We start from the raw sequence: 244,276 nt of genomic DNA, 5'->3' as shown, positions 1-244,276 counted from the left end.
TATTTGAGTTTAAAAAGTCTAGACCAATACTCAGAATGATCTTTGCCTCATCCAAGAAGTTCTCCCAGTCCTTCTGAAGAGGCAAAGAAACAATCCTTTTCTAGAGAGCCGAAATGAGTCCTTCAAAGGACTATCAGACCACTTCATTTGCTCCTTATTTTGGCACCATGAGTTATTGGAGCACAATATTTAAATTAAGGTCATGGAAGGAGCAGCTGGATGGCTCAATGGATTGAAAGCCAGACCCAGAGATGGGAGGCCCTGAGTTCAAATCTGGCCTCAGACATGTCCCAGTTGTGTGACCCTGGGCAAGTCACTTGACCCCCATTGCCTACCCCTTACCATTCTTCTGCCTTGGAATCAATACACAGTACTAATTCCAAGATGGAAGGTAAGGGTTTAAAAAAATTAATTAAAAATAAATAAACTAAGGACATGGAAACAGCCTAATGATAACTATGGAAGTTGAAGCAAAAGTGAACCTTCCTATTCTATGACAAAATTCTAAAACATTAAAAGGATGGCTTGGATTCATGAAGTACAGGTCATTCCAGATTAATCTTAATTTTTGGCAGGGAAGGGCTAGAATTACTAGACTTAGATCAGGGAAATATAGTAATAGAAACATTTGAAATTGTTTGAATTGAAAAATAAATTCTCATGATCTCTTCGTGGACAAGATAAAGAGATGTTTACTAAATTATAAAATAGTTTGGTGGATTTGGAGTTAGCTGAATGATCAGACCCATAGTCATTAATTTATTGATGTCAGTCCCCAAAAAGAATTAGAGTACCTCAAGGATCTGTTCTTGGTTTTGTTTTATTCAACATTTTTAAAAGAATTAGTTACTTTGATTAAGGCATGAATGGCATGTTTATTCAATCTATAGATGATGCAAACCTGAGAATGTTAATAGTCACTTAACATTTATTAAGTATTAAGTATTAATTAGGCACTGTGCTGAGTGCTAGGGATACAAATACAAATAAAGTCTCTTCCCTCAAGGAGCTTATATTCTAATAGGAGAAAACACACAAAAGGAAGCTAAAAAGCAGATGGTAGGGAAATAGGTCCCCAACAAGGTGGCATGGTGGAGAACTCAGACAAATCCCAGAGTAGTGAAACCAGGAGAGAAATATGTTTGAGCTTAAATGGAGGGATCATAGATCTGGGGCCAAAAGGAACCTCAGAGGCCATCTAGTTCACCCACAATCATTTTACATTTTGGTAAAGTAAAGCCAAATGACTTGCCCAAAATTACTCAAATAATAGACATCAGAGATAGGAAATGAACCCAGATCCATTAACCCCAGAGCCATGCTACATTGTATGGGCAACCTGAGATTTTTTTTTAAAAGTAAAAAAGATAAGGTAGAACAATCAAACAACAAGCACTTATTAAGTCCTTACTATGTACAAGATACTGCACTATACACTGAGGATATCAAAACAAAGGGGGAAAACGGTCTCTGCCTTATAATTTAGACAGGAGAGGCAACATGTGTTTGTATATACAAAAGGCGATTTTGAGGGAACGACACCAGCAGTTGGGGGGAATAAGAAAGGCCTCATGTAGAAACCCATTGCCGAGCTGGGTTGAAGAAAACTAAGGATGCTAAGAAACAGATATGAATAGAGAATGCCTTCCTCATGTGGGGGGCAACATCCCATGCAAAGGAATGAAGATCAGAGATTCAGTGCCATGTTTTAGAAATAGCAGAAAATTCAATTTGGCCGGACCATCATGGGTGGAAATATATGTTGGAGCCAAGTTTCTACTTGATCCTAAAGATAATAAGAAATCACTAGAATTTACTGAATAAAGCAGTGACATAGCAGATTTTCACAGTAGAAAAATCTGTTTGGCAACTAGATGAAGGATAGATTGGATGGAGGATGAGATTTAAGGCAGAAGGCCCAATAAGGAATCTATTGTAATAGTCTAAGTGAGAGATAAAGGGGATCTGAACTATAGGGGTGCTGTACAAGTTAAGAGAAAGGAATACTTAAGGTATACTTTGTAGAAGCAGAAACAGTAAGATTGGGCAACTGAATGGATATGTGAGTCCATGAGAGTGAGAATTCAACAATAGCATCAAGTTGTGGATCTGGGTGACTGGAAAGATAGTGGTACAGATGTAGAGAAGTACAGAAGAGGAGAGTTATGGACCCGCTAAGTTTGAAATATCTAGTGGATAGACCGTTCAAAATGTCCAATAGACAAATGGAGCTCAGGAGAGAAACTTGAAATGGCCTGGAAATGCAAATCTGATGATGTCACCAACAGAGAGTCTAGAGAAAGAGAAATCCCAAGAAGGTCCATAAACATTTATTAAGGACTTACCATGTGCTAAATGCTGGGACAGAAATGTGAGGAACAGCCAGAGTTAGAGAGCACGCTATAGATAATGATCCAGCAAAGAAGAATGAGAGAGAATGACCAGGAGAGCCTGATCCTCAGTATCAGATACTTCAGGGAAGTCAAGAAGAATGAGAATTGAGAAAAGACGTACATTAATATTAGGTAAATAAGAGATTACTGGGAGTGGGGGCGACAGGTAGGTAGCTTAGTGAATTTTAAGTTAGGCCTAGGGACAGGAATGGGTTCAAATCTAACCTCAGATATTTCCTAGCTGTGTGACCCTAGGCAAAGTCACTTAATCCCCCACTGCCTAACCCTTATAGCTCATCAGCCTTAGAAACAATACAAAGTATTTATTTTAAGATAGAAATTAAAAATAAAAGATCACTGAGAAGTTTCATTTGAGTAATGAGGTGAATGTGAAAAGAGAGGAAAGAAAGGTGAGAAGAGAAAACTGTTCAAGAAATTTGGCTGAGAAAAGTAAGACAAATTCTAAGATAATGGACTGAAAAGTAAGGCCTGTAGAGTTTTTTTTAAGGATGAGGGAAATTTAAACTGAATTGAAGATATTAATGAAGGAACCAGTAGATAGGAAGAAATCACAATTTCCAAGTATTTTTAAAAGTTATCACATAGAAAATGGTTCTGAATTGTTCTACTTGGCTTCATCGAGCAGAAATAGGGTCAATTAATGGAAACTACAGGAGAGCAAATTTTGGTTCCATGTAAGAAAAAACTAACAATTAAAACTGTCTAAAAAATGGAATAGGATGACTGAATATTAGTGGTCTTATAACTAAGGTTAAAATGACCTCTTGTTAGGTATTTTATATTGGGAATTCTTGTTCTAGTATAGCCTGTGCTGTCCCATCCACTCTGATCTTGTGAATGGTAAGCTGACTTTGGCTGCTGTTAAGATTAAAATTCCCTGGAGACTATATCTTAATTTATAATCATTAAATAAATTAAAAGAGAGGGTCAGACAAAGAAAAGGCTCTTGCCACGGGTAGCTGGCTGTTCCCTTTACCAAACCTCAAATGAGCTCCAGAGCAATCTCCACAAACACTTTCTTACACCAAAATCCTCCCCCAATGGAGTGACTTCCTTTCTCCAAATCTTTTTTAAGCTATTCTGAATCTCTCTGATTTTGCAGACTCCAATCTTTGTCGGTATCAGAGGCTAGTCTTCTGGACTTGGGACAAGAGGAAAGCATTTCCTGGTGCCAGGGAGCCACAAGGCTTCTGACATCCTCTCTGGGTGTGCGTGTATCCCCCTCATACAGATAAGCCCCAGGCCTTCCTCCTAACTCAGAGTGTGGCTGAATTGCTACCTCAAAGAATGGGCTATTTTCAAACTCAATATGAAATTTTCCTCTTAGAATCTAAGGCTGATTTTAGGGTATCAAGAAATAAGGTTCAGGCTAGTATTAAATTCTCACACTGCCATATTTTAGGATAGGAAAGAGCATGACTTTCAACATGAGGTCATTTTAAAGGATATAATAAATATCCATATGGTGTTTTAATGCTAAGAGTGGGGAAAACTTAGTATTAAATTCAAAGTACCTTTAGTTAATGTTTGCTAGAAAGCTGGCAAAAAATGGAGACTTTCAGGCTTCTAGTCTGATCCAGGAAACCCATTTCACAAGTGATCATACATACACTGTCACAAGAATTCCAGACAGCATTTAACTAGCTGTGCATCAGCCTATCTGATTCAATTCATCAAATATTTGGCCAAAAGAAAGTACCAAAAGGTTCCATTGAAAATAGTCCAGCAGGTCAAATTACCACTTGCTCATAGATGTTAGAAAGAAAGGTACTTTCTTTCCTAGAAATTATTATTCCACAAGATAAATTAACCAAGGAAGCCTCAAGATACTCTCAGGCATGTACTTCATTTGGTCAGACATCAGTTTTCCTCAACAGCAAATTTCAAGGTGATCTGAACAGTTTCTGGGTTCCAAACCATTACCCACAGACACATATTAGTGAAGTCCCTACTCAGATTCTTTCTCTTTGTGGATTATACAGACATGATATGTATACTTAAGCTAATTCTTGCTAGGCAAAACTTGAGGAAAAAATGAAATCCTGAGACATACACTGAGAATACCACAGTTTATGTGGCCCTGTGTGAGTATGCACCTTGGAAACCACAAAGTTTTCTATCTAACCACAGTTAGCTGTGATTGAGATATGTTTTTGTCAACGACTCTTAGAATCCACACTTATTTGCTCCTGGAAGTAAGTGGCATACCTCATCTCCACTTGTGAAAGGACTAGCAGAAAACCTAAATTCCACCTGTTTATTTGGCAGCTCCTTTCACTTTTTGTAATTGTTTGATAATTTGGCTTAGAGTACATTAGTCTTAGAGTACATAAATTTATTTACTTTCTCTGTGACATCTATATTTGGATTATAGAAATTCAGGCTGCTGATCCAAGTGCTTCTCTCAGCTAACAATGAGTCACTGAATCTAACCCTAGAGATTCTAGTTTTCTTTATAGACCTGATTCATTTTTCTCCGGGATCACACTGGAATCTCCCATTCCATTGTATTGGATTCATACAAACAGCCAAGATCTTTTCCAGGGTCTCTTTCTTGGGGAGGCAGAGGGAAAAGATGGAGGGCAATTTGTAACAAGAATTATGAATGGGATGCAGCTAAGATCTGCAGAAAACATCTTAAATTCAAATCTGGCCTCAGACATTTACTAGCTGTGTGACCCTCGGCAAGTCACTTCACCCTGTTTACTTTAGTTTCTTCATCTGTAAAATGAGCTGGAGAAGGAAATGGCAAACCACATCAATATCCTTTCCAAAAAAGGGTAAAATATGTAAAATGTACATTATTTGTAAATTTGTAAAAATTCTAACAAATGGAAGAAATTATTAGAAACCTCTATAGGTTTATACTTTATACCTTTCTTGCAGTACATATCACATTTTCTACTAAATTATAACTTTTTTGAAGCATGAACAACACCTTCCTCCTTTCTTATGTCTCATAGCTTCTAGTTCCTGTTTGCTCTGCAACTGACAGAGCTTTAAATTATTCCATTTATCAACTAGGGAATGGCTTCAAAGCTTTTCCACTGTGTGATAGGACCTGCCAGGGTTCTTAACTCACTAGCAGAGTCTTTGAACTGCCAAGGTCACCTCTACCACAGAAAAGGAACTAGAGTAGGACTTTAATAAAAGGTCAGGTATATCAATTCTAAATAAATACAAGTTATCATTCATTTTAAATGCTTAGCTCAAAATGAAGAAGATGCCTACAAAGAAGGCAGGGGAGATTTTTACTATTTTGTAAATGAAGAAACTGAAGCACAGAAAAATGAATTGATTCTCCTAAAGGAAATAGCAGTATTATTAAACCCTGTCTATTCTGTGGACTCCTCATATACTGTGCTACACAAGAATTTAATTTCTTTAAATACATATTTATTTTGTTAAATATTTCCCAATTATGTGTAAAAATCTTTTAACAGTTTTTAAAATTTATTTTCTGGCTGAGTAACAACTCAAGATAGAAGAACAAGGTCTAGGCAAACAAGGTTAAATGATTTTCCCAAGGTAACACAACTAGGAAGTGTCTGAGGCCACATTTGAACTCAAATTCAGGCCTATACTGCTATCGACTGAGCAACTTAGCTGCCCCTAATATTCTTTTTAAAATTTGAGTTCCACTGTGCCCAAAGGGCTATAAAACAATGCACATCCTTGGATCTGGTAATATCATTATTAGGTCTGTATCCCAAAGAGATAAAAAAAAAAGGGGGGGGGGAAGGACCTACTTGTACAAAAATATTTATAGCAACTTTTTGTAGAGGCAAAAAACGAAATTGAGGGGATGTTCAGCAATTGAGGAATAGCTGAACAAATTGTGGTATATGTTGGTGATGAAAAAAAGTGCTGTAAGAAATGATGAACAAGATGATTTCAGAAAGAGCTAGAAAGACATACATAAACTGATGTGTGGAATAAAATAAGCAGAACCAGGAGAACATCATACACAATAACAGCAATATTGTGGAATGATCAACTGTGAAAGACTTAGACATTCTCATGATTTTAGGACAATTCTGAAGGGCTTATGACAAAGAATGCTATCCACCTTAAGAGAAAGAACTTTTGGAGTAGGAATGCAGATGATTTTTCATTTTAGTTTATTTGGGGGTTTTGGTTTTATATGATTATTCTCTTGCAAAAATGAACAATGTAGAAATGTTTTGCATGTATATACATGTATAACCCTGATCAAATTGTTTGACAGCTTCAGGGATGGGAGGGAGACAATCTGGATCATATAACTTCAAATAACTTATGTGGAAACACTTATTACATGTAACTGATAAAATATATTTACAAAAAAAAAATTCCAGTTCCAAATTCTATCTTCTCTCTTTCCCCCCCTTCCCACCTCTTTAGAAGTTAAACGATGATATTGATTATACATATGAAGTCATGCAAAACCATTGATTACCAACATATACCACAATTTCCATATTAGCCATGTTGCAAAAGGGACATTCACATCCCTCCCCCCAAAAAATTCTCCCAAAAAATAAAGTAAAAAAACAAGGACACTTAAGAGTTCATCAGTTGTCTCTCTAGAGGTGTGTAGCATTTTTCATGTGTCCTTTAGAATTGTCTTGTATCACTTCCTCTATCAGAATAGTTTAATCTTTCACAGTTAATCATTCTTACAATATTGCTGAAACAAGCATTCAAACTTGAAGGAGAAATTCTTTGAAGAAATCTTTTTGTAAAGCAAACATTTTCAGTTGTTCTTTCCCAAATTTTCACTTTAAGCTAGGTTTTCTTAAATCTGAGCATTCAATCCGCAAGTGTTTTATTAAGGGCCTATTTTGCCACTGTCCCTGTGCCATGTTTCCTTTTAAGAGGCTGACATTATTGAGAGAGACCTCCAAAGGAAACGGATGAATCCTTCCTAAATGTCAAAGAAAACAAGTGGGGGTAGAACACTGGGTAGGACGCAGGTTTCACAACAGGTTGCACAGACTGTTCCTTCGCAGGGGAGGTAGATTTTGCATACCCAGTTCTCCCTCAGATTTCACATTAGCAGCAAGCATCCTTCTTGTCCCACCCCGGGGTTGCGTGGCCATTCTCGCAGGCTCAGATTTGGACATCAAAAGTCACGCCCCTTCGCCCCATTTGCTGCACATCTTCCCGAGAACATAGGGGGTGGGGCGGATAGGGCTGCCCCAACCTCTAGACTACACTGGAGAAGGTAGCCCCGTCGCTTCAGTGAACCTCAGTTTCCCTCATCCTCATATGTAAATTAATGGGGGGGGGGGTAGGGGTTGGTCTCGAGATCTCTAAAGGTTCTTTTCCCGATCGACTTTCTGGGACTCTGAGGTTCTCAAGCCCCGCCTCGATTCAGCCAAAAGGATAAGAAAAAGAATTGAACAAGAGAGATAGGAGGATATGACAGTTCTCGCCATTGTACCCCGCTTCCTCTCAGGAAGCAGAAACACCCCCGAGATCGATATTAGCCAACCACCTCAGCCAGAGGCAGACCTCGGCGACGGGTGGCCAGTAGGGTCATACCGCAACACCACCCGAGGTCTAGGAGGCGCAGGATTATGTTCATTTGCCCTCACTCAACATGGCGCTCCGGGAAGTGGAGGTTATCGTGAAGTGGAGGGTGGAGCGAAAGAAGAGCGTCGTATGACTGGATCGGAAACGGCGCGAGCCTGTGGGAAGCGAGGGGTCATTTGCCCTCATCAAAGATGGTGTTCACAGCGCGTTTTCTCCTTCCCCCCCCAGCCCCGACCCCACGCGTTAGTCCCTGGCCCCGCCTCATTACTCTGACCCCGCCTCCGCCTTCTAGCTACCCGTTGCTGGGCCGCGCTCACTCCGCGTCGAGTTGTCTTCTCCCGGGCCAGGTAGAGATAGGCATTTTGGACATGGCGGCGGCGGCTACTGCAGTATCTTCGACGACGAAGGGGAATGGGACCAGCGGCCGGTCTGGGCCCAGTGAAGCCAGCGGCCCTCGAAAGAAGAAGGGACCGGGGCCCTTGGCCACCGCGTACTTGGTCATCTACAATGTAGTGATGACTGCCGGGTGAGCCAGGGAAGGGGCGCAGGTGACCTAGGTGGCCGTTGGAAGGGTGTGGAGAAGAGTGAGGAGGGGGCGGTGTCCCGGGTGGGGAGGGGGCCTGCGAGCCCGGTGAACAGTCTGCGAGCGTGCGCCCTGACGACGGGCGTCCCTTCATTCATTCATTCATCCTCTAACCTACTCGGCGAAGCCAGACTTAAGCACCTCGGCTCAGAAGTAAGGCACTGCGGGGTGGGAGTGGGGATGGGGGGGAGGAGAGGTGCGGGTGGAAGGAAGGTGAAAAGATGAATGAACCAGCCACAGCCCCTGTTCTCCCGGGTCTCCCGGTTTCGGTACCTATTGGAGGGCCTTGAATGACATGCTAAAGATTTTGGATCTAGTAGATTGAAGTTTCTGGGTAGAAAAATGAAGTGGTCAGTTTGGCCGGGTGGGGGCGGGGGTGTTGAATGCTTCGGAGAAGAGAGAAAATGGGGGTAAACCGACCTATTGGGCTGTTGTTTGTACAAGAACACAGTATTTGAGTAGCAGGTAGTGACTGGGAGACCCATTCGAGAGGATACTTACTTATATTGGGGAAAAGGATGACTTCTGTAAGTGATGGGTAGCAGATTATATTAGGAGGCATATTCTGGAAAGGAAGAATGTTAATATATGGAGAGCTTTTCTTAAAAAATGTCTTCTGTGTGTAGGAAGGGACTGAAGTTTTTAATGTAAAAAAGGGTCAAAGTTTTTTAAGACTTTCAAGGTTTAGGCTGAATGATTAGAAGGGGATTTCCCTATTATAATTCGGAGTATGAATTTTTGGGGAAAGTGTCTTCAGTTTGAAAGAATTTTAGTAGATCAGGAGAAATTAGTCTATTGCCCAGCTATTGATGCTTCTTCTTAAAAAAATGTTTTTAATTTGTTAAGTTAAAATTCCCAGGTATCACCCACTCTCAATCCCTTCCCTCACTAGAGGGCCTTTTTGACTCAGAAGATTTGTGTAGACATTTTTTTTACATATTCAGATTTTTCAGAGTATACAAATACAAATTTTATGGATTTACAAACAATATTCCTTTCTCCATAAAGGATTAAAAATGTTGTACTAACTAACTAACCTAACTAAAACCTAACTAAAAGTACAAGACAAGCCAGTACTCAAAATGTATATAATAATAGATGCCTTTAAGTTGACTTGGGAGAAAGTAATTCTAATTAAATTATTTTTTTCCAATTTCTTCAGCAAGGTCCTTTGTTCTACATTCCTCTTGCAAAGCCATCTATAGAATGGCTTATTTTTATTTTGTACATTTCTACTGCTAAACCCTTTGAAAAGAAAGTAATGGAAAGCCTCACAAAAGGTAATAAGCAAAAAGCTTCTTTATTCCTTTGAAGAAGGGAAAGCTAGACATAGCTGTGTTGAGGCCTGGAATCAACCAAACCCAAAGCAATGTGGTGAAACCTTCATCCATATAGTTGTGACAAGACAGTGAACAAGAAGGTAGAGTTCCTTGTAACAATGAAAAAGTTTGCTTAGTGACAAGAAAGCACCAGAGTCTGTTCTTATCAGGACTTCATGATCTGGATATGGTTCTTGCTGGTGCAAGTTTGAATTTGTTCAACCTCATGGATCTTTCAGGCTGTTTGGTTAAACTGGTTCAGTGGTTTTGAGAGTAACAGATTGACAATAGCAGAGTACACCCTAAGTGTATGTGTCCAAAAGGACTTGTTATTCTGCCAAACATCTTGATTGGGTGAAATATGCTTAGCTGTTAGGTCTGGACTTGGAGAACATGAAAATAAGAGGCATTAGTGAGAGGTTAATTTGGAGATCCTGAAATGCCTGACACTACTATGGTAGAAATTATATTCAGATAAATTGAATTATTCAAATCATTCCTTGGAGGACTGATAGCCTTAATAACACAGAAGATTTGTTTCATCAGTCTAGTAAATCAGTCTCATTTGTACAAAGAAATCTATTTTTGAGAAGTGTATTATAAAATAAAAGTACAAACTTTCATGGCAACACAATACAATGCTTTTTGTTACAGATATCAACTAGTTTTGTTTTTGGAGTGGGCTTTTCCTCAGATAAATTGTGGAAATTTATTAAAAATATAGAAATTGTGACTTTAGAATTTGCATTTTAAAAAGATTTTAAGGCATATATTAAAAATAGTGTTCATTGCATTAAAAATTCTCTATCCTTTTATTATCTAAAAACTAAGTAAAAAATTTTATAAAAAAATGATTTCCTTTTTCTGATATTTTACAGATGTGCTAATAGAAGTTCTATTCCCCCCTCCCCAAACTGAGGTGGAATCCCAAAGGAATCTAAATCTCAAAAACTTTCTTTTGTGTAACTAAATTCCATTCCAATAACAAACAAGTCCTGTGACTACTAGGACAGGAAACTAATAGCTCCTGCCCTCCCACAGTTGCTTATCTAATAGTTCTCCTGGGAGTGGTAGAGGTACACTATTAAATACAAGGGAAATTGAGAAAGGAGTAGCCATTAAGACCCAGAGATTTCAAAGATGGCTTCAGAGAGCTGTACTTGGTGAGGAATATTACATTCTTGGAACAGGTTGTAGGTCAATTTGGTCAGAACATAGAGTTAGGAAAAAGGAATAGACTAGAATAAAACTGTAAAGTAAAATAGGATCTACATTGCGATGGACTTTAAATATCAGGATAATGAAATCCTAATTTTGCTCACCTTTTAAAAGAAACTTTTTCCATTGAGAACAATATGTTTATCAAGTTGTATAAATTGACAAAAGATGGGAGGTAGTTGTTTTTTTTTATTTTACAAGAAGCTGGGCCTTTGGCAAGCATACATTTAACAACTATATTTAAATATTAACATTTTATGGCAGTTTATTAATGATAACTGATATTTCATTCCTGCAGTGAAAGTAATTGAAACAACCAGAGATATTTTGTTAAGCTTGGTAAAGTTTTCAGTGCTGTGATTTGTAGGAGCAGGAGTTATAGGGGGAAGGTCAGGGAAGGAATTGGGAAAACATTTCTGTAAACTTTATTTGAATTCTCTTTTTTGCTGTTGTAGAGATCAGCTAAAAGATTTTTTTAATGGCTTGTAAGTGAAGACATTATTTTTGAAAATAAAGTTTGTAGATTAAGTGTTACCTTAAGTATATTTATTGATTTGAATAATCTTTAAAATGTTTTACAAACTAGAAAAAATGTGAGGATCATAACTTTAAAATACTTTTGGGGGGGGCAGCTGGGTGGCTCAGTGGATTGAGAGCCAGGGTTCAAATATGGCCTCAGACACTTCCCAGCTGTATGACCCTGGGCAAGTCACTTAACCCCCTTTGCTTAGCCCTTACCACTCTTCTGCCTTGCCTGGAAGGTAAGGGTTTAAAAAAAAAAAACTTTGGGGGCTCTGTAAAACTTAAAATTTCTTAGACTTATAAATGTTGGAAATTTCACCATTGGGAAATTTCATACTTGAAAAATTTCCTACTGATAGTCTATTGGAATGTGAACCCCCCTTTGGCATGGGAGGGTCCTTCTCCTCCCTACTTAAGATTACTTTAGGACAGAAACCTTTTGCTGAACAATGGAAAGGGCTTTGACCTATACTTAAGCATAGAACAGGAAGTTCTTTGAGTCATGATTGATTTTAGAATTGATACAATAGAGATACTTGGAATGACAGAACCAGGTCTTGGAACTTACAATCTCCACCCTACTCAGTCCTAACAGGATTTAGGAAGGGCTGCAGCATAGATCAAAATTTAATTATTTGAGAATATGACCTTCAACAGACATATGCAACCCTGGGTTAAGCTAGAGCCACCATTGGCACAGGGAAGACATGGACAGTGATTGGTAGATGTGAGAACTGAGGGGAGAGGTTTTGCTCTGAGAGGTTGTGCTCTGAGAAGTTTTGCTCTGAAGGAAGCTGGAGGTGGAGGCCCCTGAGACTGTTTCTCCATTTTGGTCACGTGAGTGATAGGGACTGATCTCTTTTCTTTGCCTCAGCTATCTAAGGGCTTGGGCCTTTTGGCCCAGCCTAAACAGAGGGGGTATTTAAGCCCCTATTCCCTTCTCTCTCTCTCTCTCTCTCTCTCTCTCTCTCTCTCTCTCTCTCTCTCTCTCTCTCTTTCTCTCTCTCTCTTTCTCTCTCTCTCATACCTTTCTTCCTCCTGTTTGTAATTAAACTCCATAAAAGGTTGACTGCTGACTTGAGTTTTCATTAAGGAATTACATAGCTGAATTCCTTGGCGACCTTAAATTAATATATATCAGTCTTTTAAAGTGATTTCCTTGTCACATTGTGGCTGACCTAGTTCAATTTTTTGTAATATTTGTATTTAATGATGATAACCATTATAGTTGGTGCTTTATGAATGCCTGAGTTTGAAAAAAAATCTCTTAAGTTTTTATAGGAACCTTAATTTTTAAGTCTACTTAAAATGTCACTGATTGTGGAAGATCTTCCTGAATTATCAAAAAATCTAAAGAAAGTCTATTCTTAAAGTAATAAAGCTTTATTACTTTCAAGGTCAAAATAGGCTAAAATGTTTTTGGATGGTTGAAGAAAGCTTTAATGAACACAAGAATAATTTGCAGTTAGCATATCCATTTGTGGTCTTGATTGAAAGTACTTAAGGAACCTTTAAAACCATTCTCAAGTAGCCTAAAAAGTCTTTGTAGTTTTGCTTTGCTGTTAATTTTCTTTGTTCCTTAGTAGTCAATTTCAATCCCATTGGGCAGATTTGAATTTGAATCAGTGGAATGAAGAATTTTACCGTAATTCAGAGAGCATAAGAGATGTTCTGCAAATCTTGGACATCTGATTTATAGATGAACAGAGCAGGCCTGGCAAGCAAGAATGGTGACAGTGAAAGCTCAGTGCCCTTTTTCAAGCTTTTCCAAAGTGCTCTCTGCATCAGTGGTAGATTTGGGGATAAAAAATGGGATACACACTTCTTTTGATCCTGGGTCACCAATTTTTAGGTTTCTACCCAGAGCTACATGCTAGGTAAGAGGAATTGGCTGGTGGACAGAGGGAAGGACTGACCTTCACTTGTCTCACTCGGGTTTCCGTTACTGGTTGGTAGGAAGCTAGGCAAAAGTGTTTACAGTTAAATCTACTTTTCTAATATTACAGTAAAATAAAATTTTAGATCAAATTTTGCTGTTTTTCTTATCAACTGATGTTGATATCATTTCTTAATACTTTTCATTACAAGTATATTGTGGTTTTTGTGATCTGGCAAAAGAATTTCCATAGCTTTTCCTTTCACTTGTACCTCTCTATTTTATTAAATTGTTTCTTTGGGAAAATGCATTGTGAGTTAAAAGGGCCTGGTTTCTAAATGAACATTTGAAACTTCTCCTTCATAAGCTGGAAACTACCGGAGTGCTTCAATAAGTAGTAAAATCATTGACTCAAATCACTGATTAACATCTTTGTTTGACAGATAAGAAAACAGATTGGAAGAGATAAAATGTTTTTCCAAGGGCACACAGGTAGTTGGTGATATCCTGTATTAGAACTTACCTGTTTCTTCTTTCCTTTTTTAAATTTGACTTTGTCTATTTTATTTATTTTTTCAAAGTACCAGCTTCTAGTCTTATTTATTAAATCAATAGTTCTTTGACTTTAAATTTTTTTAATTTCTCCTTTGGTTTTTAGTCTTCATCTGAGGATTTTTAATTTGTTCACTTTCTAGTTTTTTAATTTGCATGCCCAATTCTTTGACCTCTGCCCTTCCTAATTTGTTAATATATGAACTCTCAAGGATATACATTTCCCACTGAGTACTGCTTTGGCTGCACCCCATAGATTTTGAAAGGATGTCTCATCATTGTCAATTCTTCAATGAAATTATTGTTTCTATGATTTGTTCTTTAACTAACAGATTCTGGAGAATCGTATTGTTTAATTTCCAATTTTTTATTTTCCTCTCCATGTACCCTTACTAATTATTATTTTCATTGCATTGTGATCTGAGAAGGTTTCATTTATTATTTCTGCTCTTTTGCACTTGTTTGCAATGCTTTTATGCCCTAGTGGTAAATTTAGAGTTGGTTTTTTTTTTTTGGCTTATATATTATACTGTGGTTGCCGGGGATTTAATTCAGTCCCAATAAAAATACTCAATTCAATTTGGGAATTTTATGGTGGTTTAATTAATATAGAGGGAAGGAATTAAGAAGAAGAGAGAAGGAAAAGGGTATATGATTTCTCTGGCCTAGCCTGAGACAAGGAGAGTTCGGAGACCTCAGCCATGAGTCCTTCTCTGAGATGAAGGGCCTCCTAGGAAGATAGCCTTTTAGGAAAGGTAAAGAAAAAAAAACAACGAATCAGCCTAAACTCTGAGAGAGCTCAGGGAAGACTCCTCACCTGAGCCACGCCAAGAAGCTCACCGCTAAACCCGGACAAGACCTGCAGGTATGCCAAGATGCCCAGCATGCTGCCACCAGCCATGTCTCTGCTGCGAAAGAGAGAGCCACCTCTCCGTGAAAAAACACCCGGACAGAGGAAGTGACATGAAATATATAGACCATTTTTTACATCACTTCCTGCGTCTCACATGTACCAATGGTAGCTTAAGCTTGACTTAGGACAGCCCAGGGGGTCTGTCAGTTGTTTCTTATTTGTCACTTTGTTAGCACATGTCTGTCATAGGCCATCCTTCTCAACACTTAATCCTTAAGTAGGGGTCTATACATTCCTGATTGCTAGACTAAGCAGGGTGGAGTAAATTTAAATTCACAGTACATGGTCAGTCTTTGTGAATGTATCATGTGCTGCTGCAAAGAAGATTGTATTCCTTTTTGTCCCTATTTATTTTTCTCCACATATCTACAAACTCTTAATTTTTCTAAGATTTCATTCACTTCTCTTACCTGTTTCTTATTTATTTTTTGGTTTGATTTATCTAGTTTGGATAGAGAAAGGTTCAGGTCTCCCACTAGTATAGTTTTTCTATTTATTGCATCCTTGAACTCCGCTTGTTTCTCCTTTAGAAATTTGGATGGTATTCCATTTGGTGCATACATGTTGAGTACTGATATTTCCTCATTGTCTATACTGCCTTTTATCAGGATGGAATTACCTTCCCTATCTCTTTTGACTAGACTTATCTTTACTTTGGCTTTGTCAGATATCATGTTTGCCACTTCTGCTTTCTTTTTAACAGTTGATACCCAATAGATTTGACTCCATCCTCTTATTTTTATCCTATGCCTGTCTACCTTCCTCATGTGTGTTTCTTGTAGACAGCATATTGTAGGGTTTTGGTTTCTAATCCGCTCTGCTATTTGCTTGCATTTTATGGGTGAATTCATTCCATTCACATTCAGACTTGATTATCAGCTGTGTATTTCCTAGCATTTTGATTTCCATTCCTAGGCCTGCTTTTTCTTCTTTCATTATTTCCTTCTACATCAATGTTTTGTTTTTAATCAGTCCCCCTAATTCTACCCTTCTTTTCTTCCCTTTCTACCCCCCCTTCTTATTCCTTTCTTATTTTATTTATAATATTTTTAACTACCCCACCCTACTCTCCCTCCCTTGTGCTGCTTCCCTCCCCACCAGTCTGTTTGTTACCCTTCTACTTCCTTATAGGGCACAAATCAATTCTCTGCCCCAATGTATTTGATTGTTCTCCCCTCTTTCAGTCAATTTCAGTGCAGGTAAAAATTGAGTATTTCCTATCTCCATCATCTTTATCCTTCCAGTGTATTGATTATCTCCCCCCCCCCCCATCATGTGCTTCTTTATGACATATAAATTTACCCCATTTTTTTCTTTTTCCATTTCTTTAAGTATTAACCTCTTTTTTAGCTTTAGTTATACACACACACATATATTTGTATTTTTGCATACATGTATCTATATACATTTTTATGTCTTGGCATTTCAATCCTATACAGTTTGTCACTATTCCCTCTAAGTGTAATTCTTCTAGCTGCCCATGTGATAACATTTTTTTTAAACATTATTTTATTTGGTCATTTCCAAACATTCATTGGAAACAAAAATCATTTTCTTTTCCTCCCCTCCCCCCCCCATAGCCAACGCATGATTCCACTGGGTATCACGTGTTCTTGACTCAAACCCATTTCCGTGTTGTTGGTATTTGCACTAGAGTGTTCATTTAGAGTATCTCCTCAGTCATATCCCCTCCACCCCTGTAGTCAAACAGTTGCTTTTCTTCGGTGTTTTTACTCTCACAGTTTATCCGCTGCTCGTGGATAGTGTTTTTTAGATCCCTGTAGATTGTTCAGGGACATCGCATTGTCCCTAATGGAGGAGTCCATTATCTTCGATTGTACCACAGTGTATCAGACTCTGTGTATAATGATTTCCTGGTTCTGCTCCTTTCACTCTGCATCACTTCCTGGAGGTTGTTCCAGTTCACATGGAATTCCTCCACTTTATTATTCCTTTGAGCATAATAGTATTCCATCACCAACATAGACCACAGTTTTTTCAGCCATTCCCCAATTGAAGGGCATCCCCTCATTTTCCAATTTTTGGCCACCACAAAGAGTGCAGCTATGAATATTCTTGTATGAGTTTTTTTCCTTATTATCTCTTTGGGGTACAAACCCAGCAGTGCCATGGCTGTATCAAAGGGCAGACAGTCTATTAGCACCCTTTGGGCATAGTTCCAAATTGCCCTCCAGAATGGTTGGATCAGTTCACAACTCCACCAGCAATGAATTAATGTCCGGACTTTGCCACATCCCCTCCAGCATTCATTACTTTCCTTTGCTATCATGTTAGCCAATCTGCTAGGTGTGAGGTGATACCTCAGAGTTGTTTTGATTTGCATCTCTGTTTGGAAATCTTCTATTTTGTTGAATGCCCATTCTTTCCCCTGGAAGTATATAGTCAGTTTTGCTGGGTAGTTGATTCTTGGTTGGAGACCCAGCTCTCTTGCCTTTCTAAATATTGTGTTCCATGCTTTGCGGTCTCTTAGTGTGTTAGCCGCTAAGTCCTGTGTGATCCTTATGGGAGCCCCCCTATATCTGAAGCTCCTCTTCTTGGCTTCTTGTAGGATTTTCTCCTTTTCTTGGAAGCTCTTGAATTTGGCGATTACATTCCTGGGGGGTTGTCTTTTGGGGATTTAGTATAGAGGGTGTTCTATGAACCCTTTCTATTTCTATTTTGCCCCCTTGCTCCAGAACATGTCGGCAATTTTCTTCTATAATCTCCTGTAGTATAGCATCAAGGTTTTTGTTCATCTCTGGTTTTTTGGGCAGACCAATAATTCTCATGTTGTCTCTTCTTCCTCTGTTTTCCAGGTCTGTGACCTTTTCAGTGAGATATTTTGTGTTTTCTTCTAATTCATTAATTTTTTGGCTTTGCCTTATTAATTCTTGCTGTTTTGCATTCTCACTGTCTTCCAGTTGCTTAATTCTGGTCGTTAGGGACTGGTTTTGCTTTTCAGCTTTGTCTGCCCTTCTATTAGATGCTTCCAGCTCTTTCTCCAATTGTGAAGTCTTGTCTATCAGACTGCTGATCTCTTTCTCCCATTTTTCTTTCCAGAATGTTTCCATCTTTTGGGTAAGCTCCAATTTGAGTTTTTCCAGAGCTTGTGGATAATTTCCATTTTGGGAGGCATGTTTTGATTTTGTTTGGGTTTCATCCTCTTTCTCTTCTTTTCCTTGGGTACTCCCACCATAAGAGTTTTCAATAGTCACCTTTTTCCCTTTCTTCCTGGAGGCTTGATTTTGGGCCATGTGAGCCATCCCTTTGGTGGTTTTATTCCCCTTTCCTTTTTGGTCTGGGGTCTGGGTGATATGGGCAGGTTTTCTGTGAATTTAGGTTGCCTCAGACTAGTTTTTCCCAGCCTCCGAGATTTCTTAGAGCGCAGGCCCCTGTGCTCAGCACAGCCGCCCCTTTGCTCAGCGCAACCGTCCCTGTGTTCAGCGCGGCTGCCCCTTTGTCCAGGGTAGGATTCTGCCGTGAAAGCGCCCTGAGAGGTCATTTCCTTGCAGTCTTTAGATCCCAAGGACCCTGGTGTGCCCCCCCCCCCCCAGACAGAGACACTTCTCACTCACTCGCTGTCCCAGTGAGCACTCTGATACCTTACTCTGGTTGTTGGGGGGCGGGGGGGATGGGGGCGAGGGGTGGCTTAGTTCACATTTTTGTGCAAGCTTTTCCTCCTCCTCATAGTGTGGAAATGTTCAAGCCCCACTTACTGTAAGAGTTAAAATAGTTGAGGCCATAAATTGTGGCAGTTAATAGTAGATGACTTAAATTGTAGTAGATAAAGAATGGATGAGTAAATTGTGACCGCAGAAATATGTTTTTTATATTAAAAATAAAGTGGTCCCCAGGGAACTATTCCCAATTATGAAATATACCCAAGTCAACTGGGTTTTATAGAGATTTTAATTAATTAATACAATGAGGAATTAAAGAAGGAGAGAGAGAATAAAAGAGGAATAAGTATGAATGGCCTTAGCCAACATGCCTAGACCTGAGTCTTAAGAGAGATATCAGTCAGTCTTTAATCACTCACCACAAGATCTGTCCAAGCAAGGATTCTAGTGATCGGAGAGGCACTAGCAGCAATTCAGACTTCCCAGCTGACTGTCCCGAGAGAGACCCGGGAGAGACAGAGTCTCCTTAGAGGGAATTCCAGCCAGAGCCCTCCTCAAAGGGAGTTCCAGCCAGAGATTGTCCTCAAGAGACTGTCCCAAGAGCCTGTTTCCAGAGCTCTCCTTAGAGACTGTTTTTTCTTTCAGATTTCTCATCTCCTTATGAAGGGAATTTTCTCCTATGTCACCTCCCCCAAGTTCTCCCATCTACCAATCACAGTAGACGTTTTTCAAAGGACAGACCATTCTTAGTTCACACCTGAGTAGACTAGAATCTCTGAGTAAGTTTTCACCTCTTTGCTCCTTGTAAGTTCACAAGTTACCTGACCTTTATAGGTACTTAGCACCTCTTTTTATTATATCCCAAAATAGGCATGGCTTAAAGAACTTTTTGTCTTACTATAAGTATGGGTTTAAGTACTTTTCATTGTTCAGCAAGGAGTTTCTTCCCCTAAAGCAGGCTTAAGTAGGGGTGGAGTAGAGTTCTCACATTCCTGATCTAAGTTACTTTCACTGCCCAAATGGTGAATGGTCCCAATGGGGAAATTTTAAGGTTTACAATCCTAACCCTATGAAGTAGGGTCTGAGAATTTTTAAGGTTCACAGTACCTTCGTTTCTGTGGGATACTGGAGAGTCCCTCTGTTCTTCCAAAAGTGATTTTTATCCTCTTTTGAGGTAGTCTATTTAGTTCGGTGCTGGGGAGAGGAAGCGATTTGTGTCTAGATTGCAGCCATGTTAACCCAGAAGTCGATAACATTTTTTAAGAGTTACCAATGACTTCTTTTCGTGTTGGGATACCAATAATTTTAATGGTTTTTTTTTGTTTGTTTTATTTTGTTTTTCGTTTTTCCCACTTTCTTGATTACCTTTTGATGATTCTCTTGAGTTCTGTGCTTGGGCATCAAAAATTTTTTTTCAGGTCTAGTATTTTCTTTACAAATGCTTAGAATTCTTCTATTTTTTGTTAAAGGTTCATACTTTCCCCTGTAAGAATATAGTCAGTTTTGTTGGGTAAATGATTCTTGGTTGTAGACCTAGTTCCCTTGCTTTTCAGAATATCATTCCATGCCTTTCGGTCCTTCAGTGTAGATGCAGCCAGATCCTGTGTTATCCTCACTGTGGTTCCATGGTATCTGAAAGACTTCTTCTTAGCAGCTTGTAATATTTTTCCCCTGGTCTGATAGTTCTTGAATTTGGCTATCACATTCCTGAGTGTTGTCAGTTGGGGATTAAGTACAGGAGGTGATCTGTGGATTCTTTCAATCTCCACTTTTCCCTCTTGTTCTAGAATATCGGGGCAGTTTTCTTGGATAATTCCCTGTAGAATGACGTCCAGGCTTTTTCTTTTGTCATGGTCTTCTGGTAGATCAATGATTCTTAAGTTGTCTCTCCTGGAACAATTTTCTAAATCTGTTTTGTGAATGAGGTGCTTCATATTTTCCTTAATTTTTTTCATTCTTTTGATTTTGTTTTATAGTGTCCTGCTGCCTTGTGAAGTTGATTGCTTCTAATTGTTGTATTCTAGTTTTTAAAGACTGCATTTCATCCCTGGCTTTTTGATCATCCTTCTCATTCAGATCTCTCATCTCCTTTGCATCATTTTCAATTTTCAAGCTGGCTAATTTTGGCTTCAAGACACTGTTGTCTGTTTCCACATGATTTATCTTGCTTTTTAAGTTCTTTTACCAGTTGTCTTCAGCCTCTCTTAATGAATTGTGTTTTGAATTGTATTTTGAGTTCTTCCAAAGCCTGTATCCAATTTGCTGGGGTTTCTGTCTTTTTGCTTGCTGTTCCTTCATCCTTCTCTCTTCCATTTGCTCTTTGTTCATTTTCTGTATAGAAGCTGTTGATTGTAATTTCTTTTTTCCTTTCTGTTGTTTGCTCATATTTACCCCATCTTTACTCCCTGCAATTGCCTGCACTTTTGCTCCTCTTATTTTGTGTTGGATCTCTGGTTTTGGACTTTTCTGTTAGCCTTCACCCTTGGAGCTTATTCAGCAAATCTCTACAGTCTATGGGGGAGGGGCATTGGAGTTTGAGCTTCCCTGCCTTCTGAAGACTTTAATGTGATTAAGTCCATCTGGGTTGGGCCAGATGTGCCCTGTGGCCAAAACCTTGGGAAGGGGGTGGACAATATGGAGTGTCTCTGCTGCTTCTACTAGGCTGCCTACTGTGAGCTTCTTCTCCAACTGCTTCCCCACCACCTATGTCCGTTGCTCTGAGCCTTGCACAGCATTGACTGCAAAGTACTTCCTCCAGACCAGCACCGTTGCCCGCCCAGAGGTTCCAGCTGCCACTGGAGGCTCAGAGCTCTAGGGGGGAAGGGGTCCTGGGACCTTTCTTCTTCGGTCCCCTTAAACCTGAGTGTTCTTGAATTCAGACTTTTGGGGTGTACCTTTTAAGTTTTAAGTTGAGTCTAACAGGAGGGTTCCTTGGCTCTGTCCTGTTGTTAGCTTTAATTTTCAGTCCCCTAGAAGCATTTATTTTGTAATCTGTAAGGAAGGGTTTTCAGAGGTCTGAACCTTCAGTGCCTATATGTTGCCATCTTGACCCCGCCTCCTCACATGATGCCTTTAAAAAAGATTATGATATTATTTAAGTCTTAGTTAAAATTGCTGGATAAGTGAATTTTTCAATAAGTGATATAGTTATTGAAAAATTCCATTTACATTCTTGGTTAGTGTGGATGGTTGTGTGTCTGTTTCTTGAATGTTAAAGGAAATGTTTAAGTTTCAAGGAAAGTACAAGAAAATATTGCCTGTTATGTAAAAATAATTCTGGGGATAAAACAGCATAATTATTTTTTTTCAGATTTTCATTTTCTAGTTGTACAAATTAAGTGAATAAGAGTTATATGCCCCATCTTCCCCTTTTAAATTATACCAAAGTACCAGTAATAAAAGTACCAATAATAAAATCTTGACTGAAAGAGAGAACAAGTGCATTTGATAAAGAATTTTCTTGAGATATATCCTTAGAAATTCATTGAAGAATTTATACTTAAATGATAGGAAATTATTTGTGTCAGTTTTCTAAATTTTTACTGTTTTTAAGTAATTGTAATACTAACCTGACAGCAGCTCAGCAGGGTTTTTAGCTACTCTTCAGCAGCAGAGATCCAGAGGTTAGGTTTGCAGCTACAGCATAGAACTATCCTATCCCTTTTTATCACCACAGCCCTAATAACCATAAGCAAGCCCTACTTCCCAACTGGAAGCATTCATGCTACTGTGGCTATAAAAGAGCATGGAAGGCTTTCTTGTGTGGATTTTTTTCAAATGAGCTGTATAGAGACCCAGAATGGGAGTTATAGCTACCCCCCATGTGAGTCCTGTAACATCTATCTGTGGGAATAACCTGAGGTGGAAAGAGGGGGCTAAGGAAATGGGAGAATAATAATGACTCAAAGACACAAGTAGAAACACATGGGGAGGAACACGAACTTCGAGGAAGTAGTAGGAACAAGAGGACAGGTGGGGAGTATCAACCCCTTGATAGTCCTATAGACAATAGAGTCTGAACAACAATGGGAAGCTTCAGGGGGCGACTGCAATGGTAGAAAAGTGAGGGGAGTCACCACTCCCTGGTGCCAAGGCACTGGGGCGACAGGGTGGCTAAGAAAGGTGGGAGTCAACTCCTTGGTGCCTCCTATCACGGTAGGAGGTACTGGGGTTGCTAGGAAAGAGATACAGAGAAGCAAGAGTGGTAAGAGGAGAGGAAGGTAAGGGAGAGAGGAGAGAGAGGCAGAGAAGGCTGAAGGGCCTGGTGAGAGAGCTGGTAAGAGAGAGCAAGAGAGGAGTCAGTAAGGGTAAGAGAGGAGTTTGAGAGAGGCATTGAAGGCCCAAGGAAGAAGGGAGAAGGGAGGAGTCCGCGCTTGTCCTCTAGTATTTATTGAGGGTCTTAGGAACCTATATGTATCATGACATGGGTTTTTACATTGGTCCAATTGACTATGATAATATCAAAGAGGTGGAGTTTAATCCATCCCGGGCTTTGTAAATTAAGTCTGAGCCAGCAATGCCCTGATTCAAACTGCTCTATGTTAATGACCTTGCTCAGAGCTGCCTCTCCCTGCTGTCTCCAACCCAAGAATTTGCTTGTCCTTTGCTAGTGCCTAGGACTGTCCCTTTAACATCAAGAGTTCTGACCATGTGTCTGGTAGTGCAATATTAATACATGAATCATACTTCCCAAATGCTAATATGCCTGATATGTTACAAGCTTCATCTCAGCAAAGCTTCAGATTTGTATAGTATACCACTTAGTGATAGTGCTCTACTATGCTTATCTATAAGGAGATTTATCACTGTGGTAGCCAGCCTTTCTGGTCCCCTGTCTTCTCAGGATGCATGTTTCCTTCTAAGATTAAGTCACAGGTGTTGATCTGGAGCAAATGATAAAGGTTGTCAGATCCCAAAAGACCTTTTGGAAGAACTTGAAAAGAAGTTAAAAAATCAAATAATAAAATAAATGTAGAAAGATTCAACAGCTTGGAAACTAGAATGTGATAAATGGAAATGGAGCCCAAAATACACTAAAGAAAACTATTTCCTAAAGACTAGAATAAGGCCAGATGGGAATGGAAATACAATAGCTCAAGGAAGAAAATAATTACCTGACAATTAAATTGAGCAGATGGATGCTAATGATTCCATAAGTCATTAGGAAACAATAAGTCAAAATCAAAAGAATGAAAAAATAGAAGAAAATCTGAAATACCCCACTGGAAAAACAACTGACCTGGAAAACAGATCTAGAAGAGATACCTACAAATCATCAGAATACCTGAAAGTAATGATCTGTAAAGATTAAAATTTAGGGGAGACGGGGAGACTGAGGCAGGTAGAAATTAGTTTCTCTCTGCAAGGAGTATTATATTTTTTTAGAGGTTTATTGAAGATTAAGGATTAAAGAAAATACAGGGTAAGAAACACGTGTCCAGGACATAGAGTGGCCTATACACAACCTCACCTACATTATGAAGAAAAGCCAGGCCTGCCCCAAAACGGAAGTCCAAGAGCGAGAAAAGCGAGCTCAAAAGCCTTTGAATCAGCTTAAATACCTTCTCGATCTCGGCCCAGATGAGATTACAAGGCATTCTGGGGAAGTGGAGCAAAGGCTCGTGGGGATTGTAGTCCTGTATTCGAGTCTATTTTTTACAGATCAAAAAAAGAACCTGGACACCATATTATAAGAAATCATCAGGGAAAACTGCCTTGATAACCTTAAGCTGGGGGGACGGGGAAAAAGAGGATAAAAATCAAAAGAATCTACAGATCATTTCCCAAAAGAAACCTTAATATAAAACATGCCACGAGTATTATAGAAGAACTGAAAACCTTTCAGGCCAAAGGAAAAGTATTGCAAGCTTTCAGGAAGAAATAGTTCACATATCATGGAGTCACAGGATTACATAAGACCTGGTAGCTTCTACATTAAGGAAGACTGGTAAGTATGGAATGTATATATTCCAAAAGGCAAAGGATCTTGGATTATCAACTGAGAATCATATACCTAGCAACATCAAACATAATCCTCCACTGGGAGAAAGTAATATTTAATAAAATAGAGAAATTTTAAGTATTCCTGACACCCCCCCCCCCAAAAAAAAAAAACAGCTGGAAAAAAATTTTTCATGAGGAAATCCACACTCAAGACCAGCATAAAAAGGTAAATACAAAAGTGAAAACTTGGGTTTCAGGAGGGTTGACCTGAGTACATTCATACCTGGGAAGGTGCTAATTAAGGTATTTAAGATATATATGATACTTGAGTCACATAAGAGAAAGTACTTAAGAACTAGCATATTAAAACAGTAAAAAGGGGTATACATAGAAAGAAGGAAGATAGTAAGTGGAATAGAATGGATTGATATTCCCCCTACCTCCTCCTCCCCCCCAAAAAAAGAAACCAATGGACACAAAAGAGTTACAGTTGAGGCGAAGAGAAAGAAGGTATAGGAGGTGATAAATTATCTCACATGAAGGCACACATAAGAATCAATACAGAGGAAAAGAAGATTGGGGGAGAGGAGGTGGCAGGCAATTCTTGAACCTCTCATTGAGATTAGCTCAAAGAGTAACAGAGAAAACTGTCAGCTATAGAAACCTATCTTACTCAATAGAAACTGAGAAAAAAGGGAGAATAAGAGATGAGGAAATGGGCAAAAGGGAGGGTGAAATGGAAAGGGGGCTCGTGGTTAGAAGCAAAATATTTGTGAACAGTGAAAGGCTGAACACAAGAGAAGATAATCAGGGGAAATAAGATGGGAAAAAAAACAAACAGTAATCATAACTGTGACTGAAAAATGGGATAAAGTCACCCATAAAATGGAAAAGAATAGCAGAGTTGATTAAAAAAGAGAACCCCACAATATGCAGTCTACAAGAAACACATTTAAAGCAGTGAAACTCACACAGGGGCAGGAGCAGAATCTATTATGCTTCAGCCTAAGTAAAAACAGCACAGCAATCAATCTCAGACAAAGCAAAAGTAAAAACTGATCTAATAAAAAAAGAGATAAGGAAGAAAATTACATAATAGCATAATATCCTAATTCCTAAAGAACAAATTATATGAGTTATAGGAGGAAATAGTAAAATGTTACTAGTGATGAATCTCAACTTTCCCCTCTCAAAACTAGATAAGTGCCCCTCCCCCCCAAAAAATAGAAGTTGAGGAGAAAAAATAGAACTTTAGAAGAGTTAAATATGATAGATTTCTGGAGAAAACTAAATGGGAATAGGAAAGTATATACCTTCATCTTAGCATTACATGGCAAAAAATGACCACATTCTACGACATAAAAACCCCAAAACAAAATATAGCAAAGCAGAAATACTAAATGTATCCCTTTCAGACCATAATGTGCTAAAAATTAAATTCAAAAAAGGACAGCAGAAAGATTAAAAATTATCTGGAAACTAAATAATCTTATTTTAAAGAATAAATGGATCAAAGAACAAATAATAGAAAAACAAAATTTCATTAAAGAGAATGGCAACAAGGAAACAACATACCCAAATTTATAGGATGCAGCCAAGACTGTACTTAGGAGGAAATTTATATCTAAATGCTCACATCAATAAAATAGAGAAAGAGCAGAACATTGAATTGAGCATACAACTAAAAATAACTAGAAAAAGAGCAAATAAAATGTTCCCAATTAAACAAACTTTGTCATCCCGTTGACTTTACAAACTCAGCATGCCAAAAACAGACATCTCACCCTGCCCCTAATCTACCCAAACTGTTCATTTTCCAAGTTTCCCTATTTTTGTCAGGGGCATCATCCTTTTTTCAGTCTGCCAGGTTCATAACCTCATTCATCCCTGGGATCTTCATTCTCCCTACCCCATGTATCTAGTCATTTGCCAAACCTTCTCAGTTCATCCTCTGAAACATTTCTTCCATCTGTCCCCTTCTTTCTACTTATAATGCCACCCCCTAATTTATGTCTCTTTCAGCTTTGCCTGGACTATTGCAGTTTGGCCCTTCTCTCTCTGAGTTCTTCCCTTTCTAATCTCTCCTCCACACAGCTTCTGAAGTGATTTTCCTAAAGTACTAATCTCATAATGTTCCTCCTCCACTCAGCAAACTGCAGTGGTTTTCTCTTACCTTTAAAGTTAAATAGAAATTTGGCTCTTTGACACTTAAAGCCATTTTACTATATGCGTCCAATTTACCTTTCCAGCTTTATTATATTTAACACCTCTATGTTCACTGCAGTCTCTAGCAAAACTTTGTTTCCTTAGCTTTTTCCTTAGTTTTCGTAGCAATCCATCTTCCTTCTCTGGACTTTTGTATAGGTGATTTCCTTCATACCTGGGTCTATAGAAAGACTTCATTCACCCTTTATCACATATGCATGTGCTATTAATTTTTTTTATACCAAAAAGAATGATGAATTGCACTAATATAATGATTTTAAGGAATTTGAAGAAATAAGTATTTGTGGTCAAAATGTCTTTCTCCTGAAAACCACACTAGATGGTTTTCAAAATGGTTAACATGGCTAAAAGAAATGAACCCTGATTTTGGTTTTGAGAAGCCTAACTAAGTTCTGGGCTCTGTCACTGATTGTCTGAAATAATATTTGTATCCTCTACTAATAAGGTTGTTGTGGGAATCAAGTAAGCTAAAAAAAATATAAAATGCTTCATTAAAAAGAAACTAAATGTAAACAGTTATTTTAATATAAACCTAGATTTCTGAGATACCAATGATTTAATCTGAATTTGCCATAGAGATGAAAAGAAAATGGCATTTTTTTGCCTGTGATAGGTTTCACGAGTACAAGTAATGCTGTTTGGTCTTGACAGTGCCCCAGTGATCTACTTGACTGATATTTGAACCCACATACCAGAGGAGGTAAGTGCTTTAGCAGTTGTAAATAAAGAAACTCTTAGAGGCAGCTTGAAGGCACAGTGGATGAACTGCAAGGCTTGGAGTCAGGAGAATCTGGCTTCAAATCTGGCCTCAGACACTTCCTAGCTTTGTGACCTTAGGCAAGTCACTTGTTGATACTAAAACAGAAATTAAAGGTTTAAAAATTAGATAGATAGATAGATAGATAGATAGATAGATAGATAGATAGATAGATAGATAGATAGATAAATAGATAGATAAAGAGGCTTTAAGACCAAACATGAATTTGACCAGGCCACAGGATACTAGAATCACTAGATTCGAGAGTTGGAAGGGGTCTTGGTAGCTATTTAAGGAATTTTTACTACAATATATCTCACAAGTGGTCCATGAACCACTAGCTGTAGAATTGGGATCTAGGTTCAAATTCTGGTTCTGACACTTTTATGCTTCCTTGGTTAAGTCACTTAATCTCCTTGGGATTCCATTTCCTCATGAAAAATGGAAGGAATTGAACTAAACTGACTTCTAATGAGATCCCTTACACCTCTGAATACATGATTTTATGACAATTCGTAGCTATCGCTCTACCCCAAATAGCCATTTGGACATGAGTTCCTTTACAGATATGTTCTTTCACTTGAGACCCAGAACAACCAAAAGATGTTATGGATTCAGATCTATTCTTTCCATCTATGGTTTGCTGGGGTTTGTGCAAATGTTTCTGGAGTTCAGAAATACCAATGATTGGAACATCATCAGGAAAAATATTGGTGCTAGTACAATAATGAAAGACTATATTCCACGTACATGTTAGATATCAAACTATTAAACAAAACACATAAAAAAGAAAGATTGTGCCCAGATTAAGATCTTATATTTTAAACACAATAGTTAATAATTCCTTTAACAAAGATAAAGTAATGTGATGCAATGGAAAGTAGGCTGGTCCAGAACTAGGTCCAAGCCATAGCTTTCTCAGTTGCTGTATAACCTTTGGCAAGTCACTTTAGGCTTCAGTTTTCTCATCTGTGAAATGAAGAAGTTGGACTAGATAACATTTAAGGATCTCTTCCAGCTCTGAAATTCTATTAATTGTCTGCTTTTAAGAGCAGAAATCATTTTTTTACATTTGTTCTATCTGACATTTAAGTTAGATATTTAATAGTACAAGTAGGGTGAATGATGGTAAAAATTATAATAATTACTGCTAAATTGCTAGTAAGCATTCCAGGCATTATTGTTCAGTGGTTTCACAGATAGCATTACAATAGCACACTTTATACACTTTACATAATAGAGTTGTTTCTGAATGTTAAAATATTACATTTTTTAAAAAGAATTTTACTGTCCATTTTAATAAGGACTGTAATAAGATCTCTAGAGTATTTGTTACATTAAGTTACAGCTTTAAAGACTGAATTATGTGGGTTTTAAAAAATATTTTTTATTAAAAAAAATTTTTTTAAACCCCTTACCTTCCATCATGGAATCAATACTGTGTATTGATTCCAAGGCAGAAGAGTGGTAAGAGCTAGGAAATGGGGGTTAAGTGACTTGCCCAAGGTCACACAGCTGGGAAGTGTCTGAGGCCATATTAGAACCTAGGACCTCCCATTTCTAGGCCTGGCTCTCAATCCACTGAGCTACCCAGCTGCCCCCTCAATTATGTTTTTACTGTTAAGCCAAATGCTTGTATGTATCAGCCTCTGTAGTAGATTTTGAGAGTGATATACAAATTTTTGATGATTTTTTTAAGATAATACTTTCTTAGAATCTCTACCTCAGAGAAGCTTAAAACAATTATGATCTTTAATTATCTCAAAAATCACTGTGACAGATAAGGGATAAATATGCTCATTTTAAACAAATTTCCTCATCTACATTGGGGTATTAAGAGTGATTCCTTTGAAGATACAGTTAATTGATAGCTGTAGAAATAAGGTTGGAGTCATTATTCAGTATGAATTCTTTGCACACCAGCTCCCAATCCCACACAATATGGCAGAAAGGGGGAAGCAGAAAATAATCAATAGAACGAGAACTGTGTTCACATTGGCTATATATAAGAAAGGAAAGAAGGAACAACAATGAGACTACAGATGACATAATTTCAGGTGGGCTTGGGCAGGGGGACAAAGGAAATACATCCATACCCATATACATATATATGTGTGTATATGTATGCATAATACCTATATACACATTTGTATGTGTAAGTACATATCGATAAAGGAATGAGGTATAAAAAACAGTAGTATGTAAAATATATGGTATATAAAAAGTAAGTATATATGTATATTTATTTTATTAATTTTTAAATCTGTCTTATTAAAATCTTGAAGTGTCTGATAGAATTTTTGCCCTGCATTTTGTGTGTTTGGATGTTTTCTGTTGATGATTTTTAAGTTTACAATAAAAAAATTTTTTTAAAGTTATTCAAATACAAAACAAAATTAAGTGTTATAAGCCCTTAAGGGAATCAGTTTTATAAGTAACAGGTTTTTGTGCCTTTCAGTACCAGCATCATTTTTATTTTAGCCATACTTGGGGGAGGGGAAATATTGATGCTTTTAAAAAATATATATTACATTATTTTATTGATGTGTACCTCTCCCACTAAACCCTCTCTTGTAACAAAGAAAAATGGATTATTCAAAACAATTATAGATCCTAAAATTGGATAGTATATCCTTAGTGGAAATTTTTCTACTGAGAGAAGTATATTTTAACATTTTTATGTAGATCTCCATAAAACATATACTTCCTTCCCTTCCATCTTTAACAAAGTGATTTTAAAAGTCTGATTCATTAGTCAAGTCTGATTTTAAGAATAGAACACAGCTTTTGTGTCTTTTCTACATACATTTATTTTTAAAATAAAATTTAGTTATTTTCATTTAAGAGTTTTTTCTCCCATCTCACTTCCTGCAAAATTTCACTAGTGGTTGTGTATGTGTGTGGGCAACATGTGAAAAATCTTTGCAACAAATATGCGTGATTGATCAAAACAAAATTTCATGTTGGCCATATCCAAAAATGTGTCTTTCATTCTCATTCTTCATCGTGTTTTTGTCACAATGGGTAGCATGCTTCATCATCAATTCTCTAGAAACATGATTATTCATTTAATTGATCAGCATTCTTACATCTATTAAAATTGTTCGTTTTTGCTATGTGGTTATCCTGTACCCTCCTTTATGCATCAATTCATACAAGTCTTCCCAGGTTTCTCTGAAATGTTTTCATTTGTTTTTGTCTATTCCTTTTACTTTTTTAAAATTACATATAGAAACAATTTTCAACAATTGTTTTCTGACAGTTTTTGTTCTGTACTTTCCTCTCCTCTCCAAGATAGTAAATTATCTGATATCCTTTTTACCAATGCTGCATATTTCCATATTCTTCATGTCATGGAAGAAGATGTGTTTTGCATATACAAGAAAAAACTCAGGGAGGAAATAAAATAATTCTTCGCGGTTGATCATGGTATCATATTTCTATTATCATATACAAGGTTCTTCCAGTTCTGGTCACTTCACTGTACGTCATACTTTCCATTTTTTTCCTGAAATCATCTGGTATATCATATGGTAGTATGTCACAGTAGTATTCCATTACAACCATATGCCACAAATTGTTTAGCCATTCCCCAATTGATGGACATCCTCTCATTTTCCAATTTTTTGCCCTTATAAAAAGTGCTGCTATAAATGTGTTCATACACATATGGTCCTTTTCCTTTGGATTTCTTTAGAATATTGACTTGCTGGATCAAAGAGTATGCATACTTTTATGGCCCTTTGGGTATTGTTTTAGATTGCTTTCCAGAATGGTTCTCTGCTCCAACAATAGTGTAATAATATCCCAATTTTCCCACACCATCTCTAACATTTATCATTTCCCTTTTTATTCATATTAGCCAAAGTATCAGATGGTATACTAGAATTGTTTTTAATTTGCATTTCTCAAATTCATAGTAATTTGAAGAATTTTTTCATATGACAATGATAATTTTGATTTTCTTATCTGAGAACTGCCTGTTCATATCCTTTGACCATTTATCAATTGGGAATGACTTGTATTCTTACTATTTTGAGTCAGTTTTCTTTGTAATTGAGAAATGAGGCCTTTGTCAGAGCTACCTACTATAAAAAATTTTTTTTCCAGTTTTTTTGTTTCCCTTCTCATCTTGGTTGCATTGATTTTGTTTGTACAAAACATTTTCAATTTAATATAGTTAAAATTATCCATTTTACTTCTCATAATGATCTCTGTATCTTGTTTGGGCATAAATTCTTCCCTTATTCATTGTTATGACAGGTAAACTATTCTGTGTTCTTCTAGTTTGTTTATGGTATCAGCCTTTGTTTCTAGATCACATATCCATTTCAACTTTTATCTTGATATATGGTGTGAGGTCCACCACTAATAATAGTTTTACTCTTTCTTCCTGTAAGTTATGTAACTTCTTTAAGTATTTGGATACTTTGTCATTTGGTGCATATATGTTTAGTATTGATATTGCTTCATTGTCTATTATAACTTTCATCAAGATGTAATTTCTTTCCTTATCTCTTAATTTGATCAATTTTAGCTTTTGTGGTGTCTTAGAAGATGATTGCTACCTCTACCTTTTTTACTTTAAATGAAGCTTAATAAATTCTGCTCCAGCGCCTTACCTTTACTCTGTGTGTCTCCCTGCTTTAAATATGTTTCTTGTAGACAGCATATTATGGGGTTCTGGTTTTTAATAAACAGCTATTCTTTTCCATTTTATAGGTGAGTTCATCCCATTTTTCAGTCACAGTTATGATTACTGTGTAATTTTTTCCATCTTATTTTCCCCTCTATTTATCCCTCCCCCTTTACTCTTTCACTGTTCACAAATGTTTTACTTCTAACCACCGGCCCCCTTCCCAGTTTACCCTCCCTTTTGCCTATTCCCTCTCATTTTTTATTCTCCCTTCTCTCTCACGTCCCTATTGAGTAAAATAGATTTCTATAATTGACTGAATGTGGATGTTTTTCTCACTTTAAGCTAATTCTGATGAGAGTAAGGTTCAAATATTGCCTGCCACCTCTTCTCCCCCTACACTTCTCTTCCACTGTATTGTCTTTGTTTTTTTTAAACCCTTACCTTCTGTCTTGGAGTCAATACTGTGTATTGGCTCCAAGGCAGAAGAGTGGTAAGGGCTAGGCAATGGGGGTCAAGTGACTTTCCCAGGGTCACACAGCTAGGAAGTGGCTGAGGTCAGATTTGAACCTAGGACTTCCCATCTCTAGGCCTGACTCTCAATCCACTGAGCTACCCAGCTGCCCCCTCACTGTATTGTCTTTTATATGCCTCTTGCACTGTATTGTCTTTTATATGCCTCTTGATATAAATTAATTTATACCCTTTTCTCCCAATGTGTTCCTCTTTCTTGTCCTGTATTAATTCATTCGTTTATTTATTTATTTAGATTATTATCCCATCCTATTCATCTTACTCCCTTAGACTCCCAGTCTAAGTATAATCCTTCTCTTACTGTTCTAATAGTGATAAAGTTCTTAAGTATCGTAGGTACTTAAAATATTTCTAGTATCATAGATATCTTAGGTCTTATAATTATTGCCTTCCCATGCAGGAATATAATCAGTTTACCCTTATTGAATCCCTTAAGTTTTCTCCTTACCTTTTTATGCTTCTCTTGAAGATCAAATTTGATTCTTGAATTTAGCTCTGGTCTTTTTTTGTCAGGAGTGCCTGGAAGTCCTCTATTTCATTAAATGTTCATTTGTTCCCCTGGAGGATTATGTTCAGTTTCACTAGGTATGTGATTCTTGCTCATAATCCTTAGATCCTTTGCCATTCATATTGCATGTGTTCCAGTCCTTTAATGTAGAAGCTGCTAGGTTCCAAGTAATCCTGACTGTGACTCCATTGTATTTTAATTGTCTCTTTCTGACTGCTTGTAGTACTTTTTCCTTGGCTTGAGAGTTATGGAATTTGGCTATAATAGTCCTGGGAGTTTTGGAATTGGGATTTCTTTCAGGAGATATTCATTTTGCCCTCTCATTTGAGGATATCAGGACCTTTTTCCCTGATAATTTCTAATAATATATTTCCTAGATGCTTTTTGTTTGTCATGGCTTTCTATATGCTAATGATTCTTAAATTAGCTCTCCTGTATGTATTTCTAGGTAAGTTGTTTTTCCAATGAGATATTTCAGATTTTCTTCTATTTTTTTAAATTCTTTTGAATTTGTTTTATTGTTTCCTGCAATCTTGTGGAATCATTAGTTTCCATTTGCCCCATTCTAATTTTAAAGTTATTTTCTCCCTTGAGCTTTTGTGCTTCCTTTTCCATTTGGCCAGTTTTGCAACTCGAGGAGATGTTCTCTTCTGTGTTTTTTGAGCCTCCCTTTTCATTTGTTCCTTTCTAGTACTTAGAGAGTTGTTTTTTTCATTTAATTTTTTCCCCCAGACGGATTCCATCAATTCTCTTATTATTTGATTTTTTAAACTTCTTTCCGGGGGGGCAGCTGGGTAGCTCAGTGGATTGAGAACCAGGCCTAGAGACAGGAGGTCCTAGGTTCAAATCCGGCCTCAGCCACTTCCTAGCTGTGTGACCCTGGGCAAGTCACTTGATCCCCATTGCCTAGCCCTTACCACTCTTCTGCCTTGGAGCCAATACACAGTATTGACTCCAAGAGGGAAGGTAGGGGTTTAAAAAAAAACAAAAAAAAACTTCTTTTCAAGTTCTTCCAGGGATTCTTTTGGGACTTGAGACCATTCACACTTTGCTTTTGATTGTTATCTAGAGTTTTTATTCTGATCTTCTAAAGTAACTCCAAAGTCAGGTTTTGTTTTGTTTTTCTTTTGGTTTTTGCTCATATTTCTAGTTCGGTTTGTTTGGTGTTTTCCTCCCATTACCTTGTCTGTTCCTTGCAGTTCTGTTTTGCCCCTGCTGTAAAGGGGAATACTGTTACAAGCTTGCATTGTAGTCCGCTTTGGTGCTTAGGGTACAGCTGGCTCTGGGTCCTATAATGTGCACGTCAGGGAAGATGGACTGATTGGCTTCCTATGGGGAGGCCTTTAGTTGTTAGATCCAGCTGGATTCCCTCTCCCTACTTGCAGTTCCCCTGATGTCTCCTGGGTTAGGCTGTCTTTGTTGGTGGTCTTTGTTGGTTCTTCTGATGTTGCACACGCTAGGCTACTTTCCTGTCTCACCTCACTGAGGTGCTGCTTTCCTTAGTTTTGGCATTTTTTTTTTTGGTGCAGCTTTTTGGAGGTGAGTTTGGGTGAACTCAGAGGGTACCTTATTTGGCCATCTTAGCTCCTGGAAACAGAAGTCTGAGATTCTTATCTCTTTCATCATTTCTTATAGCACAGAAATATTCCATTATATTCATATGCACAAGTTGTTCTTATGTCTGTTGTTAAAAGAGCTTTTTCTCTCTCTTTTCAAAATAACCTGATTCTTTGCTCTCGGGTACCAATTTTTGTTGTTATCAGTGTGCTTTTCTTAAGAAATTTCTCTTCCTACTTCCAATTTGATATTTCTGTTCTTGCCATGGATTTGTCACAAACTGAAATTGTTAGAATTTTTCCTAAAATAAGAATGAAATGGCACAGAATTATAATCCAAGAACCTTTTCCTGTGAGTAGCATGCACAAGGCTTAATTGTATACTTATGCTGAGTTTTCAATTTTGTTTGGCCAGAGACCTATTCTGATTACTCATTTTTATTGCATGTTTTTGGGTAAATACAGTTAGCAGTAAACTAAGTTTCAGATAGATAAGATATTGCTTGTTACACTGTTGTGTATTTTACTCCGTATTCTGTTGATATTCTCCCCAATTATCATTATACAACTTTTTGTTATTGTTCAAAAGAGCTGTGTGACTTTACCATTCTGGTATCTAGGCCTCATTTATAGCTTATCTTTCTATTACATTAAATTATATTTATTCTTACCTCTGTTGTTTTTTCTTTTTCTAGGTGGCTTGTTATTGCAGTTGGTTTGGTCAGGGCATATTTGGCAAAAGGTAGCTATCACAGCCTTTATTTTTCAATTGAAAAGCCTTTGAAATTCTTCCAGACTGGAGCCCTCCTGGAGGTAAGTTATGAAATATTTTTTCCATGTTATTGATAACTGTAAGAATCTGTTATATAGTGAAGAAATTTGCTCCTAAAATATACTTAGGGAGCCATCTTTAGAATAATATTTTTTATATTCATTTTACTCTTTGAAATTTTGCCTGTTATTTAGCCAAAAATTCTACATGTAAACCTACTTTTTCAACTTTGGAAAACAACAGAACCCCAGTTAACTTCAACCAAAACAACTCTTTTTTGGCTAGAAAATTTCTTTGTGACTTTTGTGAAAAGTCACAAAACAGACTATTTTAGGAATTATGTGTGTTTGAACTTTCTGTAGAAATATAGAATTAATCCACATATAGTCAAGTCACTATTGGGGCAAAGAGCTGCTACATACTTTTAAAAATCTTCTGCCATGAAAATCCTTTTTCAGTTTCCTATTGTGCCATGGAGGTGACTTTGCTGCTCAAAGGATATATCAGCAAATTTAAAAATCTGGCAGATCCTTCCAAACTAGAAAAGCTCCAAGTTTAGGCCTGGGTGACATACTATACTATGTACTGTGGTCAGAGAACCAAGCAAGATAAGTTTAGAGAGGCTCATTACCAGAGACTTGGCTGCCCATGGGCATGGAGGTGGTGTACTCTGTTAATGCAGTTGGTACCCAAAACTATGAAATACTAAGTCCTTGAAGTAAATTAATAACTAGTTAGTACAGTGGATAAAGCACTGGACTTTGGAAGTCAGGGAGACCTGAATTCAAATCCTGCCTTAGATACTAGCTGCGGGATTGTAGATAAGTAACTTCACCTCCCTCTGCCTCTAGTTTTCTTATCTCTAAAAGGGAAATAATAGCAGCATCTACAATATAGGATTGTGAAGATAAAATTATATAAAATATGCAAACTGCCAATAATAAATAACTTCGAGAAAATTTGCATTATTCCCTTCTGCACAAGCAGGGTGATCTGGTAATCACTTTATATTGTCCACTTAATAACCCTAGGAGGTGGGTGCTAGCTGTAAATGTAATTTGCTTTGAATTCTGATATATCAATTTCCCTAAATAGGAGAACATATCTCATTGAAAATAATACCACCTCATAGTTTTTTAGTCATAAAACAAAATTTCAACCAAATCACTTCTTAATTTATGAATACCAATAGCAATATTTAAATCTTAATTTTCAAAGGGTCTACTATTAGCTTGTATTTTTTTTTAAATCATAGCTCTTAAAAGACTGCCTGCCCTTTGATCCAGCCATAGCACTGCTGGGTTTGTACCCCAAAGAGATAATAAGGAAAAAGACTTGTACAAGAATATTCATAGCTGCACTCTTTGTGGTGGCCAAAAATTGGAAAATGAGGGGATGCCCTTCAATTGGGGAATGGCTGAAAAAATTGTGGTCTATGTTGGTGATGGAATACTATTATGCTCAAAGGAATAATAAAGTGGAGGAATTCCATGGAGACTGGAACAACCTCCAGGAATTGATGCAGAGTGAAAGGAGCAAAACCAGGAGAACATTGTACACAGAGACTGATACACTGTGGTACAATCAAATGTAATGGACTTCTCCATTAGTGGCAATGCAGTGATCCTGAACAACTTGGAGAGATCTATGAGAAAGAACACTATCCACATTCAGAGGAAAAACTGTGGGAGTAAAAACACAGAAGAAAAAACAACTGCTTGATTATATGGGTTGAGGTGATATGGCTGGGGATGTAGACTCTAAATGAACATCCTAATTCAAACACCAACAGCATGGAAATAGGTTCTGATCAAGGACACATGTAAAATCCAATGAAATTGTGTGTCGGCTGCAGGAAGGGGGAGGGGAGGGGAGGGAAAGAATATAATTCTTGTAACCTAGGAATAATGTTCTAAATTGACTAAATAAATTAACTTAAAAAAGTCATAGCTCTCCACAGCTATTTCTTTACTAGAATTTCCTTAAATCCTTCAAAAACTCAAATCACTCCTTTATTTTCCCATTTTAACCTTACCAGTGTGTTTCAGAAGCAGATAAAAAGGACATGTCTCTCCCTACACTGAGGCTTTATGACAGGCAGGTTTACACAGCTAGTAAGTAAGTACGGTCAGATCTAAACCTATCTTATCTTTAGGTTTGTTTCTATCTAAATTTTGTCCCAGAGGCCTAGAAATCTGTGTATAGTTAATATTAATCTGAACGCTTTTTGATTTTAAACATTTTGATTTTAAAGCAAAAAAAGTCTTAGGGCTAAAGCTCTAAATAGATCTCCCCGAGGCTATGGTTGGATTTCTCCCTCCTTTCAGCCTACTGTTTGGAAACATGAGCAGCTATACATGTGCTATGTGGACATTCTAACTGATGCAGTTACTGTAGGTTGGTGTCCAGAAGACCCACCTCTTGTCTGGACTGAAGTCCAAGACCTCCAATCAGAGGGGCTTGGGAAAGGGACATAACAAAGAACATAAATTGGCATAGAGTATAGGAAATCCCTTTTTTTCTGTAATCACAGGCTAAGGAGGGTACATGATCTGGCTCTAGGCTGGCTCAGTCTGCTCTTGGAAGAGGCAACTGAAAGTGCTAGTTGGCTACATGTAGCTTGTGCTTCCCTCCTCTGTCCTGCTTTTTGACATTTTAATAAGTAATTATAAAATTAAGATATGGTCTCCAGAGAATTTTAAATATAACAAATGATCAGAGAACCAATAAGGTTCCCCATCTAGTCCAAGACTGCTCCAAGATCTGATCATTATTCCATCTGGTATAGTTTTCAGTTTTTTGCTGGAATGTTTGTGGGGAAGCTAGGATTCTTAAAGACCTTTCATGTTGCTATCTTTACTAGAAACTGAGATATGTGGGCACCATCTGGGAAATAGACTTTCTTCATCCACTTGGTTTTTCTTAAGTAAATTGCTAGGCTGATTTGTTTTGAGTGGTAATGGATTTTGTTGAGGCCCTGTAATCTTGGATTAGAAGCAGTCAGTAACAACAGCATTTCCACAGAAGAACAGCCAAAACATCTCATCTTCTGTAAGGAATCCCTCTTCCACTTAGACTCTTCCCAAGACATCTTCCATCATAGTTGTGAGTACCCTGGGTGAATGCATATATATCTCTGTTTTGTGCCTTGTTTGATATTGATAATTGGCTGGAGGAACACAAAACTGGGTACATTATGAATTCATATTATCTAGTTTCCCACAGTAAGACAATCCTTTTAGGGTCCCTTATTGGTTCCTTGTCTCCTTCCCCACAGAAACTATTATTCCATACTATGTTCTTGCCTCAAGACTTCTACACTGTTCTCTTCCTGCTTCTTAGCTTAGGACCTTTCCTTTTATGTTACACTGAAAATTGAGGGCATTTGTGATGAGATCTCTCTTTTCCCTTTCTTTTCAGCTTTAAGACCACCTTAAAGTAATTCTTCATTTTTTCTTTTTTTCTCTCTAATAGTAAGGTGGCTTTTCTTTTTAATCCTTTTACATATGCCCCTCATGCCATCCTCTCTTGTCTTCTCTAGCAGATCACAACTTCAATCAATCTCTCTTTTCTCTCTAATCTTTGTTATCCTCCCCAGTGGTTCCTTCCCTACTGCCTTCAAACTTGTTTAAGTCTTCCCCCATTCTTTTTTTTTCTTACTTTCCATTTTAGAATCAATACTATGTATTGATTTGCAAAATGGAAAAGTGGTAAGGGCTAGACAGCAGGGATTAAGGGATTTGCCCAGGACACAGGTAGGAAGAATTTGAGGTCAGATTTGAACCCAGGACCTTCTGTCTCTGGGCATGACTCTTGGTTCACTGAATCACTTAGTTGCCCCCCATCACCCCATTCTTAAAAAAATTTTTTTTTCACTACATCCTACCATCCTTTCAAGCTATATCTCTATATCTCTCTTTTTCTAAGACTTAGAAAAAGCTCTTTATACCTCCTCCTTTCACTTCTCAAGTCTTTGCAGTCTGACTTCTGTCATCATTCCACTTTATTTGCCCAATTTGATGGCTTTTTCTTAGTCCTCATTCTCTCCTTTCTTGATTTTTTTTAAACCCTTACCTTCTGTCTTGGAATCAATACTGTATATTGGCTCCAAGGCAGAAGAGTGGTAAGGGCTAGGCAATGGGGGTCAAGTGACTTTCCCAGGGTCACACAGCTAGGAAGTGTCTGAGGCCAGATTTGAACCTAGGATCTCCCTTCTCTAGTCCTAGCTCTCAATCCACTGAGCTACCCAGCTGCCCCCCCTGATTTTTAAAAATACTGCTTTCTCTAAGTTCTCCTACCTAGATAACCCCTTTTTCTTTTTCTTCCTCTTCCTCTTCTGGTTCATATCCAACTATGGGTGTTGCCCAAGGTTTTGTTCTAGACTGAAAACCCTTTCAAATGACATATTGACTAGTATTATTGAATAAACTTTTATGTCCCCTATATCTTAGTTTAAAAAAAGAGGCACCTGTTAAGCCCTAAATTAGGTTACAATAGGGCCTTGTTTTATGCAAACTCAACACACATGCAATTGGCAATCAAAAAAATTAAGACAGAAAAATAAGTAAACATTTTAAATTATGCACTACTGTGCTATTTTCCCAAACAGAATAAAGTCTTGTGGCATTTCACCCAGTCATGCTTATCCTTGCTCTGAGAAGCATTAGTGTGAGTCATTACATTGTTTTTCACCAGACATTAGCTCTCACATCAATCTTTGTTTGAAGTTCTCACTTGTAACAAGTCGTGTCCATGTCAGAGCAGTTCTGTTTCATTAATGCTGTTGAGTCATTAATAATGGCCCCAAAGTATTAGAGCAGCGATGCTGGGAGCCCTGATAAGCCTAAGAAGAATCATTAAGTGCTTAGGTATATTTGTATAAGTAATACTTATCAAATAATGGGGTATGCTAGCATGTACAATTTTCAACTTACCCAAAGGATTTTGGAATGTATTTTTCACATAAAATGAGATCCTACTGTATTTTTTCTTTTTATCTTCTTAGATTGTCATTCTTCTAGCAGTGTAACCATAGGTTAGTCACTTAGCCTCTTTTTGCCTTTGTTTTCCTCAACTGTGAAATGGGGCTAGTAATTAATACCTGTACTACCTACCTCATAGAGCTATTTTGCAGCTGAATTGAGAAGTAGACATCAAGTGCTTTGCAGACTATAAAATCCTATAGATCAAATGATGACCATAGTTTTTCTGTTGGTTCTGTGACCCTAAACAACATCACCTGTAGTTCAAGTAGATTGTTAGAATAATGACTTCAAAAAACTCTTAAGATCCTCAATCCTCAAAATGTAAATTTAATTCAGTATTTACTGATGCAGGAAAGTCAACTATTATAGTTTTGAAAGATATTCAACAATAGGTTTAAGCAAAAAAGACTTTGAGTTCCTTGAATTAACCAAAAAACCCATTCCCTAAGAATTCTGATAAACCAAATTTTTACTGTTTACTCTTAAAAGATATATCTTGATTATAGCTCTCAAAATGTGCTTACCACTCTACAAGGGCTCCTGTATCTTCAGCAACACATTCCCAGACCTACCATGGATACAAAGAACCTTGGATATAATGGAATGCTTGTTGACCCCGTATATAATAAGATTTGCTTCTTACATACATGCTTATGATAGTTTAATTTGATAAATTAAACCCACAATAAGATACAACATTAACTACAGTAATAATAAAGGCCATTATATATTATTACATGGTAGAGTACAGTAATAATAATAGCTAACGTATAAAAATTTAAAGTTTTCAAAGTACTTGTGTTATCCTAGTTGATTTTCACAACAATATTTGAGGTAAATGCTATTATTAGCACCATTTTATAGAGGAAGAAACTGAGACTGGGAGATGTTAAATAACTTGCTTAGGGTCACAGAAGCATTCTGGTACTTGAACCGAGGCTTTCCTGGCTTCAGGGACAATTCTCTTTGCATACTGCCTTAAACTTAGTAGTAGTTTGAAGTTTATAGGAAATTTATAATGCCCTGCTCCAAAACTGAGATGGATTTGAGCCTGTCATATGGAATCCTTAAAATGTTAAAAGATAGTTATAATGAAACTTTGAGAAGAATGGCTGGTGAATTACTTCTGCCTAGTTATAGGGAAGTGGAGTGAAACTGTTGTATTTCCCATTCATTTATCTATGTGCAGCATAGTGCAAGGATTCATCCCAAGGATGTCAGGGCCTAAGTGATACTGACTACCATAAGATTAAGCCAGAGTTGAAAACAAGGAAAGGCAATCACTTCACTTTCGCTTTAGTTAACTTACTTTGACCAATGAGATTGGAAAGCTTTGGGCAGACTAGAAAGATTGAAGCAGGGTAAAGAAAATATCAGGAGAAACTAAAGAGAACCCATATTGGAAACCACTTGAAGAGGTTTAGAGAAGGGGATTTCTTAAAGGGTCTTTCTGTCAGGATAAATGAGAGCATTGATTAAGCATTTACTCTGTGCCATGTACCATGGTAAATTCTAGAAATACAAACTGAAGCCAACAAGGTAGTCCTTGCCCTCAAGGAATTTTCATTTTAATAGCAACCCACAATGGGGAGCCAATTAGAGAAAAGTAGGTCTGTGTAGCAGCATAATGTGGTGGTGGTTGAGAGGTGGTATGATGACCTGGTCCAGGCAAGATAAGATGAAAGGTCATCTATCAGAGCCCAGAGCCCCAGAGGCAGAGTCTGAGTCCTAGAAAGAGATGGGCCAGAGTACAGTCAGGTAATTAAGCAGAGATAATTTAACCAATAAAGGCAGAACCAACGTGGATAATCCAGTAATATTGATTTTAGACAAACCAACTAGGAATATAAAAGGCAAGTTTAGAGGATAGATTCTCCAGGGGCAAAACATGAATGTCCTTTTGCAGAAAGGGAAAAGCCTAAAGCCTATGGAAATATCTCTGAGAAAAGTTATGTGGGAACCAGGAAGGAAGGATACCTAGGAGGCATCCACGGTTGTTACTGTCTACCTTAAGTCTTATACTCTGCAAATTCATCTACTTCAGGGCAGAGAGGGCTGCCTGAGTCCCTAAATTTAAATTCTTGTAGCAGAGAATTGAGACATCACTAGCTGTGCCAACAAAAAAGTGGGTCAAAATTGAGCCATCATAAAAGGTAAGACATGGCAGAGAAATGTCAAAACAGGCAGGAAAAGGGAGTAAAGAAAGGAAGCTGCCTAATTTGCTATAATCTGTGTCTAAAACCAGAAGGAAAACATTAAAACCTTCGTAACTTTACCCATCTGTTGTGTTAACTGCCTTTTCTTCTTTTTGTGTGTTTCCCTTTTAGTGCTTTGTAGTAGATCTCCCTTTCATAGATCAGAGAGGATTGATGACCTGCTTCTATCAAAAAGCAGGGGGAAATGGCTAAGGGTAGGAGGAGAGCCAGAGGAAAACTTACATTTTCATGAAGGGAATTGAGTGGATATTTGGGAATCTGGGATATTAGAGGAAAGTAGTAGCAAAGAAAGTTGTGGAGCAAGATGATATCTGTTGTCTTGTAAATCTTTGATCCCCTCAGAGGCATGTGAAATTTTATATCTTTGTTACTACAAAAATAGAAGGTTGATTCATACTTTGGAAACTAAATGTGGATAGAAGATCCATTTGTAGGAAAGTTCCGTATTTGAACAGAGGTTCAAGGATAGAGTACTCCTTGTTCTCAGTGTCTCTCAGTCAATAAGAAGGGAGAATAAATCATTTCCATGCTTTTCAAAACCCTTAATCATTCAACACAAAGTTATTTTGTGTTTGATATTTTGTCTCTTCTTTATTGGGAAGCCAGGGAAGAGGGAAAGGGTTAGTTTTCAAATTGAGGTGTTTTGATAAATTGATCCTTAATATTGTTCTTTTCAGTATCTAGGTTGACTGGGACATAGGGAAAGGGAAGACATAATGAATGAGAAAGAGTATTGGATTTATAGTCAGAGTACTAGCTCTGCCATTTAGTAACTGTGATGTTTGTTAAGTCATGTAACATTAAGTGAGGGTGTTGGATTAAATAACTTCTAATTCTAAATCTGGGACCCTGAAGATACTAGGGTACTTGCAATTTAGGTCCTGAGATTTACCAGGGCAAAAGTGACCCCAGTAAGGGCTAAAGGGGTTGGGGAGGATGTAGCATTATATAATAGATATATGGATATAGTGGTGGACATTGCTAGATCAGTATCCATCTCTAACCCCCTCAGTATGAGTATTTCCATGACTCAATCCTAGACTTCTCTTTTTTAAAATTTAAATTAATTTATTTAGTCAATTTAGAACATTATTCCTTGGTTACAAGAATCATAATATTTCCCTCCCTCCCCTCACCCACCCTTCCCATAAGCAGATGCGCAGTTTCACTGGGTATGACTTGTGTCCTTGATCAAAACCTATTTCCATGTTGTTGGTGCTTGCATTAGGATGATCATTTAGAGTCTACATCCCCAATCATATCCCCTTGACCCATGTAGTCAAGCAGTTGTTTTTCTTCAGCATTTCTATTCCCACAGTTTTTCCTCTGAATGTGGATAGTGTTCTTTCTTGTAGATCCCTCCGGGTTGTTCATTGCCACTAATGGAGAAGTCTATTACATTCGATTGTATCACAGTGTATCGGTCTCTGTGTATAATGTTCTCCTGGTTCTGCTCCTTTTGCTCTGCATCAATTCCTGGAGGTTGTTCCAGTTCACATGGAATTCCTCCACTTTATTATTCCTTTGAGCACAATAGTATTCCATCACCAACATAGACCACAATTTGTTCAGCCATTTCCCCAATTGAAGGGCATCCCCTCATTTTCCAAATTTTTTGTCAACACAAAAAGCGCAGCTATGAAGATTCTTACACAAGTCTTTTTCCTTATTATCTCTTTGGGGTACAAACCCAGCAGTGCTATGGCTGGATCAAAGGGCAGACAGTTTTTTATTGTCCTTTGGGCATAGTTCCAAATGGCTCTCCAGAATGGTTGGATCAATTCACAACTCCACCAGCAATGCATTAATATCCCAACTTTGCCACATCGCCTCCAGCATTCATTACTTGACTTTGCTGTTATGTTAGCCAGTCTGCTAGGTGTGAGGTGATACCTCTGAATTGTTTTGATTTGCATCTCTCTGATTATAAGAGATTTAGAACACTTTTTCATGTGCTTATAAATAGTTTTGATTTCTTTGACTGAAAATTGCCTATTCATGTCCCTTGCCCATTTATCAAATGGAGAATGGCTTAACTTTTTGTACAATTGCTTTAGCTCTTTATAAATTGGAATAATTAGACCTTTGTCAGAGGTTTTTGTTATAAAGATTATTTCCCAATTTGTTGCTTCCCTTCTAATTTTGGTTGCATTGGTTTTGTTTGTACAAAAACTTTTTAATATGATATAATCAAAATTATGATTTTACATTTTATGATTTTTTTCTAGCTCTTGCTTGGTTTTAAAGTCTTTCCTTTCCCAAAGATCTGACATGTATACCATTCTATGTTCACCGAATTTGCTTATACCTTCCTTCTTTATATTCAAGTCATTCACCCATTCTGGGTTTATTTTGGTGTAGGGTGTGAGATGTTGATCCAAACCTAATTTGTCCCATACTGTCTTCCAATTTTCCCAGCAGTTTTTATCAAATAGTGAATTTTGGTCCCCAAAACTGGGATCTTTGGGCTTATCATAGACTTTCTTGCTGAGGTCACTTACCCCAAGTCTATTCCACTGGTCCTCCTTTCTGTCTCTTAGCCAGTACCAAATTGTTTTGATGATCACTGCTTTATAGTATGGTTTGAGATCTGGGACTGCAAGGCCTCCTTCCTTCATTTTTTTTTTCATGATTTCCCTGGATATCTTTGATCTTTTTTCCTTCCAAATAAACTTGGTTATTTTTTTTTTCTAATTCAGCACAAAAGTTTTTTGGTAGTACAATGGGTATGGCACTAAATAAGTAAATTAATTTGGGTAGGATGGTCATTTTTATTATGTTAGCTTGCCCCACCCATGAGCAATCAATGTTATTTCCAATTGTTTAGATCTAGTTTTAATTGTGTGGAGTGTTTTGTAGTTGTGTTCATATAGTTCCTTTGTTTGTCTCAGCAGATAGATTCCTAAGTATTTTATATTGTCTGGGGTGATTTTAAATGGAATTTCTCTTTCTTGCTGCTGAGATGTGTTGGAGATATATATAGAAATGCTGAAGACATATGTGGGTTTATTTTGTATTGTTGATTCTCTAGGATTCTTTAAGTAAACCGTCATATCATCTGCACAGAATGATAGCTTGGTCTCCTCATTGCCTATTTTAATACCTTCAATTTCTTTTTCTTCTCTAATTGCTACAGCTAGTGTTTCTAATACAATCTTAAATTAGTAGAGGTGATAATGGGCATCCTTGTTTTACTCCTGATCTTTTTGGAAAGGCTTCTAGTTTATCCCCATTGCATATGATGTTTGCTGATGGTTTTAGATATATACTTTTTAATTATTTTTAGGAAAGGACTTTCTATTCCTATGCTTTCTAGAGTTTTCAAAAGGAATGAGTGTTGTATTTTGTCAAAGGCTTTTTCTCTGCATCTATTGAGATAATGATGTGATTTTTGTCACTTTGCTTGTTTATATGGTCAATTATGTGGATGGTTTTCCTAATATTGAACCATCCTTGCATTTCTGGTATGAATCCTACCCAGTCGTAATGAATGACCCTTGTGATCATTTTCTGGAGTCTTTTTGCTAGTATCCTACTTAAGATTTTTACATCTATATTTATTAAGAAGATTGATCTATAGTTTTCTTTCTCTGTTTTTGACCTGCCTGGCTTTGGAATCAGTACCATATTTGTGTCATAAAAGGAATTTGGTAGAGCTCCTTCTTTGCTTATTCTGTCAAATAGTTTGTATAATATTGGAGTTAATTGTTCTTTGAATGTTTGCTAGAATTCATTTGTGAATCCATCAGACCCTGGGGATTTTTTCTTAAGCAGTTCTTTGATGGCTTGTTCAATTTTTTTTTTTCTGATATGGGGTTGTTTAGGTAGTTTATTTCTTCCTCTGTTAGTCTACACAATTTATATTTTTGTAAATACTCATCCATATTGCCTAGATTGCCATATAATTGGGCATAATAATTTTTAATGATTGCTTTAATTTCTTCTTCTTTAGAGGTGAGGTCTCCATCCTCTTACTTTTACCTTATGCATGTCTACCTTCCTAATGTGTGTTTCTTGTAGACAGCATATTGTAGGGCTTTGGTTTCTAATCTGCTCTGCTATTTGCTTGCATTTTATGGGTTAGTTCATTCCATTCACACTCAGAGTTATGGTTATCAGCTGTGTATTTCCCAGCATTTTGATTTCCACTCCTAGTCCTGCCTTTTCTTTCACTATTTCCTTCTACACCAATGTTTTGTTTTTAATCAGTCCCCCTAATTCTCACCCTTATTTTACTTCCCTTTCTACCCCACTCTCTCCTTATTCCCCTCATAATTTCTTTACAGTCATTTTATACTACCCCCACACTCCCCCTCCTTTGTATTTCTTCCTTCCCCACCAGTCTGTTTGTTACCCTTCTACTTCCCTATAGGGCACAAATCAATTCTCTGCCCCAGTGTACTTGATTATTCTTCCCTCTTTGAGTCAATTTCAATGCATGTAAGAGTTGAGTATTTCCTATCTCCAACCTTTTTACCCTTCCAGTGTATTGATAATCTACCCCCTCCTGCCATGAGCTTCTTTGTGACATATAAACTTACCCCCTTTTATTTCTTTCCCCATTTCATTTATTATTAACCTCTTTTTTTAGCTCTAGTTGTATATATATACATATATATATATATGTATATATATGTATGTATTTATGCATACATATATCTATATACATATTTATGTCTTGGCATTTCATCCTATACAGTTTGTCACTGCTCCCTCTAAGTGTAATTCTTCTAGCTGCCCAGGTGATAACATTTTTAAAGAGTTACCAATGACCTCTTTTCTTGTAGGGATACCAATCATTTTAACTTATTGAGTCTCTTTAAAAAAAAGGGGGTTTTTGTTTGTTTTGTTTCATTTTTTATTTTTTCCCTCTTATAAATTACCTTTTGATGATTCTCTTGAGTTCTATGCTTGGACATCAAATTTTTTTTTTCAGGTCTGATCTTTTCTTTACAAATGCTTGGAATTCTTCTATTTTGTTAAATGTCCATACTTTCCCCTGTAAGAATATAGTCAGTTTTGCTGGGTAATTGATTCTTGGTTGTAGACCTAGTTCCCTTGCTTTTCAGAATATCATTCCATGCCTTTTGGTCCTTCAGTGTAGATGCAGCCAGATCCTCTGTTATCCTCACCTGTGGTTCTATGGTATCTGAATGACTTCACCTTAGCAGCTATTTTTTTAGCATATTTTTTTCTTGGTCTGATAGTTCTTGAATTTGGCTATCACATTCCTGAGTGTTGTCAGTTGAGGATTAAGTTCAGGAGGTGATCTGTGGATTCTTTCAATCTCCACTTTTCCCTCTTGTTCTAGAATATCAGGGCAGTTTTCTTGGATAATTCCCTGTAGAATGACGTCCAGGCTTTTTCTTTTGTCATGGTGTTCCGGTAGACCAATAATTCTTAAGTTGTCTCTTCTGGAACAATTTTCTAAATCTGTTTTGTGAATGCGGTGCTTCATATTTTCCTTAATTTTTTCATTCTTTTGATTTTGTTTTATGGTGTCCTGCTGCCTTGTGAAGTTGGTTGCTTCTAATTGTTATATTCTGGTTTTTAAAGACTGTATTTCATCCCTGGATTTTTGGTCATCCTTCTTATGATCTTTCATCTCCTTTTGTCTCATTTTCAAGCTGGTTAATTTTTGCTTTCAAGATACCGTTGTCTGTTTCCAGATGACTTATCTTTCTTTTTATGTTCATTTCCCAGTTGTCTTCAGCCTCAGTTGTGTTTTGAATTGTATTTTGAATTCTTCCAAAACCTGCATCCAATTTGCTGGGGTTTCTGTTTTTTTTTTCTTGGTGTTCCCTCATCCTTCTCTGTCCTATTTGGGTTTTGTTCATTTTCTGTATAGAATCTGTCAATTGTAATTTCTTTTTTCTCTTTCTATTGTTTGCTCATATTTTACCCCATTTTTACTCCCTGCAGTTGCTTGAGCTTTTGCTCCTCTCATTTTTTTGTGGTTTTGGACTTTTCTGTCAGCCTTCACTCTTGGAGCTTTGTCATCAAATCTCTCAGCACAGTCTGTGGGGGAGGGGTATTGGAGCTCGAGCTTCCCTGCCCTCTGAAGACTTTGATGGGATTAAGTCCAGCTTGGTTGGGCTGGATGTGCCCTGAGGCCAAAACCTCAGGAAGGGGGGCAATATGGAGTGTCTCTGCTGCTGCAAGTAGGCTGCCCACTCTGAGCTCTGGGCTTCTTCTCTAACTGCTTTCCCGCCACCTGTGTTCAATGCTCTGAGCCTGACACTGCTTTGCCCACAAGGTACTCCCTCCAGATCAGCACCTTTGCCTGCCCAGAGTTTCCAGCTGCTGCTGGAGGCTTAGGGCTCTAGGTGGGGGAGAAGTCCCAGGACCTTCCTTCTTCCTTCCCCTTAAACCTGAGTGTTCTCAAATTCTGGATTTTGGGGGTGTACCTTTTAAGTCGAGTCCAGCAGAAGGGTTCCTTGTGTCTGTCTTGTTGTTAGGCTTGATTTTTCAGTCCCCTAGGAGCATTCAGTTTATAATCAGTAAGGAAGGGTTTTCAGAGGTCTGAACTTTTTCACTGTCTGCCATCTTGACTCCACCTCTCTACTCTTTAAAAAAAAAAAACAATTAAAAAAACCCCTTACCTTCCATCTTGGTATTAATACTAAGTATTGGTTCCAAGGTGGGAGAGTTTTAAGGGATATACATTTGGGTTAAGTGATTTTCCCCAGGTTCACACAGCTAGGAAATGTCCACTGAGCTGTCCCTTGCTCCTGTACTCTTCTAATCTCACTTTATATTCTCCCTATTAATGATTTTATTTCTTCACTGGATTCCTTTGTCTCTATGGAGAAGAATCCTAAAGCTGTATATCTAATCTCTTAACTAGATTCCCATAACTATTGGAATTGGTATCTTCAACTGCCCACTGGCCATTTCTGCCTGGAAATCCCTTCAGCATCTCAAGTTCTATGTGACTCAAACCAGAAATAATCATAACCGTCCATCAGTATATGTCCCTACCTATTTCTCCAGACTTTCCTGTTTCTACTGAGATTACCATTCTTCTAGTCACTATGTTCACAGCCTCAAACCTATTTTTATATCACCTTTCTTTCACCCAACAGATCCAATTAGTTTCCAAATCTTGTCAGTTCTGCATGGAATTGGTAGCATCCATCTCTCATTCCTCATTCACGTTGGAATTTAGTTCTTCACATCATTCACTTGGACTCCTGTAATAGCTTCTCAGTTGCTCATTGTGGTTTTCATTTTTTTCTCTAGTCTGTCTTCGACTCATTTACCAAAATGATCTTCCAGAGGTACAAATTTGACCTTGTCATTCCCACTCTAATCATTCCATGACTCCCTATTGGATCTTAGATAAAATATAAATATCGCATCCAGGCATTTAAGATCCTCTGCATTTTAGCTTCTACCTAGAATTCTTATTTTATTTCATGTCACTTTCCTTAACAGACTCTACATAACAACTAAATTGGACCATTAACATTACCTGATCTCCCTGCTTTGTATAGACTGTCCTCCATGCCTGGAGTGGGGGTAGTAGTGGTGTGGTGTGGTGGAAAGAGTTCTGCATTTGTAGTCAGAAGACCTGGGTTTGAATCTTAGTACTTACTACTTTACAAATCAATTAATATCCTTAGATTCACTTTGTCTGTAAAATTGAGACTTGATCTCCTAGGTCACCTTCAGCTTTAAAGTCTATGGTCTTATGATATGTCTCAGATACTTCTTATCTTCCCAAAGTTCAACTTAAGTGATCTCTCCAATTAGTATTATCGCCTTCCTCAAATTGTTTTTGTGGTTTGGGTTTTTTTTGTAATCTACATATCTGAGTACCCATTGTATCTCCAGTAAAATATAAACTTAGTAAAGACAGGAACTCTTTCATTTTCAGTGCCTTATTAATTGCATTGAATTGAATTTAATGTTCTTGACAGATTTTGTCTTGCCAGACATAAAGTACCTATAATGCAAATGTATGCTTGAGGGAGTTGAATTGAAATTAGCTAAAAGAGCATGTAAAGAAGTTAATCTTTAGGAAATCTTCCAAACTAAAAGGTATTCATTGTTTTTCTTAAAGCTATCCAAATAAGAATCACATGTCAGCCTATAGCCAGTTCTTAAAAATGGAATATTATAGTCTTTCATTTCTCCTTAACTGATAGGCACTATTCTCATATAACTGAAAATTCTCTTTATTCAGTGCTCTTACTAATTTTTATTTTTTATTTTTGTTCTAGATTTTGCACTGTGCTATAGGTAAGTGGAATTTTTTCAAACTTTTAAAAAAATCAAGACATAATACAATTAACCACTTGTATCATTATAAAAAACCCCAAAACCATTTGTAGGTATAAAGGTTATGCATGTTGATATAGTTTGGGGTTTCTGAAATCATACTGTTGAATGCTAGCATTGAACATTTTAATTTAAAACTACCCAGTCACCCTTTCCCTATAGTTATATGATGTATTTTGGGTTTTCAGGGACATTTCCATTTCCAAGAAAAGAAATCTTATTTGAAAATTTTTTTCATATTTTTTTTAATTGCATGTAAAACCAATTTTTAACATTCATTTAAAAATTTTGAGTTCCAGATTCTCTCCCTTCCTTCCTTTTCTTTCTCTTCTTGAGAAAGCTGGCAATTTGATAAAGATTATACATGTGCAGTCTTGTAAAACTTATTTCCATATTAGCCATGTTGTAAAAGAAAGTATAAATACCCCACCAAAAAAACCCTAAGAAAAATAAAAGTTTTAAAAATATGCTTCAGTCTTCATTGAGATTCTGTCAGTACTTCCTCTGGAGGTATATATAGCATTTTTTAGTCTAAGTCCTTAGGAATTGACCAGGATCATTTTACTGCTGAAAATAGCTAAGTCATTCACAGATGATCATTGTACAATATTGCTGTTACTGTGTACAGTTTTCTCCTAGCTCTGTTCACTTCACTTTGCATCAATTCATTTAAGTCTTTCCTGTTTTTTCTAAAAGCATCCTGCTTGTCATTTCTTATCATGTAATAATATTCAGCCATTCCCCAACTGATGGGCATCCATTCAATTTCCAATTCATTGCTCCCACAAAAAGAGACGCTAGAAATATTTTTTGCATATAAGTCCTATTCTTTCATCTCTTTGAAGTAGAAATCTAGTAGTCGTATTGCTGCGTCAAGGGGTATGCACAGGCTTTTAACACTTTGGACATAGTTAAAAATTGTTCTCCAGAATGGTTGGTTCAGTACAAAATTCTGCCAACAGTACATTATCCAATTTGTCCATATCCCTTCCAATATTTGTGATTTTCCTTTTCTATCATAGTAGCCAATCTGCTAGTTTTCAAAGTTTTTAAAATTTGTATTTTTCTGATTAATAGTGTGTTGTAGCATTTTTTTCATGTATTGATAGCTTTGATTTCTTCTCAAAAGTGTTTGTTCACATCCTTTGACTGTTTATCAACTGGGAAATGACTCATATTCTTATAGACTTGACTTGGTTCTCTATATATTATTTAAGAAATGAGACCTATATCAAAGAAACTTGCTATAAAAATTTTTCCCCTTTTAAAAAATACTTTTAATGATGCTTTTCAAAAGAAATTTTTTTGCCTATATGTCTCAATTTCTTAATTTAGAAACAGTGATTACTGCCTTTAGGTAGAGGCAATAATTGAGAGTCATGATAGAAATATGGTATGAGTTTGATTAGGAATCATACAGTTCACATCAATACTAATTAAAACTTGTCCATGCCTCACTTTCCTTATCTGTAAAATGACCATAATGAAACCTTCCTAACAAGCTATCAGGGTTGTCACGTGGATCACATGAGATAATGTAGTACATATGTCTCTTTGAAAATTTAAAGGGCAGGGCAAATAAAAATATTCTTTATAAACACATTCTAATGTGAAGAGTGCAAGAAAGACTTGATCTAGGATGACTGAACATATTTTGGGGAAAAGACAGTATAATTTGGTAAGGAAAAAATCATTCTTCATAAGCCTACTTGATTTCTTTGAGGGGTTAATAAGCATGTGGATAAAGAGAAATTATCTTTTATTTAGCCTAAATATGGACCAGCATCAAATCTGGGGGTTTACATGGACCTGGTTCAGTTCCATAGTTAGGCTTTCTTTTCAGCTTATATTCTTATACAGGGGTTTTTACTCTGGAAACATCAGAATGTGGTTTATTTCTAAATTTTCTTAGCAGAAGGAAAATTGCCCATGCAAGCACTCAGGACAACAATATATTGTATATATGAAGCTTTTTTTTTTTAATCCAGCAACAACAGTGACGTACACTAGAGTTCATAAGCAGGCAGGACAACCCTATTTCCCTTTGTAGTGAGCATCCATTATCCTGGGGTTTACCCCATCCCCCCTACCAGCCCTTTATCAAGGGGAAAGAACTTGAGGTTTTTAGAGTAAAGCTGTCTACCTCTCTGGTGAGACCTCTGTTACAGGGACCCATATACTATAGCGTCCTAACTTTGAGCAGTATTCTTGATTTTTACCAATCATGCATACCTTTCCCCAGAAATAATTCAGGATTGCTGATGAGTTAAGTAGCTTTCCTCTCCAATGAGCCTCATTCACTTTTACAGTCTTCTAGATTTAAAAAATATTACCCTGAAGTTGGGAGTCCCTTATGAGGTAAAAGTATTTGACATCATCAAGTCTTCTGGACTATCACAGTCTACATATAATTCATATTATCAACGAAGGGTATGGTCCAGGTTTGCTCTTTGGGGCAAAAATTCCTCTGGATATGAATTTCTCTACAGTATATTTTCCCTTAGGATTGCAAGAGAGGCCAGGCTTCTTTAGGAAACTAAGTCTTGGAATCTGGGTAGCACTTATCATTGTCCCTTTCCCTCATTTTTTCTTACCTTTATAACTCTCCTGCCTGCTTTTTAAATGCCATGTCCAGAGATTTAGCTAAAACTTATAAATTGGTTGAGAATCATCTTTAATAAAATTTCAGTTGGGCAAGTTTGGACAAGGCAAGGATTTCACACTTTATCAGGGAAATATTCATTGTCTGGACAAAATTCTCATCAGTGGGCAGTGAGAACTTTGTTTATAGTGTAAATGCACACTATACATAAGAGGACATCTATATTAGAACAGAATCATCAATGGGGACAGTGAGGACTCAAGACGAAGTCCTGAGTATACCCACTACTTTTAAAAAAAGTTCAAGTCAGATTTTGCGCAAACTAAGGCCTTTTCATATGAAGAGTCTTAAAAATTTTTTTAGTGCTTGAAAGATTTTTGGCAATGTTTCTGATGAAAGCATGCCTTATTTCCAGCTATACTTCAAACCCTGACATATACTGAGATTTAGAAGATCTATTAATAAAGTCTTTTTACTTTTTGAATTGAGAATTCATATTTTGATGAGATTCCCCAAAATTTGTTCCAAAAATGCTATTTTTTTTCCTCTTACACTTTTATCATTACTCAAAGTTTTTCTTCAAGCAGCGTACAAGTTTAATTTTGAAATAAGGGTTTATTTCTTTCCTGTTTCCATAAGTAATAGCTTGGAATTGAAGACTTTTAAAAAAGGAAACTTCAGATGTCTTCAGTTTTCATGCTTATGTTGAATGTTAATGTTGGAATGTTAAAGGAAAATGATGATGGGTTTTATTCATTTTCCAAAGCTATTAAAGTCAGTTCTCTCTCATAAGGCTGTTGAATCATTATATAGAAGCACTCATATTCATTTCTTTTAAAATAACTCCACTTTTTAATGATGTATGGCCCCCTTACTCTTAGCATCAGTTGAGGGCCTCAGCACTAGTTATGACTAGATGTGAAAAGTACAAGGTTGCAAAAGGGCGTCTTTAAGTAAACTGTAAGATGAAAGAATATTTTCATGTGAAAAGTGAATCTGGCCTTCAGAATGGTATCTCTAAGAGCTCACCAGAATTAGTAAATACGTTTAGTTCTTATCTGGCAAGTTTTGTTTTTTGATAAGTTTTAACAGTGTTCATTGAAGTAAATGTTAACTTTTTTGTGTTTTTCTGAGTTGCCTTAAATTATGACAGAGGGGCAGTTAGGTACCACTGTAGATAGAATGCCAGATCTGGTGCTGAGAGGACCTAAGTTCAAATGTGGCCTTAGATACTTTGTAGTTGTGTGACCCTGGGCAAGTCACTTAGCCCTTGCTGTCTTTCTGTCATATGTATGTATGATGCCTAGGGCTTAGTATTTGTAATTTGATCTTAATAATTGGTTAGGTACTGGAGACCTTTATTTGTGGCCACAATTGCCATTTCAGATATAGCCCCCCCCCCCCAATTGCAAGATCTACTATGGATGGCTGAAATTGTGGATATAAGCAAGCAAGCATTTGCTGATTACACATATGTGCTCCTGCCCCTCTGCTATTTGCTTAGGAAAAAAAAAAACCTTTAAAAAGTGAAAACAGAAGTAGAAAAAAATGAAATTTAAAGCAGAAGTGCTGATATGCAGAGAGACTTCCACCACTGACAACAGAAACCTTGGAAAGTAAAACCACAGATAGAAAAAAACTGAACCTGAAGCCTATGAATTCATTTCAGAGATTTGTATAGTTAAGAAGTATCTAGCAAATAGTGTACGGTTAAATATTACTAAAGAATATTGATTCCATATATTTTATTCCTTGGCAGACCAATGAAGTATGGGACAAGTTCCCCTAGAGACCAAAGGCTTTTGGCTAGCCTTAGAAGCCCATTTCCCCTGATCCTACTAAATCCACAAAAAAAGATTTTCTTATATATTTCAACTAATTAAGAGTCACTTGGTTCAATTTCTTTTTTAAACTTTAATACTTTGTGGGAAGGATAAGTTAAACCTTGGTTGGAGAGTGAGTGGATAGAGTGCTATACTTATAGTCAGGATTACCCAAGTCCAAAAGAATAAAAAGAAAAGAGGGGAAAAGGTGTTTCAGCCAAAATAAGTAATAGATCAATCAAGGGGAAATATTAACTTTTAAGAAATCTAGAATACCCAGGAAATAGGAATTTCAAAGATAGTGATCCTTTTGGATCATGATTATTGGACCAAAATATGCCACATTTTCCAGGATAGATCTTATTTCAAGTATTCTTTCCCACTATTCTCATATATCATCCAATTGTCCCCCCAATATTTTGGAAAACAGTAAATGGATGAAATTAAGTCAGGATCTTCCTTAGTAACTTATTATGTTTGAATCTCATGGGCGTATATTAGGAAGCCAAATATATATATTTAACAATAATAGTATTTATATAAAGTTTTCAAAGTCATAGGTTATCTCAGTAGATCTTCACAAAAACTGTCTGAGATAGCTGCTATTATTATCCACTTATAACAGATGAAGCAATTGATGCTGAGAGACTGAATAATTTATTCAGAGCACCATAGCTACAGTAAATGTCTGAGGCAGGGTCTAAACAGTTGAACTTGATAGAAGATGCCACTGTGAGTGGCAAGAGTATCCTATTTGGAATCCAAATAGGATACTCTTGCCACTCACAGTGGCATCTTCTATTGAGTTGTCTACTCCTATGAAAATCTTGAGAACTGTACCTGAAAATGTCATCCTTATTTTGAAAGAACCTTTTCTTCTCTCCATTTTCCCTACCATGTGTTTGAAATAGTATCAGTGCAGTAAAGATAAGTACTCTGAGGTGTGAATACACACCCATATGAATATTGAAATGTTAGGTGTTCTCTTGATCTGTTTCCCTGGATATTCTCCAGCTATAATTACTGTTGTATAGATATCCTAGACTCCAGTTTACCTGTCTCCAGAGATTCTTTCTTGGTTGCAAGTCTAAGAAACGTGCTGAATGATTTTATTGGATCCTTGGAGTCCTGAGTTTTTAAAACCTTCCTGGAGGGCCTAGAAACATCCAATTGGGTCTTTCCAACACTTATTTTATGTTGTGCATATGGTGCTTGTGGCATATTATTATTATTAGGTAAATAATGGTCATTTGGGGAAACAACTCCATCAATAGGCCTTGACCAATCAATGAAATGAGTGGAAATATCCCCACCTCTTCCCTCATCCCTCACTTGAATGTTAGCAGCAACAGAATGTATACAATAAGTATCTATCTTCCACACAGCTCCCAAATTGTTATTCCTGAAACACAGGCCCGACTGTGACCCTGCCTTCCTCTAAGACCGTTAGTGATTCTCTCTTGCCACATCTAGAATAGGATACAAATTCCTCTGTTTCGAATTTAAAGTTCTTCACAGGTTTGTTCAAACATACATCTTTCCTAACTGATAATAACACATTGCTTGCACACACTCTCTATTCCAGCCCACTTGTTCTTCTTGCTGTTACAATACATAAATTTCTCTGCACAGTGTCTCCTGTGCCTGAAATGTTCTGTTTCCTGACCTCTATCTCTTGAAATTCCTAGCACTCTTCCAGGTTCAGCTTAAGTGTAGCTTACCCCCTACTCCCTTCTATTATTTCCTATATACTTAATATTTACTTAGCTGTCTTGTACACATGTGAAATCCAAGTTCCTTTAGTACAGTTGAACATTCATTCCTTTTGTCTTAATATCTTTAGGCTCTAGTACAGTACCTTGCTCATCAGAGGAATGTAATAAATGCTGGTAAAATGAATGAATGAATGAATGAAGAAAGTTCCTTAGCTTTATCTACCAAATATAATCAATAAGAATTAATATGAAATTGCTTAATTCACAAAGAAATTAAGGCCCTATAAAAGTATAAAAATACAGGCTAAAGAAATATAAAGATATTAGCCCAAATTTTTTGTCTTGCTGTCAGTAAAGTTGTATGTGTGTGATAATGGCAGCCAAAATTAGCTTCAGTGTTTTGTAAAGCCTTGGGAGAATGCTAAAATTTCTCATCCATTAAGCTGTTCAGTTGATAGGGCATCATTAGAAATTATTGCATTCCCACCTTTGGCATGTATGTGCAGTGCCATAGTTTGCTAGTTCTGAGTTAAGATAGTCCAAGATTCAATTTATCATTAGTCATGTGGGAAAATGCTCAAAATTACTATTAATTTGAGAAATGCAAATTAAAACAATAGAGGGACTACCTCACACCTATTAGACTGGCTAATATGGACCATAAAGGAAAATGATAAATGTTGGAGGAGATGTTGAAAAATTGGGACATTAAATACACTTGATGAAGCTTTGAACTGATACAACCATTCTGGAGAGCAATTTGCAACCATGCCCACAGGACTATAAAACTGTACATATCCTTTGACCTACCAATTTCACTACTGGGTCTGTATCTCAAAGAGATCAAAGATAGGAGGGAAGTTTTTATACAAAAAAATTTATAGCTGCTCTTTTTGTGGTGGCAAAGAACTGGCAACTTAAGGGATGTCCATCAATTGGGGAATGGCTGAACAAATGGTGGTATATGATTGTAATGGAATTCTATTGTAACAAATAATGAACAATATGATCACAAAAGAAAACATTGTTTCTGCTTTGTTTTTTTTCCTTTTGCCTGCAATGGAGAGGAGGGAAGGGGTGAAAATGTGGAATCACAGAATTTGAACACTCACCAAAGTCCTTTAGGGAAACCGCCTCACCTAAACCACGCTACAGAGCTCCTTCCAGTGACCTCCATTGCCAAAGTCTGCCAAAGCTGCAAGCACGCCAAATGCTGCCAAAAGCTCCCAACGCCGAGAGAGTGCTCACAGGAAGTGATGTGAAATGTATAGGCAGTTCTTTACATCACTTCCTGTGTCTCACATGTACCAGTGATGGCTTAAAGTTGGCTTAGGACAGCCCAGGGGGTCAGTCAGTTGTTTCTGATTTGTCACGGAGGAAGACTAGTCTCTCCGCTGGGGCTTGTAAACATACCAACTTTGCTAGGCACATTGACAAAAAGCCAGTTAGGGGGCAGTCCCCTTTGGCATAAGAGTATATACATACAAGTAAATGTTCAGTCAACCACACCCAAAGTTCATTCTTGATCTTCTCGTGCAACTTGTGGTCTGTGAAGTAATCTTCATGGTGTCTTCTCCAAATAGTTCAGTTTCTGGATTCGGAGAGGTAGCATGTTTCTTACTCTCAAAAGGAATTTACACTTTACAATTTAGAATAATAATAATTTTACATTACCCCCCTGAAGTGGGTGTTTAAAAAAAATCCAGTTCAGCTCAGGATGCATCGTTGAGTTATGGGGGTGTATGAGTCAATTATTAAAAGAATTCAAAAACAATCAAAACAAAACAAACAAAAAACAATACAACATCAAAAAATGTATATAATGGGGAAAATATGGAAGAAAGTTAAATTTTTGGGAGAACAAGAAAAAAATTCAAAATCAGAATCAAAATACCAAATAAAATGTTGAATAAGCAAGAATAAATTCATAATAGGCCCTTGTACAGGTCCAATTTTAAGTAATTTCTATCCCACAAGTCTGTAGGACAGAATGCAGCAATATTTCACTTACCCATTTGCAGCCAAGACCACAGGAAGTTGCCATACTATAAGAAGGAAAGGAACTAAAATTCTATTTTGATAGGGAAGTGTCATTCCCTGGTCTGACTTTTTTCATTCTCAGGGATATAGGGAGCTAGCACGATAGTCAAATTTTGGTACTTGTATGAGTACTTCACAAAGGGTGTAGATACAAGGAAGTCCTACAACTTAACATATGTCAAGTGTCGCAACCTCGAGTCCACATTAGATTTCCTGTGTGCTCTTTTGGCACTATTCAGGGTAAGTCTGTGCTCCTAGTTTTTATCCCAATTCTAAAGACTAAGGAGGGTAGAGTAAAATCTAAAATTCACACTTGAAGTCCTTTAAGTAGAGAGAACACACTAGCCCTGGAGGCCCACCATTGTCCTTTGGTATAGTTCTAATGGTAAATAAAGTAGATCTAAATTGATCTCTTTTGCTGCTTCCACCCATATCTCCTACTTCTGTCCTCTAAGATCAAACAGAAAGTTTCATCTTTCTTTAATCCCTTCTTTTACATTCAGAAGCTTGACAGCTAGCTATCATGTCCCTATCCCCCAGTATCCTCCTCCTTTATTATTGGAGATAATAATACTATAAGAAATCTAAGTTCCGATCTGAATCCATTTACTGAAGTTTGATTTTGCAAGTCACTCAACTTCCCTAAGCTTTTCTTAGATCAATTTTGGCTCTTAATATTTTATTATTATTCTATGCAACATTAGTCATAGATTTTCCTATTAGCAAGAACTTTTGATGGTATTCTCTCTTAATGCCAAGGACATCCTGTATTGAATATCAGCCTTTTGACATTTATTTAACAAACATGTATGGAGCACCAGGTCTGTGCCTAACTATTGAACTCTGAAAGGATGCAAAAGAAAAAGGCATAGTTCCTTCCCAATAAAAGCTAACAGCCTACTTGAAGTATCAATGAAACAGAAAATTACGTGCTAAATAAGAGAGAACAATAAAGTAGGATATTGACAATGTTGTGAGTTTGGGAGATATAGGGGTCATTGTGCAGTGGAGTGATCTAGGAAGACTTCATGCCTTCCTAGGGGAGAAGGGACATGAGCTAGGCCGTAAGAGGTGGATAAGCCTTGAATAGGCAGAGAGGAGGAAAAAGGGGGAGGGGGGCTTGTTTTTTACCACCAGATGGCAAAGACATAGGAGTTAGTGCATCAATGGGAGAGTGAAGGCTGCTTATGGGTAAGAGTGGGCAATAATGTTGAATGGATAGAGGTGGTACCAGACTATGGAGATCCTGAAAAGCCTGGCAGAGGAGCTTGGGCATAATGGCAGAGGCAGCTGAATATGAGAAAAGCTGTGTCAATGTTGTTCATACGATGTTTGGTCATGTGTTTTTGGTGCATGTAAGAACTCACCGTTTCTTTTCCTCCCCTCTGCATGTCAGACAAGGTTGCTAATCAAGGGGCTCTGTATTAATAAGGCGCAGGAAGAGTAGAGAGAGGGTTTATTTGGGACATGTTTAAAACTTATCTTTACCGACTCTCCACAGTCATAGTGCAATTTCTAGCTTTCATAGCCAGGTATTTTCAGTGGATTTGGGAATCGGATACAATGAATCCCAATTCCAGTACTACAATTTACTAGCCATGTTGCTTTAGGCAAGTCATCGGATCTTGGTTTCTACAATCTAGCACCCTCTTAATATAATGTTCTAAACGTCAGCATGTTACCTTGGCAAGTAGCAACTTTAACATATGGAGTGGAGTCGCTGCAGAACCAGAATTTGCATGTACTTCACAACTCACTCTAAGAGAGTTAGGTGGATACTGGTTCTGCCTAAAGACAATAATTTGGCAGTAATGTAAAAGACTAGAAATTCTAGAAATCATTTTGGAAAGCAGAATGACCACAGCTTTTCCCCTACCTCCTCCTTGTAGGCTGCAATTACTCACTTTTGTCACTAGATGGCAAACCTGCATTGATATGGGGAGATGTGATGATGGTTTTACACTTTTGTATGGGGCTTTTCATATTGAAAGTAGCTAAAACTAACAAATAAGGAGATTGACATATAGGAAAACAAATTCAATTTAGGTGCTTTAAAGTCACTTTTGGAGTAATGAATGGACAAATTTTCACTATGTGGGGACTGTCTCTTTGGCATGAAAGAGGGGAATTATAGTTTGAGAGTTAGAATGCTGAACTTGTGGCTAGGCACACTTGAATTCAAATCCTTTCTCTGAGCACAAACATGACAGTTAACCTCTCTGAAATTTAGTTTCTTTATAAAATGAAGAGGTCTCTTTTCAGCTTTAATCTATATATATTAATCTATATAAAATAAATAATATTTAAATCTATAATTTAAATCTATTCAGATTTAAATCTGTGATCCTTTTTTGGTTTGTTTTTTAATTTAATTTTTTCCTCCATCACATATAAAAGTTTCCAAAATTTTAAAAAGAATTTTGAGTTTCAAATTTTCTTACCCCACCCCCACCCCCATGTCTACTGGGATGGTAAGCAAACTCATAGATTTTAACATATATAACCATGTGAAACATTTTCCCACATTAATCCTTTTGTGGAAAGAAACTCGAACAAAAAAATTAAGAAAGAAAATGAAAAAAGTTTGCTTTGGTCTGTATTCAGACCCCTTCAGTTCTTTCTCTGGAAGCAGATAACATTTTTTTTAGACATTATTTTATTTGGCCATTTCCAAACATTATTCATTGAAAACAAAGATCATTTCTCCCCCCCCACCTCTCCCATAGCCGACGGATTCCACTGGGTATCACATGTGTCCTTGATTTGAACCCATTTCCATGTTGTTGGTGTTTGCACCAGAGTGTTCATTAAGAGTCTCTCCTTGGTCGTGTGCCCCACCCCCCCCCCCCCCCCCCAGTCAAGCAGTTGCTTTTCCTCGGTGTTTCTATTCCCACAGTTTTTCCTCTGCTTGTGGATAGTGTTTTTTCTCCTAGATCCCTGCAGATTGTTCAGGGACATTACACCGCCACTAATGGAGAAGTCCATTACCTTCAATTGTACCACAAATGTATCAATCTCTGTGTACAATGTTCTCCTGGTTTTGCTCCTTTCGCTCTGCATCACTTCCTGGAGGCTGTTCCAGGCAGATGACATTTTTATCATGAGTCCTTTAGGATTGTTTTAAATCATTGCATTGCTGAGAATAGCTAAGTTATTTATAATTCTTCATCATGCAGTATTTGCTATCACTATGTACATTGTTCTCCTGGTTCTGCTTTCTTCCCTCTGCTTCATTTTGTGCAAGTCTTCCCAGATTTTTCTGAGTTCCTTCAGCATGTCATTCCTCATAGCATATTAGTGTTCCATTATAATTATATACTATAACTTATCCATTCTCCAATTCATAGCTATTTCCTCACTTTCCAATTCTTTGCCCTTACAAAAGAGCTGCTTTATGTATTTGTACATACAGGTCCTTCCCCTTTTGTTTTTTATCTCTTTGGATTACAAACCTAAAAATGGTATTGCAGAGTCGAATGGCATATATATTATTTTACAGCCCTTTGGATGTAGGTACAAATTGCTCTCCAGAATGGTTTGTATCAATTCACAACTCCCCCAGCAGTACATTAGTGTCTCAATTTTCCTACATTCCCTCCAAGTTTTGTCATTTTCCTTTTTCTGTCATCATAGCGAATTTGAAAGGTATGGGGTAGTACCTTTGCATTTCTCTAATTAATAGTGTAAATCTAAGATCCTAAGTGATTTTCAGCAATTACTTTTTATTTTTTTAAAAACCCTTACCTTCTGCCTTAGAATTAATACTAAGTATTAGTTCCAAGCCAGAAGAGTGGTAAGGACTAGGCAGTTGGGTTAAATGATTTGCTGAGGGTCCTATAGATAGGAAATGCCTGAAGCCAGTTTCAAATAAAGGACCTCCTGTTTCCAGGCCTGGTTTTCTATCCACTGAGCCACCTATTTGCCCCTGTTAATTAATTATTACATTTTCTATAAAGGAGTTTTTGTTGGCTATAAAAAGAATTTTTTTTTCTGGTTAGACATTTTCTGAAGGGACCCTGGGAACTGACCTGAGGAAGTTTCCTTTTCTGCAAAATAAATAGGTTGGATAAGGTGGTGTAAAACAAGAAGCACTTAAATTTGGGATTTTAAAATGTGGCTTCAGAATGAAGTCTCTACTGTAGTACCTGTATAACTGAGGAAATCATTTTAACTTCTTGGGGCCACTTAAGTTCCTCATCTGTAAAATGAAGAGAGAGAATTTGATGCTCCTGAGGCTCATGGTTTTTGTGATTTCTCACGTTTCTTACAAATCTAAAATGATTATGATAACTAAGTGCTACTTGCTTCAGAACTCAGGATTGTTGTACTGAGGCATGCTGGTGCCATCTAGTGAAAGACTAGAAGAATAGATTTGACCTACAGCAATAAACATCTTAAGAGCAAGAGTTCTTAACCTTTTTTTTTTTCCTGTTCCTTTTTCTGATGAAGTCTGGTGAAACCTATGGAATGCTTTTCAGAATGATGTTTATATATGCATTAAAAAAAAGAACATGGGATTACAGAAGCAACTGATTTTACTTAAATAAAAGTCTCATGTATCCTTTTTAAAAGTTCCCATTAAGAACCTGTGTTAAAGTAATTTGGGAAACAAACTAGGTAATTCTATAGCACAGTAGCCTTTGGACTTGGATGTATAACTGTTGAGGTGAAAAACAGTGTCTTTCAGGGACCCAAATTGTACCAACATTAAAAAACAAGTTTTTTTTTAGAAAGATTAGTCTGACATTGGCCAGGTTCATTTTGTTCTTACTTTGTTCATTTGTGCATATACACCTGTGAAAAATGTTCTTTTTTAAATGTTTAATTTAGTTCAAACCCAGTAAAACAAGATACAAAGAGAAATAACAGCCTTACCATCACTCCTTATATCTATTATTCCCAGATTAAGGCTACAATTTTGTCATGGTTAGAGAACTGATTTAAAGACAGGAAGACTAATCATCAAACAATTTACAAGCATTTACTTAGAAGCCTGCTATGTGTTGGCACTAAGGATATAAATACAATTTAAAAAATAAAGGATCAAGAAATCCCACTTAACATTTGTACTAATTTTCTCTGCTACTGAACATAGTCTAAGTAAATTTTGTGTCAAATAGAAACAGTTTGCCTACTATCTGCCTTTGGTAGATGTTCTATCAGATACTTTCTCATTTGAAGATTTCTTCCTCTTGATAACAATCTGTACTTAGGCAAAATAAGAGAAGTAGCTTAGTGAGGATATTTCATAATAGAGAAATGGCCCAGGTTCCTCATGAGACTTCAGTTCACTTAGCTGTTTTAACAGGCTGATAGGCTCATCCCACTAGTGCAATTATTGAATCTGTGACTTGGAGCAAAACACAATTTCCTGGGGCTTTGCTTTTCTCATTGGTAAAGGGAACTAACATTATCGACAATAAACAGCACCTAGAATGTTTCTTTTTCTTTTTTTTTTTAACCCTTAACTACCATCTTAGACGAAGGCAGAAGAGTGGTAGGGGCTAGGCATTGAGGGTTAAGTGACTTGTCCAGGGCCACACAGCAAGGAAGTATCTGAGACCAGATTTGAACCTAGGATCTCCCATCTCCAGGCCTGACTCTCAAACCACTGAGCCATCTAGCTGCCCCCAGAATGTTTCAATCTCAAGTTAGATATGTATGTGAAAGCTCTTTGTGCTGTGAGGATGAAGCATGATTAATATGTCAGCATCGTTAGAAGGAAAAACAAAACACAGAAAATATTGTAAAATTGTTCACAGAGCCAGCCTTAGATATGTCAAATTTGGGTGGTATTTCATACTTTGTTGTTGTTTAATTTTTTAAATTATCTTTATTTTTGAGTTCTAAATTCCCTCCTTCCATCCATCCTCTCCCCCACCCATTGTAAAAAAAAAAAAGATGCATATTTTACATATGAAGTCATGAAAAACATTTCTGCGTTAGCTGGCTGTTCCATATTGGCTGTTACAGGAGGTAGAATAGAATTGATGATAAGATTGATTGTAGAGTTGTAGAAAAACAGGTAATGCATGTTTCTTATTGAATTGCAAATTATTAGCATCTTTTTTGGAGGGAATCTGCCAGTTTGACTATGACAAGATAAAGGCTAAGGAAAGATATGATTAAAGTTTATGCAAAGTTCTAAATAGTATAAGCATAAATATATCCTTTGAGATAGATTAGCCAGTTAATAAAATTACAGAATAACATTTACCTACGTCAATACAATGAATAGAAAGTAGTATAGAAAGATAATTCCTTTGTGATATATATGCTCTTCCTTGGTTTTCTTCTATATAGTTCCCTGACTTCATGTCTTAATTTCCTTTTCATTTCTTTTTTTTCTGGCCCACTATTCTCTTAATTATTTTCTCTTAGCTTCATTATGCCCCCTCACCTTCATTTTCTCTTTTCCTTTTCCTTCCCAACCATCTTGTTCTTATTCTCTTTCACTTCCCTGCCTTGGGCCAGTTTTTGTTTCCCAATCTCTTCTATTCTCCCAGCTTTTCATTTACATTATTGTTTTCTCAACCCTGTTTACTTCACACTGCATGAGTTCATATAGAGCTTTCCATGCTCCTTTGTATTCCATCACATTTTTTACAACAGAATAATATTTAATTACCTTCAAAAATTACAGTTTGTTTAGCCATTCTCCAGTTATGGGCATCTACTTTGTTTCTAATTCTTAGCTATCACAAAAAGTGGCCCTACACATATTTGGGAGTATATGGGGAATTGACACTTATTGATGACTTCCTTTGGCTACAAGCCCAGTAATGGAGTCTCTGGTTCAAAGAGTGTGGACATTTTGGTCACTTTTTTTGCATGATTCCAAACTGCTTTACAATATTTATACCATTTCACAGTTTTACCAACAGTGTATGAGTGTCTCTGTCTTTCCACATTTCCTGCCCTTCAACATCAACTGTTGCCATTTTTTCTCATTTTTGCCATCATTTTTGCCCTTTTGGAAAGTGTAAGATGAAACCCTACAGTTGTTTTGATTCATTAATGTGTTAGGTATTTGAATACTTTGTGTTATTATTGTTCCCAGTGCCAATTTCGTGTAAAAAGGCTATTCTCTTTGATTGTCTTCCTCCAACTCCACAGGTACAGTACCTCATTCTACTCTGACCCCGTCTTTTCTGTTTTATGACAGTCTTATAAACGATTTAATAAAAGGAACACTTAGTTGTTAGCTGTGATGACCAGATAATAGACCAGATAAAAGAATTGTAGAAATCAGGGATTTGTTGGCGTGGGCACACTTGGGATAACTTGGTAAACAATAGTGGACATAGATTAACAGGTAGACTCTTCCTTCTAACAAGGTAACTTTGGGAGGTATAGTTTCTTAAATGGCTAGTGCATGGTAGCATTACCCAGGACCACAGTAGAACTCTTTCATACCATGAAAGTCTAATGATTACTTCTCTCAGTTCTCATTGTGAATTGAATTGAAATTGGGCTTTCAGGCCCATTGTGCTTCTTAAATGACTGATAATCATTCAGCAAATATTTATTAAGTGTCTGATCTGTGAAAGATACTATTAGGCATTGTTCAGAGCTGTGTAACTTTCGACAAAACATGATATAGGTTCTATAGCTAACTGAGTGTGGCTGTTCTGCTTTCAACTGATTCCAATGAGAGGGAGGTTCATGCATTTTACCACTATTAGGACAGAGAGGATACATCAAAGGAAGGGACCAAGTTGAATAGGATGAGATGATTTAAATAATAATAATGAATTACAATGAGGAATACACAGGGAGAAGAAAAAAGGAGAGATAGAAGGGAGTAAATGATCTTATATGAAGAGTCATGTAAGGGTCAATATGTGGAGGATGGGCGGGGGGGGGGGGGTTGGTGGGCAAGGCATGCACCTTATTCTCATTGGAATTAGTTCAAAGCAGGAATAACATCCACACCAAATTAGCTATAGAATCTCTTCATAGACAGGGACCTGGGAGGAGGAGGGAGATGATCAAAGGTGAGGGGGATGGTTAAGAGAGGGATATGAATTCGGAGAAGCAGTTGTCAAAAGCAAAACATCTATGAACAGTGACAGTTGAAAGGAGAGAGAGAGAGAAGGATAAACAAGAGGAAGATGAGAGAAACACGGTTAGTAATCATAAGTATGAATGTAAATGAGTTGAACTCACCCATAAAACAGAAGAGGATAGCAGAGTAGATTAAAACCCAGAACCCTACAATAGACTGTCTACAACAAACACATTTCAAGCAGAGAGACATACAAAGTACAGGTAAGGGGCTGGCACAGAATTTATTATGCTTCAGCTAAAGTAAAGTTTAAAAATATAGCAAGTGGGTAGAACACCAGGCCTGGAATCAGGAGGACCTGGGTTCATATTTGACCTCAGACACTTCCAGCTGTGTGACTCCGGGCAAGTCATTTAGAAGGATTTGGGGAAAAATACATCTAAACAATTTTTTTAAGTTCATACTGGTGATTTTTAAAAAATACATTTTCTGAATATCAGCATACATAAAAATTTTATTATACTAAGAAAAGCATAAAAGAGGATCTTATGTAAAATTGTGAACTTCTGTTATGTTCACCTTATTTTTACATGTATATTACATTTAACATGGAAGTAAAAAAAACACAGAAACCCTTCCATACTTGCTTGAATCCCCACATAAACTTTCTTCTGCTTTCTTCTTTGTAGTTTTAAATGTTTTCTTGACACTTTTCATTTTCCCCTATCACTATCATTGCCCACCAACTTCTCACAACATTCTTCCTCCTGTCTTGTTTTTTTTTTCTGAACCTACAAACATCAAGTAAAATGACATAAAATGACCATACATATAACTTTGAGTCTTTTATATGCAGCTTGCAATTATTTTAAAATGTTTAATAAATTCAACATGTATAACTTTCAGAGCCGTCTTGTTTGTCATGATTCTTTCTGATTTTTCCTCTTTCTTTCATTCTCCTCTTCCCCTCAAAATAGAAAAGAAAACTTTGTGGCAAATGAGAGTCAAACAAAACTATTCCTACATAAGCCACATTCAAAAGTATATCTTGAATATTTCACCTGTGACTGGAGTTGGATAGCAAGCTTTTTCATTGGTCTGCTGGAATTATAGCTGGTCATTTCTTTGATCAGAGTTTTTTTGCCTTTCCAACTTTGTTGTTATTGTATAAATTGATCCTGTTTTGCTCACTTCAGTCTACAACAATCTTCTCTAGTTTCTCTGAAACTATTTCTTCATTACTCATGACCCAGTTACATTGTACCTTAATTTTTTCAGCTATTTCCTACTCTTGATGGCACAGCTCCTTGCTGTAACAAAAAAGAACTAAATAGACATAAGATTCTATGGGAGGCCTTTTCCTTTTATCCCTTTGAACTTATAGGAAACAAATAACAACAATAAAGGAGTTAAGAGTTAAGTCTTTCAAAGTTGCTTCCTTTTATATTGTAGTCATTCTGTAAATTGTTCTCTTGCATCTACTCATTCTGCATTATCTGATAAGTTTTTACAAGCTTCTCTTAGTCTGTCATATCCATTAAATGGAATTTAATTAAAGTGTTAAGCAGAGATGCTTACTAAGATATTTCATTTTAGGATTTAAAGACAGCACAATTTAGAAATCCAGAGGCATAAGTACAGTTATCCAGATAACAGTCAGTTTTATTTGATATTTATGGTATAATATATAAAGCTACTAGATGGTTCAGTGGATAGAGGGATTTGGTCCTGGAGTCAGGAAGACTCGTCTTCTGGAGTTCAAATCTCAGACACTTATTAGTTGCGGGACTGAGGGCAAGTCACTTTACCATTTATCTTAGTTTCCTCATCTGTAAAAAGAGCTGGAGGAGAAAATGGCAAACCACTCTAGTATCTTTTTCAAGAAAACCCCAAATGGATTGACAAAAGAGTCAGTCAAACCTGAAATGACTGAACAAGTATAGTATAACATAGTCCTTTTTTATTTTCCTTTACGATATCATCACTACCACCCCCTAGTATAGGCTCTTATTTCCACCTATATGGACTAGAGATTTATCACAGTCAATTGTGTCACTATATCTCTATTCTACCTTTTCTACTTATTCTGAATTAATCTCCTTTATTATATAGATATTTTGTCAAGGAAGTTCGTTTCCTCCCCCTCCTGAGTAGCTTGACCTGTCCATCAAACATTCCTGACATAACACAATTGCGTCAGGTTTTCATCCCTCTACATGCTGTACATCAATAAAAGTCAAGGCTTTGGGAGCCTTGGGGGGCTTTCCCCAAGGTTGGGGGGAGAACCGAGAAGAGAAGGAAGAAGGGAGAGGTCAGGAACAGAGCAGGAAGGTGAAAGGGAAGGAGGAAGGGACTTGCAGGCTAAGGACCACGTGGTCAGGTTACTTGTAGGGAGGATTGTCTTTATAAAATATATATCTGGGTAGAAATATTATTCCAAGTCTTACAGTTGGCAACCCAGATGGGACTTTAGGACCTTTAATTTTATTCTGAAAAGTTTTGTGTGAGTGCTTTAGTTAAGTTTAAGAAGAGAAGCTTGACTGTCTGCATATACAAAACTTGCTGAGAAAGAGAAACGGAATCATCTAAAGAGCCTCCCCAGATGGATTGGTGAGAAAACTCCCTCCCATGTGTTTCCCCACCCCTGTTCTTTCACTTTAGCCCAGGGTGGGTCAGTAAAGTCCCCGCCAGACCACAGGAACCCAGCCCAGTCCCAAACCAAGACTTTTCCCGGTGCGCGAAACTGCTGGCTCCTACTGCTGCTTTGCTCAGCTAGGTGCAGTGCTGAGCGAGGAGACACCCCTTAAATTAATCCTGTGGATTAGAGTTAAGGGCTCCCTGGGGCAGTAGAGAAGGGAAAGGACGCTTTTTGCCTGAAAAAGAACCAGCGACCCAGCCAGGGAAGTTGCTGCTTTTTTTTTCCCCCCAGACCATTAAGGACTCTCCTTAATATCATTGTAAAAAGCCCATAAACAGTATTTTGTTCCTTTTTTGCCTTTGTTAATTGTCACATATATGATGATGATGGATAGACTCCATCAAACTGGTTTCAACCTGTATGAAAGTTTTTGGAGGATTTAATTGTCTAATAATTTAAATTTATTTTAATGGGTCTTCAGAAGTGATTTTCATATATTTGGGAGCATCCCTACCTCTGACTGATTATTGTTTGCCTCTGAGTTGTTTGTAACAAGAGGGCCCATTTGTAGTTGAAATAAAGTGAAATGGCATTGTTGTATTTTCCCATCTCTGCATTTATTGAAAATGTAATGGATGACATCTGCAGTGAATTTCACTTTTTAATCCTCATCTCCACATGAAAATGGTTGGGACATATTGGAGACAGTTCTGTTACACTGTTAGAGTCTCATACCAAGAGGGAGGGAGGTGCCCAAGTGGCTTAGTTAACCTGTGATTTGTTATAATCTCATCCAATAGTTGGGAATGATTTTTCTTGTGAAGCCAAGTAGCTTCAAGATGGATTTATTATAATTACATCTTTTCATCAATAGTACAGAGGTTTTTCTGGGTTTCTATCCCACCAAATTTTGGAATTATGGTATTAACAGACTTTGTTAAAAAATATCTCTTCCAAGGTTGAAAGATTGGCTAAATTTGTAGAACTTGTGACAAGTATTCATGTGTTCAAAGGTTTTTAATATCATGGCAAGTCATGTGAATCCTAATGATAATGGGTTTGTTTGCTATTGTCCTTAAATGAGCTCTTATAATTTTAGGGATTTTTGGTACTTTTTAGAATCTGTATTAGTTGTTGGACTACTGTTTTTAAAAGACTTTTACTTGGTGAAGAAATTATGTACATTCACACTGTGGATCCTGGCCAAGTTAAGAGTAATATAAATTTCATTTTTGAGTGAGCACCTTTTGTGTTGTGCCTCGCTTGGCTAGCACATTGTCACATGGAATATGAACTGTGAAATTATTTTAAATTATTTTTTCTCTTTATGTTTGTAAAATAGGATATTTTTTTTTCTTTCTTTTTTCCTAACCTTGGTGGTAGTTGAAGTACATAAAATCAGTATTAATGGGTTTTTTTTTTGCCTTGAAGGATACATTTTACAGTATACATTTATAGTATCTATTAGCCCTAGTAATATGCTTACCCAAAAATCTTTAGACTATGGAAACCTGCCATAAATGTTATGGGACGTTGTTTAATGATTATGTCTGATTCCAAGAGAAGGGAACAAAAGAGCCACTGTACAGTGCCAAGTAGCACGAGGTCAAAATAGACCAAATCCAATCCAGGGAGTATTGTTGAACTTCTATGCCAATATGAAAGGATTTGAACCTAGTGTGCAAATTGAGGTTGCGGCGCTTGATATATGTTAAGATGCAGGACTCCCTTGAACCACACTCCATGTGCAATATTCTGAGTCAAGTACCTCGGGTTGGCTATCATCCTAGCTCCCTTTATCCCTGACAGTGATGGTAAAATCAGACCAGGGAATGATTTTCCCATTTGCTGCTGAAACTTAGTCCTTTCTCTCTTATAGTTTGGCAATTTTCTGGTAGTCCTGGCTGCAAATGGGTAAAGTGCTGTATTGCTGCTATTGTCCTACAGGCTTGTGGGACATAAGTCACTTTAATTGGTCCTTGCTGTGATTCAAGAACCTGTTACAGGTTTATTATTTTTTACTCAGAATTTTATATATGTAAGATTTTTTTGTTTTTTATCATTTCTGTATTATTTTTATACAGACTTTCATATTTTTTTTTACTCTTTTTTTTGGGGTGATTTATTTTTGTTTTGTTTTTTCTTTTGACAATTGTTTCATATACCTCATAACTCAGTCATGTATCCCAGTGTGATTCTGGTGTTGGTCATCACCTTCCTCTGGGGATTGTATAATTATCCTAAAAATCCAAGGTTTAAAAATTTTTGGAGAAATTTCAGGAAAAGAAACTTGCCATCATCCTGAATCAAGAAAGTGTATCCTTTTGGAGAAGGTGTTGAAAAGATTCCTGAAGAAGCCACACACTGCATCAAAGATCCAGAATGAACTTTGGGATATAATGAACTGAATTGAAGGGGATTCAACATACTTATTCTGAATGAAAACTCTTATGCCAAAGGGTGCTTCTCCCTAATTGGCATTTTGTCAATGCGTCTATCAATCAGTTTTTGTATTTTACTCTCATCTCTAACAATTGTAACTGCCTCTTAGAAAAATTCAATATTATATGTACTTTTAGCTAGACGGTATTTAGAGTTATAAGATAGTTATATTTAAATGATCCATTGGGGAGACAGGTCTCCCAAAGGATGGGGGAATTTTGTCAAGGAAGTTCATTCTCTCCCCTTCCTGAGTAGCTTGACCTGTCCATCAAACATTCCTGACATAACACAGTTGCACCGGGTTTGTGTCCCTCTATGTGCTGTACATCAATAAAAGTCAAGGCTTTGGGGCTTGAGGGGTGGAGAACACAGAAGAGAAGGAAGAAGGAAGAGGTTGGGAACAGAGTGGGCAGGTGAAAGGGAAGGAGGAAGGGACTTGCAGTCTAGGGACCATGTGGTCAGATTACTTATTGGAATGATTATCTACCCTTTCTAATAAACTTTATAAAATATATATCTGGGTAGAAATATTATTCCAGTTCTTACAAAATGGATATGACTTCTTGAGGGCAAGGATCACTTCACTTATGTATTTCTGTCCCTAGCACCTAGACTAAACTTAATGCTTAATAAGTGTTTGTTGATTGATCTTCACTCAATCAAAAATCTTCAGTAACTTCCCTCTGCTCACCAAACTGTTTAGAATCTTCTGTCTCACATTATCCTACTTTTCCAGATTTAACGAAGGCATATCCCCCAACTTCTCCTTAAATGCTGTCTTATCCCATCTACTAATCATACTCAAACACTCCTTTACCTCTGAGTTTCCCTGCCTTTGAGCAAAAGCCCAAATTCTAGAGGAAGCTAGATGGTTCTGTGGATAGAAAGTCAGGCCTGGAGTCAGGAGGGCCTGGGTTCAAATTTGGACTCAGACACTTCCGAGCTGTGTGACCCTGGGCAAGTCACTTAACCCCATTAGCCTAGGCCTTGCCCTTCCATCCTAGAATTGATAGAAGGACAAAAAGTAAGGGTTTTTAACAAATAAATAAAAAATATATATATATATATGTATATGTGTGTATATATCTATCTATCTGCATCTCTATCTCTATCTATCTATCTATCTATCTATCTATCTATCTATCTATCTATCTATCTATCTATCTATATCTATCTATATGCTCTTCCCTATTTTTAAAGAGACCTTGTACCCTTTCCTTGCCTCTTGTACTTTACCCATCCATTAAAGCCCAGGTCAGATGAGACCTTATCCATGAAACCTTTCCTGATGTCTCTCCTCTAATTTTTTGTCTCTTCCCCACTCAGATTTTATATAGCACTTTTTTCACATTCCTCTAACTTAAACATCATATTTTTAGCAGTGTTTTAAATTCAGAAACATTGATATTCTTGTTTTCTTATCACTTCGTCAGTCTTTTAAAAACACTACAACTTAATCCTATTTGGAATAAATTTGATTCAGTCTCTTTTGTATATTTTTTGTAATATATTTCATACTACCACTTAACATCACACAGATGAAAAGATCAATAAAACTAATGCAAAATGAATCATACTTAAGTAAAACATACACTTAACCACAATACAAAATAATAGAAACTGTTGTTGCCAGATGCTCATATCACAGCAAGCTCCATGGTGTTAGGGACTGTCTTATTTGAACTTCATTACCACCTTTGTGCTTGCACCTAGCTCAGCTCTTTGTATGTAGGTGCTTTAGAAATTTTTATTGAACTGATTTATTAAAAAGAAATGGTACTTAAATTTGTCTCAGAGCTGAAATGCATACCATTCTTTTTCTTCAGCCTCAGTTAGCTGCATGACCCGAAATATTTAAAGCACTAATAAATATTAAAAATTGTATAACAATTCATAAGCTTAAGTTGCCATGGAAATAGTAATTAGTAATAATTCAGGGATTGGGGAAATTGCTATCACATTTCAGAGTCATTGCTTCCTTGCTATGAGTAACTATGCAGGTTCGTGTAGTTTGGTTCCAGATATTGGTTCCAGATTTTATCTTTTCAGATAATGTTATTTATCTTCTGTAGAGCAAAAATTATTAGAATCTGGGTGATATTTATTTCATAAATGTATTTGTATTTAATCAGAGCTCAAACTTTAAACAACCTTAGCCATCTAAAATATAGATATGACACCAAAAGAAAACAAAAAGGCCTCTTGTTGAAAAAGTTGTTACAAAACCCATGTACTTCAAGTGCCTTTAGGCCCTCATTTAAAGTTTATTGGCTTCTACTTCCCATGCAATTCCCAACAAGTTTGGTGAGTCAATTTTCTAGCCCTCAGGAATAAGAAAAAAGAGAGTTGTTAGATCCAATTACAGTGATATTCATTAAGGAATGATTGGCAGGGGGAGACTAGCTTTGGAAGGTAATAAGGAAATCTTAGGCCCTCCTCTTGTCCGTAGCTCCCAAGTCTACTGTTTAGGGTAAGGCCAGCCCCCCACTTAGCCATGAATTCTAAGAAATATTTGTATAGTTGTAACTTTGCCCTACTAGTAATAAAAATGAAAACATTTAGAATGTAACCTTTATTATTATTATTATTCTTTGATTCCCAATCTTTAGGAATGTACCTTTATTTTGAGAGCCTGTGACCAAGTACAGCTGAACCATAATGAGGAAGAGAATAATCAGAGAAAAGACCACAGATATTTGCCTTATTGCTTCATGTCTAAGTGCTGAGTTAGTTGACTTTTTAGAAACTTCTTTTGACTGTATATTACTCTATCTACTCTTTCTCACCTCCCTTTATTACTTTTTTTTTATTCCTCCATTGCTTAACTTCCTTAACTTCCTGTCTAAGCCCAGCTTCAGGAAACTGCAAATAATGTAACCCTGCTTATCACTCAATATGGAGAAGGGTCAAAAATGTATATATAAGTCTATATAAGAAGACATGAAATTGTAGACAAATACAGAGAGGTGGGCAAAACACAACAGTGTCCTTACTCTACAAATTTATGAGCAGCTGATTAGATTTTTATAGTTACAAAATAACTTGCAAATATAGCTTTCCTTTCCCTGCTATTAAACTTAAGATGATTGATATCTTCTCCAGAGGGAAATTCAGAGACAGTATGGCCCCAATCAATTTGTTAACTGGATGTCTTTAGATATATCACCCCTGTGAAGGTGATAGGAAGATTTGTTGGGTTCACTTCGTGGAGTGTCTTGCCACTTTATAGTTATGTTTGCAGAATCACTTGTCATGCTCTGTTGATTTCTTCCTAAACTTTCCACCAGCAGTTCAGGTAAACTGCTACCAAAATAGAAATTTTTGAAAAGATGTAGAACTAAGTCCTTTCTTTGATAAATGAGGAAATGGATAGCCACAGATGTTAAGATTTGTACAGGATCACATTCATGGTATTACCACAGTGCCCTTAATAACTTGACCAGACTTAATATTTGACTCCAAGAAATCAAATTCATACTGTGAAGCATCACTGCTGTTTGCGTTTTGCATGATACGGTTTTTGCAGATTCGTTTTCAATGCCTATTGTGAATTATTCTCTATAATTGGTCCTTGAAGAGAGCTTAGATAACAAATAGTTCTGGCCTCATGGAGCTTAGACTATATTAATAGGTTGAGACAATCACATAAAACATTATCTATGTGATAAATGGACATAGGTTAAACCTCTATCACCTTTTTGCCTAGAGTTGATTTTTGTTTTTGTTTTTAACCCTTTCTAAATAACAGCTCTTAAGATGGAAGGGCAAGAGCTAGGCCTGGGGTCACAGCTAGAAAGGGTCTGAGGCCAGATTTGATCCCAAATCCTTCCAGCTCCAGGCTGGACTCTCCATTCACAGTGCCACCTAGCTGTGCTCTTTGCTTAGATTTTTTTTTTTTTTAAAACCCTTACCATCTGTCTTGGAGTCAATACTGTGTATTGGCTCCAAGGCAGAAGAGTGGTAAGGGCTAGGCAATGGGGGTCAAGTGACTTGCCCAGGGTCACATAGCTGGGAAGTGTCTGAGGCCAGATTTGAACCTAGGACCTCCCGTCTCTAGGGCTAGCTCTCAATCCACTGAGCTACCCAGCTGCCCCCTCTTTGCTTAGATTCTTAGAGCAATCTTTTAACTGATAGACCCTCTGCCTTCACTCTGTTCCCTCTCCAGTTCTTCTTACTCACAACTGCCAGCCTGATATTCCTGAAGCACATATCTGCTCTTGTTACTCCCCTGTTCAAGAAGCTTCTGTGGCTTCCTTTTATTTTGGGGATAAAATTGAAGCCCTTCCATTTGGCATTTAAAGTTCTTCACAGTCTGACTCCAGCCAATTTTTTTCAAATTGAACTCATATCAATCCCTTTCATATAATTCTTTCCACCTAAACTAGCCTACTCTCTGTTCTTTGTACTTGTTCCCCTTACATGGCATTCTGTCTCCTACCTCTATCCATCCATACTGTCCTCCATGCCTGGAAAATTATTCTTCTTGAAATCCCTAGCTTCCTTCAAAATGGAGCTCAAGCCATTTATTTCTTCATTTCCCAATGGTTAGTGCTTCCTCTCATGTTACTTTATAAGTAATTTGTATCTATCCATGTATGTGTTGTTTCTTCCCAGGAGAATGTAAGCTCCGTTTTTTGTCTTGGTATCTCTAGTACCTAACACAACATTTGGCGCAGAGTTCTTAATAGATGCTTGTCGAAATGAATTCTTTGATTAGTATCTAAAAAAGGGAGAGTTAAGGAGAAAGAATTTCAATGTTTATTCAATAGTGCCCAAGAAAATTACTAAGTTAAACTTAATCTGAATGTGCTCCCTAAATGATGTTAGTTCAAAGGCAAAGAAAGATATGCTAGGGTGATGCAGAGAGCTTTATAGGGTAGAGAGTACCATGAACAGAAAACTCAGAGAGAGAGAGGTATGCCCAAGAAAACAGTAAGTAGATTTTTGGGCAGGAATTAAAGACAGAGTAGAAGTACCTATTAAAATACATAAAATACACATTGTGTTGTGTTACTTCATCAAGCATTGTATGCCACAGAGAACCTTAAAAAGACATAAAGACACCAAGGGCAGAAAGACAAAACTGGAGCTGTCCCTGCCAATCCTTATTGATCTTATATCTCACTACACAAAGAAAGAATCAGCTTTGAAATCTGTCAATTCAGAATTTAGATTGTGGGAGTTCCCCTAGATGTCTCTAAGCTAGGAGTGATCATAACATTGATGTGATACTTTAAAGTGATGGTTTCTTTTTAAGTACAATTTTATTGATATCTTTAATTTTAATATTACCCTCATTTTTCCCACCTTCCCCATCCTTATAACAAAGGCAGAAAAAAAGAAAGGAAGGAAGGAAGGAAAGAAAGAAGGAAAGAAGGGAGGGAGGGAGAGAAGGAAGGGAGGAAGAAAGAGAGAGAAAGAAAGGAAGGAAGGAAAGAAAGGAAAGAGGGAGGGAGTGAAGGAGGAAGGAAGATGACTACCTAGATTGGTAGAGCGCTAGACTGGAGAAAGGAGGTCCTGGCTTCAAATGTGGACTCAGATACTTTATTTATGTATGATCACTTAAGGTAAGAGTTTAAAAGGAAAAAAAAAGGAAAGAAAGGGGAAAAAACCAGTACATTAAAGCTAACTTGACTCATATTGTGTTTCATACCCATTCCCCCTGCCACTGTACCTGTTCAAAGATAGGAAGCAGGTACATTTTCATACCTCCTCCTCTGTGATCAACCTTAATGGTTAAATTATAATTTGTGTTTCTACCTAGATGAAAAATATATAAAAAGTTTCTAATGGGGGGTTGCTCATTGATTATTTGAAAAGCTTTTTTAAGAGTTGTTTCTATGGATTATGCTTTATATTTGGAGTAAATGTACTTAGATTGTGGTATATGCTTCATGTAGTTTCTGAGTAAAGAAACATTTTGAGACTGTATGTTGACACTTCAAGTTTCTTTTGTGAGGACCTTAAGATATTATTTAGTTCTAATTACTAAATTTAGTATATGTTCAATTGTTTTATAAAATGCTACACACTCAATTTAGTGAATTTACCAATACTAAAATATTTTTCAGGAATTGTTCCCTCTTCTGTAGTCCTGACTTCTTTCCAGGTGATGTCAAGAGTTTTTCTAATATGGGCAGTGACACACAGTGTCAAAGAGGTAAGTGTTTACCCCATAGGAATAAATGTAATAAGATAAGTAATTAGACAAAAACTACTGTTTTTCAGCCTTTATTTTTCATGTATATGTTATGACTAAAAACTGACCTCCATTTAATATCAGCATCATTTGGGTAATTTTCAAATTCCCTCGAATAAGTTTAATCTTATGGGGGAATGAATCTCAAAATGCAATATTCTTGCAGATTATTAGATACATTTCAGATATTCAAGTCCTTTAATGAAGATCCCAAACATACCTCAAGATTGTGTAGCTAATATATGTGGGAATTTTTCCAGTCCTACTTACTTTTACTACTGTTAGGTTCTAGATTCAGAGAATAGCTCAAACATTTTCTGTGTTTGACCAATGCTAGACTAGTCACCAAGCGACTTTCTTTGATTCCAACTCTGAGCTTCTTAACCTCCTCTCTAAAATAAGGAAGTTGGACAAAGATGGTCTTTTAGATTCCTTCCAGATTTCTCTGTGAATCTCTGAGATGTTTTTAGTTACATTTCTAGAGGGCAGCCTCACTTTTTTTTTTTAACCCTTACCTTCTGCCTTGGTATTAGTTCTAAGAAGAGAGAGCAGTCCAGGTTAAGTGGCTTGCCCAGGGTAACATAGCTTGGCTGTGTCTTGAGTCTAGCTCCTTTCAACTCCAGGTTTGACACCCTCCACTGTGCCACCTAGCTGCCCCCAAGTTCACTTTGAATAAGAGTTGAATATGCTTTCTTCTGTGACCCAGGGCAAGTGTCCCTCTGAGCGATCTCAGTTTCCTCTTCTATAAAATGAAGACAGTAGACTCAGTTATCCCTGAGGTCTCTTTCAGTCCAATGTTTTCTAAAAACAACCCTTACCTTCAGTCTTAGAATCAATATTGTGTATTGCTCCCAAGGCAGAATGGCTAGGTAAGTGATTTGCCCAGAGTCACACATCTAGGAAGTGCCTAAGGCTAGACTTGAATCCTGGACCTTGTGTCTCTATGCCTGGCTCTCAATCATCTGAGCCACCTAGCTTCCTTCTCTAATGTGATTTTGAAGTGGGGGAAGGAGAGGTATCTTCAAGTTCTCTTTCTGTTCTCTTTCCAAAAGCATCTCTCTGCTTGTTGGATAAGGTATTATACCAGACTTCAAATAATCAAACTGACTTGATGGAGATGTTACTTGATTGAAGAAATAGCTGGCTTTAGTACCTGGTTATTAAAAATAATTAGTTAAATAAGGAAGCTACTACTTGGTCCTTTTTTCTGAGGTGGATGCCAGCTTCCACAGTGACTCACTGCAGGGCTGTATACATCTTCACCCTCCATGCCTAAGATTTTTGGGGGGACCTCTTACCCTAAGCATAGTTTGTGATATGCAATGAAGGTACAAAAAGGTCTAGTTAGGGCTCTGACATTCAGGTTTATAGACATGCCCTGAAAAGGCATCTTTTTTTAAGATCTTTTACCTTGAAATGTACCCAGTAATCTTTGCAAAAATTAAAATTTATAAATGTGTTCTGTGATTCTTTACATGTTGACTAGATAGCCATCCTACCCCAGCCAATTAATCAGTTTTTATCTATAGCTTTTACATACATAGGTGATCTTTCCACTCAGTCCAGTGGCCAAGAGCCAATATAATTGAATATTACTGGAACTCAGAAAACATCCAATCCAAATGATTATATTTTCTGTATGATGTAGCTTAGCAAAATTTCTGTCAAAACATTCCACCATCTCTGATTTAGTCTGACAGTTTTATTTATACTACAGCTAATGTATTATTTCCTAAATTGATTAAATTGATATTTTTTTATCATATGGAATTTTGCATGTTCACAGTGCTTTCATTTAAAAAGAAAACTGCTGCTCTCTCACCATCCAAAGATACCTAAACTTTCTGAGGTGCAAGAATGGCATTAAGCAATTTCATGTTTCTACATGCATAGGAAAAGTAAATCAAAGGAAAAATCCCAGTTGGAGAAAAAATAAACAAGGGCTCCCCAAAAGCAGATATTCCCATTCAGAAGTTTCATGTTTTCACATTAATATCATTATAGATGTACACATTTTACTTAATTAATACTTGGTTTCTCCTTTTCATTTGGAAACCTTTTGTTCCTATTATGTTCTGATAGCCTTCTTCTGTTTTGGCATCTAGTTTCACTTTCTCCTAAACTCCTTTGAGTCAGTTTTACTTCCCCACTGTCAAAACATATTGGTTCTTCTTAGCAGTAACATATTTCAGTACACTTTGTATTTTTCACTAGTTTTTAAGATCTCAGATCTAACTTGTTTCATTCAGGTAAAGCCTCTCGTTTTACAGATGAAGAAATTAAGTGATAACATGTTTTTTTTACTGGCATATTCTTGAAGGTGGAATGTTGTTACCTGGGCTAGTGTTAATCTCATGTGTATGTGAGGGGCTTCATTGATAGAAAGCTCACCCTGGAGTAAGGAAGACCTGAGTTCAAGGCCAACACATATTGACTGTGTGAGCCTGAACAAAGTAATCAGGTTCTTAATGCCCATACAACTCAGTAAGTCCCTGTCAGTGCACATCAGCTAAAGACATGGCTGCTGAACAAGTTCCCGAGTGTGCCTGTGCCAGGTTCAGACAGGAAACAAGAGGCATATTTACATAGCTATTAATATAGACAATTGTGAGTTTCTGGGACTGGCTATGCAGTATATTAGTGATGCTCAACCTCCTTCCCGTTCCTGCTTTTTTTCTGGGCTGGTTCCCACTTGTAGAATCTCAACCAAAGAATGTGGGCACAAGAGAAAGGGACAGAATTTGGGGCCCCAGTTGGGCCAATGAACTCTGCAGGGGAGCACTTGGCTTCCTGGGAAGGGAAACTAATAGCAAATGTCAAGTTTCTGGATTGTCTGTGTATTCAATTTATAGCAGACAACTGTCTTCTTCAGTTTTAATGATGCCTCATATTTGTCTAGCTGTGTATTTTTCAAAGAGCTCTTTTAATACATTCTTATTCCAGGCTTATAGGTTTTTTAAAAAAGATATTTACATATTAGTCATACTTACATGTTTACAATTAATTTCTCCTTACCAAACAAACCAACAGCCTTTCCAAAAGGATCGATGTATCCAATCTTTCGAGAACTCTTGGCACATGTCATTTGCCTTTGTTTTCCTTCCATCTGTTCCTTTTTCACTTTTTTCATGATGTCTTATCCTGTCCTGTAGTTCTTCTAACCCTTCTTTAGCATTCTGGCCATCCTGGGAGGCTTTCTTTTTTCTTTTTCTTCTTTTTTTTTTTTTGGCTACCACCTTAACTTCACTCCTGCCTTAACCAACTACCTCTTGCCTTTTATTGCAGTTCTTCCATAGACAAAATGTGGCCCGGTCTCCTCTTCCTTAAACTGTTCTCTTGGACAGGTATTTATTTTGGCTTTAATAAGCAGTTTGTCATAGAAAGCATTCTGTCTGCTATTTCACATTTGACCTAGTTCTTCTAATCTATGTAACCTCTACAGTATATTTTAACCTCTTTATCTTCAACTCTAATAAATTTGTTTTCTGGGTATAATATATATTTTTCCTGATTTTCCTCTTTAACTTTTCAGGCTAAGTCCTCCATTCCAAAATCTATTTTGTTCACCCCTCCTTTTCACAAGTATTTTTCTACATTGACTTTTCCTATCAACAGTGCCCTCATTTCTCATTTCCCATCAGTATTTCATCATCAACAGGTGAAAATTGAAATTTGTTCTCTAACCATAATCACCTATTCTGTCTTAATGCTAAAATATGGAAGCATAAATAATTCTGTACTCATCACGCCCAGTTCTCCTTTTTGTAACAGCAAATAGGAAGTCTTTCTTTTATTAGCATCTTCTTGCTCCATGTGACAATTGAAGTCTCTATTGATGGAAACCAAACACAACTAGTGCTTAAGAAATGGCTTAAAAAAATTGCTTTATGGAGCAGCTGGTTGGCTCAGTGGATTGAGAGCTAGGCCTAGAGATGGGAGGTCCTGGGTTCAAATCTGACCTCAGACACTTCCTAGCTGTGCGACTCTGGGCAAGTTACTTAACCCCCATTGCTTAGCCCTTACCTTTCTGCCTTGGAGCCAATACACAAGGAAGGTAAGGGTTTAAAAAACAAAACAAAACTGCTTTATTTGTTCCTTGTTTTATTATAATATTTCCTGAATCCCTACCCATTAACTTTCTTTTCATTTTCCAGGATCTTTTCACAGTCTTCCCCTCTGAAGTATATAACAAGAACTTGCATAGGCCCATCTTTCATTTTTACATCCTCCTTTTTTCCTTCTTTTGTATTACTATACATTTTGATAAGCTTTGTTCCAGCTTTTTGTTACATGCTTTATATAAAACTTTTATTTTAAATGCAATAACAGTGTCAATACATATAATCAAATAAGCAAAATGAGGAATAAAATGCCACATAAAACCACAAATTCCACTATTTACATTTTGATAAAAGAAAAAACTTTAACAAAATAATAGCAAAACTTATCCTGTTTCCTTTTAATCTTATGCATTTATAAAGTTTTGGTGCCTTTTTTTTTTAACAGTTATAGTATGAGCACTTTATAATTTAACTTTCCTTATTCAGCAATACTTAACTATTTTTTATATTTTAGACATTTTTATCATTTTATAATAAAATATTTTATTACATTAATATACCATCCTTCAGATGTAGACTCTACCAGTCAGTGGGCATAATCGTTTTTGTAATTCTTCTACATTACCAAAGTGTTGTCTAGAAAAGATTATACCAAAAAAACTGATATTCCTGATAATATAAAAGTGTTTCCCCCTTAGACTCAGCAAAATTGTATTTTACACTTTTGACTTTTTTTTGCCAATTCAAAAGGAATAAGGTTGTGCCTAAAAGTTGTTTAAGTTTGCATATCTTTTTCTTCTTAAAGAATTTGAACAACTTTTAAAGTAATTATTAATAATTGCTATTTAGAATTTTTATCCTCATACGCTTTGATTAGTTTCTCCCTTGGAAATGAGTGTTAATTTTTTTTTAACTTTGACTTTCTTCCTTAGTAACAACTCTCAGACAGAAGGGCAAGGGCCAGCCAAACAGAGTTTAATGAGTTGCCCAGGTCATCGATGTAGCAAGTGCCTGAAGTCAAATTTGAACCCAGGTCCTCCCAACTCCAGGCCTGGAATTCTATCCACTATACCATATATATGCCCCTAAAGCATTACTTTCATAAATTTGTTGCAGTTTCTTATAGACTCTAAAAGTCAGATTTTCACCAAGTAAAGTTATCACAGTCCCTCCTTCCCCATATTTTCTTTTTATTTTGGTTACTTTATGTTGTAATATAACCTTTTTTCATTTTTATAGAATTAAATGGCTTCTGTCTCCAATAATTTTTTTCCATTTGTTCAGTAGTTTTTTTTCCTTTTCCACAAATAAGAAGAATATTTTATCTTCCCATTTTTAAAAAATAATCCGGATTTTAAAAATATCTTTAAGTAATTTATTCATTTGGAACTTATTAGAGCATATGGTCTTTATATACGATAGATGCCTTATCCTTCTGTTGTTGTCAATGAGATGATGTCTATCTAGGACTTGATTTAGCCTGAATATCACTCCCCTTCTTTTTCCAGTCAGCTTCTCTCAAATTGACATGTATTTTCCTATAAAAGGATCTACAGACTATGTATACAGTAGATTACCATAGGAGCAGCCTGACTTCATCCCCCTTTGTTTTTTTCAGCCTCTCTGTTGAGTGAAGGGATGCTAGTCATATCCCATATAATGACTCTATTACAATTATATCCACAACTGATATTTATATGAAGTTTGCAAAGCACAATATATATGTTTTCTCATTTGCACTCCATAAAAATCTTGTGAAGTAGATCGACCTATTTTACAGATGAGGAAAGTGAGACTGAAAGGTTAAATCAAGGACTTGTTCATGGTCACATAGCTCTCAAGTATAAGTAGAACTTGAAGCTTGGTCTTACCTAATTCCCAAGTCAGCACTCCCTCAATTACTGTCTTTTGCATATATAGTGACTATAAAATACTGAAATAGATTACATAGATAGTGCGTGTGCCTTGTGGAAATCTATCTCTTTGTCCACCTTTGTATGTTAGCAGTTTCTCTGGCACATCCTTTCTTTTCATGACTTGATCAAAAAGTTAATAATAATTCCCTACTTTGAGTTATTTCCTGATGCTTAATATAAATTCACTTACTAATTTTACTTTTTTATGATTTCTTGTCTATGAATCTCTGTTAGTCTTGTCAGTATTTTTGTTTTTAAAGCAGTTTATAATCTGTTTTAACAGAAAGAGTGTTGGACTATGAGTTGACCTGAGTTCTTGTTCTGGCTCCAACAGTAACTTATTTTGACTTTGGCAAAGTTCTTTTAACTCTTGTCTTTAGTTTCTTCATCTGTAAAATGAGATTTTTAGGTGATTGTTAAACACTAACATTCTGTGATTTCTACAAAATTATAATCAAAATTTAATAGCGTTTAGGCTTCAAGTTTCTAATGTTTTCCTGGTTTCTTCCCATAAATATCCTTAATACAGTCTTTTATTCTTATATTGATCACATTACTTTTCTTTTGTTGTTAAATTTTTAAAAAATTACAAACCTAAGAAATACCAAATAAAATCAACATTTTATATACCTAGTAGAACCAAAAAAGAGGATCGTAGAAGAAACTGAATCTTTTCTTGTTTGCTGCTTTTTATATATATATGTGTGTGTGTGTGTGTGTGTGTGTGTGTGTGTGTGTGTGTGTGTGTGTGTGTGTGTGTATGTAATAATTTCAACATGAAATTTTCAAAGCTTTCCTGTTTGAGACTATTTCTGACCTTTATTCTTTTCTTTTCTGTGCATTTTTTAAAAAGTACTTCAGTGTCCTTCCTTCATTTCTTTTTTTCTTCTTCCACCCCACCCCACCCACATTGGAAAAAGAAAACCCTAATAATTAATATGCATAGCCAGACAAAAGGAATTCCCACCTTGGCTGTGTTTGCAAAACACATGTCTTATTCTACATTTTACATCACCCCTTTCAGGAGGTGGATAGCATGCCTTAGCATCAGTTTTCTGGAATCATGATGGGCAGAATTCCTAAATCTTTAAAAGTTACTTTTCTTTAGGATGTCCTTACTATATACCTTGTTCACTTGTTTCTGTTTACTTCATTCTGCATTAGTTCATACAAATCTTTCCTTGTTCTTCTGAAACTACATTTTATAACTTCTCATGGAACAATAATATTCCTTTCTATTCATGTCCCATACTTTGTATAGGCATTCATTAGTTGATGAGCTTTCCTTTTAGTCTCCATTTTGCTATAAATATAGGAACCTTTCCTTTTTCTTTGATCTTTTTGGAATATATGCCTAGCAGTGGTATTGCTGTGTCAAAGAGAGTGAACAATTTCATGATCTTGACGGGCTTGATTCTAAATTTCTTTCCACAGTGACTGGGCTGATTCTTAGCCCCACCATCAGTAGATGAGTGTGCTTGTTTTCTCACAACTTTTCTAACAATACTCATTTTCTTTTTTTGTCATCATTACCTTTTGCCACTTTTTCATTGAGTGTGAACAGCCAAAGTGTTTGCTCGAATAGCCTTTACAGTTATATAACTCATTCCTCAGTACCTGGCACATGGTGAGTATGCCATCACATGGAGAACTGCTTCCCTAGTTTAGCAGTATACTAGTGCTGTTTACTTTTGGAGCCATGATGTTTGCAGTTAAATAATTTGTTTATTCTTCTATTGATTGGTACACTGGGATTAAGTTCACATTCTTGTCACATGCTTCGGAAACCGTATAGAATTCAGCGAAGAACAGCTCTGTTTTGGGCAGGTTTTAACTCCATTTTAATCCATTTAAACCCACCCCCTTTTCTCCCTTTTCTACTTAAGTGCTCCATGATTTCTTTAGCTAGTGCCCTTATTCTTGCTCAGTCTTCTCTTCCTTCATCATGTTGGCCTGTATATACAGACTTCTCTCATTTTGACTTTCATTAGAGATTGAACATTCAAAGTTCTCCACTGTATCCACTCGATCCTTTAAAAAAAAATCTGTATTATCCATGGATCATTTTTTCACCTATGAATATGTTTATAAGTATTTGCCTAATTAGCCAGCCTTATAATTATGATTCTTAACAAATATGAAATGATAAGAAAAATAATAACTTTCATGTAAATGTCATGAACTCTTGTCTTTTGTTTTAAACCCTTATCCTCTGTCTTTTATTATTATTGATTATATGATATATATTGATTAGAAGCAATACTGTGTATTGGTTCCAAGGCAGAAGAGAGTAAGGCCTAGGCCATGAGGGTTAAGTGACTTGCCCAGGGTCACACAATTGGGAAGTGTCTGAAATCAAATTTGAACCCAGGACCTCCTGACTCTAGGCCTGGCTCTCAATCCATTGAGCTACCCAGCTGCCCCATTGTCTTTCTTGCTCATAAATTTTTCCAGTTCTACTTGAGGCAACTTGGCATAGTAGACAAAGTGCTAGACTTGGGACCAGAAGACCTATATTAAGATTTTATCACTATTGCCTAAAATCACTGTGACCCTAAGGCACGCTACTTAACCCCCTTTAGCCTCAGATCCCTTATCTGTAAAAAGGCTATTGCAAGACATGGAGGAAAGAGTACATATAAAGTGCTTTGCAAACTTTAAAGAACTATGTATTATTCATTACTTCTGATCCTACTTCCCTGAGTTTTAAAATATTGTAGGTTTATTTCTTTAGTACGTTGAATGAATGAATTAATAGTCAGAATCCCCATTCCCATCATGTAATCTCTTTCTGAACTCATCCCTTATAGAGTCTCTCAGTTTGTCTTCCCATGAAGTCCTTTCTGTCTTGTGCCCCCTTTCACCTTATAATTTTTACTTTCTTTGCATTTTCCTTATTTCATTTTCCTTTCTTCCCATCCATTATTTGATACCCATTTAAAAAACAAGCATTTCTCAGTCTTCTTTCTTTAATTCACTCATCATGTTCCTGGTAAAGGTAAGAAATTTGGGAATTTAGATATCAGAGCTCTTGATAGTTCTACTCCTGTTGCTTTACTCTTAAAAGATTTTTCTTTGCTGAGTTCCAAATAATTTGTGTACGTAGCATGTTTTCATTATATTTTTTGTTCTGCCTCCTTGAGCTGCCACATCTTCCTACAGTTTCCCATTCTTCATATCACACAGTAGACATTTTTTTCTTCTCAGCATGTGCCACACATTCATGTAGACAAAAAGCTCATTTGGTCCTTCCAACATCCCTGTCAGGTAGATAAGGCAGCTGGTATCCCCATTTTGCAAATGAAGAAACAGAGATGCCATTTCTTAGGTTATCTAGTTAGTGATAAACCTGGTCTAGAAGTGAAGTGATCTAACTAATGCCAGTCTCTTTCATGCTTATCTCATTTTGTAAGGATAACGGATTGGATATAGTCTAACTATTAGTTTAATTTTTCCCTTAAGGACTAAACGTTCAGAGTTCTCCATTGTACTTTACTCAGTCCCTTACTCTCAACTTAAAATATGACTATAACTATAAAAAATTTGTTCCCAGAAAGCATAGTCTCATTGTCCCCGCCTCTCTCAAACTCCAAGCTCATCCTACTCTAAAATAGGTTGAAATCTTCCTAACCCCACTCTCTGTCCTTCCCTATCCAGTACCTACAAACACTGCTTGCCCTGAATCTTCTCTGGCCCAAGAATTGGGCCTTGACACCTTGATTTTGTGTCATCTCATAGAATATTTTTGTTTACATTTAATTATTTTTTTTGTATCATAAACCTCCTTGTACAAAATCTTATGAAACATCCCTTTGTCTCTGTACTTTATCTTTGATAAAAATGTCTAACAAAGTTTGTCCTCAGAATGTATCCTATTACTTAACAAGTATTTTTCATTTGAGTCATACAAATTTCTCAGAAATACCGCTTCAGCTTGTGTGGCACACATGTTACTGCCAGTTACAAATAGTCAAAAGTTTTGTTTGAGTTGAACCTGGTTATACTTTCTTTTTTCTTTCCTTTACAAAGACTTGAGTTTTTAGCATGACTGTAGACATCAGTAGAGAGTCTTAGAAAAGAACCCAGTGTGGAGGGGAAAAACATTGTCATCTTAAACATAAAATGCCAGTGACCTAAAAAAGCAAAACTGTTCTAATATCTATTATCTGAGAACCAAAATTATCTTGGATATCATTATGTCACCAGTTTAGCAATAACTTGGAAATTAAAATCCATATCACAAAATTATTCCGCTAGTTAACTGGTCAGTTAGTAAATTATGTCACTCAAGCCAGCTTTCTTCACCAGCCTCAAATTCATATGTATATTTAAGATTTTTAGTATTATACCATAATAGTACAAGAGCACATATTTTAGTTCCCCACACTTTCCTCATCAGTGTTTATCATTTGTTGGTACCCAATGAGACACATTTATCTTAATAGAACTTAGTAAAACTTGTAACAAACTTTAAGGAGTATCTGTTGGGATTTCTTGTTATTTTAAAGAATCAAGAGATATAAGCTAGTATCCTTTGTTAAATTGGTTATCAAAATCCCCTTCAAACCATTGCTGTGGGAAACCATTACTAAGGCACAGCCCTAGTTCTCTATTGTAGAGGATAAGTTATAGCAGATAATTTGGTGTCCCATTGTATGCTTCAGCTTTTAAAAGTTTTATAAAATGGGCTTAGTGGATTGCCTAGAGATGGGAGGTCCATCTAGTTTCACACACTTCCCAGCTGTGTGACCCTGGGCAAGTCACTTGACCCCCATTGCCTAGTCCTTACCTCTCTTCTGTCTTGGAGCCAATACACAGTACTGATTCTAAGATGAAAGGTAAGATTGTTTTTTAAGTGTATATAACCTTCTAGGTGAGGGGGGAAAGAATACATATAAATAGAAAGTGATATAAATAAAAAAACACCATTAATTTTTTTCAAATATATAACCTACCCTCTGTCGGCTCAACTAAAATAAGATTTTTCCATAAATACCTTTGGTCAAGTTTTACATCATGTTTTATTATGACTTGAAAGATGTTACAGAAATATAGGGAGCATTATTATATTAATTCTTTTTTTAGAGTAAGTTTTCCTTTTCACTGAGCAAAAGTCATCTGATTTTTATGCTTCGTGAGCTTTGGTAAAATATTTCAGCTGAGCTAAGAAAAGTGAACACAATAACTTATAAATTTGTTTTAAGCAGGTGCATTCCACAATACATTTGGCATTTTTTCAAAGCATCAGCCAATATACATTTGAATGCCTCTAGTCTGTGGGAGGGACTGTCTTGTTAAATTAGCTGTTCCCTTGTCAAACAGATTCTTTATTTACATAGAAATTGGGGTGTAAGTCACTTATTTGAGATTCTACTCCTTGGGTAGGCTAGAAGAACGCACTTACACTATGGAGGCAAAACAACTTGATATGGATATTTGAATTCTCATTGAGCTATCTAATAATTATCTCAAGTGGTAAACACAATCAGGTAAATGGACTTATAGGAAATATTTATGATAAGAGGATTTCTAAAAGGTTGTTTTATTGAGAGGAGTGGGATTTGGAAACTGCCATTATAGGACTTTGTATATATTTATGATTAAATTTCTGTAGAATACTCTATAACTTCTTTCCCAGCAAAAGAAATTCTTTTCTGTATGAGTTCCTCTTGCAGCAGACCAATATGCTATCCAAAAAGACTATTGCTGAGTGATCTATGTTTTCCAGAGAGCAGTCTGCACAAAAGAGCCCCTTTCAAGGCTGAAATGAAACTTTCATGCACTTCTGGATTGTGTAAGATATGAATTGATGTGTGACTGCATGCTGAGGATATACTTAACATTTTAGAAAGAAGCCTAATTCTTTAAGTTTGATGCATTTCAATATTTACACATTATTAAAAATCTTGGCTTTTTTCAGATTGCTCCAAAAAATAACTTTTACTTAACAGGACAACAACTTTGTATTCTCATTTTACTATATTCGCTCTGGTTACTTTCCATCATAATCATACCTGTGAATACTGTTTTAAAATTTGTTTATATTTCTTCTTGGTTTTTCATTTGATGATGTTCAGGTAGACTAGCATTGAGGAATACTTTGTCTAATGAGGGCCACTGACCCAGAGAAAAGTCAGTCAAGGATCACAGAAAAATAAAAGTAACTCAATTTAGCTTACATTATTTTTCTCTCAAAAAATAAGAGCAAAGAATATTAAATTTCATTTAGTAATTACACCAGATATAAAAGATTGAGTAGGTTTCTGATAGCAAGTAAAGTAAGGAGAGAGTTGACAATGAGAATAAAAGTTAAAGCTGTGAGGAAGTACAGGTTGACATACCAGCGAAGGACCCAAACAGTGAGAGGAAGTAAAAGCAGAAGGGAGAACTTAATTTAATGGAGAAAAAGAAGAAACACTCATAAATGTATTTATTTTTTAAAGCCCATACCTTCTGTCTTAGAATTATTATTCATTTTTTCCTAAAGTAGAGAAGTGTTAAAGACTAAGCAACTGAGGTTAAGTGACTTGCTCAGGGTCACATAGCTAAGAAGTGTCTGAGGCCAGATTTAAACCCAGGTCTTCCCAATTCTAGACCTGGCACCCTATCCACTGAGGCACCTAACTGGCTTAGCAATCAGAAATCTGGAGCTAAAAAAGCCCTCAAAGATCTACTAGTCCAACCCCCTCATTTTACCAATGAAGAAAATGAGATCCAGTGGCCTTTCCTGAAGCTACAAAAGTAGAAGAGACAGATCTGGAATTTCATAAGCTCAGGTCCTCAAATTCTAAATCCAGTGCTTTATCCAGGCAGTTAGGCTTAAGTAGGTTTTAAGTTATGTGTTAATAGATGAAAATATCTTGCTGTGGGCTTCAGAAATTCAAGTTAATTATTGATAACCCCTCAGATGCTCTGCCCTAAATGGCATAGTGCCAGCAGTCCCTCAGTGGGGAATATTACTCTATGGAATGTAGTGGCTGGAGCCTGAACACTAGAATTTCGTTGGGTACTTGCTCCCCACCAGATGAGATCAAGCCTAGGGCCACACATAGCCTGCATGATGTGCTTGCAGAGGTGCCCTTACCTTGGACTAGGTTTGAAGCAATAATTGCATGACGGCCTTTTGCTTAATATAATATTTGAAACTGGTTGAGGAACTTGTCAGGACATCCATAGCCTAAATCTCTATTAGCCTTTAAGAGGAGGAGAATGCAGCATGTCCTTTTTGCTCTTTTGCTCCTATCTCTGTAATAAAAACCCGAGAGGCACATCTTATCTTTCATAGAAGAAAAGATGCATTGAGAGAGAATCTACTGTGAGTAATGAAGACTGGAAGAGGAATTTAATCTTGCAATGGTAGGTGAACTATTAAGACCAGTAATTGAAGTAAAAAAAAAATAATAATAATTGGCTGAGAAGCTTGATGAGAGAAATATCTTTTCACTAGTCCTAGGGGTTACCAGTTGAAAATACATTAAAGAGTCTCTGTGAGAAGGCTTTCATTGTGGAGGGCTGCTTGGGCGCCAGATTCAGTACCTCTCTCCTTTAACAAAGTGCCGCCCTTACGTGGTATGACGGGGGCAGCCTCAGCCCTCCACTGGGGATCCCCTCCTCTCCCTTCATCCTCATTAAGAACATTGATCATTCAGCTGCTCCTGTAAACTTTGTTGGTTTTGTTTCCTGGAAAGAAATGTAAACCTTACCAGAAGATGAATGCACGCAGCAGCTCTGTTTAGATAGTATCAGTGCACTATACTGGCCACACGGTGCATATTTGGAGGTTGAGCTTTGTGAGAGTGCCTGTGCTAATGCAGTCCAACTTACTTCCTCTCCACTGCATTCTTCACTCAGGTGTCAATTATCTTCCTAAAGCATAAACCACGTCCCCCAATCACTAAACTCCAGTGGCTCCCAATCACCTCCAGAACCAAATATAAAACCCTGTTTGGCATTCAAAGTCCTTCATACTAACTGATCTTCAGTCTAATCTTCCTTTACATCCCCCCCTACCCCCTTAATTCTAGTGGCTTCCTCTAATGATTATCTTCATTTTATTCTGTATATCTTATTTGAACATAGTTGTTTTGCCTATTGTCTCTCCCATTAGACTGATCCTCTTGAGAGCAGGGAAGGGATTGTTTGTTTTTTGTCTTTCTTCATATCCTCAGCTCTTAACACAGTGCCTCACACATAGTAGGTTAATAACGGACTGAGTTCTCTTCAGAAATTTCTGTTAACCTGTCCATTTGGGACTACAGTAGGTAGTCTCCATTTCAATCAGTGGCTATTTCAAAGAATTCACAGACATCTTAGAAGCCACATGAATATTTGAAAGCAGTCTACTCAATCCCAGCTTGGATCATCTCAGCTTCATGGCTATGAATCCCCTGGGGTTCTCTGGGGCTCAAGGCCGGAGATTATTCAGCAGGGAAGGTTGTGAATTAGCTGATGTCTGCTTTGGGAGAGCTCTCCATTAATACCAATAAGGAAATAATGGGCCTGGAGATTCATTCACAGTGGAATCTTGCTGCATTATGTAATAAACTTCATAGACATAAGCCTAGTCTCATACCTTGTACAAAGTTGTTATTTGCCCTTCATTTCAAAAAGGACCAGTGACAAGATAGGATGATGTCTTGACTTGAGCATGTATTGGACTTAGGTGAGGCAGAGTTATGCAAAGTCTTCAGCCTTACTCTCTCTTCCAGAGCATTGAAGTCCAATGGCAAGACAAAAGACTACTGGTAATGGCCCAGGATGCAGTAAATGACCATGGCGTCTTTGATGTCTGCCCAAGCTCTAAGCACTCCATAGCCTGCTTCAGCCATCTTCATGGCTGTTGAGTAATTGTTCCCATCTGCCCATTCTGCCAAGGTAGACATCCCCTAACTCACTGACCAGTTTGAGGCCTATCAATTACTCTCAACCTGGTTTAATCTGTCTGCCGAAATGACTTTTCCAGGATATAGCTGTTCCATATGCTACAACTTCTTGGAGTTGCAGGTGAGAGTTGGGTGGCAGTAGACACCAGAGATGGATAAATAGCCCAGAAAGGGGCTAGCAAGTTCTCATACCTCCTTGAGCACCCTATATACCCCAATGTAGTATCTATTTTAAGGAATTATTGGAACAGACCCAAATGAGATTATATAAACCTCTCTTAATGGTTCTGTAAATGATGACTATCATTTGTTACATTGGACTAGATTTAGAAAACTTTATTTGCTAGTTTCTAGTACTTTAAGCATGAAATCTTACATTTTAATTTTAACTAGCCTGCACCAAAAAATAGTGCTAAATTATTGTTTGGGGATGATAAGATCTTTCTTAGCAAGTTTCCTAAAAAAACAAGAGGGAACTAGCAGTTCAGTCAATTAGAACCTGCAAAAACTCTCAGTGGTTTAACAGTGACTGAATTCAGCAGCAGTCTCTGGAAACTCAACCAACAGACCCAGATCAGGTCAGGAACTTAAAGAATGTAGATCATGAGGGCAATGTACAAATATCTCCCTGGATCACACCCCTTTGGAAGCACCGAAAATTTATAAGTCACCAGATTGAGTCATGTAAACAGCAGAAAGACATAAGAGACAAAAGACATTCTACTCCCCCCACCCATGCCCAAAGTGAGTAGAGCCCAATACTAAAATCCAAAGTCAAGAAGTAGGCTAGAAAAATGAGCAGAAAATAAAGTAACCTGAACATTAAAATCTACCGTAGTAACAAAGATACCTAAGATACACTTGCAGAGGTAGACAATGACTTTTAAACATCTATAAGCAAAGCCTCAAAGAAAAATGCAAATTGCATATAAGAATTCCTAGAAGATTTTTTTTTAAACATTATTTTATTTGGTCGTTTTCATACATTATTCACTGGAAACAAAGATCATTTTCTTTTCCTCCCCTCCCCCCCCTTTCCCTCTCCCATAGCCGACGCATTATTCCACTGGTTATCACATGTGTTCTTGACTGGAACCCATTTCCCTGTTGTTGGAATTTGCATTATAGTGTTCATTTAGAGTCTCTCCTCAGTCTTATCCCCTGCACCCCTGTAGTCAAGCAGTTGCTTTTCATCGGTGTTTTTACTCCCACAGTTTATCCTCTGCTTGTGGGTAGTATTTTTTAGATCCCTGCAGATTGTTCAGGGACATTGCATTGGTACTAATGGAGAAGTCCATCACCTTCGATTGTACCACAATGTATCAGTCTCTGTGTACAATGTTTTTTTAGTTCTGCTCCTCTCGCTCTGCATCACTTCCTGGAGGTTGTTCCAGTCTCCATGGAAGAATTCCTAGAAGATTTTAAAAGTTTTTCTTTTTTTTAAAGGAAAAAAAAATAATCAGCATAAGAGTAGTGGAGGAAAAAGAAAATGAAAATCATACTCAAAAAGGAGAACAGTATGGTAAAAGAGATAGAAAATTTCACTGAAGAAAATCACTCCTGATTCTAAGATAGAAAGTAAGGGTTTTTAAAAATTTTTGTTTAAGAAAAAAGAAAATAACTCCTTAAGAGTTAGGATTTGCAAAGAGGAAACTTAACGACTCCATGAGACTTCAAGAAACAATAAAATAAAGTAAAAGACTGAAAAAATAGAAGAAAATGTGAAATATCTCAAAAAATCAACTGCTCTGGGGGAGAAAAAGGTTCCTAGATATTTTATTTCAAAAAATCATAAAGGAAAACTTCCTAAAACCAAAGAGCTAAGTAAAAAATTGAAAGAATTCACCAATTACCTCCTGAAAGAAACCCCAAAATGAAAACTTCCAGAAATATTATAGCTAAAATCAAGAATTCTCAGATCAAGGAGAAAATACTGCAAACAACCCAAAAGAAATAATTTGAATACCAGGAAGCCATTGTCAGGATCTCATAGGGTATAGTAGTTACCACTTTAAACAGAGGTGGGAAAGTTAGAATATAAGATTCCAAAAGGCAAAGGAGCTAGGTTTAAACCAACATTTTTTTAACCCTAAAAAATTGAGTATAATCCTACAGGAGGGACAATTGATCTTTGATGAAATAGAGGACTTCCAAACATTTTTGGTGAAAAGACCAAAGCTAAATAGAAACATTAACATTCAAACACTAGGATGATGGGAAATTTGTTGCCTATGGAATAGACATTTCAAAGGGGACATTGAAATTCTTTTCTTTCAAGGCTGAGCTTAGGTATTTACCCACAAAGCTGTCCTTGATCTTCCCCCAGTTAGATACCCTCTCAAAATATCCCAGAATGTTTGATCTAGATCCCTCCATGGCCTTTGCCATTCTTTACCTTGTTTATATTGGTGTACATATTCTCCTTAGCCTTCTTGACTTCTTTGCAGCCTCTGATGCTCTCAATCACTTTCCTCTCCATGATGATCCTTTCTCCTCTCTAGGTTTCTGTGACACTATCTTCACCTGGCTCTCCTCATACCTGTCTGACTGCATTCTTCCTGTCTTCCATGTCTTCCTGAATTCTTCATCCAGAATGTGCCAGCTAACCATCAATGTTCCACAAGGCTCTGTCCTGGGTCATCTTTTCATCTTCCTCACAGATTTACTTGATGATTTCATTAGCTCCCATGGTTTATAGTATTTTATATATATACTAATGATTCTTGAATCTACTTATCCAGCTCTGACCTTTCTGCTAACCTTTAGTCTCATATCTCCCACTGCCTACTGGACATCTCTGATTGGATATTTCATACAGATCTTGAATTCCTTATGTCCAAAATGAACTCATTATCTTTTTTCCCCCAAAACTCATCTTTTCTTCACTTTCCTACTACTGTTGATGTTCCCACCATCTTCCTAGGCCAGTGTGTTATCAATCCTCCCAGCTTTTTGTCACCTGCAATTGTGATGGTATCTATGTTTACATTTAAAAAGTTTAAACAGCCCGAGATCAAGCTCAGACTTCTGGGATACTGCTGTGGAGACTGCCTGCCACAATGATATTGAACCATTAACAACTAATATTTGAGTGGCCATCAGACCAGATCTGAGTTCATCTGATTACATTTTCATATAATCCACATCTCTCCATCTTCTCCACAAGAATAGTATGAGATACTTTATTATATGCTTTGCCAAAACTTAGGTAAACTTTTCCTATAGTTTGCCCTTTATTTTCTTGTTTTGTACTACCATTAAAAAAGGAAACAAGGTTAGTCTGGCATGACCTTATTCTTGATGAAATCATGATGGTTCTTTGTATCACAGCTTTCCCATCTAGAAATTTACCAATAATCTCTTTGATTCCATCTACAATTTGCACAGAAATCAGAGTCAAGCTCACTCTATGACTATGGATGAGAATGAAAAGTATAATGTAAATAATCCCAGAAGCATATCAAAAGCTTGTGAGGAAGTGCCTTGTGGTCTATGTTTGGACCCAATAGAAAGTAGATGTACTGGCTATTTGTGTTCAAAGTTCTTTTGTTGGTTTCACAGTAAGGGGAAAAAAATAGGTTTTCTATATATGAAAACAAGAAGCAGGCTGGCATGTATTATGCCTCAAAGCATCCATTGTAAGTAGAGGATCTGTTCAGGTTCTGGGCTGGGGGATTTATTTAATTGTTTCCTGACAGAACCCAAGAGTATAGAGTTTGTTGCCTTGTGACTGTCCTTGCCACAGAAAAGCATGTTTTGTTGGGTATCAATAAAATAAGGCAAGAGGTAAGTTGGCCTTTAACATTGTCTTTTATTTCTTTTTTCTTTTTCTTTTTTTCTTTTATTTCTACAAAAGGGTAATTCCTTCTTAAAAAACCACTGCAGGATACAACAAGGAGCTTGAAAGGAATAAAAAACACTAAAATAACAATGCCTTGGCTCCTAGCATCCATCACATTTCAACTGAATATAGGGAGTGAAAGATGGCTTCAGATTTTTAAAAAATTGGGTATTAGGAAAATAATGGTGCCAATACAAGGAAGGAGGTTGCCTTGTCAGTATTTGGGGTGGTCAAAAAATGATGCTTTACTGATGGTTAGGAAAAAACATTGGGGCATGGGACAGGTAGGTTGCTCAGTCGACTGAGCCAGGCTTAGAGACAGGAGGTTCTAGGTTCAAATCTGACTTCAGATACTTCCTAGCTGTGCCAGGGCAAGTGACTTAACCCCCAATGGCCTAGCTTTTGCCTTTCTTCTGCCTTAGAACCAACACAGTATTGATTCTAAGATGGAAGGTAAAGGGTTAAAAAAAAAAGAAAGAAGGTCGTGTCTAGAATTAGAAGAATTTGATTTGAATTATAGCTATTTGCTTCCTAGTGAATTGCCATGGGAAGTCCCTTTATCTCTCTGAACCTCGGTTTTTCATCCATAAAATAGAATAATAGTCCTATCTACGTCATAGGATTGTTGGAAGGAGAACACATTGTAAACCTTAAGGCAGTATATAAATGTGAATTATTATAAATGATTTGAGCTTAAAATAATCCTAATGACAGTTTTAGAAAATACCACAGGTTGACAGTGTCATTCTTTTAAAAAGCTACTTCATCACTAAAAATAAAGCATGAACATTTTGACTTTCCAGAATTAATGTCATAAACCTTTAGAACTAGAAATGTCCTAAAGGGTTATCTGGTCCAAGACCTTTATTTACAAATGGATAAAACTGATACCCAAAGAAGTTGTGACTCACCTCTGACTCCAAGTCTAGTATTATCTAGAAATGTTTAGGGGTTTTCTGGATTGAAAATAGTTTTTAAAATGGGGAAGGGAGGAGTGAGAGTCCAAAAATGTTCTGTTTAGTTTCCTTTTTGAAATGAAAATTATTTGCTCTTTTAAGGAACACATACCTATATTTTTAACTCTTGAAGATCACAGTTATTTAAGGAAGTATTACTTCTAGTCAGTTAGAACATTGTGCCTCACACTCACGGTTTTCACATATACAGGTAACAATTTAATACCTAAAGGAAGCATTAAAGTCACTTACATAACCAAAGACTCTTCAATTGTAAGGGACCGTAGAGATCATCTAATCCAACTTCTGATCTAGTATAATGCCTAACAGATAGTCATCCAACCTTTGCCAGAATCATTTTGTAAGCCAGAAGCTCATTACTTCAAAAGGCAATACTTTCCATTTTGAGAAAACTTGATTTATTGGAAAATTCTTCCTGTGATCTAAAATCTTCTAGCTAATAACTTCCATCCATTGGTCCTAGTTCAGGCCTTTAGAACTATTCAGAATGAGTCTCTTCCTTTTTTGTAAAAGTCCTTCAGATGTTTAAAATAAGTCATTTCTCCTTTTTATGTCTTCTCTATACTCTTCACCATCCAACTTAGCTTTGGACTTCACAGTTTGGTAGTGCTCCTTTTAAAGTGTTTTATGGAAAACTGAACATAATGCCCCAAATATGACCTAACCAGTACAAAATACAGTGAGACAATTATTTCCTGTAATCAAGACACTAGTCCACCTATTTCTGATGTACCCCAAGATTATATTAGCTTGGTTTTATATTGTTTTAAACTATTACCTTTTTATTTTTTAGAATTAAAAAAAATTTTTTTACAGTTATATATGGAAACCATTTTTGACAGTTGTTTTCAGACATTTTATAATTCAGATTTTCTCCCTCTCTACCCTTCTTGAGGTAGTAAAAAGTCTAATATAAGTTATTCTTGCCCTTTCCGTATTGCTCATGTCATGATAGAAGACATCACATATACAATGAACACCTCATGAAGGAAATAAAGTAGAAGACATACTTCGATGTGCACTCAGACTCCAACAGTTCCTTCTTTGACCTTGGTCAGCATTTTCATCGTGAATCCTTTGTTTATCTTAGAGATTTGAAGACTTGACTTTGCTGGTAATAGTTTAGTCCTTCACAACCAAAATGCCAAGATTTTCTTTTTTTTCAATCTGAATTTACCAAAATGCTACCAGTCAGATTTTCCCTCTCCCATATCCTTATCCTCTATAATTAATTTTTAACTTTATTACAGGACTTTAGAGTTATCCTCATTAAATGTCATTCATTTGTTTTGGCCTAGCATTACATATTCGACATGTTGACATAATTTTGAATCTTGATTCTATTATTTATGGGATTCCCTTTCTCTCATCTGCACACTTTTAAGAATAACTCTGCTGAACTTCTATCCAGTCTAACAGAATCATTTATGTGAAAGTCAGTGAGCTTTTTAGGGTCTCTTTCTCTGGAAACTCAGGCTGAAATTTTATTAAGAGCTTTGAAGCAAAGCGAGTTTACACATTTTGCCTGAATTCATCCATATTTTGTTTTTAATGATTGATTATGAAGTTCCTATAGACTTTTTGATTGTTTGTTTCATTGTATTGTCAATTCAAAGGTTCAAACAACTTTTCAAAGCTGTTTTGGGATCCCAAAAAGAGAAACTGAAGGGTAAAGTTTCACAAGATTAACTGAAATACTTAAAGGAGTTTCCATGATAACCTCTGGTATTTCATGTAGGACTTAACACTTTGAAGTAACTAAACACCTACAGATTCCGAAAGATTTCAGATCTTGCTTTCTCCCTTCCCCCACTTCTAATTTGGTCCTAATGAACCTTAAAACACAAGAAAACATGGAAAGACATCCAAGAAACAAAACTATCAGTGTTCAACTTTAAGCATGAGTTCAACCTATTCATTTTTGGGAGGGGGTCTCAAAACAAAAAGTCTTTAGTGTGGTATAGATTGCCCTCTTTTCTACCCTCTTTAATAGAAGAGCAAAAGGAAGGGGAAAGTAACTCTTGCTTTTGACAGTATGAAATTTTTATTATTTTTAGAGAATAGTAACTATGAACAATAAGACTCATTGTCAGAGCAATTTAGTTAATAGATATGTAAATGACTAGTTATTTCATTGTGTAGGTGGAAAACTGTATGCAGACTTTCTTAGGAAGAAGCTAAGCCTCATGAATTATATTAACATTACAAACCTAAAGGTCAGAAAGTAGCATTAATGTACTTTCCTTGTGTAAGTAGTAAGACTGAGATTGTCCACTTTTTCTTCAAGATTTATCCTTTTTTTTGCCCCCCAAGGGACCTTAAGATAAATTTTATTCTTTATTCTTATAAGATAAATTTTCTTATTCTTATAGTCTTGGCCTGCTCTTCTGAAATGGGAGAACTCTGGTTATTAAGGTTCAGGAAAAGCAGTACCCATTACTTGCAATTTTATTTTGAAAACAAAATGTGATTCGGACACAGAAGTCCTTGTGGTCCAAGGACAATCCGTGGATCGATTTCAGGAAGTCCATGAACTTAGATTGGAGGTGGGGGTTTTACATTTGTATTTTTACTAACTTTTGGCTTCCTTTATAATTCTTTATATGTGTACATTTAGAAACATCCTGAAAAGAGGTCCCTGGCCTTTGTTAGACTACCTGAGAGGTCCATGACTTAGAAAAGGAGGAAAGCACCATACCAATTTATACTTTTTTTTTTTAAGACCCTCAGGCATCTAGGAAGACAACATCAGTCTGTATAAATAAGCATAAATTAGAGTGAACATACTTTGGTAAGTATACGGTCACTAAAACACATGTACATATCCAGAGCAAGGAAACACTGACCATCAGCAAGTAGGTTACTAAAGTAGTTAAGTCTGGACATTGTAGTCAAGACCTGTGTCCTCATGGCTTAAGATGAGTTCGGGCAGGTCATGCGAAAAGTCCAATAAATGGGCTCAGCCCCAGGTGGGCTGCTTCCTCACCCTAGCTCAGAACAGCCCTCCATGCAGAGCCATATTTAGTCATCACTTTAATCATTCCACTGCCTTTCTCTCCTGTGATATTCTACTGTGATTCCCAGTTGTCATACAAATCAAATGAAAACTCCTAATAATGGTTTTAAAAGCCTTCTACCAATTGCCCTCCCACCCTCTTACCTAACTACTCTCAACTCCCACTGTCCTCAAATTCATGTTCTTTCTACCAGCCAGCAAACCTACTTACTTCATCCCACTCAGAACTTGTCTGTATTTGTCTTTGAGCTGTGGCACGTGCTCCTTCTCCCACCTGCCATGCCCAGCCTCTCCCAAGCCTTGCCTTCCTCATTCTAGGCCTTCCCGGTGTCAGGCTTGCCATCTACCCATTGCTAGTTATATAATATTGCTATTGTTGGTGTTTGTGGGTTTCCTCACTGGTTTACATCGGTTCACTCTGTGTAGCCTGTAAGCTTCTTGAAGGGTGGGAACCGTCTTTTTCTTGACTCTCATAGTGTACTTCCCCTCTGTATGTAATAAGCATACTCTGTACGTCAGCGGCGCTCTACTGATGGTGAATAATACCTTTTCAGTTGTATAGAGTGCAACTTTTGAACATATTGTTAATAGCTATGTTTTTAATGTGGATTTTTTTTCCATTTAAACAGGTACAGAGTGAAGACAGTGTCCTTCTGTTTGTGATTGCCTGGACAGTCACTGAGATTATTCGTTACTCCTTTTATACATTTAGTCTACTAAACCATCTGCCTTATATCATCAAATGGGCCAGGTAAAAAGAGCATTGAATCCTAGCTATCACAATCATTCTCTTCCTCCTTTCCTCTTTATTTTCTAAGGGTTGCCTTATAAAGATATAAGTAATAAACAGACTTGGTCATGGACCTGATCTGTGCTATCTCTCGTATGTCAGAAACCACATCTGTTTGTTATTGATCCCCCATGGCAGCCGTTACAGTGCTTCCCACATAGTAGATGTGGGAAGCTTTTATTTCATGAATAAGAAAATCAGAGTTCTGCTGATTCTAGAGACCTAGGTTCAAATCCTGTTCCTGACAGTACTTGCCATGTGACCATAGACCAGTTACTCAGACTGTCAGAGCCTCAGTTCACTCAACTGTAAAATGACTTCAGTGACACCCCATCTACCTCATAGGGTTGTAGGAAAGAAAGCATCTGGTCAACCTTGAAGCTCAGTAAATGCTTTCCCTTATTCTGGTGCCACTCAGTTTTTCCATCAACATGTATACAAATGAAAATAATAGCCGGTAGAAGAAAATATTAAAGTCTGGCATGGTACTTGATTTTGTGAATATGTTAAGGATTTAATAAAATCTATTAAAAAGACTTTAATCGATGGTATTGAAAGTGGAAGGCAGTTTAGATTCCCAAACAGCACCTCCTCAGTCCAGATGACTTTAAATAAATAGCTTGTCCAAAAGAATAGATGCCAGTGCCAGAAGCTTAAAAGTATTTGTGATTCTCTCATAAGATTTTCACATTCACTTTAGTATTTATGATGACATATAATTCTTCCCTTGCCAGCTTTGAAACTACTAGTCTTCTGGGAAAAGGTAGCATTTTCCAGTAACAGTTTCAGTTTTTCAAATTTATCAAAATTTGTGCTTAATTGTCAATAGTTTGGACACCTATTTTCAGCTAAATCTGAAGATCTCTCCTAAGCTTGATAAATATGATCTGTAGTTGTTAGAGGGACAAAATTTGTTTGCTTACCTCGTTGATTAAGCTGACTCCTTGTACTTTCCCATGACCTCTTTGAGCCTTGATTTCCTCATCTCTTAAAAATGTGGTGAGGAATATTGCATCACCTCCCTCCCATGGTCATTATGATGAAAGCACTTTGTGGGCTATAAAGTGCTTTGTAAATATAAACCATTATCAAGGAAAGCAAATGATTAAGCATTTATTAAATTCCTACTGTGTGTCACTGTGCCAGCACTGTGCAAAGCCCTCTGTGTACAAAAAAGGCAAAAGATAATCCCTGCTCTCCAGGCACGTCACCATTAACAACAGAGGCAACATGCAAACAGCTGTGCACAAACAAGACTCAGGGAAGACAGTAAGATGAAGGAGGCTTGGGAGAGGAAGTCTTAATGAAGGTAGGCCTTTAACTGAGAATTGAAGGAAACCAGGAGGCAGAGAAGATGAGGTCACTATTACTATTGTCTTAGTAATTTTGGAACTACGGAAGAATTTTTCTTTTCACTTTTAATTGGAGATGCATTTCTGTTTCCCCCAAATTCCTGATGTTAGTCCTTTTTCAAAAATTCTCTCTTAAAAAAACTAAGGAAAATAGGGGGTACACAGATAAATTTAGAAATGCTGTTGTTGGGATGGAGTGAGGGGAGTTGGTTGGTTTGTTTTTTAAAGAATCAATACACAATTAGGATGGCAGTGAATTAAGAAATCTATATATATGTATAAAAGGAGAGCTTTTGTTTTCACATCACTTTCATTCCCAAGTATATCTTTCCTTTCTTACTTGCTATCCTTTATAGCAAAAAATAAAAGAAAAAGAAGCAGCTCAACAAATCACACCAATACATTAATCAAGTCTGACAATCCAAGTCATGTTCCATACTCATGGTCCTCTACCTCTGCAAAGAAGGGAAGGAAGTTCATTTTCTCTTTAGGGAGACCCAAGTTTGGTATTATAATTTCATTCCAGGGTTTTTGTTGTTGTTCGTTGCATTTATATTGTTTCAGGCAGGTAGATGGCACAGTGGATAGAGCACTGGGCCTAGAATTAGGAAGGCCTGAGTTCAAATCCAGATTCAGATACTTACTAGTTGTTGACACTGGACAAGTCACTTAACCCTGTTGGCCTCAGTTTCCTCATATATACAATGGCTGGAGAAAGAAATGATAAACCACTCCAATATCTCTGTCAAGAAGACCCCAAGTGAATTCACAAAGAGTGAAATGACTAAACAACAACAAAGTCATTCTGTTCATTGTTTTCCTTATTCGGATTGGTACTCTGCATCAGTTCATATAAGACCTCCCATGCTTTTTTGAATTCTCCATATTGTTACTTTATGGCATAGTAAGGGCATGATATATATAGATATAGCTAGAGATACACACATACACACACACACACACATATATATATTACATACATATATCCATGTATGTTGATGGAACTGTTACTAACACTTGAGCCCAGTGTCTCTTCAGTAAATTCTATTGTTTTTTCTTTTATTTTAGGTACACACTTTTCATTGTACTCTACCCAATGGGAGTGTCAGGCGAGTTACTCACAATATATGCTGCTTTACCCTTCGTCAGACAAGCCAACTTATATTCCATTAGCCTACCTAACAAATACAATTTCTCCTTTGACTACTATGCATTCTTAATCCTGATTATGATCTCCTATATTCCACGTAAGTAGACCGAAGTGTGCATTTTTTTGTACATATTACTGTCTTTAGAAGAACTAGATATAATCAAATTAGAGTGTTTTTGCTGTGGGATAAAAGAAATTACCAGATAGGGTCTATCTCTACAAAAAATCATCCATTTCAATGGACTTTTCCATTGAAGGAAATTAGCTATGCATGTGTTTAAATTTGAATTGACCTTTCTTGATATCACTGCCCACAATACATCATTGAACTATGAATATTCTAATAGGTGTAAACATCTAGGCAGTATATTGAAGGGAGGACAGAAAAATTCAGAACGGCTTTAGAAGTGGACTCATCCTTCTAAGACTTGTGCCTCTCCTTCCTTTTTATTTTTGAACAAAATTTCCCTTTGAATCTTAGAAGGAAAAAGTTAGAAGAATTTTCATATCTTTTATTCTGCTATAGGAAATCATTTCCTTTGGAAATGAGAATTTTTAAAGAATAAGAATGAATCTATTTTTCTCCATACTTCCCATTTTTTTCTTTTCTTTTTGGGAACAAGAAATAACAAAAGAAATAGTTAACTAATATTTCAGATTTAGGCTTTTTAGGGTTTTTTTGTTTTTTTTTCCCTATTGCTATTCTTTTAAGCATATAACACACATTTTAAGTATGGAGAGAAACAATTAGTCATCATTTTAATACTTGAAGTTTTAAAGTTTTGACTTATAGTGGGCATCTGTTGTTGCAGAGATACACTAATAAGTAAATGCCCCTTGGTGTTCCTTTTCAGCCTCATAAAAGTCTAGGGCTAGACTTTGCTAGGGCATAGACCTCAGATAGATAAAGCATTTATGAAGCTTTACAATGTTTTAGGCACAAGTAGACCTAATTCTTTTAGCTACAGTACTCAAGAAAAAAACTCATAAAAGCACACCCCAAATAATGACAAACTCTATGCTCAAATAGCTCTCTGGGAATTATAGCTATCACTACCTCCCTTTTGATGCAGGGGATAGAGCACTGGGCCTGGAGTTGGGAAGATCAACCTGCCTGCCTCAATTTCCTGAACTGTAAAATAGGAATCATAACGGCACCCACCTCCCAATGATGAGTGGGGATCAAATAAGAAAATAACATTTGCAGAACATTTAGCATAGTGCCTGGCACATAGTAGGTGCTATATAAATGCTTATTCTCTTACCCTTGCCTACTGCAAACACTAATTTTGCCTGTGACCCCAATCCCTGGCCCTACTTTTCTCTTGGATCTAATGCCAATTCAAATTAGAATCTACAGTGGAGAAGAAAGGGAAACCTCCATAGTCATTCCCTTCCTACCTGTACTCCTCCAGCTAACCTCCTCTCAACCCCAGCACTGTTTTGGGGATAACATCCCCAGTTTTATGCATTAGGACTGAAAGAGGAATCCATATCAGGAGTCAGAAGACATGATTAGAGCCCCAGCTCTGATAGTTCAGCTCTCTAGGTTTTAGTTTAATCTAAAAAGGGGAGGTAAAGGTTTGGGTTAAATGATCTTTAAAGCATCTTCTAGCTCTAAACTATGATTGCCTCCCTTCTCCTGAGAAGTCTCCAGCTACTCCTTTGGCAAAGCCTAAGAGACTCTTAGAAAGGCTTCTGAAATGGAATCAAATCCACTTCAGACCTTTCTGTATCCAAAGAACCACCACAATCACCTCTTGGCACAATTTCTTAACTGAAGAGTTAAAGTACAAAAAGGTGGGAAAGAGGAACACCAGAAGGGAGGAGGGAGCCTTTCGATCCTTCCCCCACTTTATATGTATTGTTGCTAGCAGTTAAAAAAAAAAGACAAAACTCCAACCATACTGGGCTCTGCTCTTATTTGGAGGGCTATCAGCAGGGAAACTAGTTGTGAAATGGCATTGATTCTATAGTAAATGAGAGTGGGAAGCACAGGAGGGAACCATTTATTCCTTTCTCCCTTCATTGCCTAGTGTTGCTAGCAGCAAAAACCCTTAGAAAACCCCCATTGGATTATATACTTTGGGGTAGGGAAGAAATCGTAAGTGCATTGTATTCTTTAGTAAACCACTGAGCAGAGAAACCATCCCCGAGAACTACAGATGATAGCAGTGAAAAGAGAAGCTGACAGGCCAAACCGAGGCTTTCAAGACAAAAGGGGGGAAATGTAGTGATAAGAATCCTGCCTTAACTAAAAAATGCCACTGAAACTTTATATAGGAAGACAACCCTGGACTCCTCCTTCCCCTTTATCTTCTCATCTTCAGTCTTCTGAAATTCCTGTTTTTGCCCTATAACCCATACTCTACCTTCCCAGGCCCCTAGGATCTCTGAGAGGCTCTGACAATGGAACTGAACTAGCAGGATCCCCCCTTCCTACCAATCATCTTCAGTTTAACTCGAAGGGCCAGAAGTATTTCTGAAATTCCAAGTTGAGACTCCAAATACATTTTCCCATAAAAGCATTGTTGCATGTGGTAGTTGGGGTCTCTTAGTGCCTGCCAAGTATTCTACTTAAGGGTTAAATGGGCTTTTGTGGGCTGACCTAGAAGCTTGTAGAGTTCTGGGAAAACATCAGCCAATTAACTCTTGGAACATACTGCATTCTTAAGTTGAGAACTGTGTAATCCATTTGTTCTTATCCAAAAAATATTTGCTACACCACAAGCTTGCAGTCATGCTATCTTTTCCGATTTATATCTGTCTACAACTGTTTATCTAAGCCTTTCAGTTCCTAATCTCCACAGTAAGCTAGACTGTAAAACCATTTTTAAAAGGGAGGAAGGGAATCACTTTGGCAAAACTAACCAACATTAAAAAAAAGTATCTATATATGCAGTCTTCCACAGCCATGATCCCCCACTTCTACCAAGAAGTAGGGGGGGTGCTTTCACAGCATTCATTTTCACTTGTTTTGGTCTTGTTCTTTGTTTTTCATTATTGTGGTCATTGTATTTGTTGCTTTCTAATTTCTATTGACTTGATTGCATCAGTTCGTGTAAGTTTTCCCATGCTGCATGATGGTATTCAGGACCTTTATCATTTCTTCCAGGACACTAATATTGCACTATATTCATATGCTGCAGTTTGTTTAGCTATTCCCCAGTTGATGGGTACATCTTTTGTTTCCAGTTCCCTACTAGCACAAAAAAGTGTTGCTATAAGTATATTTGGTGTATATGGGCTTATTCTTTTTGTCTTTGAACTCCTTGGAGTACGTAAAATTATAGGTTTTCTTTTGAAAAAAAAAATTGACCTGCTCTGTACCAGTAGACTTTTATTTTTTAATTTTTTTTCATCCCTAACTATTTTCTTATTTAACCAAATGCATTTTCACTGTGTCCTTGGATCATAGATTCAGAGCTAGTGGGGAGCCCTAGAGGGATTGTAGTCCAATTCTCTCATTTCATAGACAAATTTCTTCTTGTTTTGCCATAGAGTTTGGAAAGCTAGCATATGCAAAGAAGAAAAGTTGTAATTAATCTTAGTTGGGCATTAGATCAGTTCTTTCTTATAAATCTAGCTTTTTTTCTGGTATGAGGGACTTCAGAAGTAATTTAGCCCAACCTTCCATTCACTGCAGGAGTTTCTTCTTATAGTTGCCCTAACAAATGGTTATTTAGTCTATGTTTGAAGTACTTTAGTAATTGACATTCAGAACCTTGCAAAGATATCCTTTCACATTGTTGAATATCTCTGATGGTTAGAAATTTCCTCAATGTGAGGTATAAAAATCTTTCTCCCATAATCCCAAAGAGCTACAAAACTGACATAGAAATGTCACATCCCAGATCTGTACCCCAAAGAGATCAAAGGAAAAGGAAAAGGACTTATAGGTACGAACATTTCTAGCAGATTTTTTTGTGGTGGCAAAGAATTGGAAATTGAGGAGAAATTCCTCAATTGGGAAATAGCTGAAAAAGGTGTGGTATATGATGATGATGGAATATTATTGTATTGGAAGACATGATGAGAGGGATGGTGTCCGAAAAACTAGGGGAGACATATCTCAATGTAGGGGAGACAATGCAAAGTGAAGTGTACAGAACCAGGAGATCATTGTACACAGTACACAGCAATAATGATGATCAAATGTAGAAGACTTAGCTACTATGATCAATATGATCCAATATAATTCCAAAGAACCCATAATGAAAAGTGATGTCTGCTTCCAGAAAGAGAACTGATCACCTTTAAGTGCAAATTAAAGAATAATTTTTTTCAGTCTCTTTCCCTTTAATCTCCACCCCCTGGTCCTAATTGTGTTCTCTGGAACAACAGAAAGGTCTAATTTTTCTTAATGTGACAGCACTGAGATGTTTGAAGAAAGCAATCACTGCTAGGCACTGTAATGTGGCCACTCTCCAACCCCTGGAAAGCCTGGGGCTGATGGAGAACTTGAGCTCAGGAATTCTGTACTCAGTTTGGCATCAGTATGGTGAGCTCCCCAGAGAACTGAAAGCCTCATCTTCTTAAGAAGAGGTAAACTGAGTCAATGGAAAAATGAAACAGGTTGAAATTTTCATGTTTTTATCAGTGTTGGGATTATTGGGATCAGGTCTCTAAATGGCCATTGCACTTCTAGACTGTCCATGATGGGGAGACCCAGGCTCCCTCTTCCCTATCCGCCCTTCCCCCAACCCCTCTACTTTGCTTTATCTTCTCTTTCCTTCAGTTATTTCTCATGATTTCTAAATCCACACCAACCTTCTTGTCTTGTTTGTCTAACATTAGCATTCTTGTTTGTCATGATAATTTGAGACCTGTTTCCTTTCAAATTAATTTTATTCCCAGATTTGAGCCATGTATACATTTGATAAGCATTTCTTCAATATCTTTGTATAAACCACACACATACACATAAAATCATACTATCTAAAGCAAGAATCCCCATGTTTCATCATTTTATCCACAAGGATATTATAGGAGACTTTTGTCAAATGCTTTGCCTTTTGGTTATAATGCCATGTTGAAAAAAGAGTTATGATGTAGGTCTTTGTTAGCTTTACAAGGCAGTGGGTGACACAGTGGACAAAATTCTGGACTTGAAGTTCTGGGTTCAAATGCTTCCTTAGTTACTCACTAAGCTCTGGGACCCTGAACAAGTCGTTTAGTCCCTCTCATCCTCAGTTTCCTCAACTATAAAATAAGGTTGGATTCATTGGGCTCTTGGGTCCAATTTGAGCAATTTGATCTAGAATCCATCATTCTGTAACTGTAACTTGAAATATAGTCCTATCTGGAAGTTTCTAGGAACCATGTCAACCACGTTAAGGGCAGAGGAAGAGTCATTCTGAGTCTCCTGTAACCTTGTTGACATTGCTTGTGTCAAAGTTCAGTGATGACATTCCTGTAACAATTGATTTGTGGAAGACTACACACCAGAAAAAGACGTAGGCAAAGAGTTAGTTAGAAAAGGTCAACCCTAACAACATTGTGGAGTCATAGAAGTCTGTCCCCAATGTCCCCTTTTCCCTCCATCAGCCTTCCCATACCATCAGGTCCCCATTATGTTCCTTCTCTTTAACTGCCCATCCCTCAGCCCATCAGGACGGACAAGACTGTTGCTATTGATCATTGTACTCCACTGGTTGATTATACTTAATAGGAATAAGTTATTCAATATGTTACCTTGCATTTTCAGGTCTTTTATCTCCAAATTTATATCTAATTATGGAACAAAATGTTTTGTTCCCTCCTAAAGTTAACTTCAGGAACCATCAAACAACTTAGATCCTATTTGGTCAGGGCAGACTTTGAAATAATTTGTAATCATCAGCCCCAAAGGTAAACCTGTCTTGGGTCTTTCTGGTGTGACTTGTAACAAGAAGAGGGTTATATATAATCGCCATTGCTCTGAGGAGAATACATAGGGGTTAACCCAAATGCATCAACTAGAAGGTTATTCCAGAAGCTTCTGGATAAGATCTCTTTAGGACCTGAAGCCTGTTCTGTTTTATCCCAGGTCTTCCTGACAGGTGACACCCTCCCTCCAAACCTTTTCTTTACTCCCTTCCCTTCTAGACCACCTCTCATTATCATTATCTTCTGTCCCCCAAACTACCAGGTATATATTTTATGTTTTCTACCACATTCAACCTTATTTTAGTCACTATTTCATCATTTTTACCTCATAATCCTCTTTTTCTAGCATCCTAGAATGTATTCCTTGCTTTCTATGCAATTTGTTCTTCTGGAAGTAGAGTTTCTAACAAAGAAGCATGACCTTGGAATGCATCTTTCTTAATAGAGATCCCTTCATTTTTCCCTAAATGTATTACCTCACACCTGCCTCCTTGAAGCTCATTTACCACATTTCTGCCCACTCACACAGCTCCACAGTATCTTCTGGTAATTTATCCTCATCAGCTTGACATTTCATTACCCATAAGAGCTTAGTGTCATCTTCCAGCTTGAAGATTTTACTTTGCAATCCCTCTTTCGTTATAAAACAGAGAAATAAAGCCAGTCTGTCTCAGGACCAGTCCCTGGGAGAGTCTACTACTGTTAAAGCTTCACCTAGAAGATAGTACCTGTATCCTTCTATTTTGTTTCCTATCTCTAAGACTGTATTCTTTCCTTAATCCAATCCCCCTGCACCTGTACTTAAATTTTAAAATTCGGGATTTTAAAAAATCATATTTTATTTTCCCCAATTGGATATAAAAACAATTTTTGACATTCATTTTTTAAAAATTTTAAGTTCCATATTCTCTCCTTCCTATCTTCCCTCCCTCATTCTCTTCCAACCTTATCCCTATCCCTTTCTTAAAAAGGTAAGCAATCCAATATAGATTTTACATGTGATCATGTAAAACATAAAATTTTGGGATTTTAAAATTTTGTCTTGGGTGTGAGTGACCGTTGTGAAAGTTTAAATAACTGATGTCTGATAGTTTTTCCTTATCCACATGCCTTTTTAAAAAACCTCTTCAGAGTTTTAATGGATTAGTCAGATTTAATTTTCCTTTAGAGAAAATGTCATTTTACACTCCATCCCCCAAAGGTTTGATTTCTTAAATCTTCTGTCATCTTGCTTTTTTTTTATGACTTCCACTAACTTAGCCAAGATTTCTTTCTAGAGCCCCCAGAGCTAGCCTGTAACTCTGCTTATGGGTGGTAGTCACATTGACAAGATTGATCCTTCTTCTAGCTCTGTGGTCATTTGTAACGAGAGGTACATTTTGACTGCCCACTTCACAGTTATATCCGTGAGTCTCTTCAGGTCTCTTGGCACAAAGCTCTCTGGTCCTGGTGATGTAGCAAAATCTTCATCTAATTTCTCAACTTGGTCTAGACCCTCTTGTGTACTTGAGCTTTCTTTACCAAAAGAATTTGGGAGTTTCTCTCTTAAGTATTCTTAAGATTCTTTTATGGCCTTTCCTAATTTCTGGTTTCTACTATACTTGTGATATTTTTGTGGCTTTCTTTCTTCTTTACACATTTGGACAAGATTTAGTATTTCAATTCCATAAATATTCCTTAAGCACCTACTATAGGCCAGACAGGGTGCTAAGTTCTGGGGATACAAGGAAGAAAAAGAAAGGGAGTCTCTGCCCTCAAGAAGCTTATAATCAGGAGTTTGGGGAGTGGGAGTTGGGGATGGACACCCAGGGACGACTGGCAGGGGCTCATCAGGTTCCATAGAGTTCTAAAAGAGAGTAGTTGCCTTTTGGGCCAAGGCAATGCAGTATTATTGCTCCATTTAAGCCCAGGATGCAGTCCTCAGACTGAGGTCATCCAAAAGCCAGGGTGCCTCAGATTGTCCCCAATATCGGTGCTAGGACCTTTTGTTTTCTGCAGCTTTTCTCTCTGTTTTCTCTCGCCCCTGTCACAAGTTGTGGAGGATTTCAGTAATCTCCTGTGAGTCACTGCCCAATCATACACTGCTAGGGAGCTCTAAGGAGGCCCAATTGAAACCCCCTTCATTTGAGGCATTGGTGAATCTCGTGAGTGAGTCAGAGGGCATGGTGGGCAGGGCCAAGAGGCGTCAAGGAACTATTGCTGCTAACCCAGACAACAGCAGAGATCTCTCCTTTACTCTGGCCACTCTGAAGGAGCCCCTCTGGGGTGAAATATGGAGGGGGAAACCAGGCTTCCCTGAAATCTGCTATGGGAAAAATTCTTAGGACTTCCCTATAGTTTTTCTTCTCTATCCTGGCTACAAAATATTAACCAAGATGATTTTAGAGTCCTGGCAGCCCCTACTCTGGGCCCTGGAATAGTTCAGAATGCCGGGGAAGTTGCAGACCTATCTCTGGTACTGAGCCATCTGGAAGTATCTGGGAAGAAAGGAACAAAAAACCTGCTCTGTCCCCCTTTCTCAGCCTGTTCCTTTCTGTCCCTCGGCACCAGGGGACGGGCAAGGTCCTTCCCCCATTGGCTGGCCCTCGCCTGAGAAGCGCTTACTACTCTTTCACTCCTTGTGTCTTCTTTCAGCATTTGTGAAGCCAGAATTCCTCAACATGTGTGCTGTGAACAGGTGCTAGCAAGTAGGAGTTCTGGCTGTCTGATTGGTTCCCTGCTTCTTTCCTAAAGCTGCCTGAACTTGGAGGAATGTAAGCTCCCCCGTTTCATTGGGTCATGCGTCCATTATTCAGGTTGAGATGAACAGTCTTATGGCTTAGTATATCTTTGGTTTCCTACCATAGGGCCTGTCCATTTTTTTGGACTTTCAAAATCATTCTCTCACAAAGACCACCATATCCAGAAGGTGTGTCCGGTCTTGGAATAACATCCTTTATTTCAGTTTCGGACTTAAAGACTCGCAGAACATTAGAGCTAGAAAGACCCTTCCGCGACCCTCCACTCATTTTGAAGATGGGAAAACTGAAGTCCGCAAAGGCCAAGTGAAACAGCCAAAATCGCAGTGGGTGGACTTGAACTGGCATGGTCCGGCCCAAGTCCAGTATTCCTTCTACTCTCCTCTCCGGCCTCTTTTCTTTTTGTATACGTCTGGTCGTGTCCATCCTGCTTTGCCTGACCCCCACGTTTGCAGGGACCTCCTTTCCCCCACTAACCTGCACTCCTGCGCCGCACTGATTCTGGGTTAGCGCTGTCTGTCTGTCCGTCCGTCCCAGCCTCTCTCCCCATGACTGTGCAAGGAGCCTCCCTTGCCCCCTGCGGCTACGAGCACACGCGTGCACCCAGCAGCTGCATAACGCCTGCTGAATCGATCCAAGATGGCCAGATGGCACCCTCGCTGTCCAGTCTGGAGACTAGTGCTCGAGGCTTATGTGCTTGGGCTCGTTCTCCCCAGTAAGGAGCCTAGGCAGCCCCTCAGGCCGCTCGGTCTGGGCAGCCTCGCCACTACCTGAAGAACGGGGTGGATCGCTTTCCCCTTCAGAACACCTCCCTTTGGACTAAATCAGATAGCCATCCCTCGGCCTCGCGGGGCCTCCCTGTGTCCCGTAGCCGTTGGAATAGATCCGTTGCCTGGTCCTCTTCAAAGGCCCACCGAAGGGCCGCTCTTTCCCTGGGTGCTGCCGGCCGGCCGGGCTGAGCTCACACAGGCTTGTCTGGCCTGTGTCTCCAGCACCACTTCACGGTGGTCTGGGGGGGGGGGGGGTGCCATTGCCTTGAAATAATTCCTCTTAGAATGGCAAGGAGGCTCACCCTACTGGTTAAGATCAGGCCCACACTGTGAATGGATCCCAGGCGACTGAGGCTCCTTATTTCTCTCTTAAACCCTTTCTTTCTGTCTCAGTAACAACTCAAGACAGAAAGGCAAGAGCTGGGCAATTGAGGTTAGGTGACTTGCCCAGGGTCATTTAACTAGGAAGTATCCGAGGTCAGATTTGAATCCAGGACCCTCCTGACTCCAGCCCTGGCTCCACCCAACTGCCCCACAAACAAGGTTTTCAAAAGCACCAGATGAGAGACTAGAAAGGAAAGCATTTTGAAGACATCTGAGAGGGGCAGCTAGATAGCTGATTCTAAGATACAAAGTCAGGGTTTCTATCCAGCCTCAGTGTGGCATTGTTATTACTCATGCTAGGAATGACCGCCATCTGCTCCGCTGTGCCCCCTAGCCTTTTGGCTAAAACATGAAGAGCAAATTGTTTACCACTTCTCTTCAGTCAGCATCACCAGACTGCGAACGTTTGCCTTGTCCTGTCCTCTGGGGTGCCCTTTGATTCTCAGGGGCTCCCTGAGGACCAGGGGGGCTCTTGGGGTGGGGAGCCTTTAAAAGTCACCTCTCACTTGAGCTAAGCGCTCTAAGGCTCAGTGGGGTCAAGTGACTGGCCCAGGACCTCCCCCTGCAGGCCTGCTGCTCTGTCCACTGTTACCTAGCTGCCCTCATTTTAGCTATTAACCTAGTTGTTTTTCCTTTCCAGTTTTTCCTCAGCTGTACTTGCACATGATACACCAGAGAAGGAAGGTCCTTTCTCATCCTGAAGAACAAAAGAAATACGAGTGATTATCCTGCTCTTGCCCCAGAACTCTCCACAGATCAAAAATGCTGCAGACTTTTGGAGTCCCCAACAGGTTTCATAGGGAAGAATAAGCAAGGACTGTTTTTAAATACAAAAAAAAACAAAAAACAAAAATGTGGCCAGCGAACCTGAGAGTTACAGAGAGTTGTTCCGTGACACACCGGACTGTCTCGTCGGCATGCTTTTTCAACCGGAAATCCCACCAGTGCATGGCGGGGGAGGGGACGTCACTGTGGGGCGTCCCTTCTCCTCGTGTATCTGCTCCACATCCTAGATTCTAAATGCTGGAGAGTTCTGTCCACGTGATCCAAGTTCTACCCACTGAATGCCCAGCCTGATCCCAATCGCGTTTCGTTACTGCAGCCCATGTACCCCGGCCTTTTCAAGTGCTTGACTGCATGCCGGAGGCCGTCTGTCCTGCCAGAATGACCCCCTTTCTCCTAGCTGTGAGGGCTTCCGGCTGGGCCTGGGCGCGTCCCCCCACACCCCCCGGGGATTGCGGTAGACGAGCCAGTGGAGGCCCGCCAGAGTCCGGCAATTCAGGACTAACGTGCACACTAGAACGACTGAGAGACCCTTCTTCTGAACCTCTGATAGCTCTTCCTCTTTCCTACCATTAACCAGGACGGGCCGCAGTACAGGAGGAGGAGGACAGCCCCAGGAGCCCCTCGGAGCAGCTTGCTGCTTCTCCAGGGCTCGCTCTCCCTCTGCACTTCCTTGGGCTGACTCTTCCTCCAGCAGCTACGGTGTGAAGAGGACAGGAATGAAAAGTTGAGAAGCGATGAACCCAGGCCTTGTGGAGCTTCTTTGTTTCCCTTGCAAACTCCATTCTATTTCATGACTCACCTGCTAATTCTGTGACACCATCTAAAACCTTTCAAGAAGTTGAATTAAAATTGGAAAGTTAATCTTAGAGACTCATCAAAATCTAAATAAAATTTGGTCTCTGGAGCCTTTACTCAATTGGTTTTGGTTGAGTGTTAATGGTAATTAGATAAAATGTCTGGCTTGTAGAGTAATTATCGTTTTAAATATACTTGCTAAGATCAGATGAGGGTTATAATGGAAAACCAAGCTTGACCTGTTGTTTTTTTTAATGCTCATTTCATAAGTATTTGCAAGCAAAGAAGGAAAATAAACGGGAATTGTGCAAATAGCATAAAGAGCCTGGGTAGATGGGCAAAATGCAACTGGGTTGAACTTGGAGTCTGTATGGTACTGCAGGTTGGGCTCCAGCCTCAGTCACTTACTAGCTATATGACCCTGGGCAAGTCACTTAACCTCTGTGCCTCAGTTTCCTCATCTGTAAAATGGGGATAATAATAGCACCTACCTCCCAGGGTTGTTGTGAAGATCAGACAAGATAAATATAAATATATAAAGCGCCTTGCAGACCTTAAAGCGCTGTGTAAATGCTGGCCATTTTTTAAAATTTACCCAATTAGTTTGTGTTTGAATTTAAAATTTTTGCTTCACCTTTAATGGAATTTATGTTGGGTATGTCAGGGGATAAAATTGATTCTGTTTTGAGTTGGCATGGAAATTCCTCGCTCTGTCAGGTAATCTTAAATTATATTAAATGGTTTTTTTGACCCTAAATACTTTTTCTCTCTTTTTTTCCTTACCACCAAATGTGATAAACCCTTCCAAAAATGGAAATGCTATAGGCCACACCCACTTTGTTTGAGAGGGGGAAAATAGCTATTTAAAAAATTTTTGGTGATACTTTTGGGAATCACAGAAGAGGAATTCGAATGGAAATTGAATAAAAACATTCTAAAAGCAGGGAGTTTGTGCAGAGTAATCTTACAGGTTTAAGAGTCTCTGCTTTGGAATTGTGCCATTATTTGGTCTAAGTAAACCTGTACAATTTGATTTGAATAACAAAAACAAAGTGTTATCCTTTTTCAAATAGGGAATTTTGTGTTATATTAAATATTCTTCCCTTCCCCATTCCAACATTAAAACGACTCCCAACAGATAAAGACAAATCAAGCTATCTCTTTCATATTTCCTTTCATAACTGGCTTTTGAATTCCCCAGCATGAATCAATTGCCTATTTGAAATAGTCGTGTTCCTTTGTAAATTAAATCCACAAAGAGAAGCATCATTTTCGAGTGCCATTCACGAGACAGAAAAATAAGGTGGTATTTTGAAGAGGGGTTTCGTCAGATGTTAGAGTTGCCTGGACTTCAGGAGACAGTCAAAAGAATTGTCTTCGTATCTAAAGGGCTCTGCTTGTGTTCAGATGATTCCCTGGAGGAGTCCTCTTGTTTCCTTTGAGGCTCTGTAGACCCAGGCTCCTCATCTGCATCTTGATGTGCTCCTTTTGCCAGTCGGGGTCATTCTTTTGAACATTCAGCAAGCATCCTCCAAAGACGGGGAATAAAGCACTTCCCTTCCAACAGTAAAGGAGTGAACTTTCAGCACAAACATTTCACAAGCCCTCCAAATCTTAGGTGCATTATGAGCACATGGAATTCAAATGGAATGCACATCAGCTTTTGCTTTTCAATTTTTCACTTCTAACGCCATGTCAAATCGAAGGCATTTCCATTGAAATTTGGGTGAAAATATAAATAGGTAGCCTTTTTGTATTTTTCTATGTTGTGATAATTAAGCTGTCATTTTATAAGTGATTCATTAGAATTACCCAAGTTAAATGTATTTTTTGTATATTTAGAAACCAGGAATTCAAAGACTATGCTTCAACTTTTTATGCATGCCTTTGGAAACTTTCTACTGGATATTGTTGTTATGGTACTAAGTAATTCAGAAAATACTGGTTTGTGTGTTACATTCAAAAATAAACGGATGCCCCCTCTGCCTGGGTTTGACATACCGATGCTATGACTTGTTATCCCCACAAAGGAAATCTCAGTGTTCAGGAACCTTCAGCAGCTATATCACAAAGCGAGGTTCTTGAGCTTGGGAAGCCCAGGTTCTCTGATTTAAGCTTTCTGTTCCCTGAACCTTGCTTTCAGTATTCTGCCCTTCAAGAAAATGAAGATGATTTTAGGATAATGTTTTTTTCCTGATATTTCCTTTGGTCATTAATCAGCAGTAAAGAATGGGACAGAAAGTGTTTCCTGTTTGTGAGGCACTGAAAATTTTGCAAGGCAGGGTTTCCATATGCATTTTATTGCGTGATGAAAACAAAATGGTGTCTGACACCAACTTACTACCTTAAATCATGGGTTCTGTGGCTGCCACCCAACTAGGGTTACAGACATTTAAAGCACTGACAAACACACAGTCCTAAAAGAAGTAGGAACAACTGAGGTGAGCACCTCATTAGCAAGAATAATTCATTCACATAGGAAAGTACCAGGTGGCCCACTTCCTCCCCAGGCATCACACCCAGAATTTCCTTTGGGGATCAGCTGGGTGGGTCTGGATTGAGAACCAGATTCAGAGACAGGAGATTCTGGGTTCAAATGTGGCCTCAGACACTTCCCAGCTGTGTGACCCTGGGCAAGTCACTGAACCCCCATTGCCTGACCCTTACCACTCTTCTGTCTTGGAACCAATACACAGTAGTGATTCTAGGAAGATAAAGGTTTAAAAGGAAAAAAGCCTCATTTGACAAGTTCCCCCATGGGCCTCCCCAACCATCTCACCACCTCTGCTCCTGGAATCTGTCTTCCCTCACACGGGCCAGCATCCCAGTTTCTCTCTCCACCAAGTAGCCTTGTCTCTGGAGCTCTGAGGGCTTCCCCAGCTGTTCTCTCCACCAAGGAGCCTTGTCTGGAGCTCCGAGGGCTTCCCCAGCTGTTCTCTCTACCAAGGAGCCTTGTCTCTGGAGCTCCGAGGGCTTCCCCAGCTTCTCTCTCCACCAAGGAGCCTTGTCTGGAGCTCCGAGGGCTTCCCCAGCTGTTCTCTTCACCAAGGAGCCTTGTCTGGAGCTCCGAGGGCTTCCCCAGCTTCTCTCTCCACCAAGGAGCCTTGTCTCTGGAGCTCCGAGGGCTTCCCCAGCTTCTCTCTCCACCAAGGAGCCTTGTCTCTGGAGCTCCGAGGGCTTCCCCAGCTGTTCTCTCCACCAAGGAGCCTTGTCTCTGGAGCTCCGAGGGCTTCCCCAGCTGTTCTCTCCACCAAGGAGCCTTGTCTCTGGAGCTCCGAGGGCTTCCCCAGCTGTTCTCTCCACCAAGGAGCCTTGTCTCTGGAGCTCCGAGGGCTTCCCCAGCTGTTTTCTCCACCAAGGAGCCTTGTCTGGAGCTCCGAGGGCTTCCCCAACTGTTTTCTCCACCAAGGAGCCTTGTCTGGAGCTCTGAGGGCTTCCCCAGCTGTTCTCTACACCAAGGAGCCTTGTCTCTGGAGCTCCGAGGGCTTCCCCAGCTGTTCTCTCCACCAAGGAGCCTTGTCTGGAGCTCCGAGGGCTTCCCCAGCTGTTCTCTCCACCACGGAGTCTTGTCTGGAGCTCTGAGGGCTTCCCCAGCTGTTCTCTCCACCAAGGAGCCTTGTCTCTGGAGCTCCGAGGGCTTCCCCAGCTGTTCTCTCCACCACGGAGTCTTGTCTGGAGCTCTGAGGGCTTCCCCAGCTGCTCTCTACACCAAGGAGCCTTGTCTGGAGCTCTGAGGGCTTCCCCAGCTGCTCTCTACACCAAGGAGCCTTGTCTGGAGCTCCGAGGGCTTCCCCAGCTGTTCTCTCCACCAAGGAGCCTTGTCTCTGGAGCTCCGAAGGCTTCCCCAGCTTCTCTCTCCACCAAGGAGCCTTGTCTCTGGAGCTCCGAGGGCTTCCCCAACTGTTTTCTACACCAAGGAGCCTTGTCTGGAGCTCCGAGGGCTTCCCCAACTGTTTTCTCCACCAAGGAGCCTTGTCTGGAGCTCCGAGGGCTTCCCCAGCTTCTCTCTCCACCAAGGAGCCTTGTCTGGAGCTCCGAGGGCTTCCCCAGCTGCTCTCTACACCAAGGAGCCTTGTCTGGAGCTCCGAGGGCTTCCCCAACTGTTTTCTCCACCAAGGAGCCTTGTCTGGAGCTCCGAGGGCTTCCCCAGCTTCTCTCTCCACCAAGGAGCCTTGTCTGGAGCTCCGAGGGCTTCCCCAGCTGCTCTCTACACCAAGGAGCCTTGTCTGGAGCTCCGAGGGCTTCCCCAGCTGTTCTCTCCACCACGGAGCCTTGTCTGGAGCTCCGAGGGCTTCCCCAGCTGTTCTCTCCACCAAGGAGCCTTGTCTGGAGCTCCGAGGGCTTCCCCAGCTGTTCTCTCCACCAAGGAGCCTTGTCTGGAGCTCCGAGGGCTTCCCCAGCTGTTCTCTCTACCAAGGAGCCTTGTCTCTGGAGCTCCGAGGGCTTCCCCAGCTTCTCTCTCCACCAAGGAGCCTTGTCTCTGGAGCTCTGAGGGCTTCCCCAGCTGCTCTCTCCATCAAGGAGCCTTGTCTGGAGCTCCGAGGGCTTCCCCAGCTGTTCTCTCCACCAAGGAGCCTTGTCTGGAGCTCTGAGGGCTTCCCCAGCTTCTCTCTCCACCAAGGAGCCTTGTCTGGAGCTCCGAGGGCTTCCCCAGCTTCTCTCTCCACCAAGGAGCCTTGTCTGGAGCTCCGAGGGCTTCCCCAGCTGTTCTCTACACCAAGGAGCCTTGTCTGGAGCTCCGAGGGCTTCCCCAGCTTCTCTCTCCACCAAGGAGCCTTGTCTGGAGCTCCGAGGGCTTCCCCAGCTGTTCTCTTCACCAAGGAGCCTTGTCTTGAGCTCCGAGGGCTTCCCCAGCTTCTCTCTCCACCAAGGAGCCTTGTCTCTGGAGCTCCGAGGGCTTCCCCAGCTTCTCTCTCCACCAAGGAGTCTTGTCTGGAGCTCTGAGGGCTTCCCCAGCTGCTCTCTCCACCAAGGAGCCTTGTCTGGAGCTCCGAGGGCTTCCCCAGCTGTTCTCTACACCAAGGAGCCTTGTCTCTGGAGCTCCGAGGGCTTCCCCAGCTGTTCTCTCCACCACGGAGCCTTGTCTGGAGCTCCAAGGGCTTCCCCAGCTGTTCTCTCCACCAAGGAGCCTTGTCTGGAGCTCTGAGGGCTTCCCCAGCTTCTCTCTCCACCAAGGAGCCTTGTCTGGAGCTCCGAGGGCTTCCCCAGCTTCTCTCTCCACCAAGGAGCCTTGTCTGGAGCTCCGAGGGCTTCCCCAGCTGTTCTCTACACCAAGGAGCCTTGTCTGGAGCTCCGAGGGCTTCCCCAGCTTCTCTCTCCACCAAGGAGCCTTGTCTGGAGCTCCGAGGGCTTCCCCAGCTGTTCTCTTCACCAAGGAGCCTTATCTGGAGCTCTGAGGGCTTCCCCAGCTTCTCTCTCCACCAAGGAGCCTTGTCTGGAGCTCTGAGGGCTTCCCCAGCTTCTCTCTCCACCAAGGAGCCTTGTCTGGAGCTCCGAGGGCTTCCCCAGCTTCTCTCTCCACCAAGGAGCCTTGTCTGGAGCTCTGAGGGCTTCGATGCCCAGTCGAGTCTGATGTGGCTTGGAGAGCATCTTTCTGGGCTTGTCCCAAGCGCTGGAACTTGCAGCCAAGGCTGCCCCTTCCAGGTCAAAGCTTTGACATCGCCCTTGAGCTGCCTCTGTACAGCCTGGCCACGTGGACCTCTCACTGGTCCAGGCTCACACAGCTGTGCTGCTCGGTGCGCCCCTCAGCCTAGACCACGAGATTACTTCTGGTCTAGCTTGTTTTCATCGTAGCGGCTCATTGAGGAAGAAGCTGGCTGAGCGTCCCTTGAAGTTGGAGAAGTCAGCCTGTGGGTTCCGGGCCCGGCTCTCTCTCTGCTGATCACCAGCGGGCCTCGGTCTCCCCATCTGGCTTTTAAAGTTTCTTTCAGCGCTACATCGCGTCTTATCGCTCAACTAAGAAAGGCTTTAAGTACACACTGCAGGGCAGCCTGCTGTGTGCTGGGGTTGCAGAGCGAGGAGCTCGCAGGCTCGTGCCTCAGATTCTTGGAGCATTGCTTGAAATCCTCAGCCGCTGCTCTTCAGTCCCGTCTGACTCTTCCTGACCCCCTTTGGGGTTCCTTGGCCAAGATCCTGGAGCAATCTGCCATTTCCTTCTCCGGCTCATTTGACAGAGGAGGAAACTGAGGCACACTTGCCCAGGGTCACAGCTAGTCGGTGTCTGAGGCCCCATTTGAACTTGGCTCTTCCTGACGGCAGGCCCTGCGCTCTATCCACTTCACCACCTTGCCCAGGCCCTCAGCCCTGCCTAGCCATTTCCCATTCAGCAATGAAGTCTGCAATGGCCTGGTTAAACCAGGGGCTCCTTCCCCAGCTGGGCTTTGGAGAAAGTGGGAAAGAGATGAGCCTTTCTGGACCCCAGTAAAGTATTCAATGAAGATTGGTAGTTGGGTGGCCTCGTTTGAAAATGTCTAATTTAATATTTTTATTTTTTATTAATTTATTATATATAATCTAATTATTTAATATTCTAATTAATAATTTAATAATAAACAGAAATGTCCATCAAGAATGACTTTAATAAACAGAACACCGTTTTCCACAATAATCCTCAAGAAAGGAGCAGCCTGGTCTATGGGGCTCGGATTCAGGAAGATCTAGGTTCAAGTCTTATCCTGACAGATGCGCGTTGGCTCGGTAACGGTGGGCAATTCTCCTTTTTCTGGGCCTCCTGCCGATCTCCGGGGTTCTAGAGAGGGGGCCAAACACCATCCGTACAAAGAAATGTCTACACCTGGAGATCCCTAGTGAAAGAGAAAAACCACAGCCACAGGCATCCCTGGGAGGAGCCCATAGTTATTGATAATAAGGACCTTTGTCCTTCCTGTAAGTGCTGGTCACGAATGGGCACATGGGGAGAGACGGGGAGGTGCCTCGTGGGCTTGGGAGAACAGTCGTGCCCGCCATGCCTGAGCTGACCCCCGCAGAGGAGAAAAAGCATCAAGAATCAAACACAAATATGCACACAGGCGGACAAGCAGTGCTGGAACGATCATGAATTCAGTGTGTATTTACCATAAGTGGGGCGCAAGGGACAGTCACCATCCTACATGAGCCTCTTTTTTTGCTCTTTAACAAAATGTGGGGCTGCTGACTGGGTGGCTCAGTGGCTTGCGAGCTAGGCCTAGACACAGGAGGTCCTGTGTTCAAATTTGACCTCAGTCTCTTTCTAGCAGTGCAACCCTGGGCAAGTCACTTAACCCCCATTGCCTAGCCCTTACCACTCTTCTGCCGTGGAATAAATACCTACTATTGATTCCAAGACAGAAAGTAAGGAATTTTGTTGTTTTTTTTTTTAAAGAAAAATTTTACATTTGCTCATATTTGTCAAATTAATAGAATTATTTTAAATATTTTTAGACAAAGAAAAATCCATATTAATGCCTTGGGGGAGAAAAGAAAAAAGCAGATCCATCTGTGTCTTTCCTGTATCATTCCCATCACTTCCAGGCAGGCTGAGTGTAATTACTTATTCCCTTGCTAGGGTCTCTGGGAACCACTCCTCAGCTCACACAGTCCACCTCTTCAATTTCAATCTCTAGGACAGATTCCTAGGGGAGCCACCCCCAGCTTTGAACCCCAAACCATGGAACTTCGCCATATGAAGTTGCCTACAATAGCATGGTCCTTTGAGGCCCCCTTTTCTGATAGGTATTCGCCAGGGAGGTCAAGGAGGAGACACGGAATGGGGATGTCTCTGTCTCTTCGCAAACCTTCGGACTTAACAATCAATACTGCGTATTGGAGCCAAGACAAAAGAGCAGTAAGGGTTAGGCAATGGGGGCTACGTGAAACGTTGTTGCTAAGTGCAGGATCAGCGGGTAGAATCAACATGACCCAGATAGAGGTTGGGGAATTCAGAGCACAGGTTCCCCACAAGTGTTTATGCCTAGAAAAGTGGGTATATACAAATCCTTAGGTTGTATTTTGTAAGTGGGCTCTCCTGGTAATATCCTGGAGGGACAGAGTGGCACATCTGTATTAACCCTGCAAGCATGTTGCTCTCATCTATGTTTCCTGGGGCTCAGTAAGGATAATAATCATGGCAATTCCAGTACGAAGGGGATGTTAATAAAGAAAGTCACTTGGGGGGGCGGTGTTCAGTGGATGTTTCCATCCTTCCTTGGGGCTGCTTTGCAGTCCCTGGTTTCCACGGGGACTGTGTCAAATAGCTTGGTCTTTGATGGCTCTGGGCAAGAAGGGAGGGAGGAAGGAAGGAAGGAAGGAAGGAAGGAAGGAAGGAAGGAAGGAAGGAAGGAAGGAAGGAAGGAAGGAAGGAAGGAGGGAGGGAGGGAGGGAGGGAGGGAGGGAGGGAAGGAAGGAAGGAAGGAAGGAAGGAAGGAAGGAAGGAAGGAAGGAAGGAAGGAAGGAAGGAAGGAAGGAAGGAAGGAAGGAAGGAAGGAAGGAAGGAAGGAGAAGGAAGGAAGGAAGGAAGGAAAGAGAAGGAAGGAAGGAAGAAAGGAAAGAAGGAAGGGAAGAAGGAAGGAAGGAGAAGGAAGGAAAATAGGAAGGAAAGAGGGAGGGAAGAAAGGAGGGAAGGAAGAAAGGAAAATAGGAAGGAAGGAAGGAAAGAAGGAAGGAAGGAAGGAAGGAAGGAAGGAAGGAAGGAAGGAAGGAAGGAGGGAAGGAAGGAAGGAAGGAAGGAAGGAAGGAAGGAAGGAAGGAAGGAAGGAAGGAAGGAAGGAAGGAAGGAAGGAAGGAAGGAAGGAAGGAAGGAAGGAAGGAAGGAAGGAAGAGGGAAGGAGGGAGGGAGGGAGGAAGGAAGGTAGGCCAACCAGTCCCTGATCCAAAGGCCTTCACACTCTTTTAGGGGAGATGCACAAGCAGGCAATGTTTCATCTGCAAGCCAAAGGAAAGGTCCCCTGGCCCGTATGACATAGCCAAAGGATGGCGGTACCTCTTTATGTCACTTGGTTTCTCATGTTAAGTGACTTAATTGTGCCAAGGCCTTTGGGGATGAGGACTTTCTTTTCTAGGCCTTCAGTGAGGGCATTAAAGGTGTTTATGCTGGAAGAGAGAAGGCTTGAGGGGACATCTGCAGGCCTGTCCTCTGGAGGAGGGATTGGGTTAGACGTGCTCCGTCCCAGGGCCCTGAATTGGAAGGAAGTGGAAGGGGAGCCCAGTGTGGTTGGGCTCTACCAATAGCACATAGCTGTGCTATTGTCATTGTTTACTCTCTTTTCAGTCGTGTCTAACTCTTTGTGACCCCATTTAGGGTTTTTTTTCCCTTTTTAAACCCTTACCTTCCATCTTGGAATCAAAACTGTGTATTGGTTCCAAGGAAGAAGAATGGTAAGGGCTAGGCAATGGGGGTGAAGTGACTCGCCCAGGGTCACATCCCTAATAAATATCAGAGGTCAAATTTGAACCAAGGACCTCCCATCTCTAGGCCTGGCTTTCAATCCACTGAGCCACCCAGCTGCCCTCTAAGGTTTTCTTAGTAGAGACATTGAAGTAGTTTGTCATTCCCTCTTCCAACTCATTTTACAAATGAGGAAACTGAGGCAAACAGCAAAGTCCTCAAAATGCATGATTTTCAGCTTTGCTTGTGGTAGCCCTGTATTATCACCACTAGAGGGCAGTAATTGATAAGAACAGAGTAGTACTGCTGGTGGAAGGGCTCTGGCAAACATTTTAATAATAATGATAACTAGCATTTATATTGTGCTTACTATGTGCCAGGCACTGTGCTAAATACTTTATTATTCAATTATTGTCTTATTTGATTCTCCCCCAAACCCTGACAAGCTATTTGTATCATGCCCGTTTTACAGATGAAGAAACTGAGGCAAACTGGTTAAGTGACTTGCTCAGGGTCCCACAGCCAGGGAATATCTAAAGCTATGGTTGAACTTGGGTCTTCCTGACTTCAGGCCCAGCATTCTGCCCGCGACACCACCTAGCTGCCTCTGGTACAGAAGCAAAAACACCCGTGTTTATGAAAACTAGTCAAAGACCTTCCATGTCCAAATTGGTGGAGGGGGAGGGATGAGCTCTAAAGAGTACAAGCCACAGTAGAGAGCCAGCAGGACCTTGGTTCAAATCTAGCCCCTCTGAGTGACCTTGGGCAAGTCACTCAACCCCATTGACCTAGCCTTTGCCCTTCTCTCTTAGGACAGAAAATAAAGGTTTTAAAAAAATAATAAAATCCAAGTCCAATTTCCCATTAAAAATACTAACATTTTAAAAACCACCCCCAAAGCCCAAACAAGCAGATGTTTGTACTCGGCTTTATTGGCAAGGCTCGTCCATGAATACTCGCTGCCAGTGTACTGGGAGGCCCATCCCGGCCCCCTGATCTGGGCTGGGATATTTTTGGAGGGTGGCCTGGGCCATGGGAGAAAATGCCAGGCCACCTTATAAGGCTGCGTGTCTAGACCGGAGAATTCTTGCCTGTAACGTGCTCAGAACATTCTGGATTTAAGTCAACTTGATGCTTGGACTGTCGTTTTTCTCACAGCCTTTAAATGCCTTTGTTGGTGCCTTCAATGATTCTCTCCGGCTCTCTTACAAGCAGAAATCTGCCCCGAACAGATGGCTATTTTAAGCGGGACCCGCTTGGGACTCCCCGCACCCATGTCGGGGCTCGTGTCCCTCAGCCAGCCAGCGATGCCTCTCGAGACTCTGAAAGCAGCAGGTTTCGCTCCGATTGCTCTAAACGCACCGTTGGCTTATTTCGCTGGTGCCTGTTGTCTCTGGTGGAGGCTATTAGCACAGAAGAAAATGTTCGCCAGGCCCAGAAAATAGGCTCACTTGGCTTGTATTTATTCTGGAGCTTCTCAAATAGCGTTTTTGACCTAGAAATTCGAGAGTTAAATAAACCATTAGCGGAGAGCAGGACTGGTGTGCCCACGACTGTCGGTAGACCTTTAAATACGGCCAGCAGCGATGGAAGCCTCCCGCCCCGTGCTGTAAAAGGCCCGTGTGGACCCCTTGCCAGGCGGTGGGCTGTCCGTGAGCCCAGCACGACTTGGAACACGGCTTTTTCGTTTTCGGAGTTTCCCCCATTCCGTTGCTCAAAATCACAACAATAACAAGCCTTGGTTTCTCCGTGCCCTTCCTCTTTCCTTCCCCCTCTTCCATGGCGGTTCACTGTGTGTCCATCCAGTGTGTCCCAGCGCTTCTTGTCTCGAAGTGATCAGGCCTCAGCGTGCTGGTTTATTTCTGCCTCCGTCCCCTGGAGGTCATCCACCCCCAGCCCCCACTTGACGGAGCAGAAGCCCGACCCAGAGAGGCGGCATCGTTTAGGATCTCTCGGCTAACTAGCATGGAACCAGGCTGGAATGCGTGTCTGACTCCGGTGCCATGTTCTCTCTTCTCCTTCTGGACATCTTAGTACAATCTCGCCCCAGCTTAATGTTATCTCATCGTAGTATGTGAACATACTTCCCTGAATAACTCTTGGGCAGCCGAGTGGTGCAGCAGATAGTCCCCGTCCTGGAGTCGGGAGGACCCGAGTTGGCACGCCTTTTGATCCAGCAGTACCATTACTAGGTCTGCGAAAATGAGGCTGGACCTGTTTGTACCAAAACATTAAATATTCATAGCTGCGCTCTTTGTGGTGGCAAAAAACTGGAAAATGAGGGGATGCCCTTCCATTGGGGAATGCTGAGCACATTGTGGTATATGGTGGTGATGGAATACTAGTGTGCAAAAAGAATAATAAAGTGGAGGAATTCCATGGAGACTGGAACGACCTCCAGGAAGTGAGGCAGAGCGAGAGGAGCAGAACCAGGAAAACATTGTACACAGACTGATACACTGTGGCACAATCGAATGTAACTAGTAGCAATGCGGTGATCCAGGACAATTCTGAGAGCCTTAGAGAAAGAACACTATCCACATCCAGAGTAAGAACTGTGGGAGTAGAAACACATGATTGATCACATGGTTCAATGGGGATATGACTGAGGACGTAGACTCTAAACAATCACTCTAGTGCAAATATTAATAATAAGGAAATAGGTCTTGATCAATGACACATGTAAAACCCGGTGGAATTGCTCATCAGCTACAGGAGGGGGGGAGGGAAGAAGGGAGGGAGACAACATGAATCATGAAACCTTGGAAAACTTGTGTGGAAATTTGTTACTGGAAAAAATAAAGAAAAAGAAAAAAAAGAAAGACCCGAGTTTAAATCCTGCCTCACACCCTTACTGTATGGCCCTGGGCAATTTACTTAAACCCTACCTGCCTCAGTTTCTTCATCTATAAAATGAGCTGGAGAAGGAAATAGCAAATTATTCCAGTATCTTTGCCAAGAAAACTCCAAATAGGAGCACAAAGAGTCACATAAGACTGAAAGCCCTGAATGACAATAACAAAAGTCTGTGCCAGAGGAGATGCCTCACTCTGAGTTCTGTTTCTAGGAATATAGAATTTAGAGCTGGTAAGGGAGAGGCCTTCCTTAGAAACCCAGAAGTGTCCAGCCTTTGTCAAGCATTTGCCCAGCCACATGCCTATGGGCCACCACACTTCTGAGGGCGCCTGAACCAGATTAAAATAGTTCCTATCTAATTTCAGTGTGTTCTTATATTAAGCAAAAGCATCTGTGTGCATATATGTACACATGTACTTACATACATAAATCTGTGGTTTTCTACGTTAATATTTGCCCTGCAGGGATCCCATTTCTATTTGAGTTTGACAATACCAATTTACTCTAACCCATTTAGAAAAGAAACTCAGGATGATGGAGGTCTAATGATTTGTCCAAGGCCACACAGGATTTGGATCCAATGTTCTTACCCCAAATCTAGTGTGTGTGTGGAACCCTTACCTTCCATCTTAGAATCACTACTATGCATTGGTTCTAAGGCAGAAGAGTGGTCAGGGCTAGGCAATGGGGGTTAAGTGACTTGCCCAGGGTCACACAGCTGGGAAGTGTCTGAGGCCAGATTAGAACCTAGGACCTCCCATCTCTAGGCCTGGCTCTCCATCCACTGAGCTATGCAGCTGCCTCCCAAATCCAGTGTTTTTTCCTGCTCTGCCATATTACCTTCATAGATGATGTGGGTGAGTCAAGTTATGAATACTGAAGGACATCAAATCTGTGCCTCTCCTTTCTGACCACGGCTCCCAACAGAGGGTTTCAAAAATCAGTCAGTCAATTGATGAACATTCATTGGGTGCTGTAATTTCAGAGGAAGGCTGAAGAGAGGCCCCATGTCAAGGAGCTCACTGTCGAATGGAGAGACACCATTGGAACAAACCATACATATTTTGCACCAGCAAAATATAAACAGGATAAACTGGAGATAATTAGCTGAAGGAAGACACTTGGACTAGGGGAGATCAGGAAAGACTTCTTGTGGAAGAGGAGTTTAGCTGGAACTTGAAGGAAGCCAGAGAACCCAATGGGCAGAGATGAGGAGGGAGAGAATTCCAGGCCTGGAAAATCCTCCCCTCTGAAAAGGAGGCTGTGGCTAAGGGTTGCCTAGAACATCCACAAATCAACTTTTCTTGACTCTCCATTATTCAGCCCATGTAATGTCATCTCCACAAAACGCCCCATTCTGATGAATTCCCCAAAGAAAGCCCTTTATCATTTGGGGAACACTAAAGAAACTGGGTCTGCTGGAAAGAAACCATTTCAGTGTGAACTGACCCAGAGTGAAACAAGCAGAACCAGGAGAATAATTGTACTGAGACAGCACCACTACAAAGACAAATGACTGAAAGTCTTCAAAACTCCGAGCCATCAGGGCAGCTGGGTATCTCAGTGGCTAGAGAGTCAGACCTAGAGATGGGAAGTCCTAGGTTCAAATCTGGCCTCAGCCACTTCCCAGCTGTGTGACCCTGGGCAAGTCACTTGACCCCCATTGCCTAGCCCTTACCCCTCTTCTGCCTTGGAGCCAATACACAATATTGACTCTAAGACAGAAGGTCAGGGGTTAAAAATATTAAACACAAAAACAAAAAAAACTCTGAGCCATGCAAACGATGAGACATGCCACTCACCTCCTGATGGAGAGGTAGGTGATAGATTGGTTCTGATTCTGATTCTTTTTGTCTCCCCCCGAAACATTATTTTAAAACACAGAAACGAACACAAAGAACAGATAGCCCCGACAGTTTTGCGAATACTGTGTAGAATTTATGATGTTGTGTTTTTTATAAAAGCAAACCAAATGAAATGGGATGTCTTAGCTTCTCCTTTTGGGGCCACGCTCAGTACATGGAAACGCTCCGTTTGATCCTTTGAAATATTCTCCGTCTCTCCTTCTCTCTCCAGCCTCTGCCTTTGTGGGTGGCTTTATTTTTCTTCTCCTCCCTCCAAATTTTAAGCTCAGAATTTTAAAATTAAAAGTTTTAAAAAAGAAATCGTGGTCCATGAATGTAATAGAATGAATGTGGAAAATGAATTTAAAAACTCAGAGAGCTCGAGAAGACTTGTGAACTGACACTGACACGGTGCCCGACTCATAATAGGCACGTAAATGTCTATTGATTGAGGAAAACAATGTATGCAATGGTTATATTAATGTAGACACAAGGAATAACAATGGGATGAAACGATGCTACACAGTTATAATGGCCAAGCTCAGCCCTGAAGAAGAGGAGGGAATCCTTTCCCTTCCTTCACTGCAGATGAGGGACCAGAGGAAAGGGAACTTTGCATGTATTGTCAGGACGATTGACTTATGGGTTAGTTTTTCTTCCTTCTCTTCTCTTTTATTCTTTGCTATAAGAGATGGTTCTCTGGGTAGGGGAAGAAGAAGACTATATTTGGAAATGAAAATGCTGTCAAAACAAAGGATAGCAATAAAAATGTAAAATATTTTAAATAAAAAAGTTACCAAATGTCATTTCTACTCTCACCTCCAGGGGGTGCCAGATGTCTGCCAATTGGAGAAATTAGGGGTGGGCAGGAATAAAGAATTTTACAGAGGAGATGCTCAGTGTGAGAACGGCTAGCCGTTTAGGGCTAGACTGAGTCTGAATTGGTTGTTTGAAAATTCACTCATAAAGGAACAGAATGTGAGAGCTGCAAGGGACTTTGGTTATCATCTCAGTTAAGGATCTTTAACCTGGGGTCTAAATGAAGATAGATAGGGGGCAGTGAAGTGGCTCAGTGGGGTGAGAGCCAGGTCTGGAGACGGGAGGTCCTGGGTTCAAATCTTCCCAGCTGTGTGACCCTGGGCAAGTCACTTGATCCTCATTGCCTAGCCCTTATCACTCTTCTGCCTTGAAACCAATACTAAGATAGAAGGTAAGGGATTAAAAGAAAAAAAGAAAAAGAAAAATCATGGAGTCAGTAGATGGAGTGGACTGTGCAAGGGATAGTAAGAAGGCCAAGGCTGCTGGGTTATAGGGGCAGAGAGCGGAACAAAGTGCCAGATGACTGAAAGGTACGGAGTGTCCCGGCTGTGAAGGGTTTTAGAAGCCAGAGAGAAGATTTTACGTGTGATTCTGGAGGTGAGAGAGATCCACTTGAGTTCATTGAATAGGGAGTAGAAATGGTATGGTCAGACTCAGACTTCAAAAAAGAGCACTTGATAGCAGAATATATGGAAGAGAGAGACTTTAGACAGGAAAACCAAGCAGCATGTTATTGCAATAGCCCAAGAGTAAGATGGTGTTGAGAGGGAGCTGGGTGGCATGATGGATAGTGTCAGGAAACTTCATCTTCTGCAATTCAAATCAGACTTCCCTCATTTCCTGGCCTTAACCTCTCTTCTGCCTTATACTAAATACATAGTATTGATTCTAAGACAGAAAGAAGGAAGGAAGGAAGGAAGGAAGGAAGGAAGGAAGGAAGGAAGGAAGGAAGGAAGGAAGGAAGGAAGGAAGGAAGGATGCAAGGAAGCAAGGAAGGAAGCAAGGAAGGAAGGAGGAAGGAAGGGAAGAGGGAGGGAGGAGGGAAGGGAGGAAGGAAGAAAGGAGGAAGGATGAAAGGAAGGGAGGAAAGAAGGAAGGAAGGGATGGAGGGATGGAGGAATTCCATCTTGGAATCAATACTATGTATTGGTTTCAAGGCAAAAGAGTGGTAAGAACTAGGCAATGGGAGTCAAGTGACTTGACAATGGAGTTTTAAGTAATTTGCCCAAGGTCACACAACTCAATAATTTTTAAGAGTGTGAATGGATCATATGACCAACAAGTTTGAAACTGCTGCCATAGAAGATAATGAAGGGCAGCTAGGTGACACAGTAGATAGAAAGAGGGGCTTAGAGTCAGGAGGACCTGAATTTAAATCTAGCTTCAGACACTACCTAACTGTGTGACTCTGGCCAAGCCTCCCTCATCAGTAAAATGAACTGGAGAAGGGAAGGGCCAACCTCTCTAGTATCTTTGCCAAGAAAACCCCAAATGGGGTCATGAAGCATCGGACATGACTGAACGACTGAGTAACAACAAAGGTGGTGAGAGACTATATACCAGAGTAGTGGCTGTGTGAGAGGAGGGAAGAGGGTGTATACCAGAAATGCTGTGAAGGTTGAAACAACCAGACTTGGCAACAGACTGGATTTGTGGAGTGAGAGTCAGTCACAAGCTGAGATGACTGAGAGGATGATTACTCAACAGTACTCTGGTCCTACCTCCCAAGCCAGTAGAAGAATCTCCTATATGACATGGAATGTTAGAATTGGAAGGAATTTAGGTGAGATTTTGTCTCTCAGTCTCTGTCCCTGTCTCTGTCTCTCTCTGTCTCTCTCTGCATCTCTCTCTGACTCTCTCTGTCTCTGTCTGTCTGTCCGTCCATCTGTCTGTCTGTCTGCCTCTCTGTCTCTGTCTCTGTCTCTCTCTCCTCTATGTCTCTTTCTCCTCTCTGTCTCTCTGTCTCTCTGTCTGTCTGTCTCTATCTGTCTATCTGTACATCCGTCCGTCTGTCCATCTGTCTGTCTGTCTGCCCCTCTCTCTCTGTCTCTGTCTCTGTCTCTGTCTCTCTGTCTCTCTCTCTGTGTCTCTGTCTCTCTGTCTCTCTCTCTCTCTCTCTCTCTCTCTGTCTCTCTCTCTCTCTCTCTCTCTCACACACACACACACACACACATACACACACACACCATTTCCTGAAGCATGACTGATCTCTCTTCAGCATCTTTGGGAAATGGTCAACCACCCACGTGAGAATGAGATCTTAACTATTCCAGAACAATAATGTCCCATCCATGGCAGAACATTCCATCATCTGACCTTACCTGCTATTGGACCAAACTTGCTTTTTAAAAAATGTCATCACCAGTGATTCTTTTGTCACCATTTATTACCATCAGTTCATATGCTCGAATACCTCAGTTAACATGTTGGTTCTCTACTAGATACCAGTATGCTGCTACCTAATGATATATCAGTCTATTGGATAGGTATTCCTTTGAATGATTCAGACTGCTTCCATGCCGGCCTGTCCTGTGACAATCGGAAACTGTAAATATCTACCATTTACAGACCATCGTGTAGGGTTGGTAAATAGCAGTGGAGAAAAATGACTCAAGAAGTTGGTTCAAATCTCAAGACAAAAATATGAAATTGGACTTGACAATTGATGAGTCTCCCAAGGCCTCAATTTCCTCAACTGTAAAATGAGGGAGTGGACTGGGTGACTTCTCAGACCCCTTCCAGCTCTAGATCTATGATTCTAAATCTTTGGAGAACTCTGGTAACTAGTTATTCTAACTTGAGGCAAGCCAGCCATGTTCTGGAGTAACTTGCATCACTTGGGCAGACAGTTCAGCAAATATCCTGCTTTGATCTCTTTAGCAATGAGCCCAGGAAGCCTTTGATGCAAATTTGAGCCCCAAAAATCTAGCACTGGGGCTGAAGTTTCTCTTTGACCTTCAGAGGGTGACAGACATACCTGACCAAGCCAGAAGTCAGTGGTGTTCACTTTACTTGGATGACCAATGGTTAAGGTCAAGCCATGGTCTGGAGGAGGAACGAGGAAGACCAGGTTATCACCAGATGAAGAACTTCTCCCAGGGCTGGCTGTGTTTCTACTTCATCACTACTTTTAGATTTTCAAATCAGTTTGATGACAGCTGCCATGTTGGTATTGTTGCTGCTCTCCAAGAGGCTGTCCTTGCCTACTGATTTATGTTAATGTTACCAATTAATTAATATGTTCTAGGAATAAAGGCTACAAAAGCTATGGTAGAATTAGGCAAGTTGGGACCATATGTTGACAGTTTTGAATCCCAAGGTAAAGAATTGGGACTTAATTGGACAGTAATGATAACAACTGGCTTCTCTGTAACTAGAGTTTAACGGGGACTTCATGGGCACCATCTTTTTGATCTTCAAAACAACCCTGCCAGGTAAGCACTATAGATTTTATTATGTTCATTTTACAGAAGAGGAGACTGAGGCTGAGGGTTGTCATTCAGTTATTTCAGTCATGTCTGACTCTCTGTGATCCCATTTGGGGTAGGATGTTCTTGACAAAGATATGGGAGTGGTTAACCATTTGCTTCTCCAGCTCATTTTATGAATGAGGACATTGGGTCAAACAGAATTAAATTACTTTCCTGGGGTCACGCAGCCAGTAAGTGCCAGAATCTGGATTTGAACTCAGATCTTCCTAACTCCAGGTCCACTATACTACCTAGATAAGTGCCTCTACTACCTTTATCATTGGGTAAGTTGTGAGACAAACTAAAAAGCCTATATAAATTTCATTGATATAGAGAGTAAGAAAACTTTAAGAATGCATATTAGCATCTTCTCAGTAACTTCTAATCTTAGAGAATTGCTGGAGACAATGGGAAGTTTGTTTTCTTTTTTGTTTTGTTTTTTTTAATCCTTTTTTTCTGTCTTAGCCTAACTTTAAGACAGAAGGGCAAGGGCCAGGTATTGGGGCTAAGTGACTTGCCCAGGGTCACAGTTAGGAAGTCTCTGAGGCCAAATTTGAACCCACATCCTCCCAAACTCTAAGTCTAGAGCTCTATCTATTGTACTACCTGGCTGCCTCATCTAATCAATTGTTGTTGCCTGAATAAACAAAACTCTTATCTTCTAGAATCTGGTTACAGAGGATTTCCAGTTCTTACCATTGGGTTATCAGAAGCTACAAAGACCCACCACCCTCTTTCTCCACATCCTGGTTCAGCTGGGTCCCAGACCACCAACCCCAAGGCCACATCAAGCTGGAAGGGGTGAGGGCTAGGCCCGGAGGGGCCCGGCTGAGCTGAGTGTAGGGCCAGTTGGCTCTGTTTGTGTCCCAAGTGGGTATCTCTGGCTGCATTCCAAAACCAAGAATAAATTGCTTTGCATCATTCTCACCTTTTCTCTCCAGCGTTATGGAGCTAATCAGACTTGGACTATCCTTGAAAGACCACCTTTGCCTTCTAGAAGGAGTTGATCATAGCAGTTCAGCTAGCTGAAGTTGATCTTGTTCATTGGTGAAGCCCATGTTAGCAGGAGAGCACAGCACCTGCTTGGTGGAAAACTATCTTATCCAGAGACCTCCCAACGGCACTAATCTAGCTCCAGGCAAGAGGCAAAATCAGGGCATGTTCAAGCTCTCACATTCTCTGGTTCTAGAGCTGTTTTGAGGGATCAACAGATGAGACTAAGATTAGGGAGAATGTTCATTCATTTATTAATTAATTCACTCATTCATTCAACTGTAGTCTGGTTTTAGGTTACACACACACATAAACACACATTAAATGCCTCCTATGTGCCAGACACTAGGTACAAAGCTCAAAACAAAATGGTACGTACCCTCTACGGGAGAGAGCGACAGATACATAGAGAAGGCACCAGAAAATATGTATAAAATAAATACAGATTTCCAGGGGAAGAGGCAGCTAGGTGACTTAGTGGATAGAGTACTGTGCCTGGAGTCAGGAAGACCTGAGTCCATACCTAGTCTTGGATTCTTACTAGCTGTATGACTCTGGACAAGTCATTTCACCTCTGCCTCAGTTTCTTTCTCTGTATAATTGGGATAATAATAATACCTAACTCGCAAGATTTTTGTAAGGACTAAATCAGTCCTTCACACTGTAGGTGCTTAATAAATGCTTGTTTCCTTCCTTTCTTGCATCCTTCACTTTTTCCCTCCCTCATTCTCTTTTTCCCTCCCTCATCCTCTCTTTCCTTCCTTCTTTCCTTCCTTCCTTTTCTCCTTCCTTCTTTCTTTCTTTCCCTCCTTCCCTTCTTCCTTCCTTTTCTCCTTCCTTCTTTCTTTCTTTCCCTCCTTCCCTCCTTCCTTCCTTCCTTCCTTCCTTCCTTCCTATTTTCCTTTCTTCCTTCCTTCCTTCCTTCCTTCCTTCCTTCCTTCCTTCCTTCCTTCCTTCCTTCCTTCCTTCCTTCCTTCCTATTTTCCTTTCTTCCTTCCCTCCTTCCTTCCCTCCCTCTTTCCTTCCTATTTTCCTTTCTTCCTTCCCTCCTTCCTTCCCTCCCTCTTTCCTTCCTATTTTCCTTTCTTCCTTTCTTCCCTCCTTCCTTCCTCCCTTCCTTCTTCCTCTCTCCCCACTTGAGAAACATAGTTCTGGACCCTGGCATAGGAACTAATGGACTCTCCAAATCCCATTCCAGGAATCTCTGAAACTAAAGCCAACCCTGCATTTGGTTCAGCTGGTATATTTAGAAACTTCAGACTTTGGTCGCTCTCTGTTCTTACCAAGTGTGAACTGCACCCATCACACTTGAAAATGTGATTCATTTTTCAGCAATGAGGCTGAGTTGTTCCCTCCTCCTCCTCCCTCCCCCAGTCACCTTGCCTCGGCCCCAGGCAGCCCTCTCCCATCCGCATCTATACCACATAGAAGACTGCAGGAAGGGCTCTGGAAACAATCTGAGTCAGCAGCAGTGATCTGAAGAAACTCAGTGGTCAAGAAACAAAATATTTCTTACATTGACTTCTGTTCATTATCCAGTCATTGTTCCTTAACCATCTTGTCTTCTCTCTTTGGCTAGAGCTTGCGCTCTCTCTCTCTCTCTCTCTCTCTCTCTCTCTCTCTCTCTCTCTCTCTCTGTGTGTGTGTGTGTGTGTGTGTGTCTGTCTCTGTCTCTCTCTGTCTCTGTCTCTCTCTGTCTCTGTCTCTCTGTCTCTGTCTCTGTCTCTCTCTTTCTCCCCTCTCCCTCTCTTTCTTTCTCTGTCTCTGTCTCTCTCTGTCTCTGTCTCTGTCTCTCTCTCCCCTCTCCCTCTCTTTCTCTCTCTGTCTCTGTCTCTCTGTCTCTCTCTCTGTCTGTCTCTCTTTCTCTCCCCTCCTCTCTCTCTGTCTCTGTCTCTCTTTCTCTCTCTCCCCCTCTGTCTCTGTCTCTGTCTCTCTTTGTCTCTGTCTCTCCCTGCCTCTCTCTCTCACTCTCTCCCTTTCCCTTCCTCCCTCCCACTTTTTTCTCCTCTCTTTTTTCTCTGTCTCTCCTTTCTCTTCTCTCTTTCCCCCTTTCTCTCCCCTCCCCCTTTCCTTTCTTTAAAAACCATCTCTTGGCCTTTTCCTTAGTCTCCTGATTTCCCAATGTTCCCCCATTCTCCTTCTTCTCCTTTTATCCCTTTGACCTTCCTCTCATTTAGTCCCCAACGTCCCACATTGGCCCCCTATCGTTTCCTATTCCTATTCCTATTCCTATTTCCTATTCCTATACGGTATCCTATTCCTAGGGGTGACAAGAACCGAATATATCTAGTCTCCTTACTCCTCCACAGGCTGGCAGAAAAAAGAGAGCAATACTTTCCTCCTTCCATCATATTCTAGCTACCGACTGCCAGTGGTTTCTCCCAAGAGACAAGTGATCAGCTTTGGGGGAAGTAGGGACCCTGCCAGGTCCCACAGCTGGCATGTGCCCCTTTTGGCAAGAAGCAGCAGCAGTGCTTTAGCTTTTCCCCCAGAAGTGAGAGAGGCCATTACTAGGCCTGCTTTACTTTCAGAGAATATAATACGCAAATGAATGCTGAGGTTCTGCTCAGATTCTAATTACTGAAAGACAGTCAGACGGCCCCAAGGTGACAATCTTTTTGCTAGAATAACTAAGGACAAGGTGCTAGATAGCATAGTGGGTAGAGCATTAGACCTCGAGTCGTGGGGACTTGAGTGGAAATCCAGTTCTAGACAATTCACCTCTATTTGCCTCAGTTTCTTCAACTATAAAATGGGGCTGCTGGTAATAGCACCTACTTCACAAGATTGTTATGAGAATCAAATGAGATATTTGTAAAATAGTGGTGTTGCTGTTGTTGAGTCATTCAGTTATGTCTGATTTTCATGATTTCATGGCTGCCAGATTCTTCTATCCTCTACCATCTTCCAAAGTCTTCCCAGGAACATGTTCATTGTTTCCATGACACTATCTATCCATCTCATCATCTGCTGTTCCATCCTCCTTTTGCCTTAAAAAAAAAACCAACCTTACCTTCTGCCTTAGAATCAATACTACTGGTAAGAGCTAGGCGATGGGGGTTAAGTGACTTGCCCAGGGTCACACAGCTGGCAAGTGTCTGAGGCCAGATTTGAATCCAGGACCTCCCATCTCTAGGCCTGACTCTTAATCCACTCAGCTGCCCAGCTGCCCAGCTGCCTCCTCCTTTTGTCTTTAATTTTCCCAACATCAGGGTCTTTTCCAATGGGTTCTGTCTTCTCATTATGTGGCCTTCAGTATTTGACCTTCCAGTGATGAGTCTGAATTGACTTAAGCATCAACTAATTTGATCCCCTTCTGTCCAAGAGAGTCTCAAAAGTCTTCTCCAGCATCACAATTCAGAAACATAAAGCTGTGCGTGGCACATAATAGGTCTAACACATTAATCCATTCGTGTCCACGTGCCAGGCACTATGCTAAGTGCTAGAGATGCAATTAACAAAAAGAAAAACAGTCCCTGTCTTCAAGGAACTTACAATTTATTTTAAGATATTTTATTTTCCAGGTACACATAACAATAATTTCCAACATATGTTTTCTAACATTGTAAAATCCAAACTGTCTCCCTCCCTTCCCTCCCCCACCTTGGAGATGATAAGCAATTTGATCTGAATTATATATATATATATATATATATATATATATATATATATTATCATGTGAGACACATTTCTATGTTGGCCGTTGTTGTAAGAGAATGCTCATATAAGACCAAAATCCCAAAAGAAAGCTGTAAATAAACTGTTGTGAAAGAGAGTATGCTTTGACCTGCATCCATCCAGCTCCCACGGTTCTTTCTCTGGGAGTGGAGAGCATTCCTCGTCATAAGTCCCCAGAATTGTCCTGGATCCTTGCAGTCTCTCACACCTGATCGTTCTACAGCATTTCAGTTACTGTATACAGTGTCCTTCTGGTTCTGCTCACTTCACTCTGCATCAGTCCACGGAGGTCTTTTCAGTTCTTTCTGAAACCACCCAGTTCATCATTCCTTACAGCACAATAGTATTCCATCACTGCCATATACCACAATTTGTTCAGCCGTTCCCCATTCGATGGACACCCCCCAATTTCCAATTCTTTGCCACCTCAAAAAGAACAGCTATGAATATTTTCATACATGTAAGTCCTTTCCCCTTTTTTATTATCTCTTTGGTATACAGACCCAGTAGTAGTGTTACAGGATCAATTTTTTAGGTCTTTGGACACAGGAACTTACAATGTAAAGGGGTGTGTTTAGAAATGGTGAGTTGGGGCAACCAGTAGCATAATGGATAAAGAGCCAGACCTGGAATCAGGAGGTCCTGCGTTCAAATCTGGCCTTCAACACTTCCTAGCTGTGTGACCCTGGGTAAGTCACCTAACCCCTGTTGCCTCCTCCTTACTACTCTTATGCCTTGGAACCAACACTTGGTATCGGTTCTAAGACAGAAGGTAAGGGTTTTATTTTAAATGATGAGTTTATCTTGGGAGAGAGACAACTTGTTCCTTGGAACTGAAACTAGGCAGGGCAGCAAGGTAGTAAATGTTTAATAAATGTTTATTCCCTTCCCTTTCCCTAGAGGCTCAGGCTTCTTGCTGCTCTCTGTTAATCAACTTGAAAAAAAAATACAGATAGTTGCTCCAATCTCCATACCTAACTTGTTAGATATATGTTGTCCAACTAGAGGGCACTAAAATTTTTATTGTTGTTGAATGAGTTCTTTTTATTTAGAATATTTTTCCATGGTTACATGATTCATGATTTCCCTTCCCCTTCCCTCCCTCCTCCTGGAGCTGACAAGCAGTTCCACTGGGTTATAAACATGTATCATTGTTCAAAACCTATTTCCATGTTATTCATATCTGCAATAGAGAAATCTTTTAACATCAAAACCCCAATCATATCCCCATTGAACCACGTGATTGATCCTGTTTTTCTTCTGTGTTTCTACTCTCAAAGTTCTTTCTCTGGATTGGATAGCATCTTTCTCATAAGTCCCTCAGAATTGTCCTGGATCACTGCATTGCTGCTAGCAGAGAAGTCCATTACATTCAATTGTACCACAGTGTTTCAGTCTCTGTGTACAATGTTTTCCTGGTTCAGCTCCTCTCACTCTGCATCACTTCCTGGAGGTTGTTCCAGTTCCCATGGAATTCCTCCAGTTTGTTACTCCTTTCAGCACAACAGTATTCCATCACCATCAGATACCACAATTTGTTCAGCCATTCCCCAATTGAGCGACACTCCCTCATTTTCCTTTTTTTTTCTTTTGCCACTACAAAGAGCACAGCTATGAATATTTTTGTAAAAATCTTTTTCCTTTTAGGGTACAAACCCAATAGTTGTATGGTTGGGTCAAAGGGTAGGCATTCTTTTAAAGCCCTTTGCATAGTTCCAAATTGCCTTCCAGAATGGTTGGACCAATTCATGAATCCACCAGCAGTATATTAGTGTCCCAATTTTGCCCCATCTCCTCCAACATTTATCACTTTCCTTTGTTACCATATTGGCCAATCTGTTAGGTGTAAAGTAGTACCTCAGAGTTGTTTTAACTTGCATTTCTCTAATCAGGAAGGATTTCGAACATTTTTTCATGTGCTTATTGATAGTTTTTATTTCATCATGTTAAAACTGCCTAGTCATGTCCTTTGACAATTTGTCAATTGGGGAATGGCTTGTTTTTTGTAAATTTGACTTAGTTCCTCATATATTTGGGAAATTAAACCTTTGTCAGGGAGTTCTGTTATAAAAATATTCTCCCAGTTTGTTGCTTTCCTTCTCATTTTGGTTGCATTTGTTTTGTTTGTACAAAAGCTTTTTAATTTTATATAATCAAAGTCATTCATTTTACATTTTGTAATTTTCTCTATTCCTTGCTTGGTCTTAAATTCCTTCCTCTCCCATAGATCTGACAGATATACTATTCTATGTTCACCTAATTTATTTATGATTTCATTCTTTATATTTAAATCATTTATCCCTTTTAATTTTTTGGTATAGTATAGGGTATAAGATGCTGATCTAACTCTAATCTTTCCCGTACTGTTTTCTGATTCTCCCAGCAGTTTTTGTCAAATAGTGAATTCTTGTCCCAAAAGCTGGAATCTTTGGGTTTATCGAACATTATTTTGCTGAGGTCATTTACCCCTAGTCTATTCCATTGATCCAAGACCATATTGTTTTGATGACCCACTGCTTTATAGTACAGTTTAAGATCTGGTACTGCTAGGTAGAGGAGACTAAACTTGACTGAATTTATACATGCTCTGGTTTTATATTTTGAGATAACTCTACCCATGGGGTACATGAAAGAATAGTAGAAGTAGAACTGTTGACTGGAGCAGTGGGGCAGATGTGGTAGAGGTGGCCTAATAGACCTTTCCAAGTATGTACATAGTCTGACATCATATATGGGAGGCAGCATGTTGAAGTCATGGGGCCTGGATTTGATACTCCACTCTGATGCTCCTAATCTGTATCCATGGACAAATCACTGAATCTCTCTGAACTTCATCCCCTCGATCATAAAAATGGGCATAATGATGACTGCATTCCCTACTTCATGAGGTTATTGCAAAGGTGGCATTTTGAAAAGGTTAAAAGGACTACACAAATGTAGATATCAGTGGGTTCTACTGTTTGTTATGTGCCATTTCTGAATAAGTGGAATGTAGCCATTGACTTAGGAGCAGATAGGGGGCAGAGAGGAAAGAGTGCCAGACCTAGACTTAGAAAAATTCATCTTCCTCTGTTCAAATCTGATCTGGAACTGACTAGTTGTGTGACTCTGGATAAGTCACTTAACCCTGTTTACCTCAGTTTCCTCATATATAAATGAGCTGCAGAAGGAAATGGCAAGCCACTCCAATATCTTTGCCAAGAAAAACCCAAATGGAGTCACAGAGATTCAGACAGCTGAAATGCCTGAAAATAATGACTACCAACTATGGGCTTATTAAAACACCAATTCTAACATCAAAGGATAGTATAGGAAGGTATAGCTTGCAATTACAATACCTCCAAACTGTATACTTGAAAATAGTTATGAATGCCAAAATATGGGAAATGGATAAAGGAAAAGGCATCAACAATGACTACCATTATTTCCTACAGAGATGTGGCTGACATAAAGCAATTACATTGAGGCAGCCAAAAGATTACAGAATCAGCTTTATCAAGCAAACACACTCTCCTTGCCAAGCACAGAGACATGGCAGCCAAGGGTAATGCTGGTTTATAATATAAACTAATTTGAAAAATCTTATGTGAAGAATGGCGGAAAATTGTGAGCAGTATTGCCTCATAAAACAGCAAAGAGCAACGGAAGTAAAAATGAATCTAGAGAAAGCTTAGCATGAGGCCCAATAAAGCCACATCAACCCAAAGGATATGAAAGGGAAAATAGAAAAAAGGACAACAAAGAACTAAGAAATGAACAGGTCTGTCAGAATCTCTCTAACAAATAAGTGAGGGCAATGGAACCACCACATTTTGAATCATGGCATCCTAATTTCCAAGTCATTCTGAATAAAGAATTAGAAATGACACTGGGGAAAACAAAGGTAGCGATCTGCTTGTCCAAGGTATGTATACAATTTTTATGGAGGATATACAACACAGATTACAAATGGAAGAAGAATTTCCTAAAGATGGTGACGTATTTCAGATTCTTTTGGTTGTGCTAATGACATCAAGCCCTAGAATAATAGAGGGTTCCTAGCAGCAAGGTGGTCCAGTGAATAGAGCACCAGACCTGGAGTCAAGACTTGAGTTCAAATCTGGACCCAGATACTTACTAGCTTTGTACTCCTGGACAAATCATTTAACCCTGTTTGCCTCAGTTTCCCCATCTGTAAAATGAGCTAGAGATGGAAATGGCAAGCCATTCCAATATCTTTGCCAAAAAGCACCAGATGGGGTCATGAAGAGTTGGACACAGATGAAAATCACTGAAATATCATAGGGGTAGCTAGGTGGCACAAGCACTGACCTTGGAATAAGGCAGCTTCATCTTCATGAGTTCAAATCCAGCCTCGGATACTTACAAGTTGTGTGGCCTGAGAAAATCTTTTCACCCTATTTGCCTTAGTTCCTCACCTATAAAATGAGCTGAAGAAGAAAGTGGCAAACCACTCCAGTATCTTTGCCAACAAAATCCCAAATGGAGTCACAAAGAGTCAGGCATGACTAAAAATGATTAAACGACAACAACAACCACTCTAAATACTTTGGGGCATAGGAAAAATCAAGTTAGATGGAGAATACCTCTTCTCCACAATAAACAGTGGATTGTTAGAGGATAAAGCTATACCATCAGTATATTCTGACTTGAGTGGACTCTGCAGAGAGACAAGGAGCTCAGCTTTGAATTGAACAGGAGAAGGTTGGAAGGAATTTAGAAAACTGCACTGTTTTCAGCAATGCTGAAATGCTCCCTGAAACAAATGGCTATCTATTTTCTTTTTAATTTTAACCCCTTACCTTCTGTCTTAGAATCAATTCTATGTATTGGTTCTAAGCCCCAAGAGTGGTAAGGGCTAGGCAATAGGGGTTAAATGACTTGCCCAAGGTAACACAGCTAGGAAGTATCTGTGATCAGATCTGAACCCAGCACCTCCTTTCTCTGGGATGGGTGCTCTATCCATTGAGCGACCTAGCTACCTGCCTATCTTCATAAAGCCAATAATTCTGGTGATGTGATGTGTCTAAAAAATCATGGAATGCCATAATCCCTAAAGAATAAAAATGGAAAGCGAGCCAAAGGGCAATGAAAAGGCATATGGTGGGCTGAAACAGGCTCTATCATATTACTAACAGTGACTGATGTCATCTTCTGCTCCAAGTCTATTTGCACAAAACTCTTCATTGGTGTAGACTGATGCCTCAGTGAAGGGGAGAGCTGGGGAGAGCCTGGGAGAGAAGGGAGCCTTGGTCTCCCAGTAGCCAGCGTCACTTTGGGATTCTCCTCATGGAGAGATTCCTGAAGAGAAAGAAAGGTTCTGCGTAGACCACGGATCTCTCCTTTCCCCAGCTCTGGCAGTAATAACAGTGTCCTGAGTGTTAACTTATCAGCCTTTGCCCATAAGGGTCATCTCACACAAATGGTCTCTGGCCTGTCGGTTACGCTTGCATCCACTTTTGTTCAGGAAATACCACCTGAGAGATATGGTATTGGAAGAAGGGGCAGACCAGTCATATGGCAAGAGTCAAGAATAACAGAGCACACGGCCAGAGTGTTGAACCAATAGCCCCAGAAAGTTAAAAGACCTCCCTAGAGGAGGCCCTCCAGTATCTAGGACTCCTAGGGAGGATTTATGGGAGGACAAGGACCAGAGTCACACAAGATATGAACGTACAGACGGGTTGCAGCCTGTACTATTGAAGGGTCTACACAACCTGAGGAGATATTGAAGCATATAAGTAACAAAGTGCTATCATACTCATCACTGTAGATAAAACATGCCCACCAAGTGTGGCAGTGTATTAAATGGTTTTCAAATATTAACTCATTGCATCAAAACTGCAAGGTAAGTGCTATTATTACTCTCATTTTAGAGTTGAACGAAACAGAGGAAGGTAGAGGTTAAGTGACTTGGCCAGGGTCACACAGCTAATAAATATCTGAGGCCAGATTTGATCCCAGGTCTTCTAGATTCCAGGCCAGGTACTTTATCTACAATGCCACCTTGCTGTCAAACAAGAGATTAGTTCAAAAGATTTGGGATGTGGAAACCAGGGAGGATATCAAGAATCTGGGGAAGAGAGAAATTTAGACCATAGCCCAGAGGATGTTGACTCAAGGCCAAAGCACTGACTGAGCCTATCTTAGGGTATGGTGGGGTGCAGTTAAGGCCCCACGCCTGGTGTATGTGAATCTGGTCAAAGCCAAACTCTGCTGCCATGCTGGATACCTGGAAATGGTACCTTGGCCAGCTCCTGTCAGCCCACTGGAGGCAGCCCTAAACCAAGAGCTTTGGAAACAGGATGCTCCAGCCCAGTATTCATAGACATCATCTTAGAGACAGCTATGTGATAGAGTCAGAAATACCCGAGTTCAAATCTGGCCTCAGACACTTACTAGATAGCTGACCAGGGGCAAGCAGGTCACTTAAGCTCTTTTTGCCTCAGTTTCCTCATCTGTAAAATGGAGAAAATAATAATATCTAGCTCCCAGGGTAATCGTAAGGATAAAACAAGATCATACTTGCATAAGGTTTTGCAAAATTTAAAGTTATGTAAATGCTAGCTATTATTATTATTATGACATTGGGAAGCAATCCCTGTGGAGATGCAACCTGGCAACTGTTCCAACAGGTCCTATAGCCACAGCTATCGAAGGCCCAGAAACAACTACAGTAGCATTTTGCCACCAAAGTCCTTGGCCTCGTCAAATGGTTCAATATCAGAAAATGTTACGCTTTCATCAAAACAGTGGAAATGGCATCTCAAAAGAGGCTGTCCCCTGAGGACCATGACATCAGCTCGCCGCTAAAGTCTTCTAGATATGTTATCTTCCCCCATTAAAACACAAGTTCCTTGAAAGCAGAGGCTGCAGTTTTTCTATTTATATCCTTAGTCACAGTACTTTGGACATATTGGTATTGTTCAGTCATTCTCAGTCATGTTCAACCCCATTGTGGGTTTTCTTGGCAAAGATGCTGGAGTGGTTTGTTGTCCTCTCCATCATTGTACAGCTGAGCAAACTGAGGCAAATAGGGTTAAGCAACTTGCCCAAGGTCACACAGCAGCGTCTGGGGTCAGATTTGAACTCAGGAAGGTGAATCTTCCTGAGTCCAGGCCAGGCACTCCATCCACTGCACAACCTCACTGCCCAGAACTTTTTTCTTTTCTTTTCTTTTCTTTTCTTTTCTTTTCTTTTCTTTTCTTTTCTTTTCTTTTCTTTTCTTTTCTTTTTCTTTTCTTTTCTTTTCTTTTCTTTTCTTTTCTTTTCTTTTCTCTTCTCTTCTCTTCTCTTCTTTTCTTTTCTTTTCTTTTCTTTTCTTTTCTCTTCTCTTCTCTTCTCTTCTTTTCTTTTCTTTTTTCTTTTCTTTTCTTTTCTTTTCTTTTCTTTTCTTTTCTTTTCTTTTCTTTTCTTTTCTTTTCTTTTCTTTTCCTTTCTTTTCCTTTCCTTTCCTTTCTTTTCTTTTCTTTTCTTTTCTTTTCTTTTCTTTTCTTTTCTTTTCTTTTCTTTTCTTTTCTTTTCTTTTCTTTTCTTTTCTTTTCTTTTCTTTTCCTTTCTTTTCCTTTCTTTTTGCTTTAACAAGCATTTATTTTTTAACAATATTTTATTTGGTCATTTCCAAACATTATTCATTGGAGACAAATATCATTTTCTTTTCCTCCCCCCCCCACCCCAGAACTTTCTTACCATGCAGGAACCAAGCAGAGACTTTTAGGCTATAAATTAGACTGCATTATCTTACTGATAGGGAAACTATTTGGAAACTGGATAGTATCTGGATACTAGAGGGAAACTGATAGGGCCCAGAGACTTAAGTGATTTGCCCAAAGTCACATAGCTAGTGCAAGGTAGGATTGGAACCCAGACCTTTCTGGCCCCAAATCCAATGTTCTATCCCTTGTAGCCTGCCTCTCTCTGTTAGACTCTTAAGACCTAATCTAGAGGGGGGTACAGGAGAAGACAAATGAAGTAGGCTACAAAGCCAAAGTTATCATCTGAAGAGGAGACGCTAATAATTTCTTGAGTGATGGTAGCGGTCAAGAACAATAATGAAGTTGGACAAGAATCTTCTGCTTGATGGTGCCCCTAACATTTCTGAAGTCAGGCAACACAGTGGACACAGGAACACTCATCTTCCTGAGTTTAAATCTAGCCTCAGATATTTACTGGTTGTGTAACCCTGGACAAGTCACTTAACCCTGTTTGCTTCAGTTTTCTCACCTGTAAAATGAGCTGGAGAAGGAAATAGTAAACTATTACAGTATCCTGTCAAGAAAATTCCAAACGGGGTCATGAAAAGTCTGAAACAACTGAAAAACAACTAAACAACAAGGCATGTCTGAAATATCCATTCTACTCTAGAATCTTAAGAACCCTGGTCTCAGCCCAGCCCAGGACTTTCACTCTAGTTCTCTTCAGAAGTGGATTCAATATGGAAAGCTTCGCAGGCAGAGCACTGAACAGAGAAAGTGGTATAGACATAAGCCATGCCTGCCTAATCTTTGTAGACACAGCCAGAGAGTGTTCTCCCAGAAGCCAACAAGGTAGAGAATTTCAAGGAGAATGTGCCAGTTAATAAAGTCAAATGCAAGAGAGGGGTTGAAGAGGATGATGAATGAGGAAAAGGCGTAGGATTTAGTCCTTGAGAATCCATCCCAGCTTAATATGGCAGAAAGAATAGAGGATTTTAAGGTAATAGACTATTTATCAATTCTGTGACACTGATTAAACTACTTCACTTCTCTAAACTCCAGTTCTCTCATCTGTAAAATGGGAATAGTATTACGTGTACTACCTACATCATAAGGTTGGTGTGAAGAAAACATTCTGTAGACTAGAAAGAACTTTATCAATGTGAATGAGAATTTCTCACTGTTAGGGTCTGAGGAACCAAGATTCCTTTCTTTTCTGTCCCAGCAAGTTTCCCGTTTCTATGCACTCTTCCTACCTTCTTCCTTGCTCAAGTATATGGTCTTCTCCCTCTTCCCCTACCCTTGTCTCCTTCTAAGAATCCCTCTGCCCCAGAGGGCCCTGTCCTCCCTTCACCATATAGTTGTGATCATGCAACTCACCACCACCTCACACATAGGAAAACCCTTCCAGGAGTAAGCCAAAGGGTAGTGTTGGTGCAGCCGGGACTTGGTGTTCTCTTAAGTTTCCTTTTTCTAGGGCAATCAAGACTAGAGCAGGGAAATGCTATACAGCAATTCTTCATTCTAGGGAATATGGGAGGTGATTGTGGAGGAATTGGGACTCCACAATTGAGTGGCTAGGGAACCTCAGCCCTGAGCCAAGGAATAGCTGAGGTATAAGGACCCCCATTTGTTGGAAAATAAGGTCCAGGGAAAGGTAAGTGCCTCCGTGGATAGAAAGCCAGGAGAGGAGGCAGTAAGACCTGGATTCAAATCTGAACTCAGATACTTCCTAGCTATGTGACCCTGGGCAAGTGGCTTAACCTCCATTGCCTGATCCTTACTGCTCTTCTTCCTTGGAACCAATACTTAGTATCCATTCTAAGACAGAAGGTAAGGCTTTTAAAACAAGGAAGGAAGGAAGGAAGGAAGGAAGGAAGGAAGGAAGGAAGGAAGGAAGGAAGGAAGGAAGGAAGGAAGGAAGGAAGGAAGGAAGTCAGTCCAGATCCTTTGGTCTTGGGAGGAGGGGGGGGGTTGTCTGTGTGTATTGCTGTGGGTATGTGTGTAAAACTATATGCTATCAGGAACAATCATCAATAATAATGCTGATTATGAATACTGGAGAATTAACAAAATAAGAGAAAAACTGTAAAAATGTTGTTTGGCTGTGTAAAAATGATACCAATTGGAGTCATTTGCAGGATTCCCTTTCTATTTACATCTAATTACCATACAAATGAATGATTATGTGTATCATTTTAGTATGTGAGGCTAATTCCAACACCAAATGCTGTTATGTCTTGCACATAGTAGGTGTTTTCTAAATGTTTGTTGAATTGATTCCAGATGTACTCTGCCACCATTAGTTTGTTGCTTATGTAACACACTCCTCTGCTCATTGCTTTAAAAAAAAAACGAGAGGGAAAATTTCTTGCCACCACAGATGGAAGAGGTTTCTGGGAGGAATCCACACTTTGGCATAAAACAGAGGGAGGAGCTTAATCAGCCACTAATATTAAGCAACTGAAATTTCCTTGCATGTACCCGAAAACTGCTTCTGATGTCTTCATCCTGCAGAGGAAAGTGGGATGCCTGTTTCTTTTACTGTGTGTGCTTGAGCCAAGGGAGAAATCCTCCTTCCTAGAAGCTGGGAGATGGATGAGCTAACCTCAGGTTGGCCTTGCCAGCTTGTCTGAATTGTATCCCCATGGAATCAGAGCAGTTCCTTCCACCTGCCTTGCCACAGATCAGGGCAGAATTCCACTCCCACTTCTCCCCCACTTTTCTCTGGGTTCCTCTCTTTCCTTTCCCTCATCTCTCCTGTCTCTGGTTACTACAGTGACAGGTACCATGGAAATGCTTAGAGAGCGGCCTGCTCATATTCCAATCAGAGAAGGGGAGGTGTAGAGAGAGAAAGCAAGGCAGGGGAGGAGGGAGGGAAAGAGAGAAAAGTCAGACAACATCTGCTTGCCCTGGACAAACCGTGCTGCTGGCTGGGGGGGGGGGGGGTCGTCTGTAAACCTGGTATTTCTGGGGACTAGAGCTCACTTTTCCACCCAAGTTTCCTGCCATCATCTATGCAGCTTTCCCCTTAGCCCTTGCTGCCAGGGAGTTCTTTCTTCTCTTTAACCTCAATCTATCTTGTTCTTGCTTTCCTACACTCCTTCTGTCCTCAGTGGGACTAGGACCAGCTGGCCACCCTCTTCTGTACACCTCATTTCCCTGTACCCCAATTTTCTTATGAAGGAGATGAAGGGATTGAACTGGATGGTCTTTGAGATCCTTCCATCTCTAAATCTCTAATCCTCTATAATGACAGAGCGCTCACTACCTCCATGAAAACTTGCTAATCCATAACTGTAGGTGTGGGCAAGTCCATTCTCAGAGAGTTGTAGGATGGGAAGGGATCTGAGTTCCACTCTCAGCTCTGATACTTAACATCTGTGGGGAGTCAAGGACAAGTCACCGCTTTTAGGGCATTGGTTCTTAATCAGTTCCTTGACCTTGTTTTTCAATGTTTTTGATAACTATCTTTCAGTAGAGTTGGCTTCTTTTTGTAATCTCATATATTTTATCTTGTGCATTTCATTTAAACCCTCACTGGAGTCAATACTGTGTATTGGTTCCAAGACAGAAGAATGGTAAAGGCTAGGCAGTGGGAGTTAAGTGACTTGCCCAGGGTCACACAGCTAGGAAGTGTCTGAGGCCACATTTGAACCCAGGACCTCCCATCTCTAAGCCTGGCTCTCAATCCACAATCTTGTGCATTTCAAAATATTATTCTGAGATGGAGTCCATCAGTTTCACCAGACTGCCAAAGGGGGATCCATGACACAGAAGAGGTTAAGAATTCTTGACTTTAGAGGTTTAGATCATTAATCATTCCCCTCCAATCATTCATTTAATCAGTAAGAACTTTCTATATAACAGGCACTTTACTAAGCCTGGAGATACAAAGAAAAAGGCAAAACCAAAACCAACACAAAGCCAGTCGCTATCCTCAAGATGCTTACATTCTAATGGTGGAGACAATATATATATAAGTAGTTACACACAAGATAACTATAAGGCAATGGAAGGTAGCCTCTTCCTGGTCTGGATGGTATTCTAATGTCCAATGTTTAGATTTTATGAGAGCATCCATTGTGTGTGAAGGATTGGAAAGAATAACGCAAGAACTTTCCCATGTTCTCCCCTTTGCCTCCATCCCTTCATCTATAAAATGGGTTTCCATATGTTGGCCGACAGCACACACCTCCCCTCCCTGATCCAGTGTGGTGCTTCGACGTGAAACACGACTGCATCTGGGTGAGTGTGAAAGTGAGACAGAAATATGGAGTGTCAGAAAATAACTATGCCAAGTTGGTCTCTCCTCCCTAAAGCTATCGCAGAGCAGCCTGGAGTCAGCTCTGTCCATGTTGGCACAGCAGTAAGGAATGCTGCACCCTTTCCCCAATAAGGAATTTGCAGTCGAAGTGCATCCCAGAGAACCCTCTTTGCTGGATGAGTCATTCTCTTGGTGGAACCATCTTCTAGGGACATAGCCAAGATCAAGTATGGGTGAGAAAAGAGAAAAGGGAAGAAATTTGAAGATACATATTGTCACGTAGATAGGTCTTCTCCCGAGAAGACTAAATAGAGAACCCAGATGCCAGGATCAGAGCGCAGGATGCAGGAAGTATAAGCCATTCCTTTTACTATTTCCCTACAGATACGCTGAGTCTCTTCTGCCTTACTATAAGGCTCTAGGAATGTATCCTAGGTACTCTCTGAGAATTCAACCTCTCCCCCAACTATTTCCTATCCAGTGTTGGTGTTGGTGGTGTGGAGGACCTTGGCATGGGCTTAGGATTTGTGACAGGTCCTAATAGATGAAATGTTTTGCCTTTTAAACATTTTTGTATTTAATTAGATGATTTAGAATAATTTTCCATCGTTACAAGACTCATGTTCTTTCCCTCCCCTCTCCCCACCCCCTGCCATATCTGATGCATAATTCCATTGTGTTTAACATGTACCATCGATCAAGACCCATCTCCTTATTATTAATATTTGCACTAGGGTGATTGTTTAGAGTCTACTTTCCCAGTCATATCCCCATTGACCCATGTGATCAAGCAGTTGTTTTTCTTCTGTGTTTCTGCTCCCACAGTTCTTCCTCTGAATGTTGTTAGATTTAAAATGGTTGAGGTCTTAAACTGTAGTGAGTTTAAATGGTGGAAGATATAAATTGTGATAGATATAAGAGAGGGTGAGTAAATTTGACCGCAGAAATATGTTTCACTACAGTGTCTTGGTTTTTAAATCAAATATAAGGTGGTCACCAGGGAAATATTCCCAATTATTCAAATACCCAAGTCAATTGGGTTTTATAGAGATTTTAATTAACAATACAATGAGTAATCAAAGAAAGAGAGAGGTAGTAAGAAAGGAATAAGTATGAAGGGCCTCAAGCCAATATGGCCTAGACCTGAGTCTTAAGAGAGAAATCAGTCCGTTTTTTAACACTCACCACAAGGTCTGCCTAAACAAGGATTCTAGTGACACCAGCCAGCTCCATCTCAGCTGACTTCACCAGAGAGAGATCCAGCGAGACCTCCTTAGAGATTGTCCTCCAAGAGCTTCCCTTCTCCAGAGCCTCTCTCAAGAGATTCTTCCCAAGCGGTCCTCATCAGAGATTCTCCAAAAGGATTTCTCCAAAAGGATATATCCAAAAGGATATCTTCAAGAGATTCTGCTTTTTCTTATATAGGGGTTTTTCTCCCATGTCACCTCCCCTAAGTCCCTACATCTACCAATCACTGTAGATGCTTTCCAAAGGACTGCCCATCTGAATTCCTGCTAAGTCAACAAATCTCCTCAGTAAGTCTGAACCACTGAAAACACAGCTGAGTCAACTAATCTCATTAAGACAAAACTTGCTTGACCCTTTTAGGTGCCTAGCATCTCATTGTATCAATTCTAAAAACAGGCCTGGCTCAAAGAACTCCTTGCCCCACCATAAGCATGGATCAAAGTACTTTCTTTGTTTAGCAAGGAGTTTTCTGCCCTAAAGCAGTCTTAAGTATGGGTGGAATAGAGGTCCTCCCATTTCTGATCCTGGCGAGTTCTCATATCAAAATGGGGAATGTTTCTCAGTAGGGAATTTGTTCCAATTAAGAATTCCCGGATGGGGAAATTTTTAACATTTACAAGTCTGAGAGATTTCAAGATTTACAATGTAGATAGTGTTCTTTCTCATATGTCCCTCCGAATAGTTCTGGATCATTGCATTGCTGCTAGTAGAGAAGTCCATTATATTCAATTGTACCACAGTGTATCAGTCTCTGTGTACAATGTTCTCCTGGTTTTGCTCCTTTCACTCTACATTAATTCCGGGAGGTAGTTCCAGTCTCCATGGAATTCCTCCACTTTATTATTCCTTTGAGCACAACAGTATTCCAATACCAACATATACCACAATTTGTTCAGCCATTCCCCAATGGAAGGGCATCCCCTCATTTTCCAATTTTTTGCCACCACAAAGAATGTGGCTATGAATATTCTTGTACAAATCTTTTTCCTTATTATCTCTTTGGGGTACAAACCCAGCAGTGCTATGGCTGGGTAGACAGCCTTTTATGGCACTTTGGGCATAGTTCCAAATTGCCCTCCAGAATGGTTGGATCAATTCACAACTCCACCAGCAATGCATTAATGTCCCGACTTTGTCACATCCCCTCCAGCATTCATTGCTTTCCTTTACTGTCATGTTAGCCAATCTGCTAGGTGTGAGGTGATACCTCAGAGTTGTTTGATTATAAGAGATTTAGAACACTTTTTCATGTGCTTATTAATAGTTTTGATTTCTTTACCTGAAACTGCCTATTCATGTCTCTTTCCCATTTATCACCTGGGGAATGGCTTGAATTTTTGTACAATTGATTTAGTTTCTTATAAATTTGAGTGATTAGACCTTTGTCACAGGTGTTTGTTTTAAAGCTTTTTTCCCAATTTGTTGCTTCCCTTCTAATTTTGGATGCATTCGTTTTATTTGTACAAAACCTTTTTTAATTTAATGTAATCAAAATTATTTATTTTACATTTTGTGATATTCTCTATCTCTTCTTGTTCTTAAAATCTTTCCTCTCCCAAAGATTTGACAAGTATACTATTCTGTGTTCACCTAATTTGCTTGTAGTTTCCTTCTTTATATTCAAGTCATTCACCCATTTTGAATTTATCTTGGTGTAGGGTGTGAGGTATTGATCCAAACCTAACCTCTCCCAATATGTCTTCCAACTTTCCCAGCAGTTTTTATCAAATAGTGGATTTTGGTCCCAAAAGTTGGGGTCTTTGGGCTTGTCATAGACTGTCTTGCTGAGGTCACTTACCCCAAGTCTATTCCATGTTTTGCCTTTTTTGAACATTCTCTGCCCCCCCCCAAACCAAAGCATGCAGTCCTAGAATGGAAAGGGATTTGAGAAGTTAATTAGTCCCATTGCTAACCCAGTTTAGGAATACCCTCTTACAGGTAGGTGATCATCCAGAAACTGCTTAGCAGGCAGAGTGGTGAGATGGAATGAGCACCAGGTCTGTAGTCAGAGGATCTGGGTAAAAATGTCACTTCTGACAATACTGGTATGACTGTGGGCAAATCATTTTCCTGACCTCAGCTTCCTCATCTAAAAAATGAGGAGATTGGACTACATGGCCTCTGAGATGTCTCTTAAGTCTAAATCTCTGATCTTATGAATTTGGAGCGACAGGAAGCTCACTCCTTACACAAGATTGACAATTCTGTTGTTAGTCAACTCTAATTGAGCAACGCCTTCCTTAGGGAATGGTAGAATTTTTTGTTATTCAGTCATTTCAGTCGTGTCTGATTATTCATTACTCCGTTTTGGGGATTTTCTTAGCAAAGATATTAGAATGGTTTGCCATTTCTTTCTCCTGATCATTTTTACTGATGAAAAACTAAGGCAAACAAAGTTAAGTGAGTTCCTCAGGGTCACACAGCTAGGAAGTATCTAGAGCTGGATTTAAACTCATGAAGATGAGTCTTTCTAATTCTAAGACCAGTAATCTATCCACTGTCCCACCTCACTTTTAGAGCCCTTTTGGAATTAGAAGAGATCTTAAGACTGCTAGATTCAAGGTCAGATGACCCAAGTTCAAATCTCAACTCTCCTTACTACCTGTGTGATTTGGGGCAAGTAGCACAATCTTTTTAGACCTCAGTTTCTTTATCTGTTAAGTGAAAGCTTTAGACAATATGATCTCTAAAATTACTTCCAGGGTTAATCCTTTGATCCTGAATCAGGAAGTGGGCCAGTGAATAGACCACTGAGCTTGGAGTGAGGAAGACCTAAATTCACATGTGGCCAGCTGTGTGATGCTGGGCAAGTTAATTGCCTTTTGTCTCTGTTGGTTCCCTCAACTCTAAAATGAGGGTGATAACAGTACCGACCTCCCAAGGTTATGAGAATCAAATGAGATCATATTTGTAAATAGCACTTAGCACAATGCCTGGCACATAGTATGTACTGTATAAACAGTTTCCCTTTTCTTCTCCCCCACACACCCCTCCTCCATCCCCAGACCTTCCCAGGCTCACAAGTGAAGAAGAACGCAGAGAAATTGGATAACGTGCTCCAAGTTGTAGAACTAGTTAGTGATGGAATGAAGAGCAAAATTCAGATGTCCTGATTCCTACTTATGCATGTCTTCTGATATTCCACACTGTATTCCTTACAATGTGCTCCACTCTGCCTCTCTGATGCTTCTCCTTATTACTATTCACTCAATTCATTAAACATTTATTAAGTGCCTCCTATGTGCCAGGCACTGTGCTAAGCACTACTATAAAATGACTAGTTTGTGCCTAGACTAACAGAAGAGGAAATAGAATTCTTAAATAATCCCATATCAGAAAATGAAATCCAACAGGCCATCAAAGAACTTCCTAAGAAAAAATCCCCAGGGCCTGATGGATTCACCTGTGAATTCTATCAAACATTCAGAGAACAGTTAACCCCAATATTATACAAACTATTTGACATAATAAGCAAAGAGGGAGTTCTACCAAACTCCTTTTATGACACAAACATGGTACTGATTCCAAAACCAGGCAGGTCAAAAACAGAGAACGAAAACTATAGGCCAATCTCCCTAATGAATATAGATGCAAAAATCTTAAATAGGATACTAGCAAAAAGACTCCAGCAAGTGATCAGAAGGGTCATCCACCATGATCAAGTAGGATTTATACCAGGGATGCAGGGCTGGTTCAATATTAGGAAAACCATCCACATAATTGACCACATCAACAAGCAAACCAACAAGAACCACATGATTATCTCAATAGATGCAGAAAAAGCCTTTGATAAAATACAACACCCATTCCTAATAAAAACACTAGAAAGCATAGGAATAGAAGGGTCATTCCTAAAAATAATAAACAGTATATATCTAAAACCATCAGCTAATATCATTTGCAATGGGGATAAACTAGATGCATTCCCAATAAGATCAGGAGTGAAACAAGGATGCCCATTATCACCTCTATTATTTGACATTATACTAGAAACACTAGCAGTAGCAATTAGAGAAGATAAAGAAATTGAAGGCATCAAAATAGGCAATGAGGAGACCAAGTTATCACTCTTTGCAGATGACATGATGATCTACTTAAAGAATCCTAGAGATTCAACCAAAAAGCTAATCGAAATAATCAACAACTTTAGCAAAATTGCAGGATACAAAATAAACCCACACAAGTCATCAGCTTTTCTATATATCTCCAACACAGCTCAGCAGCAAGAACTAGAAAGAGAAATCCCATTCAAAATCACCTTAGACAAAATAAAATACCTAGGAATCTACCTCCCAAGACAAACACAGGAACTATATGAACATAACTACAAAACATTCGCCACACAACTAAAACTAGACTTGAGCAATTGGAAAAATATTAACTGCTCATGGGTAGGATGAGCCAATATAATAAAAATGACCATCCTACCCAAACTTATTTATCTATTTAGTGCCATACCCATGGGACTCCCAAAAAATTTCTTTACTGATTTGGAAAAAACCATAACAGAGTTCATTTGGAATAACAAAAGATCAAGGATATCCAGGGAAATAATGAAAAAAAAACACAAATGACGGTGGCCTAGCAGTCCCAGACCTCAAACTATATTACAAAGCAGCGGTCATCAAAACAATTTGGTACTGGCTAAGAGACAGAAAGGAGGATCAGTGGAATAGACTGGGGGCAAGTGACCTCAGCCAGACAGTATACGATAAACCCAAAGATCCCAGGTCTTGGGACAAAAATCCACTATTCAATAAAAACTGCTGGGAAAATTGGAAGACAGTGTGGGAGAGATTAGGAATTGATCAACACCTCACACCCTACACCAAGATAAATTCAAAATGGGTGAGTGACTTAAACATAAAGAAGGAAACCATAAGTAAATTGGATAAACACAGAATAGTATACATGTCAGACCTTTGGGAGGGGAAAGACTTTAAAACCAAGCAAGACATAGAAAGAATCACAAAATGTAAAATAAATAATTTCGACTATATCAAATTAAAAGGCTTTTGTACAAACAAAACCAATGTAACTAAAATCAGAAGGAAAACAACAAATTGGGAAAAAATCTTCATAAAAACCTCTGACAAAGGTTTAATTACTCAAATTTATAAAGAGCTAAATCAATTGTACAAAAAATCAAGCCATTCCCCAATTGATAAATGGGCAAGGGATATGGATAGGCAGTTTTCAGGAAAAGAAATCAAAACTATTAACAAGCACATGAAGAAGTGTTCTAAATCTCTCATAATCAGAGAGATGCAAATCAAAACAACTCTGAGGTATCACCTCACACCTAGCAGATTGGCTAACATGACAGTTATGGAAAGTAATGAATGCTGGAGGGGATGTGGCAAAGTAGGGACATTAATTCATTGCTGGTGGAGTTGTGAACTGATCCAGCCATTCTGGAGGGCAATTTGGAACTATGCACAAAGGGCGATAAAAGAATGTCTACCCTTTGATCCAGCCATAGCACTGCTGGGTCTGTACCCCAAAGAGATAATGGACAAAAAGACTTGTACAAGAATATTCATAGCTACGCTCTTTGGTGGTGGCCAGAAACTGGAAAACGAGGGGATGCCCATCAATTGGGGAATGGCTGAGCAAATTGTGGTATATGTTGGTGATGGAATATTATTGTGCAAAAAGGAATAATAAAGTGGAGGAATTCCATGGAGACTGGAACGACCTCCAGGAAGCGATGCAGAGCGAGAGGAGCAGAACCAGGAGAACATTGTACACAGAGACTAATACACTGTGGTATAATCCAACGTGATGGACTTCTCCATTAGTGGCGGTGTAATGTCCCTGAACAATCTGCAGGGATCTAGGAGAAAAAACACTATCCATAAGCAGAGGACAAACTGAGGGAGTAGAAACACCGAGGAAAAGCAACTGCCTGACTACAATGGCTGAGGGGACATGACAGAGGAGAGACTCTAAACGAACACTCTAATGCAAATACTAACAACATGGCAATGGGTTCGAATCAAGAACACATATGATACCCAGTGGAATCACGCATCGGCTAGGAGGGGGTGGGAGGGAGGAAAAGAAAATGATCTTTGTCTTTAATGAATAATGCATGGAAATGATCAAATAAAATACTATTTAAAAAAAACTAAAAAAAAAAAGAAACTAAAAAAAAACTCCAAAAAACTCCAAAAAAAAAAAAATTACTAGTTTGGTCCCCTAAGGGAATAAAGAATGTCTCATTATTCTTCCACATGCAGACCTTCGTACATTGAAACACAAGGATTAAGTATCTACAAATTTAAAATTTCCTTGTCCCTAGGTCATTCCTCATTGGTTTTGAGACCCCTCCCCCAACCATGGATATGCTGGAGCCAGCTCATACCAGCTAGGGAGAGCCCATGTTAAACTCTCACTGGGAGCATTTATACCTCAGAAGTCAGTAAATGCTACAAGGTAGGGCTTGATTTGTTGTTCTGTTGATTAGATAGACTTGAGAAAGCAGTGAGGAAAATGTCGATAATGCATATCAAACTTAAACATATTTACTAAATATATATTATGTATATTTACACGAGTGTATCCATATATCAAATATATATATATATAAATGTATGTGATGTTATATAATGAAGATTCAACTTAAACATACATTCTATTTTTTAGTTTTATCTTTATTTTATTCCAATAACAAATTTACACATAAGTTTTCCAAATGTATATGATCCACATGGTCTCCTTCCCTTCTCCCCTCCCCTCTCCAGGTGTTGACAAGTAATTCAATCTGGGTTATACACATGTTATCACTCAAAACACATTTCCATATTATTCCTTTTTGTAGGTGAATGATCTTATAAAACCAAAACTCTAAAACATAAACCCAAATAAACAAGTGAAAAATGATGAGTTTTCATCTGCATTCCAACCCCAACAGCTCTTTCTCTAGAGGTGGAAAACATTTTTTTCTTAAGTCCCTCAGAGTTGTCCTAGATCTTTTAGCTCAGTCTGTCACAGCTGATCATTCCACAATATTGCTGTCACTGTGTACCATGTTCTCCTGGTTCTGCTTATTTCACTCTGCATCAGTTCATGGAAGTCTTTCCAGCTCTTTCTGAAGTCATCCTATTAAATATATATTCTAAATATGTGTATATACATATGTTGTAGGCATACATATAATGTGTAAAAATTAGCTCCTCAAATGTCTGTATACATATGTGTATGTATGTATATATACATCTTCTCACATATATGTATAGTATATACCTATGTGTTCTATGTAAATACACACAGACATGATAAACTCTCCAAATACATACAGTTATAGGTATATTCTCTTTTGAGGGGCAGTTAAATGGCACAATGGATAGAATGCTGGGCCTTGAGTCAGGGAAACTCATCTTCTTGGGTCCAAATCCAGCCTTATTTATTAGCTGTGTGACCCTGAGCAAGTCACTTAACCCTACTGGCCTCAGTTTCCTCGCTTCAGAATGAGCTGGAAAAGGAAATGATGAACCATTCTAGTACCTTTGACAAGATGATCCAGAGGGGCTCATGAAGAGTAGGACACAAGTGAAACCACTGAATAACATTCTCTTTTTCAGACATTCCCTGAGATCCATGCCAAAGCCTGGAATCCTCGAGTGGGAAAGGATTTTAGAGGTTAATTAGTCCCATCTCCCATCAGATTCAAGCATACTCTCTGAAACATCTCTTACAAGTCGGTCCTTTCCAATTCTACAACTCTCTAAAAAAAGGCTTGCTCACAATTAGAGTTATCTCACAACAGAACAAGCGATATATGTGGAGGAAGTGAGTTTTCTGTCACTGCAGATTCATAAGATCAGAGATTTATATATAAATGTACAGATATCCCTTCTACATCACAGCTTTCCCTATTGAGGTTTCCGTATATTGCCATTTGGCATAAGAAATTAAATGGGAATTTGGGGGGAATTTTGCAAAACAGGCAACACATGAAAGCCAGAAAATGACACAAAAAGTTTAGAAACTAAAAAATGCATAAAATATATGGATATTACTCCATAATATCCATATATTTAGTCTGTTAATACCACAAATACACACAATTTCTTTTTTAAAGTTAAAACAAGTAAAAAGTTAGTTTGTGAAAAGAACTTGAAATCCAGCAGATGACACACAAAGGCTAGAAATGTAGAGCTATCTTTAAAAGTTTAGTAACTCATAAGTGCATAAAATGAATGCACTGTTGTGTTTTAAAGCCTTTTGTTTTACACTTAATATGTTCAGTATTCTCCTCAAATTTGTTTCATTTTATAATTTTTTCATATTTATTTTGCATTAAATTTTTTTCCTATAGTATCTCTACTTACCACTGACCTACATATATATAGCCTATGACCCAAAATTTAACCCAAATTTTACAAGAAGGTACTGTAAACACTTCATAGAAGAAAAATCAAACATTCGAACTTCTCTGATTGAAGGGAGGGCCAAAAAATTCACGTGGAATTTCCAGATCTCAAAGGTGCCATGACCCTGGCCCCCCATCCCATGTGGAAGAGATACTTGTATATATAAACTGTATATATGTATGTATTTGGAGAGCTGATTGTTACCCAGATGCCAGCTCCTGTTCCTAACTATTTCTCCATGAGCTCCTTGAGAGCAGAGACTGCCTTTTGCATTTCTTTGTATCACTAGGGCTTAGTATGGTTCCTGGCACATAGTAGGCGCATGATCAGTGTTTGACTCCTGATCACCCTCCACTGGTTTCAACCTGTTTTGTCAATGTCACTCTTAATGTGTGGCCTCTAGAACTGGAGACAATGAATGGTCCAGATATAGTCTGACCAGACCAGAAGAAAGGGGAACTTGTTATTTGGACACTACACCCCTGTTATTGCAAGCTAAGATTGTTTGAGATTTTGTTTTTAGATTTGGGGGCAGCCGTATATCATTCTTGTTTCATACTATGATCAGCTAAATACCTAGATCTTTATCACATTAAGGGAACAATTTTTCTGTTACATATTTGGAAAGTAAGTCCTATAATTATCCCCATTTTACAGTTAAGGAAACTGAATCAGGTTAAGAGACTTGCCCAGGGCCACACAACTAGTGAGTACCTAAAGCCAGATTTTAATTAAAATCTTCCTGACTTCAAATCTGGCCTCAGACACTTCCCAGTTGTGTGACCCTAGGCGAGTCACTTGACCCCCATTGCCTAGCCCTTACCACTCTTCTGCCTTGGAGCCAATGCACAGTATTGACTCCAAGACGGAAGGTAAGGGTTTTAAAATAATAAATAAAGTAAAATAAAATCTTCCTGACTCCAGATCTAGTGTTCTCTCTACTGTACCACCTCTAATTACTGTCAAACTATATCCCTTCTACTCTATATTTAGCAATCAAATTATTGAATTTTGTGGAAGGGTTTTTCACTTAAATTGATTACTTTGCTATGAAACTCTGAAGTTTCCTCCTAACTCCCCCAAATTTTGGGGACCTCTCATTTATTCCTGTCATTGATCTGATCTAAATGGAAAGTGAAAACCAAAGTAGGTGACATTCCCATAATGGTGCCTACCAACTCCTCTTACAAGCATTTAGACTAACAAAGCTTTGACAAAGAAATAACATTTTTTTCTTCAAGTTGAAGTCAAAATACTTCCCACCCCCAACATCAGTGCATACTGGGGACTTTATAGGAATACTCTGGGTAGACCCTACACAAAGAGGAAGCCTAGAGTTCACATTTTCTCTCCATCCACTTTTGTTTTCTTTGTCTCATTGATCTGTCATTGACAAATTCTCCTTCAGTGTTTTCCTGCTTTGATCCTGCAATTTCTCTATTTTTAGCAAGAATTTCAGGTCCTTCTTATAGCCATCACTGTCCTTAACCCTGCTTAGCTGCTCCCCTAGATCCAGCTGTCCTATAACATTCAGAGCTATCATTCAAGCAACTGGACTGTGGAAGGATTATCCTCACACCTCAAGGATGATAGTTCTGTCCTTTCTCTAGAGTATTATTTTTGTAGTTTTATATCAGGCTCTCATAACTCCATCCTTTGCAATGAAAGTTCTCTTCAGAAACATCTCCCTTGGCCTGTTCCAGTTGGTCTCCTACTTTGGGGCTACACAGGGAAAGTTCATAGTTACTTATCTCTTTCCTTCCTCAATACCTAGACGGCCTGCTTCCTTTTTATTTCAACTTCTTCCACTACATTTTGGGGGGACAAGGCTAGATGATCCATATAGGCACCTTCATTCTTGCTTAGTTTTCCTTTCTGTCACCTGTCTTTGGGGAGAGCTGAGATGAATTGTGAAAATTACTCCATGTTTTTTCTTTGAAAACCACCAAAAGGGATGAAAGGAGTAATGAAGCCAGAGATTTCAAAAACACTAAAGAGGAGAGAGAGATGGTCAGTTGCTACCCATTTGACTCTGTCCTGATGGTTTTGGCCCCAAAGTTCTAGTCCATTTCAAAATGTAATTCCATCACGGATCACCACCATGGTTAATTCTACCATTTTGGTGTCATCTGCAAATTTGATATGCATGTTTTCAATACATTAGTGCAAGTCATTCATAAAAGTGTTGAATAAGGTAGAACCAAGGAAAGAGCTCTTTCACTAGAGTCTTCCTTCAGGTTGACACAGAGCTAGCAGTTAATATGGTTAAGTGTAATCATTAAACCAGCCTCTATTCCACTTAGAAGTAGTATCCTCCTTCTCCTAGATATCAACATCTTCAAAAGAGTATCAGGAAGCTTCATCAAATGCTTTGCCAAAATCAAGATATATGGGGTGTTCCAAAAATTATTAGTGCAATTCTAATATTAATAGTTTAGAACTTCACTGAGATTTGGGACACCCTGTACAATAATGTTAGCATTTCCTAATCTGCCAACCCTAATGGCCTATCCAGTGAACGTAAATGAAGCAAGTTTGGTATGACTTGTTTTTAGGAAAGGAGTTCATTTCGTCTCTTTGTGATCACTCCTACGTTATTTTCTAAAAGTTTATGAATCTGTTTCCAAAGCTACTCTCAATGTCTTTCGAGAGACCAGAACTAAACTGATTGGCCTATAGATCCTATAATTTCTATACTATTTCCCTTTTTGAAAATCAGGGTAATATTCACTCATCTCCAGATGCCTCCTCCTTCTGCCATTAGTTCTCAGAAATCATCTCTGACCCTGACTGACATGAATTTGCCATTTCTTCAATGCCGTGGTTCAGATTCTCTTTGGCTAATGCCTGAGGAATTCACACAGCCTATGGGCTGATGCCTATGCCTCCTGTGATCTGCTCTCATTGGAATCTGACTCTCTAGCATCTCCTAGCCCCACACAGAGTGAAAGTCTCTATGCTGGAATCCAAATCCCTAACTCGTCCCTCTGACTCAGCCTGCCAATAATCTACTGTCCATGAAAAAAAATCCCCTACTGAACACCACGGGACAAAATTAGGCTGGACCTCCAAGGAACAGGACTGTGAACAAATAGGAATTGACTGAAAATGGAAATCTGAGTCATTCTCTTCCCTACCACAAGCAGCAACCTAGTTGTTTAGATCCTGACTGTTGATAGCTGTCAGGGGGCATCCTGGCTAAGGAGCCAAGAGGTCTGTAAGGAGTGGAGGAGTGATTCTGACTGGTTAATGGATTTTCTCCACTGGTCTGAGCAATCCTCCCACTCAGGGAATCAACAGGGGCATCTTGATGAGATGGCAAGAGCGCTGGGTTTTTAATCATGAGATGTGGGTTCAGGGGTTTGCTGGTAAGTATTTAACAACTGGATCTCAAAAAAGAAAAAAGGACACACAACACAGCTTTTGAGTTCCATCAGCATTTTTAACATTTTCTCCATCACTTTTTTAAAGTTGAGAAAATTAACAAAACAATAAGTCAAACCTCAATGTACTGCATTTGCTAATTTCAAAGGTAGAAGTGCTTATACTGAAATTTTAACAATTATCTCTCTTGAGCCCATGAGAGCCAGTTCTAGGACAACGCTTTGTGGGTTCAATCTCAGTCTTCTATTAACTAGATTTATTGAACCAGATTAATATCCTAAAACTTCATTCCTCCCACTTTCTTTTTTGTAACCCTTACCTTCTGTCTTAGAATCATTAGTATCAGTTCCAAGAGAAAAGAGCAATATGCATTGGGCAATGGGAATTAAGTATCATTATTAATTAATTATTAATTAAGCTCAGGGTCACACAGCTAGGAAGAATCTGAGCTAAGATTGGAACTCAGGACCTCCTGTCTCCAGACTTGACTTTTTATCCACTGAGCCACCTAGCTGCCCTTCGCTCTGTCTTTTTTATTTAGAATGTAAACAGTTCAGATCTTGAGGCCTTACCTTAAAGTCCATGCCATATTTTGTTTCTATTCAATTGATCATCTATTAATTAAGCACCTACTATGTGCAAAGCTACTATGCTAGGTTCTGAGCATACAGAGATAGACAAGGCACAGACCCTGATTTTAAGGAACTTACAAACTATTTAGAGGACAGAGGTCTGGAGGTAAGTGTAAAGGAAAGGACTGTTCATATTCACAAAACATATTCAGGCTTTTCTTCTTTAAACAGTCTCTTATTTGTCCTATATATCATTTGCTTTGTATATACTTGTTTGCAGTCTCCCCAACTATAAACTCCTGTAGGGCAGAAAACTCTCTCTTTCTCTCTCTCTCTCTCTCTCTCTCTCTCTCTCTCTCTCTCTCTCTCTCTCTCTCTCTCTCTCTAGTACTTAGTATAGTGCCTGGTAGATGCTTAGTAAATGTTTATTGAATTCATTTAATTGAATCTACAATAAAATGATATAGGAAATCTGAGGAGGGAGAGATCCCTTTCCCATGGGGAGGTCAGGAAGAGTTTCATGGAGAGGAGGCATTTGAAGGCAAGATCACCATTTAAAAGACTATCAGACTTCTGGGTAAACATGGCAGCAGTCTATACACAGGATGCTTCCTCTCCTCAGGACCTACTGATATAGACTACCTTAAAAGACCAAAAAATCCAAATTCATTTGAACGAAGGGACTCTCTAGTAGGGTGCAGCATTGTCGGTACATGGGATTTGGGCATTGCCACACTATAAGGGGGTGAAAAAGCTCCCACCAAATCATAAACTGATCTACACTCCCCCACCCCACCTACGGAGCTAGAGTGGGCCAGAATCAGTGAATGAGCAAGGGGCACTTCAAGAGTGAGTGAGGGGTACATTTAAGTCTTTGGCAGCTGACTAAGACCACCAAAGACCTACCCCTGAGAGCAACTGTACTTGAAACCCCAGAAGGCTGAAGAGTGCAGATCCTGGGTGCTGGCAGGAAGATAGAACAGAGAAGATCAGCAAACAACAGAAGCTGCAAAGATCCGAGACCTTACCTCGGGCAAAATCCTTGCTCCTTAACTCCATACACAGAGAACCAGCCCAGCTCACTCAGATTTCTAACTAAAACAGGAAGGTAAAGCCTCCACAGTGATGGAAAATTCTGCCCAGGGGCAAACATCCTCCAAGAAACACAAGAAGAGGGGGGTGACCCTGGATAATTTTTACAGAGGAAAAACCCAGGCTACAGAGGAAATAGAAGAGGAAATTCAAACGAATGCACCAAAACCTTCCCAAAAAAATGGAAATTGTCCACAAGCTCTTGACAAATTTAAATTGGAGCTTATCAAAAAGATGGAAGCCTTCTAGAAATAAAAGTGGGAAATAGTTCAAAGAGAAAATAACAGTTTAAAGGACAAGAACTCCCAATTGGAGAAACAGCTGGAAGCCACGAAAAGCAGGATAGACCAAACCAAAAAGAAAATTTAAAAGATTATAGCAGAAAATCAAAAGATTAAAGCAGAAAACCAAAAGATTATAACAGAAAACCAGGCCTTAAGGACCAGAATTGGACAACTGGAAACCAATGATCTTGCAAAACAGTAAGAATTAATAAAACAAGTCAAAAGACTGACAAAATAGAAGAAAACATAAATGTTTCACTGAAAAGATGACAGATCAGGAAAACAGAACATGAAGAGAAAATTAGAGAATTATTGGTCTACCTGAAAATGCAGAAATAAACAGAAATCTTGACATCATATTACAAGAAATTATCCAAGAAAATGGCCCTGATGTTCTTGAACAAGGGGGAAAAATAGACATTGAAAGAGTTCATAGCACATCTGCTACACTAAATCCTCAAAAGGCAACTCCCAGGAATGTAATTGCCAAATTCAAGAGTTTCCAAGCTAAGGAGAAAATTTTACAAGAAGACAAAAAGAGACAATTCAGATATCAAGGAGCACCAATCAGGATTACACAAGATCTGGCAGCTTCCACACTAAAGGACCACAAGGCTTGGAATATATATTCAGAAAGACAAGAGAATTGGGTCTTCAACCAAGGATCATCTATCCCTCAAAACTGACTAGATACATTGTAACAAGGGAATCACTTTAAAAGACTGATATATATTAATTTAAAGTCACCAGGGAATCAGCTATGTAATTCCTAAATGAAAAACTCAAGTCAGCCGTCAGCCTTTTTTGGAGTTTAATTACAATAGGAGTAAGAAAGGAATTAGAGATAGAGAGAGAGAAAAAGGGAGAGAAGGGAATAGGGCTTAAATACCCCTTCTGTTTAGGCTGGGCCAAAAGGCCCAACCCTTAGATAGCTGGGGCAAAGAAAAGAGATCAGTCCCTATTACTCACGTGTCCAAAATGGAGAAACAGTTTCAGAGGCCCCCACCTTCAGCTTCCTTCAGAGCAAGCCTTCTCAGAGCCCACAGGAACCACACCGACCAACTCTCCACCTCCCTGGAGTCTTCAGACCCCCTATCTTTAAGGAAACCATCCAAGTTCCTCCCCTCAGTTCTGCCATCTACCAATCACTGTTCATCAATTTCCCTGTGCCAATGGAGGCTCTAGCTTAACCCAGGACCACCCAGAGGTTTCTGGCTTTTGCACATGTCTGTTGAAGGTCATAGTTTCAAATGATTAAATCTTTACTCCTTTGCTACAGCCCTTTCTAAATCCTGTTAACCTGAGTAGGGTAGAGATTGGAATAATTAAATTTTGATCTAGGCTGCAGCCCTTACTCAATCCTATTAGGACTGAATAGGGTGGAGATTTATTCCAAGTATCTCCATTGTATCAATTCTAAAATCAATCAAGACTCAAAGAAATTCCTGTTCTATGCTTAAGCATAGGTCAAAGTCCTTTCCATTGTTCAGCAAAGGGTTTCTGTCCTAAAGTAATCTTAAGAAGGGAAGAGAAGGAACCTCCCATGCCAATGGGGTTCCCATTCCAATAGACTATCAGTAAGAAATTTTCCAAGTATGAAATATCCCAATGGTGAAATTTCCAACATTTATAAGTCTAAGGAAATTTGAGGTTTACAACATCCAGGGAAAAGTATGGGCATTCAACAAAATAGAAGACTTCCAAATATTTGTATAGAAAAGACCAGAACTAAATGGAAAGTATGATATCCAAACACAAAGATCAAGAGAAACATGAAAAGGTAAATAAGAAAGGGAAAAGGGGGGAAATTATTTTTTTATTCAAACTTTCTTCTTTAAGAGCTACAATAAGATCAAATTATTTATAGTAATATATGGGTAAATACTATTTGCAAATCTCAAAAATTATGTTCACTATTATAGTAATTAGAAGAATCATTCACAGGCAAAGATTGGGGTAATAAGTGCTATAAGATGATATGCAAAAAAAGAAAAAAGGGGGGGAATCTAGGATGGCACCAAGAGATACTTGAAGAAATAAAATAAATAGGATAATCTTTATCACACAAAGATATGCATGGGAAGGGGAGGGGAAGAATACTCTTATAAGAAAGAGAGGAAGAGAGAGCTAATAGGTAATACTTAAACCTTACTCTCAGTGAAATCAATTCTGAGAGGGAAGAGCATCTAGATCCATTGGGGTCTTGAACTCAACCTTATCCTACAGAGAAAGTGAGAACAGAAAACTAAGGGGGAAGGAGGGGGAGGGAGTACAAAAAGGGAGGGAAAGAGAGAAGGGAGGAAACTTAATAGACCCTAAAAAATAAGAAGGGAACAAAAAGGAAGGGGCCAGAAAGGGAAGCATATTAAGGGAGGGAATTAGGGGGATTGATTAAAAGTAAACCACTGGTTTAAAGGGATATAGCAAAAGAAGAAAGGACAGAATTAGGAGAGGATATCAAAATGCTGGGGAATACACAAGTGACAATCATAACTTTGAATGTGAATGGGATGAACTCACCCATAAAACAAAAAAAAAAAAAAGGAGAGTGGATTAGAATCCAAAATCCTACCATATATTGTCTACACGAATCATACCTTAGGAGGGTAGACACTCAAAAGGTTAGAATTAAAGGTTGGAGCAAAACCTATTGGGCCTCAACTTATAGAAAGAAGGCAGGAGTTGCAATCATGATTTAAAAAAAAGTAAAAGCCAAAGTAAAAATAGATCTGATTAAAAGGGAGAGGGAAGGTAAATACATCCTGATAAAAGGGAGTATAGACAATGAGGAAATATCAGTAATCAACATGTATGCACCAAATGGTATAGCACCCAAATTTCTAAAGGAGAAACTAGTGAAACTAAAAGAGTAAATAGACCTGAACCTACCACTATCAATTTTAGATAAATCAAATAAAAAAATAAGAAAGAGGTACAATAGGTGAATGAAATCTTGGAAAAATTAGAGTTAATAGATATATGGAGAAAAATAAATAGGGACAAAAAGGAATACACCTTCTTCTCAGAAGCACATGGTACATTCACAGAGATTGACCATGTACTAGGTCATAAAACCATGGCAAACGAATGCAGAAAGCAGAAATAATAAATGCAACCTTTTCAGATCATAACACAATAAAAATGATAATCAGTAAGGGTACATGGAGAGCCAAATCACAAATTAATTGGAAATTAAATAATATGATTCTCTAAAATTGGTTAGTTAGAGAACAAATCATAGAAACAATTAATAATTTCATTGAAGAAAATGACAATGATGAGACATCCTTTCAAAATCTATGGGATGAAGCCAAAGCAGTACTCAGGGGAAAAATTATAACCTTGAGTTCATATATTAACAAATTAGGGAGGGAAGAGATCAATGAATTGGACATACAAATCAAAAAACTTGAAAGCAAACAAATTAAAAATACCCAGAAGAAAACTAAATTAGAGATCCTAAAAATTAAGGGAGAAACTAATTAAATCAAAAGTGATTATATCTTGTATCACCATGTCCAGTTTGGTGTTTATTTCTGGCTTTTCTGGGAGTCCAATTATTCTTAAATTTTCTCTTCTCCCTCTATTTTCCAGATCTATCACCTTGTCGGTGAGATATTTTATGTTCTCTTCTAATTTCTTGGTGTTTTGGCTTTGCTTTATTAGTTCTTGCTTTAAAGCCTGGTTTTCTTTTACAGTTTGGTCAAACTGGTTTTGTAGATGCATGAATTTCTTTTGCATTATTTCCCACTTTTCCTCCCAGAGGGCTTCCATCTTTTTGGTCGTTTCTGATTCAAATTCTTCATGGGTTTGTGGAGAGTTTCTATTTCCTTTGGAAGATTTTGGAGAATTTTCTTGTATATCTTCTTCTATCTGCTCTGTATTTTGTATTTTGGCTCCATAGAATGTGTCCAAAGTCGCCCCTTTCTTCTTATTTTTCTTGGTATTTTGGGGCTTCTGTGCTTCTGTGGAGTTTGTCATCTCTGAATGTGGAGGATTAGCTTTTCTTGTCTCTGTCTGGTGTTGAGGCTTTAGTCCTGGGCAGATGGTTCTATGAGCTTTCCCTGGGTTAAGCTGAATATGCCTCACTGGAACTGGAATGGAAGGGTCGGACCACGAGGCCACACTCTCCCCCAGCTCGCTTTCCGGAAGTTGCCTTCAGAATCGCTGGCCGTGAGGCTGTTTCGTTGGCCTGCGGGGGGATGGGCTGCAGCTTTCCCAAGCTCTAGGGCAAGGACTTTCACTGAAACTTAGATAGCAGGATCCAGCCCGTGAGGCTGTCTTGCCCGCCCTGAGGGTTGCTGTTATTTCGACCAGCTCTCTGCAGCGGAAGCCCCAGGCAGTAACTTTCACTGGGACTCTGGTAGAAGGCCCTGAGGGTTCTGCTCTCTGAGCCCAGCCGGGCTGCGGCTTCCGGGAGCCTTGGACTCTGCGCTCCTACCCCTGAGGTCCGAGTGATCTCGGGTTCTGGCTTTTGAGGGGAGCCGTACCTTTTGAACCGGGTCCAGGTCCAGGAGGAGGGTTCCCAGGGTCTGTGCTGTTGATCGTTTTGAATTTCGGCGCCTTAGGAGCTTATCGTTTGAGATCGGTCGGGAAGGGTTTTCCGGAGATCTGAGCTTTAGCTTTCTCTAAGCCGCCATCTTAACCGGAAGTCTAAATCAAAAGTGAAAGAACTATTGAACTAATAAATAAGACTAGAAGCTGGTATTTTGAAAAAAAAAACATACAAACTAAGGCAAAGTACTGGTCAATCTAATTTAAAAAAGGAAAGAAGAAAACCAAATTAATAGTATCATGGTTGAAAAGGGAGACCTCACCTCCAATAAGAGGAAATTTAGGCAATCATTAAAAACTATCTTGCCCAATTATATGGTTATAAATATGGCAATCTAGGTGATATGGATGAATATTTACAAAAATATAAATTGCCTAGATTAACAGAAGAATAAATAGAATTCTTAAATAATCCCATATCAGATAAAGAAATTGAACAAGCATCAAAGAACTCCCTAAGAAAAAAATCCCCAGGGCCTGATGGATTCACAAGTGAATTCTATCAAACTTTCAAAGAACAACTAATCCCAATACTATATAAACTATTTGATGTAATAAGCAAAGAGGGAGTTCTACCAAATTCCTTTTATGACACAAATATGGTACTGATTCCAAAGCCACACAGGTCAAAAACGGAGAAAGAAAACTACAGACCAATCTCCTTAATGAACATAGATGCAAAAATCTTAAATAGGATACTAGCATAAAAAGACTCCAGCAAGTGATCACAAGTATTGTTCACTATGATCAGGTGGGATTTATACCAGGAATGCAAGGATCATTCAATATTAGGAAAACCATCCACATAATTGTTCATATTAACAAGCAAACCAACAAAAATCACATGATTATCTCAATAGATGCAGGAAAAGCCTTTGACAAAATACAACACTCATTCCTTTTGAAAACACTAGGAAGAATAGGAATAGAAGGGTCATTCCTAAAAATAATAAACAGTATTTATCTAAAACCATCAGCCAACATCATCTGCAATGGGGATAAACTAGATGCATTCCCAAAAAGATCAGGAGTGAAACAAGGATGCCCATTATCACATCTATTATTTAATATTGTACTAGAAACACTAGCAGTAGCAATTAGAGAGGAAAAAGAAATTGAAGTTATTAAAATTGGCAATGAGGAGACCAAGCTATCACTTTTTGTGGATGTTATAATGGTCTACTTAAAGAATCCTAGAGAATCAACTAAAAAGCTAGTGGAAATAATCAACAACTTTAGTAAAGTTGCAGGATACAAAATAAACCCACACAAGTCATCAGCATTTCTATATATCTTCAACACATCTCAGCAACAAGAATTAGAAAGAGAAATTCCATTTAAAAATCACCCTAGACAATTAAAAATACTTAGGAATCTATCTGTCAAGACAAATATAGGAACTATATGAGCACAACTATAAAACACTTTCCACACAATTAAAACTAGATCTTAACAATTTGAAAAACATTAACTGCTCATGGGTAGGACAAGCTAACATAATAAAAATGACCATTCTATCCAAATTTATTTACTTATTTAGTGCCATACCCATCAAACTACCAAAAAACTTTTTTTACTGAACTAGAAAAAAACATTAAAAAGTTCATTTGGAAGATAAAAATATCAATGATATCTAGGGAAATCATGAAAAAAAATGCGAAGGAAGGTGGCCTTGTAGTACCAAATCTTAAACTATACTATAAAGCAGTGGTCATCAAAACAGTATGGTACTGGCTAAGAGACAGAAAGAATGATCAGTGGAATAGACTTGGAGTAAGTGACCTCAGCAAGACAGTTTATGATAAGTCCAAAGATCCCAGCTTTTGGGACCAAAATCCACTATTTGATAAAAAAAAAAAACTGTTGGGAAAATTGGAAGACAGTGTGGGAGAGATTAGGTTTGGATCAACATCTCACACCCTCAAAATGGGTGAATGACTTGAACATAAAGAAGGAAAGTATATATAAATTAGGTGAACACAGAATAGTATACATGTCAGACCTTTGGGAAAGGAAAGATTTTAAAACCAAGCAAGACTTAGAAAAATCACAAAATGTAAAATAAATAATTTTGATTACATCAAATTAAAAAAGTTTTGCACAAACAAAACCAATGTAACCAAAATTAGAAGGGAAGAAACAAATTGGGAAGCAATCTTCATAACAAAAACCTCTAACAAAGGGCTAATTACTCAAATTTACAAAGAACTAAATCAATTGTGCAAAAAATCAAGCCATTCTCCAATTGGTAAATGGGTAAGAGGCATGAATAGGCAATTTTCAATTAAAGAAATCAAAACTATTAATAAGCACATGAAAAAGTGTTCTAAATCTCTGATAATCAGAGAGATGCAAATCAAAACAACTCTGAGGTATCACCTCACACCTAGCAGATTGGCTAACATGATAGCAAAGAAAAGTAATGAATGCTGGAGGGGATGTGGCAAAGTTGGGAAATTAATGCATTTTTGGTGGAGTTGTGAGTTGATCCAACCATTCTGGAGGGCAATTTGGAACTTTGCCTAAAGGGCACTAAATGACTGTCTGCCCTTTGATCTAGCCATAGCACTGCTGGATTTGTACCCCCAAAGAGATAATAAGGGAAAAAGACTTGTACAAGAATATTCATAGCTGCACTCCTTGAGGTGGCCAAAAATTGGAAAATGAGGGGATGCCCTTCAATTGGGGAATGGCTGAACAAATTGTGGTATATGTTGGTGATGGAATACTATTGTGCTAAAAGGAATAATAAAGTGGAGGAATTCTATGTGAACTGGAACAACCTCCAGCAAGTGATGCAGAGTGAGAGGAGCAGAACCAGGAGAACATTGTGATACACTGTGGTACAATCAAATGTAATAGACTTCTCCATTAGCGGCAATATAGTGATCCTGAACAACTTGGAGGGATCCCACTATCCACATCCAGAGGAAGAACTGTGGGAGTAGAAACACAGAAGAAAAACAACTGCTTGTTCACATGGGTCAAGGGGATATGATCAGGGATGTAGACTGTAAATGATCATCCTACTGCAAACATGAACAGCATGGAAATAGGTTCTGGTCTCACATGTGATACCCAGTGGAACTGCATGCTGGCTACAGGAAGGGTGGGAGGAAGGGAGGGAGGAATAGAATATGATTTTTGTAACCAAGGAATAATGTTTGAAATTGGCCAAATAAAAATAAATTAAAATATTAAAAAGAAATGTACCTTTTTGGACACATGCAAAACCCAGTGGAATTGCATGTCAGTTATGGGAAGGGGTGGGGGGAAGGGAGGGAAAAATATGATTCCTGTAACCAAGGAATAATGTTCTAAATTGACTAATTAAATAAAATTTTCCAAAAAAAAAATAAAAGACTATCAGAGGGAGGCAGCTAGGTGGCTCAGTAGATTGAGAGCTTGGAGATGGATGGTCCTGGTCCAAATTCAGCCTCAGATATTTCCTAGCTGTGTGATCTTGTTCAAGTCACTTAACCCCTATTGTCTAGCCCTTACTGCTTTTCTGCCTTGGAATCAATATACAGTATTGATTCTAAGATGAAAAGTAAAGGTTAAAAAAAAGGCTGTTGTAGTATATCCACTACAGGTGAATAGGTGAATGAATATAAGTGGGAAAAGATGAGTTTTGAACAAAAGAGGCTGTAGTGAGATGCTAAAGCCAGTATTCTTAATGTGGAATTCAGATACCTCAAAGGTCCATTGATATATTTCAAGGGATTCATGAACTTGGAAGAGAAAAAAAATATATATTTTCACTAACCTCTAATGGAAATTTAACATCCCCCTTTATTGTGAATTTATAAAGCAAAAGCATTATTCTAAGAAGGGTTCACCATAGGCTTCACCAGACTGCCAAAAGGGTCCATGACACAAAGGTTAGGAATTCCTGGGTTATCCGAAGGGAGAAATGAAAAAGCTACTGTAGAATTTCAATTGACCAGACTTGGCAAGCGATTGCATATTGAGGGAGGGGAATTCAAGAAATTTCAGGGGCTTCCTATGACCTCCAGGATAAAATATCAAATCCACTGCTTGATCACATGGGTCGATGGGGACGTGACTGGGGATGTAGACTCTAAAGGATCATCCTGCTGCAAATATCAATAACATGGAAATAAATAGGTCTTGATCATTGACACATGTGAAACCCAGTAGAATCGCTCGTTGGCTATGGGAAGGGGATTTGGGGGAGGGTAAGGAAACAACATAACTCTTATAACCATGGGAAAATATTCTAAATTAATTAATTAAGTAAAGTTTTCCAAATTAAAAAAGAAAAAGAAATAAGAGAATCCACCATTTGGTGTTCAAAGCCCTTCATGATCTAGTCCATCCCCTACCTTTCCACGCGTGTACTCCCCTGTCCTCCCCACATACTCTGTGATCCAGTGGCCCTGGCCCACAAACAAGGCACGTCATCTCTCAGCTCCAGTCATTTTCTCTGGCTGTGCCCTATACCTGGAATATTTCTGCCTCCTGCCTTCCCTGACTTCCATCAAGTCCCAACTAAAATCCCACCTCCTACAGGAAGCCTATTCCAATCTCCCTTAATTCTGGCATCTTTCCCTCCACTGATTATTTCCAGTTGCCTTTGTGTGGCTCCTGCTCAATGCAGACTCTCATGCCAAAGTGGGGATTTGATCGGCAGCTAACTGTGAAAGTGTCCTGATTAAGGATGCATATATGTGTGTGTGGAAGAAATAGTAGTAGCTAGTTTGTATGTAGTTGTTTATTTGTCATCTCTCCCATTAAATTGGGACCTCCTTGAAGGCAGGGATTGCCTCTCGCCTCTCTCAGTATCTCTAGGCATAGCACAGTGCCTGGCACACAGTGGGTACTTCACAAGTGCTTAATGGCTGACTGACCAAGACAGAGGGAAGAATCAAAGATCCGTAACTGGGAGGATCACATATAGACACCAGTAGCTGGAAGAGAGAGGGTAGAGGGAGGGGCAGAGAACTCTCCTAACTCCTTGCCTCAGGGTAAGGGGCTGAGTAAAGAGATTTGGACCACTGCCATAAGGAGGGCTCCCAGGAAGCCTGCTAGAAAGGTGGAGTAACCAGCTGCCCATCATTCCGCCATTATGGCTTCCTTCCTCTGGGTCTCAAAGGCTTTAATGACTTCATGTATCTCCTGTTCAATGCAAACATTAATGCCAAAGTGGGGATTTGGTTGACATCTAACTGGGAAAAAGGGGTGTATATGTGTATGGAAGAAATCATGATAGCCAGCATTGCATTTACAAAGGGCTTTAAGGTTTGCTAAGTGCTTGTATCTTTTGATCCTCACAACTCTGCTACTAATAACTCCATTTGACAGATGGAAAAACCAAGGCAGACAGAGGTGGAATAACTTGCCCAGGGACACGCAGCTAGTAAGCATCAGAGGCTAGAGCTGAACTCAGGTTTTGACAATTCTAGATTGCATTTTCTTTCCACTACACTATCTAAGCAGAAGCAATCAAGAAGAAAGGATTAGGAAGGTCAGTCGGTCAGTCAGTTACTGTTGCAGGCACTAAGCTGAGATGCCTACCTACCAAAGGTTACTTTAAATTACTGCACAATTTTGAGAGCCAACCGTGGTCCAAGAGCAGGGCAGGGGGAGGTGGGAGTAATACTTTAAAAGTAGATATAATGAAAATACAGTGCTCCTTGTGCATGTCCGCCTCCAGAGAAAGAGCTGAAAAACAGAAAGAGGAAAGCATAATTGACATATTTGTCAAATGATGCCTTTTGAGGGGGAGGAAGAGGAATGAAGGGAGATATCTTGGAATTTTTATGTCACCAATAAACAAATAAATCAATAGAATTTTTAAAAAATACAGTTCTCAAATTAGTTGATTATACATGTGGCAAATCATATGCAAAATAGAGGGAGATCATCCCCCCTTCATGAATCTCCTGGCTCTTTCCTTTCCCTAGGGATGACCCTCAGGAAATTCTGAATGAGCCTAGTTTTCTTTAACAGATCACCACCGGTGTATCATCCCCTAACTATGGCCCTGTCCTGGGCTCTCTTCCCTTCTTTTCCCCATCACTCTCCTGATGACTTGCTAGCTCCACTGGGTTTAGTAATCTTCTCTATGCAGCTACCTCCAAGTTCCATATACCCAGCCCTTCTGGAACTCTAGTCCCACATCACCAGCTGCCTTCTGGATCTTTCAGTCCGGATGTCCTGGGACATCTCAAATCCAACGTCCCCAGACAGAGCTTATGATCTACGCTCCTTCCTCAACCCATCCCTCTTCCAAGCTTCCTTGATTCTTTTGAGGGCACTCCCATCTTTCTAGTACTGCAGGTTGGCAAGCTTAGAGTCGTCACCTTTGACTCCTCATTCTCTGGCACCCCATATATTCAATCAATTTCCACGTTTTGAATTTTCTTCCTCCACAATCTCTCACAACCATCCCCTTCTCTCTACCCCCACAAATTAGTTCAGGCACTTAAAAAAAAAAACCTTACTTTTCATTCTTAGAATCAGTACTATGTATTGGTTCCAAGACAGAAGAGCAGTAAGGGCTATTGCCCAGGGTCACACAACTAGGAGGTATCTGAGGCCAGATTTGAACCCAGGACCTTCCATCTCTAGGCCTGGCTCTCAATCCACTGAGCCACCCAGCAGTCCTCAGCACAGGAGCATGTACCCAGAGTATTTCAGTAGCTTCTTAGTGTTCTCCCTGCCTCAAGTCTCTCCTTTCTCTTTTTATCCTTCACCCATATATCAAAGTGATTTTCCTAAAACATGGCTCTCACTGTGTCATTCCCCTACACTATGAACCCCAATGTGCTGCCTCTAGAATCAAGTACAAACTCCTCTGTTTGGCCCCTTTTAAACTATCTCCAATGTACTCTTTCAGTCTTATTAGATGTGACTCCCTTTCATATACTTTTAGGCCAGTTGTGGAATGTCCTCTCTCTTTATTTCCACCCCTAGCCCAAGTTATTCGTCCTTCTAGCTCTCCCTCCAAATTTTCCTTTCATTAGATTACTCTATTACAAAAATGAATACTATGGAAATAGGTATCAAGTTATACACATGGATAATGCAGTGGAATTGCTTGTCAGCTTTGAAAGTGGGGAGGGAAGAGGGGAGGGGTAGAACAGAATCATATAACCATGGAAAATATTAATGTTTAAAAAACCAACATTTCCTTTTATTTATTTTCAATATATTTTAAAATATGCATGTCTCACCCATGATAGAATGTAAGTAATCAAGAGGTCCTGGGTTCAACTCTGGCTTCAGACACTTCCTAAATGTGTGACTGGGAAAGTGACTTAAGCCCTGTTACCACTCTCACCTGGGAACCAATTTTGATTCTAAAACATGGGAGTTTAAAAAAATTTTTTTTTAAAGAATGAGGGTAAGTTCTATTTAATTTTATCTTTGTATCTTTAGCAGTTGGCCAGGGCCTGGTAAATAGTAGGGGCTTAAAAATGATTGGTGGAAGACTACAAAACAATGCTTACTATTTGATCCAGTAATACCACTACTGGGTCTATATCCCAAAGAGATTTTTTAAAAACTGGGGGGCGGGGGGGGACCATGCACAAAAATATTTATAGCTAATCTTTTTGCCATGGCAAAGAATTGGAAACTAAGGGGGTGTCCCTCAACTGGGGAATGGCTGGACAAATTGTGGCATATGATGGTGATGGGATACTATCATGCTGTAAGGAATGTCAAACAGGACAATTTCAGAAAGCACTGAAGAGATCTATATGAACTGATGCAGAGTGAAATAAGCAGAACCAGGAGAACATGGTGCACATTAACTGAAATATTGTGGGACAATCAAATGTGATAGACTTGGCTACTGTCAGCAATACAATGATCCAGACAATTCTGAGGAACTTATGACAAAGAATGCTATCTAGCACCAGAGAAAAAACTGTTGGGGCCAGAACATAGATCGAAGCATGCAATTTTTCACAAGTTTGTTTGGGATTTTGGTTTCATATGATTACTCTCTTACAAAAATGAACAATATGGAAATATGTTTTGTATGATAATATATGTATAAGCTAGGTCAAATTGCATGCCAGCTCCAGGGTGAGGGAGGGAGATAATTTGGAACATACAACTTGGGAAAACTTATATGGAAATTTGTTATTACATGTAATTGGTAAAAATAAAATATCCTTATGAGTTTTTAAAAAATGATTGGTGACTGTGATTGGAGATCATGAATAGGGGGCAGCTGGGTAGCTCAGTGGATTGAGAGCCAGTCCTAGAGATGAGAGGTCCTGGGTTCAAATCTGGCCTCAGACACATCCAAGCTGTGTGACCCTGGACAAGTCACTTAACTCCCATTGCCTAGCCCTTACCACTCTTCTGCCTTGGAGCCAATACACAGTATTGACTCCAAGACAGAAAGTAAGGGTTTAAAAAGAAAGAAAGATCATGAATATCTGTGTGCAGGTTGTGCTTCTACCGCTAATAGATAGTATAATATTGTACTAATCAGTTTCGACTCAGCTCCTTCATCTACACAGAGGAAATAATGAAGATCCGACAATGATGGAAATAAGCCTTGCTGTCTTGGTAAAGTATTAGAGAAATGTAAAATATTTTGTATTTGTTGTTGCTGTTGAGCTGAGGAATCTCATAAAGACGACACACTGTGAGAAAGGGAAGACAGTGTGACAGAGGCTGGCACTAGAGAAAAAGTGCCAGGCTGAAGAGTATGTGAAATTGATCACCTCGACAGGGGAGGGGCCCCAGGAGGGGAGTCCTGTGGGGACAAGACTCTGGTGAGGAGAGAGCAGTGAGGCTCTCAGTCGGGAGAGGTGGATAGAGACTTTCTCCTGAGAGTTGCCCATTTTTCCTGCTGGTGACTGGAAATCTTTACCCCCCACACTTCCCAATTGAAGGGACTTTCTGAAGAGAAACCTGAGCAGACTTTCCCTCAGCTCCTGTTGCCCAGGGATGAGTCAACCTGACTTTCTCTCAGGGGGCTCAGGCTGCCAAGGCCTGAGTTCTCCCCAAACTTGAGGAGGGAGGAAAAGGGTCTAGGTAGAGACAGGGACCCCCTTTTCCCACTTTCCTTTTCCCATTTTTCCCTGACTGTTATTTCCTTTTGTATTACCTGCTTGAGTTGACATTAAAAGTTATCTGTTCCCCAAGCTGAGTGTGAGTGAACAAAACAAGGGGAGACCCTTTGGTCTTGGAGTGGAGGGGGGACAAGAGCGAATCTGGGAGAGCAGCTTTAGCTAAGGAGGGAAGGCAGAAGGGGAAAAATCTTCAAACCCCCTCTCTTCTCTCTGAGCCAACCTGTTACATCTGCTGTCTTCCCTGAACCCCACTTTGAAGAAGGGAGGGTCTCCCCTCTTTCCACCTCTCAATACTAATAGTCTTAATCCATTTGCAATACAGCAAAGAACAGAGCTAGTATCTTAATTTGCATGATTTTTTCAGACCATGGAATTGTTGGGTCCTACTTGGAATTCCACAGGATTTTCTCAGAACAGCAATAATAAAATTGTGGAAAAGTTTGAATTTGTGATGCTAATGAATGACTAGGTCAATGCCATCAGAAATTACAGGGTGGTTATCTTTAAGGAGTCTCAGACATATTGATCAATGCAAAATATGCAAGGAAATGGCAAGAACTGTGAAAAATACAGCTGCAAACTACAAAGCTTTAGTACTTAGAGAATACCTAGCAAAACAGAACCGGTAGCTAGAAATATGCATCAAGAGTTCACTGTCTTTCATGGAATAACAGATGACAAATTCTCACACTACAGATGCAGACCTCAAAGATATCCTGGAGAGCTCCATCAATAAATCAAACTGGAACTGGACAGTTCCATGCTGTTACCCATAATCACTCTGACATAACATTAGTCCATAAAAACTTAAGATTGGTCTTTTAAAAATATATCTCCATGTCATAATCTCTAAACTGTGGGGTGAAAAGCTTTCACAATACAGAGACACTGCTGAAGAAATCAAAATCACATGGGAACAGGATAAGGCATTTATCATTCCTATGATCCTGTCTGTCACCGGACTTGTTCTCAGGATGCTTTCAGTGAGCCTAGAGAAGATGGATTTATATCCTAGTGCTTTTATTCAACTACAAAAAGCAGTTGTTTTATCTTCCTGTGAAAAAGTCTGCATAATATTAAATGTAAAAGAATAAAAGGAAGAGAACTCCTTTTCCCAGAATTCTTTCTATCTGAACCCATTGAACAAGAAGAGAATTATTTTTCTGAAGTAATAGTAATTATTATATACTATAATATATACCAGAGAGGGTGCTATATTATAATTATTATTTTACATAATATTTCTATATGTATACAATTTAATATATAAATATCTATATTATAGAAACATAATATAGTTTATATGTATAAATAACAAATATAAATTTACTTAATAATTACAATAGTAATAATGGTTATTATTATTATGTAGCACCCTCTCTGGTTACTTCCCCAAATTGCACTCATACTTATAGCTTAGGACCCAGAGGAAGACTGCTGTTCAGAGGTTCCAAGGGCCTCTTTTTGGGGGTTCCCTTTCTTAAAAGTATAGCTAATGTTTCCCTGGGACAGTCAGCTAATAGGCACAATTAGGTCAAAGCAAAGTCATTTATTGAAATGGTATGATTAGAGGAGCAGTTACTACCCTCTCTTTGTGGGACGACTGGATACAGAGTATGATGGTGGTGAGGCACATGTGTAGAAAGTCCAAGAAGACTCAGGTGTCAGTGCCACAGGTCTCAATGGCCCTTATCCTTATGAAGCCCTTGCACATCTTCCTCTTAAGTGTCTTTACTGAATGAATCATCTATCTGGGCTTCCACAATGGGCCCTGTCTTGCATTTTAACAGTTGATTGCCAAGGCTAGTTCTCCCTTGAATTTAGGGGTTTTGCTCTTCTTTGCTGCCAGGGATAATGCTCCCTGAATTTGCTTCCTCCTTAAGGTGACCACCTCACTGCGTCCATGTCTTACTGGATGTGTCTCTGCTCCTTGTTGTATATATTTCACCTATGGAGAAGCATCTCCTGGATTTCAAATATACCTTGGGGGGGGGGGATCAATTACCCAAATCTTCCTTGGTCACAAATTCTAGGATCTCACACTTCTGGCTTCTGCTTATTGCTCTTCCTCATTTCTAACCCAAGCCTTTCCTGTTGTAGTTTAAACCCTTTCTTTGTTCTTTATGACTGCAGGGGAGGCAGAGTTTGGTGTGATCTGTAAGTTCAGCTAGTCAACAGGCATTTATTAAAGAATTATTCTTGTTATTTGTTTTTCAGTAGTGTTAGACTCTTCATCAAACTCTTCAAGACCCCATCTTCAAATGCCATTTGGGGATTTTCTTAGCAAAAATACTGGAGTCTGTGACCTTTTCCTTTTGAAAACCCATCTCAGTCAGTATCAGCCCCATCCTTTGATTGGGTGCACATGGGTACCATGGGAGGCTGCCAGCAGCCTCGTGGCTCTGGAGACTCTTGCGCCTTGTCCCCGTGACTCCTGGCATCTGGAAGACTGGCCTCTCACCCAGACTGAGGTCAAGTCTGTCCAACCAGAGATCCAGAAGGAGTGATGTCAGTGGCTTTATAAGAGGAGACTGAGGAAGTGGTAAGATCTTTGGGGGCTTTACAGCTCTTGGAGACTCTTCTTGGTGCTGTGGCTTTTGGCTAGATAATCTCAGATTAGCTAGGCATGGCCAAGTCATCATGTGACTATATTTCCCTCTTACTGCAACCTTTGCTGTCTAATAAAAAATTATAAATTAAGATACAGTCTCCAAAAAAGTTTAAGAATAACGAGTGGTTTACCATTTCCTTCTCCAGCTTATTCGACAGGTGAAGAAACTGAGGCAAGGTTAAATGTGTTTCTTCTCCAGCTTGTTTGACAAATTAGAGCTAGATTTGAACTCACAAAGGGTGAGTTCTTTACATTAGACACTGTGCTAAGCTCTGGAGATTCAGAGAAAGGCAAAAACACTGTTCCTATCCTCAAGGAACTTGACAGCATGTAAGCAAGTAGGTATGTGGAAGCTATATAGATGGATAGAAATAGCCTCTAAGGGGAAGGTGCTATTAGCATTAAGGGGGACCAGGAAAGGCCTCCTTTAGAAGATGGAATTTTAGGTAAGTGTTGAAGAAAGCCGGAGACACTAAGAAGCAGAGGCAGAAAGGAAGGAGAGAACATTCCAGGCATGGAAAACAGCCAGGATGAGGACAAAGAGATGTGTAAAAATTTAATTAGTCTCTAGTAATAGAAATATTATATTTTATGAGGTTTATTAAGGATTATTAGAAATCAAGGAATAAAGAAAATACAAACAAGAAAACCACATGCCTAGGGCTGATTAGCCCATTCAAAACCCCTGCGCTTAGCTTACTCACTACATCCTTGCAAATGGAAGAGCACCCTGAGTGTGAGGCAGAGAGCCAGTTAAATACTCATTGTGATCTTGCCAAAGTGGAGACTCAGGTGAGATTATAGGGAGTTCTGGGAAATACCAAGGACTTCTGGGGATTGAAGTCTAGGGTTCAAATCTCCATTTTACAAATGGAAGATGGAGGATCTTGTTAAAAGAACTGTAAGGTGGGCAGCTGGGTGGCTCAGTGGATTGAGAGCCAGGCCTAGAGATGGGAGGTCCTAGATTCAAATCTGGCCTCAGACACTTCCCAGCTGTGTGACCCTGGACAAGCCACTTTGCCCCCATTGTCTAGCCCTTACCACTCTTCTGCCTTGATTCTAAGATGGAAGGTAAGGCTTTACAAAAGAAAAAAAAAAAGAACTATAAGTTGGTCAAAAAAGCTGAATCATAGTGCATGGAGGAGGGAAAAGGTGGGGTACCACTGGGAAGATCATCAAACAAAAGACTATGTCTGATCCTGGAGGTAAAAGGGAGTCAATTGGGGTTTTATTTTATTTTTCAAAACCTTTACCTTCCATCTTAGAACCAGTCCTGTGTATCAGCTCCAAGGCAAGAGAGCAGTAAGGGCTACCCAATGGGAGTAAAGTGACTTACCCAAGGTCACACAGCTAGGAAGTGTATGAGGCCAAATTTGAACCCAGGACCTCTCCCATTTCTAGAGCAGGCTCTCTATCCACTGAGACAATTGGAGTTTAATAGTTAGAAGGGGTGATTTGATCAGGTCTGCACTTTCTTTCAATGCTATTTGGAGATTTTTTGTTCCTGGTAAAATTGCCTGATTTGGCATTCAGAGCAAACCTAAAAAACCCCACACAGATACATACAGTTGGGCCAAAGTTATTGTACACTCCACAAATTCCCATACCTTCTGTGAAGCCAACAAATTTCCCATCTTGCCAGAAAAATAGGGGTTTGGGTGGGGCTTGGCGAAGAACAATCTTTAAAAATAATAATCATTTTTGGGGAGAGTGTTTTGAGCTCTTGATTGTCTGGGCACAAGAAGAGGCCTGGAGTAATGAATGGGCAGTCCCCGATTATGGAAAGAATTAAACTCCCTGGCCCCAGGGGTCCTGCAATTTCCATGGAACTAATTTCCTCTCTGGGATTGTTCACATAATCTCTTAATTGGAGTGTTGAGTATTCCATTAATCCCCAGTCTAGTGGGGCCTGGTTTGGTCCTTCATGTGAAAAGATCCCCTCAGACCCTGGGAGAATGCTCTCCTCTCTAATTGGCCACAACGCTCAGACTCTACCCCCTCCCCTCCTAGGTACGGCTCCTCTCAGTCCGCCAGCGCTCCAGAACGTGGACTGGCAGCAGGGCAGAATAGTTGGTGTCTTGTCAATTACTCACAGCTGACTCTTTGGGACCCCATTTGGGGTTTTCTTGGCAGAGATGCTGGAGTGGTTGGCCATTTCCTTCTCCAGCTCATTTTGCAGATGAGGAAACTGAGGCAGACAGGGTTCAATGACTTTGGACTCCGGATAGTCTAGACATAGATTCTTAGAGCTGAAATCACCTCAAAGATCTAACTGCCTCATTTGCCAGACTCGGAGAGGCTAGGTGATTTACCCAATATCACACAGCTAGTTCCTCCTACCTAGAGGATCATAGACTTATTAACCCAGAACCAACATGGAATCTGAGGACGCCTAGTCCAACCTCACTTTATAGAGATGAAGAAACGGGCAAGGAAAAAGAGAAGCGACTTGGCCAACGACTCCTGGGAATGCTCTCATTCCAGTACTAAGCCTACTAGAACAGATGGGATTTGGATCCAGAAGCTCAGGTTCTGGAATCAGTATTTGGTTTTCCATGAAGTGGTGAAGACATAACAAGAACCCACGTCTTCTCCTTCTCTCACGCGTGCTCTTCTCACCCACTTATTGCACAACACACCTGACTTTGGGTCAGAATATCTGAGTTTTACATCCCAGCTCTTACAGTGTGGCTTTGGGTAAGTCATCTAACTTTCTTGAACCTCAACTTCTCACCTGGAAAGTAGTGAAAATAATACATGTACTACCTACATCACAAGGTTGTTATGAGAAAAGTGCTTTGCAAAATATTTTTAAAAAATAAAACCTTACCTTCCGTCTTAGAATCGGTTCTATTTATTGGTTCTAAGGCAGAAGAGTGCTAAGGGCTAAGCAATGGGGGTTAAGTGACTTGCTCAGGAAGTATCTGAGGTCAGATTTGAACCCAGGACCTCCCATCTCTAGGCCTGACTCTCAATCCACTAAGCCATGCAGCTTTGCAAATCTTAAAGCTCTGAGTAAATGGCATTATGGGGCAAGTTATGGGGGCAGCATGGTGGAGAGAGTATGGGCTTGGAATCAGGAAGACTCCTCTTCTTGAGTTGAAATCTGGACTCAGATATACTAGCTGTGTGACTCTGAGCAAGTGACTTAACCTTGTTTGCCTCAGTTTCCTCTTCTATCAAATGAGTTGGAGAAGGAAATGGCCAACCACTCCAGTATCTTTGCCAAGAAAACCCCAAATGGGGTCCTGCAGAGTCAGACAGGACTGATCAACAACAGAAATGGAGTTATTGTTTCTTTGTATCAGCACATCATTCATTCCTTCTTTTCCTTCAGAGGGACATAGATTTAGAGCTAGAAGAGACTCTGGAGCCCTTCTGGCCCAACCCCATCGTTCTTTGAAATGTTAAGTGACTTAGCCACTGTCAGAAAATAAGTACCAAAACCAGGATTTGAACCTGGGGTCTTCTGATTCTAAGCATGGCACTCCATCCACTACACCATGCTGCCTGCCCCTCCTTGCTTGACTCCTTCATTCTGTGATTAGGAAACAGGTTCAGAGGAGCTAAATAACCCATCTAAGGTCAGACAGGCAATAAATTGCAGAACTAGGATATAGATCCAGGCTCCCTGACTCCAGGGTCTCTACCCTGTTATCGAACCTGCTCTTTGTATAGAAGAAAAGGCTGAGGGCTGTGACTGTCTATGGTCACATAGATGATAAGCAGCAGATGTAGCATTTTGACTGAGTTCTTCAGATTCCAAATCCAGTGGTCCTTCCACTAGACCACACTGCCTTATGTCATCAAATAGGAAATTTTTTTGATGTTCATTTTTCAAATTTTGAGTTCTAGATTCTTCCCCTCCTCCGCCTATTGGGAAGAAAACAATGTGATACCCATTATCCATGTGAAGTCATGCGAAACATATTTCTATATTAGCTATGTTACAAACCAAAAAGCAAGAAAAATAGAGAAAGTGAAAAATATGCTTCCAGTTCTCTCTCTGGATGTTGGTAGCATTTTCATCATGAATCTTTTGGAATTGTCACGGACCATCATATTTTAATTTGCTGTTTTTCTAGTTAATTTAGTTGTATTCCTATTCTCCTTTGATTTTCATGATTTCCAATTTCCATGTTGGGGTTTAAGTTTTTAGGGATTTTAAGTTGGATCCTTATATTGATTAAAGTCTTTTACAGTTGATTATAGTATAACTATTACTATGTAGATTATTCTCCTAATTCTGTTCATTTCCTTTGCATCAGTTCATGTAAGTTTTTCCAGGTTTTCCTAAATCTATCCCTTTCATCATTTGTTTGTTTTTGAAATCCTTCTTTCTGTCCTTGTAACAACCCAAAGACAGAAGGGCAAGGATCAGGCAAACAAGGTTAGGTTACTTGCCCAGGGACGCCTAGCTAGGAAGTATCTGAGGTCAAATTTGAATTCAGGCCTTACTGATTTCAGGCCTGGTGCTCTCTCCACTGTACTACCTAGCTGCCCTCTTTCATAATTCTGACAGCACAACAGCATTCCATCTTATAATCCTATACCATAATTTGTTTGATCATTCCCCAATTGATGGGCTACCACTCAATTTCCAATTCTTTGCTCCCACAAAAAGCTATAAATATTTTGGTACATAAGGGTCCTTTCCCTTTCTCTGGGCTACAGATCTAGTAGTTTAATTACAAACCTAGCACTATTGCTGGGTCAAAATGTGCATAGATTTTATAGACCTTTGGGCATAGTTCCAAATTGTTTTCTAGAATGGTTGGACTAGTTTACAACTCTATCACCAGTGCATTAGTGTGCTTATTTTTTCACATCCCCTCTAGAATTAATCAAATGAGATAATATTTACAAAAGTTCTTAGCACTGTACCTGGCATATAGTAGGTCATATATAATTATTTATTCCTCTTCCTAATCCATCACTGATAATATTACCCATAGAATTTCAAAGCATAAAAACTCATATTCCAAAACACAATGAACTTCAAGGTGAGATGTTCTCCGCAGATCTAGCTAGAGATACACACACACACACACACACACACACACACACACACACTGTGAGTCAATATGGCTACAGAAACATATTATTTAAGTTCAGATTCTTCCAGAAGAACTGTAGTCAAGGGATGGGGATCTGGAAGGTGCTCTGTTCTATTTGCCCTTGGCAAATAGCTGAAAGAGATAGATAGATAGATAGATAGATAGATAGATAGATAGATAGATAGATAGATAGATAGATAGATAAATGGATGGATAGACAGACAGATAGATAGATAGATAGATAGATAGATGATAGATAGATAGACAGATAGATGGATAGATAGATGGATGGGTAGATAGATGGATGGACAGACAAACAGATAGATAGATACAGAAAGATAGATAGATAGATAGATAGATAGATAGATAGATAGATAGATAGATAGATAGATAGATAGAGATACAGAGATAGATAGATGGCTAGATGAATGGATGAATGAATAGATAAAAAGAAAGAATTGGATGGATAAATAGACAGACAGGCAGATAGATAGATAGATAGATGATAGATTATAGACAGAAAGATAGACAGACAGATAGATAGATAGATAGATAGATAGATAGATAGATAGATAGGTAGGTAGGTAGGTAGGTAGAGAGATAGATAGATGATAGATATAGATAGATACTGATCTAGAGATATCTATCTAGCTACCTATATACTGAAAGAACATTGGTCCTAGAGTCAGGGGATCTTGATTTATATCCCAGCTATTAGCCAAGGAGCAGGCCACCTCCCAGGTCCCCACCCCAGAGCTACACCACCTCTGAAGGTAATATGGTTCTGTAGTCATAGTGATTTCAGAGCTCATGCATTAGCTTCAGCTCAGGCTTGGCTTCCTGCCAGGGCTGCTGGTGCCCTGCATGGGGGGAAAGTAGGGGCCAGAGTGGAAAGGAGACACACAGCATGTTGAAACTTGTAACAGAGATTCCCCATTGCTTGTCATCAAGGAACAACATGGGATCTCTTTGGGATGCCATCTCATCATCACTTCCCTCTCCACATCTCCACTCTGGTAGCTGCTGCTCTTCATTATGGGATGGGAACTCACAGACAACCCAAGGAAGAGAAGCTGACTTGTTGGCAAAAGAAGACAGCCCCACTGAGCATATGTCTGTCTAGGGAGAGCAAGTGGTTCAGAAAAACAAGGATTCTGAGTGTCCATCAGGAGTTGTTCCCTTTGTAGTTTCTGCCCCCAGAGCATCATGAGGGGCTACTCTTAGGGGAAGATTTCCAGGAAGGATTTGAAAGGAGAGGGGTAGATTATTCAAAGATGAGCATTAAGAAAAGCCTCTAACTCTTGGAAACCATCAGTACACATATACAATATATATGATATAATATATAATCTATTAAACATATATCATGTGTACACTAAATATAAAATTAACCAACACATATTTCTGTGAATATGCAAACATAATATTCGTACAAATATATCTATACAAAGTAGTTAAATACATGGTGCTGGGGGGAGTGGGGGGAGGCTTGAGGGAGGGAGTGAGATCAACCAACAAGCTATTGCAATAGTCCAGATGTGAGGTAATAAGGGAGAGAAGAAGGCATATATTAAATGTTTCAATGGTAAAACTGGCAGGACTTGGGAATAGACTGGGTATGGGGGGTGAAAGATTATGCCCTGAGAGGGTAGTGCCATCCTCAGTAGTAATAGGCAAATATGGATTCAGAGAAGGTTTGAGAGTTCCGTTTTGAAATTCTAAGTTAAGTATGTCAATTTAACATCCAGGTTAAGATATCCAATAGGCAGTTGGAGATGAGAGTCTGGAAGTTAGGAGAAAAGTTAGGGCTAGACAAGTAAATCTGAGAACTGTCAGACTAGAGATGAAAGTCTGCTAACACATCGTGCTATCCATTAACTTTATTTGCTGTGACTGATACTACATCTTTGTTGTAGCTCTGTTAAAATAATGAAACTGAGTCAAGGATGACCCTTATTTTGGAAGCCTCAGAAGATGATACCATTGACAATAATAGGAAAGTGAGAAAGAGGAGAGGGTTTGGGAGAAAAGATGTCTGTGAATATCCAGTAGGCAGTTGGAGATACGACTAGAGATCAACAGAGAGGTTGCGGCTTGTTAAGTAGATGTAGGAATCATCAGCACAGAGACAGTAATTAAATCCATGGTAGCTGAGGAGATCATTGAGTAAAATCATATAGAGAAAGAACAGGGTCCAGGACAGGGCTCTGTGGTCCACCCTTCTTGAGATTTTGCAAACGAGTTCCTATTCAAGTCTGGTGTTGCCTTCTATAGCCACCTCTCTCCTGGTGGCAAGTAAATCACATGTTTGCTGACTAAGGAGCTTTCTAGGACCTCTTTTGGTCTCATTGTGGCAATTAATTTGCTTTGGTTAAAATTTTGGATAAAATTATTATAGTCCATGTCAACATCATTTCTGTTGAATTTTCCCATTTTAATTATTTATTCAAATAGTTTTATTACTTGTTCAAATAGGATTAAGCTGTTTGAATCGTATACCGTATCTTTCTTCTTTAATCTTCTGCTTTTTATTAATTCTGATCTTAGCTCTCACAAGTTGGAGATCTGACCATATATACTCATAGCTGACTTAGGGATAAGTTCCACATAAACTCTAAGTCTTTTCCTGTTTGTTTGATCCTAATCTGTTTTGTTCTGTATGTCTTTGGTGCTCACCACGTCCAGATCTTATACATGTATATACATATATAAATATATATACATAAATACAGAATATATACATACACACATAAATATATATATATATATATATATATGTTGATGATGTAGTAGTCTGAGGTTTCTGTGAAATGTAGAAGAAGTCTTTGAATCCCCTCATTCCTGGATCATGCTCCCATACACTTCCCTCTCTCTTGTCCTTTTTCAGAGTACATGTTGATGGTCATTTTGGGCAGGGGGGTATCAGTTCATATAATTTGTCTACCACCTCATATTCGGCAATTAATGCTGGTGCATAAGCTACAATTATTTCCATATTGATATTTTTGCAAATACTTAACCTTATTTCTACATGATGACTAAATATTCCATGAAAGAATACTTGTTGCCTCTGGGAGTACAGTAAATTCCACTCCACCAGCTCCTTTCTTTGCCTTTCCAAGGAGGACCAGTGAGCCATGTTTCCATCTGGCTTCAATTTCCTTCTTTCTTCTCATCTAATTTACAGCAAGAATATGATTAAACTACTCCAGCAATAGAGTCACTCATTGGTCACTGGAAAAGGCTCTCACAGTTAGAATGCCAACAGTCATATTAAAGTTTATTAACTGTCTGAAAACGGTGATCTTAGGACCTTCTGCTCTGTTTGCTGCCTCTCTGAAGCCATTGCCCTGCCACCATCTTTACAAAAGCAGAAATCTTTACAAAAGCAGAAGGGGGCTGCACAAGACCATTTTTTATTTTCCTTATTTCATGTGTTGCCATGGACAAAAACATTGTCTCCATGTGGTCAGATTCTCCATAGGTAGCTACGTTGGTTCTGGGAAGACAGATTTGGTCTGCTACCAAGTCATACTTGAGAACTTTCCAGTATAAAGGAACCTACCAGATCTCTTTGTTGAGAATTCAAGGTCAGCTGCACACTACAATGAGGCATCAAAATGGGACCTTGTGGAAGTTATCCTCTACAGAGATGCCAAGTTGATATTCCTAAAGCCCAGGTCTGCCCATGTCACTCCTCTGCTCAATAAGATTTGTTGGTTCCCACTTGCCTCTGTTAAATGCCAACTCTTCTGTTTATCATTTAAAGCCCTTTACAACATGGCTTTAGTTTAACCGTCCAAGTGGATTACACATTACTCCCTCTCATACACTTCATGTCCTAGCCAAATTGGCCTACTTTCTTTTCTCATACAGGACATTCTACCCTTTGTACAGAAAGTTCTCTAAGCTCATAGTGATCTTCTTTAACTCTACCTTTCAAAACCTTAGTTCTTTTGAAAACTCAGTTCAAATGCTGTAAGATCTTTCCTGAATTCTACCAATTGTGCATCCCTCCCTCCATCACAACCACTTTGTATTTATTTTCTATATATTCTATTTCCACTTTTCTGGGAAACTTATCTCTACATGTGAGTCTCTTCTCCACTACTAGAACTAAATTCCTTCAGCTTGCAAGCTTGTCTCACTTTGTATTGATATCTCTAGTGCCTAGCACAGTGCTTGGCACACAATAGGTGGTTAATAAATGCCTACTGATGTGAATTGATCCAACCATTCTGGAAGGCAATTTGGAATTATACCCAAAAGGCTTTAAATAAAGCATGCCCTTTGATCCAGAAATACCACTACTAGGTTTGTACCCCAAAGAGATAAAAAATGGAGGTGACCTATTTGTACAAAAGTATTTATAGCAGCACTTTTTGTGTTGGCAAAAAATTGGAAATTAAGAGGATGTTCCTTGGTTGGGGAATGGCTGAACAAATTGTGGTATATGATGGTGATGGAATACAAGAAAGAAAGACAGAAAGAAAGAAAGAAAGAAAGAAAGAAGAAAGAAAGAAGAAAGAAAGAAAGAAAGAAAGAAAGAAAGAAAGAAAGAAAGAAAGAAAGAAAGAAAGAAAGAAAGAAAGAAAGAAGAAAGAAAGAAGAAAGAAAGAAAGAAAGAAAAGAAAGAAAGAAAGAAAGAAAGAAAGAAAGAAAAGAAAGAAAGGAAAGAAGGAAGAAAGGAAGAAAGGAAAGAAAGAAAGAAGAAAGAAAGAAAGAAAGAAAGAAGAAAGAAAGAAAGGAAGGAAGGAAGGAAGGAAGGGAAGGAAGGAAGGAAGAAAGAAGAAAGAAGAAAGAAAGAAAGGAGAAAGAAAGAAAGAAAGAAAGAAAGAAAGAAAGAAAGAGAAAGAAAAGAAAGAAAGAAAGAAGAAAGAAAGAAAGAAAGAAAGAAAGAAAGAAAGAAAGAAAGAAAGAAAGAAAGAAAGAAAGGGAAGGAAGAAGAAGGAAGGAAGAAGAAGGAAGGAAGGAAGGAAGGGGGAGGGAGGAGGAGGGAGAGAAGAAAGAAAGAAAGAAAGAAGAAGAAGAAGAAAGAAGACAAAGAATTACATATGAGGACCTGAAGCTTATATTAATTCTAAATAACACATTCAACATCATCCAGATGGTAATGGTGGCATTAAAGCTGAACCCATGTCTTCTGACTCCAAGCCCAATGGAGTGAGTGATGGGAGCCTGCCTCTGATGTTATGCTTATCTAAAAGCATAGATTCAATTAAGTGTGGTTGCCTATGGGCATTCTCATTCATGTCACCTTCTCTGCCCTGTTAAACAGAAGGAGTCAAGAAAGGCTAGATTGTTGAAGGACCAACTGTTAGAAAAGGAATTAGAGATCCCATTTACCTTCCTCAATTTACATATGAAGCAACTGAGGTCCACAGAGAAAAATGACTTTCCCAAGTTATATAGGAGTTAACGCAGAATTAAGGGTTAGAAACTGGCTCTCTTAGCACTCCCCTCCTGCCCAATTTAGTCTTTCCCACCATATTACAACTGAATTGATATATATTTGAATCAGTCCAGAACTACATCTTCAACCCCATATTACCCACATTTGGGCAGATACATCATCAAAGACAGGCAAGTTGAATCCCTGAAGCCATCCTGGGCAAATTTTGGCATCGTTATCAGCTTCTTGGAATACTTTGCCTTAGAATTTTCAAAGGAAGGATTACAAGCTATTGATAATCATTTGGGGGGAAATACTATAAATTACTAATAATTAGAAAAATGGAAATTAAAGCAACTTTGAAGTCCAACTTTGCATCTCTCGGACTAGCAAAGATGACAAAAAAAGGAAAATGACAAATGCTGGAGAGGCTAGGAGAAAACAGTACACTGTTTGTGGAGCTGTGAATTGGTTTATCCAGTCTGGAGTTATGCCCAGAGAGCCACCAAACTGTGCATGCCGTTTGACCCAGCTGTGCCTCAAGCAGGCCTTGATTCCCTCCAAGAAACCATAGAAAGAGGGGAAAGAGCTATAGGTATGTATATATTTTAGCAGTTCTTTTCATGGTAGCTCCAACTGGTAACCTCCTATTGGAGGGTGGCTAAACAAATAATGGCATAGGAAGGTAATGAAATATTAGTGTGTCATAAGAAATTATGAAATGGATAATTTCAGGGGAAACTGGGAAAACCTCTGTGAAGTGAAGAAGAGTGAAGTGAGCAGAACTAAGAGAACAATTTCAACAGTATAGAGGAAAACAACTTTGAAAGACTTTAGATCTCTGATCAATACTATGAGAACCTGTTGGCACAAAAGGAGGAAGATAATACGTGCCGCTTATCTCCTGCCAGAGAAGTGATGAACTTAAACGCCGAAAGAGAGATACATTTTTGGACATGGCTAATGTGGGAGCTGTTTTCTCCATACCAGGAACATATGCATGGAAAGATTTGTTTTTCAGTTTTAAAAAATTGCTCAGTGATGGAGAAGGGCAATGGCTGGGTGCGAGGAAAGATACATTTTTAAAAATACCTTCTTTTCCCTTAAAAAAAAAACCACCCTTTATCTTCTTAGGATCAATTCTAAGACAGAAGATCAGCAAGGGCCAGACAATGGGGTTAAGTGACTTGCTCAAGGTCATCCAGCTAGGAAGTGTTTGAGTCTTATTTGAACCCAGGTCCTCTTGACTCCACGCCTGGCCCTCTATCCACTGTGCTACCTAACCTGTCCTATAAAATATTTTTTAAAAACTGATTTTGCCTTGGACGGACCTAGTCAAGCTGCTAAAGTATAAAAAAAGATGTTTCTCTCCTGTCTCTGAATTTTTTTTTGACTCATTGAGGCCAAGTCCAGTCAAGGGCATAGTAGATATAATAGAAGCACAGATGAGCAAATCCCATGGCCAAGGGGTTCCCTTTAGCATAAATAGTCAGAATTTGTAGCATTAGCTTAAGATTTGCAAAGTGCTTTACATATATTAGCTCATTTGGTCATCACAATAACCCTGTAAGTAGGTGCTATGGCTATAACCCCCATTTTATAGATTATGAAACTGATGGTCAGGGAGGTTCAATGATTCGCTAGTCATACATCAAGTATCTGAGGGAAGACAGAAGCCAAAGCCTTTGTCATTTCAAAACTAATGTGTAGTCATGCTGACTCAAATGCTCCAGGTCTTGTCGGCCCCAAAGTACGTTGTAAAAAAGCCTATGGAGGAAGCTAATAAAAAACTAGGGGAGAAGAGGCAGCTAGGTAGCTCAGAAAAGAGAGATCCAGTTCTGGAATGGGGAGATCCTGAGTTCAAATCTGGCTTCAGACGTTTCTTAGCTGTATGTTCTGGGCAAATCATGTAATCCCAGTTGCCTATCCTTTACCACTATGCTATTTTAGGGTTGATATTAGAACAGAAGGTAAGGGTTTGAAAAAAAAGATTCGGTTTTGGACAGGCAAAGGGACAGTCAGAGAGATAGGAAGAGAGCCAGGGTGTCATGGAAACCAAAGGAGAAGACCATTTCAAGGAGGATGGAGTGGTTAGCAATACTTGTGGTTCTTGAGCTGGAAGGGACCTCAGAACCACTGTTTTATCCATTATCATTTAACAAATAAGATAACTAAGGCTTATGGAAGTCATGTGACTTGCCCACAGTCACACAGGTAGTAAATCACACACCAGATATAGGATTTGAACTCAGATCTTTTATTTTCTTGAGGTAGTACTCTTTTTTTGTTTTTCAAAATTCAAGTAATTAGGGTTGGCTAGGTAGTACAGTAGATAGAGCTCCAAGCCTAGAGTAAGAGGACCTGGGTTCAAATCTGGTCTTTGTCACTGCTTAGCTATATGACCCTGGGCAAGTCACTTAACCCCCTTTGGCTGGCCCTCACCACTCTTCTGTTTTAGAATTCATACTAGGACAGAAGGTAAATGTTTAAAGGTAAAATAATAAAAACTTACCCAAAAATTCCATTGTGTGATTTTTTAAAAAAGTGATAAATTTTACTTAGAAACAATTTTATTCCAGTTAACTTTTAGCTTAGTATCCTCAAAGTGTAGCATAAGTGCCTGGGCATGTCTCTTAAGCCCAATTGCTTAGCCTTCACCACTCTTCTGCCTTGAAACAGATACTTAGTATTGATACCAAGAGAAGGTTAGGGTTTAATATTTATGTGTGCATGTGCATATATATATATATATATATTATATTACATGTATTGTTTAACTCACTATCTTTCAATTCAGTAAAAAAGCGGTTTTAAAATGAGCTTTATATTTTATAATTACATTGATATTTTAGTGTTTTAAAGTTCTATTTTCTTTTTAATGTGCTAAGGCAGACCCTGTCTCTCGATTTATAAATGGAATAGTTCCAAACAGCAGATCTTGGTTCTGGTCTTTTGCTTAGCCATGTGCCTTTTGGAAATAATTCAACAATTCTGTGCTTCAGTTTTCCCCTCTGTAAAATGGGGGCATAAATTATTTAAAAAATCTCTTCTTATACCAAAATTCCATTCCATTCTATTCTACCCTGAATAAGGTTAACATGATCAACATCACTCAATAATAACATCTTTCATGCCATATAACTGAACTCTACTCTGAAAACACAACTCCCTCCTAACCCTCCAACTCCCTTCACTAATTGCCTATTGCTCCAATTGAATTAACTAATTCTCTGGTGTTTTAGCTAATTTAGAAATATTGAGGATCTGAGTGTAAATTCCGCCTCCGACTTTTATCACCTGCGTGACCTTGGTCAAGTCATTTAATCTCCTTTGGACTCTCTTTAGCTATAAAATGAAAGGTTTTGACTACTTGACCTCTGAAGTCCTTCCAGTACAAAATCAATAATCCTATGATCCCATGACCAATGTTATACTTTTATAAAATCAATGTATAACAAGAGGATTAATCAATATACCCACTATTTGTGCTAGTTTTGAAAGCTCTTTACCTATCAGTTTGTTGTTGTTGTTGTTGAGTCTGTTTGAGACTCTTCGTGATCCCATTTGGGGTTTCCTTTACAAAGATACTAGAGTGGTTTACCATTTTCTTCTCCAGCTCATTTGGCAGATGAGGAAACTGAGGCAAACAGGGTTAAAAGACTTGCCCAGGGCCATATAGCTGGTGAATGTCTGAGGTCAGATTTGAACTCAAGAAGATGTCTCCCCAACTCCAGGTCAACTATCTATGGTAAGTCCATAAATATTTGTAGGAATTTGTAGAAAAAGAAAGACAGTGACTTCCCTAAAGGGGCTTTTGATCAAATGGGAGAAGGCAAAGCACAACAGGAAGTTTAAGAAGTGGGAGGGACGATCTTCCCCAGGGTACTCGAGGGGCATGATATTCATGGAAACCAAGCAGAGCAGCTGGTAGAAAATGAAGAATTGGAGAGGCAATTGAAGGTAGGTAATTGAACTCATTTCCGTGATGATAAAATTTCTGGTGATGGGTTTATCCTGGGGGACCATGATGTTTGAGGAGCTGAAACCCAGTAGATCAGCTGGTGGGAAATGAATCTCTAATTTAGTAGATAGTCTTAGAGCACTGATTGAACTCAGAGAGGTTCAGCTTCTTATCTCTGCTGATACAGTTATTACAAATGAAAAAAATGGGATTTGAACTAAGGTCTTAATCCCAAGTATAACATTTTGTCCTGCATAGCCCCTGATATATATAGTCATAGCAGGACTATATGAACAATACATTGTCTTCTCTCAATGAATGGCAGAGCTAAGATATGTGTACAATTAAAAAATTAAATAATTCGAAAGAGATCTAAGATAAGCCAAAAACATTGTAGATGTTGAGGGAAGAAGGAAATAATAGTGGTCATCTAGTCTGATGAGCACCTGAATAGGGATCCTCTCTAAGATGTCTCCCAAAAGGGACTATCCAGCCTTCGGATTAACTTCCTACATTGAGAAAGAAGCCACCACCTCCCTAGGCAACCCATTCTATTTTGGACCAGCTCAAATAACTAGAACGCTTTTCACATTGAGTCTAAACTTAGCCAAACTAAACTTTACAATTTCTCTCCTAGTTCTGCCCTCTGGGGTGGAGAAGAATAAGCCTAATAATTTTTTCCCATATAAATACCCTTCGGGAACTTGAAAACAGCTATTATATCCCTTTAAAAATGTCTGTTCTTTGGACTTCATAGTTCCTTAACCTAGTGTTTTCCAAAATGAAGTCTATGACATGACACAGTGGATGGATGTGATCATCCCAAGGATGGGGAAAGGATCTGCATTCCACTTTCAATAGAATAGTCCATCATGGAGTCTATCTCCAATATAGCCCCATCTTCCCTTAATCCTCCATACTCTACTTCCCTCCATCATTCAAGCTCCTAAGCTCCCCACTTCTTAGCCAGACACTCACAATGGTACCTGTTTCAGTCATCATTGGGAAAATCTTCTCTTATCCCTCCCGGAGCATATTCATCTTCTGACCCCTGTCCCTGGCCAGATTACCTAGTAGATATAATAAGTCTCCCTTAAAAAGCGAATTTTGTGTTCTAGGAGAGTAGATTCCGCTCACTTCTTCTCGCCCTGCTTTTTTTCGTTTGATTTGGACAAAGTGAAGCACAAAGGATGGGCTGTGATTTTCATGGCAGGTCTCAAACATTCCCTTTACCCCCAAACCCACTCCTTTTCCAAATTACTCTATTACTATTGAGAGTGCTACCACCCACCAAATGACTTGGGTTCCCAACCAAGCTGTTATTCTCGACTTTGACTGTCACCCCACATGTCCAATCTGTTGTCAGATCTTATTGTTTTTCTCTACGATATTTGTCATATCTGTCCCCTTGTTTCTATTCACACGGCCTTCACTGTAGTTCAGGCCCTCATCACCTCTCTCCTCGAATATTCCAATTTGACACCCTACTTTAAGACTCCTGTCCTCTCTAATATGTCCAAAATGATTTTCCTAAAGTCCACATCTGAGCTTGTCATCTTCCCACCCTCTGAATGCTTGATCACATCCATCCATTGGATAAAGGTCATGGACTCCACTTAGGAAACCACTAGGTTAAGGAACTATGCATGTTTAGCCCAGACAAGAAAATTACAGGAGACCCCTCTTGATTCTGGAACCAAATATTGTTTCATCTTTATCTCCCCCATTTTAAATGTCGATATTTTGGTCTATATAGTAGCACCCTCTTTGGGCTCACTTCCCCAACTCTCATAGGAACTTGCAGGTTGGGTCCCCACAGATTCTAGGGATAATCCTTTTAGTGACTACTCCTAGTACCAGAGTTAATGAGCCCCCACTAGAGGGCTTCCCATGAACAATCAGCCATTAGAGTCATTAGCTTAATTAGCTCACTAGTATTTACTCCAGTGCAATAGCAGGAATGGTCAATATTGTGCATCTTCCATCACCTCCCACACACACATGAAAAGAAGGAGAGTTCCCATAAATACACAGGATCTGTGGTGATAGCAAAATGAGAGAATGGTCATAAGTTGAGTAAAATAGTATTTAGGCACAGGTAAGGTGCATAGATGGCCAAGGCATCTCAAAATTCCAGAATTGTGAGGCCTCAGTGTCCTTTCCTTCTCTTAAGAGTACTGATAAAATTCACTGCAAGCAGGCCGTTGGGGTCAGTGATGGACAAGTCACTCCACTGCTCTGTTGTGCTGAGCAAATCTTTTGAATAATGGGTAGGTTTTTCATATTGCATGGAAATTGCCTGGCTAGGCTGGGCAAGTCACTTGGCTCCTGGGCTGCCTTTTCTCTCCTGGATGAATCAATTCACTGGATTCTTTGGGCTCACTCTTTGATGGGCAGCTACAATTCCCTACAGCCTCAGATGTACTAGAGTATTACACAGTGTTCTTTTCAGCTAAAATTAAGACATTTAGCCCAGGATTGGCTGGTTTGTCACCTCCCAGGCAGGAGGCAAGAGATGCAAGCCTTTTCCTGTTGGATAATTTTTTTCTGATGCAGAGCTGGGTTCCCTCAGTGTAGAACCCCACCTTGTCTTACCAGGACTCTCCCAGTTACATTTCCTAGATTCTATTGCTCGTGCAAATGAGTGCTTGGGGAGGAAGGTCCTCTCAGTAGGAGTGCATTGCTTTTGCTGGCTTTTTCATATTCATCTGAGCTCCCCAACATTTTAGAATCCTTTCCAAGATGTGGCCTGCTTTATTTACCCCCTGAAAGGTGTTAACTCTTATATTTCATTGTCTTTACCCCTTCCAAAGCTTTAACTTTGCTGAAGACAATATAAATGTTTAAATGCATATAATTATCAGTGCAATAGTGCATGTATGGAATTTTAAAAATAAGCAAATATATATATATATACACACACACACACACATAGAAAGAGGGTACTCAGAAATGTCCCTGAGAGGTGTGGAATAAGAGAGGTTAGAGGTCATTGTCTTTACTGCATGATATGAAAAGATGTGACCCCAAGGGCCTTTTTAAGATTAGCCATTTTCTGGTGGCTTAGTATGTGTCTGATTGAACCCAATACTGACCAGGGCTGAAGACAACAGAATTATTATCTAACATTTTCTGAAAGGGGGAAGAGAACAAGTATGTAGTAAATGCCTTCTAGGGTGGTTCAATGGATAGAGCCAAGCCTAGAGAGGAGAAGTCCTGGGTTCAAATATGACCACAGATACTTTCTGGCTGTGTGACCCTGGGCAATTCACTTAACCCCAGCTGCCTGCCTTGGAACAGAAGGCTGCCATTCTGAGATAGAAGGTAAGGGTTTAAAAAAAAGCTAGGTGGCACAGTGGATTGAGTACCAGGCCTGGGAATAAGGAAGACCTAAGTTAAAATTCAGCCTCAGACACATACTGTGTGACCCTGGATGAGTCACTTAACCCTATTGGCTTCAGTTTCCTCATCTGTAAAATGAGCTGGAGAAGGAAATGGCAAATCACTCTGGTATCTCTGTCAAGAACCACACCCTCCAAAGGGGTGGTTCCAAAGATTTGGACTGTACTGAAATGACTAAACAATGATAACATCAATATGTCCTACACCCTTTACAACTGTTATTTTATTTGATCCTCACAGAAACCCTGGGCTGTAGATGCTATTGTTATTCCCATTTTACAGTTGAAGAAATTTAAGGCATACAAAGATTAGAGGACTTGCTTAGGATCACATAGCCTGTAAGTGTCTGAGCACAGATTTGAACTCAAGTCTTCCCAGCTTCAGGTCCAGTGTTCTATCCACTGTGTCAACTAGCTGCCTGTCTTAACACAGTCTAAATTTCCATTAGATTCTGGGGATTGCCATGCCAAACTGTTGACTCACTAACCTTATTTTTTTTAAGCCTTACAAAGCATAATAATACTAATCAAATGTATTTTCATGTAAATATTTAATAGTTAAACGTGTTTATTATTATATATTATAATATTAACATTATATTACACATAATATTATAAACATTTATTTTTAAAAATATTATTATTATTAAAACCCTTACCTTCCATCTAGAATTAATTCTTTTAATCCAAAAAAACCCGAGATCTGTTTTAGATGAACTGCTCTCTATTCCTACTTCCTCTATCTTATACTTATGTTGATTTTTTTCAAATGTAAGATTTTGTGTTTATTTCTATTAAAGTTCACTTTCCTAGATTTAGCTCAAAGGTCTGCTCTTGAGGTATCTGTCACACACGCTGCTGTCCTGCAACTACTCTTAAGTACAAACCAAACCAGATTAAAATGTAGTTGGGAAATTTTTAACAATAAAATATAGATAATGTGACATTTTATCATTAAGTCCATTTGTGGCCCAGCCGGATCCTGAGGTAGGTATGTATTTAGTGACCCTGTTTCCTTGACATCACTAGTCTGTCCTGTCTGTATCTGTTTGGATCCTGACTCCCATCATCCACTAGGTTAGCGATCCCTCCCACGTTTGTGTCATTTAAAGAGTCGATAGGCATGCCATCCATGGCTAATTTAAGTTATTGATTACAAGTGAAACAGAAAAGAGTCAAGCCCAGATATCTGGGGCATTTCACTAGAGACCTCCTTCGAGGTTTACATTAGCCCATTATTGAAAAAATAAAATTTTTAGGTCCAGTCATTCAACTAGCTCTTAACTTCTATTTTGTAGCCCACAATTGGCCATCTGGGTAACAAGAGAGATTTTATTAAATTGCTTTGTTACAATCTTCGCTACAAATGCTTTGATAAACTGTTACAGACTAACCTGTGACTTCCCCTTTCTCTAGATTTACCTCTTCAGTAACTGTTGAGAAGGGCAACTTAGTGGCCCATTGGATAAGAATATTAGACTTGGAATCAGGAATTTTCTTCCTGAGTTCTGATCTAGCCCCAGACAATTTCACCCAGTTTGCCTTGGTTTCCTCACCCATAAAATGAGCAGGAAAAGGAAGTGGTAAACCACTTCAGTACCTTCTTCATCATCATCATCATCAAATGACTAGATGATGATAAGAAAGAAAAAGGTTGTTCTAGCATGATCTGTTCTTGATTAAGCCAATCTGACTGTGTAATCCCTCCTTTCTTTTCTAATATGCCTTTCTCCCAGGGTTATTGTGAGGATCATGTGAGATAATATTTATGTGATATTTAGTACCATCCCTGGCACTTAATAAATCCCCATTTCCTTCTTTCCTTCCTTTTATAATTGTTCACTAATCAATCAGACAATAAACTTTATTAGTATTAGTATTATCATCATTGCTATCATGCCCACTTTACAGATGAGCAAACCTTGGCAGAGAGAAGTTCAGTGACTTGCTCAAGGTCACACAGCTAGTATCTGAAGCCACTTTTGAACTCGTGCCCATCTTGCTATGTATTGTGCCTCCTAGCTCCTGAGTCCTTCCCAAGACTGCTAAATGTGGGTTATCCTCAAATTCATCTGTTAGGGAGGGAAGAAAAAGAGACCAAACTACAGCAAGCACAACAGATTTCCCTGGAGAGCATCCCCATGTCTATTCTAAAGCACTGGGGGAGCCAAATAACATTTTAGAACATCTCAGCACTGCCCTGGTCTTATCTTCCTACCTGGGAGAAAGAATTCTCTTTACCTATTTTTAGGTAAAGAATATTCTGTGACCTCCCTTGTGGCTCAGTTCCTTTATCTGATATTCACTATATCACAGTACAATACAACCATCATGCATTAAGCACCTTCTAGATAGAACACTGTTTGATATAGGGGAGGGGGTGGGAAATGTAGATAAGATACAGACCTTGCTCTCAGGAAACTTATAGTTTATGAATTGTTGGGAATTTTTTTTCATATACCTGTCTTCCAAAGCTCCTACTGTATGCAGCTTGGCCCCTTTTTCTTCCCTTCCCTACAGAGATGAATTTGAGGATTACCCACATTAAGCAGTCCCAGAAAGAAGTCAGCAGCTAGGAGGCACAATGCCTAGTAAGCTGGGCATGAGTTCAAATGTGGCTTCAGATCCTAGCTGTGTGACCTTGGGCAAGTCACTTGACCCCTCTCTGCCAAAGTTTGCACAGTCCACAGTAAGCTGGACATGAGTTCAAATTGCCTTCAGACACTAGCTGTGTGACCTTGGGCAAGTCATTCCCTCCTTCCCCCTGCCAAGCGGTGCATAACATGGTGTATAACAAGCTAGACCTGAGTTCAAATGTGGCTTGAGACACTAGCTATTTGACTTTGGACAAGTCATTTAACCCCTCTCTGTTATGGTTTACTCATCTATAAAGACGGAATGATAACAATGATGATGATGATATTGTAAAATATTATGTGGCTCTGAAATGGTGAATGTTTTTATTTAGCTAGGAGTAGTGTTCAGGGCCAGTCAGAGAAAAAGGAAGCTGCTCAAATATTCTAGCTCCAGCAAAATGTAATTTCCAACCCCCCATCCCTACTCCTACCCCCTTCAGGCTGATGGAAAGAAGCGTGCCCAGGAGACAGCAAAATGAAGTCTAGTCTTGATGCTCTGCGATCTTGTTAAGGAAGCCCTTCTCTGTGCTGACTTCCCTAAACCATGAAGTAGCTCGCCTTGCCTCCCTCCCGGAGTTAAGAGGATGAAATGAGCTAATAGCTTTCAAGGCATCTGCTCGAGTTCTCCGGAAGAGACGATCCTGCGACTGCCTCGCTTTCCGAGTAGGTGATGATTTTAAGCACTGGGTAAATGCGAGCAATAGCATTGTTAGTTTCTCTTTTGAACTGACTCTAGAAAGCGGCACTCGGGTTTCGCCAGCTCCTGTTGTCCCTCTGTGCCCCAGCCTGTTGTCAGGGAGAAGGCAGATTTCTTGGTCTCTCCAGAGGTCAGGCAGCCCCAGGAAAGTCTCTAACAAAGCCTGGTGGGCTCCACATTACAGTCAGAGACAGCAGTACACTAGGAGAGCTTGCCTGTTCCAAGATCCCGTCAGGTAGCGCCAATTGGGGGGCGGGGCGGGGTGGAAGCCCACAAGAAATCCATTTCCCAAACTTCGGGAGGGCTGCTCTGGCCACAGCACCACGTGCCCCTGCAGCCTCTTGGGAAATGGAAATTGCCCTGCAAGGTGAGAGAAGCTGGTGTCTCCTGGAAAGCTGGAATCTTCCTTCTCGAAGCCTATAAGAAGGGGAACACTCTCCCTCCAAACTGTGCAGGTGAGGAATGGAGAGTCTGGTTTTCCAGGCCGGGCGCAAGGGTGGGGAGAGGGCGGGGAGAGGAGTTGGGGTGTGCCTGAGTAATAGAGCATGGTGTCGTCCATGGGTTCTTAACCTTTCTTGTGTGTCATGGATCCTCACAAAGTCCAGGGGAGGTCTATGAACTCCCTCTCAGCATAATGGCATAAACACCTAATTTGCATATTTAAATAAAAGACTTTAATTTGCATGTTGAAATACATAAAATTTAAATGCAAAGAAATTACAAAGGATTACAATGATTGAAGTGTAGTTAACAAAAATGTTTTAAAATATTTCTATTTAAATATATTTGTAATTATGACAAATATTAATAGCAACTATTGGGGACAGATAGGTGGCTTGAGATCCAGGTCCAGAGAAGAGAGGTCCTGGGTTCAAATGTGGCCTCAGATACTTCTTATCTGTGCTACCTGGGACAAGTCACTGAACTCTCATTGCCTAGCCCTTACCACTCTTCTGCTTTGGAACCAATACATGGGGTTGATTCTAGGACAGAAGGCAAAAGTTATAAAAAATAATAACAATAAATAAGTTTAAAATATTAAATATTTGGTTTTTTATTTTTAAGGGGTGTCAATTTTATTTCATATATTTATTTAACTTGGGAATTTTTATTTAATTAATTAATTTAGAATATTTTCCCATGGTTTTAAGATTCATGTTCTTTCCCTCCCCTCCTCCCACCTCTCCTGTAGCCACACCATTCCACTCTTTTTTTGTGGGTTTTTTAAAAACTCTTACCTTCCGTCTTGGAGTCAATACTGTGTATTGGCTCCAAGGCAGAAGAGAGGTAAGGGCTAGGCAATGGGGGTTAAGTGACTTGTCCAGGGTCACACAGCTGGGAAATGTCTGAGGTCAAATTTGAACCCAGGACCTCCCATCTCTAGGCCTGACTCTCAATCCATTGAGCCATCCAGCTGCCCCCTCAACTGGGTTTTATATGTGTCACTGATCAAGACCTATCTCCAAAAATATTAACTATTTAGATGAAAATGTCCTTGATTGGTATTGTTATGCTTTATACCACCTTTAAAACTTTTTTTTTACACCCTCCCCTTCCATCTTAGAATCAATATTGGGTTTTGGTTCCAAGGCAGAAGAGTAGTAAAGGCTAGGCAATGGGGGTTAAGTGACTTGTCCAGGGTCACACAGCTGGGAAGTGTCTAAGGTTTACATTTGAACCCAGGACCTTCTGTCTCTGGATCTGGCTCTCAATCCACTGAGCCACCCTGCTGCTCCCAAAACTTTTTTCTTTTTTAACACAAGATCATTCCAACTTTAGAACCCTTGGGAAAATGCCAGATGGCACAGCCAACACTGTCTCCATCTCCAATGCCCTTACCTGGTTTGGTTATCAGTAGATAGTCTTTGCCTGGAATACATTTCTTCCTCACTCCTGTCATTGAGCTCCCCTGTTGTGTTTATTATATTTATGTGTATTATGTATGTATGTATGTATATTATGTGTATAGTTATATTTATTATATTATGCTTAGTTATCATATTATGGTATACTTTATGTTCTTTTCTTTTTTTTTCTAGAACATAGTTATTGTGCCAAATGATAAGCCGTCACAACAGTAGTAGACAGATGTTAGGGGACTGGAGGGAGGCAGAGAACTTGACAAATGACCTTAGAAGAGGCTTGCTAATCTAAGGGGGTCCTTGGTTCCTTGGGAGCTATGTTGGGCAAGGCCAAGCGTGGCTAGCCGGCATTTCGTTCGAGGGCTTCATCCTCCGTCGGCTCTGCCTCTTTCTGGCTCTGTGGTCTTTTTCTCTTTGGGCCTGAGAGGATGAGGGGGTTTCACTAAATGCCTTGCAATCTCGGAGGCTGCAAGCCATTTTCATGTCAGGGAGCCAAACTCTTTATGCAAAACTGGGTCTAGCTGCCTCTGCCTCCCATGAAGTCTGCCTTTAAGTTTCCAGATGAAAAATTAATAGGCACTTACTTGTTGCTGCCTTTAATAACATTTGCTTTTAACAAGTGTCTGCCGACCAGTGCAACTCTGGCTGGCTCCTGGGCTGTCTGCTCTCAGGAAAGCTCATTTGCTTCCAAACCATTATGCCGTCTGGGAAGAGAACGGACGCCATTTTTTACAGTGCATCGCTACTGACCAAAATATCCGGGGTGTATCGTGGTATTGGGTTCCCTTATAGTGGGTTCTGCCCCATTCCTGGCAGGGCAAGAAGATCTACATCGTCCTAAGGCAGAACCAGATTTTCCCTGGCTAGAGGAGTAGCCCTGGAAAGAGGCTGGCAGAGAATTCCAGGGGAATCCTTCTCCACAGGCAAATGAATTGTCCACTATCTGCCCCGGGAGAGAAAAATATAGGAAGAAAGAGCAGAAGCTGCCTGAGGCCTCCAGCACACATCAAGGTATCAGGGAGTCCATCAAAGATCTAGAAGGGATGTTGGTCATCACTCATTCCAACCCCAGCATTTTACACATGAGGAAACCGAGTCTTTGGCCATCCCTACCCAATCTCTGTCTAATATCTGCATAGCCTTCAAAGCTCAAGTCAGACCACATTTCCTCTAAGAAGTCATCCCTAAGCAATCTGACCCATAATTCCTTCCCATGAATCTATAGACAGTTGGTCAGTTGACAAGTCGATTGATGAGCTAAGTGTTGGGGGTACAAAGAGAGGCAAAAAAATAGTCCCTGACTTCCAGGATCTTACATTCTAATGAGAGAGAGGTAGGTAAATAACTAGGTGAATCTGTAGAAGAGTCTCAGGGAGATGGTACTAGGGGTAGGATGGGGGAGAGAAGGACAGGAAAGGCATTCTGCTGCAGCTCAGATTATGTTTGAGTCTTGATGGAAGCCAGAGAACCTAGAGGGAGAGCAGTGGCCTTGGAGGCAGGAGAGACCAGGGTTCGAATGTTACCTTTACTACTTAGCCATGCACAAGTTCTTTAACCTCTCTGAGGTTATCTCCCTCAGCTATCTCATCTGTAAGGTGGATACAGCATCCAAAGTACCTTCCCTCTAAGGCTTTTGTGAGGATCAACTATATGAAATATGCATAGTACTTGGAAAACCCTAGAGTGGTAAATAAATGCCAGCCATCATCAACATTTTCATTATCTGCATCAATCATTTGCCACTTAATAACATATTTCTTTGGGGTGGTTAGATGGTTCAGTGGATAGAGAGCCAGGTCTGGAGACTGGAGGCTTCTGTTCAAATCTGGCCTCAGGCATTTCCTAGCTGTGTGACCCTGGGCAAGTCACTTGAACCCCACTGCCTCTTATTGCTCTTCTGTCTTAGCACTAATGCATAATATTGATTCTAAGATGGAAAGTAAGGGTTTAAAAAATAAGCAAAACAAACAAAAAAGAAGTTGGAATCAAACCCTGCTTCCTTCCTGGAATCTGAGCTATAATGCTGCTGCTGCTGCTGCTTGTTTCTGAACCTGTCCCTTGCTCAGGACATAGCTAGCCTGACCTGTAAGCACTCCATAACCCTAGAATGTTGCCCATAGATGTAGTTCCTCTCCTTAGTCCATTCTCGATCTTTGACCTAAAACGGGCTGGTAAGCAACAAAGCTTCCATTTGGCACCTCTTCCCACAGCATGAGGTCATGATAAACTATCTGGTACTCCTCTTTGCCCTGGTGCCCTTCATCCTCAGTCTGTGGGCTCTAACATTCTCCCACTCTTGGCCAGACCTCATCCTCGGTGTCCACAAAACTCTCTATTTGTCTCATTATGCTGACTTAAGCTGGAAAAATGACTCACTGTAACTTTTTCTTAGATTTCCCCATCAGCATTGGTCTGGTGCATTTTTTAGTTCTGACCCAAGAGATTTTGTGAAAAAGGGAGGGAGCTGTGCTTCTTTCTACTACTCCGCCATCTTGGTCCCTGCCCCCCCTCCCCACTCCTGGAGGTTCTCTATTAGCTGGTGGTTCATCTCGAAGCCATGCAGATTAGAGCTTGCAGATGGTCCAGTTTCCTTTGAAATGAGGAGTTTTCATGGGATCACAGAGATCCTAGGGGACATATATTTAGATATGAAAGAGACTTTAGAGGAAACAGGTCCAAAGTGGTTGTGGTTTGGCCAAAAGTAACCCAGGAGTAAGTGAAAGAATCAAGGTTAGAAATCGGATTTTCCAACATCAAATCAAGCTGTCTTTGTACTAAAAGGAGCCATAGAATCCCAGGCATCCAGGCTAGTAACCCAATTATAATTGACTGCACTTTTTTCTCACCCCTCCTTCCCTCATATCCAATCTGTTGCCAGGGTCTGCCATTTTAATACCCAGATTATCTCCCGTAGATGTCTTTTCTCTCCTCTAACACCACCATCCTGGTGTAGACCCTCATCACCTCACGCCTGGGCTATTTCAGAAACCTGCTGGTACTTCTCCCCGACACAAGCCTCTCCTAAATCCAGTCCATTTGCCACTCAAAATGATCTGGCTGAAGTGTAGGTCCAACCATGCTGCCACCCCATTCTCAATCCCAACTCAACATGCTCAGAAGTAGGATGTGCAAGAATCCTGGAAAGATGGAGCAAGGAGAGGTTATGAAGGGTTCTGAATACCAAACAGCTAAGAGACTGCATAGCATTATGCAAACCCAGTATGCAATCAGGAAGGATGCCCAGTGATCCAAAGTAGAATTGGGAATATACAATGGACTCATGAATTCCATTCAAAGGTACCAGTGTTAGAGGGAAATCAGTTTCTCTTTGAAAGCCTTCCCAAACTTAAGGTCTTCTGCTAACTGGCCTAAAGCCAGTACCAGTTAAGTATCTATTAATCCACCTAACCTTACATACTCATACTATAGACTTATATGTGCACACTTTATTTTTATTTCACCAGTTAGGTCAACCGTGGTTCTGATAGGGGAGATACTATTGTCCTCCAGGGACATGGAGGAGTCTAAGCAGGAGCAAACTAGGCCCTGGAAATTAGAATATTAGAGGAAGTCTAAATGCCATCTTATGTGGCTCGAAGTCATTTTGAGTTTTACTTCAAATGGCCTTGCCCAGGTGTAAGGTAATTTTTCTGAAAGTGTCTGTTGAGAACACTTGGAAGTGTTCTTGTACGAACGTCTGAGATATATGGAGATAGGCAGTGGGAAGGTAAGAGGCACTGGATGTAGTATATGATGGTAGTGTAGACAGGGAGTCAGGTAATTAGAGGAGGGGGGATAATAAGGATGAAATGAAGCCATTCCCTAAAGCCAAGGAACCAGACAAGGTCAGGTGCCAAAGAACCAGACCGCTCAGTGGCTTGACTTTGGTTTGAGGGATGGTTGAGAAAGAAGTGAACAAAGAAAGCCTTAAGGTGTAAGACAAAAGTCCACCTGTGTTAGATTTCTGAAACTTCCCATCCATTTACCTTGGAGAACAGGGAAGGACTCAAGAAGCTTTTGGTCAAGCAGATGGCTGTCATAGAATTTGTGACATAACAGCATCCTCATCACTGACACTTATTTATGCCATACTTTTTAATAAATTATCTTAGCCGATTCCTAAAACAGCCTGCTTGGTAGGGACCTAAAAGTGTTATTATTTCATTTACAGATGGGAAAAATAAAGGTTCAGAGAGTAATTGGGGTCATATGACTAATGTTAGAGGTGGGAATCAAACCCAGATCTCTCCTAACTCCAAATGAAGCCTTTTATCCATTGTCCTACTGCTGATGCTGACTGTTGGTATGATGTTGGGCAAGTCATTTAATCTCTATGGGCCTTAGTTTCCTCATCTGTAAAATAAGGAGACTAGGCAGCTTCTCATATTCCTTCCAGATGGGGACAGCTGGGTGGCTCAGTGGATTGAGAGTCAGGCCCAGAGACAGAGGGTCCTGGGTTCAAATATGGCCTCAGACACTTCCCAGCTGTGTGACCCTGAGCAAGTTGTGGGGTTTTCCTTAATGGACTTCCCTGACCAGCAGGGTCCCACAAGGGAAGGGGCTCACCTTTGTGATGGGACCCGAGGAGAGGTAGGAACCGAGAACCAGGGTGGAAATGAAAGACAGGGACAAATCAGTGATTGGATAGGGCAGGCAACCCCTATGATTTTCCTTAAGGCGGAAAATGAGGATAATGGAATACAAGGTGTTTGAGGAGATTAAGATAGAGAATGCAGGCCGAGATGGTTCCAGCCTCGGGGAAGGAGAAGGTCAAGAAGAGAGAGACATAGTCATTGAGGAGCCCAGTGGAGCTCCATGGAAGGGAGAAAGGCCAAGAGGAAGTTCATGGGATTGCCTCTGAATTTATTCATGTCCTGCTTGGGCGGTACTCCCAAGGACGTAGTAACCACATCACAAAGTATAGACAATTAAGATTGGGTGGCAAGGTAGAGGGAACACCTTTGGGCGTGTAGATTGCAAACCGCGCTTTCCCGGGGAATTGACTCCGAGCATGCTAATGAGTTTGTCTTAGCCAAGGGCCACATGGCCAGTTCAAGGTTACATTCACAAGCCTCATTGGTATAACCTTATGCTTGGAGACACAGCAATCATACAGTCATCTATATTTCATAGATGTGAATATGCTTGGGATGCTACATATCCCCCTTTTTTTTTTTAAATGAAAGGTGGTTGATATAGAAATGTGAACAAAATCAAAAATATAAAAATCATGTAGCATCACCAATTGATGCTTCAAGTGATTGAAAATAGATATTCAAAATATATTGCCAAAACCTAACCCTCATTGCCTAGCTCTTACTACTCATCCACTCTGGAACCAAAACACAGTATTGTTTCTAAGACAGAAGGTGAGGGCTTAAAAACTATGTGGATAGAATCACATCCATTCCAAGTCAAGACTTACGGTCCTATGATCTTATTATTCACAATAACCCTTTATAGGAACTAATAGCATTATTTCCACTAGGAAGCTGACACTGACCTGGATCACACAGATAGTAATATCTGAAGAAGAATGTTAACAGGTCTCCCTTTCTCTAATTGCAACATTCTGTCTATTGAGTTGACTAGTTGCCTGTCAATAGTGTAATATTTGTACCTACCTCACAGGATTGTTGTGAAGACAAATGAGATCATATATACAATCACACACACTTACACATGCACATATATACACATGCTGATAGACAAGTACACACTCCCACATATATAGCCCTGTCAAAGCTGATTGGCACACACACATATGTATATAAAATTTCACATCTATATGTACACACACATATATACATACACACCCCTACAAACAGCTTTGCCTAAGTGGATTAAATGATGTGTAAACATCTAAACCTTCATATATGTGCGTGTATCTACATGGCTTTGTCAAAACTGATTAAATTACATATGTGGGGTTTCCTATAGATGCACATCTGTGTGTACAGCTTTGCCAAGGCTGATTAAATGATATCTATAGATAGAAATACATACATAGACCAATAGGTGGTTGCCTGAGAACTTAGGCACAAAAAAGCCACCGGAAAGCTAGGTGAGAGAGAGTTCTAGGGCCATAAATGTGCACACATGAAGAGCTTTGCCCCACTTAAGTGCCACATCAAAGGACCCCTCCTCCTCTTCCTCCTCCTCCTAACCACCACCTTCATCCCCACTGATACATGAGCCTTTGAGCAAAAGAATGCGAAAAGAGAGCCACAGGGAAAGTCATGCCAGGAATCAGCCTCCCCATGTGAATTGCGCTGCCCTGGAGTGAAGATGCCTCACCTGGCTTTCTTGTTTTCCTTCCTACCAAGGCAATTAGCTTTGCAGCCACAGCAAAAGAACCATTAAAAAAAAAGTTTGATTGATACTTCTCACTGCTTTTTACTTTCCACTCAATCAGGAAACACTCTTCCTTCCAGATGGAGGTCTGCTGGGGCCATTTTAGGAACACTGGCCCAGGAGTTGCCAGCATCCCTGCTTTTATCTGCATGGCTGAAGGCAACCTTAGGGTTAAGAAAGGGTGCTGCCCTTATTAGGGCTATAGGCAAAGCATCTGCCTTCTGGCTCCCCTCCAGCCAAAGTGCCCTGTTTCCCTGAGAATCGTACCACTCTGACTCAGTTCTAAGAAGGATAGAGTTTAACAAAGCCCAAGATCCAAAGTCTAGATGTTCCCCAATCCCGCCACGGCTGCTCCCTATGGTCAACCGAGCATCCCAATAGGGGTTTCCCTCTGCAGATGTGGACCGAGTTTGATCCCTAGCCTGCTGCAGACTTGCAATCCGGGATCCCACTAGCAATCCCAGGACTAGAGAGAAATCAGCAGACCTCCGTTTCAGGACAAGGTGGGGAAGTCCTGGCTTGAAGTATATGAACACTTTTGAAGAGGTGGATCTGGATGGGTGGGAGTAGGGCTAGCCTGAAGAGTCAAATGGTAGGGCGGCTGAATGCACAGGCAGGAAGACACTAAAAATTAGCTCTGAAGATTTCAGTGTGGCCTCTGGAGGGCCCAAGGGAAGGATTCTGTCAGATTTATAACAAATAAAGATGTAAAAATGATTCCCCTGTGGGCAGGAGATCAGAGGATTTCAGATTTAGAGCTCAAAGGGGTATTGGAGATCAGCTAATTCAACCCTGTCAACTTATAATTAAAGAAGCCAGTCTAGAGAGGTTGACTTGCCCAGGGTCACGCAGGACTCTGAGCTCTAGGCCTTCATTTCAAATCCAGCACGCTTTCTACTGCCTTGCCTGAACAGGGCTGGTTTTGCCCCATAGACCAAAGCAGGCAATTTACATGGTGTGATTTTTTAGGGGTCCAGAAAGCCCTTATACCTCTCAACTCTATTATTTCCTCAAGCCTGCCATCTACGATTCAAGCATTCTTTGGGTTGACCAGCAACCTCTTTCAGAATGCAAATCCTAGGACAGGGTTAATCTATTAACCTAAGTGGTTATCAATCATATGTGCTTAATTGAGTATTTGCTTGGCTAAGATTGTTTTTAGACTCTAAATCACAAAAGAGTTGCTGATGTGAGTTGGTAAGGGAAGTTTCCATACCAGAAATTCACAACATTGAATAAATCACAGGTCTGGACCTTCCCTCCTTATCCCCACCAAAAACCCCCAAAACAAAAGCTCTCTGGAGGGAAAGGCCCACCCTAAGCAAGATTCTGAAAAGAGGCAGAATTTGGCTCTGGTGCCCTCTTACCTCCCTCCCTCCTTTTCTAACTTTACTTACCCTTCAGGTATTTCGTTCCCCAACAGTGGCCCAATCAATCTTTGCATTTCAGTGCCAAATGCAGGGTTGCTCTTTCTAAAAGTGTCTCATGCTTCAAAATTTCCTGCCCTACCTTCCTCCTCCCAACCAAAATTGAGAAATTTCAAAGTATTCAATCAAAGCTAATTGTTGGGAAGAAAGCAGTCTAATTAAACTAATTGGCATTAAAGTGTGAATGACTGATGACCAAGCTTAATGTGCTCACCCTCCCAAGGGGATTTGTACTCTCAACAAAGATAAATTTCCAATGGTGGGATTTCAGGCAGAGAGACAAAGCGACAAAGTGGGGGAAGAGATTTGTGGGCTGGGGAGACTTCCCAGCAGCATTGAAATCCAAACTGGGAGATTGCATTTGGCCTGTTTGACCAATGAATAAGACTAGTCATGACTCAGGGAAGGAGAGTTTGGGAGGAGATGGAGGGAGGGAGGGGTGGGTATTTTTGAGCATAGAACATTGTCAGGGTAGAAATATTGTGAACTGAGTGTAGAATGAGGGGCATCTGGTCTATAAGAGATAGCAAAGGTGGTCCAGGAGATGGCAAAATGGTAAGCATACACAGGCCATTCCTTCAAAGGAAGAGCTATGCTCAGGGGGCAGAGTACAGTCTAAGAAAACAGGAGACACAAAGGAAAGTGCTTTGGCCTGAGGAATACTTTGGTCCATCCCAACAGAGAGAGGCTAAGAGGAAAATGTAAGCAGAAGGCATAGTCTAGTCAATTAATCAACTCACATTTATTAAGCACTTATTATGTTCCAGGCATTGCACGAGGTGCTAGGGTAACAGAGACAAAAGTTAAATGGCCCCTACCCTTTAAAAAACAATGCTTATGTTCTCTTGGTTATCAACGGTAAGATAGAAGAGCAGAAAGGGCTAGGCAATTGGGGTTAAGTGACTGGGCTAGGAAGTGTTCAGGGTCAGATTTGAACCCAGGTCCTCCCAACTCCAGGCATGGCACTCTATCCACCATGCTACCTAGCTTCTTCATTCTTACCCTTTAGGAGCTTATTTTCTATCAGAGGAACTTTTGCCAGCAGCCCTATATATACATTTATACCTATGTGTGTATAGACACACATGTGTATGTATGTATGTGTCTACACACATATGCAAAATAAATGCATGGTAGTTAGGTAGTCACTAGTAGCAGAGGAATCAGGAAAAGTTTGCTTGAGAGGTGGAAGAGGATAATTGAACCTAGTTTTAACAGGGGAAGAATAGTGATTTTAAGGGGCAGAGGAGAGGAGGGAGTGGATTTCATGCAGGAGTGATAACTAGTGGAAAGGCAAGGAAATAAGAGAGGAATGTTGGGTTCAAGGAACAGCATGTGGATCAGTTAGGTGGGACGATTGGGTTTGGGTAGGAGAGTAACATATAATATGGCTGGATAGATGAGTTGGGGTCAGATTGTGAAGGGCTTTAAAAAGCTTAACAAAGGAGTTTCTATTTTATTCCAGAGGCAATTGTTGTTCAGTTGTGTCTGACTCTTTGAGCCCTGTCCCCTGTTTGGGCTTTTCTTGGCAAAGATGTTGAAGTGGTTCAGCATTTCCTTCTCTAGCTCATTTTGCAGATGAGGAAACTGAGGCAAATAGGGTGAAGTGACTTGCCCAAGGTCACCCAAGTAGGAAGTATCTGAAGTCAGATTTGAACATAGGTCTTCCTGAGTCTACTCTATCCAGTGTATCACCTAGCTGCCCCCTTTTTAAAAGCTTAACAAAGAAGTTGGCATTTGATCCTAGGGACAATAGGGAGCCAACAGATTTTATTGAGTAGAGGGATGACATAGTCACATCTGCATTTTAGGAAAATCACTTTGGTAGCTATATGAAAGATGAATTGGAGTGAATGCAAATTTGAGGCCAGGAGACCAATTTGGAAGTATTAGAATAGAACAGAGGAGAAGTGATGAGAGCCTAAAGTAAGGTGGAGACAAGAATCTGGAGAAGGGGACAGTCTGGAGAAATATTGTGAGGTCAAAAGTAAGGAATCAAGAATAATGCCAAGGATGCTGACCTTAGGAATTAATGATTAATTAAGAGATGACCTTAAAAGAAATAGGAGAGTTTGGAAGGGGAAAAGGTTTGGAGTGGGAAGAAAACAATGGGCTCCATATTGGACAAGTTGAATTTAAGACATTTTATATGATATTCAGTTTGAAATGCCCAGTAGTCATTAGGAGATGAAGGGCTGAAGCTTAGGAGAGAGACTCTTGAAGTTGAGAATCATCTGTAGAGAGATGATTAAGTGAGTCTGGGAGAGAGGATATTACCAGCAGATAATTCAAAGACAAAAGAGGCTCAGTTCAGAAGAAAGTTTTAGGGTATATTCACAGGGGCTGGAGTATGCCTGATGAGTCAGCAAAAGACACTGGAAAGCAAAGGTCTGATGAGTTGCAAGAGAACCAAGAGGGAGTAATATAATGATAATGCAGGGAAGAGAGAACATGCAGGAATTGTCCAAAAATGTCAAATGTTTTGGAGAGATCAAGAAAAACAAGAATTAAGAAATGGTCTTTAGATTGGGCAATCAAGAAATCTATGTATGGCAACCTTGGAGAGAGAAGTTTCAGTTGAGTGATGAGGTCAGAAGTCAGATTGCAAAGAGTTGAAAAGTGAGTGAGAAGAAGTTTATAGTGCTTTTAATAAAATAGTTACAAAGAAATGGATTTCTAGGCCTCCAAGAAAAATATGAATTGAACTCAAGCCCAACACGAATTCCTAGAAGAGTTCAAGAAAGAGATAAGAGTAGTAGAGGAAAAACTGGGAAATGAAATGAGAAAGATTTCAAGAAAATTCTGAAAGGAAAAGTAATATCTTGGTGAAAGAGGCACTGAAGAAAATAACATTTTTAAAAACAAAATTAGCCTAATGGTAAAGGATGCACAAAAATCTCACTGAAGAAAATTATTTTTAAAAATTAGAACTGGACAAATGGAAGCTAAAGACTCCATCAAACATCAAGGAACAATAAAACAACGTCAAAAGAATGTGAAATAAAATTGACGTGGAAAAAAGATCAAGGAGAGGTAGTCTAAGAATTATTGGACTACCTGAAAGTCATGATCAAAGAAAGAACCTAGACATTGTATATCAAGAAATTATCAAAGAAAACTGCTTAGATATCTTAGATCCTCAGGGTAAAATAAAAATTGTAAGAATCCACTGATCTCCAAAAGAAAACTCCCAGGAATATAACAGCCAGGTTAAAGAGAAAATACTTCAAGTAGCCAAGAACAAACAATTCAAATATTCTGGAGCCACAGTCAGGACAGCATAAGATTTAGTGGCTTCCATGTTAAAGGAGTAAAGGGCTTAGAATGTTAGAAATATTCTGGAAAGACAAAGAAGCTAGGCTTACAACTAAGCATCATCTACCTAGCAAAAAATGTAATCTTTAGGGAGGAAATGGATATTTAGTGAAATAGAGGACTTTCAAGCATTATGCATAAAAAGACCAGTTAAACAGAAAATAAGACATTCAAATAAAAAACACAAGAGAAATATAAAAAGGTAAACATGAAAGAGTATTCACAAAGGGATCAATAAAGTTAAATTATTTATATGCCTATGATATAGGAAGATGATACATGTAACTCCTAAGAGCTTTATCATTATTAGTTAAAAAGAGTTTACATAGGGAGGCCACTAGTATGAGTCAATTATGTTGTAATAACCTCAAAAAAGGGAGGAGTAACAAAGGAGGATGAATTGAGAGTTGGAGTAAAATGGAGAAAATTTCCTCACAGAAAACAGTGATATATGAGGAGGAGTTTTTATAGTGGAAGGGAAAATGAAATGGGAAGGAGGGGGGGCAGGCAATGCTTGAACCTCACTCTCATCAGACATCAGAATTGTTTCAAAGAAAGAAGAATATATGTATGTATATGATTATATATATATACACACACACACTCGGTTATGTATAGAAATGTAACTTACCCAAAAGGGAATTAGTAGAGGATAGGGATAAGAGTAATGGCAAGAGGATAAAAGAGAGGGTGGATTAAGGGAGGAAGTGGTTAGAAGCAAAATAGACTTTTGTGGAGGGATAGGATAAAAAGAGAGAGGAAGAAATAGAAGATAATGGGATAGAGGGAAATATATAGTAATCATAACTGTGAAGATGGATGGGATGAACTGACCCATAAAACTGGAGATAGAATGGATTAGAAACCAGAGTCCAACAATATGTTGTTTACAAGAGACACATTTGAAACACAAAGACACACACAGAACTAAAATAAAGGGCTGGGGTAGAATCTAATATGCTTCAATTGAAGTAAAAAAAAAGGCAAGGGAACAACTACTGTAGTTTGTTCTATTTGGCTGAAATGTAGAATACATGTAGGGAAGTAATATGAAGCAAGACCCGAGTATTCATCTCTGGAAATTAAAAGGCATGATCTCAGACAAAGCAAAAGCAAAGATAGATCTACTTAAAAGAAATAGTCATGGAAACAACATTTTGCTAAAAGGTAACATAGCCAAAGTGATATCAGAAATGTTTATGTTTCTCTTATAAAGATTTCAGTTCTCAAATATATTCTGAGACAAATTTAGAAAAATAAGATCATTTCCCCAAATGATAACTGGTCAAATGATGTGAACAGGCTGTTTTCAGAAGAAGAAATCAAAGCTATCTATAGTCATATGAAAAAATGTTCTAAATAACTATTGATTAGAAAAATGCAAATTAAAACATTTTTGAAGTACCATTTCATTCCTATAAGACAAGTGCTAGAGAGGAGGAAGGACAAATAGGTACACAAATGAACTATTTGTAGAGTTGTGAACTTGTCCAACTGTTCTGGAAGATAATTTGGAACTATGTCCAAAAGGCTATTAGACTATGCGTACCCTTTGACCCAGCAACACTACTACTAGGTCTATATCCCAAAGAGATCAAAAACTAAGGAAAAGGATCATAAGTACAAAAATATTTGTAGCAGTTCTTTTTGTGATGGCAAAGAATTGGAAATTGTCCGTCAATTCCCCAATGAGGAATGACTGAACACATTGTGGCATATGATTGTGATGGAATCTAATTGTACTATAAGAAACAACAAGTAGCATGGTTTCAGGAAAAAAAAACAGAGAAGACTTATATGAACCAATGTAAAACAAAGAAGAACCAGGAGATCCTTGTGGAGCAACATTTTCATAATAATCAACTGTGAAACACTTGGGAACTCTGATCAATATAATGATCCAAGACGATTCCAAAGGTCTAGTGATGAAAAAAATTATATCCATCTTCAGAGACAGGGAACTGATGAATTCTGAGTGCAAATTGAAGAATACTTTTCTCACTTTATTTTTCTTGCTTTTTCAATATGACTAATATGGAAATATTTTGCATAAGTTCACATGTATAATTGATATCATATTGCTTGCCTTCTCAGTGGGGAGGGGAGAGGATAGGAGGGAGGGAGAGAATTTCAAATAAAAAATGTTTAAAATAAATAATAAATTAAGGGGCGGAGTCTGGAGATTTGGGGTGGTATTTTTTAAAATTTGTTTGCTTGTTTTGCTCCTGATGGATAATAGACTAGGACCTATGGAGAAATAAGAAGGTTAAAAACTTCTCAATATATGTATCATATGGTTAAGATAGCACTGAGCAATGTCTTGGCTAGAGTTCACCCGGAATGGAACTTTCCTCATTCTCAGACCTCTGTTTCAGCTATTATTTCAACACAACTACAAAAATATGAATATCTACTACTTTCAAGGCACTGAATGCAAAGGCAAAAATGAAAAAAGTCTTTGGTCTTCCCAAAACTGATATTTCCTGGGAGGATATAATATGTGCACAGATAAGTAAATATTAGGTCATTTGAGAAGGGAGAAGACACTATCTGCTGAGGAAGAGGGAAGGCTTTACCTCAGGTGAGAGTGTTAGAAAGATAAGAATCCTTGAGATTTGGAGATGGGGAAGAAAAGCATTCCAGGATACAGAATAGCTTATGGAAATGGATGGATGCAGGAGATGGAATGTTGACTTTGGGGAACAACTACTGTAGTTTGTTCTATTTGGCTGGAATGAAAAATAGATTTAGGAAAGTAATATGAAGCAAGGCTGAGTTCATCTCTGGAAATTAATATTGCCTTTACCCTCACCCCTTATCAACTAGTTGCAAGAGATGAGACTTTTAAGATTTTGTTTAGGATATCTTAAAGTTCAGCTCAGTGATCTGTTTATGGTTGTTTTCCCTGCCTTGGATCAGTAGCTGACCTGGTACTATGGAGAAGTACAGAAGTGAAAACATACCAATATATTATGTGACTGCAAGTCTTGGGGTGGGAAAGGATAAGTTTTGGGACAAAGCTGTAGAAAAAGAGGGAAAAAGTGAAACCACATTGCTGTGGGAAAAGTATCTCCTCTTTGAGTTCATGTGTTGGGTGGGTAATGACATGAAATAGAAAATGTAGGGTCCTGTGGTAATTGCTAATGTATGTCAACCTTGTGCCCAAATTTCAATCATTTTGGATATCTTTTTTGCATTTCACTTTTGTTTCCAGTTTCATGTATGCTTGGCCTTAGACCAGGAAAAATGGCTTGATGCTTGCTTTTCAGTCCCCATCATTTACCCAGTAAAGCATTTCTTCTGTATTAGTGAAAGGGTAAGAAGCTGGCCTTTGGCTTGAGGAACTTGAGTCCTATCAATGTTTTGGTCTATGAATTCAAATTCTGGAGTCTAAGATACCATCTTGTTCAATAGACTATTTATTCAGGTTGCAGATTAATCTTTCAGGTTTCTTCCAACTTTGTGACCATTTAAATACTTGGTATCCTTTGTCCAAAGGGATGTCTGGGATGAGGGATGAAGAGGAAACACACTAGGAACTGACTGAACAGCTCTGGGGAAGAGGAAAAGAGGAGTTTTGGTGGGCAATGTTTCTCATCTGCATGGGCTGCCCTTCTGCCCCCGGAAGACTTGAACTAAGACAGGGGGTAAATCCCCCAATGCCTAGAGGGACCGTGGTGTGATGTATGTGTGTGAATCACTTTTTTATCTAAAGACCAACATTACAGAACACTTTCAGATCTTAGGGCCTGACACTGTTCCTTACCAGGATCTCTTCTTTCCAAAATACATCTATAGGTTTTGCTTCCTACCCTCATCTCTTACATTAACAACCAGCTGGGCCATCTCCACAGTTGCCCTTCTTGTCTAGTATTTAGTGCCCTCAACTAGCTCTGGTCCCCTCATTCCAGGTTAGGGCTGTCTGCTCTTTGCCTACGTTCTTTGGTCCTCCCTTGAAGGATGCAACCAGTCAGCAGCAAAAGTGTTTCTCTATCTTCCTGTGCCTCCATCTCTCTTCATGTCTTCCTCTTTTTGCGTCCATCTCTCACAGTGTCTAGCCTCTCCCGCTCCTTTGGCCCTTTCCAGAGCGTAAAGACTGTCCCCTCCCAGATCCTTCCCGCTGTCGCAACCCGGCCTCCCCGCCTCCGTGCGCCCCTCCATTGGCACAGACGCCCGGCCTGAGAATTGCCCAATAAGAGCACCGGACTTTAGTGTGACAGCTCAGGAAACGGCCAATCACGCCGAGCTAGGGGGCGGGGGCAGCTTGCTGGGGTTGAAGTTGGGTTGAATGCGGGGAGGGGGTGATGGGGGGGATACAAAAGAGAGAGGGGGAGGGAATAGGCGGGTGGGGGCGCTGGGATCAGTGAAGGGGACACGCAGCACCGAGTTCCGGGCAGAGGTGGGGGCGAGTGGCCACTGCACAGGGCGATCTGGGCTAGAAGTGGGAGCGGCCAGAATTTTAGGTGAGGAAGGGGACCGAAAGCTCCCCCTGGCCGCCAGTCCGCCCCCTCCAGGAACAGCGACTGCGCCTCTGCCCGGCTCCTTCCTCTGCGCCCCCGGCAGAGGATGCCGGAGGCGAGCCGAGCCGAGCGGGGCGCCGAGCCTGGTGGCCCGGGGCGCTGTGGGCCGGGGGTGTGCTATGCGCTGCTGTAACCTGCGGCTAGAGCAGCGCGGGGGGGCGGGGGGAGGCAGCGGTAGGAGGGGATGCAGAGGAAGCTCCGGCGGCGGCGAGCCGGGGAGAGAGGAGGAGAAACAGCGGCGGCGGCGGCGGCGGTGGCTGGAAGGGTCTGAGTAGCAGGGCCGGAGGCGTGAATGGCGCTCTCCAAACATCCCCTAGCCCAGAGACTCTTTTCCCCTCGGAAATCTACCAGGGTTGTAGCGTCTCCGCAGCGGCTGGCCCTCGTCCTGGCGGGATGCTTTTGAATTCAGATCTTCTATTTCTTCATTCTGTGCTCCCCAAGAAGCCCGCTCTGAGGCGGGGATAACGTTGCTGGTGGTGAGCCGGATACCTTCCTTCCTGTTAGTCCTTCTCCGCCTCTCACCCAGGCCGGCGGCTATGGACTAGAAACCGGCGGATTGAAGGATACTGAGTCCGAAGCTAACCCTCCCATCTGCTCAGCAGGCAGCTTTGCGAAGCTTATTATTATTAATTTTTTTTTTTTGGAAGGGGGGTGGCTGGGAGAAGAGTGGGGAAGGGGCATCCAGCAGGGGCCGGGTCTTCTCCCTTGCCCACCCCATGGACACTGGGGCCGCTGTCTGAAACTGGAGCCACGCTCTCGCACTTGACGCGTGAGGCAAGGGATGCGGTGGCGGGGCCCCCTGCTATCCAGGACCCTCCCCCCAGGTCCCCGGAACCGTTGCTCCGCCCGCCGCCCCCTCCCCCGTCCTCTCCACCCCCCATCCCACCTCCCCACCCCTCTTAAGAAAATAATGCTGGCTGCCTTTCGTACCTCCCAGTTGTTCCCTGTTCGCTTTGAGAGAAGGTCTCCCGCTCGGTATCCCTACCCGGACTCCTAAGGAGCCGCGTCGGCTGCTTAGTCTTGCGCCAGGCTCGGGTGAGCTCAGGCTCAGTGTGGGATCTTGGAGCTTTCTGCCTAGGCACCGCTGGCACGGGAGAGGCGTCGCCTGCTGAAGACGCTTCTCCATTCCTCCTCACTCGTAATTCCAGCCCCTGCCCCGAGGTCCCACGACAGTCAGAGCACCCCTGGCTGCTCTCCGAACACTGGTGTGACTTGGATTTCGGACACTGGACAGTCTTCACCCCAACGAAAGCGGGTTTCCCTCTACTTCTAGCCTCCTCGGCTTCTCTTGCCTTTCCTGGAGATCCTGATCGCTTTCCCCGCAGGCGCCACCCCACATCGTTCAGGACGGGGGTGCCACGATGCCCGGCGGCTCAGGGACCTGGGCCGCCCCCGACGTGTGACCCAAGCTTGGTCCCCTTGCTTGGTCCCCCACCCTCCCCTTGGCGTCCCCCACCCTGCCCCCCAGGGGAGGAGGAAGAAGAGGAGGGAGAGGGGGACATGTCCCGCTCCAAAAGCATAAGCCCCCCGGGCTACGCGGCCCAGACCGCGGCTGCCCCCAGGGGAGGCGGGGAGCACCGCTCGGCTTGGGGAGAAGCGGAGTCTCGAGCCAATGGGTACCCCTACCCTCCAGCGGGGCTTACACGCGGCTCTACTAAAAAGACTGGGGTGGCCGTGACCCCCCAGCAGCACCGCCTGGTGAGCCGCTGGCGCAACGATGAGGACTACGAACCTCCACTGGGCAGCCAGGACCCTCTCGGGGGTGGCTTTGGCTTCAGCTTTCGTTCCAAGTCAGCCTGGCAGGAGCAAGGAGAGGACTGCTGTCGGGGCAGTCGTCGCCACCGCCGTGGGGCAGCTGGAGGGGGCAGCACCCGCGCCCCCCCGACAGGCGGAGGAGGTGGCAGCGGTGGCAGTGGTGGCGGGTCAGCCCCTTCCAGGTCAGGGGAGCGGAGTACCGCAACCGTGCAGGGGGGCGGGGCGGAGGTACGCCCTCGTTCAGTGGAGCTGGGTCTGGATGAGCGGCGAAGCAAGGGCAAAGCGGTGGAGGAGCTAGAGCCTGGAGCCAGAGGGGGAGGAGAGGAGGAGGCTGAGGACGCGGGCAGCTCGACGGGCTCCGGCTCTGGAGCCGCGCTCTCACTGGGCGCCTGCTGCCTGGCGCTCCTACAGATCTTTCGCTCCAAGAAGTTTCCGTCGGACAAACTCGAGAGGCTTTACCAGCGCTATTTCTTCCGCCTGAACCAGAGCAGCCTCACCATGTTGATGGCAGTGCTGGTGCTCGTGTGCCTCGTCATGCTGGCCTTCCACGCTGCCCGCGGTCACTACCAGCCTCCTTACCTGGCCGTGCTCTCCGCCGCGGTGGCCGTGGTGCTTATTCTAGCCGTATTTTGCAACCGGGCCAGCTTCCACCAGGACCACATGGGACTGGCCTGTTACGCCCTCATTGCTGTGGTGCTGGCCGTCGAGGTCGTAGCTGTGCTGCTTCCCCAGCCTCGCAGTGCCTCCGAGGGCATTTGGTGGACTGTGTTCTTCATTTACACCATTTATACGTTGCTGCCTGTCCGCATGAGGGCCGCCGTGCTTAGCGGGGTGCTGCTCTCTGCCATACACCTTGCCATCTCCCTGCAGGCCAACTCTGAGGACCAGTTCTTGCTGAAGCAGGTAAGGAGAGTCAGATGACAAAGGAGTTGGACTGGTGTGAAATTACGCCTCAGTGGGTCGCAAAAAAAAAAAAAAATTCTCTCTTATTCCCCTCCCTCCCCACCTCATAACTTACTTTTTCGGGGTTGTGTGTGGGAGTAGAAGATCCTATAGAAAGATCCTTTTATCTTCCCTTCTCCCAATAACGAAATATCCCCCTCATAAATGGAGTTACTGGACTCTAAAACAACGGCACTTCAAAGCCTTTCCATTACTTTTCCAAAGTTGCAGAAATTCCATTCTTCCCCCAACAAGTTCCTCCCACCCCCAGAAAAATAGGGAAAGGGTGGCTTTGGACATTCTAGGGAGCAGAGTTCAAGGTGGATTGGATTGATTGCTGGTATCTTGGAGAGAAAGAATTCCCAGAATGAAAGTGTGGGGAGGTGAGCCTTCTTTTGAGCTCTCTGGTGTTCTGAAGCTTGTGGGGCTAGCTTTATGTAATTTACAGATACTCCAACCAACAAAAAAACATAGCATGTTATCAAGTTTGGTAGTTAACTGAGTTAGAGCAGACCTGGGGAAGTGGACTGATATCCCTCTTGGCTTTCTTGGTCTTTAAAGGTCCTGCTTCTGAGCTATTCCAGAAATACTTCACCTGTATCTTGTTTCTCCTCAGTATTAGGTAGCCCTTTTCATCTTCTTCAGCACTTGGACTTATAGCCTGAAATGTTTACAGGGAACTGTATGATAAATGATTGGTCCACTGTCCTATCTTCCAAACAGTCACCGATTGCCTTTTGATCTCTGCCTCAAAGGATTAGACCTGTCAGAGGTGTCCTCTCTTCCCTTGATAACCCTGTTGTAAAACCATCATCCCTGAATTTATCTAAACTCTTATGGAACCTGAATAACCTCTTGACCAAAATGTGGCCCACTTCCTGGCGAGTGGAAAGGCAAATTAGTGAAGCAACCATGTAACCCATTCTGTATCTTACTGTCCCATGTCCCTTGCTATCTCACTTCTAGAACTATCCCCTCCCTCTCTAGCATCTTCAGTCACTCTTTGGATTCCTTGCCCTATATCTTCAAACAGAACATGGTCCTCATCTTAAAAACATTCTTTTTTCTGCCTCTAGCTTCTTTCCTTCCTTTTCTTGAACCTATCATTTTCATCTGTTGCTTTCCTGTCCTCCATGTTCATTTCCTTCTTTACTCTCTGTAAAATTCATTCAATACAAACAATTATTAAACACCTACTTATTTACCTGTTGGGCAGACAGCTAAGTGCTGGAGATACAAAGACAAAAAAAAAAACAGTTCCTACCTTCATGTATTTGGGGAGAAGGGTGGGGAAATAATGTGCTCAGAGAAATAAATATAAACTTTATTACAAAGAAAATGCAAAGTACTTTATGTCCCCTTTCTTAAACAACAACAAGAAAAACACTTTTATCTATCATCTTGGAATCAATACTAAGAAGAACAAAGAGCAGTAAGGGCTAAGCAATTTGCCTGGGTCACACAGCTAAGAAGTATTTGAAGTCATATTTGAACCCAGGATCTCCTTTCTTTAGGCTTGACTCTCAATCCACTAAACCATCTAGATGCCCCTGTCCCTTCTTTTGATACTCTTTTATTGAAGGTGGCTAGTTAACTCCTTCTTATGGAAGTCAAAGGCCTTTTGTTAATATTTGTCTTCCTAGATCTCTCTGTGGCATTTGACTATGTTGATCACGTACTCTAAGAAACTTCTCTTGGCTTTAGTGACACTTCACTCCCTTGGTTTTTCTCCTTTCCAGTGGAAAGATCTCTGATCTATGGGTCAGGAGTCCTGGGTTTTAAGCTCCATTCTGACAGTAAATAGTTGTGTGATCTTTGGTAGGTCATTTAACTGATCTGGGGACTCCAGGGACTGAGAAGATTGACCAACTTTTTAGTTCCAAAATTCTGTGATCTAAGTCTTACCTTCAAGAATCCTATATACCTTAGTCCACATTGGTCCTTCCTATCTCTGGACTCTTCTTGTATTCATAGTCAGTGGCAGCATAGTTGAAGCACTTCATTCTTCTCTAATATTTTCTCCCAGACTAGATTATAAGTTCTGTACAGGCAGGAACCTTGTCTTGTTTATCTTTAATGGGCTAGGCTAGTGTAAGATGAGATTATATAAATCAGATGCTCAAAAATGGGTGTTACATTGTTTGATTTTAGACTTTGGAATTACTAAGTGGCATTGGGGTGAACTTTGGGTGGTCTTGGTTGAAGTTAAATGGAAATATTTCTAGTCTAATGCATGGGAAAAGAATGTTAAATGGTCAGCTGCTGCTTAGTAAGAATAAGGCTACCAAGGGATTTCTCCCCCCATAATTATTGCTGTCATTTTTAATGACCAGCTCTTCTAACCTTAGGACCCTATTTTGTTAAAATGCAGTGGGTGTTGATGCAACTTTTAGGATCATTTGAGTGCTTTTGGTGGGCATGACCCTTCAGAGAAGCAAAGTGGAATTGGGAACTTTGGGTGGGTACAGCTCAAATAGGAGTTTAGCTGGGATTTTCCGGTGACATTCAGCTTGATGTGGGTCTCTGATCCTAGCAATGAAATGCACGCCTCAGGGGAATGACCAGGAAGCCATCTGTCAGGGCCTGAAGTGCCACAACCTCATCTTACCTCTAAAATGCCAGGATGGCAGCTGAGAGGTTGCTGTGTCCTCCTCCATATCCTCTTCCTTACTTCTCTGTCCTTCTTCCTTTTTCCTCTGCCATCCTGACCCCCACCCCACCAAAGGCATCCCTTTTTGCCTGCCATGTTTTACAGGCCTCTAGAGCTTTGAGGTTTCTGTGGATTTACATTCCATTTTTGATAATCTACCCAGTTGGAGGGGAGCTGTGATATGGGTAGTCTAGAACAAGCAAGTAATCCAAAAATCCTTCCCATTTTGCTTCTGAAAGAATGGTACCATTTTAAAATTAGAATCAGATTTATCTTCCTGATTACATCAGGGTCAGTGTGATCTTGCATTGCTTGAACATGTACTGACTGCTAGTAGTGGCAAAGGCTGACAGCTTAGTATTTTGTTTGCCACAGGTTGTGGCTGGCCATGGATAAGTGACTACTGATTTCCATTGGAAGTTAGGTTGTCTGTCTTTTTGAAGAACTAGTCATGGAGGAAATAAGGTTGGTGGTGGATGATTGTTAACGTCTTATCTCTTGGATGGTCCTCTGCACATAGTAGGTTCTCCTTAAAAATTGGCTGTCTGGATGAATTGAGAATGGTGTTGATATTTTTCAATTCAAGGCTATATCCTTCCTTATTCTCACCTGCTTTCTCATGCAAAGGGAGTTTCCTATAATAATAATGTCTACCTGCTTATTTAATCTCTGTCTCTCACCACCAACCCCTAAAAATTTTTTTTGAGGCCACTATCCTTTGCTCTACTTGGTAGGAGAGATTTGATTTCTTAATCAGTGCCTTATGATGGTGTTTATTCAAGGGGAGGACTTCATAAGCAGTGGGGGAGGGCTGATCAACCCGACTTTCTAAGTGGTGGTGGGGTTGGTACTTGTATTTATTGGTCCCTGTCTTCCTTTTATTTCTCTCCTCTTCCTCTTGGTATCTGTCATTCTCATCCTCACTTTCCCTTCCCCACCTTTTTTGTAAATTTTCTCTTTCACTCTGTCTTAAATTCTTGTTCACTTCTCTTCTTCACATCCTTTCTTGTCTTTTGCTTTCTGTTCTCCTGTTGCCTACCTGCTACTTGTCTCTCGTCTCTTACTTTATGCCTTTCTCTTATTCCCTCTTCTCTGCCTCTTACCCTCTCCTTCTGTGTGTGAGTGTTTTTCCCTGCTACTGTCTCCTCTCTGGGTACAGTAGGAGCATCGTAAGGTTTTTTTTCTTTTTTGCCTGTCAGAAGTCCCTTTGCTACACCCATACCATAAATAACACTCAAGCATCTGCCAAACACATTCCTCACTTGTGTTAATAGGCAGCAGTGATGCTGGAGCCTGTTGCCATGGTTACCTCATTTTTGTTTGACTGTATCCCACTCTGCTGCATAAAGCCTTTGCATGCACACAAACAAACACACACGTCTAGTATACATGTTTGTCTGTTAAAGATCATTTGGGGGGAAAAAGCTCTTGGCCAGTGTGGGGGTGGTGATGAAGATTAGAATCTCTGAATGATATTTCTCTGTGGATGGGAGAGAGTTGCCAAGTATCTATGTGTTCCCCAAATGGACATGAAAGCCCTAATGCAATGTAAGGTATATTTTAATTGTTTGACATAATAAAATTCATTCTGACATCATTCCTGAAAAAGAGGTCTAGATCCCAAGGGGGACCTGAGAGCTCCCCCATTTTTTCATTTTCCTTCCCCAGAAGGGAGGGATTGGAGGAATCTGTTAAAAGTATGCATTTGGTATTTGCTCTAATCAAACCCACTGCCTTTCCTCCACTCTCCCCCTTACCTTACATTCCTTCTAAACCCTCCAATCAGCTATGTGATTTTCAGAATGATTTTTTTCCTTTCTGTTGACTTGAACTCTCATCTGCCAACAATTGTTTCTGAGACCAGAGAAGGGCACACGGCCTTTGTGGGTGACTTTTCTGTGTTCTGTGGGCCTGTTTTCTGTTCATAGAGGGGAATATGGGGATGGATGTGTGAGAATGGCTCACCAGGAATTTGCTGTGATAGGGCCTACAAGTCTGGGGAGTACCAGAGAGGTGAAGATCAACACAGCTTTGTATTGACTTTGACATAGATTCAGTGTGGCTATCCCCTTTATTCCTTGCTGGTGACCAATGACTGAAGCTTCTTTCCCTTGCTGGTTCTGACACTTTGATCTCAGTATTGACCTTTGGCTACCATTGGAGAGGGGAGGAGGAAAGAGACCAGGAAAGGTTATTTCCAGTGGCATGCCCCTCTTGCCTGGACCTTGGTTGGGGTGGGGCTATTGTGGGGACTGAGAGACCCTAGCAACTTGTTCCCTTCAAGGTATTCCATCCTTTAGAAAGCCACCTACCTTCTCACTAAGGAAAGAAAATGGCAGATCACGACTCCAGCTAAATTACTTCTCTGCTCCCACATTTTCATCTGCTTTTGACTGCTCCTTGTCCAGATGCTAAAAGGCACTTTCAATAAGAGAGATGCAGGGTCTCTGAATTAGTTACCTGCTCCTGCACCCTCCCTTGCAGGAAGGGGGAATAAAGGAAGAGGGCCTGTTTACAGGGGTCGTCATACACCACAAATTACCTTTGGGGTGGCACTCTTCTTTCACATCTAGCTAGGAAGAGCAGGGTACAGTGTGTGGGGACAAGGAGATTCGGGTGGCATAGGCAGAGAAGTAGAGAGGGGGCTACCTGTTTACTGATAGGCACAGGCTCCTTCTTGTTCAGTTCTGGCTACTTAGGGGTAAGCATTAGAAGAATTTGGTGATCATTTTCTTCTGCTAGACCTTAGGAATGTCTTGAGTTTACCTTGTGAACAAAATTTAATAATCCAACTCAATTAATGAGTATTGGTTATTAATTAGCAAACATTTAAAAATACCCTACTATGTGCCAGATACTAGGTATACAAGCACAAAAGTGAAATAGCCCCTGACCTTAAGGATCTTGTATTCTATTTGGGGGGTGAGGGTGGGCAGGGATATGGCATCTATAGATAATAAATACAGAGTGGTTTCAGTGAGGGTGGGGTACAAATAGTAGCAATTAGAGGTATGAGGAAGGTTCTCTCGAAGGAGAAGGGACTTGAGCAGGACTATGAAAGGATCTGGGGCTCCTCAGAGAAGAAGGTCAAGAGGCAGAACATTTTAGGCATGACTTCTAGAAACAGATGTCTCCCTTTACCCAAAGTAGAAACCATCAATGTAATCAAAATATGTATGTTATTGAATCATATAACCAGAATTCCATCACTGTGGCAGAAATCTACTCATCTAACAAGGGTTTTAAAAATTAGGGATAGAGACAGGACATGTAATTTCCTTGACAGAGAATTCCAAGATGAGGAAACTCAGCAATGGAGCACCTTATCAGCAACTTATAGTCTGAGAAATTGACCTAGAGCACTAAGGGGTTAAGTGAATTGTCCTGGGACACACAGCTAGTATGAATAAAAGGTAGCACTCAAACCTTCCTGGCTTCAAAGCTGACTTTCTACCCACTATACCATGCTGATTATGTCTTTAATTAAAAAAAAATTAACTACTTGAAACATTTCAAATCAAACTTTCTTCTGCAAATGAGACAAAATGCAAAATAAAAAAAGATGCAAAACATATGCACTCAACGAGAAAGGTAAATTTCTTGCCAAAAAGAAAGGTAAAATGCCACATAATATTACCAAGGAGAAAGGCAATATTTAGTGTTATGCTAAATTTTTCTAAAAGATATTTTTTTCCTTTTTTATTTAGAATATTTTCCATGGTTATATGATTCATGATTCCCCCCACCTCCCCTTTTCCTCCCCCCTCCTGGAGCTGATAAGCAATTTCACTGGGTTATACATGTATATACATGTTCAAAACCTATTTCCATGTTATTCATATTTGCAGTAGAGTGAGCTTTTAACATCAAAACCCTAATCATATCCATATCAAACTACATGATCAATTATATGTTTTCCTTCTGCATTTCTGTTCCCACAGTTCTTTCTCTGGATGTGGTCAGAGTTCTTTCTCCCAAGTTTCTCGGAATTGTCCTGAATCATTGCATTGTTGCTAGTAGAGACGTCCATTACGTTCAATTGTATCACAGTGTATCAGTCTCTGTGTACAATGTTTTCCTGGTTCTGCTCCTTTCACTCTGCATCAATTCCTGGAGGTTGTTCCAGTTCACATGGAATTCCTCCACTTTATTATTCCTTTGAGCACAATAGTATTCCATCACCAACATATACTACAATTTGTTCACCCATTCCCCAATGGAAGGGCATCCCCTCATTTTCCAATTTTTGGCCACCACAAAGAGTGCAGCTATGAATATTCTTGTACATGTCTTTTTCCTTATGATCTCTTTGGGGTATAAACCCAGCAGTGCTATGATTGGATCAAAGGGCAGTCTTTTAGTGCCCTTTGGGCATAGTTCCAAATTGCCCTCCAGAATGGTTGGATCAATTCACAACTCCACAAGCAGTGCATTAATGTCCCAACTTTGCACACATCCCCTCCAACAATTATCCCTTTCCCTTGCTGCCATATTGACTAGTCTGCCAGGTGTGAGGTAGTACCTCACAGTTGTTTTAATGTGCATTTCTCTAATCAAGAGGGATTTAGAACACCTTTTCATGTGCTTATTGATAGTTTTGATTTCATCATGTGAAAACTGCCTATTGATTTTTTGTAAATTTGACTTAGTTCCTTATATATCTGGGAAATTCAACCTTTGTCAGAGAGTTTTGTTATAAAAATGTTCTCCCAGTTTGTTGCTTTCTGAAGGATAATTTAAATTTTTAAAAAATATTTTAATTTTATTTTTTAAAATTTATTTACTTTTAAGTATTTTTCCAGGGTTACATGATTCATTTTTTCTCCTTCTCCTCTTCCCTCCCTGCTCCTTGAGCTGACAAGCCATTCCATTGGGCTATACATGTATTAAGGGATCATTTTTTTTTTTTGCAGAATAAATAGGAATGGTTCTGCCACTTGGCTGTACCAGTCTCCCTGCTCTGTGGCTTTGGTCTTCTTGACTGACTGTGGGGTATCGTGGTCACTTTATTACAGAGGTAGCCTATAGTTTTGGAAATAGATATGGTTTGTTCCCCAACCCAAAAACCATCCCCAGAAAAGTCCTTTGAGTGGAGTTGCCTAAGTTATTCATTGGCATGTACTCTTCTTCAGTTTACTCATTTGAAGAGGCACCAAGCTGAGAGGGATAGCCAGTAGTTACAGAATTAGGATCCAAAGTGCTCTTGGTCAGTTAAACCAAGTCAAGGCCAACAAGTGGAAACATTGTATGGACCAAGTATAAGTCCTGCATTTATGTTTTAAAAAATAAAATGCCTCAATGTAGGATAGTGAGACATGTCTTTTCTTATGGAAAAACCCCTTGAGAATTATGGTTCACCCACAAGTTTGTTATGAACCGATAATATATCGTAGCTACTGCAAAGCTCACACCTCAGTAATACACCCCTAACCACAGGGAGCAGAGTGGATAGAGGCTAGATTCAAATCCTGATATTAGTTAATCAATCAATCAATTAATTAGTTAGTTAAAAACCTGACATTTAGTAAATGATTGACCATAGTCAAATCATTTGCTTCTCTGAACCTTATTTCCTCATTTGTAAAATAGAAATAATAATGTATCTCCCATGAGTTCCAATTGTTCTCTTTTCATAGTTGACTACTAGAACTATAGCTTTATGTATTTTACTATATCTAAATATTTCCTCTTCTAACCCTGTTCCTGGCTTCTTCCTTTGGTTTCCTTTCCTCCTCTTGTTCATTTTACACATGAGGAAACTGAGGTCAACAGGTTTAAGTGACTTGCTCAGGGTCACACAGCTAGTAAGTGTGTGAGTAAGTAAGTAAGGCTCAGTACTCTGTACCACTGTACCACTAACTTCCCCAAAATGCATTTATTAAATACTTTTATTAAACAGAATATTCTGCTAGCTACTGGGGCTGGGGTGGGGGTAAAATATAGACAAGAATCACAGAGTCTCTCCTCTTTCTCACAGAGTTTGCAATCTAGTAAAGTGTAAGATCATAAGATAGACGGCTATAATATATAATCCTAGGCAACCAAGTGGTACAGTGGATAGAATACCTGCCTTGGCATCAGGAAGACTCCTCTTCCTGAGTTCAAATCTGACTTCAAACACTTAGTAGCTGTGTGACCCTGGGCTAGTCATTTAGCTCTGTTGGCCTTCACTCCCAGATCTTTGCCAAGAAAACCCCAAATGGGATTGGGAAAAGCTGGTCACAACTGAACAACAAGAACATAATCACGGTAAATTCCCTTAGAAGAGGAAGAGGTTCCAGAATTTTGATATCATTGGTGCTGGGATTTCTCCATGAGAAAATTCTCTCTACGAATGCAAATTTTAAGTGTTCTATAACTCATAGTTGTAGAGGGTTGCTTGGATTATGAGAAGTTGTTACTTGCCTAGGTTCAGATGATTGGTACAGATCAGAAGGAGAATTTGAACCCATGCCCTAAACCAGCCTTCTGTTCATTATTATTTGCTACTGATAAGTGCATGAGTTACAAAACAGCTGCAATGTAGACGATCTAAGGTGATAAAAAGAAAACATTCTGTTTCAATGAGGTGATTGTTCAGTCATTTTTCAGTCTTATCACTATTCTTCTTCAAGGAGCTACTTCTTCTGTTTTGGGATGATTTTTTCTCATTCTGAGAGAAATCTACAAAATTTCTATTTATTGACCATGTCAATTATGCATCTACTAGCACCCCTTTGGAGCTGCCTCTCTCACCCCCACTCCCTCACCTTGCCTCCACCCAGGACAGGCTTTATTCCTAAAATGATCATGGTCATTCCCTACAATTCCTGGCTAGCTTTGGGTGGGTAGAAGGAATGGGAGATGCCATCCCTTAAGTCATAACTCTCCTTTGGAGAGCAGGTATGTAATGAATGTTGCCTGAACGAGAGTAATAAACGGCAAGAAAGATCGCCTTAGTGTGAGGTCAGGAAAGAGAGTAAGTCTGTCAGCATTTAAGTGATGCTCACAGCAACACACCTTCCTAGGACTGGGCACGTAGAGCAAATGCTAGCAAATACCCAGAGATGCGTACGGGCCACTGTGGAAGAAACACAAGCCTGGAGTTCGGAGGCCTTAGCTCAACTCCTGGCTTTGCTGCTAACTATCGGTGGTTGATCTTGGATAGATTCTTTCCCCTTCTGTCTCTAGACCCATTGTCTTCATCTGCCAGATGAGGTGCTTGGACTCCCTGGTCTCTGAGGCCCAAGAAAGGCTCTGACTGTGTGATGGCTCTAGCAAGCATTTTTATGACTTTGAGACAGGGTGGGTGAGTGGGGAGAAGGTAATTCTTGCTTCCTACTTTCAGCAGCTCCTGACTGTCCCCTGCTGCTCTCTCTCCCTCTTTCCCTGCCATCCTGGCAATACCTCCTCCCCTGGTCTCCAAGGGATGGTGAAAGTTGGGAGTGGAGTAAGGGCAAGGCTCCAAAAGTATTGAAGATCTAGAAGATATCTTTGGTTGTTGACTTGGTTCAGGGGAGGAGAGGGACAGAAGGTGATGGAGGAAAGGGGACACAAAACAAACTAAAGGGTGGCATGGGAACTGGGAAAATGAGGTGGGAGGATAGAAAAGAAGAGGAGACTGGGAGCAGGGCATCCTTTGGAGAGTGGGGCAGGGATGTTGTCCCAGAACAATGGGATATAGTCAGAATTTAAAAAAAAAAGAAAGGAAAAACAAACAAATGGAGACAGTGGTGGCTTTATTCGTTAAGGCCATTCTCATCTGTCAAAGGGTGAAATTATAATGACCCTGTTCCCTCTCCCCCAGTCTTTGGGATTTAGGAAGCCCCCATTAGAGGAGAGGGGCTGAAGAGGTCCTGTTCCTGTTCTTGAGCTTTCCATTTCTCACTTTCTTACTTACTAACCCTGAGCAATTCTTCTTCCAAACCTAATTTTAAAATTATGTTTTATTTTTCAGCTAATAAGCATTGATTTTCTCTCTCTCCCATCGCTCCCACCCTTCCTTCCCAACAGGGAGAAAATTATCCCACACTCTAATTTAACAATATGGAATTCAAGTTCTTTTTCTTCCATGGAACAGTCTCTGCTTATCCCCTCTCGTCTCCTAAACTTCATTTGTTTTGCCTTCCACTCCAATGAGATTATGGATTAGAGTTGTCCATTTCTAGATTTACCTTTTTGCTAGACTGTAAATTGCCTGAGGGCAAGATCTTGCCACACTTTCTATTTCCCCAACACTTGGGCATGGATGCTCTTCACCAGTTCTGCTTTGTACATGTTTGTTGAGTTGAATGGAATCCTAGACACTTTCTCTCCGACGGCCAGGTTCCTGGGAAAGGGAAAGGTCTTGTGGGAATCTTGGGTCCAAGTTGATGCTGATTTTTACCTCTGGACTGAACTGAAGGTTGTCTGTTTAGGCCTCCTAAAGATGAAATACAAGAGGGGCAGCTAGGTTGGCTCACTGGATAGTTTCAGGCCTAGAGATAGGAGGTCTAGGGTTCAAATAGGATCCCCAGATATGTTCTGGCTGTGTGACCCTGGGCAAGTCACTTAATCCCAATTGCCTAATCCTTACAACTCTTCTGCCTTGGACCCAATGATTACTATTGATTCTAAGACAGAAGGTATGGGCTTAGAAAAACAAAAGATGAAGTGCAAGAGACTACAGTGGGAACACTTTTTTTGTATTGTGATTTTACAACCCAGATACTGATCCTGTCCCTTTCTGCTACAATTTAAGCCAGCTCCCTCTGGGAAATAGACATCAGCTGCTTGGCACTGCCCATAACATAGCTCTTTATAGATATGAGTCATCCTTTCGACATTCTTCTTAATCCCAGTTCCCTTAGCCCATTCCATTGGGCAGTACTCTAGGGCTGTTTCCCCCTGACCCCAGACCCCACTCTGGCTCACATCTCCATGGAATAGAATGGCAGTGAATGTCTCTAGGGGCACTCTCTATCTCCTTAGCCCTTGCCCTGGGCTGGATCCTTTTCTCAAGATGGTTTGAGCTCAGTGATTCTCAAGAGTATTCCCATTTCCCCAGCCCATGTTTCAAGTCACACACCATATTTGTCTTCCCATCTCACCTCTCCCTCCCTCTAGTCCCCATGCCAGTTCATACCAGTTATGTTGCTAGCAGTTGCCTTCGACCAACATCAAAAGCTTGTTTGGAGCTCCGCAGCTCTGTTCTTTGAGAATCCCCTTGGGGTCGGGCCATGGCAAGTATGACGATTCTTGATTGGCTTATAGTGTCATGGAGGAGAGAATGAAGCCCATAAAAATGTGGTTTTAGAACTGGAAGGGAAATGAGGCCAGCTAGCCCAGCTTCTTCCTTTTACAGATGAGGAACCAGACAGATTAAATAGCTTTCCCATAATCACACAGGTAGCAAAGGGCACAGCTAGGATTTGAGCCTTGGTCCTCTGACTCCAAATCTACTATTATTAATACATTGACCGCTTTCTCCCAAGTGTCAAGTCATAGCATAACGGGTTTTTAAGGTGCGAGTCCTTTAGAGCTCACTTAATCCAATACCCGCTTATTTTATAGATGAGAAAATTAGAAACCAGGTCAGAAAACTTGCCCTGCAACTCAGGTAGTGAATGCGAGTGCAGGGACTAAAATCTGGGACATCCAACTTGAAACCCACTGCTTTTTCTGTATACATGAGTCTGTAGTCAAGACTGGGGTTTTCAAGAAAACCCTAGGCAAGCACTAGACCATGGGAAATTGTCGGAGACTGGCCTTTGTAGGGAGGGGTGTAGTCCAAGCCCATGTCAGGTAACAGCTTGGAAAATGTTCTCCTTTCTTCATGGGTTGGCATCAGATTGGTGCAGAAACCTGGGTGTATTTTATTCCTGTTATTTGGCAGTTGTTAACAAGTGTCAAGAACTCAGGGATTGTCAGGGCTGAGAGTTTATTTCTGGCTGGCTGCCTCCAGGTTGAGCCTACCTTAATCTATTCCAGGCAGATGCTGTTGTTAAACACCTCTGGGAAAGGCATGCAGAAGGTATTAAGTGCCTGTTGAGTTGAACTTATTTGACACCCTACTGGTTCCAGTGGTCACCTATTCCCATGTTTCAGACCTCCTATTATTTGGAGGATCTGCATAAATAGAACCTCCGAATAATTCCACAGCCTGAAGCACATTTGAATATCATCTAATCCAATCAGCTCACTTGTCTAACCTCCAATCCTAAACTTCTTCGGTTTAAGGGCGCCCTTAAATGGGAGCCAGATTGGGAGACAGCTTTCCTCTTGTCTCTGATTATGTGGCTATTCTTCAACGCGTGAGGGATGAGCGGGGAAGTTTTGGGGTTACTATTCTTTCCCCTAAAACAGTTTTCCTTCTCCATTCCTAGTCCTTCAAAAATGTGAGCTCATCAAATAGATTTCTTTTTAGGAAGAGAAATACAGAGGATTTTTCAAAATTCCTTTTTGCAGGCCAAGAGCTTTGGAAGCCAAGTCTCTTCGTTTCTTCAGTCCTTTTAATATTTAATGTCGGTGGTGTACTGTAGGGAGAGGATAATGGCTGGATTATAGTGACAGGTGCACTGGATTTAGAAGCAAGGGGCCTCAGTTTAAATATTCCCTCTTTGGACTTCAGTGTTCTCATTTACAAAATAAAAGAATTAAACTAAGATCCCTCCTAGCTTTGAATCCTTATGACCCTATTTTGTTGTTAAATCCAATCCAAGCCTTTGTGATGCCATTTGGGGTTTCTTAGCAAACATACTGAAATGGCTTGTCATTGCCTTCTCTGATTCATTTTACAGATGAGGAAACTGAGGCCAATATACTTAAGTGGCTGGCCCAGTGTCTCTATAGGAGCTCTCATTTATCTATCACCACAAAAGATTTGGAAAGAGAGCCCTGAGTCTAGAGTCAGAGAACCTGTGTTCAAATGTGAAGACAGGCAGCCAGAAATAAATGAACTCTCAGCCCTGAGCTTTTGACAAGTTGACAATTGCCAACTACCACCAACAAAGTACACCTGAGTTTCTTCGCCAATTTGATGCCAGCACATGACCTAAAGGGAATATTTGTCAGGTTTTTTTATACTGCATGTAGACAAGCCATTTTGTGTTTCTTGTTCTCAGTTTACTGACAAAATGAGAGATCAGTGGTGTCAAACTCAAGTAGAATAGGGTGGGAGGATGACTAAACTCATACATAAAGATTCCTTCAGCCACTTGTTGACTTAGAAAATGACATATAAACATTATCCTTATTCTGCTGTATTTTTGTTTTGTTAAACATTTCCCAATTGTATTTTATCTAGTTTCGGTATGCCAGTGACAGGTTTGACACCTCTGAATTAGATGACTTCTAAGGTCCTTTCTAGTTCTAAGTCTGTAATCCTGTGTTCCTTATTTTAGTGGGTACAAATCATCATTTTATAGATGAGGAAACTAAATTTCTAAGAGTTTAAGTGACTTGTCTAAGGTCATGCATTTACTAAGTAGTAGTTCCAAGACTCAAAACTAGGTCTTTGGATTCCAAGTCCATTCAGCTAGCTGCCTTCTCTTCTATCTCTTGGCATAAACTGTACCTCCCTCCTCTTTCCCCACCCAAATCCTTCAAGAACTTGAGAGCTATATAAGGACTCATGCAACGCAGTGTAGTCCTCCTGAGATTAACAGTAGGGCTCTCTCTCTATGTTTCTCTCTGTGTGGCTTCTGTCGCTTTCTCTGCATCTCTCTCCTTCATCCCTCTCTGCTCCTCTCTCCCCCCTCTCTCCTTTGTTCTTCCCTATCCCCTTTAAAAAAATTTTGGCCAGAGAATGTAATACTCTTTGAATATGGATACTGAGAAACTGGTTTAGGAACCCTTTAGAATCTCTTGCTATCTTCCAAATAGTTCATATACCACCTCCTACCTGAAGCCGTTCTGGATCCCTTTAGCTGCACTTATTTATTTATGCATTTATTTTGTAAGTGCTTATGTATAATGTGTTCAAGTTGTCTAGGCAGGTGAATGGCTCAGTGTATAGGGAATCAGACCTGAAGATGGGAGCTCCTGGTTTCAAACCTGCCCTCAGAAACTTCCCAGCTGTGTGACCCTGGGCAAGTCACTTCACCCCCATTGCCTAGCCCTTACCACTCTTCTGCCTTGGAACCAATACTTAGCACTGATTCTAAGGTAGAAGGCAAGGGCTTTAAAATAAAAAAGAAGAAACAATATTCCTTCTTTAGGTCCTTGGCTATTCCTCTGAGATGATCTTATAGGATTCTTCAGCTTTTAACAGATACAGTATAGACACCCATAAGGAGATTCTCTTTTGAAGGTTTAGACTAACCAAAGACCATCTCCATTTGCTGGTTTTCTTGCTTCCTTACCCTTTTGTCTCAGTCTTCCTTTTATAATCTAGAGGTTCACATTATATCCACAGTGCCTTATGTGGTTGCCTCTATCAATATTCATAGGCAGTCGTTTACATATGGGGGGGGCATAGTCACTGAGAAGGAGGTAAAGGGTTGGGGAGGAAGTGGATGATGGAGCAGGACAGACAGAAGCTAGAAATAGTTATCTCGGGGAATAGCCAAGACATAGATGTGGGAAAGACCTTACTTACTTAGATGGTGGTCATGTAGGAAAAGCCTGTCATTTGATAGATGAGGAAACAGGATCAGAAAATCTGAAGACTGAGCATTGGACCCAAAGTCAGGAATCTGGGCATGAATTCTGCCTTAGATACTCGCTAGACATGTCAAACTCTCTCCACTTTATTTTTCTCATCAGCAGAGCAGGGATGGACTGGAGTACTTTTAGACTGGAGGACTTCTGAACTGGGCACACCATTTGACCCCTTTCTATAGGATGTGTGTTAGAGCCACCAATGCTACTGGGGTGGAGTAAGAAGTCCCATCCTACTTCTCACTTGCTGGAACTCCTAGGGACAGCTAATAAAGTCCTAAAGGTATAGTCTTTAAAAGGAGCGGGGGCAGCTCAGTGGACAGATAGACCTAGAGATGGGATGTCCTCAGTTCAAATGTGGCCTCAGATACTTCTTAGCTGTATGTCCCTGGGCAAGTCATTTAACCTCAATTGTATAGCCCTTACTGTTCTTCTGCCTTGGAACCAATACAATATTGATTCTAAGATGGAAGGTAAGGGTTTAAAAAGAGTGAGAGAGGAGATAGATTTGTGTCTTTTCAGTTCACCTTTTAGCCAGCTGAGTTTCCTAAAAGGGAAACTCAGAGGCCATCTAGTCCAACACATTCATTTTACAGATGATGAAATGGAGGACCAGAGAGGATGCTAAGTGACTTGCCCAAGATCACATAGGTAGTGAGAGACAGAGTTGGGATTTGAACCCAGTTCCTTTGACTCCCAATGCACGATTTTTCCCATTTTACCACATCTATCTCAGTGAGAAGGAATGGTGGGTAGGTAGAGCTGGGCGGCTCTGAGTCAGGAATTCCCAAGTTCAAATCCAGTCTCAGAAACATACTAGCTGTGTTACATTGGTCAAATCACTTAACCCTATTTGCCTCAGTTTCCTCATCTCTAAAATGAGCTGGAGAAGGAAATAGCAAACCACTCTAATATCTTTATCAAGAAAACCCCAAAAAAGGAGTCACAAAGAAGCAGGCACAACTGAAAATGACTAAACAACAACAATAACACACCTACCTCACAGGATTGTTGTGAGGATCAAATGTTGCAAGGTTTATGCATTTATAAATTTGAAAACCTCAAAATGCTTTTAAATGTCATCTCTTATTATGTTATTTCTTAAAGTAACAGCTAGTAGGTGGAAGAATCTAAATGAAAACTCTGGCCTCTTGACTTTTAGTCCAGTGCTCTCTTCCCAATTTCACATGCAGTAGGGAAGGAAAAGCATTTCCTCCTTAGCCACTGGTACTTTAGCTTCTTTTGAAAGGTCTCAGGGTCTGCTATTAGACTTTGCTTTGCTTTTTAAATATATTTTTTATTATGAACTAGTAACTTGTAAAAAGAAATCTAAAGGAACATTGCATTCTAATGATTTAGGGCCCTTCAATTTTCCTTCATTTTTTTTTAATATTTGATGCTTTTCTTGCCAAACTCTGACTCCTAGAATCTCTAGCTTCCTTTGAGATTTAACTTAAGTGCTACCTCCTTCAAGGGGCCTTTCTTGGTTTTCCTCAGATCTCAGCTGCTACTTCTATCTTTTGGAAGGATACCTTCTATTTATCGTGTATGAAATGATTTATATATGGTTTCTCTCCTTCAATGTGCTGGCAAATGTTTAACAGTAGGCACTCTGAAAAGCCCAATTTTAGGTTTAATCTACAGTATTGACATTTCATCCATCACTTTCTTGAGTCTATATGATCCACAAAATGATAACCCAAGTCCTGATTTGTAGCATTTGCTAATTTTTAGGCTATAAATGCTCACACTGAAAATGTAGTAATCAGCATTACTGGATATGAACTGACTCTAGCATACTCCTATGTTTTCCCCAATAAAAATGTAAGCTCCTTGAGAGTAAGAGCTCTTTCTGCTTTTTCTTTGCATTTTTAGCACTTATTGCCATCCCTTTCACATGGCAATTAGTCATTAAATGCTTATTGATTGATTGATATACAGCAATGAAGTGCCATGTGGGACCCAAAGCTTATCTCCAACCAACCAGTCCTCCCCATTCAGGATCTAGTCTTTTGCACTGGGGAAAATTTCAGAACTGATTCCCCCCCCCCCCCCATCATGTCCTATTCTACATCCCTACTCCCACCACTTTCAATCTTCCTTCCCATGGAGAGAATGTATTAAAAAAAAATCATGATCTTTCCCCCCCTCAATTCCATGTACAAACAATTTTTTACAATTCTTTTCTGACATTTTGTAATTTAGATTCTCTCCCTCCCTCCTTCTCAAGGCAATAAATGGTATATTATAGGTTATACCAGTGCTTTCATACACTCCATATTTCTATATTCCCCATGCCAGGACAGAAGACACATATTCCACATACAATAAAAGTGTCATGAAGGAAATAAAGTGAAAGATTGTATGCTTTGATAGGTAATCAGATTCTAACAATTCCTTCTTTGACTTTGGATATTTTTTTTTTATCATGAGTCTCTTGGAGTTATCTTGAGATCTTGTTTTTCTGATAATGATTTAGACCTTTACAGTTGATCATCCTACAATATTCCTGTTAGTGTATATACTGTTCTGGTTCTGCTCCCTTCACTTTGCATCAGTTCATATAGGTTATTCCTATTCAGTTCAGAAAAACTCATACTGTGTCATTTCTTATGGCACAATAGTATTCTACATACCACAACTTATTTCACCATTCCCTAATTGATAGACATCTCCTTTTCAGTTTCCAGTTCTTCGCCACTTCAAAGAGAGCTACTAAAAATATTTTTGTGCAAGAAGATCCTTTCCCCCATCTCTGATCTCTTTGGGACATAAACCCAGTAGTGGTATTGCTGGGTCAAAGACTATGCATAGTTTTATGGCCCTTTGGGTGTGGTTGCAAAGAGAGTGTCTTTTAACACAGTTACATGCAAGTATGTGAATAAGCATATAGAGACAAACTTAGAAAAACGCAATTATACTGAGGAGCAACATCATGTAGGGGGCCCATCAAAATAGGAGCCAGAAAACCTAGATGCTACTATTCCAGTATCTATTCCCAGCTCTGATACCGTTCTTTATCTATATGTCCTTGGGCAAGTTTCTTTTCAGAGTTTCATCTATAAAATGGAAAAATAATAAATGTATTACTTACCTCTAGGGGTTATTGTGAGGATCAAATGAGATAATGTAGGTAAGTGTTTTATAATTGTAAAATGCTTTCTAAAAGCATTAGGATTGTATATCCACATGTGTTGTGCTCAAGATCATAGATTTAGAGCTGAGAGAGACATTAGAGGTCATCTGGCCTATTATCCTCATTTTATCCATGAGGAAACTGAGGCCCACAGAGACAAACTAGCCCTTTTGGATGGTGAGTTCTAGAGGATTTTGGTTCTTTGATTTCAAAGCCAGTATCCTTTTTATTCTACCACATCTATCTCTCTTTCTCTGTCTTACTAGCTCTAATATCTCAGCAGAGAATGGTGGGTTGACAGGTAAGACCCAGAGAAAGTATTTAAGCCAAAGGAAGTGAGAGAGGACAAGTTAAAATTTTTAGCTAAAGACCTAGAGCCATTTCCTCCCTCTGTGGCCAATGGACCTATGGCAGTGACTGGAAGAGGAAGGGATCTGAGCACCAGAAATAGAGACTTCTCCCAGTCAAGTCCAGATGCAGGACTTGGGGAACTCCCTGGACAACTGAAATAGATCAGGAGGGAAGTGATCAGGAGAACAACTGGCAAGTCGAGTTCTCTTCCTGTAATTCCACATTCTCATGCCTAAGTTTCCTATTGTATTATTGACATGACAAAAGTAAGAGATCCCTGGGGACAGCTGCTGGCTCAGACAACTTCTTCCCAGACAACTGCTTGACCACAGTTCCCCAGCTTTTTAGAGATGAATGGATCTGGGCAGAGGCTGGACCAAAGAGATACCATTTGGATCAAAATTCTACTTTACTCATGGCCTGCTTTCTTTTCATTTCCTTTTGACCTAGAGTCTTGGGTCTGGGCCAGTCTCTGTGATTGTAGAATACACATTTTGAGGAAAGAGAAAGACAGCATGTTATAATGGCAGGGGAATTGAATTTGGTCATAAAATCTGTATTCAAATTGTAATTGCCCTACTTACTATCTTTCTGACCATGGGAAGTTTACTTAATTTCTTTGACTTCGGTTTCCTCATTTGCAAAATGAATGGGTTGAACTAGATGATAATCTTTAAGATCTTTTTTCAACTCCAGATCCTTGGATTCCTAAGGAGTCCTTTGGAAGGGTATTTTTCATTTTCTATAATGCTTGCTAACTGAGCAAATCAACGAAATTCCCAGGAACCTGGGAAGTTTCCTCATCGGTAAAGTAGAAAATAACAAAAAACGATGTTACTTACTCCCCGAGTTGTTGTGAGGATTGAATGAGATGTTTGTAATGTAGATATATTGTAGCTATAGATATAATTGTAGATATTCTGCTTATATTCCAATCAGCCCTCTAGTCCTTTGCTCAGATGAACAGATATCTAGCCACATTTCCTTCTCCCTGTACCAATGAGCACAAACAAAAAGATTACTGTGAAGAGAAGGCAGGGTAATTGAGAGCACTGGGCTTCTGGTCAGGAAGACCTGGGCTCAAATCCCTCTTCAAGAACTTACTATCACAATGCCAGACAAGTTCCTTAACCTCTCAGAACCTCGGTATCCTCATCTGTATGTAGCATGAGAGGCTGGTCTTGTAAGGTCTCTTCGGGCTTTAGATATATGATCCTTTGATGATAATTGCAGCTTGTTTTCCCACATCTGTTGCAGATAAAGAAGTAGATATATGGCAAGCATCAAATGTCACGAGTGAAATGAGCTATGTCTTCAGAGACAGGAAATGACCACTGAAGATTGAGTGGGAGTCATTTCCAATTAGCTATTTCTTTAGAGTCAAACCATCAACTGGCTTAAGTAAAGGTCAATATCAATACTAAATGAAGGGAAAGGAACAAGAGGAGAAAAAAAGCACTGTCTATAATTAGAATAGTTCTAAACTCACCCACCCAAAGAAGTTATTGACAATGGAAAAATGAGAAATAAAAAAAGAAAACACTGGCAATTACTATCACCATTTCCTATGGAAATTTATCCTATGTAAGACAATAGCCACAACAAGGAGGCCAAGAAGGCTCAGAAACCACCTTTGCCAGTGAACACTTTTCTTTATGCCAAGAAGAAAGACATGGCAGGCAAGAGCAACACCGGTTTTGAGTATAAACTCATTTGGAAAGCCTTACAGGAGATAGTAGAATATTATGAATAGCATTATATTATAAAGCATGTGAAAAGTGCTGAATAGGAAATCAGGTCTGCAGAAAATTTGGCAGAAGATCCATTTAAGACAAAGACCCAATGAATCCCAAGAATATTTATAGATTGGATACTTCTATCAATATTTCTCTAACTATTTTCATCATCAATGACTAAAGAACATATTTGAACTCAGCTCTTTAGTGTGCTCTGTTAATAAGTATAGATGGCATTTAAGATGATGAAGGGAAAAGGAACTGGATCAAACCAAATATACAAGGAAGAAATCTGTTGGAAATGACACCATTTTGGAGAGGGTGTGTGATTAATTTGCCAGACATCTGAAAGATAGATAGATATCAAATGAACAAAAAAATTTACAGAAATGATATATGAAAAAAGGCATTTAGAGGATATCAATAATTATTTACTAATATGCCTCCTCCCATATCTCTGTAAAACATTTGAGACTTATCTATTCATTTCAAAGATATCCTTAAAGGATTTATGAGAAGGGAAAGGGAGGGTGCATTGAGATAATTCAGTGGATAGAGT

At 39.8% G+C, this 244,276-nt stretch overlaps 2 protein-coding genes across 3 annotated transcripts in view; both read left to right on the top strand.

Moving 5' to 3' along the window:
* The first annotated feature begins 918 nt into the window (after positions 1 to 918).
* Positions 919 to 116,500, top strand: HACD2 (3-hydroxyacyl-CoA dehydratase 2). Its single transcript, XM_007493801.3, has 7 exons — positions 919 to 8,457; positions 35,390 to 35,507; positions 50,893 to 50,911; positions 78,290 to 78,378; positions 101,740 to 101,861; positions 104,321 to 104,499; positions 114,803 to 116,500. The coding sequence occupies exons 1-7, from the start codon at positions 8,123 to 8,125 to the stop codon at positions 114,883 to 114,885; spliced, it is 945 nt and encodes a 314-aa protein (XP_007493863.2). The 5' UTR covers positions 919 to 8,122; the 3' UTR covers positions 114,886 to 116,500.
* Positions 116,501 to 220,337: 103,837 nt separating this feature from the next.
* ADCY5 (adenylate cyclase 5) overlaps positions 220,338 to 244,276 on the top strand; it is a 263,134-nt gene continuing 239,195 nt past the window's right edge. Inside the window, exon 1 of one of the 2 annotated variants that reach the window (XM_056793545.1) lies at positions 220,338 to 223,187. In XM_056793545.1, the coding sequence (XP_056649523.1) occupies positions 222,030 to 223,187 (1,158 nt within the window). In that variant the 5' untranslated portion in view covers positions 220,338 to 222,029. The remainder of the gene's footprint in view (positions 223,188 to 244,276) is intronic. The other variant, XM_056793544.1, reaches the window with a different exon arrangement.

This window comes from Monodelphis domestica, chromosome 4 (genome assembly GCF_027887165.1).
Source record: "Monodelphis domestica isolate mMonDom1 chromosome 4, mMonDom1.pri, whole genome shotgun sequence".
Lineage (NCBI taxonomy): Eukaryota > Metazoa > Chordata > Mammalia > Didelphimorphia > Didelphidae > Monodelphis > Monodelphis domestica.
The sequence above is the reverse complement of the archived record's forward strand: the minus strand, read 5'-3'. Positions and strand labels throughout refer to the sequence as shown.

Bases quoted from the DNA above. Each gene is read 5' to 3' on its own strand.
- HACD2 (XM_007493801.3), top strand. From the start codon at position 8,123: ATGGTGTTCACAGCGCGTTTTCTCCTTCCCCCCCCAGCCCCGACCCCA. The intron at 101,862-104,320 runs GTAAAAAGAGCA...CTTTTATTTTAG, and splicing joins TATATCATCAAATGGGCCAG to GTACACACTTTTCATTGTAC. The intron at 104,500-114,802 runs GTAAGTAGACCG...TTTCCTTTCCAG, and splicing joins TATGATCTCCTATATTCCAC to TTTTTCCTCAGCTGTACTTG.